The sequence below is a fragment of the Orcinus orca genome, chromosome 1 (genome assembly GCF_937001465.1).
Source record: "Orcinus orca chromosome 1, mOrcOrc1.1, whole genome shotgun sequence".
Classification (NCBI taxonomy): Eukaryota; Metazoa; Chordata; class Mammalia; order Artiodactyla; family Delphinidae; genus Orcinus; species Orcinus orca.
Window position 1 is genome coordinate 14,228,234 of NC_064559.1, and position 281,244 is coordinate 14,509,477.

Here is a 281,244-nt window from a genome sequence, read left to right on the forward strand (position 1 = left end):
GGCGGGTGAGTGTAGGGGCGGGTCCGGGGGTAGGGCTGGAGGCGTGGCTTCGGTCATCTGCCCACCCCCTCGGTGGTGCTATGTGCTGGGGGCATGTGCGGTCCCCTGTTTTTGCTGAGTTTTTGGTCGTTTTGTATCTTGTTCATAATTTGCCCCAATTGCGCAGGCACGCAGTTATTTTTAATCTCTTATTTCTTCGTATTTTGTCGCTGGAGGAGATGTTTGTCCAGGTGCAAGCACTGCAGCAAAGGGTCCCAGGTCCCAGCCTGTCTCACTTAGAGCACTTACTCCCTCTGTCCCTTCCAGATGTGTATGAACCTCCTACAACTCAGAAGTGTTTTTCTCAAGGACCTGAGAGCCATGCCTTTGAACTGTAATCAGTACCGGCTGGCCGACCCCGGGTCCACTGCCCCACCCTTGTCAGTTTTCACCTGAGCACCCCTGGACTCCTTCACCCTTTAAAACCCAGTCACCTCTGCATTCACGGGGCTGTCCTTTCCCCTGCTCATCAGTAGTTACTGCATAAAATCTGTTTTTTACTAAAGTTCAGCTTTGTTTCTCCTTACCAGCTCCATTCACATAAGCTCTTTGGTAAACAGTGGATTTTCTTAGAGAAGTTAAGCTTTGAGGTCATTCGTTTATTTTGTTTATTTTTCAAAGATTGTCCCTTAACCTGCGGCACGGTTCTAGAGTTTACGGAGGCAACCAGCGGGTAACCTCCCACAGTCCTGATTGGAGTCCTGGAGTCCTGATCCTCTGGAGAAGAGGACCGCCCTCCAGGCTGGGAGGAGAGCAGAGGAGGGCGGGAAGCCAGAGACAAGCTCCCTTCTGCAGCTCCTCGTGCAAAGTGAAAGTCAAAATCTCCCTGCAAAAGGGCCCTGTTTGAAATCCCAGGCCCGTGGACTTCTGTCTCTTCAATAAGCACACATTCTCATCATACTCAGAGGCCAAGACTTGGACTTCTTTTTCAAGTGTACTGTTGGGAATGAGGTGTGTATTTAAACTTGCACCTGGACCCCTTCGCCTCCCCAGACACTAGACCCCATGAGTTTACCATCAGCACGAGGTCCTTATAAGCCCATCTTCCTCACGGGCAGTGAGGAGGAACAGACAGGAGAAACAACTTGTTCATTAAGTATCTGTTCCTTTCCACACACATTTATTGATCATTCCCCCTAGATTGACCCTGGGAATTTAACGTTTAGAAGAAGCTTCCCTGTTGTTCAGGAGCTCACAGAGCCCCTGGAAGACGGACCGGGAGGACAATGTTGGAGGGCAGGCACGGTCAAGGTGCCGTGCAAGTGAGATGAAAAAGCAGGGAAATCGCAGGACAGTGGTGTCTTCAGAGGAAGGAGTTTTTGAGCTGAGACTTTAACAAAAAGGCTTTGAGAAGGGGCCCGAGGAGGGGATCCTGGGCCAAAGATGCACGTACAACGTGGACTGAAGGAACAAGAGGATGTGACATGTTTGGACAGCCACTAGCAATCCAGCTTTATTAGAACGTACCTGTGTACGCAAGTGGTAGGGGGAGTTGAGGCAAGACAGGTGGGCGGGGCCAGACCACAGACGCGCCTGTCTCATCTTAATGTGGAGACACCTCAGGATTCAGAACAGCAGTGAGGTGTGATCAGACTTGGGTGTTAGAAAGTCACTTTGGCTGCTATGGGAAGGAATAATGCCAAAGGTGGTTAAATGAGAGGCTAATGCCCTAGATCAGGCTGAAGTAATCCCGAAACAGGGAAAAACAATAATGGAGATGATGGAGATGGGGGGACTTCCCTGGCGGTCCAGCGGTTAGGACTCTGCGCTTCCCCTGCTGGGGTCCTGGGTTCGATCCCTGATTGGGAAACTAAGATCCTAGAAGCCTTGCGACACAGCCAAAAAAAAAAAGATGGAGTCGGGGCTGTGGATAGGAGAGATAGGAGACAATTAGCAAGAGGTGGTGACAGATGAACACTGTGATTGAGAGAGAGAAGGAGTCCACGGTGACTCCCAGCTCTCTGGCGTAGCTGTCTGGGTACCGGTGGGAGGCGCCATTCTCTGAGATAAAGAATTCAGGAGAAGAAGCTGATGGGGAGAAAGATGACGAGCTCTGTTGTGAACAGTTAGTGTGACTTATATGTGGGACGTGGAAGAAGAAATAGTTACCTGGACAGGTAACTTGAATCCTCTGGGCTTCCATGTCCTCAACTGTAAAATAATGGCTATAGCCCTCTAAGATATCAGCTCAAAATTCTGTATTTCCTAAATCCATGCTAGCTGGCATTGGCTCCAACAGACAATCAAGTGAGGAACCTTGCCATGGTGAGTGCCAGGTCTCTGCTACCCTCACCCAACATTACCTAGCACCTAGCCTGCCCTGATTGCCATTTCACCAGAGCTCAGGGTGGGGGTGATTTCAGGGGAGCAGGGAAATTCCTTAGCAGAAATGTGTACCGTAGCAGCCCTAGCATCTTCATTTCTAGAATCTGTGAGAGGTGATGGGAGGGGGAGGATCTATTAATCATCTTATTGGTTATTTGCTTTTCTTTTCCCTGTTGAGTTCAGAGATTGATGGGCTTGTCTGTATTTTTCTTGTTGATTGATAAGAGACTTTTGGAAATTTATAAAAATACACTTTTAGCATATGTGACTCAGGGTTTTGACTCTTCCCCCTAATTCGTCAGTTTGGGGACAACTTCTGCTTCATAAGACATCATTGTCTGGCTAGAGGCACTGATATATCTAAATAAAACTCAGTTGATTAGAGTACCAACACAGGAAGCAGAAGGAAAAAAAGAGTCTAAAATGCAAATATTGCTCTTGCTTAGCCAGGCCTTTATCAGGAGTGTGGGTCCCCAGCAACCAACAGAATTAGTAGGGCCACTCAGCAGTATATCTCTCCTGGGGAGATGTACAAATAAGATTATCAGAATGTGATGATAATCAACCTTCAACTCACATAAGAAAACGTATGAGTGTAAAATCTAAAATGTTGTAACCATCTCAAAATCTCAACAGTCTAACAAAGTAAAAGTTTATTTCTCACTTAATCCCAGTTCAGTGCAGACCAACAATGGAGCTAGTCCTTCAAGGACCCAGGCTCCTTCAAGGTTGTTGCTCTCCCCTCCATTCAGTCAGTGAGAGGAGAAAGTGAGCAAGGCTCTTGTGTGGGAGGTTTCATATTGGGCTGATCCTGGAAGTGGTGCACAGTCTTCTCCTCACATCCATGAGCCAAAAGCCAATCCCACAGCCACGTGTGGAGAGAGGTATAGAGAATTGAGAATGGGCAGTCTGTTCAGGACAGGAGGAAGTAGAGTCTATCTGTTCCCAGCAAGAAGAGGGAATTTAAAAATGATGATGCTAGTGATCTCTACCACTGCTGGTGCCACACTCACAGCCCCTTTCTGAGAAAAGGCCCCCTTGGGGTTATTTCTGTACAAACGTGCTATTACACTTGCCTTCTGGGATGAAGGAATCACCTTTCCTACCCTGGCTACAAAACCAGAAGTAACAATAAGGGAACCAACCATCTGTGAAGTGACTTGACTCAAAACCTTATTGAATAAGAAAAATCCATATTGGATAGCAACAAAGTGACCCAGTTAGATCTCCTGAGAAATTAGAAACGGGAGACGCACGCAGGAAAGGAGGATCACTGAACGGTTACTAGCCACACCATGTTTTCTCCTTGGCGATTTCTCAGGCTCGTCACTATCCACTCTGCTCAGATCCTCCTCCCTCTGCCTCCCGGCTCACTCTGAGTAGATGACCTGGCCTCCAAATTCACAGAGCAATAGAAGGCATCAGACATGACTCCCTCAATCCCCAGCCCCTAAATGTACACACCCTCACGCACCCCCATTTGTGCACCCTTCTTCCTCTCCTCCTGTTCATTGGGTCACACATCTCCCCTGCTGCCCGAGGCTCATTCAGCCTTTGGTGCATGGGATCCTGCTCCTGCCCTGGGTTCTACTGACTCACCAACCAGCACATGACCACCTTTCTCTCTGGAGGCTTCAACCTCCTCTCACTGACTTAGTTCCTTCCAGCATTTAAACACACTAAAGTAATTTTCATCTTTTAAAAACTCTCCCTGACCTACCCCTTCTCCTCCTCTTTACAATCACACTTTTAAATGGGTTGTCTGTGGACACCATCTATAAACACCTTCTCAACCCTCACTTATTACCCCTCACAACCTGGTTTCCATCCCCACACCCCAGACTGTTTCTTACCAAGGCACCATGCACCCTGAGAACACTTCTCTCTCTTCCCTTAGTTGCACTAACCCTGGTGATCACTCTGTCTTTTTTATTCCAATTTATAATGCATAAATATTTCAAACCTACAGAAAAGTTAGAAGTATAGTGCAACAAACATCTATACCTCCTTCATCTAAACTTGTAAATGGTTAACTTTTGCCACATTTGTTTCTCTTTATTTCTCTCCCCCTCCATCTATGTATGTATATTTCCTGAAACAGTTGAAAGTAGGTTGCAGACATCAAGACGCTCACTTTGAAGTATCTAAGTATCTCCTAAGAATAAGAACATGCTGCTACATAAACACAAAACCATCATCACACCCAAGAAATTTGACATTAATATAATATTATCTTAGATGCAGCCCATATTCAATTTTCTCCAATTATTACTGAACTCTTTTATAGCTTTTTTTAAAATTTAGGATCAATGATGGATTATACACTGCATTTGGTTGTCATGTGTCTTTAGTCTCCTTTAATCTAGAATAATTACCACCACCTTCTCCTCTCTCTCTCTCTCTCTCTCTCTCTGTCTGTCTCTCTGCATGTGTGTGTCTCCCTCTCTCTCTGTCCGTTTTAGTTTTTTGTGGGGGGGGGGGACAGGTGGAAGTCTATTATGACATTGATGTTTTTGAAGAGTCCAAATCATTCTCTTGTAAAAAGTTCCATAATCTACATTGGTGTGATTGTTCCTTCATGATTAGATTCAGGTAAAACATTTAGTAAGAATAATGTACAGGTGACATTTTGCGCTTTCCACTGCATCATATGAGGAGACATCTAATGTCAGTTAATCCAATTATGATGATGCTAAGTTTGGTCACGTTATTAAGGTGATGTCCATTGTAATTAAGAAGTAATCTGTGCCTTGACATTTTGAGATTACCTGAATTTTTTGTTTTACAACAAAACTTCACTAAATTGTTTTAGCATCCACTGATGATCTTTGCCTGTAACAATTACTGTGTTTATAGTTATAAAATGGTGGTTTTAAAAATACTATCACTTCTACACTTATTACCTGGCTTTTTTATTTTTCTGTGAATAAGAGCTCTCCTCCCCCACGTTTATTTCTGGTAGCATTATGGATTCATGGATTATTTTTGAAGCTCCATTAATATTTTTGATGCTCAAATTGACCAAGTTTGACCAATGAAAGACCTTTCAATATGGATCCTTGACCTCATTAATCTTTGAGCACTTTCTGTTTTCTAATATAAGATACTGTAGGCTCACTTTTAACATCCCTTGCCCCAAACCTTCAATTAACCTTTTCTTCAAGGAGATCTGGTTCCTTTTAGAGAGAATGGTATTTAGAGACCAAGATCTGGACTACAGGTGTTCTCACTGCTATTGGGTTGCTTCTAGACCCATCCAGTGGGCAGAAATAGGAATTATAAACTTTATACCACAGGGTAATTTCTTATCTTTCTCCACTCCATATTCTGTCCCATTTCTTCCACAATAGAACCTGGTCCCCAGCAACATCATTATATTCTACAAGGCACACAAAATAGAGTTCAGTTATGCAATACCACTGCCAGCAACAAATCTACTAAGTGAATTTCAAGATGTCCAGCTGACAGAACAAGGAAATACATGTGTGTGTACTAAACCCATGTATGCACATATCTATAAATATTTCTATAGATAGCTATCTGTATCTTTATTAAGCTAAACATGAGTTCATACTGATGTCTCCAACTCGAATCCACTACCTATAGATCATTTTAGACCCTTCCCCTTGCTTATCTGAAAACTTTTAAACAAATGGTCCAGATATGTTAGCTAGTGAACTTTGGAGGTCAGAAATTAATGAATCTGATTTTCCCCTTCAGGAAAACAGTCACAGTTTGTTCCAGTCATCTGAATTAAATCACAGACATTCAGGATCAAGCACACTAAATACTTAGTAGGGATATATTCTGGCTCCCCTGTTCCCACAGGTGGGAGGTGCTGGGATCCTGAGAAGACCATTAATGGCCCCAGCAAGTGCTGGAGCTGGGTACCTAGTGATGACCACTTCCTGTGTCCTCAGAGCACCGAACCTGTATTAACCCTCACTCTTAGAGTTTAATGCTGGGGAGTAAGAAGCTGAACATTCTCTGAGTGTCATTGTTTAATTTCTATTTATTTTATCCAATAATAGCAGAAATATAACTCTTGTTTTCCGAGTCTTAACTACTACTGAGAAATGAATGGTGGATTACAGGCTACAGGTATATTTGGCCTACACTGCAGAACAGATGACCTGTTCCACATGCATTTTGACCTCTCCCCTCTCCCACACTGTTCCCTTAGGAGACGGAACATTAGGAGGCTCCTCCCCACCCAGCTTCTAGGCATCATTGCATGATAATATGATGTTGACATTGTTACAACTTAACTTCTTGTTGCACACTGCCACCATCGCACCGCACCATCATGATACAATAAGGCTTCAATCCCCAACCTCCAAATCTTTTGTTTGCTTCTTTTTTGAGTGTTGAGACCTTTCCCGTTTTTCTGTTTCAGACTTACCCTTCCTCAGCTGAGACTATAGAATAAATCCTTCCAGGCTGAGCCTAGAAGCTCTTTAGAGAAGCGTGTGCTGTATTGCATTACTAACCACCATTCTAGCCAGTCCAGCGTCTGGAGCAATAACCTGAGCACTGACTACTCCTCAGACTCAAAATCTGATGAAAAATTAAACCAGGGATACAATGTACGGGGTCATAGTTGGTTCCAATCTTAATGGATAAGAAAGCATTATTATCACGGTTGCAGAAGAGAATTGCAACTTCTTTTAATGTATATCCAAACATAGATATATTAATAGAATTTATTTCATCTAATTCTGATAACATTTCATTTATCTGATGCTCATAATGGTTTCTTTCTAGACAACTGATTGCAGGCAGAGAAGTGTATGTTTGCCCCCTCACCAATGGCTCTGTTTTAATGTTTATCTCAAGTGAGTTTCCAGACTTCGGGTGACACCCTCTCCCAGAGACCAGTTTCATCTTCTCTTTAAGTTTGGAGCAGGGTGTTGGTGTTGAGTTTGGATCTTGCTGGTCATGGAATGACATTAAAACTGAGGCCGCAGAGTGAGCCACATACGTAAATTAAATAAAGAGGGATGCATTTAAATATCTGCAAGATGTGTGGCCCAGCTAATGAGGAAGAATTTGAAAAGAATGCAAAATGGAATCAAGCAGTACCTTGATTGTTTGAACTCAGTAAGTGCTGTATCAACCTGGCTGTGATTGCATATTCATCAGTAGAACACTGTGGAATTGGGGAAAGGCCACGCCATTAATAGGACATGAACTTGAAGTTCCTGCTTGGCATAGTAGCTGATAAAAGAGTAGTATCCAGGGATAAGAAAAATCTTTGGGGATATCTGTAGCTTCAGATTCCCCATCCCACCAGAGTCTTTTTTTAAAAAATATTTATTTATTTTTGGCTGCACTGGGTCTTAGTTGCAGTGCACGGGATCTTTAGTTGTGGCATGCGAACTATTAGTGCAGCATATGTGCGGGATCTAGTTCCCCAACCAAGGATTGAACCCAGGGCCCCTGAATTGGGAGCACAGAGCCTTAACCACTGGACCACCAGGGAAGTCCCCCACCAAAGTCTTTATTCAACTTAAAATCTCATTATCTCATTGATAATAACTCCAAAATCCAAAATTACTCAATGAAATAATGGTAAGATTTAGAATTAACTACAGAGATAATATAGAAGCAAAAGTTACTATATTAATGTTAAATACAAGAATGATCCTTGCATATTAGGTATTGTAAGTATTTGTAGTACTTAAGAGAGCTTAATATATTACAGAACAGTTGGGAATACTAGAGATTCCAACTTAAATTATGTAATTGCTTACTTGATTTAGATTTTTTTAATGACTAAATGTCATAACTTTAAAAATATCCTAGGATTGTAAACAGTATTAGGAAATTTAAGAGAACCTAAGCACTTCCATGATTATAAGTTTAATTTATTAGATTACAAGAGCTATTGAAATACTTGAGAAGGTCTGTTGGTACGTCAAACAGCTGAAGTACTTAAAAAGAAAAACAATACATTGAAGAATGCAATTCAAAAGTCTGTAAGGCCAACCTTTCATCAAAGGTCCCCTTAAAAAAAGTGATCGTGAAAAAAACAAAAGTAAAATAAAAGAAGAAGAAGAAGCAGCTACGTAAGATGAGCATAAAAATTAAGGAGATTTCTGAATTTGAAAATTAAGTAAATAAAATGCTAGTTAAAATAATGATAATGGTAATGATCATAACACCTTGCATTTTACAGGACTTCACCATTTACGGAGTAATTTGACATTCCTTGAGATAGGGGTTTAAGTTTGAGGGAAAGCTGTAAGTTGCACTGTGATGGCAGGAGGAGTGGGTGGATGACCTCGACACAGCTGTGTGTCCGTCTATAAAGTCCCCGCTGAGTGGAGGGGTCAAGGCAAACTCACCATGGCTCAGAATCTTCCTTTTAGCCTTTAAAGCAGAACATCTAACTGTTCTGTGTCCAAACGTTGATTGGACTCAGGGAAGAGAGTCCAATCTGCTCTTTTATCTATTGGCAATGAGAAATAGCTCTGCAGGCCCACAAGCTCGTGCATCAGTGTGACGAATACCTCCTCTTCCTCCCAATGGGGACTGAACAGGGAGAACAGCCAGCTCACAGGGTTACTTGTGTGTTAGCCGGGCACCTCCCCTTCAGGCTACAACGAGGAGACCCATCCAGATTACATTAGACTTAGGGGCGGTTGTGGTCGGGACACCCCAGGAAGTAATGCCTCACCTGCCAAACGTGAATCCCAGCACATCCAGAGGCTGAGGGCTCAGAAGTCCAGTGGGGGAGAGAGTGACTTTCACTCCAGCCCTGCTGTGTGCTAGACGTTAGTCCTTAGTCTTTAATAATAACGAGTCTCAGATCTCAAGGGGCCAGGAGCCTGCTGAGGACGTACATAAGTAAATAGGCATTAGGTTACAAGGGGAGAAGAATTAGAGGAGGGGAGGGGAGGGGGTTCTTGGAACCCACTGGACACTGGCACCCACTGCTAACAGAGACGCTGAGGTCTGACTGATCAGAAACATTTTGCTAGATGAAGACAGGGTGAGGGAAGAGGGTGACAGAGAACAGGGCATTCTGAGGAGTTCAATTCCGCATAGGCTGGAAAACAGGGGGCAAAGGCTGGGTGTAGGGAGAGGACTGGGTAGATAAACCAGCCCAGGTAGTAGAACGAATTACACTGTGTATGAAGGAATGTGGACTTTATCCAGATATACATACGGTGAGTAACATCATGTACTGATAAAAGAGAAACTGGTGGCTGGAAACCTGGAGGGATGGAAACTTTTCACTTGTACACAATTTAAACCTTTTGCATTTTGAACAGTGAAAATTATTACTTATTCAAACTATTCAAAAATAAAAGCATTTTAAAATATATTTTCAAACTATCCTACTTACAGCGAATCTAGCTGTATATTAGGCCCTGGGTGAGCAAAACCTACCCTATCAGTTTCTAACCTATGAGGTGTTTTCAACACTTTATATCCCCTCAGAGACACAGCCCACGGGTAGATTCCCAATGTCCAAGATGTATAAACAAATAATTATATCATAAGCGAAGTGATTGTTATCCTAGAGATATGGGCTTAGAACTTTGAAAGCACAGGTTGGGGGTAGGCAACATACTATGCCTGAAGGCTCGGGGAGGTATCCTGTAAATGGGGTTTTGGTGGGAAGTAACATGTAAACTGGGTTTTGAAGAATGCTTAGGAGCTTTAAAAAATAGAAAAGAGAGGAAGAGCACCTCAAAGAGAAATAGAATTTTCAGAAAAGGCCTGAAATATTCTTGGAGGAAGATAGCTTGGTATGATGATCAGGGCAGCACGGGAAATAGTAGGAGGTGAGGCCGTCAGTCAGGATGAGGCCAGATTGTGCAGGCTTTGCATGTTGCACTGGGGAGTATGGATTTCTTTCCCAAAATTTTCAAATACACCCTCATGGACATTGATATTCTGGAAGCTGGTGAATATGTACCTTTATGATAATTTATTTTTTTCCCAAATAGCCGAAAAAAATAACAATGAAAAGAAAATTTTCTATTTTGCGTTTTTCCTCCCCAAATTTTGACTGAAATCTCCTAGTTTCAGCGGGTTAATATAAGAAGTTTTAAAAAAACATCAGTATGACAAGAAAATATAAATGGGAAACCTGAGAAGCAAGTGAATTAGCTTGTTCTTTTTTTTTCTCCTTGTCAAATATGTTCATAGTTGCCATTTTTATATTTTATATAAAATGTTTCTATTACCAAGACCGTCCTTTGTTTATATGTTGGGATTAACTAATATAAATAATTTTCATCTTTTCCACGGAAATCAAGGCTTCCTGATGGTTTGCAGGCCCAAACTCTTGCCCACAGCTTGTTTTCTTTGGCTTATACAATTGGTTTTGGTTTTGGTTTTTTTCAAGAAGGAAGTTTCTAGCTTGTCTTGAAAAATCAAAATAGCTGGTACCACATGGTCTATATTCTGCATGACAATAGTCAGCTGGACGTGACTGGAGCCTCTTCCCTGTAGGCATCACCCCCCTGTGTAGGGCCCCAGTTCCAGCCCTCCCTGAGTTCAACCCCACTCACTCCACTGAGCCTTTGGGTTTGCCCTGGGTCTATGGCGCAATTGCTCGTGATTTCCACCAGAGGGCGCTGTGATCAACGTTTAGGAGTGAAGGCCAGGGAGGAAGTGCTGGGAGCTGATTCTACCCGGCAGCCAAAGGAAGCCCTCCTTTTCTTCCTGGAGAGTAAGTCTTAATGCACAATCTCCCTTGAGGCAACTCCACTGTGTCAGGACCAAGAGCTACTTGCGAGACAAGTATTTTGAAATAGTAGGTGGAGAAACAAAGCACACTTTATGTTACCCTTGACACTTGAATAATACTTTGCAATCAATACAGTTCTGTCAGAGACAGAATGTTATTTGGTCCTCACAGCAATCCTGTGTCATAAATAGGATACGGTGTCTATCTCTGTACCAGTGAGACAGAGAATCCCTTGTCTCGCCTAAGAGCACCCAGTCAGCTGGTGCCTCACCGCGGTGGCTTCCTCACACTTTCCCTTTGGTGGAGAGACAAAGGCCCTGGACAAAGCCAGGGTACCAAGAACATGTGGCTGGAGATACGGAGCCAGAGAAATTTGAGACGTGTCCGTCACAGCCGACTTCCTCGTTGTGAGGTGGCCTTCCGTCGGCGCTAGGACTGTGTGCCTACCTGTGAACCTTGGGCACGGTAGAATCTCAGTTTATATTTGGTGAATAAATAGAGGATCCAAGAAATTCACTGGGCCTCTTCCTATACGGGAAGGGCACTGATATTCCATTGATGTCAAAGGCAAAACTGTAGGGGCTTGGGCCAGTGATCCTGAGGGACAGGACCTTCTCTCCTCTGGCCAACCTCTTCCAATGGCCGTGGCTGCGTGTCTTTGCACCGTTGGTTGTGAGGATGTTATCAGCCAGGATGCAGAATCCTGCTTCCTCTCCCAGTTTTCAGTCGCTTTTCCTCTGTGTTTGTTTTCTTTGGCTGTTGCAGGGAGATTTGCTTTTCATCTGAGCAGCACGTGCTCTTCTTGGAGTGAAGGATGAGGCTGTAGCAGGATACCGTTGTCTGGGAAGGGAAGAGAATCTCCTTGATTGGGGCTGTCCTTTCCAAAACACGGCCCCTCTATCGTAAATACCTGTTGCCGTGTCTCTCCAATGTCCCTTTCTCCCCTTAGTCCCCCAAGAAGAAAATAAGCAAGGTGTCTCCTCACCCACAGTCACAAAATAACCTCTATTTCCCAGGCCCTCTTTCATTTTATGTATGTACTTATGCATTTATTTATTTAACCTGCCAAAGTCTTGAACATCATTAGTATGACCGGAAAATAACGGCTTAGGTATGATTTAAGGTACAACACTTGAGTAGCAAGCATTGTCATGTTCTTTTTGGAAATTGAGATGCAATTCACATACCATGAATTTCACTGTTTTAAAGTGTACAGTTCAGTAGGCTTTAGAAACTTCACTATATTGTGCAATCATCACCTCTATCTCATTCCAGAACATTTCCATCACCGCAGAAACTCCGTACCTGTCAGGAGTCAGTGCCAGCTCCTCCCCCACCCTCGCATCCCCTGAGAACGACTCATCTGCTTCCTGTCTTCATGGATTTGCCTATTCTGCACACTTTATGTAATAGGGATCATACATGTGGCTTTTTGTGTTTGGTGTCTTTCACTTAGTGTAATGTTCTCAGGGTTCATCCACGTTACAGCCTGTGTCAGCACCTCATTCCTTCTTGTATAAATGTATGTACTACATTTTGTTTATCCATGCACCAGTTTCCACTTTGAGCTATTATTCATAATGCTTCTATGAATATCCCTGTACAAGTTTTGTGAGACTGTTTTCAATTCACTTGAGGATATGCTAGGACGGAATTAGGCGGGTCATGTGGTAACTCTGTGTTTGACTTTTTGAGGGACTACTAAACCGTTTTCCACTGTGGTTATACCATTTTACATTTCCCACCAACAATATATGAATTTCCCTTCCACTTTTTCCCAGTTTCCTTGAGATATAATTGACTATAAAATTTTATTAGTTTAAGGTGTACAACATAATGATTTGATATTTGTGTATATTGTTAAATGATTCCTACAAAACATTTAGTCAAAATCCATCACCTGGCATAGTTACAATTTTTTTTTCTTTCTTGTGATGAGAACTTTTAAGATCTACTCTCTTAGCAGCTTTCAAAATACAATACAGTACTGTTAACTATAGTCAAATTCTCTTCCAGGGAAGTCCCTGGAAGTCTGTACTTTTTAACCACCTTTTATTCTTACCTCTTATCATCCGATATCCCTTTCATTCTCAAGCCAAGCAATTAAGGGATTGTCTAGGTGGTCTTAGGTGAACTTACATTGTCAAAGAAGTTAAACAGAGTCGAACGCTAGTTAAAATCGTAAAGACAGATTTTAATCAGTAATAGCTGTTGCAATAAGGAAAAGAGTCCAACGTGAACTGAATCCAGCTTCGATCTGTACAGAGGAGACTGGGCAGTTTAAGAAGAGAATGAAAGAGTAGGCAAGCAAGTGAGCAGGGGCTCCGAAGGGTCATAGAATTGAAAAACTACAAAAAGCGAGAAGGGAGCTTAGTCTTGTGAAAATCATCTGGGTTGCTAACCGGGGCTTATCTTCCCACAGAGGCTGAGAGACAGGGGCCCTATCTTTAGATGTTGGCTGGAACAAACAGTAAATTCTTTCTTCCAGCAGCCTTGAGTTTCTCAGGCAGACACGTGACTGGGGAGCCAGGATCATTCTAGGTGTTCAGTCCTGAGCTGTTAGAAACTATGTTTTAGTGTTTGCTTCAGCCTATGCAGGCCAAGGTTGAGGTCTCGCCAAGTCAGAGGAGCCTGGCTAGAGTTTGGTAAAAGAGAGAATGAAGAAATGAGAGGGGAATTTTTCTCTAGAACTGTCCTCTTTTCATGTTCCCCTAAAAGTATACAATGAAACTTAACACTGATATCATCAACTGATTTATTTTAAAATGGGTTCGATGCATCCTGCTATAGAAATTCCATCAACTTAATAGACAACTCATATATAGCATGGCTCAACCATTGAGAAGTAGCCAGAGTTGTATGTTTTCATGGGTGTGGAATGGGAACACAGAACTGAAATCTGTATAAGGCCCAAGCAGGAACACTGCGGGTGGGGTGTCAATCTGACACCATCCTAAATGTGCAAAACACGACAGGAAATAAATTTGCCTGAATGATGTGCTAAAACACTCGTTGACACTAACAGAAGGAATCTTGGCTGATTTTAGATGAAAACTTCTAACAAAGAAGCTTTGGAGAGTGAATGTTCTTGGGCGGAGAAGGCTGCCTTATACCTAACTCCACAATCACTACCACTGAAAGAGTCTTTCATGATAAATAGGAAGTCAGATAAACTCTTTCGCTTTGGACAAGAACCTCTGACAGCTTGAAAATGTGGAGCCCCTCACCACCCCCACCTCTCTCTCTCTTTCAGTAATGAAAATAGGGGACCAGTAGATTTAGTAACATCCCGCCCACCCTACCCCATCTCTGTCTTCCCTGCACAAATCACTTTTATTCTTTATTTGCTCACCATAAACTGTTATATTGATACACATGAATTATGACGGAGCATTTATTATATGCAAGATTCTACAGGGTTACAAAACAAATTTGGAGGCATTCTTCTCCCTAGAAACTTACAATCAATTGTGTAAAATAAATGTATAAATAAATATAATACAAGGTGAAGGCCGTAAACTTCGCGTGGGTGTTTGAAATCTTGTGATTCAAAAGAAGGAGAAATAACTTCTGGCTGCAGTCAAGAGAGAGAGTCCTGGGCTTCCCTGGTGGCGCAGTGGTTGGGAGTCTGCCTGCCGATGCAGGGGACGCGGGTTCGTGCCCGGGTCTGGGAAGATCCCACATGCCGCGGAGCGGCTGGGCCCGTGAGCCATGGCTGCTGGGCCTGCGCGTCCGGAGCCTGTGCTCCGCAACGGGAGGGGCCACAACGGTGAGAGGCCCGCATACCGCAAAAAAAAAAAAAAAAAAAAAAAAAAAAAAAAAAAAAGAGAGAGAGTCCTTCCTTGTTGTTGAAAAAAGCCAAAAAAAAAAAATCACCCTTTTGTGTTTTGGGGTTTTTTGGCCACAGCATGTGACTTATGGGATCTTAGCTCCCCGACCAGGGACTGAACCCAGGCCCTCAGCAGTGAGAGTGCGGAGTCCTAACCACTGGACCACCAGGGAATTCCCCCCAAAAGTACCATTTTGAATGGGGAGCTCACCATAGTGCCGGGACAGCTATTAAGAGAAGTTTAAAAGGAAATGCACAATCAGATGAATCAGATTTGGTGTGATTGTTGCTAGATACCCAGTTAGAGGAAGAGGGAAGTTTTATATGTGTCACATCTAGGGCTTATTTCCTTCCCTTTGCGGCTTGAGTAGTTCTTTTTTTAAGGCCTAAAAGCCCATCTTTTGTCCAATTAGTTCCCCTAATTAAAAGCATCATGATGATAAATGCTTGCTCTCATATCCTGCATTTTTCCTAATCTAATTACACTGCTTCTAGATATTTCCTTCCAGTTCAAAGTTTTTACAACTTGTTTTAACACTTAAGAACCATGAGGAAAGGACCAGCTTTCCCCAATCATATATATAAGAATATATGTGTCTTAGGATTTTTATATTCTTTGGGGAAGGCCTTATAGATTTCAAGGGTCATAGAGGAAGCCCACAAGTCTAGAGCCTAGAACTTTTCTAGCCAATTATTAGGATATTAATGGGAAAAAAATTCCAAAAACTCACAAGGACTCAGAAGAGAAGCATCAGAATCTCCCCACGCTGGCTCTCTTTATCATAGCCTGGTTGGGTGGTGAGTGGGGTGAACGGTGACAGAGTGGGTTAATTAGGAGAAGGTAAACTACAATAAAGAAACATAGGCCTCATCTTAAAAAACTTCAGGAAAGTTTCACTACTTTATCTTGACTTGACATGGTACAGAACCCACTTCCATAATCTATTCATGGAACCAGTTATATCTGGTTGGTGCTAAGGATCTAATGATAAACAGGTAGAAACAATCCTGCCTTCAAGGTGGCCATTATGAGATCCATAATGTTTCCCAAGTTCATTTAGACCAAACCGACCGCTTCCTTTTTTGCAATATCTTGAAGATCTGAGAAAGCAATGACTCAGAGTCTCTGGCAGTCATAACAACAGTCATTATAAAAACAGAGGTTTGGTTTATAGTAATAATAGACTAGAAAACTCAGACACATACAAGAATATTTTTGGCAACATTATTGGTGATAGCCAAAAACAACCCAAATGTCCATCAACAGTGGAATGGGTAAATAAATTGTGTGAGGGTAGATCAATATCCAGAGTTGCTACAATACATTATTTTTATTTATTTATTTATTATTATTTTTTAAATTATTTATTTTGGCTGTGTTGGGTCTTCATTGCTGCGTGCGGCCTTTCTCCAGCTGCGGTGATCGGGAGCTACTCTTTGTTGCGGTGCGAGGGCTTCTCACTGCCATGGCTTCTCTTGTTGCAGAGCATGAACCCTAGGCACACAGGCCTCAGTAGTTGTGGCATGCAGGCTCAGTTGTGGCTCATGGGCTGTAGAGCGCAGGTTCAGTAGTTGTGGTGCAGGGGCTTAGTTGCTCCGCGGCATGTGGGATCTTTCCAGACCAGGGATTGAACCCATGTCCCCTGCATTGGCAGGCAGATTCTCAACCACTGCACCACCAGGCAGATTCTCAACCACTGCACCACCAGGGAAGTCCCCAATAAATTATTTTAAATGTCTAGTTTTCAACACAAAAATTATGAGACTTGCCAAAAACTGGGAAGGTGTGACCTACACACAAGAAAAAAGGTGGGCAACAGAAATTACCTCTGATAACCTTCTGATGTCAGACTTACCAGACAAATACTTCATAGCAGATATTATAAATGTGTTCAAAGAACTAAAAGAAAAGATGCTTAAAAAAATAAAGGAAGATATGATGACATTGTCTCATTAAATATAAAGTATCAATAATAAGACAGACTTTTTTGTTTTCTTTAAGTATAACTGACCTACAGCATTATGTTAAATTCCTGTTACACAACATAGTGATTTGATATTTCAATAAGTCTAGTTACAATATGTCACCATACATAGATATTACATAGTTATTGACCATATTCCCCACACTGTGCATGTCATACCCATAACTCATTTATTTTATAACTGGAAGTTTACACCTCTTAATCTCCCTCACCTATTTCTTTCCTCCTCCCTCTCCCCTTCTTCTCTGGTAACCATCTGTTTGTTCTCTGTACCTTTAACTCTGTTTCTGTTTTGTTATATTTGTTTATTTGTTTTGTTTCATTAGATACCACATATAAGTGAAATAATACAGTATTTGTCATTCTCTGTCTGACTTATCTCACTTAGCATAATACTCTCTAGGTCTACCATGTTGTCACAAATGGCAAGTTTCATTCCTTTTTATGGATGAGTAATATTTTTGTGTGTGTGTGTATATATATGTATACCACACCTTTATCAATTCATCTACTTATGGGCACTTCAGTTGCTTCACTACTTTGGCTATTGTGAATAATGCTTCAATGAACATAGGGATGCATATATCTTTTCTAGTTAGTGTTTTTGTTTTCTTTGGATAAATACCCAAGAGTGGAATTGCTGGATCATAGATATTATTTTTTAAAAAAGGAAAAAATGGAAACTCCAGTGTTGAAAAATACAATAACAAAAAACAAAAAATTTACTAGAGTTCAGCAGTAGATTTGAGCTGAAGAAAGAATCAGTAAGTTTGAGAAGAGATCAATAGAGATCATGCAGTCTGAAAAACAGAATAAAAATGAATGAAGAAAAATGAACAGACCCTCAGAGGAATGTGGGATACCATTAAGTGTATCAGCATACAAGTAATGGAAATACCAGCGAGAGGAAAGAAAGGAGCAGAAAAAAATATTTGAGGAAATAATAGCTGAAAACTTTGTAAATTTGATGAAAAACATCAATATAAAAATATAAAAGCCCAACAAACTCCAATTATGATAAATACAAAAAGGTCCACAGCCAAACAAATTATACTCAAAAGGGTGAAAGACAAAACAAAGAGAAAATCTTGAAAGAACAAGAGAAAATGATGCACCGTATATAATGGAATCACAATATGATTAAGTTCTGACTTCTCATCAAAAACAATGAAGGCAAGAAGTCAATGGGATGGCATATTCAAAGTACTGAATGAAAAAATTAACACAGTCAACCAAGAATTATATATCCAGCAAAACTATCCTTCAAAAATAAAACTGAAATAAAGACATCCTAAGATAATTAGAAACAGAATATTCATTGCTAGCAGACTAACCTTAAAATAAATGCTAAAAGAAGTTCAGACTGAAAGCAGTGACTCCAGACAGTAATTTAAATCCACTCAGAAAAACAAAGAGTGCTGGTAGAGGTAATTATGTAAGTAATTATTAAAGACAGCATAATTGAATGTTTTTTCTCTGTTCTTCTCTTAACTGATTTAAAAAGCAATTATATAAAACAGTATGTACATAAATGTATTTCTGGTACTGTAACATATAAAACATAATATGTTTCACAATAACAGCACAAAGAAGTTTTGTGGGAACAAAACCACCTTGGAATAAGGAAATAACACCAGATGGTAACTCCAACCCAAAGGAACATATGAAGAGAACCAGAGATGGTAAATAAGAAACTGAATGTAACAAATCCTCTAAATATATATTGTTTTCCTTTCTTCTCTCAGCTTTTTAAAAAGGCATAAAATTATTTCAAGTAATAATTATAACAATGTATTTTTGGATTTGTAACATATGTAGACATAAGCACAGTAAGAAGAATAGCACAAAAAAGGGGAGCGTAGAGTAGAGGTATATAGAACTAGCATTTCTAAACACACTGGAGTTTAGTCAGAATGAATCTGATATAGATTCTGTTAAGTTAAACTACACATTGTAAGCCTTGGGCAAACACTAAGAAAATAACTAGAAATACACATATTTAAAGGAACTAAAATGTTACACTGGAAAATATTTGTGTAATACAAAACAATAAAACAGACACTTTAGATTCAAAGATCCAAAAGGTATTTTTAAATAAACCTGAAAAATACATCTTGCAAATAACAACCCATGAAAGCACTATAACAGCACAAAGGAGTTTGTTGGGAACAAAAGTGTATTGGAATAAGGGAACACTGCTGATGGTAACTCTACTCCTAAAGAACAAGGGAAGAGAACCTGAATTAGTATTAGTATAGCCCGTGTAGCTCTATTAGTAATCAGGCAATATAGACTTAAAAATAAGTTACTAGTGATAAAGAGGGGTATTTTATGATAAAAGAATCAAGCCTGAAGAAAACGTGAGTATTGAAATAATAGAAAATATGTTCTCCAACCACAGTGCAGTGAAATTAGAAAGTCAATACCAGAAAGAAATTTGGGAAATTCATGAATATGTGTAAACTAAACAAAATACTCCTAAATAACAAATGGTTCAAAGAAAAAATTACAAGGGAAATTAGAAAACACTTTGAGATAAGTGAAAATGAAATCACAACATACCAAAACTTATGGGATAAAACTATAGTAGTACTTAGAGGGAATTTATACATGTAAATGCCGATATTTTTAAAAACGAAAGATCTCAAACTGATAATCTAAACCTCTACCGTAAGATTTCGGAAAAAGAAGAAAAAGTAAACCTAAATTTAGCAAAAAGAAGGGAATAATAACTATTATAGCAGAAATAAATAAAATAGAGGATAGGAAAAATAAAGAAAAACAATGAAACCAAAAATTCAATTAAAAATAGGCAAAGGATTTGAATAGATACTACACCAAAGAAAATATACAAATGTCCAGTAAGCACAAGAGAAGATGTCATTAGTCACCACAGAAGTGCAAATCAGAACCACAGTGAGATATCATGTCACACCCACCAAGGTGGCTATAACCAAAAAGATAATAACAAGTGTTATTGAAAATGTGGAGAAATTGAAACACTCATACATTTTTGGTGGGAATGTAAAATGGTACAGTCACTATGGAAAACAGTTTGGCGACTCCTCAAAATGTTATACATGGAGTTGCCGTGTGACCCAGCAATTCCACCCACAGGTATATACCGAAGAAAATTGAAAACATATATCCACACAGCACATGTACACGAACATTCACAGCAGCATCATTTGTAACCAAAGCATAGATGTTATGACTTTGTTAAATTAGCATGTGTTAAGTGGAGCACAGAGTGCTAGACGGTGAGCTGCAGTTCAAATAGACCACAAAAGAAAGGGAAATAGAGAAGATTATCACTCACCAGTCCTAGAGGAAGTACATGCCATGCCCCAAGAGTCCATGTGGGGAGGTGAGGTCAGGGTACCGACAGAGAGAGAGACAAGACCAAGGGCACATGCCTCTCTTAGGGTCTGAGGGTAGAGTGCTTTGGGGTTCCCAGGCTAAGGTTAGATTGGTTAATTCAAATTTAAAAAGCTGGGTTTTGTTAAATCCCACAGTGGTCTTTTCTAAGGGGCACATAAGGCGTACAGTCTCTGGGAGACAGTGGAGGCTTTTGGTCACAAAGGCTGTTGGGTAGTCACATCAGAAATGGGCTGCTATCCAGGGCATGTGCTTGCATAGGAGAGGTGCGGGTGTCAGTTTAAGGTCCCTGGAGGCCACTTGGCCAAACACAATGGATGCCAGGGCAGCAATCCCATGGAGTAGCTTAGCTAAACTCGTGACAATGAAACAACCAAAATGCCCATCAACAGGTGAGTGGCTGAACAAAATGTGGTGCATTGATACAATGGACTATTATTTAGCCACTTAAAGGAATGGGGTACTGACACATGTGCGAATGTGGATGAACCTTGAAAAGATATTGTTAAGGGGAAGAAGTCCGTCACAAAAGGTCACATCTTCTCTGGTTTCATGTATATAGGGCATCGAGAATAGGAAAATCCACAGAAAGATAAAGTAGATTAGTGTTTGTCTAGAGCTGGGAGGAAATGGGGAGTGATCACTAATGGGCACGTGATTCCTTTGGAGGGTGATAAAAAGGTTCTAACTTGGATTCTGGGGATTTTGCACAACCCTAGGAACATAGTAAGGTGATTGAATTATGCACTTTGAATGGATAAACTGTATGGTATGTGAATGATAATCAACCTCATTTAAAAAAACACTGACTTTATGTACAGCAATAGCTTAGGAACAGGGCTCATGTTCTAGTTGGGAACGCAGATTCCTTTCATACAAAAATAAATAAAACTGCAGTTCAATACACTGATATAAAGAGTGACACTCTCAGAGCTATGGGATCTTCAGGTAGGAGAGGTCTCCCAGGTAGAGAGACTGTTTTAGAAAAAGCTAGAACTTCAGCTGAGCCTGGAAGGGTGAAGATTCATTCCTAGGAAAGTAGGGAGAAGCCAGGTGTGTGGCCTTGCAGGTGCATCATGTCATGGACCAGGCAAAAAGGATGCAAATATGAAGGACGTCTCAGAAAGTTTGGCCCCAGCTCAGGGTTTCTATAAGGAAGCAATGGAAATTTTTTAAAGTCCATTTGATAGGTTAAAATGGTATATTTTTGTGCTAATTTGCATTTCTTCTATTATAGTGAGGGTGATCCATATGTTTATTAGTCATTTTATTTGAGAGAAGTTTGTATATTTGTGAGGTTTCTTTCCATTGAAATGTTTTCCTTTTTCCTTATTAATTTTGTGGAGTTCTTTATAAATTAATTAGTATATATTATAATTTATAATACATACATATAGGGCTTTTAAAAAATATTTAAGTCACAATTCTATCTAAATTTTGGATGAACCTATGCCATGGTATAGGGATTTTTTTTTTAATATATAAATAGCAAATTGTCCCAGAATCATTTATCAAGCAATCCATCCTTTCTACATGGATTGAAAATGCCTCTTTCATTACATAAGCAGTAGATCCAGGTACATGGGTCCCATTTTCCCTCTGGTTTCTCATGCTCCCTGGCACACCACAGTGTCATGCAATTTGGAAAGCACCTTGCAAAGATTTCTCTCAAAGAGAAAGCTGGAAATCTCCTAAAGAAATGATAGATAATAGAAGGTCGTGGTGCATGCCACACAATCACTTCAGATGATGCTGTGGAAGATCTAGAATGATCTGGCAAATGCCCACCATAGTATCTTTGGCTGGTGGAATTACCAATGTTTTTCACTTTCCTCTTTTCTTCCATTCAAATCTTCTGCGACTAAAATATTCAGAAGACAATAAATGTTGATAAAACAAAAACGCTTTCAAGAATTTAAATCCTTGAAGGTTTAAAGGAACTCAGACACAGGCATGTCTGGGTCCTGCACACAGAGTTACACCAGGTTCAGCAGCTGCTGGAGTTGGTCGTAGCAAAGTCCACATGGCGGGATCCCCCAGGGAGATCTTTCCCCCAGGGAGCAGGGAGTCCACAGAGCCTCCTATCAGTGAGAGCCAATTGTTTTGGAAACCACACAAAGTAGCTTCTGCCCTGAGCTTGGGGAAAAACAACGTGGCGACCCACACACCCTCCAATGGGAAGACAGGTGCGGGGGTGGTGAGAGAGGGGTTTACTGTAAAGACCACTTGGATGTCCAGCATAAGGTATGTGGGAGGGTGGGGAACGAAGGGGACCAGGGCAGAAAGAATGGTTCAGTCTTCACCTGGAAGGAAAGCGTGACCAAGAAGGTAGTGTTTGGATTTATGGGAAATGAGCCGTCTCCTGCAGGGCTTTGCGCACCGGTGAGGCCTTTCTGTCAGTTTCCTTATTTAAATAATGGGGATAATGATACCTATGTCATTAAGTGACATGTGATATTAAGCGCCCAGCAGGGCCTGGACTCTACTGAGTGTTCCTTTCCTCCACACGTGCACAAGGCATCCTTCCCTGCCCCCCACCCAGGGCCTGGAATGTGCCTTTAGGCAGACCCCGTGCCAGCACAGACCAGCAGACCAGCAGGCAGAGCGTGTTCAGTAAGTCCCTGCCTCTCCTGCGGAGGCCAAGGTCAGGAACTGGGCCAGTCATATGACTGTCCAGGCTCCAAGGTAAAAACCAGCGCAGGAGATGCTGTGGCTGCAGCAGAAAACCCTAGGGCTTCCTTTTGTATGTTGTATTTCTGGCCCAGCAAAGAGGCATTGTACAAATTCAACACATAAACAGCAGTTTTGGCCTTAAGCTCAAAAGCCTTTTGGCATTCTTCTGTTTCTCCTCCTAGCCGGTGCCTCCCCGGTGGCTGGGGCAAGAAGCCAAGAGAATTCTTTGATTCCCCCGTCTCTCCCTCAGCCCGGCACCCACCCCAACAAGTCCTGCCACGTCCGTTTCCTAAACCAGGCTCTGGTGAGCACCCTCCTTCCCGCGGCCCCGACCCCAGGCTCTCTCTGCGGAATAACCCAGCAGCCCCCTCAGAGCTCCCTACAATGTCCCCCCGGGCCCAACCTGTCCCCACTTCTGCTCTGGGGGGTCTTTACACACCGTGGAGTGGATCCTACTGCCTTCTCCCCACCCCTGCTGAGGACCACCCCCTTCCCTTCCCTTCATGGCTGAGGCGCATGCGCTCTTTGGCTGCCTGCCTCTAACCCTCCCCTGAACCTCCCTCCCGCCCTGTCCCCTGCTAGGTGCTCCCATCACACTGGCTCTTCCTGCTTCTGACAGCTTGGTGAAGCTTCCTCCTTGCCAGGAGCCCCTGCCCCACGGCTGTCCTCTCCTCCAACAGCCCTCCCCGCTCACCCACTGGAGGCTCAAGGCCCCTTACTTCCTCCATAGCAGTTGTTTACTCGTCTGTCTTTCTTGCCCTTTGGTCTGTCCCCCCACGGATGCAAGGGGCAGGCACGCAGCCTTGGTTACTTGCGTGCCGTCCCAGCCCAGTGCTGGGCACAGAGGAGGTGTTCAGGTAACGCTTGTTGGACAGCTGAGGGACTGAATGTGTGGAAGAAGGAAGAAATTGATAAATGAATGACAGCGGACAGCCAAGCACCCTTGTCTGACCCTCCAAGATGCAGTGCCATGGCGGGGTGGGGAGAGGTCCCAGGCAGACACCCACACATCTGACCTCAGGCTGGCTTGGAGCCCCAGGACTTCCCATGGGAGATTTGAGCACGGAGACTTGGAGAGAACTCAACCTCTGGTGTGCCGGCGCCCCAGCTCCGGCTGCCGGCGTGTCCTCTGTCCTTGTACCCTGGTCAGCAAAGGCTCGTTGAACTCCTATTATGCGCCAGGCATTGTTCAAGGCACCGAGGATGCAGCAGGCAAGCAGACAGCCCCTGCTGTCACGGAGCTTGCATTCAAGAGGGGGGAGGGAGACCCCCGAAGAGCGAGCAACTGAGAGAGAAGCGAATGTAGAGCGGGACGGCAGGGAGCAGGGCACTGGGATGGAGAGCGACACCCGTGGATGGCGGCTGGGGAGGGGGAAGATCAGGCAAGTTCCTGACCTTCTCTGCTTCAGTCTCTTCATCCGTGAAATGGGCTCACGACAGTCCCTCCTCATAGGGCACTGTGAGCCGGTAAATCAAGTCCCCCCCTCGCCTGTTCAAAGCCAGCAGTAGTGCCTCCTGACACTAAGAGCCCTGCAGGATGTCCCCACCGCTAGCTCCACGCCCCCCCAGCCTTCACCTCCCTGAACTCATCCCCTCCTACTGCACCCCCAACTCCCTCTGGGCACCCTGCTACTCCTCAGTCAGGCCAGGCAGCACATGGAACAAACTCCACTCCCTTCCAGACCATACCTAGGGCAGCCCCAAGACCAGACCCCTGAACCGAAGCCCAGGGTCTCACCATCCCCACCGTTCACACTCCATACGCTCAGGGTGAGGGGCAGCCAAGGGCAGCAGCAGGTTTGTTTTGAGTAACTTTTCTAGCATTGTCAGCAGCTACACAGGGAGACCTTCATGATAGCCTACTTCCTTGTTCCCGAGCCAGGTTATCCAATGGAGGTGCCCATGGAACCCATGCATTCTCCACGGATTTTTGTTTTGTGTTTTACGCTGGCCGTAAAACAATAAACAGGGACCAATTTTTGCCCCAGATACACCACCAAGCTTCCTATAGAGATTTGTTCTGTATCTGTCCCTTCCTTTCCCCGCCACAACCACTCATCCAGCACCTACTATATGCAAACACGAGGCTGGAGGCAGTAGCGGGGTGGGGGGGGATCACAGGTGTTAACAACTCATTCTAACAGAGAGTAGAATAAAATGGGGCTAAGGCTCACTGCTGTGTCCAGAAGAACCGATTCTTTCCAGCCGCAGAGCTCAGGGAAGACTGCATGGAGGAGAAGCCCTTGAGCTGAGCCTTGAGAGAGAAGCAGAACTCCCAGTGCAGGGCTGGGAGGTGGCTGACGGAAGGGGGCAAAGGCCAGGGGTGGCCTCTCCTGGCCAATCCTGGCAGCCCTCCCCACAGGGAACCTTGGTCTGGAAGGAGAGCCGGGCAGAGGGTGTGGTGGAGCTGGGGGAAACAGCAGTGTTGCTAGAAAAACAACTTGGATACCTCTCGTTGGCAGGGGACCAAGGCTGCTGGGGAAGTGATTCCTATTGTTTCTGTTTCCTCCGTGGGGGCTGCTTGAGAGGACGCAGCAGGTCTCTGATTGTCAGTGGCCTTGAGAGCTTCTCAAGAGGAAGGCAGAATAGGAAGAGCCCCCTTGAAGAACTAAAAGCTAAGCGAGGATCAAACGACAGCACCCGTGATCTTGTAAGAAGCAGGCTACGAGAAAATTACTCAGATTCAAAATGCCGGAGCAAAGAGGCACTCGGGCGCCATCCACTCCAGCCTCATTATTTTACAGAAGAGGATGCCCAGGTCCAAGGAGGTGAAGTGACTGGTACAAGGCCACACAGCCGATTGCTTTCCTGACTCTGTACAGCACTCAGATTACTTCCTGGGGCCGAGAGCGGGTGGAAGGAAAGACAGAGTCCCTTCTCCCTCCCTCCTGTGTTAGGAGAGGATGGTCCCCAATTCCCAGCCACGCAGGCCAACGCCTGCCCAAGTGCCCATGAAGACCTCGTGTCACAGGGAGAGCCTCACACGGGTCCCGTGTGGCCCACCCCCTCCCTGCCCACCAGCCTCCTTGGCTCTGAGGCCTGGGAGGTCTGCCAGCTCTGGCTCCAGCCCTACCAATCAGGAGAGCAAAGCAGGACGGGCCGCGCTCACAGCAGAAGGAGATCCTCAGCAGAGGCCTTTGTTTGCCAAGGTCAAGGTCGGTGACTCAGGCTGGGGCCGCTGCACTTTACCCACCCTCCCCCAGTCCCACTCCAGCCACCCCTGCCTTTTGGGAAGCCTTCCCAAGACGGGGTGAGGGGCCCCTCCTATGGGCCCCTGGGTCCCCCGACGCACACACTCATCACACGGGGTTGTCTGAAGCCATATGATCGACTACAAGTTCCCCCAGGGCCAAACCCTACTTCGTTTATTCTAGAAATAACAACACCACAATGACACATTTTGAACTCTTTCTATGGGTTTCACTGTGGTGAGAATTAACTCACTCTCTCCTCCTGATAACTCTACAAAATGGGTAGAGTTATTACCCTCATTTGTCGGGTGGGCAAACTGATCCAGACCTCTTGCCCAAGGTCACAGAGGCAGTGAGTCGTGGAGTCAGATTTCAGAGCCAGCGTGGTGGACACAGCAATGTGCCACCCACATTTGTCTGCTGGGATCGCTGTGTGCAGAGAGCTTCCCAGGCTCTTGAAGAGTCCTTGCAAGACTGCCTCAGTCCCTGAGAGCAACCTCAACTAAAGTCACGCGCCTTCCCAGGGCAGCCCACGTCCACGGACTGATCAATGTGGGGTATTAGGCCTGGCCTTTCCCGGACAAGCCAGGTCAACCCTGAAGGGCCGTTCTAGCATCAGAGCTCCTGTGAGTGGGAGAGGGCTTTACTGGGCCTGCACTGCAACTCAGCTTCTCCCTCTGCTGAGTCCTGCCCCCTTCTCCTTGGGGGTTGATCCCAAGGCAACCCTATAATCACCCTGCACGTGAATCTCCAACCTGCAATGGTCTGTTTGACACCAGGATACAGAGCGGTAACCGTCCATCCAGTTGCCCTCCAGGGAAGCAGCTCCAGCGCCCAGCGTGGTGCCGGCTGCCAACTAGAAACTGGCGCTTGCCATCCACCTCCACCAGGATGAAATCACCAGCTACCGCAGTCACTGACCTTCAGCGCCCCCGGAAAGGAGTTCAGGGTGGAGATCAGGAAGGAGTTTTTCCCTGTGCTCTGGGAAAAGCTGGCAGAATAGGCCTTCAGATAGTTAGATATTTTCAGGAGAAGATTTCATGAGCCCAAATTCTTGCATCTTCTCATATCTAGAAAAGCACTAAAATCATTATTAGTGCTTTAGGAGACATCTGGTCCTTGTGACTAGCGGTAAACTGCAGGAGAGTAGCAGCCGGCCTCTGCCAAAATGTGTGCTTGACTACATGCATCTTCCTTCCCCCAGAGCACATATATGCTGACACACACCCCCACCCCAACTCTTCCAAGTAGTTCCTCAGAGCTATCTAAGAGGCTGCCTCCCAGGCCATATTTCTCATTTTGCCCCAAATAAAGCTTAACTCACAACTCTCATGTTGTGCATTTTTTTTTCAGTTGACACGGAACACAGCAAAAGTGCTCGAAATGTATTTGTAATAAAGAAGACGTGGTATACGCATACAATGGAATATTATTCAGCCCTGAGAAAGGAGGAAATCCTGCCTTTGTGACAACATGGATGGACCTGGAGGACGTTATGCTGAGTGAAATAAGTCAGACAGAGAAAGACACGTACTGTGTGAGCTCACTTATATGTGGGATCTGAAAAAGCCAACCTTGTAAAAACACAGAGCAAACTGGTGGTTTCCAGGGCCTGGTGGGCAAGAGAATGGGAGAGATGTTTAAGGGCACAGACTTGCAACTAGTAGATAAATAAGTCTTGGAGATCTAACGCACAGTCTAGTGAATATAGACAACAATATTGTACCGTAGTCATCAAACTTGCTAAAAGACTAGACCTTAAGTACTCCCACCACATGCGTGCACACACACACACACACACACACACACAGATAATTACGTGACATGATAGAGATGCTAACCATGGCTACAATGGCAATCATATTCCAATATATAAATGTAACACATCAACATGTACACAATAAATTTACACAGTGTTATATATCAAATATATTTCAATTAAAAATATTTTTTGAATAAATAAATGAACATAAATGAAGAGATTCCTTGGATGATTTAACAAAAGTGCGTATTTCCCTTCCCGGTCTTCACTGTTTGTAACACCTAGCCAGCAGGCCCCCTGCGTGTTTACGATGAGGGGGGCGGAGACCCCCGCCCACCACCCAGTCCTGAGCATTCGCGTGCTTTCCCACTGACGCTCAGGCTGCCTGTTTGTCCTCTGAACACCCTGTGCCCCGGGGACTGAAAGGACTTCTGCATCTCCATGTTACAGATGAGGCCAGTCTGGGTATCCGGAAACAAGGCCACTGGCAAACCAGACCAAGTTCAGGGTGAAAGTTCAGAGTCCTTCCAGTGGCTGGAAGAGACTAGAAGCTATAAACAAACTCTTTCCTGCTCTTGTCTGTCCTCTGCGGCCCTCTATCCTGTCCCTACTGCTGTTCTTGCACACCACCCAACTCTAGCCCAGCTCCCCTGCAGCTCCAACTGGGTTTGTTTTCCAGCAAAGGGAAAGGTGGGGCTCTTAGGTGATCAGGAGGACCCTGGAAGCCACTCACAGCAGATAAAGGATATGTTTAGGGGCAAGAGAGAAAAACACTAAGAGTGGATGGGGAAGCAGGCTGCCTCCCTGCCCCCAACCTCAGTTCTGCTAGGTTCCCTCCCTCGCACCCTACCCCCATCTCCCAGGCCTTCTTTTCCTTCCCTCCCACAGGTCAGGGCACATGCAGAGCTGAGCTGGGGCCACTGCAGAAGGCGAACCTTTAATATCCTACACGCTCGGTTCTGAACACACCCCATACGTCATCTTCCAAAGAAGCCTCTGAAGTAGATACTACTTACTGTACTCTTCAAAGGAAACTAAACCAAATCCTGAACTTCAAAGGAGTTGGGGACCTCGCCCGGGGTCACAGGGCTGGAGGATTTGAAGCCAGGTTGGGGATGACAGTGTTGTTCCTATCCTGCAGGGTGGCTTCCTGCTGGCCTTGGTGCCGTGGCACGTGGGCCCGGACCCCAGGATGAACAAGAGAGTGCTGGCTTCATGGAAACACAGTTACCAGTCAATGGGAATAGTAGCTGAGGCTGCAGAAATCACGCTAAGCAAGTTGGGCAAAATAAAGTAAATTCAACCAAACTGACTTGGGGTCACAGATCCCTTCCCCAGCCCAGCCCCACGTCCCCTTGCTCTGCGCCTTGACCGTGGCAAAGCGGCAGCTAAGCAATCTCGGCATGTCCAAACTCCAGGGTATGATGGGCAGGTGAGCACCTCGAGTCTTTTTTTGGAGGATTTCTAACTACTTGGATGATAATATGGGAACCAGGAACGCTCACTGGATGTAATTCCATTTAAAGCATAGCTCTTCCTCTTGGTCGCTGGTGGTAACAGGAGCCTGAGGGGAAAGGGAATGAGAGCTGAAACGGGCAGAAGAAGTGAAGCTGTGGGCCCTGGTTTCAGGCCTCCTGGCCATCGCATCGGAGCAGAATTCCCTACCTTCCCTCAGCTTCCGTTTCCTCATCTATAAAACCCAGATAATAATATCTATCTTGTTGACTTTGTTAATGAGAAGTAGATGAAATCGAGAATTAAATTGATGTCATCAAGCCACCCAGCATGATGCCTACAGAAAGCAAACGTTGTGAGTTATGATTTATTCGGGGATTTACTGAGGACTAGAGCCTGGGAAACAGCCTCTCAGCTAGCTCTGAGGAACTGCTCTGAAGAGGTGTACGGTCAGGCCACCCAAGATGGCTGTTCTCTTGCTCTCTGTCCATCCCCCCCAACCTCCCGCTGGACCAGTGCCTGCTTCCCCTACAGCCTACTCACAGGACTGACCTTCCTACAGACTTGCCCCAGGTCCCAGCTAATGATTGTTCCTAACAGCTTATCAAAGGGGAAGTAAAGGGCACGCGGCTCTGCTGGTTTCCCTGGTAACCACGGGGCCAATTCCCCGGGGAATAATTCCCCCTATAACTGGTAAACTCCCCCTGCCCCTGGGAGTGAAGGCTGCCGCCTTGTCCTGCCCACTCTCTGCTGCACACAGGGGGGTGTCACCCCAGGACCTTGCTTCAGACGTTCCCCCAGCCATTAAACCATTGATGTCTCTGTCACTGAATGGAGGCTCTGTCTTCGGTCTCAAGGCTCGGCAAGTACAAGGCTTGTCCGCCTGCAGCCGAACAAGAGGTAAGATAGGAGCCAGAAAAAACTATGTTAGGCCTCTGTTATCGTGAGTGACGCTACAAGTATCACTACTCCAAGTGGACTCATCTGAAATTCTTTCATCTAGAGATACCGAAGAAGCCTTAGAACGCCTCACTCTCATGTTGCTATTTATGTACATAATTAAAATTCCAAGTTAAAGAACAAACAAAAAATATAGGCACTTCTTTTTGGCTGGGGAAAACACGTAGTCAAGCATAAAAGGATGACTGCTAATCACAAAGAACAGACATCTCAAGTTAATGATTTTAGTGTTTTCCTGTCTCTGAGAAGATGCAAGAATCTTGGGTCACTGAAATTTTTCCTTAGGTGTGCGTCTGAACTAGTCGAGGGCCAGTATATCCAAAGCGCAGAATGCTTCTTGTCTCTCTGCATCCTGAATTCCCCTCAGGGGCACTGTGGTTGGGTGACTGTAGGGGCTGATGACTTGATCCTTGTAGAACTGGAACGACGGGCAACATTTTTTTCTTGACAGCCTTGAATCTAGTAGATGTTTGCTGCATCTTGGCTTCTCTCTGATCCTACGTGCAGCAGAGCCATGACCAGGGGGAGCAGGTAGAATGGGGGCCGATCCCAGGAGTGGCTCACTGATTTACTGAAGTGAAAACATTGAAAGACAAATTCAAGTCTGATTTTGTACGGAAAAATGAGGTGATGAAGAAAAGTGCATAAAGCACTTAGATGCCATTTTCTCCGCAACTCCAGAGATCTCCAGATACACAAATCATCGTCTACAACATAAAGTGTCTCTGCTTCCTAGCTCAGTGCCTGCAGGCGTTATAATACCTAACTCAGGATTCTTTCAATGATTAAAGAAGATAAACAAGGGTTTTTCCAGTGGGTAAGTCCCACCCCCGCAAAAAAAAAAAAAAAAAAACGGAAAAGAAAGGTTATATCACCACTTTCTACTTCTGCAGCAATTATAAACATCTTTCATAGGAAGCAAAACAAAAACAAGTAATCTCCCTTCATTTTCAATGAAGAAAGCTAGTCTGTGTGGAAGTGGTTTACTCTGGAATTACAGGGCAAGCAAGGGGAAGTGTGACCTCTCAGCTCTGTCTGTCATTACTTTTGCTCTGATTCTTTTGTCTGCTTTGAACCAGATACATTTGTTTAGAGCCTTGTCAACAGATTGTGCAAGAGGAATCACCTGAGAAACACCTTCAAAAAAAGCAAAGCCAGTGCTTGAAGGTGCTGAGTTCTGATCCTAATTTCTGTCTCTAGATGGAGCTGCAGAGTGCAAGGCACCAGGTACCCCTGGGGCGTCAGGCAAGCAAGCCTGTTTTTTTCCTCTGTTCCTCTCCCTTCTCTGCCTCCGCTCCTGTCTGGTTTGTGTACCCACCGGGATCTGGCAGTGAACCCTCTAAAAAATCTGAAGAGACCTTCTTTCCCTTTGGCTACGATAGAGTGGTTTGGCTCAAAAACAACTTTGCCTCTAAAATAACCACGATCCCATGTTATATTAACTTTTCCCCATTTCTCCATGAATGGTCAAGGGAATTTGAGATTATTTTTACTCAGGAACCAGCTGGGAATTTGGCAAAATCACAGAACTTCTCAAATGCAGCTGAGGGCATTCGCTTTTTTGGTTTTGTTTTTCTTTGAGTATACTTTGTATTATAAAGTAAGTTTACAGGAAAAGCTATAAAGTTTTCACAACACTTTGGGGATGATGGCATCACAAAGTTAAATTCAGTTCGTCTCTGCTCCTGCAGAGGGACGGGGGGACATCACAGGTGCAAAACCTGTCACAGCAGCTGTCTGAATCTAAAATTGCATTGATGGCTTCTCAGCCCCACAAGCACTTTCTGCTGAGGGCACTGCCATGCCCAGGAGGACTATTGGTGGATGCGAGGGGGAGGTCTGAGTTCAAGTCCTGCTTCGGGGTACTTCTCGGTGACAGACAGCAGTTGGAGCTTCTCTGACAAAGCACAGGTGCTGAGCAGGGGGACAGTAGGGATGATTCCAGGGCAGCTGAAGACATCAGGGACATAGCTTCTGCTTTGTCCTAAGCCTAAAGGTTGGTTGACACACGTGGCCCCGACCCTGCCTGGGTGGATAATCTGACAGCAATTCCAGAAGCTTCTGTAAGGCTCAGTGAGTGGGCATCCTGTGTGTGCCTGGCTGGGGCTGGCACCTGGCTGACCTGAGGTCCCACCTTGGAGTCCACTGGCCAATGCAACCTGCAGCAGCCCCTGGGTCCAGCATTTCCCAGCTCAGGCAGAGCAACAGCTGCTTCAGAATCTGCTAGGCTGCTTGTGGAAAATGCAGCTTCCTGGCCACACACTAGACTCTCTAGATCCAAATCAGAGGTTCTGGAAATCTTCGTTATTAACAAATGCATGAACTGAGGATCCTGCACACTGACACCCGTTCTCTAGAGAACAGTCCCCCTTTAACACCCAAGCAGAGTCCCCAGTGAGTCAGGGCCCCGTCACTCCCCTTGGTCCTGGGGAGCAGCATTGGGCTCGTGCTGCGGGCCCCAGGGAGGTGTCCCCCACTGCATGAAGGGGTGAAAAACTTCACGCACAGAAACATTAGACAAGTTGGGGCTTTTATTCACAGGATATGGAAGAAAAGCATACAAAAGAAGCCTCTTGGTCAATCGTGTGAAGGGAAGGTTCTAAAACTCAATTTTTAGTAGGGTGTGGATGCTGATATATTTTTTTAAAAACTAAAGAGAAAGAAAAGGCGAAAAGGTAATCTGCAGCATGGGCGCCTTGTCTCGGGGGAAATGACAACTCAGCTGAGTGACAGTTTACAGCAGTTCATCTTCTGTGCACACGAATCTGGCTCCCAGGACCATCCCTGCAAGGTTTTGACTTTTGAAATTTCTGGATTAATTCTTAACCAGTATTCTAAAACGTTGAGGGACAAATGTGCTTGGCCTTATAATGTCTCTAATTTGGGGGTAAGCGGGGGCGATTCTCCCTTGGACAGGCTTCAGCCGCTCTCGTCCCTCCCAGGTCACACTTCTACATCCCCTGGGAGACTCAACGGGCTTCTCTGGGGGCAGGTCAGCAGCACTGGGCCACCGGGCAGGCGTCCTCAAACCCACACAGGCTCCTTCTTCCCGTCTGCCTTTCCTGTGACCAGCAGGTCGCGCAGGCCTGACTCTCTTTCCCCCCGGACGATGCTTTGCTTTTTCTTCCACGGATGTCGCCTCTCTTCCCTGACTCCCAGCGTGGCCAGGCTCTAATTATCGTACATGTGTGAAAATGTTCCACCATCAACTCTCATCATTTGAGCTAAAACAAGACCATTTGTTTTCTCTTTTCCTCACCGATATTAATGATGCAGGAATTGGGTCCAAGTTCATCTTCAACATGAGCCTCCAGAACGTGAAGCACAATCTAGCTTCCCGGCTACAACGCTCTCCTCCACTCGTTCCTCTTTCTGTCCATCTGTCTGTCTTCCAACCTTCTCCACTTTCCGGTGCCACCTGGTTGGGTTTGACGGGTGAAGCATGAGCACTGAGCCCTCATTTCCCTGCCCCGGGAAACTTCACAGGGCAACAAGCAGGTGTTGCCACCAATCCTGCAGACTGGTCCGTAATAACTATTTTGGACTTCGGGACATTCTGGAAACCAGGTCAGAACAGGGGCCTATCGTGGAAGCTGGCAGCGGGCACCCCCCTGTCCGATGGTCCAGTGGCAGTCCACGGGTCACCCTCCAGGCCCGGGACCCTCGCCCGCCCTAACTTTGAATCCAGCTGAGATGACGTCAAACTGGGCAGCACGGAAGAGGAAAGGCTGCTCCAAAGGCAGCCAATGTGAGCTCACAGGCCTCAGAGGGTCTGGAAGCACCAGCACGGTGTCTCTGGTCACCCAGCCTCCCCCGGACCCCGCCCAGAGCTTAAGATTTTCCAGCGCTGATAACGCAGACCTGGCACCTGTGCTTCCGCTTCTCTCGTCCAGCATCCTTCTTCTGCTTCCTTCATACCTGTCTCCTACCTTCTGGTTCCTTCTCTAAATAATACACTTTCATTTCCAGGTATAGCACCTCCCTCTCTCCCCAGAGAGAGCACCCTTCGTCGGCTTGACGTCAAGGATGAGGGGGCTGATGGTACCCCAGGCAGCTGAGTCAGGAGGCCAGCCATCTGCCTGCCGGAGAGTCTGGCCAGCTCCATGTGGCTGGGCTGGACTGGGCTGGACTGGGCTGGACTGGGCCCGGCAGCCCTCAGGAGTGCTCTCTCCCTCAAACAACCTGCACCTGAACTTGCAGATCCTACCACCCTCATCACCACCTCCACATTCATGTCAGAGAAGGTGAAAGTGACAAGCCTTCATCTACTTGAAACAGTCATGACACATCGTCAACACAGTTTTCAAAGCATCGTAGCCTTCAAAGAGGTTTTTCTTCCTTCCTTCTTCTCAAGCCTGTAATTAAAACTCCTTGTGGCAAAGGGGTACAGGAAGGAGATGGGGGGATGACTTCAGGAACAAACAGTTCCTTGGGTGTCCTCAGAACCGAAGCAGCTAAGGGCTGGGAGTCCTGTCAGCCTGTGCGCTTTCTAGAATTGAGCAAATCAGCTCACTCCAGATGCAAATCCCCCATCCGTGTCCCTAATCACCACTCTGCTACCCACCCAGAGCGCGGACTTCTGTCAAGTGTTTGTCTCCACACCAGCCCCTGCCCCCTTCACGGGCAGCTCCGGTTTTAGCGAACTAACCCTAATCCCAAGCCTGATCTCAGCCTAATTCTCTGCGGGATTGTCCACCAGGGCCACCCGTGTCCCAGACGTGTGGAGAGCTCAGCAGTTGGAGGGGGATGACTCATCGGAAACACTCATCCAATTCAACCAAGACGTTTTCTTTCTTCCGAGTATTTTGTGAGTTCAAGTCTGAGATGCTCCCGGATTCGCACTGTTCCCGGAACAGAGGCTTCCAGTCTGCCCAGGCAGCTCCCACTAGCGGACAAACGACACCACACTGGTGGCCACTCCGAACGGGGCGGAGTAGGCAGCAGCGAATCCCTGCAGGCCGACCACGATGTAGCGGCATCCTTTGGTGATAACCTTCCCAACGTTCTATTTTTAGGAACAGAAGAGAAAAGCAAAGGGTTAGGCGAGGCAACTTTGTAATCTTCCATGCACAATGGTGCCACACATAAAGAATCATTTCGCCTCATTTTCCCAGGGCAAATGAGCCAGCTAGCATTTTCTCAGCTCTCTGGTGTCCCACACCCAACCCCATCATACGAACACTCGGGGGCTCAGCACAGACATCGGCACCTTGAAAAGGGCTTTCCAGCCCCGCATGTTTCCAGATCATTCAGAGATCTTCTTGGAAACAGCAGTGAAGCTGCTACTTTTTTTTTTTTTTTTTTTTTTTTTTGCGGTACGCGGGCCTCTCACTGTTGTGGCCTCTCCCGTTGCGGCTCCGGACGCGCAGGCCCAGCGGCCATGGCTCACGGGCCCAGCCGCTCTGTGGCATGTGGGATCTTCCCGGACCGGGGCACGAACCCGCGTCCCCTGCATCGGCAGGCGGACTCTCAACCACTGCGCCACCAGGGAAGCCCGAAGCTGCTACTTTTAAAACCAAACCAGTTTTGTTGTATTTTTTTAAACCAAAGCCCATTCTCTTCTGTTCCAGCTAAGTTACTGGCTCTGCTGAAGGCTGGGTCGAGAGTTTTCCATCATTCACCTGATCTGAAAGCCCACCCAGTCCTCCCTCTGCCTCCAGGGCACACCCCTTTCTGACCCACATTTGTGTCTTTAAAATCTACTGCTCTGTCGTTGCTGCATCCACGGAAGTCTTGGTTCCCAATACAATTCTACACTCCTTGAGGGTAACGACTGGGCCTTTCTTTCTTGGTATCCACTCTCCCTCCTCCTTCTCTTCAAGGCCTGGTGCTAGACTGAGGGCATCCAAGGGATTCAAGTGGAATCGCAACAGAAAAATGAAGACCACCACCACCGACTAACACTGTGCTGCTGCCCCTCCCCTTTTCTCTCTCCACCCCCAACTTCCGTCATCCTTCTCTGTGACGACAACAGCCATGTAGGTGACCTGAACGTCATCACACATCTTGTCTCTACACCCTCGATTTTTCCAACTCCAATAACCACTTAAAATCCCTGATCACGGGGCTTCCCTGGTGGCGCAGTGGTTGGGAGTCCGCCTGCCGATGCAGGGGACACGGGTTCGTGCCCCGGTCCGGGAAGATCCCACATGCCTAGGAGCGGCTGGGCCCGTGAGCCATGGCCGCTGGGCCTGAGCATCCGGAGCCTGTGCTCCGCAACGGGAGAGGCCACAACAGTGAGAGGCCCGCGTACCGCAAAAAAAAAAAAAAAAAAAAAATCCCTGATCACAATCACAAACCTGCCTTTGACTTCCAACACTGCATGGCCAGCCTAGTCTGTCAGTCCAGCAGGCTGACTGTCCCTCTCTCCCAGATATTATTTCTTACCTTTTCCTTTCTCCACAAGCCTCTCTGCCCCCAATGCACACAGAGAAACATACACAGTGTCCATACCCTCATTAGATGATCCCACTTCATCTCTCACTGACTCGGAAGTCATTAGGGAACCCATTCATCCTCTACCGCTGTCTACACCTGCCCCAGCTTCTCCTCCCACCTTGCCGGTGTCCCAGTAGAAAAAATGGCCTTCTTCCCCCAAGGCCACTCCCTTGACACTTGCTGTTGGTACCCTCTCTCACCTTGCCCCCAGCTTTCCCTTCTCCAATCTCACCATCCTCTTCCTCCCCATTGCATCATTCCTATCAGCTTACAGATATGCTCCGCTGTCCCCCTGACTCCATACCCCTCTCTAGGTCCTGCCTGGGTCTCTGCTCTCCTTCTCGGCAAGCCAGTGGAAAGCGCCATCTGCACACACAGCTTCCACTTCCTCCTTCTTATTCCCGCTTCCTCTCCCCTGACCATCCAGGACTGCTTGGTCCTGGCCATCTGCCGCCGCCATGCTGCCTGAGCCAGTGAGCATTTTTCTGTCTTCCCCCTGACTCTCAACAGCTTTGGACAAACTTCATGAAACACTCATTTGGCCTCTTTGACTCCATATTCTCTTGGTTTTCCCTTACCTCACATGAAGCCCCTCCTCAGCTTTCATTTTTTAAAATAATTTTTAATTGAAATATAGTTGATTTACAGTGGTTCAGGTGTCCAGCAAAACGATTCAGTTATTCATATACATATACATACATGTATATATTCTTTTTCAGATTCTTTTCCATTATAGGTTATTACAAGATATTGAATACAGTTCCCTGTGCTATACGGTAGGTCCTTGTTGTTTATTTATTTATTTTTTTTTTTTTAAAAGAAGATGTTGGGGGTAGGAGTTTATTAATTTATTAATTTATTTATTTTTGCTGTGTTGGGTCTTCGTTTCTGTGTGAGGGCTTTCTCTAGTTGTGGCGAGCGGGGGCCACTCTTCATCACGGTACGTGGGCGTCTCACTGTCGCGGCCTCTCTTGTTGCGGAGCACAGGCTCCAGACTCAGTAGTTGTGGCTCTCGGGCCTAGTTGCTCCGCGGCATGTGGGATCTTCCCAGACCAGGGCTCGAACCCATGTCCCCTGCATTAGCAGGCAGATTCTCAACCACTGCGCCACCAGGGAAGCCCCTTGTTGCTTATTTTATAAACAGTGGTGTATATCTGTTAATCTCAAATTCCTAATTTATCCCTCCCCCCTCCCTTTCCCCTTTGGTAAGTTTGTTTTCTATGCCTGTGAGTTTATTTCTGTTTTGTAATTAAGTTCATCTGTATCTTTTTTTAGATTCCACATTTAAGTGGCATTATGTGATATTTGTCTTTGTCTGACTTACTTCACTTAGTATGATAATCTCTAGGTCCATTCATGTTGCTGCAAATGGCATTATTTCACTCTTTTTTATGACCCTGCTCAGCTTTCTTTCCCTTCTACCAAACTTTAAAATGTTGGAGCTGTTCAGTACTGTTCTTTACTTTTTATTTAAAAAAATATTTGGGGCTAGAATCTCTCCACAGGTGGTCTCATCCATTTCCAATGACTTTAAGAATTCCCTGTATGCTGATAAATCCCATATTTATATCTTCGGCGCAGACTCAAATATTCAGTTCTCTACTTGAGGGCTCTACTTTCTGAGGCCTCAAGATCCCTCTGGCATACACTCTTCCTTGCTGCAACAAACAGACAGATCTAACTTGGACTGGCTACTAGTGCATTCCTAGAGGCCTTTGGCTATCAGGCTTCAACAAGAAGGATGCACGAAGGAGTTAAATTTATCCGTGATTATACAGCTGGTAAGAGGCAGGGCTGAAGTTCAATCCCAAAGAAATCTCACCTCAGGGCCCGTGTCCTTCCTCCCCACATACACTTCCCTTCTTTAAGGAAGGCAGTATGTAACCTTGCAATTGATTGCTTGCGGCCTGGGCTTAAATTCCAGCCCAATCGCTTATTTAATTCTCATTGGCCTCAGTTTCCTCACCTATAAAATGGGCATATTTAGTAACCACCTCATCGGGTGAAGAGGCTTAAAAAGGTTTACGCAAGGAAAGCCCTTAGAACGGTGCCTGGCACCAAATGCAGGCAGTAGGACTGGCCCCCCAAGGTCAGCTATCTTTATTGGAAAATAACCTTTGCCTCTTTTTATTCTACAGTAATTTACGTTTGTGGTGGTAATTTTGAAATCTAAGATATTTTGTTATCTGTTCAGGAAAGTTTCTTAAGACTGCACTTTCCTATGATGTCTGGCTTACGTCAGCTTTCAGAGACCTCAGAATAACAGAAGGAGGTCGTGCTCAGTACTGTATGCCCAGCATCCAGAAAGGGCCTGGTGTTTCCTTTGGTTGTTCTCAGGCCAAAGGAGGAGTTCCGGGAGAGGAAGGTCACTCTGATGGCCTCTTTAGACACTGATTCCCAGGACACTGCCTCGTCAACTTCCCAATGAGACACTAGGGTGTGTGTTGGGAGCAGGGAGGCAGTGATGCTGCTAAGAGAAACATCTCTATAAATGTGTAATAAGATTCCGTGGGAGAATTTTACGTACCTGTTAGAAATAACAACAACGACAAAAACTGTCCTCCTGGAGCAAGTATTAACAGTCCAGAGCATCCTTTATAAGCCAAGCCCCTAGAATCATGGATGGCCTGTGTTAAACTTGACATTTTGGGTATTTGTACATCCATTTCCCTCAGCCTGCTATTTTAAAAAACTGCTTGTCACTTCATCTTTGCAAATGAGAAAAAAACGTTACTGAAATAGCTCATTAGCTAGAACACAGTCAAAACACAGATTTGAGAAATGTGATGCAAAGAAATGTAAAATAGCATCGACCATTTCAGTGTCATTGGAGGGAGCAGATTCTGAAATCTTTTGATCTGAGTAGAGTTTCAACCCATATCATCTCTCAGAGGGGCGGAGGGGCCTGGGGGATCACGGGACAGTGTGGTAGGTTGAATAATGCCCTCCCCTCAAGATGCCCATGTCCTAATCCCCAGAATCTGTGAATATGTAACCTCATATGGCAAAAGGAACTTTGTGGATGTGAGTTAATGAAGGATCTTGAATTGGGGAGACTACCATGGATTATCCAGGGGGTCCCAATCATTATAAGGATTCTTTTTTTTTGCGGTACACGGGCCTCTTACTGTTGTGGCCTCTCCCGTTGCGGGGCACAGGCTCCGGACGTGCAGGCTCAGCGGCCATGGCTCACGGGCCCAGTTGCTCCGCGGCATGTGGGATCTTCCCGGACCGGGGCACGAACCCGTGTCCCCTGCATCGGCAGGCGGACTCTCAACCACTGCGCCACCAGGGAAGCCCATATAAGGATTCTTATATCTTTATAAAGGTCCAAATAAAGACGACCACCCTTACAGAAGGGAAGCAGGAAGAGTTGGCGAGAAGGCAATGTGGTGCCAGAAGCAGAGAGACAGAGAGAAAGAGACTTGCAGATGCTGTGCCACTGGCCCTGAACGTGGAGGTGGGGACCTCTGGAAGCTGAAAAGAGCAAAGAAAGGGTTTTCCTCTGGAGCCTCCAGAAGGAACCAGCCTGTTGACTGTAGCTCAGGGAAGACGACTTTTAGCCTCCAGAACTGTAGAATAAATTTGCGTTGCCTTAAATCACGATATTTGTGGTAATCTGTTACAGGCAAACTAATACAGGGAGTGAGGCTTTTCTGGGGGTTCCCGGGTAACCCCAAAGATGTCGGGGATTCCCTGTCCCCACCCCCAGTTTCCAAAAGGGAATCAGCTCTCAACAAAGATCCCTTTCCCCCAAGTATAAAAATCAAGTCTTCCCTTGTGAAATTTGGTCAGGACCCAGGCACAAAGCTGAGATGGGCTGTCAGCTACAGAAGTTGATTTTTTTCTGAGTTAGAGCTCATTAAAAACTGATCAGAGAACAAACAGTCATATGCGACCTCTCCTCCATCCCCTTAGATAACAGCCAACAACGACAGGACCCTCGCCATATGCCAGGTGCGTTCCAAGACCTGTACATGGACTACAGTCATTTACTCCTTACCACAGCCCTAGTATTAACCCATGTGACAGATGAGGAAACCGAGGCAGAGAGGAGAGCAGAGCTCAAGGTCACACAAACAGCAGGAGGCTGAGCACAGCTGGCGCCTGGCAGTCTGGCTCCAGGGCCCCTGTCCTAACCCCTTACTTAGACATGGACATTTTTCTTCCTCTTGAGGTCAAGGTTATTCCACACCCTGTGTTTCCCTTCTCCAACCCCCTCCTAGCTGCCCGATTAATAAAATTTAATAACTTTCCTTATCTGCGCTTCTCCTTGTGGCTCTCAGAGGTGCCTGGGAAAGGCGACCTCCTATTTGAAGCTAAGTTTGGGGTTTGGTTCCCTCACCCCCCTTCTCCCTCCACCCTAACTGCTTTTGAGCAGGCGGGGACCAGGGGCGACTCCTGACTCCCAGCTCTGCTCTCCAGCTGTGTGGCCTTCAACAAAGAGCTTAACTTCCTGAAACTCCAGCTTCCTTCACTGCATAATGGGAGTCCATGGCTTTCTAAGGTCGTTGAGAAGATTCAGGGTAATTGTGCATCGTATGTGCAACAGAGCACCCGGCAGCCTGTAAGAGCACAGCAAACCCACAGCCTTTCCCCTTCCCTGCACCCAGAAAACAGCACTCTCCCAGCAACTCCTGCCCATCTGAACACTCACATCATTACTTAAAAATCAACTGGGGGAAAAAAAAAAAGCTAGGGCTTCCCTGGTGGCGCAGTGGTTGAGAGCCCGCCTGCCGATGCAGGGGACATGGATTCGTGCCCCGGTCCGGGAAGGTCCCACATGCCGTGGAGCAGCTGGGCCCGTGAGCCATGGCCACTGAGCCTGCGCGTCCGGAGCCTGTGCTCCACAACGGGAGAGGCCACAACAGTGAGAGGCCCGCGTACCGCAAAAAAAAAAAAAAAATCAACTGGGGCCACTGACTGCCAAGAGTCCCAGGCACCCAGCCTTTCGAGCCCAGAGGTTCCTGCCAGAGACTGGACCCAGCACAGCATTGGGTCGACCCTGCTTGGGGCCAAGGGGCAGCAGGGGAAGGGGAACCTATCCTAGGACAGTTCACAAAAGCCGAACACCTTTCTTTAAATAGAAGCAGGAAGGGACTTGGGTGAAGGATTTGAGCGGTTAACAGATAAAAAGGACCTTTATTCACCCTTCTTTGAAGGATTGAGCTATTTGCAGGTCATTCCTTATTCCAATGGCCCAAGTGCAATAAAGTTTCACCTGGTGACCAAAGCAGGGAAAGTCATCTCCCCACATTTCTAGCGGAGACGTGGCTATTCTCATGGATTTTCAACAAAGAAGGATGGACCATCCGCTTCCTCCATATTGGAGCTTAGATGTCGACCTTCTTGGTCGCCATCAAGAAAATGGAAGTTGAAGGGCAGAAAGGGCACATCCAACTCCAACATGACAGCGTCCCCGCCTGGCCTCCTGGTCTATTGAACTAGCATGTAACACTCACTCCAGAGCTCTCACCTGCCTCATCTCTGCTAGCACTCTGCCCTCCGCCTTGGATGCCACCCCTTCTTTACCTGGTGAAATTCTTTTTTTTTTAGGTGACGTGAAATTCACATGATGTAAAAATTAACCATTGTCAAGTGAGTAACTCAACGGCATTGAAAACATTCACAATGTTATGCAAGCACCACTTCTACCTACTTCCAAAATATTTTCATCATCCCCAAAGGCAAACCCACACGCATTAAACAGTCGCCCTGCATTTCTCTTTCCCTTCAGTCCCTGGCAACCACCCATCTGCCTTCTGTATCTCTGGATTTATCTATTCTGGATATTTTACATAAATGGAATCATAGATGCGATATGTGACCTTGTGTGTCTGCCGTGTACTTCCTTCCTTTTCACGGCTGAATAGTATTCCATTGTGTGTATGAACCACATGTTTATCCATTTATCAACTGATGGACATTTGGGTGGTTGCCACTCTTTGGCTATTGTGAATAATGCTGCTGTGAACATGTACATATATATTTGTTTGAGTATCTATTTTCAATTCTTTTGGGTATGTACCTAGGAGTGGAATTGCCGGATCATATGGTAGTCCTGTGTTTAATTTTTTGAGGAACAGCCAAATTGTTTTCCACGGCAGCTACCCCATTTTACACTTCCACCAGCAATGCACAAGAATTCCGATTTTCCACATCCTCACCAACACTTGCTATTTTCTGTTTTCTTTTTCCCTAATAATAGCTATGCTAGTGGATGTGAACTAGTACCTCATCATTAACCTGTGAAACCTTGACTCATCCTTCTGTGCCCAGTTTCCATGTCACCATTGATTTGAAAACTTCTCTGACTTTACAACCTCATCCCTGAAGATTAACTGCTGAGGCTCTTCCCATGCAGCTCCATGGTGGTGCCCCATATGGCAGCGTCTCCCCGGGAGGCTGTGGCCTCCTCTAGGGCAGGACTGCATCCTATCCATTTTGGTATCTCTAGTGCTCACCACAATGCCTGGCACACAGTGAGAACCTTCAAAGCATCTTCAGCTCAGCCAGCCTCTGAGCTGAGATTTCCACATTATCAGTTCACCAACTGAGAGGCAAATGATGGCTTTTTTTTTTGCGGTACACGGGCCTCTCACTGCTGCGGCCTCTCCCCCTGCGGAGCACAGGCTCCGGACGCACAGACTCAGCAGCCATGGCTCACGGGCCCAGCTGCTCCGCGGCATGTGGGATCTTCCCGGACCGGGGCACGAACCCGTGTCCCCTGCATCGGCAGGTGGGAAGCCCGATGGCTTTTTTTTTGTGATCAGCTGGGACCAGGAAGAAGGATAATTCGTCCTAGCATGACTCTAAGCCTGAAAGTCCCAACTTTATAGTTTTTATTAATATACTACACCACTGCCTGCTTGTTTACTGTTCCCAAAGCTGCTGACATACCTTTAAAGAAGATGATAAAGCTAAGTTTCTAGGTGTGGCGACCTCGGTTTCAGGTATGATAAGAGGTCACCGGAGGACTGGATGATATATCAGATGGGGCCCCTGCCCTTTGGCCAGGATAGAATGAGTTTTGTGATTATCTTCTGGGTGGCCTTGTCCAATCCCAGGGACCAAAGGCAGCAGTAGCTTCAAGCGTTTCCAGGCCAAAGCACCTGGGAACTGCTTTGGGGCTTTGATCTCTAGGGAGGGAACTGCCATTTTGTCCCATATTCATATTACCTCTCTCTCTCCCACCCACCCCACAAGTGAATACTTATGGAGTGTTGAGCTCCCAGGCCCTGGAAATCACCTTGAGAATATTGGGAGACATAACCCAAACAATTCTCAGCTAGTAGGATATCCTACTAGTTTGTCTGCGGGAAAACAGACAAACTGGGCTGTACCTCCCTGCTTTCCAACTGGGTCACCTTCTACAAGTCACCTAACCACGCTAATCCCTCAGTATTCCCACTTTTAAAATAGGGGCACTGATTCCCGTCCTACCAACTACACAAGGGAGTGGGAAGACACACCTAGGACAAGAACCACCTGGGTAAGCGAACCCTTGGGAAAGTTACCCACCCGCCAGCATCGGGATAGCCGTGGAGCGGTGCGCAGGGAAACCTCTGATTTAATTTCTATCACTCCCCGCAGCTCACTTTCCCCTTACTGCCCAGTTCACAGAGTGAGCAGTCTCGGGGCTCCAGGAGTGAATGCCGGGAAGGGGGTACTCGTGGGAGGCCGAGGGGGTGCAGGGCAGCGCAGAGAGGCTGAGACCGTCAGACGGTGGGGAGCCGACTCCAGCTCTAGGGCGGGCGCCCCGCGCTCCCCGACCTCCAAGGGACAGTGGCGGCGGTGGGATGCCTACCTTGCCGTACTTCTTCAGCTTCTGCCGGTACCTCTTCTTGGGCTTCTCGCCCGGCGCCGTCTCCTCCAGCGGCTCGTAGCGCTCGGGGAGGACCGCGAGGTGCACCCTCCGCGCGCCCCGGGTCCCCGGGCGCTGCTCGCTCGCCCCGCTCTCCGCCGCCTCGGCCCCGCTCTCCAGATGCTCCAGGATAGCAGCCGCCTCCTCGTCCCCCTCCGTCCGCCCTCGCCCCCGGGCGAGGGGCCTGCAGCGCGGGAGACTGCTCGCCGCCTTGCTTCGGAGCCTGGCTCCCACCGTCATGGTGCCGCGGGCCCTCCGGCTGAGGTCGGTGCACGAAGACACCAACCTTTGCGCCCAGCCTGCGCCTCCACCCCCGCCGTCCGCCCTTGCCCAGCCCGGCCCAGCCCGGCCTAGTCCGGACGGGGCGGGGGGGCTGGGGGAGAGGTGGATGGGAAACTTGGGATCGCAGCGCCCTCTGGCTCTAGGATGGCGGCGGCTCCACCCAGGCCTGGCTTTCTGGTGGTCGGGCCCAGCCGCCAGCATCCCATCCTCTGGCCAAAGGGGTGAGGGATGCTCCAAAGCTCAATGCACAATGAACACGCAAAGCACGTTCAACCACACTTGCAACTAAATAAGTGAACCCCAAATAGTGAGACTTCCTTTGCACACGTGCAAGCTGGCAGAGATGATGAGAGATGATGATGATGGTGATGAAAAAGATGACAGTAATAAAGATTATACTCAGACTTCCCTGGTGGCGCAGTGGTTAAGAATCCGCCTGCCAGTGCAAGGGACACGGGTTTGAGCCCTGGTCCAGGAAGATCCCTACATGCTGCAGAACAACTAAGTCCCTGGGCCACAGCTTCTGAGCCTGCCCTCTAGAGCCCACGAGCCACAACTACTGAGCCCGGGAGCCACAACTACAAAGCCCACGTGCCTAGAGCCCGTGCTCCACAGCAAGTGAAGCCACTGCAATGAGAAGCCCGCGCACAGCAAGAAAGAGCAGCCCCGACTCCTCTCAACTAGAGAAAGCCCACGCCCAGCAACAAAGACCCAACGCAGCCAAAAATAAATACATAAATAAACTAATCTTTTGAAAAAGATTATACTCAATGCTGGTGAGGGTATGGTGAGAGGATGGTTATAATACAATATTCATGGGTCGCAAACTGGAGACAGGCTTTTGCAAAGGCAATCAGCAAATATTTATCAAGAGTTCTGAAAAACGGCCATACCTTTCTAGGTGCCTATGTTAAGAAAACATTCAGAAACCCAGAACAGTGTGTCCACGGTGTTAATCACAGTCTGACTTCAGCAAAAAGTTGAAGGAAACCAATGGGGATGGGCAGGTGAAATTCTGGTGCAAGCATATGATATACGAAGTAATCATTAAAATCACGATTTTCAAGAATATCACTCGGGGGGAAAAAAGAGAATATCAGTCTGGTATATATGCATTCTCAGGTCACTGTGAATCTCAGTCTGTTTGGGATGCCGTCCTTTCTTATGTGGGTAAGTATCTTTTAATTCTTGGAAACTTAGAGTTAAGTATAAAATAATGTGTTATTATTTCATTAATATTTTAATACTATTAAAATGTGTGATATGTTTAAGAATGATTTGGTTATACTGCTCTAAGTACATAAAATAGTCATAATTTAACATATTAGAATATCAAAAATTACTGGTGATTTCAACGTAAAATGTAAAATCAAGTAGTTTACTTAGACTTATAAGTTTAACTTGAAAGGAATAAGTTAATTTACTGTATTTATAAGAATAAGTTAATTTACTGTATTTATAAGAATAAGTTAATTTACTGTATTTATAAGAATTACATAGTCCTGTACATAGTTGAAGTACTTGAAAAGAAAATCACATATATTAAATTTATAAAAGTCACTTAAAATGTTTAAGATAATTAAATTAAGTGAATGATAAAACCCCTTACAGTGACTGTTAAATTCTATTCGGTTTGTAAATGAAATAAAACAATACTGAATTTAAAAGCTATGGGAAGCTTGACCTGTGGATTTGCAACTTTACTAAAATAACTATTAACTTATAAACAAAAACAGACCCTAACTGTCCTTTTTCTATGTGCAAAACTGACTTCTGAGAACCACCCAGACGACGTAATAAATGGAGACATAGGTGGATTGTCCATGGAATGGAAAGTGTGTTTTGTCCATACAAAATACATTTCAAATATCACAACAACATTTAGCTTGCCTGATAAAAAGCAAAACACTAGAGCACCTGAAAACTGATCCCTAGACTGTCTCTATAATCAGTGAGCAAGCAGGACTCAAGGAGATGTAATCAGAACCCACCTTTATGTTGCTCTCACCGTTGTCTCTTTAGAAGTTATTCAGTGTGAAGAGCGCTTCCCTTGCTCCTGCGTGACTACTTAAGCAGTCCTATAACTCTTCTGACCTCACTGTGGTAATCAAAAATCCCAAAGTTGCAAATATGTTCTCAGTTTATATAATTTTAAATCTTACAATGTCCAATTCCATGTAATACTCAGAGGCTTGAACTTGATTTTAAGTTAAGCCTCTCTCCTCCCTCAGAAAAATTCAGCACCTGCAGGGCTGTGATTACTTGCGGAAGGACGGAAAACAGCAGAAGCGTGGCTTTCACCCCGGTCTGCTTTTCAAAGCAGGGAGCGCACCTGATTATAAGCAGGCTTGTCACATTCCCTCCAGGACCCAAAGGACTCTGCAACATGCTCATCTCCTAGCCTCTGCTCACAGGAAAGAGAATGGAAAGGGCTGAGTGCCAATCCATAGGAATCTTTCCTTCCTGGTAAGAATTAGGAACCTGACCTTCAAAGGAGCAAAAACATTGGAGGGCTAAGATTCATGAAAATAGATCATCAGTTAGTGAGTAAAAAAAAATACTTAGACACCTCAGAGTCTTAAAAATAATTGCTTATTTGGAATAACTTGCATAAGACAGTTACAGATATTTAATTGAAAACAAAGTTTCCATCTGTAGACATAAAAGGTTTTATGTTTTCATCTTTTGTTTTGTAATAAATGTGTGAATTTGGAAAGAAAGAAAAAAAAAGGAAAGGGAGGGATCTTTATGGACCTGAAGTTTTATGAATTAAAATTGTTTAAAGCTATTAGTTTATTTGTGTAGGCTTAGACTCCAGAAGAAACATATCTCTGGAGCTGAAAAGAGCTGATTATAAACAATGGAACAGATATAACAGGTTTAATTTTCCAAAGACTGCAATGTAAAGTGAGAGGGGGAGCAGTTTTGAATCCTAGCTAAGTCTCAGTCTTGGGGCAGCCCCCAAAAGGGAGGATGGTCTACTCCTGCCTTTTCTCATGTTAAAAAAATTTCTTTTAAAGATTATTTTAAGTTTCGAGCCTTCTACATTAACTATCATTTAGTTCAAAAGGTGGTAAAAACAGATGGCATAATAGGAAGAGGAAATTTAACATTTGCATTTAAGTTTTTAAGTATTTTCTTTCTTTTTTTTTTTTTTTGTGGCTGCATTGGATCTTTGTTGCTGCACGCGGGCTTTCTCTAGTCGCGGCGAGCAGGGGCTACTCTTCGTTGCGCTGCAGAGGCTTCTCGTTGTGGTGGCTTCTTTTGTGGAACACGGGCTCTAGACGTGCGGGCTTCAGTAGTTGTGGCGCATGGGCTCAGTGGTAGCAGCGCACAGGCTTACTTGCTCCATGGCACATGGGATATTCCTGGACCAGGGATCAAACCCATGTCCCCTGCTTTGGCAGGTAGATTCTTAACCACTGCGCCACCAGGGAAGTCCAGTATTTTCTTTAAAAATATATCTGTAGTTGATCTGTGGTAATCCCATTCATGCAGATCCCAGTGAATGCAAAGTTGGGAATGTCAGGCACAGCACATTTTTATTTCACTTAAGGGGTTGGATTTCTGCACCAAAGATAAAGATCAGAGATTTGAGGTAAATACAATGTAAGCCTGGGACTGCAGTTAAAGGATGTTACAATTAAAATTTACTACAATTGTAAAAACTAGGGTCTTCCATAAATTGCTTCTCTTTGAAATCTGAAGAATTTTTTTTTAATTTTGTTTTCTCTTTCCCAGAGAGAGCAAGCTTTTTCCTGTCTTGTGATTACTGTGAGGGGCTGACCCTTTGCAGCTCATCCAGAGTCATCTGAGCCCAGGCTGGGCTGGGCCACAGCTCAAATTAGACCCAGCTCACCTCTGATAAACCCAAGCCTCAAACTTCTGGGCCACCACCGTCAAGAGGCCAAAGCGGTTGATCTTATCAGCACTGGGGCTGGAAGGGGATTGGAGCATAGTGTCCGCATTTGTTCACCCTGGCTTCAACTCCAGCAGGGCCCTGGCATCAACCACAGTGGGAAAGTTCGAGAAAGCCCACGTGCTTCCCAGAGCTGCCCCTCTGCGGCTTTCTCAGCACAATTCCAGGGATAAGAGGGCCATTGCGTGGCCAAGTGATTTGTTTACTATTTATCTGGGGCTCGTACAGATTCTAGTCTAGCTTGCCAGCCCGCATGTAACTAAAAGCTTGGCTCTTCCCCCCTCACCTGTAGGTGTCACCTCTCAGTACCAGGCAAGCCCCCTTCCTCGGGTCCCCGCACCCAGCTCAGCGACTTGCCCGGGAGTGAAGGCTGCACGCCCGCTGCCCATCCGTGAGAGGCTTGTCCCTCTCTGGAATTCCAGTCACCAAGGCATCCCTGCATCTCCTACTGGTGCATCATTCCCCATCAGAAGCAGAATCAGAAGTCTTCTGTGGATGAAGCTTTAAAGTGTAATGTATAACATTCAAAATCATCCTTCAACACTGTAATGGAATTGTATCTTATTTGGTTGGATTTATTCAAAAGCCACTGAAGATTTGGAAAACCACTGAGCTATTTGCACTGAATATTGATAATAGAAAAATGTATTTGTAGAGAAAAAAGGTCAGAATTATGACCTTATGAGTTAAAAGAAAACAAACATTTCTGACAAAACCTGAAAAACCTGCTTTGATATGTATTCTCCTTTGCCAACAGAGCATCACTAATTTTATATATATATATATATATATATATATATATTCGAATATAATAAATAATAAAAATATCATGTATTTCCTGGAGGTGGGTTAAGATATTTTAATAACTGGTTCTGTATTTAGAAAACAGCAACATGGAAACCTATCTTGGCTTATATATAGTAAAACCAAGTAAATATTTAGTTTGATACAACAATACTTAGCACAAATAATGTATTGATTAGAAGGGAATGCTATCATATACGGAAGAGAAAAGAAAAACTTGAAGCTGGCAGAGGGTGAGGTGGGGGAAGAAGGTCAATAAAAAGTTCTGATTTTAGGATAGAATTTAGTACAATGAAAATTTAACTGGAGACATGAAACTGTAGATTCCAAATGTATTAAGACAAATTGAATAGGATGAGTTTGTCAGAATGGGTTTGTCTGGGTTTCTCATGCACATATATAAATGTCACACATATAGCTCTGCACAGAGTCATTGTAAGTGAGGCAGACAGCGACTAAATGAAATTCCTGTTCAGTGCTCAGAAGATTGAACTGTTGAGGTATTTCTATTTATTTTCATGATGCGAAGTAATAAAACTGACTTACCCTTTTGCCTGTGGCTGAATACAGCCCAAAGTAAGAAGCAGAAACTAAAATATTAGGAACTCAGAACTGTCAAATGTTGACCCCTTCAACTGAAAATGAATGGAACCATTTGAACAGAACTTTGCTAACCCACAGAAGGAGGGATTATTTCAGAGTTCTCTAGACCAAAGTAATTTTATTCTATATCCTCTGGTGCACTCTAAGGACAAAAGTAAGTACAAAGACAAATTTGAATTTCAGTTAGCAGTTTAATAGTTACTGTTAATACTGGTATCACTATTTTGGATCATTTTTCTTTTATTGGCAAGTAAAATAAATCAGTAATTCTGTTTGCTTTGTTATAAATCAAGAGCTTCAGAGTGACAATTATATGTGTCATTTATGATAAAAGAAGGCATAATTATAGTTTGGATATAAAATTAAGAATTTAAATATTACAGCTGTGAAGTAATGTTAGGACTAAACTGAAAATGGCTATGAACTTATTACATATGAGTGTGTACCTATGGATAGATAGAGAGGTATTTTTTTTCCATCTCTGTCTACTGAAGTGGCCTACAGCTCACATCATCCTAATAGCACAAAGTCAGATAAGCAGCTCTAGTGCCCAGAGTTTGGTTTCTAATATCAATTTCCATGGAAAGGAAATGCGGCTTAGGAAAAATTGGCCAAATGCATGTCTGGGATACAGAAGGTGTAAGATGGGCTTGGGATATCTTGTTACTCGAAAGCAAAGACAAGTAAATATTGTGCATTTTAGGCTACCTGGGCCAGTTAAAGGACTGCTTTAGCTAACATAACATTTTGGTCAAAGACACACACACACACACACACACACACACATACACACATACAAGTAATGACCATAAATAATTGAAACAAATTGAGTCAATGAAAAGCCATTGGCTCATCACAGTATTCTAAGAGAAAAAATGTGTACAGTATGAAAAGAATGTGGTTATAAAAGACTATGGGGTTTTTTGATATGTTATTTTAATATCTCTAGGTTTTTGACCTATTAGACTCACACAATATGAAAAGAATGCAGAATTCCATCAAGTTCCAGAAAATTTATAAAACCATTACATTTTGATATGAGGGATCCAATGGAATGAAGTTGAGAGTGCCTTTGTAGCCCAATGGAAGGACATTTTAAATAACCTGAGTGAATCAAAAACGTGAAAAATTCAGCTGAAGCAGCAAAGAATGTTAGCCTCAAATCCATGTGTAGGCAGAAGAAATAAACGTTCTCTTAGTTAAATCTAAAGAATGTGGGCCACAAGACCAAGCACTTTTCTAGGGCAACGGGGTGTCTGTTGTATAGACAGGTCTGTAGTGTTCCAACCACTGTGGGTAGTAGGACACAAGCACTGCATCCCGGACAGTGGTTTTTTGTGACCTCTAGTGGTTTCCTCTGGTAATAACTGGAACTAACAACCATTTCAACGTGTCAAAGATTTTTTTAAAAATGGTATGGCATTTCTGTGCTTTGGGCTGGGATTATATCCATTCAATATGGTGGCAGGGGTTATCTCACCCTGACCCAAATCTTTGACTGACAAATGCATCATTACTCGAATGCAGCTCAAAAGACCAAACTTTTCTGAAGATGGTTCCACGAAGAGAAATATAAAAGGGGATGTTGGTGAGGATGCTGGAAAGCACTGGCAGCACAGAGACCAGAGTGTAAAACCTTCCTGGGCCAGACTTTGGACCAAATCATTATGACATCTTTGAATCCTGTTTCCTCATCAGAGAAATGAGGGTGCGAATGAAATGATTTCTCAGGTCACATCTGTCCATGATATTCTGGGAATACAACATGCACAAGAGTTTAAAAATCTGAACCAGTTTCTCAGTCTGGATTCATTTCTTTTTTTATAACTGTAAGAAAATAAACATTTGTTAAATGTCTGGATTGGAGAAGACTTTTTATGGTTAAGAGTGATGAAAGAAATTATAAAGGATAGACCAGTAATTCAGAAGACAGCATTAAGAGAAATAAAAGACAAACAAGCTGAGAAATACCGGCAACAAATAAGAAAAATAATAACAGCAAACTTCTATTGTGTCTAACATTTATTAGGGTCTTACAAAGTGCCAGGCATATTCTAAGAGCTCTACATGGTTTCATTTCATGAGTTCATTTCTTTCCATAGTTAATAAAATCCCTTTAACAAACAGGATCATAACTTTTAAAAGAAGCAGTTTAAAGAAAGCATTAATTTACTGCTCAAGTTTTAGATCCCATTTTGTACTTGACATCTGAAGCAAAAGTGCTTGGATTACTTCACCCTGTCCAGCCCCTTCACAAGTAGCTAAGAAAAAAAATATGTCTGTTGCATATCTATTTGGAGGTCATTTAATTTTCAAATAATAACAATAGTAAGAATCCATTTTTCATTTGCTGGAGAGAACAGCTGAAAAACAGCTGTAGGAAAAGTGAAAAGGGGGACTGTTGTTTTAGAGAGAGAACAGAGACCATTTTGATGCTAGTGAAATTGAAATGCCACTGGGGAAGAATCTCCAACATCATGTTTTCTAGTACTTGCCAGGTATTCTTTCCCCCAAATCAGTCCACTCTAAAGGGAGGACAAAAGGCAATTTTAAGACACAAAGTTACCTGAAAGTATACAAATTTGGAATCACCTATCTTGAAAGGAAAACATTGAAAGAGGCCTGCTAAATGAAGCCAAGCTGATTTTAGAAAACAATAATAATTAAGAATATGTGCATACCTACAGTGAGGGCATGACTCTTATGAGCTAGGGTTATTTCTGCCCTTTGTTGTTGTTGCTGTTCTTGTTTTTAATTGTGCTAAGGTATGCATATACAATTGACCATCTTAATCATTTATAAGTGTAGAGTTCAGTGTTGTTGAGTACATTCACATTGTTGTGCAACCATTCTCCAGAATTATTTCCATCTTACAAAACTGAAACTCTAAACCCATTAAACAACAACTCTCCATTTCCTCTTCCTCCAGCCCCTGAAAATAATTTTACTTTCTGTCCCTATGAAATTAACTATGAGCTACATCACATAAGTGGAATCATACAATATTTGTCATTTTGTGACTGGCTTATTTCACTTTAGAGCATACTGCTTATGTTTTCTTCTGGAAGTTTTATGGTTTCAGGTCTTACATTTAAGTCTTTAATCAATTTCGAGTTCATTTTTGTATATGGTGTAAGAAAAGTAGTCCAGTTTGATTATTTTGCATGTAGCTGTACAGTTCTCTCAACACCATTTATGGAAGAGGCTGTCTTTCCCCCATTTTATGCCTCCTTAGTCACAGATTGACCATATACATGTGGGTTTATTTCTGGGCTTTTTGTTCTGTTCCATTGATCTATGTGTTTGTTTTTGTGCCAATACCTTACTGTTTTGATTACTGTAGATTTGTAATTTGATTACTGTAGTTTGAAATCAGGGAGGATGTAAACTAAACAGCGTCTATAGTTTGATACAGCCAGTTTTGTTCTTTCTCAAGATTGTTTTGGCTATTTGGGGTCTTTTGTGTTCCCATGCAAATTTTGGAATTATTTGTTCTAGTTCTGTGAAAGATGCCATTGGTATTTTGATAAGGATTGCACTGACTCTGTAGATTGCCTTGAGAGTATGATCATTTTAGCAACATTAATTCTCCCTATCCATAAGCGTGGTACAGTTTTCCATGTGTTTGTGTTGTCTTCAGTTTCTTTCTACAGGGTCTTATAGTTTTTGGTGTGCAGATTTTACCTTCTTGCTTAGATTTATTCCTAGGTATTTTATTCTTTTATTGTGAATAGGAATGTTTTCTTAATTCCTCTGACAATTTGTTGTTAGTGTATAGAAATGCAACAGATTTCTGTATGTTAATTTTGTATCCTGCAACTTTATTGAATTCATTTAATAGTTACAATAGTATTTTTGCTGGCATCTTTAGGATATTCTCTATATAGTATAATGCCATCAGCAAACAGTGATACTTTTACCTATTTCTTTCTAATTTGGATTCCTCTTATTTATTTTTCTTGTTTGATTGCTGTTGCTAGGAATTCCATTTCTATGTTGAACAAAAGTGGTGAGAAGGGGCTTCCAGGGGCTTCCTTTTCTTGTTCCCGATCTTAGAGGAAAAAAATTCAGGTTTTCACTGTTGAGTATGATGCTAACTGTGGGCTTATTATATATGGCCTTTATTGTGTTGAGGTATGTTCCCTCTATGCACACTTTCTGGAGAGTTTTTACCATAAATGGATGTTTAGTTTTGTCAAAAGCTCTTTCTACATCTATTGAGATGATCATATGAGTTTTATTCTTCAATTTGTTAATATGGTGTATCACATTGATTGATTTGTGGATATCAAGCCATCCTTGTATCCTTGGGATACAACTCACTTGACCATGGTGTATGATCCCTTTAATGTATTCATGAATGATTTGCTAATATTTTATTGAGGATTTTTCCATCTATGTTCATCAGTGATATATACCTGTAATTTTCTTTTTCTGTGGTGTCTTTGTCTGATACCTTTTTTGGTATCAGGGTGATGCTGGTCTCATATAATGAGTTCTGAAAGCATTCCTTCTTCTTTGATATGTTGGAATAGTTTGAGAAGAAAAGGTGCAAACTCTTCTTGAAATGTTTGGTAGAATTCACCTGTGAAGCCCTCTGGTTCTGGGCTTTTCTTTGTTGGGAGTTTTTTGTTTGTTTTTTTTTTTTTTAATATTACTGATTCAATTTCAATACTGGTAATTGTTCTGTTCTTACTTTCTATTTCTTCCTGATTCAGTCTTGGGAGATGGTATGTTCCTAGGAATTTATCCATTTATTCTAGGTTGTCCATTTTACTGGTATTAATTTTCTGTAGTAATCTTAGGGTCTTTTGTATTTCTGTGGTGTTGGTTGTAACTTCTTTTTCATTTCTGATTTTATTTATTTGTGCCCTCACTATTTTTCTTGATGAGTCTGGCTAAAGGCTTATCACTTTTGTTTGTCTTTTCAGAGAACCAGCTCTTAGTTTCATTGATCTTTTCTGTTGTTTATTTAGTCTCTATTTATTTTTGGTTCTGATCTTTATGATTTCTTTCCTTCTACTATCTTTGGGATACTTTTGTTCATCTTTTTCTATTTCCTTTAAGTGTAATTTTAGGTTGTTTGAGATTTTTCTTGTTCCCTGAGGTAGGCTTGTATTGCCATTAACCTCCCACTTAGAACCGCTTTTCCTGTGCCCCATAGATTTGGGGTTGTTGTGTTTCCATTTTTATTTGTCCTAAGGTATTTTTTGATTTCCTCTTTGATTTCTTCAGTGACCCATTGATTGTTTAGTAGCATATTGTTTAGCTTCCACATATTTGTCTTTCTGCAGTTTTTTTCTTTTAGTTAATTTCTAGTCTGATAGTGTTGTGGTTGGAAAAGATGCTTGACATGATTTCAATTTTTAAAAATTTATTGAGACTAGTTTTGTGGCCTAACATGTGATGTATCCTAGAAAATGTTCCATGGGCTCTGAAAAGAATGCATATTCTGCTGCTTTTGGATGGAATGTTCTCTATGTATCTATTAAGGCCACGTGATCTAATGTGTCATTTAAGGCCAGTGTTTTCTTTATTGATTTTCTGTCTGAATAATTTGTTCATTGATGTAAGTGTGGTGTTAAAATTCCCTATTATTATTGTGCTACTGTCAATTTCTTCTTTTATGTTTGTTTATATTTCCTTTATATACTTAAGTGCTCCTTTGTTGGGTGCATATATATTTACAACTGTTTTATCTACTTGTTGGATTGATTCTGTTATCATTATGGAATGCCCTTCTTTGTTTCTTTTATAGCCTAGTTTTTTTTTGTTTTTTTTTTTAAGTCTTTATTGAATTTGTTACACTATTACTTCTGTTTTATGTTTTGGGCCATGAGGCATGTGGGGTCTTAGCTCCCTGACCGAGGATCAAACCTGCACCCACTGCATTGGAAGGTAAAGTCTTAACCACTGGACTGCCACAGAAGTCCTTATATCCTAGGTTTTAAAGTCTATTTTGTCTAAGTATTGCTACCCCAGCTTTCTTTTCATTTCCATTTTCATGAAATACCTTTTCCCATTCCCTCCTTTAGATAAATACCCAAAAGTGGAATTGCTGGATCATATGGTAGCCCTATTTTTAATTTTTTTGAGGCACTTCCATACTGTTTTCCATAGTGGCTGCATCAATTTACATTCCTACCAACAGTGCACGTTCCCTTTTCTCCACCTTTTCACCAACATTCGTTATCTTGTCTTTTCGAAAATAGCCACTCTAATTGGCGTTAGGTGATATCTGTGATTTGGATTTGCATTTCTCTGATTTTTAGTCATGTTGATCACTTTTTCATATACCTTTTGGCCACTTATATGTCTTCTTTGGAAAAATGTCTATTCAGAGAATGCTGATTTTTAAATTGTTTTTTATTAATTTTTAATTTTTTGCTATTGAGTAGTGTGAGTTCTTTATATATTTTGCATATTAGCCCCTTACCAGATATATGATTCGTAAATATTTCCTCCAGTTCTGTAGGTTGCCTTTTCATTTTGTTGATGGTTTTCTTTGCTGTGCAGAAGCTTTTTAGTTTAATATAGTAAACCCCATTCATTTATGTTTGCTTTTGTTGTCAAAACAAAAAAATCATTGCCAAGACAAAAGTCAAGGAGTTTACCACCTACGTCTTCTTCTAGTTTTATGGTTTCAGGTCTTAAAATTTGGGGTGCCAGATGTGAGATTCAATCTCTTTGCTACTCAGGAGTAGCTGGGAGTTGTGCTCCCTCTTGATTATGAGTTGCTGAGCAATGGTGTGGGGTTTATTGTGGGACTGTATCAGCCTCTCTTACCCATTTTCATGTGGGTTTTTTCCTCATTTGCCCAGTGTATACAAGTTGTTAGTTTTCAGATTTCTTTCAAAGGATATTGTTCCATATTTAGTTGTAGATTCAGTGTATCCATGGAAATAGGTGAGTTCATATTCCTCCCACATCACCATCTTGAACAAGAACCAGCTTATCAATATTTTCTAAAAATTTTGAACATACGTCACTTTTATGAAAAGGAATAAAAGGCTTTATTATTTCTTTAAACAGGATAGAGTATAAGATTTTTATTGCTATTATATTTTATGACTCTTGGATAGACAGGTAACATTCAAGGGACATCTCAACAGATGAAATTTCTGAATTGCTATAAATGTCCGTTGCAAAACTGAGCGAAGAAAAAACTGAGGCACTAAGACACTACTCTAACAGGTAAACACTGATCTCAGGAAAAATCTTTCAGCAACTTAGGAAGTAACTACTTGGGAATGAAAATGAAAGATAATTATTAGCAATTAGCATGAGTTCACTAATGAAACATTATATCAGGTAAACTTTCCCTTCTTCCTTTTGTTTTGTTGTTGCTATCATTATTAATGTGTACCATGGGAAGTGTATCTAGATTTAAGCTGAACATTTTGCAAAATCAAAACATGGAAGAGTGGGCTGAATAATAGATTTATTACTCATAATTGGTTAAACGAAATACATGCAGATTCATTTCTCCATGTGCTTGCACTTCCCAGTGCAGGATGAAGCTGGGAGCGATAAGGGAGGGGAAGAAGAGGGGTGTGCTTTGGGATGTGGTCTTCTACTCTGTGTCTGGACCTGCAAATATTTAGGGCAGGCTAGCCTTGTCTCTGCTGAAGCAGCATCAGCATGACCAGTTTTGGGGGATAGCTTAGATTTGGCATTATAAGAGCCTTTCAATCATGATATTTTGATTCTTGGACTAAGTTTATTATCAATTAATCTAGACATGGATAACAATAATCTATACAAATTTCTATGCGGGTTGAAAAATTTGTCTAAAGTGTTTATGGTGATATCAAACTTCAGAATGCCTCATGTAGAATAAATTAACTACTGATGGCATAAAGAAAAATAATCAACCCAATATAACTCAGGTTCCACCTTAATAAAATTAGCATTTTGAGAATCTACAGTAAACTTTAGTTGGCTTTGTTTATATATAAATAGACATGACTTGGACATATGTTTAAAAAATTTTGATTTCTCACAATAAACAGGTGGGGTTTTCTATTGTTTTACTTGCTTTATTATATCCATGACACCATCTAAGTTAAAATAACTTACCTAGAGATGATCTGAGACTAGTCTTCCTCAGCTTTTTTCAACTTCATATTTCAATTCAAAGTGAATATCACTAAAATTTCTTTTAACAGAAATTTTAGTGAGTGTACCATCAAATGTACCATTCAAACCACTGAGCGTAAGCTGAGTGAGAAGCAATTATTTAGGAAATTTTACAGAACATGTCTGTTTGCAATAATAATACAGTTGAGCATTAGTTATCTAAGTTTTTTTTTTTTTAAAGATGATGTCTTTTACATATGATATTCCATATCAACAAACAGTTTTTGGGGACTTATTTCCATAACATACAGTATGTGCTAAGCGTGTTGAAAAAAGTTGAAATATGTACTGGCTGCAATATTACTAATTTTCTTTTGTGGCCTCTCCCGTTGCGGAGCACAGGCTGTTCTGTTACATACAGAGAAAATGCAATGATGTTACAGACCAATGAGATGAATGAAAAAAATATTTAATTTTTAACCATGCTGGTTTTAAAAAAATTGTATTAAAAATGCTATGTAGACCAGTTTCTATATAAATATATGATCTAATTTTTTACAATAATTCAGTTAGAATATTAATATTTGCATGCTGGAAAACTTTTGAATGGAGGCTAGATATTGTGAATATTATTACCATGTCAGGTGATGCACACTTTGTATTCCTATTAATATTCTTGAGGTCTGTTCTGGAACATAAGTTACTTAGAAATAGTTCTCCTGGATATTGCTTGTTAAACTTTGTTAAGCAGGACCAATGCAGTATTTAATCCAGGGCTAACTGGTTCCAACTACTTAGGCAAAACTGAGTACCCACTGACCCATGAATTATGAGGTTTTTCACTGTGGCTGACTGGAGCAGGCACTACTTCTGTATGCAGTTTGATGACTGTTCCAATTTTTCAGGTGGTTCTTTCATTGGCTTCATGCAGTTTTCTCACATGCATGCACCAATCTCTGCATATCTCTGGGGTTTTGGTACAGCTCTCTCCCCTCCAGACTTTAGCTGTCTTGGTCTCCCTGGTCTCTCAGCTCTGACTCCTTAATGAGGAGCTTCCACTGCATTTCCCCTCCATATGCCACTGCCCAGAAATTCTCCTGAGGCAGACAGCTGGGTCAGTCCCCGAGTTCATGTGTTTCCTCTTAGGGATCACTGTCCTCCATTGACTGATACACAATGTCCTGAAAACATTTCATCAAAATGAAAACACTGTATGAATCTGTTGTTTCATGTATTTTTGTCTTTTTCTTGTTTTAGGTGGAAGGATAACTCTAGTACTTGTTATCCATGTTAGATGAAAGTGGAAGTCTTCATATGCAAGCTGCAAACCTGAATCATATGCCAGGAAGCTCTCTGTGCCACCCACTCCTCCCTTTTATAGTCCATATCCTACTCATGCTATCTTGTTGATGCACCTTTTGAAAGGTCTCTCAAATATACGTTCCTTTTGATCCTGTGTTAACCACCTCTATCTAGACTATTTCATACATGCTTTATTGCTAATAGTCTCTGAAAAGATCTTCCTGGCTCTATCTGGCCTTCAATCATCCCACAAATTTCTATAACAGATTTTTTTTTTTTACTGCTGTTTTCCCAGAACCTAGAATCTGATGTATGTTGGTACTTGACAAAATTGCTGAATTAATGAATTGCTCTTCTTTTACAACCAATTTATTAGGTATTTCCTGGGCTTCGAAAGCCCTAACTACTCCCCTCTGACCACAGGTCAAGTCCAAGCTGAGGCTGCCAATCAATGCTTTACATAATCGTCTATCCATCAACTTAGGTGAACCCTGTCAACTCCCTAGAACAAGTGGTTCATTTCTCACATGTGTCTTACAGCCATTATTAACTTCAAACCTTTTCTCACATGTTCCTTCCATTCTGCCCCTTGAATTTTATCCATCCTCGAATTCCTTCCTTTCTCATGTTCATACAGCACTCGCCCCCTCTGAATTCTTATAGCAGCTATTCTTTGTGATTGAGCACTTTCGCTGTCTCCTATTTGAGTGTGTGTTTTTTTGCCTTGTGCATGTTTAGATTTTGTCTTCCCAAATGGACCAAAATTTTGGAGAAGTAGGAACCCTCTTTTACAATTCCTTTATATACCTTAAGGCACAGTAGGTACCTCAATAGGTATTTTAAAAATGAAGGCAGAGATCTTGATTCATTGACACATGCTGTAAATCACTTATTTATAGTAAATTGATGTCTCACTCATCACATGCCATTTTGTTGTCCACATTGTGAAATGGTACCAATGGTGAAAATCACCTCACAATAAGGTCTTTTGGGTTTTAAATCAAGGTCTATCTTATTGGGTCAAGATTCTAGAGTGTATTTCAACTTATTATTTACCAAATTTTTATTTATCAAATTAAATACTGTGCCCAAGTCTCTACAAAATAATTTAATATTAGGGATGTTATAGCAAATCATACTTAAACAGAAATGAAGGAAATCCTGATATCACATAGCCAGTGAACATAAACTGGTATTTATTTATGCAAACATACTATAAAATTCCTCTAAATCTTCAAAAAAAAAGTTATGTCGCCATATAAAATGGGAAAATCTAAAGTGAATATTAAGATTTCATTTCTAGTTCATAAAAAATATTGAAGTAAAATTCCTTGCCCACAAACACAGAATCAGAGTGAGAAAATGCGAAACATCAGTTTTTTGCCTTGGAAAAGGCATGTCTATTTTTTAAAAAGTGTTTTAATTGATAGGAACTCCAATAAAAAAGACTAAATTTTTCTTGTCATAATGACATCTTGGAAACCTACACAGCTTTCCCCCCATCAACTAAATTTAGCACACACAAAATAAACTCCCCATACAGAATACTTTTGCCCTAGAAAACAGGTAATTCACATTCTGATAAAGAGCAAAAGACAAGTGCTTTATTATGAGAACTGTTCAAGTAAAATTTCAGTGTGCACCAGTGAAGGTGAATAAAGATTTGCATCAATTGTTTTGAATGAACACTAGGTTAAAAAGGGGCTACACAGTTGTTGGGTTTTTTTTTTTTTCCAAACACCATCCTTTGCTAAGGCAAAAATACACTTCATTTTAGAACAGAACTTTACAGAAGAAAGCTACGTCACAGTACAGTACAGATCACCCTAGTCTGGAAGCCATCATGGAATGGCACATCACCTACGCTTAGAGCTTTCTAATGTAGGCTAGAATTACAGTATTCAATCACAGCTTTATTTTCCTTTAAACTGATAAAATTGGAATACACTTTCTATTTCTCAGGAGTGTGAAGATGGGGCCCATATGCTGATATTACAGTAATTACAACATTAAATAACATTGCACAGTCAACCTCCAAGGCTAATTCAGTAGAAAATAACAAGTATTAAAATGTACCTTTACTAGTGGTTTTACATCGCATCTATCACTAATTATGAAAGAAAAGTAGGCAAATGTCAATTACAAAGCTGCACATTATAGGCACAATGATGTGGAATAAATACAAGAAATCTGGCAAAATATTAAAAACAAACAGGTCACATGGGAACCAACTGAACAACCACATAAGCGTAAATCCATAATATACTGCTATAAATAGCATGTTTTGCTCGGAAGTCTCTTAAGTAATGACAGATATGTGCCGGGGGTGGGTGAAGAGGCTGGGAGGCGCATGAGGCAAATGCTCCCAATGCCAGTTAATTCCTGAGGTGGCATTATTTCTTAACTGATGCATTGATCAACACTGTAAAGATGAGTTTGTGCTATGAAACAGTCCCAATATTATTGTACTTCCGCAATTAATGCTGTGGGATTTGGAAGGGAGCAAACCTAAGTGACATTTTACATTATAATAGCCAGATGAAGTACTGATTCTTTTAAATTTTGCTGCTACAATTAGCAGTGGGCCAGAAAATACTTTAAAGTTCAAAAGAAATTTGATGTAGGTTTAACTTCTTCCCCAGTACTTCTTAGTCAGCTCAAGGCAAAGCTATTATTATTTTCACGTACTTTATTTTAAAAACGCTAAGTGCCAACACTGTAAACATTTTGTATCTTCTCAACTAAACCTTGTCTGATAACAAGGATAAGAGCAAAGATAAGCAGGAGTAGTTCTGTGTATAATAAAGCTGATCTATTTATCAGCTTCTGGTTTAAATTTAAATATGATTTAAAAATAATTTTAAAAAGTCCATGCTATAATTGTAAAGACTATTTCTGTGCACTTTTAATTCTGGACACAACTCTCAATTTTTAAAATTGCATGATGGAGGTAAGAATTTAAAAAACCCACCAGAATGTAAATAACAGAAAGAACATTTTCAACTCAAAGCATCAAACGTACATTTACGTGCAGAAATCTAGACAACTATACAGGTTTTTCAGCAATCATCTGTTTTATTATACAACTCTATAAACAGAAAATGAACAGAAATACACAATATACTTACCTGTACATGTGAACCTACTTTTTTAGCTACAGATATTTATTATAGTTCATACTGACTTTAATTTTACAGTTCATAACTATGTATAACCTTATTGCAGTAAGGGCAAAATCTACATGGGGAGATTCACAGGCCGATCACATTAAGCATTGCCAGTACATTCAAAAACTGTACCTCATATATGGATGTATCTTCCCTGATCCTGTATAAATTTGAGTTTCTTTACAGCTTAAGCTCATTTGCTATTTTAGATGCAATGTTCTTAAAGGCAATAGAAGTCCCGGATATTCGCTTGAAGCGGACCCCATTGAGGGACAGCCGTGGCAACTTGCAGACCTCCATCTCCCACTGCACAAGGCTATCCTGCCTGGCATCTCCATGGACACAGAAAAGCAAAAACCTCTCTTTTTGTTCATAATCACAGTTATTTGCGTCTAACACTTTCCGGATTTCTCTCATCATGTCACTGGGGTCCATTGAACTAGTGGTCTTCATACTCCACGTGAACCGCAAAGAACGTGGCTTGGAATCTTTACCCTCCTCCTTGTCTCTTTCTTTTGGTTCCCCTGTTGTACTTCTGGAATAAGAGGACAGAGGGGGAAAAAAATGAAAACAAAAATTCCATTCAGCAAAGAAATCAAAACACACATAAAATCTAAGTGGTCATAACCCAGTGCTTAATAAAACTACCCAGTTTGCAGACTACCTTCAAGCAGATACAAAGATTTGTATCATCTTGCTGTTACAAAAACCAGACTCCAGGACGCCATCTGTTTTGACTTTTATTAATATCTTCCATTTAAAATAGCACATTTTCTTAAAAATATTTGTTTGTGGGAAATAAGTTTGCATCCCAAAGTAAAAAATTTAGTACTTTTCCTCCATATTTCTCCGTTTTAGTTGGAAAATGCAGATCCTCCATTTTCTGTACATTTATACAAAATGGATACCACTAGCATGCTGCTTATAAATACACATTTTTGAAATACAATGAAAAATTTCCTTTCTTTTTTACCTTTTTTGGGTAGGAGAAGGACTGGGGACAAGGAGAGCAGTAATGGCTACAGAGGGATTACTTGTACCTGATGATGCTGTGAAAGAACGTGGTACTGCAATGGGGTGAAGACGTCAGGCCACACCACACGCAGAAGCGTAGACATCAGTTCTAATGATTTCAACGTTTTGCTAAAGATATCCTTAAAACAATCTACAAGGCTCCACAGGACCTATACTCCAACTCCCAACCCCAACCCTTCATCTATTATTTTCTTCCTTGCTCATGCCCATCAAGACCCACTGGCCTCCATACTATTCTCCGAACATACGGGCTATGCTCTTGCCTTATGGCTCTAACACAGGCTGTTCCCTCTGCCACGAATGCTTTTCCCTCACATAGATGCATGACTCACTCCCTTACTTCTTTCAAGTTTCTGCTCACTTTCTCCATGTGGTCTACCCTCACTACCCTACTGCACCCCCAGCTCCTACACTGGCATGGCCAACCTCCTCACCCTGCTATTTTTTCCTCTACAGTACTTATCACATTCTTACATAGTATTTAATTCATTTATTATGTTTATTATTTATTGTCTGTCTCCACCGCTAGATTGCAAAGGCCAGGAGGGTAAGGAGTTTTGTCTGTTTTGTTCACTGATACATCTCGGACATTTAGAACTGTGCTAGGCAAACAGTAGATGATTAACACGTATTTGTTAAATGAATGAACCTTATTGGATTTTCCTTATTGTAGGTCTCCCATAAATAATACAGTATCAGAAAACCTACTTCAAATAATCCAAGAAAGGTAAAATTCATAGATTACTTATGATTCAGAAGATGCTGTAATTAAATTTGTTGAGCAATTATCCACAGATGTTACAATTTTAACTTGTTAATCTATCTCACTTACATGTGATTTAAAGAAAAATATGATGTACTTTGAAAGTTTATATTCTACTATATAAATATTTTGTATCTGTTTATAGATTTTATATCACTACCATATAAAGTATATTCACGTATACATTTATATGTATCGATTTTTATGTATACATTTACATATGCTTTCCTCCTCATTCCTAGATATCTGGGCTGACAGAGCTCTGCCAACTATGCAAGCTTGAGAAAAGCAGGAAAGGAGTAAGTACAGAAAATAAATTTCCAAAGTATGGAGAGCATTTATCTCCGTGGCTTCTCTATTATTCTCTTTTTTGCTCACTGAATCTAAGCCATGGCATCACAGGCCTCTGGGTGTGCAGATCCGACCAGTATCATTCACTGGGACCACGTGTACAATGCGGGCCATGGAATCAGCCTGCTAGGGTGGGGACGCACCCATGACATCACTTGATTGAACACTCATTTTCAAAACAGAACCGATGGCTAGGAAATGTAAATTACTTTCCTGAGGTCATAGAGCTAATGAGTTGGAAAGCAAAGACTAGAAATCAGATGTTTCATTCCAAGTATAGTTTTCCTTCCATTCCCTCAAGGAAACCTGGTGACCTTAAGACAACAGGCACATACAAGATATTTTTCTACCTGTATCTCAAAGGCATCAGCACTGGTAACATTAACTGTAGAAAGTGCCTGGAAATACTGACACCAATAGTAACCACTAACATTTACTGAGTACTTACTAGGTACCAGGAACTGTTCTAAGTGCCTAACATGTATTATTTACTCATTTACCCCTCACAACAACCCTAGGAGGCAGTCAGAATGAGGACGCATGGGCACAAAGAGTTAAAGTAACTTTCTTAAAAGTTATACAGCGAGGTAAGTGGTACCACACAGCCAACGCCCACGCGGTCTGCTATTCACCACCGTGCCCAACCATCCCTCTGAAAGGACAGAACCTCACTGTAACTGGTTTGGTCCCCGCGATGCTCCTTACTGCTTATTCATCTGTAAAATGGATACTTTTCACTTGGTTGTTATGAGGATTAAATGAGCAGCCAGTACCTTATAGATAGTAGGTATCAAATAAGTTTGCTCAAAAGCAAAACAGACAAACAGACAAAAAAACAAAAAGCAAAATTCAACCATGACCAAACAAAAGAGACACGTAGTCACATTAAAAAGATAAATGCATGCAGATTAACTGCAACATCAGGAGCGACTTGTGACCCTACACACGATTAAATGTCTCAGAGGAAAATCGAGTAGAAAGACAGGATGAGATGCAAGAAGGGGGCTCAAGACTAAGTGAGGGAGGAGTTGAAAACGAGAGTCCTGCATGTTTACTCAATAGGCAGAAGGACATTAAAAATATTTGTCCTGCCTCTCCTTGGCTCCCTACTATGGTGATTCAGGTACCTAACTCAAAAAAGAAATATTTCAACGACTATGACTAAACATATATACAGCACAGTTCGTAAAATAAAAAGACTACATAGGAATGCCCGTTAAAGTCTTTCCATAGCTCACTGTGTTTTACGTTTCAAATAATTGTAAAAAGGAGAAATTAAACTGAGGCTTGTGTTTAGCTGGTCAAATATAATCCCTGAGTGAAGCTGGGCCTCTGTCCTACTGAGGAACTGCTTGTTAAGGTTCTGAGACTTATACTGGACCCCTTAATGCTGGTGTACACTCGAAATAATTGAATGCCTTCGTTTCTTAAATTTCCCATTTATAAATATGAACACAAGTACTAACATGTCACTAACGTGGGCCCCAGAGCAGCGGCATCAGTGCCCCTCCCTGACAGTCACAAACCCCAGGGGTGGGGCTCAGCCACCTGCTTCCTCAAGCCCTCCGCCTGATTCTGAATGTGCTCAAGTTTGAGACCCGCTGCCAGAACGAATACACAACCAGTATTAAATGTCAAGTAACCCATAAAGTACGGCAGGGTGAGAGTTTTGAAATGTGGTCCACGAATGAAGAGTCCCCTAAAATATATTACTAATATCACATCTTCCTATGTATTTGGTAACCTCCATGTTCTGCATTATTTGACTGAGACTAATTTTTTTTTTTTTTTTTTGCTGCGCCACGAGGCATGCGGGGTCTTAGCTCCCCGACCAGGGATCGAACCCGTGTCCCCTACAGTGGAAGTGCAGAGTCTTAACCACTGGACTGCCAGGGAAGTCCCAAGACTGATTTTATTTACATCATTTTAGTGAGAAAAGGATCAGTACATTTTAATCTATTAATTCTTCTGCGAAGACATGTTTTTTAAAGGACAGAAAGGCTATAAAGCATACAATTCAAAATAATGTTTAGAAAACACAAACTTAAAGTTAATAAACTTAATAAATGCTAGGCAACATTAGGAAAACCCATACCAATATAAAATTTTAAATACACATACTATCTAGTTATTAGTTCTATCCATGTTTATTAAGCGCTGTAAGTATTTCAAAAGTACGTCTTCACACACAGGGACCTATAGCAGCGAAGTATTAATAGTGGCTCCTCACCTTGAAGTGTCGGCTCTGCCACTGGCTTCGCCTTCACTTGGATCCCTCAAAACAAAGTGAAGGTTGAGATTTAATGATAAAAGTGAAAAAAATACCAAGAAAACCTACATCTAAAATGATTTTAAAATAAACTTCTAGCATGACAGATTTCTATGACTAGTCAGTCTAATACCATTTCTTATGTTTTTCATCACAACCACACTTGACTACCATTTATTGAGCGTCTACTGGGTATATTGTCATAGAGGAGATGCTAGGTGATGGTTTAGGATTTTTACGTGATCTTCCAATTCCCAGCCACAATTTTAAAGTCATAATTTACCTCTTGGTTTAGCTTAGGTCAATCTAAAGTCAAAACTATTTAATAATTATCAACAGCAAGATTTAACTTCATAATGGTTATTAAACATAGTTTGAGTAGTCGCTCAATTTAGAAAAATATAAATTAATCTTGCAGTTAGAAATAAAGCTCAACACATAAGTATTTCTAAAAATAAATACTAGTTTTTAAATATGCAAGTAACTTATTTCAGAAGTTATGCTAATGATTCATGCACATGATAAAATATTATAGCAAACCAAACAGCCTATCCAAGCAGGTGAGTCTAAAGACATGAATTCAAACTTAAACAGAAACATTGATCTTACCTGGACATCCACCTGTGAAGTAAAACCAGGAAAACTCCACTAATTGTTCTTTTGTTGAATGTAATTAGTATTTTTGAAGTCTGCCAAAATTTTAACTGTCATTTTCAAAGGTAATTAAGTATCTAACATAGGAGTATCAAGTTATAAACCAGTTTAAATAGATTAAGAGAAGGCTGGTGATAGCAAAATACTATTAAATAGCTGGAAAAGTCACCAACTGAAACCCTTAAGTCCACACTTTCTTAATGTTTTAACCATTCCAGTAACATTTATATTATTTACGTAAAATAAATGCAACAGGAATAAAATCAGTGCCACCTTCCTCGTTCCCCAAATTAAGAAAATCCAGCAGTACAATAAGCTCTAAAACTTCAACTCATGGTCAAAAATATGAATGCCTTATATGCTTCTCAGGGTCTTTAACTCTAGGGCTTTCTTGACAAAAATATTATGTAAAAACCATTTTCCTATCTGAATTAAAAAGGATCATAAGATGCATTCTCACATTCAAATGGGGTTTCTTAAATTTCTATTTTTAATAACTAGCATTTTCATTGGGAGGTATAATAAAAGTTCAAAGCCATCTACACAAACCTATTTTTATTATAGCACACTGAAATAAACGAAACATTTTTTGAGCAGGCTCAAAGTGAAATGTATATTTTGAGTTACATGTAGATGTACTGAAGGGCAGTCCACCAGCTGGGCAAGAAAGATAATAATGCTGTGGATTCCTGCTGCTAAGATAAAATTCCTTTAGCAGGAAGGGACATACGTCTCACTGGACTCTTCTGTCCTATTTATACTTTGCCTTATGAATCACTGCTAGCAGACTCCTGCCCAAGTGTAAGCATTAGGAATGAAACACCCCTTAGACGCTACTTCCCTTGCTGTTAATTGTGGAAAGAGCAACTGACTCGTCACATCGTTTCCCATACTCTGTTCCTGCCTTCCTGGATGCCACTAGGAACACTGACTGGAAGAATTTCTGCTATTTGGCAATGGTTTCAAATAGTCCAGTTGAGTCAGCTCCCAGCAGCCATGGTGGGAAGCATCTAGGGATACAGAACGTGCCGCTGGCTGTAACAGCAAATGCAGTGAAGCATGGTTCTCCAATATTTAAAACTTAAAGGAAAGCCAAATATCTTATATATAATCAGCTGAACCAATCAGGTTACTCCCTATGTAAGAACTATGGTTAAAAAATCCTAAGGTTTGATCCAATCTCCTGTTTGTACAGTAGGTATATAGCACTGATCCAAAGCATATCATTCTAAATGCTATTTAAAAGACTTTGGAAAGAGTACGTCTACATCCTCCCTTGACAGATTAGTCTAGTGTAAATCGCTTTCCTAATTAGAAAGTTCTTTCTTAAAACCAGAAAACAACTCTCTCATGTGGCCATTCTGGTGTCCAGCTTCTTACTGGCCAAGGAGAACTACTAGCTGGTTTCTTCTTTGTGATAATGGGTTTCAAATACATGAACGATTAACTCTGGACTATTCTTTATCCTTCTTTTCTTAAAGCTTAATAACCCAAATTCCTTTACTTTTTTCCCCTATAAAATCCTATTTTCTTCATCTTTTAACGCCTTCAGTGGCACGTTGGGGACTTAGCTGGTCCCCGAGTCTGGAGGCGTCTTGGCCCCTGCACTGTGCTCAGAGCCAGCCCTGCCCCCCCAGCACCCCAGGTGCCGGTGAGAGTCCCACGGGGGCGTCAGCGTGCGGCCCCATTTCTTCAGGCTTTAGGCAGAGTGAAGTGAGGAAGGCAAAGGGAACAGAGAGAAAGGCCGGCCTTGAACCCAGGATGGAATTAAGAGGACGAGACCAGTGGGAAGGACGATAACCTGACGGCTGAGTTGAGTGTTAAATAATAAGGCACTGAGAGGTTCTCTAGCTTATCTTTAAGCCTCCAGCCCCCGAAAGCTCAACACGCCGCAAATGCAGAAAGATCAGCTGCCCGTCCCGTCTGCCGGCTGCTAAAGAGCTCAGCAGGTTCATCCCCGGGACGGAAACCCATGCTTGCTTGTCTTCCCGCATTAAGTCGTCGGAGGGTATTAGATGGTGCCATCCTGAGCCACAAAATGCTACCCTCATGCACTGCTGCGAACGCAGACATACTTGTAAAGCCAAACCTGTTCGCAGGGTGACAAGTGGCCTCGGAGAAGAACTGAGCATTTTTTCTCTTCTCTCACCAAATCCAGAATTAATTAAAATATGTTAAAAATCAAGACATTAAAAAACCCTCTCTAATTTCTGACAAAGAACAGCAAACAACCTCCGCCCTCCCTTCTTTCCCCACCAAGCCCCCCCCCGCCCCCCGGCCAAAACCGTCTACTAGATGACACTGTTCAAAGTGCGATAAGGGCATGGTGGAACCTTAGAAACTTCCACGCTAGCTCCCCTCACAGGCTGGGTCTGAACACTCCTATTCCCTCAACCTTGTTCTCTCTTTCAGGACCTGCCCCCTTCAGAGCGCTTATCAGAATGTATGACAAGCTTATTTGTTTACTTTTTAAACTGTCTTCCACACTACTCGTCCGCTCAGTAGATGAATGTTTACTGAGTGCCACAGTACGCGGCAGAAGAAGCACCCACTGCTCCGCAGGAGATTCAGCACAAAACAAAGCCAGCCAACGAGCCAACTGCAAACCCCTGTTCTCACGGAGCACGTCTCCTCGGCAGAGGTGGACGAGGAACAACTACGTAAAGCAAACATACTATCTCAGGTCGTGTTAAGTGCTACAGAGAAAAATAAAGCCGGAACAGGGAGTGTCGGGAGGGGGAGGGGATGATTTTCAACATGGGGTTCAGGAAGGCCTCGCTGAGGAAGTGACAGTCCCGCAAAGACCTGAAGGAGGTGTAGAAGCCAGCCACGCGGGTATCAGCTGAGTATGAAATCCTGAACAAGTGTGCCTGGTGTGCCCAAGGACAGTCAGGTGCCCTCTGGGGCTGGTGGGGAACCAGCAAGGGAAAGAGTGGAGAAGATGAGGTCAGAGCAGGAACGGGTGGCCAGACTATGGAGACCACTGGCAGGCTCTGAACTGCACTCTGAGTGAGATGAAAAGCAAGCTAAGGATTTTTTTATTTTTTGCGGTATGCGGGCCTCTCCCTGTTGTGGCCTCTCCCGTTGCGGAGCACAGGCTCCGGACGCGCAGGCTCAGCGGCCATGGCTCATGGGCCCAGCCGCTCCGCGGCATGTGGGATCCTCCCGGACCGGGGCACGAACCCGTGTCCCCTGCATCGGCAGGCGGACTCTCGACCACTGCGCCACCAGGGAAGCCCCAAGCTGAGGAGTTTAAATTGAGGACTTACACTGTTGTGAACAGGAGGACAAGGGCAGAAGCTAGGGGACCTGTGAGGACGTGGAATATCAACAGTGGTTTAGACCGTGAAGGCAGTGGTAGGAGTGCTGGAAGCAGCTAAATCCTGGAACTGTCGTGAAGGCAGAGCCAACACAACCGCTCGTGGAACTGACATGTGGTAGGAAGAAAGGAGGAGTGAAGGATAATCCAGGCTCAGGGTCTGAGCAACCAGAAGGATGGTGTCGTCGTTACCTAAAATGATAAAGGAGGAGAGGGGACAGTTTGAGGAAGAGAAGCGGGAGCTGAAATCTGGACAGGTTCTGTTTGAGAGTCTGTTACACAATGAGGTGGAGAGGCAGAGCAGAATACTGGATACGGGAGTCTGCCCTTCCGAGGAGCGGCCTGGGCTAAAGATCTAAATTGGGATTGTTAGCACATGATGGAGTTTCATGTCATGGGCCTGAGTGAGATCACCAAGAGAGTGAGGATAACCAGAGAAGAGAATGTGTCCAAAGACCATGCCCTGGGGTAGGCTGGCATTTAGAGGTCAGGGGGAAGGGCAAAGAGACCCGAAAGAACGAGCAAAGGAGCCTGAGAAGGGATAGGGAGGAGCCCGAGAGGGTGGAAGCCAAATAAGGAAAAGGTTTCAGCTTTGTGGAGTGTCGTGAGACCATCAGCGACTCGCAGGAATGGAGGGGCTGCTGGCTAGAGGGCCCGGCACGTAGTAGGTCTTCACATTTGTTGAATGCCTACATGGCAATCTTCTTGTCTGGTGTTCCTTACTACATTCCCTCTAGAATCTAAATTTTTATCGCAAAGTGAAGAGCAATATTTTGCACAATGCTCAATGTACAGTTAGTAATCAAGCATTAAACTCAAACCCTGTTTTTCTTCACCTTAAAATTAATCGTGGATTAACCAGGAGAAAGTACCGGATTTTAAAAATGGATTTAAATTGTCAGCTAAATTCCAACTACTGATAACCTAACTACTACCCTGCTGACGGCCGGCCAGCACTCCTGTCCCACCGTCATGCTGACTCTGCGGGGGCGCTTTCAGGTCTTTCTCTGTCGATGTGTCATGGTAACTGCCCAAGCGGTACAAAATCTCAGACTGATCCGGTTAGAAATGGGTGTTGCATGGGGCTATGTTTAAAGTAATACATTCAGCTGTGTGATCTTGGGCAAACTGATCCATGAACAGAGTCTATAAACAGCTCCAAGGAAAGGTGAGAGGCTAAGGACACTGCTGCTCTTTTCCACACGCGCTATCTGAAATCCTAGGAACACTAAAAACATGGAAAATTAAGTACTGAAGTACTGTTTTTGCTGCAAGTACAAAACTTTCTTACCCATAACTTCTTATTTCCTCAAACAACTGCCTGCTACGGAGCCTGAGCTTCCCTCCCGAGTCAGGAACCCCACAGTGCCTTGCCTGCTCTTTCCTTTCTGTTCACGTTCATTGTATATCATGGCTGGTGGTGTCCAGTCTGATCCTTTGGGGGCTGTCCGAACCTTCAGGGCACAGATGCTGTCTCTTTATCTTTGAATCCTGTTCAGCACCTGGCACAGGGCTTGGTTCATACGGGACTTTCATGGGCTTTTAGTAGGACCTGACAGCACACCAAACTTACGTCAACCTGCACTGTGTTCAGCAACTTGTATAATCAATGTGTATTACCCACTTACGCTTAATTTTTAGAAAAGGGTACAATTTCATTATTCTACTGGATTAGGTTACTACACTTGCATTCGTTTTGTGTTTACCGTGTTCTGATGTTAGGATTTTATGATGTTAAATTACATAAGTAATCTCTGTGATTCCAATACGTAGGCTTTTTATAAGGAAGAATAAAAGGTAAACGATATATATATATATATTATTAGTGAGCAATTGAAGAGTATTCTTAAGAAATACTATTTGAAGGATAAAGGTAAAGCCATATTTAATTCCTTTTTCTAAATCAAGGCTTTTAAGTAGGGGATACTCTTTGTTTGAACACACATTTTCGATGTCAAGTTTTGCTCTTTCTGCTCTATTCTATAGTATTCTTAAATTCTCATTTTGTTCTTTTGTTTTTCTGTCTTTTCCTTAAGGGAACAGACTTTATGTCTTCCTTGATCTTTTTCTTCCAACTTCTGTAAAAGAGCATGTCTAATGAAATGTCATAAAACCATTTTGGAAAATCACTGTAGAGACTGAAGAAAACAACGAATCTTCTTTGTTAATTCCTAGAGGACAGAAAACACCACAATATGTTGGTACTGACCTGCGGACGAATTTGGACGTTATTTTGCTTATTATACCAGTTGACGTGCCCCTCCTGGCGTGTGCAAATGCCCCCGTTTCATGCGAGGGGGAAGCGGGCGGCCCGTTGTAGGCAGCGCCACGGCGCTCGCGGAGCTGCTCCCCATGGAAGGTGCTGCGGCTGGAGCTGCCCCGGGGGAAGCGGGTTCGGTCAGGGGTGGTGGTGCTGATACTGTGAGCAGACGGGGAAGTAGCGGGCGCGCGCTGGGCGGTACTGCTGGGACACATTGAGACGTATCTCTCAGAATACTGGCAGAGAAAGGTTTCACTCACGCTAAAAACCAGAAGAAAATTGCCACGGCTACTTTTATTCGGCCCTATTCTATTCTTTCCCGTCACAGATGTGATGCATGGGTTGACTGCAATTACTGTTATCGCCAGCGACGGATGACATTTCAGATTCAAACTAAATGCCTTTTATAAAAATTTAGTTACTAACAATTAAGAAATTACTGAAACGGGGATACAAAGATAAACACTCTTCAGTAGCAGGAATGCCAGACAAGGGGCACTGCATGCAAATTTTTTTTTTTTTTTAACTATTCTCTAAAACCATCCGGCAATGTAGAACACAGATTTTACTGTTTATCAAAAAGCCTTTGAATTGAAGGCTCATTTCCTATTTATAATTTCGGCCTCAGTGATAGCAAATGCTACTACAGGACACCACCACTGTGATTAACAAATCTCACTATCAAACATTTTCCTGAATTTGAGAAATCTCAACATACAGAAATATCAGAAAAATAGTCATTTAACTTTATAAGTGAAAGGGCTCTTCATGATCATCTGTTTCATCACTGACAGGAAAACTAAAAGTTCTTCTTAAGAACTAGTGACTGGCCAGAGCCGAGAAGATTAACGAGGTCTCAACCCCTAGTCTCGTGGGGTTTTGCTTGTTTGTTTTTAAACCATAAAAACTCAATTTAACTGAATGATAAATTTGGCAACAACTCTTTACTTTATGGAGAGATTTAAAACAAAATCCTTGAAGAAAATTCCTCCAGAAAATGATTTAAATTGTAAGCAACATTTCTGATAACTGCTAGGGGATGTAGTAAGTTTATGGTACAATTCAACTTTACCTCTGCCACAAACAGTGAATCTTCGAAAAGCTCGTAATGGGATGGCTATCTTGTATTTTTGTATGGTGCAACATTTTTTAAAACTCTTTTTAACGACAAACAAAATGAGATGCAACCAGCATGTTACCCGGGTCTGTAAGCTTCAGAGCTGTCTTTAATGGTCGGCAGTGTAACTTTAATAGGATGACCAGAAGCGGACATGGACTTCTGGTGGCGGGGTCGTGCTGAGGGGACAGCGGAAGCCACGGCAGAGCCTGCAGAGGATATGCTGCTCGCGGACATCTCCGTGAGGCTTTCAACATAAGACAGTCGAGAAGACCGTGGAATGTAAAAAAGAAGAAAAACTACAGTTTACTAAAATTTAAGAACTAGATTTTTAAAAGTCTAAATTGACTAATACCTTTCATGACTGAAACACTCAGAAATCAACATTAGCGTTATTATTACTAACAACAATATTCTTGTCAAAAGTGTACAGGGGGAATTTACCACCACCTTCCACGGAAAAGATCTCACACACTCTTGTTCTATACATGTGAATCTGAAAAGCATGACATTATTTTTATGGATAAAATGATTATGATTACAGACAGTTTTCACTTTCCAGCAATCACAGTTGCATGTGACGTGTTGCTGTGGTTCACTGTCCGCTATTCAATAAGAATTCATAATTGTAGCAAAAATCCTATCTCTGGAAACATCATCAAAACACTTTTAGTTCATCTCTTTAATCAATAGGTTAAACTGTTATAGACTAAAGGAGCTGCAGATTAGGATTTAGTACAGGAAAAAGAGTAAGTTAGAAATCAATTCCCAACAACCTTTCTAGCCTGAAGGATCTTAGGTCCAAGGAGGATTCATTTACCTTTCTATGCCTTATAATAACATTTACTTTAAATGCCTCTTAACTGAGAGGAAACAAGTGTAAGAGTGGTCTGTCAAGTTTGCTGAAATGACTAGGGATGGAACTAGATGGAATTTTATTAGAAAAGACTCCCCCTGTCCTTTTGTCATATACTGATGAGCAGTCCTTAACTCACACGATGAAAAGAACTTAGATTTTTTAAATAATAAAATATGATTTATCACTATTTAAAATAAAACCCTTCGAGAACCGTATGCTTCTCAATGATCAGTTGAGATGGCCACATTTCTTTAGAGGAAGGAAAACAAAGCCTTCATTCTTTGGATATAATGATGACTTGATAGGGGGTGGGTGGGAAGGAAGAAGATAAGAAGGAAGCAGCAAGGGTATAAAAGAGTAAGGCTCAAATAATGAAGATCAGATTAGGATGCTATGACAGGTTTTGCTATAGGGAATTATTTACTAGCGTATTTTATTCAGAAAAGTCACAGGTTAAGACATTTATCTCCTGTTTTCCCTAAACATTTTTCCATTGCTCCATTCTGGTACACGTGAGGAGGTGCCTTAGTAAGAATGGTTGGTTGCAGTCTAACTAGCTGTTTCGTGTTTCCTTTCGTCTTGACCCATTCAGCGACAGGAGTTTTACCCAGAGCCCTAATGCAAAGCAATGACAAAGGTAGCCCTGCCTGTCACTGTGACAGTTACCTGCTGTCTTTTCCATTCTGCAGTGCTGTGTATCGATCTGTGGTTCTTTCACAGACGTATGTATTCCTTCTTGCCATGCTACCTCCAGGATACACATTGTTCTTTAAGAAGGAAAAAAAACACATTAAAATATTCTAACTGTATTTGTGGAAAATCAAGAGAAGTGAATTTAAGCTGCAAATAACTGAAAAACATCTGTGGTAGAATTTTAATTTATCAGAATCTTATATCAACAAATTCTATCTCCCACCCCTCTCCCTTGTAGGAATAAAAGGCAAAGCACAGCAAGCATCGCACAGTTTTCTTAGTTCACTGTCCTACAGCAGTGGTGAACAACTGTTTGGAAAAAGCTGGGTTTTATTCATGCCTTTGTAAGCTGGTGATAGGGAGAAGGCCAGGACAGTGGCACAGGCAGCTTGAGGGGACTATGCACGAGAGACACCCCACCCTATCATTACAAACAGGAAACCTGGGGCCCTGAAGATGGAAGGCCACCTGGAAGCCTGTGGGTGAACCTTCTGCACCTGCTGGGGAAAACCCCACAGCCACTGGTGATGTTAAGAGACCAAAGCTCCAGGGTCACAGGCAGGCCCAGCTGAGGACACCAACACTGTGTGCAGTGCCACCCTGGGAATACTTCCTCTTTTCAGCTACACAGATATACAGTGTGTTTTTTTAACTAATAAATCCCTAATTTTTGAACATTTAATTATTTCCTACTTTGCTCCTATAGACTACTGAGGAGGTTTAACTGGAGATTAAAAATTTAGAGGAGAGGACTTCCCTGGTGGTGCAGTGGTTAAGAATCCACCTTTCAATGCAGGGGACACGGGTTCGAGCCCTGGTTCGGGAAGATCCCACATGCCACAGAGCAACTAAGCCCATGCGCCACAACTACTGAGCCTGCGCTCTAGAGCCCACGAGCCACAACTACTGAGCCTGTGTGCCACAACTACTGAAGCCCATGCGCCTAGAGCCTGTGCTCCACAACTAGAGAAGCCACCACAATGAGGAGCCCACACACCACAACGAAGCGTAGCCCCCGCTCGCTGCAACTAGAGAAAGCCCGCGCGCAGCAACGAAGACCCAGTGCAGCCAAAAATGAATGCACGAATGCATTTATTTTAAAAAAATTTAGAGGAAAAATCCTGTAAATAAATAACAGAAAATAGGGAAAAATCCTGGAAAAGTATAAAACCACCAAGATATTACTAGAAGTCTGTAAAATTATCCCATGGGCACCAAATGTAGCAATATAAGAATATTCACTTCTGATAATTTCACTGTTTTGGGTGAACTGTCACATGAGTAACCTAATTTTGAACAAATTCCTTGTCAGGTCATGCTACCATACATCCTGTGGAGATCTCTAAAACGTTTCTGGCTGTCTTCAGTAACATTACTTTCCTTCTCAAAGTGTGACGGGTGAACAGTTTCTCCTTCAAAACTGTGCCTTCCAGGTTTCTGATCCTCACAAGCTGCCTCCCTGGCCTTGTCCCTTTGATGGCAGTGATGCTAATACTAAGTGGCTAAGAGAAGAATTTCTCTACCAGAATCTTTTAGCTTATGTTTAAAAAAAAAAAAAAGATAAGTAAGTGTGGCATAGTTTAAATTTAAACCAATGCCTTAGTTTTTATGCCTTTTTAAAATTTACATATGCTTTGAATACCCACTATGCGCGTGATCACTAATGATTCTGAGGAAGCTACCGTGTCAGCGTGTAACAGGAGAACATAAATATGGGGAAACAACAGTGAACAATGCAAGGCAGCACATAGCTACGAGCTAAATAACGTGGTCCAGCAATCAGAAAGGCCAACAAGATCACTTTGGAACATCAGTCCTAGGAGGCTCCATCCAGGAGGCAGGACTGGAAATGATCTATAGAAATGGGATTTTCATAATGTGCAGGGGGAACTTTAAGCAAGAGCACTGCATAAAGACAGGGGTGGAAACAGCTGAGAATATTCATGGGAAAATATGACCAAGTTGAGTTGAATGACAGGTAATCTAGCAGAGTAGCAGGAAATAGGGGATGGAATTCTTTCTTTCTGTTATATGGGGTGATGACACTCTGGAAACTGTCCTCTAGTTGATGTTTAGATAAGAGGAAATGATGACTTGTCTAAAAAACTACTTATAAAAAATGTATTAAATCTATTATAGTTAAATCATTTCCAAACAGACCAGCTGGAATGTAAGTGTCTGTATCCATTCATCCTTAAAGTGGTTATGTACATCTGTTTCATAGACCAGAAGGTGATGATCAAATCACATATTTTAAAAAAAAAATATGGTTTCCATTAACTGTGTAAGACAATGGGTATTGGGGAGTTTAACCCATTTACAATTAAGGTTATGCTGGGCTTCCTGGTACCTTATTTCATGTTTCTATTTAAAGTGTCTTTATGTTTTTTCTCTCCTTTCCTACTTTCCATAAGCTAACTCAATTCCTTTTCTTCTGTTGGTTTAAAAGTTATCCATTTTAGTTTTGTCCTTATATTTCTTGCCCTTAAGTTCCTGAATTTATTTTTGCTTATCACTACAGTTGTCCCTCAGTATCCGCTGGGGATTGGCTCCAGGACCCCCTGCGGATTCCAAGATCTATGGAGGCTCAAGTCCCTTATATAAAGTGGCTGAGTATAGTTGGCCCTCCGTATCCACAGGTCCCGTGTCTTCAGGTTCAACCAAACACGGATGGACAGTGAGAGCCAACTGTACCGATTTCTTACCCTTACCCCTACCTTCCCTTCCAAGGCATATGCTTTTTCCTTTAATTTCTATCCCTATCCTCACTTCCTGGATATTATTCAGAATTTTGGTTCTGAATTTTCATTATTTTTTTTCTTTTTTGTGTATGTTACCACATACATACTTTAATAAGTTAGTTGATTGCTTTCAATTCTCATATATTTTATGGCAAAACTTGACATACCTTTCTCTTACTGTAAGAGTACTTCCTCAAACAGTACAGTGTTTTCAAATGGGTCACTGTATCACAAGAGTTGAGGCACTTTACTCATAAGAATATGCTTATTGTACCTTTATGTTTAAATGACAGTTTGGTTGGGTATAAAATTCTGTGTTCAATGTGCTTTTCTTTTGATACTTTAAAAATATATATTTTTTTTATCCATTTATCTTCCTGCATCCATCTTACTGTTGAGAAATCAGATGTCAGTCTGCATCTTGCTCCTTTTAAGGTCACCTGCTGTCTCATTCTGGGACCTTTGAAGTTTTTCCTCTTTGCTTTTGGTATCCATATATCCCACTTTAATGAGCCCAGGAGTAGGTTTTCCTTCTTCCTTCTGTTTTCCCTTTTGAGACCTTTTAATATGAAGTTTTCCATCTTTTTAAATTATTATTTCTTCTTCAAATATTTTCTCCCTTTCATTTTGCCCCTTTTCCTTTCTATACTCCTATTTCCTAAATGTCACTAATTCTACTTCTATCCTTTGTATATCTTAGTTTTCTTTTATATTTTCTCTTTATTCTCTGCTGCTGTCTTATAGGGGGACGTCTCAATCTATCTCCCAGCTCCCATTATATAATTTCTATAGTTTGCTGTTTTAAGTGGATAATGGGAGCTAACTCTATAAAGTAATTATTGTTGTAGTCTGCCTTCATTCAACAGTTTATTTGTAAACATAAAATTAAATGCACCAATATACTATCAAGTAAATATTACAAACATGAAAACTGAGGCAGGAAAGTTTAATGTACTGTTTTGTGGTAAGGTTAAATGTTATTTTAAGCATTCACAGTTTTTGTTCTTAAATTGCATTTATTAGAAGCTTGGCCCCCTTTGCACGTTCTTTAAGTGTATAATTCACTTTAATATTTTTAAACTTGAAAAGAAAAGATAAAATTTTTTAAAATCTTTAAACAAAAAAATTCTGACAACAAATAACTACAGCATATTGCAATTTGCCAGACTATTTACTCACACTTGGAATAGTTGAAGACTTTTTCCTTTCTGGCCCTACAAGAGGGCTTGTAGTCATCTCACTTTTTGAACCAACTGTTGTGCTGCCAAGTTTACGAGCCACGTCTTTGTCCCACTCCTCTTTCTGTTCACTTTCCACGCTGTTAGCCTGAGGCCTTTTGGAATATGATACGGCAGGGGGAATGGATGGACCAGCTGTAATTTTTTAAAAAGCATAATTAGCTGAAGAGCAACTGACATATTTTCTTCTAACGAACAAAAACTCTATTAAAAATATCTTTATTTGCATACTTTACACTCTGAACGAAGATTAAACTGTTTGATTACAAAAATTAGGTCAGCCCCTGAAAACAGGATTATATTTATCATTCAATAATATAAAGCTGTGATAACTGGGAATGATACAAGAACATAAACATGTGAACTGTATAATGCTTAACAAAAAATGCAAGTCTGGGCAGACTCAGTCTGTCTTTCCACATATCTGACTTTCCCCCACCATGATCACTAAAGCGTCGTTGCTTCTGATTTGCTGAGATGCTCCGCTGGACCTTCAGGTGAGCAGGGGACTGCAGAGTGCTGTTGTTTAAGTCACTGTTGGGCCGTGACCTCTGACACAAGTTTCCACTGGATAATGATTCACCACCTTCAAACTATAAGAAGAAAGACCACCAGCATTTTAAAATTAAAAAAAGTTCATAGAAACAACATGCACGCTTGATTTTTCTAAGCTATTCCAAGTCGTACATGGAGTAATCAGAACTAAGAAAATTCGAAAGTTTGGATACAGAACTGAAAGTTGGCAAACAGGAAGGGAGAGAACTGGATACAACATCGTTTCACAAGTACATGTCATCTTCTGTTATCTTGCACAAATCGCTTTGGTCCTTCTGGGTCCAAATAATAGCTACCAATTATTGAATGGTTATTATATACTAGCCACCATGCTGAACTTTTTATATATGTTACTTTGTTTATTTATTACAACAAACCTATGATCTATTAACCTGTACTTTTTAGATGGAAAAACTGAGGTTAAGAGATTCAAGAGACATCTTTGGGATTTGAATTCAGGTATAGTTGAGATTCAAACTTAGGATGAAATCTAAAATTTCAACTTCATACACACACAAACACACACACATTTTTTCTTTTGTTTTGCTTTCTCCACCACATTTACAGAACAAAATTTGGTTTATTGACTCTGATCAAGAAATTGCATCTGCTTAGAGCTAAGCATGGTGTACTGGGGATTGATACACTTTCCCTCTCTCTGTAACAAAGAAGTATTTTGTTGCCAGCAAACTTCTGACTGAATCACTGGCATTCTAATGGGAAATCGAAATTCATATGTAAAGTTGCTAATGATAAAGAGCAGAGAAATACTGATGATGAAAATTTTAATAGATAACAGCTAACACAGAGCACATAGTAGTGTGCCAGGAGCTGTTCTGAGGACTTGAGAAGTATTAATTCCTTTAAACCCTCTCAGTGACCCTAAGAGATAGGTACTATTGTCATCCTCATTTTATAGATCAGGAAACTGAGGCACAGAGAAATTAATTGCCTAAGTCACACAGCTAGTTAGTGGCTGTGCTGGGGTGGGGGAGGGGTGGGAAATCAAACCCAGTGACCCTGGTTCCAAAGTTCAGGCTCTTACTACTTACAGTAGCTTCATTCATTTATATTCAATGCAATTCAAACTTCATTTTAATTCATGCACGGGCTGGGTTGTATGCTAATAAAATTAGTGTTTCCTTTATACTTAAATTAATAGGAAAATTACAGATCTCAGGAGTGAAATCTAAAACCTAGGTAGAGACAGTTCAGAGACTTTAGAGATTACCATTTGGACTATTTCCCACCTCTTAAAATTCTCTTGCCTTGGCTTCTTTGATGCCACTTCCTCAGCTATTAGCATCTCTACTGAAGATCCCTCTCCTCCGCTATAGTAGTACCTACCTGGTAGGGTCACTGAGAGGATTAGATGAATTAATACATGTAAAGTCCTTAAAACAGTTCCTGGCACATTACTGTGTGGCCCTCTGATGATGAATCCCAAATCTGTTCATGCTACTCAACTCATTCCCTTCAGATCCAGATCTTTATATCCAAATGTCTACTGAACAGCTCCAACCAACAGGAATCTCAAATTCAACCACCCGGAACTGAACAAACCTCCCATCTTCCCACTAAGGTTCACTCTTTTCCTATCTTGGCAAATACATCTTACAAAACCAGTCACCTATGCTAGAAATCTGAGAGTCTCTTATCCTTCATTTCCAACAGGTTATCAAATACTGTTAATTCAACCTCTTACATGTCTTGGCCTGTTGTGGGTGCCTGTCCCCTTATGTCCCTGAGTATCTTGTACATCCCCCTAATCAGAGCACGTTCCACACTGTACCACACTGTGGACCGATTCTCTCCCCTCTAGACTGACGGCTCTTTGAGAGCAGAGACCTTCCAACCTTTCTATTCCAGTACTTAGCATAGTTTCCGGTACAGAGTAGGTTCAATAAATGTCAGCTGAATGTACTGATTCACTAATAGTTACTATCTAATTATAAATAATTTCATCCTACTCTACAAAATGCCTCCCACAGATGTCTAATTTTCAACCAACTGTCAAAGCTCTGGGCTGTTTTTGACTCTCGATTTATACCTTTATATTTTGCTGTCCCAAAGGATCATCAAAGGTTCAATCACAATTGGCAGAGAGTGACTTCCTTGCTCTCTCTATTATAGACCTCAACTGGCCTTGAGAATTTCCAACTGAATGTATCAAAACACTTGACACTCTACAAGGCAAAATATATCACCAAAAAACCTTTTCCTGGGTTCCCACCTATACATTTTGTTTTCAATGCTGTCACCTCCTTTTGTTTCAGTTGCTGTCTTTTTCTGCCCACCCAAAATAACCGTGCTGCCTCTGGCAGGGCTGTTGCACTTGGGCTGCCAGAGCCATTCTCAAAGACGTGACTGTGAACAGGGCCTCTCAGAGCTAAGCAAGGCACTATGCCTGCTCTTTCAAAACAGAATCTCTCAGTACTCGGAAATAAGGTGAGTTCACAACTCAGCAACTTGGATTTTGACTTCTGATAAATAAGAATGTTAGGGTCTTTGTATTATTTTTGATACAACCTAAAATATATTTGCCAACATTATATCTATACTTAGCTGTGACTTAGCTCAAGAAATAATTCACATTAATCTGAAAAGGTGAAAAACTTACTTCAGGTGGTTTTCTACCTAGAAGAATATAAGTAGCCATGACTTCATCATATTTCTGATTTATTAAGGCATCATTTATCTCATCTCGGGCAAAACCCATGGTGACCATGATGTCTAGAAATAAAAAACAACAAAATTCAAATTTTCTGAAAATGGGTTTATTTTAGTAAAGAAACCAACAAAAATGGGCAAGTTTGCCCACATCGGATATGAAAACTGAATTCTGAACATTTAAAGTGTAACTTTAATTGTAAAACTTCTGGATTACTAATATACAGACACCGTGTAGTTACAGATACTGTACATCCCCAATTTTTCATGCAGAAATTATCTACACTGTGGGTTAATATATTCACAGGCTACTCCATTTCTCATTGCCCAGCACATCCTTGAGCTGAGCTCCTTTATCCAGCTCCACGTAGCATCTGTCTCTCTGTGACACACACAGAACACCTTTTCTCTCTCTCGACACACCCTCAGCCGCTCATGGAGTGGTTTCTCTCATCTCTTAACAATTTCTGCTTTACTCTTTGGAAGGCTTGAATCCCACAGTTCTTTCTGATCAGATTCCTAACACCCTACACAACGCCCCTCCTCAGCCATTCTGCCTTCAAGCCAGACAGGAGATGACTCAACTGTGAGTTGCTGATGGCTCTGGGAATGAAGAGAGGGAACCGGTTGGGAGTAGAGCACTGACTGGGTGTGGGAGGATGGACCCTGCTGAGACAGGGGGAGCCAAAGTGTTCCTCCCTCTAACTCAGGGCCTCTACGCTTTTGGTTAAAATACATGCTACGTTTTGCTGATATTTATCAGTCGGATCAGTGCTGATTCTTAAATCAGTCATTCCTCCCGTTAGGAATTGCTGAAAGAAAAGAATGAGGTTTACCTACATTATCTTAATTTTTATATCACTGTTGCCAACAACTGGTTTAGATTATAATATATGAGAACAAAATAAGGAACTTGAATTTTGCAATGTTTAGTGTATATCTGGAGAAAGAAAAGATGATAAAGCAAGTATTTTTCAAATAAAAATTGCTTCCCATTTACATTTTAAACACGATTTTAGTAGACCAAAGGACTCTCACTTTTAGCCTAGGGACCACCCCTCTCACAGTACTTAAATACTTACCTATTCTTTTTGCGTCATTGAAATCTGGTTCAGGCTCAGCATATGGCTTTAGTTCTTCTTCTTCATGACCAACATTCATCCATCGATCTTTCATTATTTGCTAGGAAATAAACTCTACATTATGTTTGGCCAATCAGAACATTCAACCACTTATATTAGCTCATTTTTAGTAAATGTGAAACTTACTGGTTCAGTCAACAAGAATCGTGATGTTTTCAAACTAAAGTTACTGTTTCTAGCTTGATTAGCAGGTCAACAAGAGGTGTAAGATTTGGGGACATACTTATATATCTTATGACAACTCTAACCATCACCCCACACACTCACCAAATGAACTGACTCAAAATATACTGCCTGCTGTCTATGCTCCTCTAAAAGGAATATTTTCACATTTGAAAATTTTAATATAAAAGCCCACTGATTTTAACCTCTGCTTCATTTTTACATTTGAGATTAATGAAGAGATTTTTTTTCCTGGTCTTCTACCAAATATATACCTGTAATTTAAAAATCATCACTTACTAAAACATTAGGAAAGAAGAGATCATGGGAAATGGAAATCAGAGTCAGTAATGACAATATAGTTCAGAGAATATGGGAAGAGAGAACAATCAAGATTTAAGCCTGGAATTAGGAATTAGTAAGAATCAGGGTGAAAACAGACGTTGCTGTGCATTACCAGAGTCCAATTTAAGCTGAGACTGTGAAACAACAGTCAGTCCGGGGCTGTTAAAAGGCAACCCAGAGGGCGTAGCCTATGGAATGAGGAAACTACTGGCAAACCATATATCAGATAAGGGGTTAATATCCAGAATCTATAAAGAACTCCTATAGCTCAGTAACAACAAAAAACTGCCCAATTAAAAAAATGGGCAAAGAACTTGAATAGATATTTCTCCAAAGAATATATACAAATAGCCAACAAGCATATAAGATGCTCAACATCACTAATCATCAGGAAAATCAAAACCACAATGAGATATCACTTTGTATCTGTCAGGATGGCCAGTGTTGAAAAAAACGAAAATAACAAGTGTTGGTGAGAATGCGAAGAAACTGGAACCCTTGTGCGCTGTTGATGTGACTGTAAAATGGCGTTGCTGCTGTGGTAAACAGTAAGGAGGTTCCTCAATAAGCTAAAAATGGAACTATTATATGATTCAGCAACCCCACTTCTGGGTACCTATCCAAAAGAAGGGGAAACAGGATCCTGAGGAGATATTTCATACCCATGTTCACTGCAGTGTTATTCAAAATAGCCAAGATGCAGGAACAATCTAAATGTCTGATGGATAGACCCATACTTACTTCTTATAACCACTTTGAGCAATGGTAATTTAGGTACATTATCCAACTAATTTAAATAAAAGTAGACTCACTACAAATTTAAAAAATAACAATGCTATCACCAAGTCTTTAGTGATCATTCATCAATAAAGTAAAAGTGAGGCTTCCCTGGTGGCGCAGTGGTTGAGAGTCCGCCTGCCGATGCAGGGGACGCGGGTTCGTGCCCCGGTACGGGAAGATCCCACATGCCGCGGAGTGGCTGGGCCCGTGAGCCATGATGCCGCCGAGCCTGCGCGTCCGGAGCCTGTGCTCCGCAACGGGAGAGGCCACAACAGTGAGAGGCCCGTGTACCACAAAAAAAAAAAAAATAATAAAAATAAATAAATAAAGTAAAAGTGTCAGGGAGGGTGCACATCAGGAGAAAATAAATTTTGCAAAGCAGAGCTGTAAATTCCTGCCACATGATTTTCCAAAATATCAAAGTCCTTCCTGTTCCTCATCTGCCTCCTCCCAAATAGTATGTCTGGCAGAAGCCTAGACAGTAATCAGGCAGCAGCATCTGCAGAAGGAAAATTCTGTTGCTGGCAGAATTTCCTAGGTTGCATGGTGAATGATAAAAATCCTCAAAGAATATGATGAACCACTTAGGACAGCTACACAGTACAGTCAGCCCTCCGTATCTGTGGGTTTAGCATCCTCAGATTCAACCAACGATAGACAGAAACTATTCAGAAAAAGAAAATTCCGGAAAGTCCCAAAAAGCAAAACTTGAATTTGTGACATACCAGCAACAATTTACATAGCACTTACACTGTATTAGGTGTCATAATAATCTATAGATGATTTAAAGTATGTGGGAGAATGTGCACAGGTTATATGCAAATACTACACACCATTTTATAGACGGGACTTGAACATCCACGGAGGTTCCTGGAACCAGTCCCTGTATTCCAGCCCATCTAGTCCTTGACAACTTTACTCACTTCTGCAGCTGGACTGCACAAATATATGGAGGTGGAAGCTCAGAGAGTGCTTAAAAATGGAAGTCTTGAAAAATGTTTAAAACAAATCTATAACATAACACATTATAACTTAACTATACTTCAATAAAATAAATTAAAAAAAAAAACCCAAATCTGTAACAAACCCCACCTCTCCACACAAACACATCAGTACAAACAACGGGATCTAACTGTCCTTTTATCAACACATTAACATTTTTGGGGCAGCTCTCTGAATGTTTGTTATTATTACGATGAATGAGAATGGGCAAACAAGAAAACTAACAAACATAAGCTAGACATAAATACTTCTGCTTTTTCAAATGAGCTGAAGTTAAGTCCTTAGTGATGTTCTCAAATTTAAGAGCACAATATATATTTTTTAACATCTTTATTGGAGTATAATTGCTTTACAATGGCGTGTTAGTTTCTGCTGTATAACAAAGTGAATCAGCTATACATAGTACACAAATATCCCCATATACCCTCCCTCTTGCATCTCCATCCCACCCTCCCTATCCCACCCCTCTAGGTGGTCACAAAGCACTCAACGGATCTCCCTGTAAGAGCACAATATTAAGAGTTTGAAAATAATAACCAATGGAATGAGATTTATAAATAGTAGAATCCCAAGTAAGTGGAGGTTAGATGCTGGAAGAGTTAAGTAAGAGGTTATCCTGCCAGGAGGAATTGGAAGAGACGCAAAAGCCTGTGAGTGATCTAGGCAAACGAGCAGGGCATGTGGGGGACGGCACGTCAGTATGACTACACGAGGCGGGTGTCGGAGCAAGAGCAGGGTGGAAAATTAATAGGGACCAAATCACGAAGCTTCCTTTCAATTGGATAAAGGATATCTTTGAAGAGTGTGATTTTGCAAAGTCTCTCCGGCCAGTGTGTGGAGAGTCATTCAACACTGGAGACTCAGAAATCCACTAAGAGGCTTTCGCTGGAATCTAGGAGGGAGAAGATACCAGCCCGCTCTAAGGGCAGGCAGTGGCAATGGGAAGAAAGACATTTTCAGTATCTGGCTGGTAAAAATCAACAAAACTCTGTGCTTGGAAGTGAGGGGAGAGACGAAAGAGCTCAGGGAAAATGAAGGCGATGATGAGGCTTCTGGTTTAGACAACTGAGTAGAGGCTGATACCATTCACTGAGACACCAAACTCGGGAAGAGAGGTCGAGTGGACCGGGAAAGATGGAGCTCAGGTTTAGACAAACTGAGTGTGAGGTGCTTCGGCATATCCAAACAGACATGTCCCGTCAACACTTAGTTTATTCTGAAGCCCAGGAGAAATCTGGGCTAGGGATGGAGATTTAGAAAGCAGCCAACAGATGAGGACAGAGTGGTGGGATTCTCCAGAAGAGTGAATCGAGGGAGAATGAATACTAGAGGCTTAAAGAATGCCAGCATTACCAGCATGTAACGGCTGCAAAGAAAAGTAATCCCAAAAGTAAATGGGGGGAGGAAGAATCTGCACAGAGTGACATGCAAGGCAAGGTGAGAGTTTTTCAAAGAGGAGGCAGCTGTGTCCTGTCAAATAAGGTGATAACTAAAAACGTAATCTGTTGTGTTTACGACAAAGACAGGTGAGTTTACTGAGGGTAGCTTCCGAGTGGTGGAGATGGGAATCAGAAGGTAACGCACAGAGGCAAATGGACAGATGAGAAACTGGTGACTGCCGGTGGAGATACTTTTTAAAAAGTCTGGCCAGAAAGGGAGGAGCAAGAAAGAATACTGGATGGGGACTGTGAGGTTGAAGGATGCCTTTTAAAAAAAACTAGAAGCTCTTTAGGTATGGATAAAGGCTGAGGGAAAGGAGTTAGCAGAGGAGGTTAGGATGGTACAGAAGAGAAAGGAGTAAGGTACTGAGAAGGCACATCACATGTGCTAAATCCAGCACCGGAATGAATGGGTAAGTCTTGCACAAGAGAAGACACCTCTCCACTGCAACAGGGAACTAAGGAGGTGGGTGGGGTTCAGACAGTACCGTTAAGAGTACGGTGGCAGGAAATGAAGAGTTCATGACTACTGGTTTCTGTTTTCTCAGTGGAGTAGAAGATAAGGACCTTTGCCTGGAATGTTTCCCCCTATTTTTTCCACCTAAGTTCCTTTTTATCTGCCTTATAATGTCCACACAAAATCTGGGCTCATTCTATCACTGTCTTTCATGGTACTCTGATCTTTGTGTACAATTATGCAACCTGTCATTATGTAAATATTTTGTGTTTACCTGTTAATTAGACCATAAACCCAAACAAAGAATGACCTGCATCTGATTTGCTCAGTATTGTATATCAAGCACCTAAACATACCCAGCACTTAAATGCCCAATACATATTTGTAGACTGAAGGAATAAAACCTTTTGTCTGTGTTACTCATCTGTCTTTCCTCTGTGTTCCCATGGAACTCTGTATATTTCCTATTGTGACTGTTATCACATTCTACCTTTTATCACAGCTCCTTCACTATATTTAAAGTCCTTGAGGATAAAGACTGTGCCTTGTACTATCTTTCTCAGCACAAATGCTTGTTTGTTGCTTTTGAACAGGGCAGTGTTTTAAAATAAGCCTGGACAGAAGCCTTGAGTAAAATTAAATGTAGAGAAGAGATTAACAACAAGAAGACAGCTTAGGAAGTCACTAAAATGCCCAGGAGATAGAGAACAGAGAACTGAACTGGACAGGATGAAACAGAAGAGAGAAAACCTGAAGAGGCACAATCTATAGCACCTGATGACAAAATTCGTTGTTTTTTTTTTTTTTTAACAGCTTTATTGGAGTATAATTGCTTTACAATGGTGTGTTAGTTTCTGCTTTACAACAAAATGAATCAGTTATATATACACATATGTTCCCATATCTCTTCCCTCTTGCATCTCCCTCCCTCCCACCCTTCCTAACAAAATTCGTTTTGAGAATGAGGGAAAGGATGAAATCCAAGAGGTGTCTGAGGATTTTAACTCAGGTGCCGGGAGGAACAGAGTATCCCTAAGTAAAAAATACAAGAGCAATAACAGATTTGATAGTGGAAGACAAATATTAAAAGCAAAATTAAGATAATCCAAATTTTCTGATGCTTCTCAATTAAATGGTGTGTATTTGGTGCTCATTTCACAACCATTATTATCTGTTCACATCAAGGAAAAATATATATATATATGTGGACTAAACCCTGAGGTAATTTGTCTTTTATCTGGGGAAATAAGATTTACTCACCAAACCTGAAAATATTTGAATACACAATGGAATTAACTGTTCAGGATTGTGCTATTAGCAGTGAGTATTAATAAAGACGAAAAAGAGTAACTTGCAGTGTGGGCTGGAGTTTTCAGGGAAGGAATCCCAAGAAGTTAGGAGGTGAACTCACTCTCCAAATATAGGTAATATCTGGACTGGTGAACAAGTGAAGGCAGATGTGAGGGGGGAACGGTGAGGCATCCTCTCCTTTGACTTGGAACAGAGGTAACATGCAATGAAAGAACAGGAGATAAAGTGGGTATCCTCAGATGATGAATTTAAACTTGATCTGATAGGCAATGGAGAAATGCTACTTTTTATTAATGAAGATAAGCAACATTTTAGAAACAGCACCGGGAAAGGAACGATCTGAGGAACACAGAAGGAGCACTGACTCTGCTAGTCTTCACACAAAATCAGATTTGAGGCCAGGCTGATCCCAGGGAAGGTGGAAAATCACAGTGAAAAGAAACGGCCGCTGGGCGGTGATGAGAGAAAGAACAGTTTCGCTTTCCTGTCTTAACTGTTCTGATCTCTGGGGGTTGCCGAGTCCACATAGCAAAGTTTGTCTCCTTAAAAACTGTTGTGTTTCAAAGCAAAATAAAAATAATCTGAGGAAAAATTTCCTTCAGTAAAAGGAATGGGAGGTAACAGTAGGAAGAAAGAAGATCTGCTTAGGGGAAAAAAGTAGCAGAATTAACTCCACTAGTTCTAAATCTGAAGCTCTTTTAGAGGAGTAAGGCAAAGAGAGCAACAAAATAGGGATAGAGGAAAGGAAAAAGCATGCGGAAGTCCCTGTCTTCAGTGTGTGAACCTCACGCCCACTCAAAATTCCTCCATGGAAATCGCAGGGTTAACATTCAAAGCCAAGGGAGAAGTAAGTGTCCCCAGAAAATGGTGGTGCTGGTGACCGCGGAGTTCACGCAACCCTATTCCTGATGGTTTCAGGCACAGTGTAAACCACTGGCCAACATACTGCACTAGACCAGTTGAACAAACTAGTCCATTTCAAGTTTCATTTGAGATATCTCAACATGAGGAACAAGAGGTCCAACAAGATTCCAAACTTGAAGCAAGTTTACCGTAGCCATCACTGTCACTGAACAGAAATGACTATTTGCTGAAAAGTTCTAACAAATAATTGATTCAGATGAATTATAAAGAGTTAAACAAATGACCAATGGAAATATACACCCTACACATAGGTCCAACACTAAAAAATTATGGACTTTAGGCTGGCCAGATGAAAATAATTTTTCTTAAATGGTTTCAACCTTTGTAAAGTATACCATATGCTTCTGAATTTGTACTTAGAAATTTTCATTAGAAAAATGATTATTATTATTATTAATTGTTTTTTGCTTTGCTGTTACTTGAACTGGGCAGACACAAGCAAGATTTTAAAGATTATCTTAGCAGGCTGAAAAAGGTGTTAAAAGTAAAAATAAATGCTTTTTGAGGAGGACCAAAGATGAGGGAGAAAGGGCAATAATGAGGAACTTTGCTTTAGGCTCAAATTTTGTATTATTTTGAAAGGTAACACAGTCCATCTTACTTAAGGACTGGAAAAATGAAAGAATATACAAAGAGGGGGTAGCAGGAAAAAATTTCAGTATCTTTCTAAAAAAAATCCAGACACACCAATATTCAAATAAATAGGAAAAAACCCAGCATACAACATAAAACACAAATCCTTTGAAAACCATGTGTGATACTGTCCCCCCCATTATGAGTACAATTAGGAAGAGGTGACTGCACTCAGATATACAACCTGAAAAAAATATATTAACTGTTTAGATCTAGAAGCAACTATGGGTCAAGCAAGTAGAATGTGAAATTATTTAAAATAAAGATTCTTTAAATCAAACTTCAATATTAGCAAATTACATAGTGAAGACTAGAGTTTCATCAATAACTCATGATACTCAAGTAACACCGAAAAAAAACATCAAGTTCCATTTCTTAAAATATGAGAATTAACAGGGAAATATTTCCTCTCAAAAGGTACAAAGCTGATACAAGTCTATGAAGCTGATTAACCAGACTCCTTTAGACAAGTAGTTTAGGGACACAGAAAGCTTACATATGAAGAAGGACACTTAACCTATTCATTAAAAATATTGAGCATTATCTCTAATGAAAGAAATACAAATTAAAGCGATTATGACAAACTGTATTACTACCATAAAGGCATCAAATACTAGAAACTATTTTTATCCAATACTGAAACAAGCTGTGCAGAATATGTACCTTCAAATGCCTTAGTTAACACACAATCTTTTGGCAATGATACACAGGACCTAGCAGACTGTTTATACCCTTTGACCGAGTAATTACTGTCTGGAGAATTTATCCAAGCATACATCCCAAAGGGAAAAAGTACATCACATTATTTTTAGCAAAAACGATGAGAACAACTCACATGTGGAACAAGCAGAGAATAGTTAAATAAACTTTGATACATAATCCAAGGAGAACAACATAGCTACTGACAGAGAAGGCGGTCACTCTCATGATAAAGCAAAGAGGACGTACTAAAAACATTTAAGTTTAAAAAAAAGAATGCAACATGACATGAAAACATTATTACTGAATAAAAATTTATGTTTACACACTGAAGTGTTTTGAAAATAGCTGCTTTTTATACTTTATGGATTTTTTGGTTGTAAAGTTGATAATAAAGTAGGTATGAAAATAAAAGTGAAGACTAATATAATTTTCGACATCATTGTTATTTCAAGGGGAGTTTCTTAAGATTTAGTATAAAGAAATCTTTATTTTTTTTTTCCAATGGTGTCAGGTTTCTCTGGAAAACCATTTCTGGGAATTGTGAAGCAGACCAGCCTTTGTATGGTGATATCTGCAATATTACGATAATACTTCCAACGTAGACTCATGGTTCCATGGCTGGAAGACTTAATTTTGACAAGGTGGAACAGGAAGTTCCAGACTATATTCAAATACATCAAGTTGAGCTTCTGATGAGCAAATGTTTTCGTAATAATAACTTGCTTTTACATTCAAGTCAGAGAATTCATACTTTAATCCTTCATATTTTAATGCAAAGGATGAAAGACTTAAATATTTGGCCACTGTAAATTAATCATAGTTAAGACTCGAAGCACATCTTATCAATCGTCCATAGAGATTTGTAAAATCTACTCCCCCCAAATAATTTTTGTTCTTTATGGTCTTTTTGTTCCTCTCATTAGCTGAGCTGATGCCTCAACTCTGGGCATTTTGTTAAGTGACATTCAAGTAAACTTGGCTCCAATGATAAAAATGGGTCATAAAGCAGGATCAAGGGAGGCTTATGTTCCTATAAAATTTTAGAACTTGTATGAGTGTCAACAATTATAACTATTTCACACAATTTTCCATTATAATGGTTGAAAGTAAGTTTAGAAGAGCGGTAATATGAAAGTGGGCTTTTTTACTGCACAGATTTCTCTTTTAAAACATTACAACATATCCTTTGACCCCCAAAGAAAAAAACCCACAAAAATCATAGGAAGTAACTAATCACATTTAAACAAACAATTCAGTAAAACATATCTGATAATTGATCTACTGATATAAAACATTTAAAATAATTTCCCAATGGAAGTCACCATCCCTTAACTTCCATCGAAACATCATATTGTATCTTTTAGTGAAAAGTACTGTGGTAATACAATTACAAAGCCCAAACTAACCTGAGAGCTCTGTACACAGGGATGGCTCACTATAAGGCTGCCTCCTAACCAGCATGGAGTCCGTGCCAGAAGGCCCCCATTGCTACACTAAAAAAGTACAGTTTAAATGAGGTTAATTCTCTGAATTTTCTACCTTATCTATTAAGGCAAATAAATGAAGACAAAGAATACTAGTGAACAATACATGCTGAATCTCTGAAATTATCTTAGTACAGGCTAAAATATTTCTAAAAACAGATGGGAAAAAGCTTAATAAGTTGTTCTGACTGTAGTGTCACAAGGAAAAAAGATTAGACATTTTGGTTATGTGAACCTCTGATGTTACTGGCTGTAACATACTTAGTACTTTTTTAACAGCGTCTGTTATTATAAATAACCTCACATATGTTGAATGTATGTAGGCAACACAACAGTGTGGTAAGAAATGAAATACCTGTTTCCAATATGTTCTACTTAAATATTTGCAAACTTTCTGTACTGATGTTGAGAGGTTCTATTAAATTTTTTACTATCAGATACAGCCATGAAGTATTCACTGGATTCAAATTTCACTATCTTCTTTTATCCTTGAAATATCTGTACTTACTAAATACAAGGTTTCTATACTGGACCAAGCAATTTGTGACAGAGACTAGGTTTTCCTTCTTCTTCAACTAAGTCAATTTTATCCCTGTTTTGATGTTGTTTTCATTTAAGACTTCACTGCAGGACAAAGAAGAAATAAGAGTCTTTAGCCAAACCTACTGCACAACCTTTGAGTAGTGAAAGCATCACGTGACTTTCTCCAGATCTAAATAAAAGGCAAATGAGATGGTTTGGCAATTTTCCTTAAAAAACGTGGGGAAAAATTATTGAAATAATGCTCTGTAGTTCCTTGAATATTTTAATTGTTAGACTTTAAATATGGAGTCGAAAAAATTACTTACTTCCAAGCTGCCTCTCTTGATTGGATTCAGCACTAATAATTTCTTCAGGAGGTTTTCACAGTCAGTGGACATATAGAAGGGAATACGGTACTTCCCTCGTAAGACTCGCTCCCGCAGTTCCTTACAAAGCAAAAGAAAGCACGTATCACTGGCTTATGAAATCACTGTGCTTGGGGATAGAACATTAATATCAAATTTAGCTGATACCTTTAAATTCTGGCCGTCAAAAGGCAAGGAGCCACTGACTAACGTGTAGAGAATGACGCCGAGACTCCACACGTCCACTTCAGGCCCGTCGTACTTCTTCCCTTGGAAAAGCTCAGGGGCAGCGTAAGGCGGGCTTCCACAAAATGTGTCCAACTTGCTCCCGACTGTAAATTCATTACTAAAACCAAAGTCAGCAATTTTAATATTCATATCAGCATCAAGGAGAAGGTTTTCAGCCTAAGAGGAAAATAATAAAAAGGACAATGTAAAGAGCCTACATAAAATAAAACGTTCATTATAATTGTTTCAGATCTCAAACATCTATTTCTTGTCTCTCATTTTTAAGTGTAACATCAGATTGAGAAGCCCAGTAGAGTACTTCAATGTGTAACTTCTCAGAATTACATTTATATAAAACTGAATTTTAACACTATATAGGAAGGCTCCATTTATATGCATATATGTAACTGTTTAAGAAAGGTTACTTAAAAACCATTTTCTTCCATGGGTCATTTTAAACCTAATTTTTTTCCTCATGGTAAGAAACATCCTGGAATTGCACCTTAATATGACCTATTCTAAAGAATGTAAGTCAACATAACACTAATCCATCTTGGGCTTCCCACAAATCTACCCAAATATGCTGTTTAATAGAGTATCACTGGTTAATGCAAGCCTCAAGCATATATTTAAACTAACTCCCAGTCAGGGGTTCTATGACTACTGAATTGATTCCTTGTCCTTTCTTGCAAAATGCATCCTCAACAAAGTTCTTTTCTCAGTAAAAGAAAACAACACAACACAGCCTCCGTTGGATCTTATCTGTTTTAAGCCTCCTTTTGCTTTTCTAAAACTAGATTCTCTTCTAGGGGTTTATTATGGTAGAAAGAAGTGATTTCTCCCATGTTTTAAAATGCCGGTTTTCTAAAAGCTTCCTAAATCAGAATCATTCAATGAAAAAATTTAAATGTACCTTTTATAAATGCAAGCAATTCGATAAAGGATTTGCTTTTGCACATGTTTTGTTTCAAACTCTGTTACAACTGACAGACTAATGAAGTTATAGCTTAGTTTGTAGATGTGTTTTATCAGGTTACAAAAAGGAGTAAAATTTGACTAAAATGAAAATCAGAGTTCTCTACAGTTTATACCACTGGAGGGTCCAACAGTCAGCAGACCCAAGCACTTTGCCCATCATATGGCTCTTCCCTCGCCTACTTCCTCCTTTTCCTTTTTTAAGGAATACTACCTTGGGATATTTGTTTTCATCTTGTTTCAGAAAATACACATCTAACACCCAAAAATATGCAAAAAATGTGGTATCACTTATTACATAAATATTATAACAGCACACAGATTTGGGAGATTTATATTAGATCTTAACATTATGGACTGTGCAGCAAAACCAGGTTACTCTGATGTTCTGATGTAAGGGCCTGGTCACTGTAAATTTCTGAGGCTGTCTTGGAGCAAGCTAGACTTTTCCCAGTCTCTCTAAAGATGTCTGGATGGACAGCAAAGTACCCAAGGCTGCCTCAGAAGAGGAGCGATGGAGAGGGTTTTGAGGTTTCCTCCCAAGAGCATACAGGAAACTCCTGGGTAATGAACATGATTTTTTGCAGATATTTTCCATATAAGAAATGAGATGACAAACTAGGAGTCAAACACACAGGCAGGGAAATAAATAGCCCTCTTCTTTCTCTTTCTTTGAAGCAGTGATTTCCCTTAAAATAGCTGAGGGAGGAAACAGAAATAGAAATATTTGGAGCAGGAGAGAATCTGTAAGCTCAGAACAATGGAGTCAAAATACAGGATGAGACTTTCAACAACTGTTTAGGACAATGTATTCAAATATAACACAAACTAGTGCTAGTAATTGACAGAGGCAATGGGAAAAGAAGTTGGAAAAAAAAGACCTCCTAGGTATGGAACATGCAAATTAACTTTGGAAAAATAGAGAAAAAGGAAAAAAAAAAGAAAACTTTCTTAGACAAGGAATCTTCTACCTTCGTTCAAAAAGAAAAAAATCCATTTGGCCCCAACCATTCTTTCTTTTTTTTAATTATTTTATTTTTTTAAATAAAAATTATGTATATTTAAGGTATAACACATGATAATTTGATATACATACAAACAGTGAAATGATTACTTACGTCAAGCTACATACTTCCTCACAGTTACCTTTTTTTTGATAAGTGTGATGGGAACACCTGAAATCCCTCTTAGCAAACTTCCAGTATTCAATACAGTATTCAATACAGTATTATTAACTTTTTGGATTAGACATCAAAAGCTCAGGCAACAAAGCAAAATTAAACAAGTAAGACTACATCAAACTAAAAAGCTTCTGTACAGCAAAGGAAACCATCAACAAAATGAAAAGACAACCTATAGAATGGGAGAAAATACTAGCAAACCACATATCTGATAAGGGGTTAATATTCAAAATATGTAAGGAACTCATGTAACTCAATAACAAAACAACGAACAACCAGATTAAAAAATAGGCAAAACACCTAAACAGACATCCGATTTCATTTCCCCATGAAATGAAACATGGCTCCCATGTTCACTGCCACAAACATTTCCTGACTATCACACATTTCTTATTCCAAAGTATGCTAGTTTATACTAATCATATGCATTCAAGATTCATAAAAACATTTAAAACTTTCCTGATTTCTTTGAACTTTAATGTGAGGATGAGCACTGGCTCTTACATCAGACAAATCCGGATTTGTGCCCTGACCCTGCTTCTGATGGAATGCGGCCTCAGGCATTTTTAATTAGGGACAAAGTTCCTCATTTATGTTATTAAAAGAAGCTAATTAATGCAATCAAATCCTCTAGTCTTTAATGCTAGATAACTTCTCATCCACATTTTCTTCATTTCCTCAGTAAAAATACTGCCTTTTAAGAAAACACTCCTGGGCTTCCCTGGCGGCGCAGTGGTTAAGAATCCACTTGCCAATGCACGGGACATGGGTTTGAGCCCTGGTCTGGGATGATCCCACGTGCCGTGGAGCAACTAAGCCCATGTGCCACAACTACTGAGCCCGCATGCCACAATTACTGGAGGCCACGCACCTAGAGCCTGCGCTCCACAACAAGAGAAGCCACCACAATGAGAAGCCCACGCACCAAAACGAAGAGTAGCCCCACTCGACGCAACTAAAGAAAGCCTGCGTGCAGCAAGGAAGACCCAATGTAGCCAAAAATAAATAAGTAAATAAATTTATTAAAAAAAAAAAAAAGAAGACATTCCTATGATTTATGTCAGAGCATGTTTTGCCTATGTTCTCTTCTAGGAGTTTTATGCCTTATATTTAGGTCTTTAAACCATTTTGAGTTTATTTTTGTGAGGGTGTGAGGGAGTGGTCTAATTTCATTGATTTACATGCAGCTGTCAAGCTTTCCCAACACCACTTGCTAAAGAGACTGTCTTTTCTCCACTGTATATTCTTGCCTCCTTTGTCTTTGTCATAGATTAACTGATCGAAGACATGTGGGTTTATTTCTGGGCTCTCTATTCTTTTTTTTTGGCCGCGCACACAGCTTGTGGGATCTTAGTTCCCCAGCCAGGGATCGAACCCGGGCCCTTGGCAGTGAAGGTGCCGAGTCCTAACCACTGGACCACCAGGGAATTCCCTGGGCTCTCTATTCTGTTCCACTGATCTGTTTTTACACCAATACTGTTTTGATTACTGTAGCTTTGTAGTACTGTCTGAAGTCTGGGAGGGTTATGCCTCCAGCTTTGTTCTTTATCCTCAGGATTGCTTTGGTAATTCTAGGACTTTTGTGGTTCCATATAAATTTTAGGATTATTTGTTCTAGTTCTGTGAAAAATGTCATGGGTATTTTGATAGGGATTACATGAAATTTGTAGATTGCTTTGGGTAGTGTGGCCATTTTAACAATATTAATTCTTCCAATCCAAAAGCATGGGATATCTTTCCATTTCTTTGAATCATCTTCAATTTCCTTTATCAATGTTTTATAGTTTTCAGCGTATAGGTCTTTCACCTCCTGATTAAGTTCATTCCTCAAGGCAAAAGAAATAAAAGAAAAAAATAAGCAAATGGCACCTAATCAAACTTTATAAAGTTTTTGCGCAGCAAAGGAAACCATCAACAAAATGAAAAGACAGCCAAAGGAATAGGAGAAAATACTTGCAAATGATATGACCAACAAGAGGTTAATATTCAAAATACACAAACAGCTCATACAATTCAATATCAAAAAAAATCAAACAAAAAAATGGGCAGAAGACCTAAATAGTCATCTCTCCAAAGAAGACATACAGATGGCCAACAGGCACATGAAAAGATGCTCAACATCACTAATCATTAGAGAAATGCAAGTCAAAACCACAATGAGGTATCACCTCACATGGGTCAGAATGGCTATCATCAAAAAGTATACAAATATTAAATGCTGGAAAGGGTGTGGAGAAAAGGGAACCCTCGCGCACTGTTGGTGGGAATGTTAAGTTGGTGCAGCCACTGTGGAGAAGAATATGGAGGTTCCTTAAAAAACTAAAAACAGAGCTACCATATGATCCAACAATCCCACTCCTGGGCATATATCTGGAAAAGACAAAAACTCAATTCAAAAAGATACATGCACCCCAATGTTCATAACAGCACTATTTACAATAGCTATGACATGGAAACAAACCATGTGCCTATCAACAGACGACTGGCTTAAGAAGATGTGGTGTGTGTGTATGTATATACACACAATGGAATATTACTCAGCCATAAAAAAGAATGAAATAATGCCATTTACAGCAACATGGATGGACTAGAGAATATCATACTAAGTGAAGTCAGAAAGAAAAAGACAAATATTACATAATATCATTTATACGTGGAATCTAAAAAATAATACAAATGAATCTATATACAAAACAGAAACAGACTCACAGACATAGAAACAAACTTATGGTTACCAAAGGGGAAAGGAAGCAGGGGAGGAATAAATTAGGAGTATGGGATTAATAGATACATACTACCTTACATAAAATAGATAAGCAATAAGGATTTACTGTATGGCACAGGGAACTATATTCAATACCTTGTAATAACCTATAATGGAAAATAATCTGAAAAATATATATATAATTGAATCACTTCACTGTATACCTGAAACTAACATAATACTGTAAACCAACTATACTTCAATTTAAAAAAAAAGAAAGAAAATACTACCTTTTATAAAAAGTTGCTGTGAGAATTAAATAAAAACTAATTTCCTTGTACAGTGCCTGGCACAATTAGGCAATCAAAAAGACATCTCTAGTAGTATCACATATCTGTTAATAATTAAGAAATTTTTGTAATAAAACCAATCACTTACCTTAAGATCACGGTGAACAATGCACTTTTGATGACAATACTGTACAGCAGATACAATCTGAAATAAATATTTGGATAAAAGATTCAAAATTATTATGGTAAAAACATCTCAATTTTTCCCCAATTATCATTCCAATTTAGAGAAATTACTAACTTGGATTTTAAAGTTACGTTTAGCAATTTCACTGTTCCTTTATTTCAGAAAACCATACGTATTAAAGTTATGAAATTTTCACTTTTAAATGTGGACAACGTGCAAAAGTAGTATTCTCTTGCTAAAATACACTAAAATATTTGTCAGAGTCCATGAAGATTTCTTTATGGGTTGTTTTATTTCTGTTCACATGATACAATGTATACACTTTGTAGTTTTGGTCAAATGGTTTATCTCACTGTTGAAATAAGAATTCTGGCACACATGAATCAGCATTCCAAGATAGCTGGCTCTAGTTCAAAATGCAAAACAGTATTTTAGGAATTATATTAAATGTGTTCAAGGCATGTTTCTTCAGGGAGGTCAACTGACTAAGAATTTATCAACAGGGTTTAGCAATACCTTATTTTTGTCTCTTCATATACTATAAAGCAAAGGAAAAATTTTTGAGCCTTTAAAGGAAACCTAATTATCAAAAGAAAAGAGGTAAAAATGAAATCTAATCTTAAACTTGCCACTAATTCAGCTGGGCAAAGCATTCTACCCTTGTAACTAGATTTTGTACACCATCTTAATTTTTAACCATTACATAGGGCTCTTTGGGGATAAGTGCTAAACAGGAAAGCACCCAATGGTTTAAGGGCCAAAGATACCAATGAGAAATAGGTTATAAGCAATTCTATGATAGTTATACGCTTTATTACATAAAATACAGAAAAGGAAACAATCTGATAGCAATCAACTAAGAGTTACTTTGTACATATAAGTATATCTGATGTATGGGAGGGCCATTTTAATGCACAGCAGAACATTCAATTCTGTGGATTCAGTTAAACGTAAACACAGTTTGAATGTTGAATATTGGTTAGGCATTAACCAATGGGGACAGAAATGAAATTTTTTTTTTTTTTTTTTTTTTTTTTTTTTGCGGTACACGGGCCTCTCACCGCTGTGGCCTCTCCCGCTGCGGAGCACAGGCTCCGGACGCGCAGGCTCAGCGGCCATGGCTCACGGGCCTAGCCGCTCCACGGCATGTGGGATCTTCCCGGACCGGGGCACGAACCTGTGTCCCCTGCATCGGCAGGTGGACTCTCAACTGCTGCGCCACCAGGGAAGCCCCAGAAATGAAATTTTTGAAAGGTAAAGGTGATGTGAAGTATGACCATGCTTATAGGATACTGGTTAGGAAAAAAAAAAACTTCAAAGTAGTACAAGTGAAACTGATATTTCAGTATTATAAAATTATTTTAATGTATATTATAATGGTTCAAAGACAGAGAAGACATGAATTCAAAACAAAATCAACACACAGTGAGTAAGATGTAATTCAATTAAATTCATTTTGATTCAACAGTTTATTGAGTGCCTGCTATGTGCAAGAAAATGTGCTGGTTGCTAGGGGAATACAAAAATGTGTTCATGCACCCTACATGCACGCTGCCTTTCAGGAGCTTACAGTCTGATTAGGAGGAAAAAACATGTTTATGAGTAACTATACATACTACAAAGTAGAATCATAGAAGCAGAGGTACAAAGAAGTGAGGGAATCATAAAAGATAAAGAATAATCTCAGTTACTAGGTGATAATTGATCTAAGCCCTCCATGAAGGATAGTAAAATTTTAAAATGTGGATGTTTGGGGATGGGGACGTAGGAGGTAAGGTGGTAAAATGCACTGATTGTTTTTTTTAATTTTTGGCTGCATTGGGTCTTCATTGCTGCGTGTGGGCTTTCTCTGGTTGTTGCGAGCATGGGGGCTACTCTTTGTTGCGGTGCGCAGGCTTCTCATTGCGGTGGCTTCTCTTGTTGCGGAGCACGGGCTCTAGGCGTGCAGGCTTCAGTAGTTGTGGCATATGGGCTCAGTAGTTGTGGAACACAGGTTTAATTGCTCCACGGCATGTGGGATCTTCCCGGACCAGGGCTCGAACCTGTGTCCCCTACATTGGCAGGCGGATTCTCAACCACTGAGCCACCAGGGAAGCCCTGCACTGATGTTGAGGCAACACAATGTATTTGAAAAGTAGGTGGGAAAATGGTAATACTGGGAGTTAAATCCTGATAGACAAGTTGGTAAAAGTCTCTGAATTCCAAACTAAGCAGGTACTACAGAACCATGACTGTGTTTGAGCGAAACAATTGTGAATGATTATAATCAATTTGAGGTGTGAGTCCTCCAAATACAGAATCCTACAATGAATACATGTAGTATTAGTTTTCTTAAGCAATATGCTTCAAAATTCTAATATCCAATTTTTACCATGTAATTAAGAGAGACATACAATGTAAATATTATGTAAATATTACATAAGATGTAATATTTACATAAGATGTAAACATTAATACATCTTATTGAACGTACTATATAGGCTACAGGATGTTCATACTATAATGCTATTTTTGCATCATAGATGACAGAACTTTGCTGATAATGATATTATCTTTTTCAAGTCCCCTTCTCTTGACACTGTGAAGAAGGCATGCTACAGATAATGATTTGGTTACCAAACATGCATTTCACATTAGACAAGATAGTTTCTGTGAAAGCAGTTCTATAGGCACTTCTGGAATAAAAATCTCCTGAGCCTTAAAGACTTAAGAAGGGAAAGATAATTTATAATATCATCACACTTATCTAGCAGGGTACAATTTCTGCCATAAAAGCAGCTCTGGCTTCTGACTCGCTCGCTGCAAGAACCCCCATGCACAAGCCCAAGTTTTACTGCATTATTCTATGGCCAGACCCTCCCATCTCAAAACATTCTGTACCTCCACAAATAGGATGCAGAAACTTCCCTACAATCCTTTTGTTATGGATCTTGAAAACATGATTGACCATCAGTCCTGCACTGACCCTAAGACCAGACATGTCAATGTTTCGCCATGAGGTGCAACTGTGGGGGGAGGATGCTTTGCAATTATTTATACGTGGGTCAGGAATTCCCAAGCTTTAAGTAGTAGCCTTGATACTGGAAGGGTTGAGTCAATATTATGATTTCTCTTGCAGGCCCTCAAATCTTAAGGAAGGCAGCGGCATTGTATGGGCAATGACTGCTAAATTGGTCTTGAACTGTCCTAGTGTCTCTGCTATATTTAATGGTAGGGTCAAGGACATATCCTTACTAATACAGTACATTCCCTTTCACTGTTAAAGTTTTTAAAGTAATTTTATGAAATACAGAGCAAATAAAAATAAAAGTAAACACACATTTATTCGAGTTTTAATTACACCTATAAAGAAAAATGAACTTAGCAAAAATAAATTGAAAAACAAATATAACTTTTTGCCAAATAACTATAAAATTGTGTGTGTGTCCCTGGTTTTTAAAACTGTGAGTTGGTTACCTATTTAATTTGGGGGGAACACATACAGATAGTTAATATGTTGAATATTTATAATAAATAGATAATTATTTTTTAAATTGCCACTGTTTTACATTTTAAATAGCATTCATTTAACACTCAATCTCTGATTTGATTTCAAAGTAATCCAGACTTTATTTTAAAAAAGAGCCAATTAGTAATTATTTGGATCTTTATGAAAAATATCTGTGTCCCAGCCTGCTATCCTGCTCCCACCCATCAGTAGAGATGAGTAAGCTCTTTAAAACAGCACCTTCTCTAATTCCATATAGTACCCAGTATAATTTCTGACCACAGTATGTTTTTAATAAATAAATAAAACCAACTGACTAAAAACAATAAGAGTGAGTAGTGACAGTCCTTGAAATATATATTAAAATCCCAATGGAAATATTTCATGTCAATTGGAATTTTCTTCCTAATAGGCTACTAAAACTAGCGTGACTGAGATGGAAAGAACGATGATATTTAAAGTGATGATTGTAGCTCTTCACTTAAGTAAGCATGGACTTCCATTCCACAGTAGAAAAGAATTTAACAATATGTAGCTGAATACCATTCAATTTCTAAATGCTGCTTCCTCATTACCAGTTGTCTTTAGATTCAGCTATTTTAAGTCAAATGCTCCTAGGAATCTATCCTAAATATAAGGGCTATGTTTATCTTTGGTCTAAAGTATTTCATGTATATTGTTCCAAATAGTGATTCTGTGAGATATTAATAATAGAGGTTTCACAAAATAAACTCACTCCACGATCGATACGCAGAATGCTACGTCAAAAAAAAAAAGTTGAACAGGTTTTTTTCCTCCCATCTTCTTCAGGACTTCTCCAATTGTTTATATGTTAACATATATGTCAAATCTCACAGAGGAAGATTTCACATCAGTAGTCCGTGTTTCCCAACCTTATTGATTACAGGATCCCTTTAACTGTAGAATAATGTTTACAGAAGAGATACTGAACTTTTTTTTTTTTTTTTTTTTTGCAGTACGCGGGCCTCTCACTGTTGTGGCCTCTCCCGTTGCGGAGCACAGGCTCCGGACGCTCACACTCAGTGGCCATGGCTCACTGGCCCAGCCGCTCTGCGGCATGTGGGATCTTCCCGGACCGGGGCACGAACCCACGTCCCCTGCATCGGCAGGCGGACTCTCAACCACTGCACCACCAGGGAAGCCCTGAACTATTTTTGAACGAATATTTTAAATTCACTTAGGTAAAGTTTGGGATATAGTAAGTTGTCTGTTGAAACTTTACTTCAGTAAATTTTGTGGACAATTTACAATTTATTAATTGTCATTTCTACAGTAATTTATAAAGTATGATAATCTTAAATACTTCATTCCTAAACATTAAAAACAAAATCTTAGATTAACTTAAATTGCTTTTTCTTATTTTATCATTTCTGTAACAAATCATATTCAAGTTGACCTGGAAATATCAATATCTTACCATATTCTTCATACTGGCAAGGTTCCTTCCCTACTTGACTAAATAAAATTGATCATAGTCTTTAAGTCTACAAAAATATGAGTTCCAAAACTAAGACATCTTTAATTATTTAAAAAATACAAAAACCTCTTTAAACAGTACACATTTATACTGTACACATAAAGCTAATAATACTTGATAACAATTACTGGATAAAGGTTTAAGTATTTACTTTCTATCTCACTCTAGTCTGTATTTCCAAGACTCTCAAAGAGTTATTAATAAGAATCTCACCTATAAACATTTTACTATTTATGATGAACTAGAAATAACCAATGGCAACTATTTTAAATTTAAATTCAGGAAGAACAAATTTCTTTTTCAGTTTTCCATTCTTAAAAAGTGTAAGAAAGCAGGAATTTTTCTTTTTAAAGTACCATGTACTCTGAATTCCAGTTTGTGATACTGTCCATTGTACATCACTAGAAATATCAGCAAAACAAAGTTGAAAACTACTTTCCATACCTGCCTAAATTTTGCACGGGCCTCTTTTTCTTTCATTCTTCCATGGGCAACTAAGTAATCAAATACTTCACCTGAATCAGAAAGGTAAAGCAGGCAGTAAAATATACATAGATTTTTCAGTTAACAATATATGCAATGTCAAGTTTTTGCCTTGTTGTTAAAGAAGCTTTTGGCCCACACTTTTCTGATAGTTCTACATAAATCACAACTATTACATGAATAGGAAAAAAGGAAAAAAATACATGTAAAATTGAATATGGGTAGCGGCTTATGATTCAACAAAACTCTTTTAATAAAAAGTCATAAAAAACATAAGAAAACTTACTTTCTGCTTTCAAGTATTATGTAAAAATACAGTCAACTCTTTATTATCCATTCTAATAAAGGGAAGCCACAGCATGGGCAATCAAAAATTACATTTGCCTTTGTATTTGGGGCCTACATTTCAAATAAAATAACAGAAGTCATGTTATGTTGGCTCACTCTCTTAAAGTCCACTAGTCATAGAGACTTGGTCAAATTCCATCTCTCTACCTCCATCCACACTGATTTCTTTCTTTTCCTTCCTACACTGATTACACTCATTCTCACAGTACTCATTTCATCTGCATTGGTATTTAACTACTTATTATACAGAATGAAATCATCCTTGTGTGCATCTCCTATTACCCCAGATGAGCTGCAAACTCCTTGAATGCTGTCATCATACCCATACTTTACCTGTATCCCCATCCGCATGACACAACACAAAGTGGATAGACAATACATATTTGTTGAAATAATTTAAAGATACTAGAAACCGTAAAAATGTTCTAATAGATCTTTTACTTTACACGTCTGTATGTTTTTTTCATTTTTCTCCAATCAATAATAATAATAAACCAACTAACGTTTAGTTACATTATCAAAAATAAAATATCTCAGTGTAAGGGATAAAATTTTTATATCCTTATAATTTGTACCACATAGATATATACATGTATATTAAAAACTCATAAAGTGGCTTAAAGAGCTCTTGTAAAGTACAACAAAGTGCTTAAAAACTCAGGTTTTAGAATCAGACCAATTTTAGCATGAATCCTTATTTAGCCCTAAGTAGCTATTGGGAGACATTAGGAAGATTTCTTAACTTCATTTAGACCCTGTTTCTCCCTATTACCTATTTCACATGGGTGTTGTGAGGATTAAATGAAATAATGCACGTGCTTATTAGCACAGTGAGACTGGCATATAGTAAGCACTCAATAAATTATATATTTGTATCTAGGTATACAGATATATTACATATACATATATGCAATATCAATCCTAGGACATAAGTAAAATGTTAAAAATCAAATATGTAATGATGTGTGTCAGATGAAACTAATAAATCTACAATGTTAGCATATTATATCAAGCATACTTAAATGATTAAATGGGATGATGAAAACAGAGAAATGAACAGATGCTCTAGTTGACCCATCATAGCAGTTAATTCTAGATATGTGAGTTTAGGCGGGGAAAGATATACGGCAGGAGTTCAAAAATTTGGACTACTCTTAAGTTCTGCCTGGAACACTCACACCCCCCGGATGTTTACGTGATTCAGTCCTTTACTGATTATATATTATTTGTTTATGATTTGCTTCCCCAACTAGAACGTAATCTTTTTGAGGGCAGAGACCTTGTCTTTGCTCACCCATGTGTTCCTAGCACCTAGAATACCACTTAGTACACAGTAAACATTTAATAAATGTCTGCATGAGCAAAAGAAGGTATAAACACACTATTCCAAAGTAGTCCTGACACCTACTTTTAATAGGCTCCTTTGAACGAAACATGGTTCAAAATCATAAAGGAGTTCCCTGCCCTTCTAATCACTGAAGATCTTTTGCCCCATTAGTGAACCAGAATCAATAGATGTACTTCTGGCAAAGAGGCAGTTGTCTGACTCAACCCTTGTTCATGCTAGGATTCTCGTGTGCATGTCAGATTCAATCCTAAAATATCTAGAAATTTCAGAGGAAAAATATTAAGTGTTTTATTCTCTAGAGTCACCTTGCCATTTATAGATTAAAAAGGCAAGAGGATGATTCTAGATTTACTGCTACAGAACCAAGATGGTTTGTTACAGGATCACTGACTGGCAAGACTCAAAGAACACCTATCCCTAGGAATCAGAACTGAATAAGGGGCCACTGGCTGAGCTCCAGTACACACCTCTCTACATTACACTACACCCTTCTGCCCCTCCCAATGCTACTGAAGGAGAGCAGTGAGGACCCTACGCGCTGTCCATTACTCCAGCCATTGCTCCCCTTCATCAGCACCAATAAAGAGTTGACTGCACTTACCATTAATCGTTAAAGCAGTATGCACATTAACACAGCCTTGTGGCAGACCTTCATAAAAATAGAACAATGCCCACAGATCTTTAGCTGTCTGTAATTTCTCATATCAAAACATGTTTAGCCCCACTCTCTAGACTTTAGATCGCTAAAAAAAAAAAAAGTCTAACTGGATAAACACTCAGGGTTTCAACAATGATGAAATGATACATAGATCTAACTACAGGATAGAAAAGTAGAGAAAGTTTCATTATGTGGTATTTGTAGGTTCATTAATTTTATTATAGATTAACATTTTATGCAAATTTGCATGGCTGTATTAATATTTCTTAAAATCCTATAATAATAAAAAACATGAATGATGTAGGTTTCCAGGTTAAGTAAAAAACCTACAATGAAATATCTTCATGAAGAAAAAAAGCTATGCAAAAACTAAACCTTTTAAAACTTTCAATCTACATAAAAAACTGAAAAAGCAATTAAAATCCATTTAATATTTGTAGTAAAATTTTTTAGAAATCTAAGAGAGGGTATAAAAATACATAGCCTAGATGCTATAGACTAAAATAAATCATCTTTATTCTACTTACAGAAAATCTGAATCATCACAAAAATCTATACACTTTATTAGCTAAAAGAAATCAAAACTAAATTCAACACTAAGTTTTTCAATTGATTAGTGAAAAAAGGTGATTAGCCAAAGTGGTTTAAATAATTTCTGCTGCCCTCTCTTCTTCAATTGCTTAAATTCTCTGAGCCCTTAAAACCTTCAAGTGTCCTCATTTTACTTATTAAATGATTTAACTCCATAAATTTTAAACCTGTTTCCGAGAAAGTTAAGTCTTATGCCTAAAAGAACAGTGAATCTGAGCCAATGTATCTCTCATTTGAGGGAAAGTATATGAAAATGATTTTCTATTATATATCAGTGTTTAAAAATCATTCCTATTTTGAACACTATATAGTCAGAATATATATTGGGTTGGCCAAAAAGTTCATTTGGGATTTTCATAACATCTTCCCGAAGAACCTGAACGAAATTTTGGCCAGCCCAATATTATATTCTACTAGAAATGTATCTTACTATTTCCCCGTCAACTCAGTCTCCTAACTTATAAAATATATAGATCAATACTTGTTTAAATTGAAACATTTTATGGATTTCTTGAAAATGTATGTATATGGAGAATCTGTCATATATGAACAATCCGTGAAATAAACATCTGACCTAGAACATGCTTTTACTCTAAACTTTATTAAATACATTCTGAATTTGAGATTTCCTGTTAACAGCCAAGAGCTTCTACTACTACTAATATTATTATATATTATATTATTTAGATAAGAATTGAAACATTCATAGATAACAATGCAAATTTAGAGTTTTGAAAAATGTCTCTAAGTAATTTTTAAATAAGCCAAAATCCTACTTTTAAATGTAAGATAAATAGGTCTTGAAACTAAACACTGAATTTTCCTTAAGATACCATTTAAAGGCATTTTATGAAACTATAGATTCATTAACAAAAAAGATATGAATGTTAATGACTGGTATTAATAATTCTATATGTCTCATCAAAGATAACTTTTCATTCCCTTCCATCCTTACCTCCACTCGCATATTCCATGACTAAATAGAGGGTCTTCTCTGTTTCAATAACTTCAAACAATTTTACTGAAAAAGAAATTAGAGATATAACTCTGTGGTTGTGAGCACATATTGAATATGCTTTAAGAAACTTTAAGGTAACACTAAACTAAAGGAAAATTTGAGTATTTCCTAAAGATTATTAATTACAATTTAAAGTTTAAAATTTTTCTCAAGGGTTATTGTGACCATGGAAGAAGACTATTTACTGTGAAGTGATTTGGAACCAACTGCTGGGTCAAAAGAGAGTTAAATTTCTGGGATTAAAAAAATCACTCCTTTTCTAATTAGAATAAGGTAATAAAAAAAATCTTAAAATCAAAATAATAAAATTTTAATTAAAGCTTAAAAAGACACTATTATTATTATGAGCCTATCAAAAATGTTAAATAATCTTTGGTACAGAAACAAAAAATTTTATAATTATGTGATATTTTAAAAGTTTCTGGTTAAAAAAATACTAAATTATGAGACTTATGTATTGACAAATAGTTGAAATTATACACCACAAGTAACTGCATGAGTGTCTCTAATAAACATAAGATTTTTTAATGTGCAAGAAACACATGATTCAAAAATAAACAGATTAAAAGAAGAACTGCTTTTTACTTCTTACAATCCAATGACTTTGTATAATATATGTAATCAATAAACTTATTTGTAAATATGGGGGAAAAACAGAACTTACGGAAGTAAATTCACTAAAACTGAAATCAACTCTATTTTCTTTAAAATTCAAACTAGTTATTTTGCTTATAAACTATCATCAAGCCCAAGTGCCTATTATCAAAATATCTGGAATTACTTTTTATAAATACCTAAATGGCATGCAATCTCTATTTAGAGAGATTTAGTAAGGAGATACAAAAATCATGTATATGCTTTAACTCCAAGTCATATATTGTATTTTAGTGACAAGCAGAAGACAGCAAGGTAGTAGAAAACTACAATTTGTAGCCTTCAGTTAACTTTATAATCTATTTTTACCCAAAGTATCACTTTCTGAGGTTATCACTTTTCCTCATTTTATATAAAACATCCTTAAAATTGTATCCTTTCAAATAGCCTCAAATTAAGGAAAATACTTTATCGTTAATTGTATACATAAATTTCATACCTATGTTAGGGTGATTCAATATCTTCATTATTCGTACTTCCCGAAACAACTGTTAAAGAAAACAACCGAACAACTTTGTTAAAAAAGAACACTCAAGCAGAGAACCAATCAAAACATCTATTTGAAGGCATTTATCTGCTTATAAGATGCTACAGGATTCTGGTCAAATAAGAGATTTACTTCACAGTCCCAACTCTAATTTTGCTGAGACTTGGTTCCCAGGACAATTTTAACTAATGAACTCAAATGGTTCTGTGTGTGTGTGTGTTTGTGTGTGTATGTGAATATACCATATACAGTAAAACAAACATTTATTTGAATACTCATTACTAGGAATAAAAGAAAAACACTGTGAGAGTGAAACTAAATGATCATTCACATGATTTTTATCCAAAGAAAACCTTCCTTGGGGTTTGGGGGGCCTGACTCTTTAATCACCTCTACTGGTTGATCAGACTATAAGCAATTATGAATAAAGCTGTACAAACCATGTGTAAGTTTCTGTGTGGACATAAGTTTTCAATTCACTTGGGTAAATACCAAGGAGCATGATTGCTGGATGGTATAGTACAGTATGTTTAGTTTTATAAGAAACCACCAAACTACCTTCCAAAGTGGCTGTACCATTTTGTATTCCCACCAGCAATGAGAGTTCCTGTTGTTCCACATCCTTGTCAGCACTTGGTGTTGTCAGTGTTTTGGATTTTCACCATTCTAACAGGTGTGTAGTGGTATCTGTTTTTTTTTTTTTTTTTTAATTTATTTATTTTTGGCTGTGTTGGGTCTTCGTTTCTGTGCGAGGGCTTTCTCCAGTTGTGGCAAGCGGGGGCCACTCTTCATCACAGTGTGCAGGCCTCTCACTATCGCGGCCTCTCTTGTTGCGGAGCACAGGCTCCAGGCGCGCAGGCTCAGTAGTTGTGGCTCACGGGCTCAGTTGCTCCGAGGCATGTGGGATATCTTCCCAGACCAGGGCTCAAACCCGTGTCCCCTGCATTGGCAGGCGGACTCTCAACCACTGCGCCACCAGGGAAGCCCCTATCTGTTGTTCTAATTTGCAACTCCTAATAATGTATGGTGTTGATCACCTTTTTACATGCTTATCTGCCGTCTATATACTTTCTCTGATGAGACCTCTGTTCAGATCATTTGACTATTTCTAAATCAGTTATTCGTTTTCCAAACTCTTTCCAAACCTCAACAATACCAGACGCCAGTGGACAGCAGTAAGCATGGAATACTCATCAAATACCATGTAGATTCTAGTTAGCGACGTCAGAGAATATGTCCTTCCCATGAGCAGCCCTGGAGGCCCTGGGCAGAGGGAGCTGGAAGTCACATACCCTCACTTCCTCCTCAGGGGTCTCAGAGGGGTAAGGGCCTTGGTGTGAGCTGGGTGGCCTCAGGTCAGCAGAGGGGAGTGTGGAATCTTACTCCTGTGAATATTCAGAGGGAGGATTGAGGGGACCTCCCATACCAAGACAGAGGGGATGCCACCAATACCCGACGTTTCTCACGATTGGCAGCAGGGGCAGAGCTCTGTGGGGTCTCCTGTATTCCTGGTGGGTAGTCCCCTCAGAATGCACTCAGGGTTTTTATCTTGGTTTCTGACACCACCTGGGTCTCCTCACTCTGCTTACCTGACATCCCCCCTAAAAATAAGGCCCTCACTTCCCTGAGAAAACCAAAGAGGAAGTAAGGGGGCACCTCATCAGCTGACCTCTGCCCACGGATTCCTTGGGCTGACAGCAGAGGTAGACTCTGTAGTTTAGACTTTCAGAGAATCTGTACTTCTGGTTTCAACTTTTTTTTTTCTTATTATGGCACATTAGCAGATAAAATTCACACATAATATGAGCACATAAAACTTATATATAACTATAAAATCATAACTCACAAATCTGATGATCCTAGGTTCTACTATAAGCAGAATTTTTTTCTCCAGAAAAACAAGTCAAATATTATGCCTGCCTCCTATTTTTCCATGGCTTTCATAAACCCATTTTATAAGCACTGAGTAATAAAAGTCCATTTAAACATTTAAAATATCATTTTATAAGAAATATACCTATTTGTAACTAAAGTAATTTTTTTAAATGTTAAACTTTATTGTTTAAAAATATTGACTTTTTTTCCTGAATCTCCACCCTGCACCCCAAGAATGTATTATAAAAAACAAATACAGATAGTCCCTATTTTGGTTTTGCTGTCCTATATAGATTTTAAAGTTATTGGACCTATTATTAATACGAGTAGCATTATTGTAAGTTTCGTTTGCATTCATTAGTATTATCACTATTATGTATTTCTTTTTAAAAAATTTATTAAAGTATAGCTGATTTACAATGCTGTGTTAATTTCTGCTGTACAGCAAAGTGATAGTTATACATATACACACATTATTTTTCATATTCTTTTCCATTATGGTCTATCACAGGATGTTGAATATAGTTCCCTGTGCTATACAGTAGGACCTTTTTGTTTATCCATTCTATAAATAATAATTTGCATCTGCTGATCCTAAACTCCCACTCCATCCCTCCCCACACCTGCCATCCCCCTTGGCATCCATATTCTGTTCTCTATGTCTGTGAGTCGGTTTCTGTTTCGTAGATAAGTTCCCTTGTGCCATATTTTTAGATTCCACGTATAGGTGATATCATATGGCATTTGTCTTTCTCTTTCTGACTTACTTCACTTAAGTATGATAATCTCTAGGTCCATCCACGTTGCTGCAAATGGCATTATTTCATTCCTTTTTATGGCTAAGTAGTAGTATTATGTATTTCTAATAGAAAAGTCCCCAATAACAATCTTGTTCTCCTATACTTACATGTAAATGAACTACCTCTGTTTTCTTCATTGAGTGTTACTTTCTTATTAAAATTTTATTTATCTATTAAGTTGTTAGATGTGACTACACAGTCACAATTCACAAGCACTACAGGACAGAAGCCTTTGTAACTGGCCTCCATGAAACCAACTGTCACTCGGCACTGCCTCTGCAAAACCTGCTGAGCACACTTGTGCACCCTCGATGCTCACTGTTCGAGGTGCTTCCTGTGCCCCTACACTTCCGCGGTTAAGCAGCATGCTTACCAAAGGTTATTTAGATTTCAGACATGTCTGTCAGTTGCAGTTGTTACTGCAAATAGATCATTCAACTAATGTATTAGTCTTCTATTGCTAAGTAACAAATTACCACACCCCAGCAACTTCTAACAACACACATTTATTATCTCACTGTTTCTGTGTGTCAGTGTGGTCACGACTTAACTGGGTCCTCTGCTGGGGGGTCTCACAAGGCTGCCATCAAGGTGCTGTCCAGGCTGCACTCTCACCTAGAGGCTCGACCGGGGAAGAACCTACTTCCAAGCTGACCCAGGCTGTGGGCAGAATTCATTTCCTTACAGCCCTAGGGCTGAGGACCCTGGTTTCTTGCTGGCTCTCCTGGAGGCTGCCCTGACCTCTTAGAGACTGCTCACAGGTCTTGCCAAGTAAGCTTCTCCAACACAGCAGTTTACTTTATCGAGCCAGCACGTGGGATCTTCCCAGACCAGGGCTCAAACCTGTGTCCCCTGCATTAGCAGGCAGATTCTCAACCACTGCGCCACCAGGGAAGCCCTCCTTTCTCATTTTTAAACTGTGACATCATGATGTTCCTAGCATATCCAAATTTAGCACATAATGCCTTTCAAACTACTGTTTCAATTTTGCTGTCAGCTGAAAATTAAGGCCAGAGTTTGTTAAGATTGTGTGTTGAATTGAAGACGTTAAGTGCGGAGAGAAGGCTTGAGATGAGTCTTCTATGACTAAATGGCAGGGACTTCACTGTTTGGACTTTGTGACAGCTGTTCTAGTTGTTCAGAGGCCTCTATTGTTTCCTCCTTGGTTCTTGGCTTTGTTCTAGATAACTGAAGTTAGTGAACAATCCTCAGTTCTGTGGACAGGTATTTACTTTCCAGTTCAGTCCTTCCTGGTTAGAGCTTAGGGTCAGGATTAGGCAAACTCCATTAGTGTTAATCAATACATATTTGCCTTAATTATTTCTTCTCTCAACTACTCTGTTCCTTCCTACCTCTTCCATTCCTTCTGCCTACTATTATTTTTTTTTTGATGGTGGAAAAATCTGTTCTATTTAGAAGCAGTCAAGTGGACATGGCTTAGACAATCCCCATTCTATTTACTCTCAAAGCAGCACAGCCAGGGGCCGAACACCTATCATCCTCTCTCTACCAGCCCTGCTCACCATGCTGCCCTTGGACTCATCAGTGTCACAGGACTTCTTCACTACTTCCTTGATCTTGAGGCAGATGGGGAACAACTCTGTGGCCACGGGGAGCTTGACAAAGGCTGTGGTCAAGCTTGTTATCCCCAGGAGAGCTCTTCCAGGCTGTCATCAAAGTGATAGTAGACTGAGCTCATAAAAAGAGGGTGACGTTTGTTTGTGCCTTTTAACACCACCTTTTTTGGCCTTTCAAGTACTTTGCTCTGATTTGGGTTTGAGGAGGGGCAGAAGGCCTTCTTTACCTTCACCGTAAACTCTGTAAAAATTTGACCTGTATCTCCAACAGCAGTTTACTGGCCTATTAATGTGGAGTGTGGGTGCTGTGCTGTACCCTGCAGGTGACGTTCAGCTCCAAGAGATAGTGAGGACCTTGTCTAGACTTTGTCTCAGAGACGTCAGTCATGGAGGTATACTAACAGAATCTTATAGATTAAACTCTCAGCTTTTTAATTTCTAGGATCACCATTTCACTCCTCCTTTACTTGAGACATCATATTGGGACACCAAAATATTTTATAAAGTTATTGCTAGTACCAGTATAACAGCTTAGGCTAATTTCTTAAGTTCTTCCCAAGAAACAGTAGTTCAGAAAAAGAAATCTGAACATAATTAAATTCATATATATTGATGATTTCTACCTAAAAAAATGACTGTTTAGTATTACTTCCAAACTTGACAACTTATAGTCAGTTATTCATTGCAAAATAATAGGCTGTGCCACTTTGCCAAAATTTGTCTTCGTACATGAATTATAAGATTCTTATTTCTTATGAACTGGTACCAAGTTTATAGTACTAGAGTCTTTCCCAAGGCCTTGTACAACTCTGGGCTCAAGTTGGTGCTAAGTAAATAAAATTGTTTGAGATACCAAATCAAATAATTTCAGAGAGAAGATACTAAACATAAAATAGATTAAATTTGAAAAGATGTCCAATCTCACTATAAAGAAATCATGGAAATTAAAACAAGATGTCATTTTGCTTCTATAAGGTTGGCAAAAATGAAGAAATCTGATAATATAAAGTGCTGACAAGAATGTGAAGCAAAAGTAAATCGCATACAGTGCTAGCAGAAGTAGAAATGGATGCAGCCACTTTGAAGAGCAATTTGACATTATTTAATACAGTTGGGGATATGCATGCCCTTCAACCTTATTCTACTTGGAGAGATATACTCTTCTATACATCTTCACAAAAAGATATACACAATAAGAATCATTGCAGCATTGTCTGTAACAGCAAAACCAAAAAGCTAACTGGAAAAAAAAAACACTAAAATAACAGGAACAATCTAAATATAAACTAACAGAAATGAACTAAGTGTAGTAGATGTCTATTAATAAGAAAATGGGTAAACTGTGGCTTATTTGTACAACGGCATATAATAATAGTGAAAATAAATGAACTAGACTATATAGACTAACATGACTAAAACTGTAAGACAATGCTAAATGAAAAAAGCAAGTTGCAGAAGAATAGAAAGTTTAAAAATAAATAATACATAGTATTTCATGTACAGATACACATGTGAAATTAAAAAAAAAAAATGGGAATAAGACCAAATTCAGAATAGTAGTTATTTCTAGGTAGAAAAATACAGGAATAGAACCAAGAAATGGCACACAGGACTTCAACTGCATCTCTTGTAAAAAAAATGATTAGAAATGAAACCTTTTAGTCCAATAAATAAATATCATGAAAAAGCAAGTTTTTAAAATGGGAAAGATGTTTTGAAGTCTCCATCCAAAAATTAAAAATAGACTAGTGTACTGTATCAACAAACTGAACTTAGAAAAAACAGGAGTATGACTCAACATAACTAAATGCAAATATGATTTTTAAAACAGCCAGATATTTAGTCTAAAATTCATAGGTGATTTAAAGATTTCTAGCTTCCTCCATTTCCAAGAGAAAATTCTTCCATATTTATTTCAGAAAATATTATATACTTTCTTGAGAATACAGAAATAGATGTACGCTTTACAGCCAAAAACGACCAAGCAATTAAAACAGGTCTTCAGAATCAGAGCCAGAATACAAGAATCCAAAGCAAAACGCAGGGACTTCCCTGGCAATCCGAGGTTAAGAATCTGTGCTTCCACTTCAGGGGACACAGGTTCGATCCCTGGTAGGGGATGCCACGTGATAGGGTCAAAAAAAAAAAAGCAACGTGATAGGGTCAAAAAAAAAAAAAAGCAAAATCCAAACAGTACTACTCAAACCAAAACAAATAAAAACTAAAGTGATTATTTATGAAGATTGTTTATAAATAATTCTTGGTTATGAGTACTTAATTTTATGAAGCGCACGGGGATTTAACACTGCTGTTGAGACAGGAAGCTTTCCCTGAAGGAATGACTCTAAGGCTGAAATGTGAGAAATGAGTAAGAATTAAGTGAAGAGGGAGTGATAAAAGATTATGCATAGGGTGTGGTGAAAAGCTGCAAAGGCCTGGTAGCTAGAATAAAGGGTAGAAATAGGAGCAGATAAAAGAAAGTCAGTGAAGTTGGAGGAGTAGGGGATGAGGAGAGCAAGGAGAAGCTGGGGAGAGCTGGTGGACCATGGGGTGGAGGAAGAAAGTAGGGCCTGTACACCATGTTAATGAATTTGATTTCTAGGCTACAAAAAACAGGGAAAGCCAACTAAAAGCTTAAATAGAAGGATGACATAATCAGACATATTTTGCATCCTTGATGACTTTTTAAACTCTGTGTGTGTGCATCCGTGTGTGTGTGTGTGCGCACACGCGCGCACGCACGCAGGGATGCAAAGTGCAGAAAGACGGGTTAGAAGGCTACTGGGGTAGTCCAAGGGAGAGATAATAGTAGTGCTGTCTAGAGGATCATGACTGAAAAAGACAAAAGCAAACATTCTCAAAAGATATGTAAGAAATAAAATCAGCACAACTCAAGGTCAGACTAGATGGTGAGAAGGAGAGGGAGGGGTCAAGGATAACTCTGAGGTTTCTGACTTGCACAACTTGGGGACAGTGTCATTCACTGAGAGAGGACACTGGAAGGGCACTAGGTGGGCAATGTACCAAGCGGGTGGGGTGGAGATCATGAGTTCAGTTTTGGACATAATAAGTTTGGGTTATCTTTGAGGGATTACAAGCAAACGTAGGGGAGGTCTGAGTTGAAGATATAAATTTGTGAGTTTGCCTACCGGTGGTAATTTAAACCAGAGTTACCTTTGAGACAGCCTCGGAAGAGAGAATACAGAAAGAGAAGTCCTAGGACCATGTCTTGTGAAACTCTAACACTGAGTGGCCCACAAAAAGGACAATGAGTCCACTTAAAGGAAACAGAAAAGGAGGGGCCAAAAATGCAGAGGAAAACATAAGGAGAAATAGAATCTTCTTTCAATAAATACTTGTTAGATTAAGAATTAATTAATGAACACATGTACTGGGCTCCACGACGTGTAGCTTGAACCACAAGACAGTTTCCATTTCTAGTTTTACTTTTTTTTTTTTTACTTTTTATTTCTATTAAATTTAAAAAAATCCTAAGTCACAATCATTGATTGGGGGAAGGAACAAAGCATTGGGTGATGTGTCAGAGACTTTCAGATTAATTACTGGATCCAACCTTACAAAATCATTTCTCCAAGAAGACTATGCCCGGCTCTCAGACAAATTCTAGGCTGCTGATCTAATCACACTAAAAGGTTAGAAGACTGGAAGTTTCAATTTGAGAGGATATAACAATGGGTTCTTAATATACTCTTTGGATATGCTTGCGTTGGAAGGTATTCTTCATATTTGGATGTAACATTTGTATGTTAAACTTGCCCAATAATATGTCATTGAACCCTTTGTCCAATAACTAATGAGGGCTAAAACAGGGTTTAGAAAAGTCAGATTTTTGGTCAGTGAACTGCTTGAAATACAGCTTGGTCTTTCCAGAAAATCTGGTTATCTTATCTTCAACATTTAAACTGTTGATATTTTAGCTAGACATTAACATTATTGATATCACCTTTTAAAAGAAACTTGTTTGAACAACTTCTCCCTCAAATCCATTGTATGTCAGTGTGAAAGATATACTTCCCACCAATTCTTCACACTGTATGCTAAAGAAACATCTTTCAATAACCAAGATTTTATGATAGTCCCTGTTTTCAGTATTCCTTTAAAACCAAATCAAGATCAGAGGTTATGTTACTGACCACAGATGTCATGGAGAATGAAGCAATGAGTGACTGGGCATTAGGTATGATCTTATTTATTCACATAGCAGAATCACTCCTTGCAGTATATATATTAAAATTTTCAGTAATGATTCAAAGACAACTTCTGCAGTCTACAACCCAGCTCACTAAATGCTAACCCCTTCTCTTTTCACTTAGGTTTTCACTGATCCACAAAAGAATTGGTCAAGACTTTCCTTCAAATGATCCACACACATAAAAAGAACTGTATGGAAGAAGTACTCAGCACGTAAGTGGTTTTGTGCAGCTACAAAGTGAAATATGCTATCAATATCAAGCACACATATGTGAGAGTAACTGGTATTTCAACCTATGTCCAACAGAGAGATCTGTTAAGGAATATTGCCGAGAAGCTTCTGCTTTCTCCTTGATCAAAAATATTTGTCAATAATTATACGATTTCTTTTACAAGTTTGGTTTCTTGATAATTCGCTAAAAGAAATGTAATTTTGAATTGCTTCAATGGTTGTCCTCTGCTCTACCTTTAGTGACCAAATTCATCAACATAATAAAGATTATTTTGCAGATGTTTTGGAAAACTTAACTAGCTTACCAGAGAGGTCTCTGGGCTTTATCTGAAAACTCACTAAAGTATAAATGGCTTAGGTCACCATTTGACAACGTTTTACACAACAGATAACACACTAGACACTAGCAGTAAATGGATCATTCACTTAAGCCTAATTTCCAGATGTCGGTTATTGAAAATTTTTTACACTTGCCCTGCTTGTGCAAAATCACTGTCACAAGGATTTTCATTCTTTTTAACTGGGATGCAGCACTCCTCTTTATTATTTAATGAGTTGTAGTAGTCTTGTTTCTGTTTTCATTACAGGTTTTACTATTCAGCAAATCACTTCAGAACCACCGCACTATTTTTGTGAATTTGAAATACAATGCAACACAGTAATACAACAGAAAATGCAAATTAACAAGCAATACACAGAAGACAGATAAACTGCACCCTGGTGACTGCGATCTGAGACAAGCTAACACAAACTCTGTCATCTGTGTATAAACTAATGTGTCCCAGTTTCAAACTTGGTGGAATTTCAGAGGAAACGATAACTATTCTTACATTTCAAGTATGTGAACTAGGAATAAAACTGCTTAATCATTCTGCTTTTCCTCCAACAGTAACAGGTTGCTTAAAAGATCCCCAGGAATCACGAGTATAGTTCATAGACCCTAGCCTAAAAAACCACTAATGTATGAGGTGGGAGTCATGCTCCAAAGAGGAAGAAGGAAATATAGCACGTATGTCAAATAGCTCTTAAACCATGAAAACGTATTAAACTGTATTCCATTAATTTAAAATATGTAATACAAATAATAGGAGCATATTATGTGAAGAATGTTGAAGCCAAAGATGCTTAACAATTCCAAAGACCGAACTGTCTTTAAGAACTTTATATTTTAGAAGTTTGGAACAGGTGGGGTATCAAATTTAGATTACTTTTATCTACCATTGATGTTGACAAAGGAAATTAATATTTCCTATAAATACGTTATATACAAAAGAGAGTAAAGGAGGGGAACCAGCTTAAATTCAGACCAAGTCCAGAACAAGATTTAACCAAACACTTTTGGGTTGAGATGAGATTAAAATGAATCCTTACTGTAAATGTATGTGCTGCCATTATCTGCCTTTTAACAAGCACACCTAAGACATGGAGAGCCATTTTGCTATTTTTTACCTATAGGACTTGACTGTCAATGCTAAGGAAAAAAAAATGATTACTTTTAATTCCGTTGTTTACATTTTCATTTTTTAGATATGACTGACTGGGAGATGCTCCCAGCATTCAATGCGTAAGGCCAAATGTTGAACGTTCTACAATGCACGAAAACTAAGCAAGCCTCGATCTGTTTTTTCCCAAACCTTTCAACAAAAAGCGAATCTATGAACACAAATAAAAATTATTTTGAAAACAACAAAATGCACACAGTGTATTGGCTACATTTAGCAAATTTCAATCTTTCCTTTGCTTTTATTTTTACAGATTAAAGAAAACAAAATTGCCACCATTTTTTATATGCCTGTTTGGAAAAGCAACAATTTATCAGCAAGATTAGCAGAATTTATAATAGAAATTACATCAACAAGTATATTTTTTATCTGAATAACAGTCCACCTTCATGTCTGCATGTCCACATGTTTCAATAAGCGTGACTTTGGTTCTACAACCTTCTCTGGTCCCCCCTGGGAAAGACAGAGCAGGGGTCACATTACTGTGCCTCCAATGAGCACAACAGGCCTGGACTAGTTCTAAATGTCACTTAAAATCACTTAATTTACCAGAGTAACCCACAGATTAACCTAGGAAAAGTGACAAGGCTAGGTGGGCCATGGACTGGGCCACTGGGCTGGTATGCAGTCTGCATTGTAAAAGGATTCCCAGGAGAAGGGCAGGCAAAAATCTGCCCCACTGTGGCTCTAGTCCAGGAAAACACAGCATCTTTGGATAACTCGTCTGCCCAGGGAGGATGCCTTTTTATAACGCATACCACTAAATCGTGATTAGCTGAAAGATGGGTGCTGGAAGTTTCTCCCAAAAATCACCCAATAAAGTATATTATCTCATACTCAGAGAGAAAAAAAATCCAGCAAACATTTCATGTTCTCACAGATGAGAAATACTAATGCTATGAAAAATTATATTGGTTGTCAAATTTAAAAGGAATCTCAGTAAGTACAAAGACAGATGTCTAAGTAGAAATATATAAAATAAACTGAGTTATCTGGCACTGAGACAAGTGGAAAGTCTTGATATCACAGACCCAAATTTTTAATTTAATGGCAGAATCACAGCAGATGTAGTTAAACATACTATACTAAAATTTTCTTATAAAATTCTGTTTTAGAAATCCAGAGTTATTTACATCACACTTACATATGTGACCACGATCCCATTATATTCTAATTAAAATCATAATGTACTTTATATATATATTATACATATTATATAGTGAGCTATATACAAACATATATGACATAAATGTTAAAATATCTGCTTCAGTTTTAAAGTACTAGTATGTGTATCTGAGAAAATTTTCCCACATAAATAACTAATGAAGCAACATGAAACAGCTTTACCAGGTCAATTCCCATCCTAACTGCTTTTTTTGGTCCCTCTCCTGCTTTATATTTTCACCCTTTGAAGAAATGGTCGTATCTTTTATTGTAAGTTAGTTGAAAGACTAGTTCTTGTGGAAGAAGGAAGAAAAGCAAGTGAAGCAATAAAAGGAAACCCACCTATGGTAGCAGATATTTTTCAAAAGCACTTGATAAACATTTTTTAAATATTATTAAATGTAAATATTATGTTTTATATCAAATCTTTTCTTCATATATGGATGAAATGTAGTATTGTACCTAACAGGAAGTTTAGAATAACTGACTTTACAGAGTATCATATATTAATTAATAAACTCATATTCTAATTACTTACTATTAAAATAATTAAATACCTTTTGTAGACTGGTAGGATTTAGCTGAGTTTTGTCTATTATTTTCACAGCAACCTAAAAAAAAAAAGAGAATCATTAAAATATATTTGAGAATACATAATGAATAAAATTTATAAGGAAAACATCTTTTGTTTCATCCCTAACTAGATATAATTTAGCTGTATTTGGTGTTCACATAACTGGATGGTAAAGTTTTGATAATTAGGCAGCCTTAGAATATATTCTATTGACCCAAGTCTTTAACCTATTTGATTCTGAGTTAGTGAAATTACACCTTTGTTAAAGTCATTCCAGGTTTCCCCTTTTAAAGTAAAAGTCATCTGTATCTTCATCCTTTACTCATGATCTTGATAAGTTACAATTATCAGAGGGGAGAGGCTTATAAACTTTTAGTGAGTATTATGTGGGTAGAGAGATTGGACACCCTAACTTCCTTACAGCAAACTAACAGAATGGATTTAAATGTCCTCTAAGTCTCTGTCTAATACAGCCTGTGTCCCAACAGCTCCTGGGGTCAAAATGGTCAGAGAGGACTAAATTTAACCGTATGTGACAATAATATTATGTATAGAACAAGATGGAAACTTAACAAAAACATTTTATGACAGATTTTTCATAATGTCCTAACTGGATCCAGTAAACATTATATAATATAGAGTGTTAAATGTTTAACTATTTTTAGTCTTTATTATATGTTATTAAATATATTATTTATTATTTTAAAAACAAATTTTGCTATATAAATACATCTGATTTGAAACACATGGGATTTTAGAAACCCGATTCTCTTATTATCTGAGAAAAACATCTGTATAACACTTGCTCAATGTGGTTTCTAAATAGATAAAAATTAGTGGGTGACTTTCTACACATTTATACCTAATTTACCTCAAGCAGTAATTTAAAAAAAAATTTTATTGAGGTAACAGTGGTTTATAACACTATATAAGTTTCACATGTACAACCTCATTTTCTGCTCCTGTATTCACTGCAGCTTAACCAGTAATTAAGAAGAAGTTATCCTAGCCCTGTTCATGGGGTCAGGTAAAAATCAGAAATTTTTACAGAAGCCATATAATGAAAGACAGAAGTCTGAGCAAACCTCATCTGCAGCACATCTGATTTATGAGATGCTAATACATAAGGACAATTCTTCTGTGCCATGTATAGATAACTCTATCTACATACATTCCATTCACACATATCCCAGTGTTTACCATACTGCAACTGGTACTTATTCCCAGAATCAGCTGTAGGAAAGCTTTTGTAACTAGATTCTGGAGAGGTCTAAGTAAATATTAAAAGGAATCATGAAAACTTACCTCTCTACTAGTTAGAACATGTCTTGCCAATTTCACTTTGGCAAAATTTCCCTTCCCTATTGTTTTTTGTAAACGGTAATTTCCAATGTGAGGCTGTTCGTCTGTTGCTGATGTAATGGAGTTTCTACACCGAGGGATGTTCTGTCTGCTACTTGATTTGGTCGGCTGGATATGGGGTTCAGTATATCCATCCACAGATGTATGCTGAGAAAAAGGTTACAAGGTTTCACCGTTAATTAAACTACATGATAAAACGATCGTTTAAAAAACTACAAACAATTTTCATCAGTAATTCATCTCCAATGAAAATAGATTGTACTACACGATTTTAAAACATTTTGAGCATTCTGTTCATAATTTCTACTTGACTTTAGCTCCCTTTGCCAGTGGGAATATAACCATTTAAAATGAAATGTTCTGCATAGCTTTAGGTATATGCTTTTGATTTAAAACAAATACAACTGGTTAGATAGCCAGGAGCCCCAAAGACCATTACTCCTGAAAGGGTGTTACCCCTGTGGGTTGAGAGGACAACACAATCCAAGATTGCTTCATTAAAATGGCAGAACGTCTTCAATGCCAAGGCAAACAACCTCCTGAGTATGGCTCTGTTTCTCTAAACCAGCCCAAGTACTTGTCAGGTTCACTCTTTCATTTGCTGGGCATATAACTTGGCCAGCTGACCTAGCAGCTTCCCACTGTAGGTACACCTCTAATCAATTCCTGCCCAGTCCCCTCACCACCTCACCATGCCCAAGCAGGAGCTATCTACAGCCCGGCCTGAATCCAGTACCTAACATCCACTGCATTCCTCTTCAGTGCCCTTCTCAAGGCAGAGTCTCACGCTAGCCCACAATCGCATTGAGTAGCTGACTCTGTTCCCCTGCAGGCTCAGCACCTCAAGTCCCAGGTAAAGCTGCCTAAGGAACCCTGTTTCCCCAGCTCTGATTGTTCCTGCTCTTGTCTAGTTTTGTCTGCATTCTGACATAAATAAAATTTCTCTCTCTTTTTGTGAAAACATAGAATGTAACATCTTTATCTAACTGGCATCTTAACAATAGCTGAAGATGAGTAGAACAAATTAGCAAAAGGGGATAATTTTTATTTGCAAAGTAACTAATTCAGACCTACATGGTCCCATCTACACCACCAAAAGCTTGTCTAAAAAATTCTGATCAGAAATTTCTTAAAGGCAACTTCGAAGACGACTCCATTTACGAACCTCACGCAAAGCATGACTCACGGTCGTTTCTCTACTTGTTATTACTTTCTGATTTTTTTAAAAACTCAGCTCAGGGTTAAAGGATTTTTTGTGTTTTACACACACTTGCAGCCTGCAGCCTCAGTCTGAGTGAGTGTCCTTCTGGTGTATTTCCACAGCAAACTGTACTTCCATGGATCTCAGCGTCCATTCCACTGCACTGTCATTACACATTCACTTCTTTGTCCCAGCCACCCTACCACGAGCAATCTGAGGGCAGGGACGTTTTCTTTTTACCTTTATATACTCACCACATTGCAGAGTGCCAGATACATAGGAAAGATTCGATAAATCAATAGTTCTCTAAGTGTTGTCCCTGGACCACTACCATCAGCATCATCTGGGAACATGTTAGAAATGCAAATTCCCTGACCCTATTCCACACCTACTGAATAAGAAACTCTGGCAGTGGAATCCAGCAATCAGTGTTTTAACAAGTCCTCCAGGTGATTCTGATGCAGGCCAAAGTTTGAAAACTACTGCAGTAAATAATGCAAGAAGGTGGTAAATACAAAGTTATTCATTGGCTCTCAGAGACTTTTCTATTATCCGAGCATAAACAAGAGATTTTAACTATAATCCATTTCTAACAGTTAACAGATTGCTATAATATTTCCTACAAAAAATACTTCTCTACCTGAACTTGTTCTGTAAGGACTGTGGATTTGTCTAACACTCAAAATCTAATCTCCTTCTCAACAAAGCTTTCTATGCCTTTTCATAAAGCAGAGTTGATTATCCCTCTCTTCTGTTGCTATCTTTATATCTAGTAAAAACTTCTGTTACTGAACTATCACACCACCTTTCAAGTCCTGTCCATGGTCTGTTTTCACTGTTAGACCTAAAGCTCCTTAAGCCCCAGAAGTTAATATGGTGTTAGGCACAAAAAAGACACTAAATACATACTAAGTTGAAGAAATTTAGGGTCCTTGTGCTCCTGACACCTATACTCAGAATGACTTCTGAGGAATGATGATTTCCTGCTGTCCAGGTCTTTGATGCGTGTAACAGCAGGATGAGTTAAAATATCTGAGTTGTAACCCAGCTCCCAATGCTGGATGCAGAGCATATCCTCAAATAAACCAAACTATGACAGACTGAATTATTAGCTCCAAATTTTCGCAACCTTTGCCAGGTAACTTTCCAATGTTCTCCCACTGAGGACAGGGTATGGTTCTCACTCTTTGGGCATCCAGTCATGTGATTTGCTTTGGCCAACAGAATGAGTTCAGAGTGGGGCTTCCCTGGTGGCGCAGTGGTTGAGGGTCTGCCTGCCGATGCAGGGGACACAGGTTCGTGCCCCGGTCTGGGAAGATCCCACGTGCCGCGGAGCGGCTGGGCCCGTGAGCCATGGCCGCTGAGCCTGCGTGTCCGGAGCCTGTGCTCCGCAACGGGAGACGCCACAACAGTGAGAGGCCCGCGTACCACAAAAAAAAAATATATATATATATATATATATATATATATGATTTCCTAACTTTCAACATTAAGCATGACCATTTTAAGAGCCAATCAACTTACACAGAATGCATTTATATGAGTCTTAAATTAGAAATTAAAGTAGAATATATAGCACATGTTTTATATTATATGATTCTAATTATAAAACACCCACCCAAACAAATATTCCTCCCCTCAAACCGTCATCTTTCCTTTGGACTGCCACAGTACCACTCAGGAGCAGAATCTTTCCTTGAAGAAACTTTGTGAAGGGTAATTTGGGATAACTGATCTCACCCCTTCCTGATCAATAGATTCTTTCTCAAATAGGAAACCTGGAAAAAATGTTTAATTTTTAAATGTTTAATGTTCATGGGCTGAATTTATAGTGTTAATAAGAACTATCTCAGCCCTAAGGCTGACAGATGTAAGAAATTATGTGAGCTCAATTATATAATATCTGTAAGTTTTAGTCTGCATCTTTAGCTGAAAATACAAATTCAGATCTTGTATTTTCTTTCTTCAAGTTGTCCACTCAATCCAGTAGACACTGAACTCCTTCATTTTTCTGCAGCAGTGGCAACATGACCCTAAAGCTGGCCCTGAGTACACAGCATATTCAAAGTAATTATAGGTAATGGTTCCATTAGTTCTTCAAAGCTTCATCCCATGGATTACCAGACTTCAGTTCCTGAATAATACTAGAATTTTCCCTGCCTTCAATACCAACTGAAATGAAATAGCTACTCACTAGCCATGCATCCTTGGGCAAGTTGTTTAACCTTTATGTGCCTGTTTCCTAATCTGTAAGAGGCAGCTAATAATAAAGCTTACCTCATAGTCATTCTGAGGATCAGATAAAATAATTTCTGTAAAGGTGTAAATAGTATGTAATAAGAACCATGTAAGTGTTTGTTAATTAAAACTACACTAAACAAATAAACAAAAATACTCCGTTTCCTAGACCAGAACACTAATCCCAAATTTCTGCTATTTCTCTGAGTGTTTGTTGCCTGCAACCACTCCTGGTACGAATATCAGTCAGGTTTCTTGTCTGCAAGCAACAGAAAACAACTCAGGCTAAGTCAAATAGAAAAGAAAGTTTTGGAAGTCTACTCGTAGATGGAAAAAATCCTGAAGCATGAAACTTATATTCTAGTGAAAGAAAACAAGACTATGCAAATAGCCAAAATAAAATAACTATACTTGGTAATAGGGGGCAAAAAGGAAATAAAATGAGATGATGTGACAGGAATGACTATGGAGGGAGTTGGGGTGAGTGATACCTAAGATAGAGTACATGGAATAAATGATGTTTGAGCTGGACCTGAAAGATGAAAGGAGCTAGATAAACAGGGGAAGAGCAATCCAGACAGTGAAATGAATAAATAGAAAAATCCCAAGGTGAGATCATACTTTGTAAATTCAAAGAAGAAACGTACCTAATAAAATGGTACATTATATGGGACATCTTTTCAAAGGGCTACATCTTGAAAATTCAGATGTCCAACTGAATACTATTGGAATTCAAACTGTTTAAGTTACAGATATAAAGCCCTGTACATTTGACCACACAGAGTCAGATTTAAAAGGCAAGAGCAGGTGCAGCCGGCTTACTAATAGGTAATGAATGAATAAGTGAATGCATGAATGAATCAAATAACAAATAAACGATAAAAAGAGAAACCATTAAAGATAAGCCACATCTCTATCTCACAACCCAATTTCTTTCTAGGTAGTTCTTCTCTTTTGCCTGAATCAAACAACTGTTTAGATCAAAAGAAAATCTAGCTGGGACTAGGATTTCCATTTGCATAATTTTTTGCTAAATGAGAATGGCAATACCCTAGTTATCCAGAGGGAAAATGGTAAAAAAAAAAAAAAAGCTATCAATTACTGAAGGGTTACTGTGTGCTAAGAGCTTACTGTGTGCTAAGAGCTGTATTAGATGTTTTACATGCATTACCTCTTCTAATCTTCACAACGGCTCTGTCAAGAAGCATACCATGATGACCTGTTTTATTTATTTAATTAATTAATTTATTTTTGGCTGCGTTGGGTCTTTGTTGCTGCACGCAGGCTTTTCTCTTGTTGTGGCGAGCGGGGGCTACTCTTTATTGTGGTGCGTGGGCTTCTCATTGCGGTGGCTTCTCTTGTTGCGGAGCACGGGCCCTAGGCGTGCGGGCTTCAGTAGTTGTGGCACGCGGGCTCAGTTGCTCCATGGCATGTGGGATCTTCCTGGACCAGGGATCGAACCCTTGTCCCCTGCACTGGCAGGCAGATTTCTAACCACTGTGCCACCAGGGAAGTCCCTGATGACCTGTTTTAGAGATAGGGAAAATAGTGGCTCAGAGAGGTTATGTACCATTAGACCCTGACCCTTCTAGTTAATGCCAGGTTCTACATAAGTATCAATTAAAGTGCATATATGTGTATGTTGGGGTGGGTTGTGATCCTTATGGAGCTTCTACCTCCATGTCCTTTTCTCTGGATAAAAAATCTCAAAAGCAAAAGCAAACAAAAAACTACTGGACATATTGTATGCTATTCCTAACATTGCTAGCGTAATGGTCATCTAGAAAGTTACCAACTCCCAGGAATAATATTGACCACACTAGTAACACATCAAAAAGAAAACTGGCATTCATTTCATTTAAACTACATAGTGAGTAGAGTTAGCCAAATAGCTGGAATTCTGAGGAAATAGAGAAGGTTGTCCTATTTTTGAAAAATGAGATGGTTATGCTCTAAGTGCAAGTAAAAGGAAAACTTTTTTTTTTTTTTTTTTGCAGTACGCGGGCCTCTTACTGTTGTGGTGTCTCCCGTTGCGGAGCACAGGCTCCGGATGTGCAGGCTCAGCGGCCACGGCTCATGGGCCCAGCTGCTCCGCGGCATGTGGGATCTTCCCGGACCGGGGCACGAACCCGTGTCCCCTGCATCGGCAGGCAGACTCTCAACCACTGCGCCACCAGGGAAGCCCAAAGGAAAACTTTTTATTTTGGGTGCAGCTTTTTAATTGACTAAACTTTTCTGACTTTGTTGTTAAAACCGGAAAGTAGCCTGGAGATTACAAAGTTCAGGGCAAACTGAATGTGGCTTACAAAATCAAAGCAAAACAGGCACCTTAGAAGTCAATCAGCATCTAAACTTCCACAATTTTGCTCACTGTATTCACGCCATAGGTAAATATACCTTGAAATTAGGTCCCAATTTTAATTGCTAAACTCAGATCCTCCCACAAGGATGTATTACACTTAGGTATTTTCCTAGGCAAGGAAGATATTTTTCCACATGTTGCCTCACCCGCTTGGATAAGGTTTATTTCTTTTTATTATTTTCACTATCCATCAATGATTGTCAAATCAGATATTAAAAAGGACAAGTACTACCTCTCCCCAGACACAGAATTAGTGACAAATGAGTAGGAAGCACTCTCCCACACGGCACTCACAATGGAGTTTGGGAATGCAGGGTCGACAGAAAGTCATCAAAGTAACTCCAAAGCCTCTGGCTTCCTCTTATTTTTTGAACTATATCTCCCATCTCACTACTCAGTGATTCGTTTACTCACTCATTCAATCAACAAAAATTTACTTTGACCTACTATACGCATATCCTACAGTGCCAGAGAATTGAGAGAAATCTAAATATAAAAAGTCCCGGTCCTCATAAAGTTTACATTTTAGCAGAGGGAAAGGTAAAAGGAAGAGAGAAGGGTAATACGTATGCAAACCAATAAAGAGATAAAATGCCAACCAGTGGTTCATGGTATAAAAAGAGAAACCAGGGAGGGTAAGGAACTGGAAAGTAAGGGTGGTCATGGGTGGTCTCTGATGAGATGACATTTAAGAAGAGGCCTGAATGAAATGAACGAGTCTAGAAATCAACAGAGGTCTGGGCTGGAGATATTAATTTGTAAGTAATTCCTTGCAAAAATAAGTACTTCACATTCATCTTTCTCTTTGAAACATCTAAGTTGAAAAATAAAATTACATTTATATGTTGTCTCTTCCCATGTGTGTGTGTACACATAAACACACTCCCCCAAAATCTACTCATCTTGATCCCTTGAACATTTTTTTCAAGTTGAGGATAGGTATTTTCCAACCATGAAGAAGGAGCAAACATGTACCAGAGGATAAGAAAACCTATTAATTTTCAAAATGGATTTAGATTTTCTCTTTTGTGAATGTCCTCTGGCCACACTTGAAAATGCGATACTGACTGAGGGGGATACTAAAAAGAGAAAGAAAACAAACTCTCTCCAAATTATTGAACAGTGAATAAATATGGTTCATTATTCTCAGCTATGGTTAGCATCATGGTTTTATTTTTATAAAACCATATCAATTTATTAAAGCTTACTCTAATATCAAAGTAAATCATGATCTTTTATAACAGCCACTGAATCTACTGGGTGACTGAATATTCAAATGTTCCTGAGAAGTCTTATCATGTATTAGACCTGAAGTTAGGGATGCCACAGCTCACTTCCCAGGACTCTAGAACATGCTGCTTTTGCACACCACAACTACTCTTTGGTCAGCTGATAGCACCATTACAGGCCATGACAATTTAGAACCAATAACCAAATTTCTATTTCTCAAAGTTATTTTTTAAAAAGTAGGGAAATTATGCTTCCAATAATGGATGAATAGTTTGTATCTGACTAACCGATCAGCAGAAAAAATACAATCTCTAGACAAAATATTAAAAACAATTGTTTCGTGGCCTGGAAGAGCCAGAAAAAGCAGGCAAAAACTGACGGGAGACTGATCTTTGTAAAAAGGGAACCAAATAGGGTGAAATTTTTAGTTTTACAGTTTCTACCTGGGGGCAAACTCTGGTCCACCTATTCCTAGTGACTGAAATTTAAGCACAAAGCAACAGTCTTACTGGCTAAAGGAGTCAGAGGATGGAGCTGGGGGCTAAAAAAAATTGACTGGAGAGTGATAAAGGAAACTGGCAAAAATAAAGTCACAAAGAATAAAACTCTGAAATCTTTATATAAACTACAGGTTCTTTATTGAGCCCTAAACCAAATGTGAGCAAGAGAAACTCCAAGGAACATGTCAGAAGGAGACAGCTAGAAAGTTAAGGAAATAACAAAGATTTGGCTGTTGCCCACCGTAGGGAAGGGAAGGCTAAATTTGAAGTCTGAGTTAAGCCAAATTAACTTCCTGCCAAATCAACACTTTTTAGAGGACGATAACTAAATCCGGAGTCTCTGTATAGTATTATCAACAATGTCCAGTGTATAACCAAAACTTACTAGATACGCGATGGAACAGAAGAATGAGACTGTCAAGAGAAACAGCAGTCAATAGAAATACACACCAAGATGTTCTAGAAGTTGGACAACAGGCAAGAACTTTAAAGCAGTTATGATACATACATTTCTAAAAGTAAAGGAAAATATGATTGGAAAATTCAAACAGATGGAAAATATCAGCAGAGAAATGGAAACTATAGTAAGGAAGCAAATAGAAATTCTAGAACTGAAGTACAATACCTAAAAAGAACAATTCACTGGAAAGGCTTACAGTAGACTGCAAAGGAGAAAGGGTCAGTGAACTTGAAGACAAATGAATAAAAATTAGCCAGTCTGAAGAACTGAGAAGAATAATTAGCCAATCTAAAGAACTGAGAAGATTAAACAAAAATGAAGCGAGTGCCCCTATGATCTCTGAGTCAATATCACACAGACTAACACATTTGTTAATGGGGTACTAGAGAAAGAATACGAAGGAAATGAGGGAGAAAAACTTACTTGATGTAATAATGGTCATATAATTCACCCAAACTGTGAACTCCAAGCCGGATAAATTCAAAGAAAACCAAAAGTAGGTACATTACAGTCAAACTGCTAAAAACCATGTATAGAAGGGGAAAAAATCCCTAAAAGGAGTCAGGGAAAAACAACACAATACCTACAAAGGAATGACAATACAAATGATAGTTCACTTCTTATTAGAAAAACTGGTGCTCAGGTGACAGTGGAAGTTTTTAGATGTGCTGCAGAAAAAACAAATGCAACTCCATATCCTTTACCCAGTGAAAATATTCTTTAAAAAAAAGAAGGCAACTATTGTAAATCAACTATACTTCAATAAAAAATGTAATAAAATAAAGACAAAATAAAGACATTTTCAGATGAACAAGAACTGAAAGAATTTGCTGCCAGAAGACATACGCTATACAAAATGCTAAGGATAATTTTTCCAGCCAAAGAGAAGTGACCATAGATGGTAAGCTGAATCTACAGAAAGGAAAAAAGAGCTCTGGAAATGATAAATATGTGGGTAAATATAAAACAGCATGTATTTTTTCATCTCTTAATTTCTTTAAAAGACATATGACTATTTAAAGCAAAAAAGTATAACACCATACTGTGAATTTTATAACATAAGCAGATATAATATATGTGAAAACAAAAGCACAAAGGTCGGGAATTAAAAGATTCTTATAAGATTCTAACATTTTATCTGAACTGGTACAATACTACCCTATGTAGACTGCAAAAATATATGGGTGTGTTCTGTAATCTCTAGAGCAACCACTGGGGGAAAATGCACTGGAAGAGATACAGAGGCATTGGTAAATCAACAGAGGAATTAAAATAGAATACTAGAAAATATCTGATTAACTCAAAAGTAGACAAGAAAGAAAAAAAGAGAGGAACACCACCAACGAAAACAAGAACAGATGTAACAAAAAAACAAAAGAGCAAAATTAAAGACAGCAAACATCAAAAATTATATTTAATGTAAATAAAAATTTCAATGCAAAGAAAGGATTAAATGAATTTTTAAATTAAAAGACATACTTTAAGTATGAATATACAGATAGATTGAAAGTAAAATTATGGAAAAAGACATACTAATGCAAACAGTAAGCAAAAGAGGGCTAGAAAAGCTATAATAATATCAGACAAAATAAACTTCAATACAAGGAGTACTAACAAAATAAAGACACATTTCATAACGATACAAGGGTCAATTCATTAGGAAGCTATAAAAATCCTAAATATGTATGTGCCTAATAACCGAGTTTCAGTAAACAAAAACAGAAAAGGGAAAAAATACACAAATTCACAACTACGATTGGAGATTTTAACAACACTCTCAATAGTTTAAAGAATTTCACTCAAAACACAGTAAGGGTAAGGAAGATCTGAACACACTATTAATTTAAGGTAGGTTACAGATTTCTTGAAGCACACAGTTCACAGACTCCATGTCAAGAACCCTTTTCCAGATCTTTAAAGCTCTACATATCGAATTTAATTACCTTACTGGAAAACTGCACACAGATATTGACAACTTTGGCTTGTCAAAGAACAACTTGAAGAATATCTACATGTTGTACAAATGCATGACTGAAATGAAAATATCATTAATAATGATTAATGCCTACTTCATAAGGAACCCAGCAATAAATGAGTTTAATTGTCAGAAAAATTCTCTCAAATGGTATGCTTCCTTTATTATGTTATCATACAATAATGCCTCCTTCATTCCCCAATTTCAGTGTTCAAGGTGAAATTTCTTTTTAAATAGTGCAGTGGTGAGTTGCATTTCAGTGAAAATAGTAGTTTTATGAGTGTCAAAAACTTACACAGCAGAAAAAAGAATACTTACTGAAAACGGAAGCCCTGTGGATTCTCTTCCCTGTGTGGCTACAGCACTTGATGGGCATACCTCATTAGCCAAACTCATCAGAAAAAAAGGCAGAAGACTCAAATCAACAGAATTAGAAAAGAAAAAGGAGAAGTAACAAATGACACTGCAGAAATACAAAGGATCATGAGAGATTACTACAAGCAACTATATGCCAATAAAATGGACAACCTGGAAGAAATGGAAAAATTCTTAGAAAAGTACAACCTTCCAAGAATGAACCAGGAAGAAATAGAAAATATAAACAGACCAATCACAAGCACTGAAATTGAGACTGTGATTAAAAATCTTCCAACAAACAAAAGCCCAGACCAGATGGCTTCACAGGTGAATACTATCAAACATTTAGAGAAGAGCTAACACCTATCCTTCTCAAACTCTTTCAAAATATAGCAGAGGGAAGAACACTCCCAAATTCATTCTACGAGGCCACCATCACCCTGATCCCAAACCAGACAAAGATGTCACAAAGAAAGAAAATTACAGGCCAATATCACTGTTGAACATAGATGCAAAAATCCTCAACAAAATACTAGCAAACAGAATCCAACAGCACATTAAAAGGATCATACACCATGATCAAGTGAGGTTTATCCCAGAAATGCATGGATTCTTCAATATACACAAATCAATCAATGTGATAAACCATATTAACAAATTGAAGGAGAAAAACCATATGATCCTCTCAATAGATGCAGAAAAAGCTTCTGACAAAATTCAACACCCATTTATGATAAAAACCCGGCAGAGAGTGGGCATAGAGGGAACTTACCTCAACATAATAAAGGCCATATATGACAAACCCACAGTCAACATTGTTCTCAATGGTGAAAAACTGAAACCATTTCCACTAAGATCAGGAACAAGACAAGGCTGTCCACTCTCAACACTATTATTCATAATAGTTTTGGAAGTTTTAGCCACAGCAGTCAGAGAAGAAAAACAAATAAAAGGAATCCAAATCAGAAAAGAAGAAGTAAAACTGTCACTGTCTGTAGATGACCTGATAGTATACATAGAGAATCCTAAAGATGCTACCAGAAAACTACTAGAGCTAATCAATGAATTTGTTTCAGTAGCAGGATACAAAATTAACACACAGAAATCTCTTGCATTCCTGTACACTAATGATGAAAAATCTGAAAGAGAAATTACGGAAACACTCTCATTTACCATTGCAACAAAAAGAATATAATACCTAGGAATAAACCTACTTAAGGGGACAAAAGACCTGTATGCAGAAAACTATAAGACACTGATGAAAGATATTAAAGAGGATACATACAGATGGAGAGATATACTATGTTCTTGGATTGGAAGAATCAACGTCATGTAAATGACTGTACTACTCAAAGCAATCTACAGATTCAATGCAATCCCTATCAAGCTACCAACAGCATTTTTCACAGAACTAGAACAAAAATTTGCACAATTTGTATGCAAATACAAAAGACCCCAAATAGCCTAAACAATCTTGAGAAAGAAAAATGGAGCTGGAGTCATCAGGCTCATGGATTTCAGACTATACTACAAAGCTACAGTAATCAAGACAGTTTGGTACTGGCACAAAAACAGAAATACAGCTCAATGGAACAGGACAGAAAGCCCAGAAATAAACCCACGCACATAAGGTCACCTTATCTTTGATAAAGCAGACAAGAGTATACAGTAAAGAAAAGACAGCCTCTTCAATAAGTGGTGCTGGGAAAACTGGACAGCTACGTGTAAAAGAATGAAATTAGAACACTCAGCAACACCATACACAAAAATAAACTCAAAATGGATTAAAGACCTAAATGTAAGGCCAGATACTATAAAACTCTTAGAGGAAAACATAGGCAGAACACTCTATGACATAAATCACAGCAAGATCCTTTTTGACCCATCTCCTAAAGAAATGGAAATAAAAACAAAAATAAACAAATGGGACCTAATGAAACTTAAAACGTTTTGCACAGCAAAGGAAACCATAAACAAGATGAAAAGACAACCCTCAGAATTCGAGAAAATATTTGCAAATGAAGCAATTGGCAAAGGATTAATCTCCAAAATATACAAGCAGTTCCTGCTGCTCAATATCAAAAAAACAAACAACTCAATCCAAAAATGGGCAGAAGACCTAAATAGACATTTCTCCAAAGAAGATATACAGATTGCCAACAAACACATGAAAGGATGCTGAACATCACTAATCATTAGAGAAATGCAAATCAAAACTACAATGAGGTAACACCTCACACCAGTCAGAATGGCAATCATCAGAAAGTCTACAAACAATAAATGCTGGAGAGGGTGTGGAGACAAGGGAACCCTCTTGCACTGTTGGTGAGAATGTAAATTGATACAGCCACTATGGAGAACAGTATGGATGTTCCTTACCATATGACCCAGCAATCCCACTACTGGGCATATACCCTGAGAAAACCATAATTCAAAAAGAGTCATGTACCACAGTGTTCATTGCAGCTCTATTTATAATAGCCAGGACATGGAAGCAACCTAAGTGTCCATCGACAGATGAACAGATAAAGAAGATGTGACACATATATACAATGGAATATTTCTCAGCCATAAAAAAAATGAGATTGAGTTATTTGTAGTGAGGTGGATGGACCTAGAGGCTGCCATACAGAGTGAAGTAAGTCAGAAAGAGAAAAACAAATACCATATGCTAACACATATACATTGAATCTAAAAAAAAAAAAAAAAAAAAAGAAGAGGTTCTGAAGAACCTAGGGGCAGGACAGGAATAAAGACACAGACGTAGAGAATGGACTTGAGGACACGGGGAGGGGGAAGGGTAAGCTGGGACGAAGTGAGAGAGTGGCATGGACATATATACACTACCAAATGGAAAACAGCTAGTGAGAAGCAGCCGCATAGTACAGGGAGATCAGCTGAGTGCTTTGTGTCTATCTAGAGGGGTGGGATAGGGAAGGTGGGAGGGAGATGCAAGAGTGAGGAGATATGGGGATATATATATATGTATAGCTGATTCACTTTGTTGTACAGCAGAAACTAACAGCCCATTGTAAAGCAATTATACTCCAACAACGATGTTAAAAAAAAAAAAATCAAAATAAATAAATAAATAAGCTATGTTCGTTGTTTTTTTTTTTTTTTTAAAGACATAATGCCATTGCACACTTAATAGACTACAGTGTAGTGTAAACATAACTTTATATATAGTGGGAAACCAAAATCTTCATGTGCTCATTTTACTGCAGTGGTCTGGAACCGAACATCTCTGAGGTCTGCCTCTACTATACAGAGATCCAAGAAACCTAAAGAAAATCTTCACCACTATCACTCAGTAACATTAAAGAATTATCATTACGGTCATTTAGGTATATGACCTAAGAAGGCAAAGTTAACTATACAAGAAAAATATTACAACTTAGCACTTCAATTTGAAAAACATAAGAGTAGCTGTGAGTGATAAGCCATATAAACACAAACAAGAACATCCCTTGAAACACTCAATATTATAGTAGTGCTAGATGGACCAGCAATGCTTTTTAAGAAGAAAAATGCAGTGGAAAGATTTATTTGTATCATCTTTCCACTGCTGACCGGAATATAAACCTAGAAAATGCATGTAAATAAATAAAGTATCTTTTGGAAGTACTACTTGCGCTCAACAAAGCTACAAGAGAGGAAACATCCTTAACAATCAATTACATTCTGAAAGAATCATTTGGTGAACTCTTAACTCATCCTTTCATATTCAGCTTAGACATTACCTCCCAGGAAAAACCATGCGTTGTATAGCTTCTATTCCACCCTCAACTAAGCTGGGTTCCATACCCATTTTTGGTCTTTTTATAGTTATTTCTAGCAATGTATTGTCCCAAATTTTAAAATTAATTTTTACTAAAATGATATATGCATATGGTAAAAAATGTCACCTCTAGTAGGTTACTAACCAAAAATATCAGTCCCCTGTACCAGCCTTTAAAACGTCAAGCCTGCTCCCCAGTGCCTTTTTCTTTGTTTTTTTTTCTTCTAAAATTGACTTAAATGTTTCTAAACAAAATGCTTTCATTGCTAATTCTTAGTTCATCCATCAGACATTCTCTCAATTTCCTACTACTGTCAATTAGGATTAAGATCTTTTAGCCTCTCATCTTCCTAATGTAATATGATTAAATTTTCAGTTAAAAAGTATTGTTTACATGATTATGATTTGTAAATACTTACTGGAAACCAAGTAGTATATTATGATGCTTCTATTAAACTTTCTTTTTTGGCAGCTTCCTTGTGGAGTAAATAACACATAATGAAATTCACCAAATTTAAGTATATGAGCTGTGACAGACATATAAAGTCATGAAACAGAACATCGATTAATATGTAAAACATGTCATCATGTCAAAAATTTCCCTGTGCCCCTTTGCTGTCAATGCCCTCCTCTCATTGATCTGCTTTCTGATACTATACTCTTGCATAGATAACATTATGCAGAGTTTAACCTGTTATGTTCATTGCAATTACTGACATATTTGGACTTATTTCTGTATTTTGTTCTGTTTTTACTTTAAGTGTCTTGTCTTTATTTTTCTCTGTATTCATTGGATTTTCTTTGTTTCTTTTTTTCTTCTCCAGTGATTTGGAAGCTCTACCTCCTGTGTCTATTCTACTGTTGATTATTTTTTAAAATTTAGGGGTAAAAGTCAAGGTGCAGTGGGCCGGGGAAAAGTGGAAAGTGAGGAAATGGAGGCTCCTAGGGCAGATTATGACCCTGAGAAGTCTCCCTGTGAATTAGAGGCGGAGTATGACAGCTGGGGAAGAAAGAGGGGTGTGGAATTGAAGAAGGTTACTGTTCATTTGCATGTTGTTTTAAGATGGAGGAGACCTGAGCATGTTTAAATCCCAAGGGAAGGATCCTGTGGAGAGGGAGCTGCTGACGAGACGAGAGAGGGAAAAGATAAGTGAAGTTCCTGGGAAGGTGGACAGTGAGAAGATTCAGAGCACGCAGATGGAGAGATTGCCCTTATGCAGGAAGAAAGACATCTCTTCTCCTGTAACAAGTAGAAAGGAAGAGAATTTAGATGTAGATGTAGAAAGGTGCATACATTTAATGGTAGAAAGCTGAGGGAGTTCCGATCTGATGGCTCTTACTTTCTCTGGGTGGTTGAAGGTAAGGTCACCTGTTAAGAGTGAAGAGAGGCCACAGAGGTTTGCAGAGAGTTAAAAAAAGATTTGAAATCTCTTTAGAAAAAGAAAAAACAAGTTAACCAAAGAAACCTGCTGTTGGGTAGGGCTGCTGGGCAGTACTGACAGCCTAGTTGAGATCAGTGACCATGAATTTATTATGGCTCTAATCTGTCCTGTTGTGTCATTTTTTTTCCCAGCAACACTCAAATGCACACAGATTACCAAGGAAGCAGATAAATGAGTTCATCCTGGCCTGGAGTTTGTCAAATAAGTACCACCAAAGAGAAAGCGGCAAGGCAAGACAAGTTAGGTTATTGGCAAGTTACTGAGATGACGGGCCATAAATCTAAGCTAGATAATGGAACACACAAAAAATTGATGGATGGGGAGTAGAGGCCAATATACTGGAAGGCTCAGTGAGATCAGAGAATAATTACAGCAAGACTAGCTAAGAAAGCCACCAGATGGCCAACTACCTGTAGTCACAAATCCAGGTGATTAGACTGGTGATAACTGGAAGGACAATTACCAGATGCTACTAGTATAGAATGTTTTGTAAAAATCACCAAGAATTATTCTGCATATTTTTCAGATTTTTTTACCATGTGCCTATTCTATTTTTAAATGTTTTAAAGAATTGCATTAAACTTCATAGCCATATTATTAGCAATTATTTTTAATTATCTATAATTTTCACTGATTACATTATTCATGGTAGTTTCTTACATCCCTCCATTTCTTTTCCTTAGGTTCGCTTTTTCTAGTTTGTGAATTTTTTTCAGATAGGTGATACACTTCCTAAATCGTTGCAGCTAATTTTTCTTTATTTTAACTTCTACAAACAATAATTCAATTGGAAACAGAATAGGGTACAAAGAAACTTTTTCCCACTTACTCCTGTATTTGTTCAGAAGGTTGAATTTTTTAGAATCATGACTTACTGATAAACAGAAAGTCATTACAATTAAATGGTGACCCATGAGTGACAAAATAAAAGTGAAAATATTTTGACAAAAGTTTGTCTAAGGAATAGATTCAAATACAAAGGAGAATTAGTGAGATGTCAATGTTAGCATTTTATATCAGAGGGAAAATAATAGACTATTCAACAAATGGTACCGTATCAACTAGGAAAAAAATAAGTTGGAAGTCTAGGAGTGATGCATTACTTCTTACACCAAAATAAACTCCCAATGTATTAAGGATATAAACGTAAAAAAAGAAAAAAAAAACAACCCAAAACAAAACAAACAAAAAGACAAAGAAGCTGTAAAAATGAGCACTAGAAAAAATAAATGACAAGCTAGCAACTGTTTTTATAGTCTCAGCATGGCAAATGCCTTCCTAACTATGACACACAATAGAAGCCGTTAAAAATTTGTTAAATTTGACATCATAAAACTTTTAAAAGCACAGGAAAGTTTTTAAAAAGTCTTCTTAGAAGATATTCTGTGCTCATGGATTGGGAAAATTAACACTGTTAACATGCCTGTACTACCTAAAGCAATCTACAGATTCAATGCAACCCCTATCAAAATCTCAAGAACATTTTTCACAGAACTAGTACAAAATATTCTAAAATGTATATGGAACCACAGAAGACCCCAAGTAGCCAAAGCAAACCTAAGAAAAAAGAACAAAGCTGGAGGTATCACACTCTCTGATTTCAAACTATATTACAAAGCCATAGTAATCAAAACAGCTTGGTACTGGCTGAAAAACAGATACATAGTTCAATGTAACAGAAGAAAGCCCAGAAATAAACTCACACATATATGAATAATTAATTTACGACAAAGGAGCAAAGAACATATAACAGGTAAAGGACAGTCTCTTCAATAAATGGTGCTGGGAAAACTGGAGAGCCACATGCAAAAAATCCCAAAAAAACCAAAACCAAACAAACCCCAAAACTAGGCCCCTATCGTACACCATACACAAAAATCAACTCAAAATGGATTAAAGACTTGAATGTAAGACCTGAAACCATAATACTCCCAGAAGAAAACATAGGCAGTATGTTCTTTGACACAGGTCTTAGCAATATCTTTCTAGATATGTCTCCTCAGGCAAGAAAAACAGAAGCAAAATAAATAAGAACTACATCAAAGTAAAACCTTCTGCACAGCAAAGGAAACCACCAACAAAACAAAAAGACAACCTATTCAACAGAAGAAATTTGCAAACAATATATCTGATAAGGGGTTAATATCCAAAATATACAAAGAACTCATATAACTCAACAACAATAACAAAAAACAAACAACCCAATTATAAAATGTGCAGAGGAGCTGAACAATTTTCCAGTGAAGACATACAGATTGCCAACAAGCACCTGCAAAGATGTTCAACATCACTAATTATTAGGAAAATGCAAATCAACACAATGGGCTATCACCTCTTGCCTGTTAGAATGGCTATTATCAAAAAGGCAAGAAATAACAAGTGTTGGTGAAGATGTGTAGGAAAGGGAATCCTGGTGCACTGTTGGTGGGAATGTAAATTGGTGCAGCCACTATGGAAAACATATGGAGGTTCCTCAAAAAATTAAAAACAGAACTACTATATGATCCAGCAATTCCACTTCTGGGAATATATCCAAAGGAAACAAAAACATTAACTCAAAAAGATATCTGCACTCCCATGTTTATAGCAGGATTATTTATAATAGCCAAGGCATGGAAACACCCTAAGTGTCCATCAGTAGATGAATGGATAAAGCAACTGTGGTATACATATATACACCCTGGGATAGTATGCAGCGATAAAAAAGAATGAAATCTTGCCATTTGCAACAACATAGATGGACCTTAAGAGTACCATGCTAAGTGAAATAAATCAGAGAGAAAGACAAATACAGTATGACTTCACTCATATGTGAAATATAAAAAATAAAATAAATGAACAAACAGAGCCAAACAAAAACAAACACATAGACACAGAGAACAGAGTAGTAGTTACCAGAAGGGAAGCATGAGGAGGAGGGGGGCAAAAGGGGTAAAGGGGATCAACTGTACGGTGACAGACAGACACTAAATTTTTGGTGGCGAACACATGTACAGTATACAGAAGTAGAAATTTAACACTCTACACATGAAACTTATATAATGTTATAAACCAAAACCACCTTCAATAAAAAATTAACAAAACCTCAATAAAAAATTAATGTAAAATTTTTTTTAAAAAACCCTCGGGCTTCCCTGGTGGCGCAGTGGTTGATGCCGATGCAGGGGACACGGGTTTGTGCCCCAGTCCAGGAAGATCCCACAGCCACTGAGCAGCTGGGCCCATAAGCCATGGCCACTGAGCCTGCGCGTCCAGAGCCTGTGCTCCACAACGGGAGAGGCCACAACAGTGAGGCCCGCGTACCACAAAAAAAAAAAAAAAAAAAAAAAAAAAAAAAAAAAAAACCCTCTCCTGAAATCAGACTAAAAGAGAAATAATAAACCGAGAAAAAATATTTATAACACGTGGCCAGCAAATCGCTCATTTTTTAAACACTAAAACCCTTGGCAAATCATTAAAAAAAAAACACTCAAAGAGAAAATGAGAATAAGCAAAGGATAGGTATAAATAGTTCACAGAAAAGGACAAATACATCACTTTCTAACATATTTTTCATATGACAGTCAATCATAACAAGTCAAATACAAATTTGTTAAGCTACAATGACACACTATTTTTCATTTATCAGATTAGCAAAGATTAGAGTCTGACAGCATTAGCTGCTAAAGCTATAGTAGAAATATGCACACTCAAATAGCACAGAGTGAAAACTAATACAAATTCTACATAAAGGAGTTTGGCAATATCTATCAAAGAAATTCCTATAATCATTAGACTAGAATTACTTCTAGTAATTTATGTTACAGATATAATCACAAATGATTCAAAACAATGAACTCATACAAAGAAATCTACTGCAGCACTTTCTGTAATAGCAAAACATAAAACAAGTGTCAATATTCAACAATAGGGAACTGACCATGTATGTGTGGTAGGTATGCTCTTTGTATGTGTGTGTGTGCCCATGTACAAGCATCCCCATGCTTCGATAAGAAGAGAATATCTTCAGGAGATTACACAAGAGACATAAGTGTAAGTAGTTCTCATTTGGGAGAGGAATTAGGGTACTGGGAATCAGGAATAGAGGGAACACTTTCTTTTTCTAATGTACCTTTTAAAATATTTGGAATGTTGTTCTATATGCACGTACATTAACTCTTCAATATAATGAAACAAATGATTTTTTTCAAGTTTATCTAAGAGAATGGGCAAGGGAAGAGGGAACCAGCACTTACTGAACGTTCACTCTGTACCATATGTTAACTGGTTGAATAACGTACTCAAATTCAATCCAATAAGTTGCATTATTGGGATTCAAACTCAGGTGCAATAAACTATAAATATAGTTGGAGACATGTTTTTAAAAATTAAAAATTGAAGTAGAACTTTTGGGGGCAAATGGTAGGTGACAGCACATTTGTATAATTCCTTCTTTATAACCAACCAAAATTAATGAAGTATGAAAGAAACAAGTAATAATCATAATAATGTAGCCACAACCCCATTTCTCAAACTTCAAATTAATAAAAAATGCTAACTGAACAGTTTCAGAGGGGCCTTACTAATAACCCCTAACTAGAAGGGCTGATGACCAGATGTATAGGCAGACCACCCGAAAAATGGCAGATAGGCTAGTTGCTACCTGAAAAGAACCATGTGGTGAGATCATCTTAACTTTCTCCAACTCAATTTCCTAACTAGTAAAAAGGATTGTAGATCTTCTCATTCTGGAAAGAAAGACCAAAATCCAAGAAGTATTCCCCAATGGGCTAGATGTGACTCTGAAACCCTTAAAATTCAGTGAAACTATTCTAAGAAATTACACCTTACATGAGGTTACCTGATCCCGTCTGCGCCAACCTCCACCATAATCTCCTTAATCTCCATAATCCCCTTACCACTCACCACTTCCTTCAAGCTACTAAGAACTGAAAAGAGGCTATGAACCCATATATAATGAAACCCAGCTGTCAGCTCAAGTTCTATTTCCACTAAATGGGGAAACAAGTCAAGGAGAATTCACACACATTATTCTTGAGCAAAAAGCACGTCTAGATAAAATTCCCCATCCAAAGGATGAACTATAAGTAAAAGATTCCCGCACTGTACCTATGCTTAGACGCTGGATGGCGGGGGAGGCAGGGGGACTATAAAGAAATCAGGAAGAATTACTCCAGGAAACGGGAAAGAAAAAAAAAAAAACCCAACACTTTAGCTAAACCTTCTCTACAACATATACACACAGTTGCTTGTATTTGCAAAAGAACACTAGGATAAACTGAAAACTGAGGAAAATGGTTACCTATGGGGGAGGGAGGGAACGAAAATGAGAGACAGGGAGGGAGTAAGACTTCACTGAATACACCTGTTACACAGCTTCAATTTAGAAACCATGTAAATGTTTTAAATGTTCAACCAACGAAATCAAAACTAAAAGTAAAAAGTAATCCTGAAATGTTTAAAACAAAATGAAACACATGAACTTAACTATATGTCAAATTGGTAAAACAACCAAAAAGAAAAAAATTCCTTTAAGTGACTTTAGAACTGTGTTTGGACTGCATATCCTTAGAGCAACAACACTTTTAGACAAAGAACTGATAAATATCATTCAGTAGTCTGATTAATAGTGATATTATTTGGAGACTCTATTTTATATATGTATATATACATATAATATGATAAAGCACATAATCACGATATGTATTCATGTTATTTTAAAACTTCAGTATAAAATCAAAGTAAAATCATGTAGTATTAAATTTGAAGTACTACTATCAGTATGAACTCATGCTTTTTTTACTTTAACAAAATGCCTACTTCCTGATCCTGGCCACAAAAAAGGCCTAGAGACGCAGACAACCGAGTTACAATGGCACCCTCGTGAGAAAAATGGCTGATTCCAGGTCTGGGGGGCAGGAGATTTACAAGATAAACCTGGGACACATCTTGTGCCAGAAGCAAGAAAGGTGGCAATTATTAATGAAGTTGTGTCAGAAGCCAGCCTGACAGGGCTCCCAGCATCGCTCAGCTGTCTACTAAATGGCAGAGCTGGGATTGAAACCCAGGGAGTGTGGCTTCAAGAGTCATGTTCTCAACCACTATTCTAGACCACCTCTCAAACAAGAAATATTAAGAGGGGAGGGGGCGGAAAGAGATGAAAACCAGAGACCAGAACAGAGGAAAAATATCGTACTTGACTCACAAGCATCTCTTAAACGAGTTGATCCTTCTTTCTTCCCTTAAATTCTTTCTTTACTTTGCTTTCACATATTCCTCCTGCCTAAGGGCACCTTTTCAGACCTTGTTGTTTCCTTCCCTTCTCCCCAACTTCCTAATATTGAAGGGCTCCAGGAATTCAGACCTTGGTACTCTTTGTCGTCTCTGTCCACACTATACTAACTCCCTTAGTGATTCCACCCAGCATCATAGCTTTGAGTAACATGTGTGTGCAGACAACTCCAAAATTTCTATCTCCATTCAACTCTCCCAAACTCCACATTGCCACCTTGACATGACCATTTAGATTTCTGTTGATATCCCAACCTCAGCTTGTCCCAAATTGGTCTCCATCCCCAATTCCTACACAACCTGCCCCAACACAGCCCCCTCCATCTCACTGCAGACAAATCCATCCTTCCAGGTGCTCAGACCCAAAACTCTAGGGTCATCCTTAACTCGGACCCTTCCAACCCTCCCTCCCGCCCTCTCTCTCTTTCTCTCACCCTAAATTCAATCTGTCAGGAAATCCTGCTGGTTCTACCTTAAAATATATCCAGAATCCAGCTACTCTCACCATCCCTATTGCTACCACTCAAATCTGAGCTACCTGGATTATTGCATTAACCTCCTAAGAGCCTCCTAACATGTCACTCTGTTTCTAACCTTCCCCATTCTACTCAGGGTAAAAATCCAAGTCCTTATAATGGCCCAACAAATTCTGACCCCCTATTACCTCTCTGACTTCATTTGCTATCACTCCCCTTTTTTCACTCACCTTGCTCCAGCCAATGTGGGCTCATAGATGTTCTTCAAGCACGGCTGGCACACTTGTACAAAAGGACCTTTGGTCTAGCTATTCCCTTTGCCTGGAACATTCTTCTCTCAGATACCCATTTGGCCAACTCCCTCAGCAAGCCAAATCTTTCCCCAAATTTCACCCTCTCAGTGAGGTTTACTCTGACCTATTTGATACCACATTACCCCCTTGCTCTACTTATTTATTAATATATTAGCTTTCTCTTCCCTCCCCCACTCTGATAAGAACAGAGGTATTTGTCTATTTTGTTTACTGTTGTACCTAAAACGCCTGAGAATGTACAAACATAAAGAAGCACTAAAAGGTTCAAATAAAATAATTTAACAAAACTAAATAAATGTATCATATTATTGGAGCATAAGTGCGTTATTAAAAAGTAACTATTTGAAAGAAAGACTTTTACACTGGGGGAGAAGTACACCTAAATTCACCTATATGCTGCCTATGAGACACTCTAAAACAAATGGAGTGGGAGAGACCTTCAAGATGGCGGAGGCGTAAGACAGGGAGGTCACCTTCCTTCCCACAAACACATCAAAAATATATCTACATGTGGAACAACTCCTACAGAAACTACTGAATGCTGGCAGAAGACCTCAGACTTCCCAAAAGGCAAGAAACTCCCCATGTACCTGGGTAGGGAAAAAGAAAAAAGAAAAAACAGAGACAAAAGAATAGGGAGGGGACCTGCACCTCTGTGAGGGAGCTGTGAAGGAGAAAAGGTTTCCACACGCTAGGAAGACGCTTCACTGGTGGAGATTGGGGGTGGCAGGGCAGAAGCTTCGGAGCCACGGAGGAGAGCACAGCAACAGGGGTGCGGAGGGCAAAGCGGAGAGATTCCCACACAGAAGTTCAGTGCCAGCCAGCACTCACCAGACTGAGAGGCTTGTCTGCTCACCCGCCGGGGCGGGCGGGGCTGGGAGCTGAGGATCGGGCTTTGGAGGTCGGATCCCAGGGAGAGGACTGTGGTTGGCTGCATGAACACAGCCTGAAGGGGGCTAGTGTGCCACAGCTAACCAGGAGGGACTCTGGGACAAAGTGTGGACCTGTCTAAGAGGCAAGAGACCATTGTTTCTGGGTGCGCGAGGAGAGGGGATTCAGAGCACCGCCTAAACGAGCTCTAGAGACAGAGACGGACGCAAGCCGTGGCTATCAGCATGGACACCAGAGACGGGCATGAAATGCTGAGGCTGCTGCTGCTGCCACCAAGAAGCCTGTGTGCAAGCACAGGTCACTATCCACACCTCCCTTCTTGGGAGGCTGTGCAGCCTGCCTCTGCCAGGGTCCCATGATCCAGGGACAACTTCCCCGGGAGAACACATGGCATGTCTCAGGCTGTTGCAACATTATGCTGGCCTCTGCCGCGGCAAGCTCACCAAGCATTCCGTACCCCTCCTTCCCCCCAGCCTGAGTGAGCCAGAGCCCCCTAATCAGCCGCTTCTTTAAAGCCCTTCTCTGTCTGGGTGAAGAACAGATGCCAGAGGGTGACCTACATGCAGAGGCGGGGTCAGATCAAAAGCTGAACCCCAGGAGCTGTGCAAACAAACAAGAGAAAAGGAAATTTCTCCGTGCAGTCCCAGGAGCAACAGATTAAATCTCCACAATCAACTGGATTCACCCTGCATCCCTGGAATACCTGAATAGACAATGAATCACCCCAAAATTGAGGCAGTGGACTTTGGGAACAACTATAGACGTGGGGTTTGCTTTCCGCATCTAATTTGTTTCTGGTTGTTATGTCTATCTTAGTTTAGTATTTAGAGTTTATTATCACTGGTAGATTTGTTTACTGATTCGGTTGTTCTCTTTTTATCTTGATATATAAGTATATACATAATTTTTCCTTCTCTTTTTGTGAGTGTGTATGTGTATGCTTCTTTGTGTGATTTTGATTGTACAGCTTTGCTTTTACCATTTATCTTAGGTTCTGTCTGTCCATTTTTTGGGGTTTTTTTTTAGTATAGTTTTTAGTGCTTGTTATCATTGCTGGATTTGTTTTTTGGTTTAGTTGCTCCCTTCTTTCTTTATTTTCTTTTTCTTAATTACTTTAAACTTTTTTTATTTAAAAAAATTTTTTAACTTATTTTAATAACTTCATTTTACTTTATTTTCTTCTTTCTTTTTTTCTCCCTTTTCTTCTGAGCCATGTGGCTGACAGGCTCTTGGTGCTCCGGCCAGGTGTCAAGCCTGTGCCTCTGAGGTGGGAGAGCCGAGTGCAGGACACTGGTCCACCAGAGACCCCCCAGCTCCACGTAATATCAAATGGCGAAAGCTCTCCCAGAGATCTCCACCTCAACGCTAAGACCCAGCTCCACTCAATGATCAGCAAGTTATAGTGCTAGACACCCTATGCCAAACAACTAACAAGACAGGAACACAACCCCACCCATAGAAGAAGGCTGCCTAAAAATCATAATAAGGTCAGAGACACCCCAAAACACACCACCGGACGCGTTCCTGCCCACCAGAAAGAAAAGACCCAGCCTCATCCACCAGAACATAGGCACCAGTCCCCTCCACCAGGAAGCCTACACAACCCACTGAACCAACCTTAGCCACTGAGGGCAGACACCAAAAACAACGGAAACTACAAACCTGCAGCCTGTGAAAAGTAAACCCCAAACACAGTAAGATAAGCAAAATGAGAAAACAGACAAACACAGCAGATGAAGCAGCAAAGTAAAACCCCACCAGACTAAACAAATGAAGAGGAAATGGGCAGTCTACCTGAAAAAGAATTCAGAGTAATAATAGTAAACATGATCCAAAATCTTGGAACTAGAATGGAGAAAATACAAGAAATGTTTAACAAGGACCGAGAAGAACTAAAGAGCAAGCAAAAAATGATGAACAACACAATAAATGAAATTAAAAATTCTCTAGAAGGAATCAATACCAGAATAACTGAGGCAGAAGAAGGGATAAGTGACCAGGAAGATAAAATAGTGCAAATAACTATCGCAAAGCAGAATAAAGAAAAAGAATGAAAAGCAATCAGGACGGTCTCAGAGACATCTGAGACAACATTAAACGCAAAAACATTTGAATTACAGGGGTCCCAGAAGAAGAAGAGAAAAAGAAATGGACTGAGAAAATATTTGAACAGATTATAAATGAAAACTTCCCTAATATGGGAAAGGAAATAGTCAATCAAGTCCGAGAAGCGCAGAGAGTCACTTACAGGATAAATCCAATGAGAAACACGCCATGACACATATCAATCAAACAATCAAAAATTAAATACAAAGAAAAAATATTAAAAGCAGCAAGGGAAAAACAAAAACTGACATACAACGGAATCCCCATAAGGTTAACAGCTGATCTTCCAGCAGAAACTTTGCAAACCAGAAAGAAGTGGCAGGACATATTTAAAGTGATGAAAGGGAAAAACCTACAACCAAGATTACTCCACCCAGCAAGGATCTCATTCAGATTCAACAAAGAAATTAAAACCTTTACAGACAAGCAAAAGCTAAGAGAATTCAGCACCACCAAACCAGCTTTACAATAAATGCTAAAGAAACTTCTCTAGGCAGGAAACACGAGAAGGAAAAGACCTACAATAACAAAACAATTAAGACAATGGGAAGAGGAACATACATATCGATAACTACCTTAAATGTAAGTGGATTAAATGCTCCAACCAAAAGACATGGACTAGCTGAATGGATACAGAAACAAGACCCGTATATATGCTGTCTACAAGAGACCCACTTCAGACCTAGGGACACATACAGACTGAAAGTGAGGGGATGGAAAAAGATATTCCATGCAAATGGAACTCAAAAGAAAGCTGGAGTAGCAATTCTCACATCAGACAAAATAAACTTTAAAATAAACACTATTATAAGAAACAAAGAAGGACACTACATAATGATCAAGGAATCAATCCAATAAGATATAACAATTGTAAATATTTATGCATGCAACATAGGAGCACTTCAATACATAAGGCAAATGCTAACAGCCATAAACAGGGAAGTCAACAGCAGCACAATAATAGCATGGGACCTTAACACCCCACTTTCACCAATGGAAAGATCATCCAAAATGAAAATAAATAAGGAAACACAAGCTTTAAATGAAACATTAAACAAGATGGGCTTAACTGATATTTATAGGACATTCCATCCAAAAACAACAGAATACACTTTCTTCTCAAGTGCTCATGGAACATTCTCCAGGATAGACCACATCTTGGGTCACAAATCAAGCCTTAGTAAATTTAAGAATATTGAAATCGTATCAAGTATCTTTTCCGACCACAATGCTTTGAGACTAGATATCAATTACAGGAAAAAATCTGTAAAAACACAAACACACGGAGGCTAAACAATACACTACTAAATACACACGAGATCACTGAAGAACTCGAAGAGGAAATCAAGAAATACCTAGAAACAAATGACCATGAAAACACGACGACCCAAACCTATGGGATGCAGCAAAATCAGTACTAAGAGGGAAGTTTATAGCAATACAATCCTACCTCAGAAAACAAGAAACAGGGCTTCCCTGGTGGCGCAGTGGTTAAGAATCCACCTGCCAATGCAGGGGACACGGGTTCGAGCCCTGGACTGGGAAGATCCCACATGCCACGGAACAATTAAGTCCGTGCGCCACAACTACTGAGCCTGCACTCTAGAGCCGGCTCTCCGCAACAAGGGAGGCCACCGCAATGAGAAGCCAGTGCACCACAGCAAAGAGTAGCCCTCGCTCACCTCAACTAGAGAAAAGCCCGGGTGCAGCAACAGAGACCCAGTGTAGCCAAAAATAAAAACTAAATAAATTTCAAAAAAATAATAACAAGAAAAAAGAAACAACAAACATCTCAAATAAACAACCTAACCATACACCTAAAGCAATTAGAGAAAAAAGAACAAAAAACCCCACAAAGTTAGCAGAAGGAAAGAAATCATAAAGATCAGATCAGAAATAAATGGAACAGAAATGAAGAAAATAGCAGAGATCAAAAAAATTAAAAGCTGGTTCTTTGAGAAGATAAACAAAATTGATAAACCATTAGCCAGACTCATCAGAAAAAAAGGCAGAAATTTCAAATCAACAGAACTAGAAAAGAAAAAGGAGAAGTAACAAATGACACTGCAGAAATACAAAGGATCATGAGAGATTACTACAAGCAACTATATGCCAATAAAATGGACAACCTGGAAGAAATGGAAAAATTCTTAGAAAAGTACAACCTTCCAAGAATGAACCAGGAAGAAATAGAAAATATAAACAGACCAATCACAAGCACTGAAATTGAGACTGTGATTAAAAATCTTCCAACAAACAAAAGCCCAGGACCAGATGGCTTCACAGGTGAATACTATCAAACATTTAGAGAAGAGCTAACACCTATCATTCTCAAACTCTTCCAAAATACAGCAGAGGGAGGAACACTCCCAAATTCATTCTACGAGGGCACCATCACCCTGATACCAAAACCAGACAAAGATGTCACCAAGTAAGAAAACTACAGGCCAATATCACTGATGAACATAGATGCAAAAATCCTCAACAAAATACTAGCAAACAGAATCCAACAGCACATTAAAAGGATCATACACCATGATCAAGTGGGGTTTATCCCAGGAATGCAAGGATTCTTCAATATATGCAAATCAATCAGTGTGATAAACCATATTAACAAATTGAACAAGGAAAAACCATATGATCATCTCAACAGGTGCAGAAAAAGCTTTCGACAAAATTCAACACCCATTTATGAAAAAAAACCCCAGAAAGTAGGCATAGAGGGAACTTACCTCAACATAATACAGGCCATATATGACAAACCCACAGCCAACATCGTTCTCAATGGTAAAAAACTGAAATCATTTCCTCTAAGATCAGGAACAAGACAACATTGTCCATTCTCACCACTCTTATTCAACATAGTTTTGGAAGTTTTAGCCACAGCAATCAGAGATGAAAAAGAAATAAAAGAATCCAAATCAGAAAAGAAGAAGTAAAACCGTTACTGTTTGCAGATGACATGTTATTATACATAGAGAATCCTAAAGATGCTACCAGAGAGCTACTAGAGCTAATCAATGAATTTGGTAAAGTAGCAGGATACAAAATTAATGCACAGAAATCTCTTGCATTCCTATACACAAATGATGAAAAATCTGAAAAAGAAATTAAGGAAACACTCCCATTTACCACTGCAACAAAAAAAATAAAATACCTAGGAATAAACCTACCTAAGGAGACAAAAGACATGTATGCTATGACACTCATGAAAGAAATTCAGGATGATACAAACAGATGAAGAGATATACCATGTCCTTGGATTGGAAGAATCAACATTGTGAAAATGATTATACTACCCAAAGCGATCTACAGATTCAATGCAATCCCTATCAAACTACCAACAGCATTTTTCACAGAAATAGAACAAAATTTTTCACAATTTGTATGGAAACACAAAAGACCCCAAATAGCCAAAGCAATCTTGAGAAAGAAAAACAGAGCTGGAGGAATCAGGCCCCCCACTTCAGACTATACTACAAAGCTACAGTAATCAAGACAGTGTGGTACTGGCACAAAAACAGAAATACAGATCAACAGGTTAGAAAGCCCAGAGATAAACCCACACACATATGGTCCCCTTATTTTTGATAAAGGAGACAAGAATACACAATGGAGAAAAGACAGCCTCTTCAGTAAGTGGTGCTGGGAAAACTGGACAGATACATGTAAAAGAATGAAACTAGAACACTCCCTAACACCATACACAAAAATAAACTCAAAATGGATTAAAAACCTAAATGTAAGGCCAGATACTATAAAAGTCTTAGAGGAAAACATAGGCAGAACACTCTATGACATAAATCACAGCAAGATCCTTTTTGACCCATCTCCTAAAGAAATGGAAATAAAAACAAAAATAAACAAATGGGACCTAATGAAACTTAAAAGCTTTTGCACAGCAAAGGAAACCATAAACAAGACCAAAAGAAAACTCTCAGAATGGGAGAAAATATTTGCAAATGAAGCAGCTGACAAAGGATTAATCTCCAAAATATACAAGCAGCTCATGCAGCTCAATATCAGAAAAACAAATAACTCATTCCAAAAATGGGCAGAAGACCTAAATAGACATTTCTCCAAAGAAGGTATACAGATTGCCAACAAACACATGAAAGGATGCTCAACATCACTAATGATTAGAGAAATGCAAATCAAAACTATAATGAGGTATCACCTCACACCAGTCAGAATGGCCATCATCAAAAAATCTACAAACAATAAATGCTGGAGAGTGTGGGTGGAGAAAAGGGAACCCTCTTGCACTGTTGGTGGGAATGTAAAGTGATACAGTCATTATGGAAAACAGTATGGAGGTTCCTTAAAAAACTAAAAATAGAACTACCATACAATCCAGCAATCCCACTACTGGGCACTTACCTTGAGAAAACCATAATTCAAAAAGAGTCATGTACCACAATGTTCACTGCAGCCCTATTTACAACAGTCAGGACATGGAAACAACCTAAGTGTCCAATGACAGATGAATGGATAAAGAAGATGTGGCATATATATACAATGGAATATTAGCCAGCCATAAAAAAAAACGAGATTGAGTTATTTGTAGTGAGGTGGATGGACTCATGGTCTGTCATACAGAGTGAAGTAAGTCAGAAAGAAAAACAAATACCATATGCTAACACATACACATTGAATCTAAAAAAAAAAAAAAAAAAAGAGCTTCTGAAGAACCTAGGGCCAGGACAGGAATAAAGAAGCAGACGTAGAGAATGGACTTGAGGACATGGGGAGGGGGAAGGGTAAGCTGGGACGAAGTGAGAGAGTGGCATGGACATATATACACTACCAAATGGAAAACAGATAGCTAGTGGGAAGCAGCCACATAGCACAGGGAGATCAGCTCGGTGCTTTGTGACCACCTAGAGGGGTGAGATAAGGAGAGTGGGAGGGAGACGCAAAAGGGAGGAGATATGGGGATATATGTGTATGTATCGCTGATTCACTTTGTTATAAAGCAGAAACTAACACACCATCATAAAGCAATTATACTCCAATAATGATGTTAAAAAAAAAAAAAACAAAGAATAAAACAAATGGAGTAAAAAAAAGTTAAAAGTAACAGAATGTACCCAAACACCAGGATGGACAGAAAGCAGGGGTCATGTGGTATATAAGAAGATAAGCTTTGAAACTAGAGATCTAGGATCAAACTGTCTACACTACTTTATAGCTCTGTGACTTTTACTTAGGAAGTTTCTCTGAGCCTCAGTTTACTCATCTATAAAATAGCGATATTACCTATACCTCGAAGGGTTTTTAATGAAAATTACATGAAACAAAGCATTTAACACAGTGTCTGGCATATAATCAATACTGGAACATACTGTAATCACTGTCCTTGTCATATACCAAAATGGAACAAATATCTTTCAATATTTCTGATATCAAAAATATAGTCCTTATAAGAGTTGTTTTACAGTAGGAGGAAACACCAGATTAGCAATTCTAGCTTTCAGATATCTATTCAGTTTCCTGAAGAGGCATAAAGAAGCCGTTAATGTTAAAAGGCCTGGCATACAACCAGAGCCTATCCTAACTATCCTCTCTTCCTTCTCAGGTAAAACACAAATATTTATTATGCCCTGTCAGAGGCTTCGTAAGTACTTACTCTCTGAGCCAGTATCCCTACTCTGCTCTAAGAACTTAGCCTACAAATAAACTCCCATAAGTGAGAAATGCGAAGTGACATTTATAAGACAGATGTACTCGCTGCAACATAACGTTTATAATAACAAAAGGTCAGAAACAACTTAAATAGCCATCAGTGGGAAACTTGGTTAAATATATCCATATAGTAGAGTACTAAGCAATTTTTTTAAAGAAGATCTTTATTTAGTGATATGGAATAATCTCCAAGATATACTCTTAAAAAAAATCAAGGGAAGAGTGAGTATCACAGGGCTGCCACTTGTGTAAACCTTGGTGGGAGATCTATATTTGCTTATAAATGCATAAAATATCTCTGGAAAAAACTTATGATAACTAGAGACTAGATTAGCAAAAGGTATACTCTTTCAAACTTTAAAAATTTTCACCTATTTGAATACATCACCTGTCATCAAAAATATTTAAATAAAGTAAAAAGACTATTGAGTAGTTAGTTTCTATCAGTGACAAGCAAGGTAAAGTCTGCCTGAATTTATTCACCAGATGTTAACTGCATACCTCCTACATGATGATGTTTTCATTTTTTTATCTTCAATTTTATGATCTGACATCAAAAGCAAAGGCAACAAAGGCAAGAATAAACAAGTGGGTCTACATCAAACTAAAAGCCACATTTACTGAGCATGGCAAGCACAGTGTATTTACACCACTCACATTACCTTAGTTTTCAAAATAAAATAAAATAAATCCCTAGCAGTGGTTTGCTCTCAGCAATGTGCCTTATCAATAATAGTTTCAAGTGCGACTAGTCTGGTCTACAGACGGAGATCCAAACTAGGAAATTCTAGTGATTAGAGCTATGGTGAAATGGTGTGCTCAGTATGACCCACTAACAGCTCAATCAAGAATAAACAGGTTATATTTACCTCTCAAATGGTGCTTCTCTCATCTGGCTGCTCCTCCCTCATTTCATCCTAACTCTACTAGGACCAGAATACACTGGCACCTACCTGTAATCCCTGAAAACAGGAATAACGTTACTACCAGTCTACCAACGATAACAGCAGCCATCATTTATTCAATACGTACTGACGATGTCCTCTGTGGTGACTGCTTTATTTAGACATGATTTTATTTAATCCTCAGGGTATACGTGAGAAGCTGAAAACACTAGCCGCTTTATAGATGAGAAACCAGAAACTTGGCAAGTAAAACAAATTGGCAGTGGCCACGTACCTAGGAAATGGCAATTCTAGGAGTCGAGGCCAGGTCTGGCTCACTCTGAAGCCTATGCTCTTCGCTAGAATGCTAATTCACCTCCCCAAACCCTCCTCCTATCCCCAAATTAACAGGGTCTGAAAATAGCAAAAGCAGTCCTTCTGGAACCCTTTTCCGAGGTGAGCGCTTACAGAGAACATGCGTCCTTATCAACTCTCATTCATTTGCAGGGCAGGCTCAGCTGCTGGCAGAGGCCTATGGTTGCCCAGACTTGCCAACAGCTAAAATCAAGATGGACAGAGGAAGAGATCAAAGATCTGATGAGAGTTCTGAAGGACATGGACAAGGAGAAATCCCATTTGTATCGCTCACTGGCCACCATGACTTGGGCAGTTTCCTCCAGCAGAGTCCAGGGCGAGAGCTTTCTGGTCTGGGGAGGTCTTTGCCTCCACCCACTCCCAGTAAACTTTGTTGCTCCAAATGCCCCACTCTGCAGTAGACCCAAGACCAAGGGCTCACCAAGTAGCCAACCCTCACAGAATAATGCAAGTAAAAGCACACTTTGATCTTTCAGCATTTCCTTCTATACCTCCGAAACCCTGAGGACAATGTCAACAAACTGAGAGTGTGGACCAGTTTACCAAAGCAAGTGTCAAAGCAGTGCTCTCCCGACAGTGCCATCAGAACAACCTCACTACTGTGGCACCATCTGAAACTGGCTGTTAGCTAACCACAGGCTCTCAGTGATGGTCACTGCTAAGAAAACCAATCATCTATTTCACAGCTTAAATGCTCAGTTAGAAAGGAATGGAAAAATCTCTCACGAATGTGATTAAAATATAGTAATCTAATTTCCCCCTTAAAATCTAGTCATTTTTCACATCTACTATTCCATTCTTAATGCAAAAACTGTTGCAAACAATGCCTTATCGAGATATAAAAGCAGAATGTTCCACACTTGGAATTTTATATCCTTTTGCATAAAATGGGTAGCTTTGTACTGGCCTAAACTATAATACAAGCAGAATGTCTCTCCCTCAAAAAAAAAACAAAGAGAAAAAAGGAGGAAAGGTAATCTAGTAAAAAACAGAATGAGAATAAAGAGGAAATTATTTTGGACGATTCCCCCTTTGGTATCTGAATAAACTGCCTTAAATATGAAAAAATAGTATTACTTCAATTACTTCAGGAATAAGATGAAACCCGTATACCTCAACATCACATTGTTTAGTTTAACAAACATTAATTGAGAACCTACAATTGCTGAATGAACATAACAAGAAATGGCCCTAAGTATTAAAAGTTAGTGGGAAAAACTAATATAGTTTTGATATGATATGGTAATTATTAATAGGTATACATAGCATGTTATTTTTCTGTCCGCTAGAGCTGTGTTCCAACAATAAACAGTTATTTTCCGGCCACCTGAGTTGTAACTCAGTAAATCTTTTGCCCATCTTGTAATACCTGGAACCTATCTGGATAATATATATAGGAAATAATTTGCATATACATCTGGTCTTTCACCTTTCTAGCAATTGTCACTATAATTAAACAACTGTACATCTCCAGGGGGCAGAAAAGGTGCTGATTTGTTTGTCTCTCACTGAGCAAAACACCTTGTACAAGATACCTGGCCTACAACAGGCTCTCGTGTGAAATGAATGAGCGAACATCCAAAAATATAAGACCCATACAATGATGGACTTCCTCGATGCAGTCTCTAATCCTCATTAGGTTATACACAGCCTTCAGTTAAATATAGTTTCAACTCTAAGCCACAAAAAGAAATTACAAACCAAAAAATCCTAAAAACAAAAAGCTCCCAAGTACCTGTATTAAGTGAAAATCACAGAGAACAGAGAGAAATTAAATCCACAGACTATTTAAAAGCCATTTAATGCAATAGTTTCTACTTTGTCCCTCAACAAACTAATGTTTTTAATGAATAAGCATGTAATCCATTTTAACTTGGCAACCCTTCTCTTTTCTACTGCTATCCTCAAACAGAAGTGCTGATTAAGAGTGAAATGACCAAAAGGAAAACAGCACGTGAAGGAGGAGAGCATTCAGTCTGGATAAACAGGATTATCAGTTTTTAAAGCAAAAAATGGCTGGGTTCAAATAAAAACACTTCCACTGAAAACATGATTTGATTATTCACTCCCACAGACCCTAGCACAGCAATTAAAAGAAATGGGTCTGGAGTCAGGCTGCCTGACTTGAATCCTGGCACTGAGACTTAACAGCTGTGTGACCTTGGGCAAGTTACCTAACCTGGGAAACACAGTGATAATAGGACCTACTTCAAAGAGCTATGTTCAACTGTCTCCCACCTACACTGCGGGCCTTCTCTAACCACCTCCCGCCAGTTTCTCTCCATTCTTTAACTCTTCTTTATTATCTTCATATCACTTACTACTAACTAAAACTGTTACTTTACAAGTTACTTGCTTTCATATGACCTCTCTCTTAAGAGTAAAAATCTTGTCTGTCTTATTTACTTCTATATCCCTGGTGCCTAGAAGCAGTGCTCATTACGCACAAGTAGGAACTTGATAAATATTTGTTGAGTAAATGGATGAAGAACACACAATACAGGGAGAGGTACTTCGTAAGCATTCAATAAATGTTAGCCGTTATTATCCAGGTAAATAATTCAGGTAAATAATTTAGGCTTTTGTGTTATATCTTTAAAAAATTTTTCTCATTGTCCTTACAGGTTTTATTTACTACTCACCAAAATCAAGAATTACATTAATTTACGGCTTGAAAAGATTTTTTCCTTCCACTATTAGGAGCTGCCATTGGGATAGACTACTTCGCTGAAGTTCACTGCAGACATTTATTGAGCAACATACTATGATCCACATTCTGCAGATACAGCAATGAAAGACAGTCCCAGTCAGCCAATACATTTGTGTCTTAGTTTTGTGCCTGGCTCTGGCCAAGTTACCTACTTAAATGCAGTATGAGCAGGAATAAGGATCTGTGCAGAATGTAATTGGATTGGGGGAGGTGGGAGTTTGTAAAGGTCCTGACCATTTCATGGAAATCCTCACAAGGTTCAATGTGGAACTTCAAATTCCTTAACTCATTATGGCTAAAATTCTACCTTAGCTACCGTTTTTTGGATAACAATAATGAGACAAACTAGGCTACTGCCTAGGTAGGTTCTCAAATGAGCAAGGTAGGTGTTTCTGAAATATTCCCCAGTAGATGGACGTTTACACAGGTCCTCGGCACACTAAGGACAATATATTGGTGTGTGTATGTTAATGTATATACATTGGTAGTATAAGATTGCCAAATGCTCTCTCTTAAAAGGACCATTCTTTATTCTGAGGCGATGTCCTTCTACTCATTTGATATTAAGCTATCCTTTTTTGTAAAGTAATTATGTTGATAACTCATGGTGAGTTTTTCCCCCCGCTTACTTGACAAACAAAAACGTTCTTATTTTTGTTTGTTTGTTTGAAAAAAATTTTTATCAGTGAAATTCTGAAATCTAGAACATCTAGAAGTAAACAGAACACAACAGCAGCCTGGCCAAACTCCAAATGCAGAATACTGGATCTTTTTTTTTTTTTTTTTTTCCGGTACACGGGCCTCTCACTGTTGTGGTCTCTCCCATTGTGGAGCACAGGCTCCGGACGCGCAGGCTCAGCGGCCATGGCTCACGGGCCCAGCCGCTCCACGGCACGTGGGATCTTCCCGGACCGGGGCACGAAACCGTGTCCCCTGCACCGGCAGGCGGACTCTCAACCACTGTGCCACCAGGGAAGCCCTGGATCTTTTATTCATTAACACACTGTCTCTTCATTCACCCAAGCCCAATTTTCTTTAACCATCTGTCTATAACCGTTGTCTATGCTATTTGAGCAGATCTAAATTATAACTCAGACAATATGTACACAATTTTCCTCATCGTGTATGTGTTTGAGAATGGAATGGTATGGACCTTCCCAGAAAATGCTTAAATCTTATCATGCACTGATATAAACACTATAATCAAACTATACTCTTGACTTTGTAACTTTTTTACTTTTCATGTATCCTAAGTAAGTCTTGTCATAGAGATGTTGAGAGCACTTGAAGCACTGATTTGATGTAATTAGCTCTTGTCCCCAGAATATTCAAATAATCTTGCACTGGAATATTCAAAGCTTTCTTCAACCTCAAAACCTCTAATCCACTGACCCTTCCCCATTCACACCATTCATCCCTGTCAGGTCTTCATGTATCTCCTTATCCAGGCGATATGCCATGACCCTTTTCTATAACTGCTCCTTTACAAAATTGCTTAACTCCTCTGCTTTCCAGTTCCTCTTTCACATTTGCTTGGCAAACCCTCATTACTGTGAAACTCAATTATGCTTCAACTCCGCAGCAACTCAACATCGTTAGAGACACATTTACAAGTGGGCTACCTGATTCACTTACATTTTTGGCTACAAATCCCAAATAGGGCTCAACACCATCCGACAATCCTTTATATTATACTTTGCAAACGCTCACTTTACCCTTTAAAACTTCCATTTCATGCTTTCTCCTCCCTCCTCTTATATCCCCACTTGCCAAATGATGTTTTGCTTTATAGTTCATTAATAATACGGAAACAATTACAGAGCCACTCTAATGTTTTACCCACGTCAAAACTTCAGCCTATCAACAACCTTTATGAAATGTCCTTGATGTTATCAAAAACCCAAATCACCTCCCGTGCTGTGGATCCCATTCAGTCTCACCTTTTCAAAGGTTTTGTTCCTGTACTTACTCTTCCTCACCTGAGTCATCAATTACTCCCTCTCAAATGAACTTCATCCGATACCATATAAACATACCCTTGTATCTAATTTTTTTTTTTTTTTTTTTTTTTTTGCCGTACGCGGGTCTCTCACTGCTGTGGCCTCTCCCATTGCGGAGCACAGACTCCGGACGCGCAGGCCCAGCAGCCATGGCCCACGGGCCCAGCCACCCCGCGGCATGTGGGATCCTCCCAGACCGGGGCACGAACCTGTGTCCCCTGCATCGGCAGGCGGACTCCCAACCACTGCACCACCAGGGAAGCCCCCTTGTATCTAATTTTAAAAGAGAAAATTGTCCCGTGACCATATTTCCCCTTCCAACTCTGCTCCCCTACACCTAAAAAGTATCAAAAGAAACTTTTGTGGTTGTAAATTACTGTTGTCACTTCTCAATCTTTGCTTCAACATACTCCAACCAGATTTGTCTCCACCATTCCACTGGGACTAGTCTTCTCAAGGTCACCAGTCGAAAAACCTCTATGTCGAAAAACCCAACTACATTTGACATGGTTGCCCACTCTTTCTTTATTCCCTTGGCTTCTGCAACACAACACTCTCCAGATTTTCCGCCTAACCTACTAACAGCTACTTCAGTGCCCTTTGCTCCTCTTCTCATGTACCACAGCCCTATCCTAAATATATTTTATTCATCTTTTCAAAGATTTTTTGGTGTTACTGATGTCTCTCGTTTTTGTTTTTCTATTTCCTTACTGTCTGCTCTAATTTTCATTATTTCCTTCCTTCTACTTTCCTTATGTTCAACCTGCTAAGTTTAAGTTGCAAAACTGACCTGAACTTACTTCGTTTTTTTCTAATTAACTCTTAGTCCCTTGTTTTCCAATATGTGTATTCAGAGTAACAAATTTTCATCTTAATTATACTTTAGCTGAACTATTCTATATCTGTTCAAAAAGAGTATATTCTGTTTTGAGTATACATTCTACACACATCCACTGAATAAAACATTTTGCTTGTTCAAATTTTGCTTATTCTTACTCATTTTATTTCTGTTTGTTTCATCTTTAGATTTAAAAACAAAAAACTATTTGTCAATTTCTTTAAAAATGACAGATTTTTGTTTTATGTATTTGGGGGCTATGTTGTGTATACTTAGACTCAGTAATACGGTAAAATTATAGGATATAATTATTAATATAATATTAATATATATAATATTAAGGTGTATTAGAGTAATGTTGTAATATATCCATGTGAATAGCACCTTTGATTACTTAGGGTAAAGATCTACTTTACCTCTAATAATGCCCTTTATCTTGTTCGTCTGATATTAATGTTAATATGCCAAGTTTTTAATTAGCTCTTGCAACATTTCATTCACATTAAGCTTTAGTCACTTTTAAATTGTTGGAGTTAGGGTTTTATACAAGCTAAGAAACCCTTTCTTTAAACTGGGGAGTTTAATCCCCTTATATTTATTCTGTGATTATTATACCAAATTTTTTTTTCCTTTTTTTCCTTCTACTGGATTTAGTTTAATTTTCCTTCTCACTACAAGCTGGTATACATTCTATTTCTTTTAGTTAAAATTTAAAATGTACAATATGCCTTAAACTTTCAAATAATCCATTTTACATCCTCTCCCCAGTAAACCAAGGCCTCAGAAGTTTTCACTGCAATTTTTCCCCTGCATTGTTCGTGTTATTCTTATCTAGCATTTTTGTTCATTTTTCCCCAACATCCTAAAAATAAGCAATTACTCTTTTTGTTAGTGTTACAATCCATGTTTATATTTATCAACCTGAAACTCTTTGCTTATTATAATTTCTTGCATCCAATTCCTTTTTTCTAGATTCTATTTTCTTCTTCCTGAACAACATTTTTGGTAGTTCAAGAAGTCAGGATGTGTAGGTGGAAAAATCTCAGTCTTTGTCTGAAGATACCTTTTTGTCCTTACTCTTAAAGGATTGTTTAATTAAGAAGAGAATTTGAGGTTTATAGTTATTCTCTTTCACATTATATAAAAGTATTATCCCAATTTTAGTATATTAATTATCGTTAATGAGACCTTTACTGTTCATCCAATTATTGTTACCTGGGAAATGTTTTCTCTTGGACTGCTATTCAGATTTTTTTTTTCTATTTTGACTTAGCAATTCCACTAGGTACAGATTTCTCTATTCTGCTAGGTATTCAGCAATTCCACTAGGTACGGATTTCTCTATTCTGCTACGTATTCAGTGTGTACCAATCTAAAGACATGTATCTCCTCAATTCTGGATAACTCTCAACCATCATCTTTTCAAATATAGCCTCTCAAAAATTTCTGTTATTATCTCCTTCTGGAATGTCTACTAAAGGTACAGTGTACTTTTTCATTCTATGCTCCATATTTCCTAATCACTCTTTAATATTCTCAATGTCTATTTCTTTATGATTCATTCTAAATCATTTCCTCAGATCTATATTCTAGTCCATCAAGTCTATCTTCAGCTTGGTATAATCTGCTGCTTTTTTAAATAGAGGTACAGCTGATTTACAATATTTTAATAGTTTCAGGTGTACAGCATACTGATTCAGTATTTTTTACAGATTATACTCCATTAAAAGCTATTACTAGCTAATAGCTATAAAATCCCTGCACTGTACAATATATCCTTGTTGCTTATCTATTTTATACATGGTAGTTTGTGTCTCATAATCCCATACCCCTAATTGGCCCCTTCTTCCTTCCCTCTCCCCTCCAGTAACCACTAGTTCGTTTTCTTTATCTGTGAGTCTGTTTCTGTTTTCCTATATACGTGTGTTTGTATCATTTTTTAGATTTCATATATGTGACAACACACAGTATTTGTCTTTCTCTGTCTGACTTACTTCACTAACCATAATATTCTCTAGTCCATCCATGTTGCTGCAGATAGCAGAATTTCCTTTTTTAAGACTGAGTAATATTCCATTATTATATATGCCACATCTTCTTTATCCATTTATCTCTTGATGAACACTCAGGTTACTTCCATATCTTGGCTACTGTAAATAGTGCTGCTATGAACACTGGGGTGCATGTATGTTTTTGAATTAGTGTTTTCACTTTTTCCAGATATATATACAGGAATGGAATTACTGGGTCATATTGTAGCTCTCCATACTAAAATACTGTTCTCCATAGTGGCTGCACCAATTTACATTCCCACCAACAGTGTACAAGTGTTCCCTTTCCTCCACATCCTCTCCAACATTTATTATTTGTTGGCTTTTTGATGATAGCCACTCTGACAGGTGTGAGGTGAGGTGATAACTCATTGTTTTTATTTGCGTTTGTCTAATAATTAGCAATGTTGAGCATCTTTTCATGTGCCTGTTAGCCATCTGTATTCTTCTTTGGAAAAATGTCTGTTCAGGTCTTCTGCCCATTTTTTAATTGCGTTGTTTGTTTTTTTGATATTCAGTTGTATGAACTGTTTATACATTTTGGATATTAAGCCCCTGTCAGTCATATCAAGTGCAAATATTTTCTCCCATTCAATAGGATGTCCTTTTTGTCTATGGTTTCCTTTGCTGTGCAAAAGCTTTTAAGTTTAATTAGGCCCCATTTATTTTTGTTTCCTTCTTTTGCCTTAGGAGACAGATCCAAAAAAAATATTGCTACAATTTATGTCAAAGAGTGTTGTGCCTATGTTGTCTTCTAGGAGTTTTATGGTTTCCGGTCTTACACTTAGGTCTTTAATCCATTTTGAGTTTATTTTTATACAGGGTGGGAGGCAACATTCTGATCTCATTCTTTCACATGTAGCTGTCTGGTTTTCCCAGCACCACTTATTGAACAGACTCCATTTTCTCCATTATATATTCTTGCCTCCTTTGTCACAGATTAACTGTCATAATTAATAAACCCATACATGTGTGGGTTTATTTCTGGGGGCTCTATTCTGTTCCATTGATCTCTGTGTCTGGTTTTGTGCAAGTACCATGCTGTTTTGATTACTGTAGCTTTATAGTGTAGTTTGAAGTCTAGGAGGGTGGTATCTCCAACTGTTCTTTTTTCTCCAGATTGCTTTAGCAATTCAAGGTCTTTTGTGGTTCCACATGAAATTTAGGATTATCTGTTATAGTTCTGTGAAAAATATCATGGTTATTTTGACAGGGACTGCATTAAATCTGTAGACTGCTTTGGGTAGTATGTCCATTTTAACAATATTAATTCTTCTAAACCAAAAGCATGGGATATCTTTTCATTTCTTTGTATCATCTTCAATTACCTTCATTAATGTTTTATACTTTCCAGAGTATAGGTCTTTCACCTCCTTGGTTAAGTTTATTGCTAGGTATTTTATTCTTTTTGATGTGATTTTAGACAGGTTTTTTACTTTCTCTTTCTGATAGTTCATTATTAGTGTATAGAAAAGCAGCTATTGTATCCTGCAACCTTACTGAATTCATTTATTAGTTCTAATAGTTTTGGGGTGGATACTTTAAGGTTTTCTATTTATAGTATCATGTCATCTGCAAATATTGAGTTTTACTTCTTCCCTTACAACTTGGATGGCTTTTATTTGTTTTTCTTGTCTGACTGCTATAGCTAGGACTTTCCAATACTATTTAAATAGAATGGCAAGAGTGAGCACCCTTGTCTTGTTCAAAATTTAGAGGAAAGGCTCTCAGCTTTTCACTGTTCAGTATGATGTTGGCTGTGGGTTTGTCCTAAATGGCCTCTATTATGTTGAGATATGTTCCCTCTAGACCCACTGTTTTTTTTTAATTTTTATTTAAGTTTTTTTGATGTGGACCATTTTTAAAGCCTTTATTGAATTTGTTACAATATTGCTTCTGTTTTATGTTTTGGTTTTTTGGCTGTGAGGCATGTGAGATCTTAGCTCCCTAACCAGGGATCGAACCCACACCCCCTGCATTGGAAGGCAGGGTCTTAACCACTGGACTGCCATGGAAGTCCCCCTCTAGACCCACTTTGATGAGAGTTTTTATCATGAATAGATGTTAAATTTTGTCAAATGCTTTTTCTGCATCTACTGAGAGGATCACATGGTTTTTATCTTTCCTTTTGTTAATGGTATATCACACTGATGATTTGCAAATGCTGAACCACCCTTACAACCCTGGAATAAATTGAGCTTGACCACGGTGTATGATCCTTTTTTATATATTGTTGAATTTGGTTTATTAATACTATGTTGAAGATTTTTATATCCATATTCATCAAAGATATTGGCCTGTTATTTTCTTTTTTTGTAGTGTCTTTGGTTTCGGTGACATGTAATGGTGGCCCCATAAAATGAATTTGTTACTCTTCCCTCCTCTTAATGTTTTTGGGAATAGTTTGAGAAGGATTGGTATTAATTCTTCCTTACATGTTTGGTAGAATTTCCCAGTGAAGCCAACCAGTCATGGACTTTCTTGTGTGCTGGGAGGTTTTGTTTTTGTTTTTTTGGGGGGGTTTTTTGGCTGCATTAGGTCTTCGTTGCTATGCACAGGCTTTCCCTAGTTGCAGCGAGCGGGGGCTACTCTTCGTTGCAGTGCATGGCTTCTCATTGTGGTGGCTTCTCTTGCTGTGGAGCACGGGCTCTAGGAGTGAGGGCTTCAGTAGTTGTGGCACACAACCTCAGTAGTTGTGGCTCGTGGGCTCTAGAGCACAGGCTCAGTAGTTGTGGGGCAGGGGCTTGTTGCTCAGAGGCATGTGGGATCTTCCCGGACCAGGGATCAAACCCATGTCCCCTGCATTGGCAGGTGGATTCTTAACCACTGCGCCACCAGGGAAATCCCTGTGCTGGGAATTTTTTAGATTACAAATTCAATTTCACTACTTGTGATCAGTCTCTTCAAATTGTCTGTTTCTTCTTGATTCAATCTTGGCAGGCTGTATGTTCCTAGAAATGTGTCCATTTCTTCTAGGTTGTCCAATCTGTTGGCATATAACTGCTCATAGTATTTTCTTTTTGTATCTCTGTGATATCAGTTGCTATTTCTCCTCTTTCATTTCTTATTATGTTTACCTGGGTCCTCTCTCTTTTATGCTTGATAAGCCCAGCTAAAGGTTTTATCAATTTTGTTTATCTTTTCAAAAAACCAACTCTTAGTTTCATTGATCTTTCCTACTGTTTTTTGATTTCCACCTTATTTATTTCCTCTCTGATCTTTATTATTGCCTCCCTTCTGCTGATTTTGGGCTTTGTTTATTCTTCTTTTTCTAATTCCTTTAGGTAGTAGGTTAGGTTCTTTGAGTTTCTTTCTTGTTTCTTGGGGAAGATCTGTATCACTATAAACTTCCCTCTTAGAACTGCTTTTGCTGCATTCCACAGATTTTGGAGGACTGTGTTGCCATTTTCATTTGTCTCAAGGTATTTTCTGATTTCCTCCTTGATTTCTTCACTGACCAACTGATTTTTTAGTAGCATGTTGTTCAGTCTCCACATGTTTGTGCTTTTCCCATTTTTCTTTCTGTAACTGATTCCTAGTTTCATACCATTGCAGTCAGAAAAAAATGCCTGATCTAATTTCTATCCTCTTACATTTATTGAGATTTGTTTTGTGGTCTAGCATGTGATCTACGCCAGAGAACATCCATGTGCATCTGAAAAGAATCTGTATTCTGCTGTTTTGGGATGTTATATGCTGTAGATATTTATTAAGTCCAACTGGCTCACTGTGTCATTTAAGATCACTGTTTCCTTACTGATTTTCTGCCTGGATGAGCTGTCCCTTGATCTAAGTGGAGTGTTAAAATCCCTATTATTGTATTATTGTCAGTTTCTCCCTTTATGTCTGTTAGTATTTGCTTTATATATTTAGGTGCTTCTGTACTGGATGCATATATGTTAGTAGGTGTAATATCCTCTTCCCGTATTGATTCCTTTATCATTGTATAATGTCCTTCTTTGTCTTTTGTTATAGCCTTTGTTTTAAAGTCTATTTTGTCTGATATGAGCACTGCTACCCCTGCTCTCTTGTCATTTCTGTTTTCATGAAGTAACTTTTTCCATCCCCTCACCGTCAGCCTGTGTGTGTCTTTGGCCTGAAGTGGGTCTCTTGTAGGCAGCATACTGAAGGTTATTGTTTTTTCATCCAATCAACCACCCTATGTCTTTTGTTTGTAGCACTTAGTCCAATAACATTTAAAGTAATTAATAATAAGTATGTGCTTACTGCAACTTTTTAACTTGTTTTCCAGTTGTTTTCTAGTCTTTTATCTATTCATTTATTATTTTTGTTTCTTCCCTTGTGGTTTGATGATTTTCTTTAGTGGTATGCTTCTGTTCCTTGCTCCTATCCATATGAGGGTGCTGGAATCACATTTTTTTTTTTTTAAGATTTTTTTGATGTGGACCATTTTTAACATCTTTATTGAATTTGTTAAAATACTGCTTCTGTTTTCTGTTTTGGTTTCTTTGGCCATGAGCCATGTGGGATCTTAGCTCCCCGACCAGGGATCGAACCTGCACCCCCTGCATTGGAAAGCAAAGTCTTAACCACTGGATCACCAGGGAAGTCCCAGGAATCACATTTCACAATGCTTACACTGTATCCAGAAGACCTGAGCACTGTCATGCTGTCAGCTTGTGCCTACCTTTCTGGCTTTGATTTCTCTTCATTCCTGCCTGCTTTAGAGCTCAGCTGTGTAGCAAATATACCTTAAAATTTATAGTTAAGCCAATCTATGTTTTTGTAGCAAGAAGGAGGGAACCATCTCAATTCCTTCCACCATGGTATTGGTACTCCCCTCTATTTTTCTAACTACACATTTTCCCTAGGTGAATTTACTATCATGTGACTTTCAATATTAGCTACACCACATGACTCCCAAGCCTTTTATCTCCAACAGTGACCCTTCCTTTAATTTTAGACATATTTTCTGACAAAGAATTTCTATCCAGAAAATGTATTTTTAAAAACTCCTTTAAATCAAGAAAAAGACAACTGACTCGATTTTTAAAATAGGCAAAAGACTTGTACATACATATCAGAAAAGAATATACACAAATGGCCAACAAGGATACTAAAAAAGCACATATCATCATTAGTCAGTAATGAAATATAAATTGAAAATTACAAGGAGATTCCACTAAATACCCACCAGAATGCCTAAAATAAAAAAGACTGACAACACCAAATGTTGGTGAAAAACAGTAAGAACTCTCACACATTGCTGGGAGGAGTGTAAAATGGTACAACCACTTTGGAAAATATCTTGTCAGTTTCCTAAAAAGTTAAAAATATGCCTTTGCTACAACCCAGCAATTCCACTCCTATGTATCTCCCCAAAAGAAATAAAAATATAAGTTAAAAAAAGACGTGTACAAGAATGATTGTAACAGCTTTGTTCTTAAGAGCCCTAAACTGGAAACAACCCAAATGTTCATCAACGGGTGAAAGGATGAACAAATTTTGGTATATTAATACACAAGAATACTATTCTGCAATAAAAATGAATTACTTGTTGATATATACACAACATGGATGAACCTCACAGACAAGTGAAAAGAAATAAGGAAAATGCACTGCTTCATCCACTATATGAAGTTCTGGAACAGGCAAACCTAATCTATACTAATAGAAATAAAGAGGGGAGTGTGCTCATTAGAAAAAGGCTGAAGTGAAATTTCTGGGATAATGGAAATGTTCTTTATCTTGATTGGGTTGGTATACACTTTTATCAAAACTCATTAAACTGTAGCCAAAATATCTGTGCATTTCTCTATATGTAAATGTTACCTTAATTTAAACAACTAACCATCATCCTTTTACTTAACTGTAACTTAATTGCTTGGTTTTCACATGATCATTAGATGCTTACTTACTAAGGAGAGCTAAAACACACCACAAAGTGGAATACTTTTGGAATATATATTGGGAATATATATACCCAATTGTTCTAAGTATACATGTACTAAAATATCTAGATTTTCAGCCATTTTTTAGGAGCGGGGGAAACTTTTTCAGAAGCATTTCATTTGCCAAAGCTATCATTCTCAATACTGTCCAAAATTTATAGAGAAAAACATCTCATGTGTCTGCTAAACAAATTGTACACTCTCACTTCCTTGCAAAGGTAGTTATCAAAAGCCAAAACCTATCAAAAGCCATCACCAGCTAACATTCTGATCAAAAAGAGCTTAAACCATCAGAAGCCAGGAATATCCTTATTATATGTTGGTCACACACAGAGTCACACAGCAGCCAGGCTGCTGTGTTGCACAACTCCAGGGCACAACTTTCACATTTTAGTCCATTTCAAAAGTACCCCTGGACTTACACACAGCCAATAGCTGGCCCTGATCTCAGCTATTCCAAATGGGCAATTAAACTGAGGCAGCAATTGATATGACTATATATAAGCAACACAGATCAGCCTGAAAAGTTAAATTACCCATGGTCAATACGAGTAATAACAACTTCCCTGTACCCAACATAACAGTGCCACCAACTGTACCATCAATTTAACTAAGCTGCCATGTCTCCCCCAAATTCCCTTCACTCTATAGTTCTGAGTTACTATGGGCCATAAGGAACATCTGCAAGATTTGGAAGGCAGAAATGTTATGTTCTGGGTCTAGGTCAGGTGCTTTTGCAGCTCACACTTTGACTTGAATCAAAATATAGTTACAGCTTTCAAACAATTCCCAGACTTGAGTACTTTCAAGACCCAGAGCCCCCTGAATGAAGGGAAGGATACGTCCAGAAGAAAAACAACACTACTTACCCCAAAATGTATACTGTAAATCTTCCTCCTAGCTTTCCCCCAAGTGGAGCTGTAATGTTAATTTACTAGGATGACTATGCACTGGTGATGTGAGGCAAAAAAATCCAAACTGTCTCCAAACTAACAATAACTCCTCAAAACCCCAAACTCCACTGTGTTCCACCAGTCACAGCAGGAGCTTAAGGAAATCAGATGATCAATGAACTTTAGAACTGGACTCATTTCACTGTGGAACCAGATAACCCCAAATCTGTCCTGTGGTTACCTCCCCAGTTCTGGGATGTACACTTGGAATATACAAACTCAGCACCTACCAGAACCTACACGCTGGCTCCCAGGCCTGTGAATTAATATAAGGGCATTAGACTGGGGAAGGGCAGGAAACCATTAGAATTATGTGGTCTTACCAAAATAGTAAACCAAAAGCAACACTGCCTCCTGGAGGGACTGCAGAGATTAATGACAGCACAGAGATACAGGGATGGTAACCCCCCCCCATACATCCATTCCCACTCCATCTCCATTTCAACTCAGTTATTTGGTCCATGCAAAAAACAGATAAATCTTGGAAAATGACAGTAAGTTATCAAAACTTAACCAGTTGGTAATTCCAATTACAACTGCTATTCTACATGTGGTTTCCATGCTGGATCAAATCAACATACCCTCTGGTACCAGGTGTGCAGCTACTCAGCTGGTGAATGCTTTTTTCTCTATACTTCTTAGAAAGAACATCTGAAGCAATTTACTGCTCCACTCACTATGCTACTTCGGGGATATTTCAAACCTCCAGCCTTATCTCATAATCTAGTCCACAGTTACACAATCTGGGCACTACAGACATTTGGGAGCAGATCATTCTTTGTTGTAGGGAACTGTTTAAAAGCATCCCTGGGCCTCTACTCACTAGATGACAATAGCACACACACACACACACACACACACACACTTGTGATAATCAAAAATGTCTCCAGACATTAGGGAACTGTTTAAAAGCATCCCTGGGCCTCTACTCACTAGATGACAATAGCGCACACACACACACACACACACACACACACACACACACACTTGTGATAATCAAAAATGTCTCCAGACATTGCCAAATGTCCTCTGCCAACTGCCCACAATTGAGAACCACTGATCTACTCCACAGGGACCTTATCATCTTTCTTTCCATAGGACATGTCACTAGTCTGTTATATTGATGATATTAGGCTGATTGGATCTGGTAAGCAGGAATTAACTACTCTGATACTTTGGTAAGGTATATGTGTGTCAGAGAAAATAAATCCCACAAAAATCCAGGGGCCTGGCTCCTTAGTGAAACTTCTAATAAGAGTTTAATGGTCTGGGACGTGTTGAGATATCTTTCTGGGTAAAGAACAAATTGCTGCATCTGGTCCCCCCAACGTTTAAGAAAGGGACACCATGGATACGGAATTTGAAGGCAACATATATACTTCATTTTCATTACAGGTAATCCAAAAGCTTGCCAGTTTTGTACTGGGACCAGAAAAACAGGACTCTGCAAGAGCTCTAAGGCTGTCATCAAGCTGATCTGCCACTGGAATTCAGAAGACTCACTGGCGCTTGAAGCATCTGTGGCAGAGAGAAATCGAGTACTGAGCTTTGGACAGGCCCCTATATGCGAATCGCAGTGCAGACTTTCAAGATTTTGAAGCAAAAACTATGCCACCCTCTGCAGGTAACTATTCTCTTTTGAGGAAACAGCTTTTGGCTTGACATTGGGCCCCGGGAGAGACTGAACCGTTAGTTGATCATTCAACATGAGCTTCCCATTATGACCTGGGTGTTGTCTGACTCATCAAGCCAAAAACTGGGGCATGCACAGCAACATTCCACTACCAGATGGAAGTGCTGTAATTAGAAAAGGCTTGAGCAGGTCTTGAAGGCACAAGTTGCACATTCAAGTGACTGAGGTGCCCCTGGCCCATAATACTCCAGGTACACTGCTTATTCTATATATTTATTCTAAATCCACACCTTTGGCCTCATGGGGCACTTAGAGGAAGAAAAAAATTCAAACCTAGTTTACATTCGTTTCTGCACAATATGCTGGTACCACCCATAAGTGGACAGTTGTAGCACTACAGCCCCACTCTGCGGTGGCACTGAAGGAAGAATAGCAAAAAGAAAATTTCCCATGGGTGGAACTTTAAGCAGTGCACCTGGCTGTTTATTTTGCCTAGAAAGAGAGAGTGTGAATTATGGATCAACAGAGATTCACAGACTTGTGCTACTGGCTTGGCTGAATGATCAAGGACTTGGAAGGAACATGATTTGAAAATTAATGACAAGGAAGAAGTATGCTAATAGATCTCCCTGAACGAGCACAGCATGTGGAGATAGTTGTCCCATGTGAAAGTTCACCAAGGATGACTCATGCAATAGATATCAGTCAGCCTCTTTCTCTAGCCACCCATCTTCCTAGCAACAGGGACTACCATTCACCAAGGCTAATCGGCCTATTGAATAGAATAATACTGAGGTCCCAAAGTGACACTGCAATTCCCAGGAGGGGGTGAGGTTAGCCTGGTAGCAGGTTGATTATATGAGACTGGTTTCATCATAGAAGAGGCAGTGCTTTGCTCTCACTGGAATAAATATTTGCTGTAGATAGGAATTTGCCTTCCCTGTCCATAATGCTTTTGCCAAAACCTCCATGGGTAGGCTTACAGAATATATTTTTCGCCATCATGTTATTCCATACAGCATTGCTTCCAAGCAAGGAACTGATTTTATAGCAAATGAAGCATGGCAATGGGCTCATGCTTGAAAAATTCACTGGTCTTATTATGTTCCCCAATACCCTGAAGGAGCTGGCTTGATAAACCAGTGGAATGACCTTTTTAAAGATTCTGTTACGATGCCAGATGGGTGACAACACTTTGCAGAGCTAGTGCATCTTCCAGGATGCAATATGTACTCTGGATCAGTGACTAATATATGGCGTTATTTCCTCCATAGCCGGGATTCAGAGGTCCAGGAATCAAGAGATAGAAATGGGAGGAGCTCCTTTCACTTTTATCCTTAGTGATCCACCTGTGAATTTTTTTCTTTCCAGTCTCTGCAACTTTGGGTTCTGCTACCATGGAAGTCCTCCTAAGGGAGGAATGCTTCCACCAGAAGTCGTAGCAATGATCCATTAAGTTGCAAGTTGACACTGCTTCATGGCAGTGAATGAATAGGCGGAGAAGGGGGTTATTATACTAGCTAGGGTGACTGACCCTGACTATCAAGGGGAAACTGCGTTGCTATTACCTAACGGCTTAAAGAGGAGTATATCTAAATGCAGAAGATCCTCTGGGGCACTTCTTATTACTCCCATGTCCTGAGATAAGTCCATGGAAAATTACAATAACCCAATACAGTCAAGACTTCTGATGATCCAGACTCTTCAGGAATGAAAGCCTGGGTTACCTCACCATGGAAGGAATTATAATCAACTGAAGTGTTTATTGAGGGCAAAGGGAATATGGAATGAGTAGTAGAAGAAGGTAATTATAAATACCGTCTATCACCACACGACTAGTTGCAGAAACAAGGACTGTAATACTTATATTTCTTCCTTATATTGCTATAAATATATCTGCATATGTATCCACCAATTATTTCTTCCTTTTTATTCCCCTTCCCCATTTCCCTATCTCCCAATATTAAAGTGTTAACATTAGCTAGTTTCTTATGTTAATACTGAAGTTACAGGGTATAAAAGGAGAGTGTGACTCAGAAGTGAACATCACCCAGAGAGGGATAAAGGGACTTCATATCTATCTTCTTTTAAGGAGGGGATTAGCATGTTTTTGGTCTGCCTAGGATAGGTGCATCATATTAGGCAAAAGCATAATTTGCTGTTATCTTTCATTGGAAGTATGGTTAAGATTAGTGTGGCCACATCCCATACTTAAAAGAGACAGCCAAGGTGACATGGGACAGGCTGTGGCGGCTTCTGGTATGTTAACTTAGCTAAGCTGGAACTGTATTTCCCAGAATTCCCTTCCCTCTATGGTCTGGGGTTAGTATTGGCACATTTATTTGCTTTGAAGGGCAGGGCAGGGCCAGACACAGCTGCAGCTCACGCCTGACACAGATGATCTGTTGGCATGTCTTGTGGGCACGGAGCAGCAGCCAGGCTTTCACAGCTCCTTCAGCTCCCACGGGATCACCTACTTCAGCTGCTCTGAATCCTGGTCCAGGTGACTGCGTACCTCTACGATGAAGGGCATCAGCTTACCCTGCACGTCACCCACCTTAGAGGCTGGAAAGCAGTGAGAGATAGACGTTGAGTTCCAGTTTGTCCTCAGAGATTCCAATGTGTCTTGCTCTCTCCCACTTCACATTCATTTCCTTCCTAACTGGATGGCCCTATAGATTTCAGCCTCTTAATACCAGACTCCAGCGCAGCAACCATATAGAGAATGCTTGACCAGTTCCCACAACTGTGTAACTTTAATCCCATAGCAAAAGCCTTAATCTATATCACTGATAGGATTCTGCTTCTCTGGCTGAACTCAGATGTAATAATATATGTAAACTTGCAATGTTCTTACTTTTAAAAGGCAGTTGAACATGGAACTGTATTTCTAATTTAAGTCACTATTACGTAAACTTCACTAAGGTGAAATTAATTCCTCTGAAGAGAAAAATACCTATCAAGCATTATTTTTAGAAAGATGAAGAGAAATGTATTTCCTTAAAAGTGAAGGAAGACAAATACAGAATTAGAAGAACTTTTCGTAACTCCACCAAAACCTTGCTCATCAAACCACTATCTATCATTTCTAAGGGGCAAAAATATAAGCCTCATGATTCCAAAAAGTCAAGAGAAGGACATTCTATTCCAGCGTACACGATGGCACTATCAAAATTACCCTCAACTTGTAAACGCCTGACTTAAAACCTGCCTTTGAATTTGGTTTCAGTAAAATCAATGCAGTCTCAAGAGAGAGATTCCATTAGCATGTTTAAAGCAGTAATCAATGCAAGTATATTTGTACTCAGTCTGAAGAATGAATGTATTGACGTGAAGAAAATGGTAAGCATAGGAAAAAAAGAAGCCCAAGGAACATGAGTTTAGTTGTGTATCTTCAACACTGTGGAGTAGAAGAAAAAATATATCCTGATGAGCAACTGTGAGTCTTCTTTTCACCTTGGTTTTGTTTCTTTGGTACCATTACTGAACAACTAACTATTGCCAAGCATATAATGTGTATCTAATAACTTAAAACTGACAATCCATCCAACCAGGTATGTATTTTACTCATTTTACAGATAAGGAATTATACACTTTATAAATGACTAAACTGGGAATAAATCAACCTCAGGGATGTCTTGTCTACAAAATTTATGCTCTTAAGCATTACACATACCATAGGTATGTCCACTGCCAATTGAGAACACTGATGTCACCACACACCTATCCTCCTCTGTGCCCTGCTCTGATTCCTTGTTTACCTAGCCACCTGCGGACAATTCGGATTCCCACTTGGCTTTCTTACACTTAAAAGAAGCATTTCAGTACGCCAGAAAGTTATACTTCACACTGTAAATTTAATATAACTTTTGTATTAAAATTTAACACAATCATTTTTGGGTATAAAAAGGAATAAATCCATGACTTAAAATACAGAAATTCTTAACAATTAAAATCATGTGTAATCCAGTAGCCCTAAGGTAAGCACTTAAAACTTTGGCATATTCACTTCCTTTATCTAAGTGTAATAATAATAATAATAATGATAATGGCAGCTAACAGTTACACAGCTTCTACTAGGTGCCAGGCACTGTTCTAAGGGCATTATATGTGTTCAGTCATTTAAACCTCACAACAACCCTATAAGATAGGCACTATTGTTATTCCATTTTATAGATAAAGAACCTGAAACATAAAGAAATTAAGTGGCTTCCCAAGGTCACAGAGCTAGTACATGGCAGAGTTTGGATTTGAACTCACACAGTTTGACTTTAGAGCATGTACCCTTAACCAAGGAGTGATGTCACTTCTATATCTGAACTGGGGTATACAAAGGGTGACTACCCCTCTTCAGGAGGTGAACAGGGAGTGGCTGAACCTGTGTTTTATTTCTAGATGCACTCCTCCCTAAGATACTCCCTTCTACCCCAAAACATTCCTCTGGGAGGTCTTTCACTACAGCTTGCCATAAGACATCACAGGCTAACACAACTGAGTCCCCAGGGGATACAAGAAAACATCTGCCTAAATTATATCTAAAAATACGGTATTATATTGTTTTAGAAACTTCCTAGTTCTTTCACTCCCACAAGTGCAAAAACCTTACAGCAAACTCATGCCAGAAATTACAATGGACATTTGTTCTTTAAATCATTAACTTAACACTCTAGTAGTCAAAGCTTTAGTCTTTTTTTTTTTTTTGGCTGTGTTGGGTCCTTGTCGCTGTGTGCGAGCTTTCTCTAGCTGAGGCGAGCGGGGGCTGCTCTTTGTTGCGGTGCGTGGGCTTCCCGTTGTGGTGGCTTCTCTTATTGCGGAGCCCGGGCTCTAGGTGCGCAGGTTTCAGTAGTTGTGGCACGTGGGCTCAGTAGTTGTGGCTCACAGTCTCTAGAGCGCAGGCTCAGTAGTTGTGGCACACGGGTTTAGTTGCTCTGCAGCATGTGGGATCTTCCCGGACCAGGGCTTGAACCCGTGACCCCTGCATTGACAGGCGGATTCTAAACCACTGCGCCACTAAAGAAGTCCCAAAGCTTTAATCTTTGACTAAAGACTACATCCAGTTTAGATATATTTAGTAAATCTAACAAAATCCAGTAATTATTCCTGAATATAAGCTAATAATCGTATCAACTTAAATGTTAACACACTTCCTGAATAAATTTTGTAAAGTAAAGTAAAATTTTAACTGATGACTCTAACTCATGAACATGAATATGAGGGGTAGGGGGAAACCTCTCTGCAAAACATCTCAGAAGTTCATTTTAAAAATGACCAGAATTTAAAAGGCAAATACCATATCTACATAGCACCACTTCAGATTCTTAAAGTACTTCAACATTTTCCAGAGAATGAGTGACTCAATTGCACATATTTACTGAACACCCATCAAGTAGCTACTGTGTGTACAGGACTGTACCAAAGGACTTTTAGAGAGGGATGTATTTTACTGACATATTCTTGCTGTTTAATAGGACACAGCAAGCCAACTATACCAGCACCACTACTTGACTGATATGGGAATCAGTAACAGGGTTCTCAGTCTCAAGGAGTTTGCAGCATTGTGTGTGAGACAGGCTTAAAAAAATGACAGTACAGTGTGAAAGGACTGTCACAAAGAGCACACAGAGTAGAATCAACTGCGTGATACATACTCAATTCTGGCCGAACAGAGAGCAGAGTCCCCTATTTGACATACTCTTCCCTCCCCTGGTTTTTCCCTCTCCTGGAGAGGAAGGGAAGGTAGAAGAAAAAGGTTGAATAGAAGTATTCAACCAAGCTGGTACCAACCTTTTCTATTCAAGGCGTTCCTCCTTAGCATGGTTTTTGGCCACTAGTAGTTAAGAACTTACTAGAAAATCAATCCTCAGGTTTAAACAAGCGGCCACTGATACCGAATTTATTCCCCTCTAGTTTTTAGTATCTAAGCAGTAAGCAGAAAGAATCTAGAGTGGCCAGAAGGACCAGTGGCATAATTTAGTAGCGCTCTTCAGTCAACAAATAATTTCTACAGTGAAAAGGAAAGTACCAAAATGAGGTGTACCAATAAGTGCCAGAAGAAGAGGTAAATGACTTACCCAAGATAACTAGCTAGTGACTCATTAGCAGCTAAATAATCTTCCCCCTTAGGTCAACTGTATTCACCACTGATAAAATTCACAAAGACAGGATGCAATGAAAGGATAGTGAGTTACCAGTCTCAGCATCTGCTAAATCCTTGTCCTAAGTCCCACGTATCACCCTATTCTTCTGCCCTAAGTCTGGAGAGGCTCTACTTTCTGGCCTCCTCATTTTTTTAAGGTTACTATGGGCTTCTCTAACCTTATTCTCAATACGTACTACCACAGTGAAATGTGTACGGGATCTCATCATGAAACGTGAATCTTTTCTTAACTGGTGTCAAAGAAATCATTATTCTAATACTTGTTAAAACAGTAGAAAGAGTTTATTCAAGATTCTTGCACAGGGATATTACAATACGGGACAGAGATCAACCCTGAATACAGCGAAGACATCTGGGGATTTTACAGCCAAGGAGCACAGGGAGGGAGTCAGTGGAAGGAAAATTACTGAGGAAACATCAAGGTAGGGGGATTCTCGCTAAACTGGCCAAACAGGATTCTTGCTGGAAGCAGGTCAAGAGCTTACACATCAAAGGTTGGGGCTGAGGAGCTTGATTAGATATGCACGGTGGTCAGACAGCAAGGATTCTCGCTAAACCGACCAGCAGAATTCTTTGCTGAGATGGGACTGCGCAGGCTGCAAGGACAGGACAGACAGGAAGGCCGAGGTCAAAGCCTAGTTGAAAAGAAGGCTCAGAGTAGCCCGAGTGAAGTGTGATCAAGGACAGAGCCTCTGTCACCAGCACTAGCATCTCCCCTTTACCAAACCCTTCTCCCAATATGCCAAATAAAGTTTTTATAAGCACCATATTAAAAGCTCTTTCGTGGGCCATGAGAAAGCAGGCCATGGGATTTAAAACCCGGAATGTCTCTAAAACATGCCAGCACACCCAGAACACAAGCTAATCATGCTGACCCTTTGCCTAAATCACCCAAGGGCCACCACTGCCCCCAGGGCCACTTCTTGCTGAGGCGCCCATGCAGGGCCCTGCCTCCTCTCCTGCCTGGTCCTCTCATGCAACGCTGCCCCTCCAGGCTGCCGTCTGCCTCTGAGCTGCCTTACACACAGGGCCTCTGCATAACGCTAGCATCTTCCTCCCACCAACTCCATTTTTCACAGAGCCGCTTGGCAAAGGACCACTTATCCTTCAAGCCTTAGTTCAAAGGCTATAAACTTTGCTTGAGCACTCCCTCCTGCTTCCCCCTTCCTTCTTTATTCCGTGTTCTGATCACTCAGATGACAAGGAGCTGTAACTTTCTACTGCACTTGTTTGTCTCTATGTCTATCTCCCTCTGCAGGCTCTGAGTCCTTCCAGAACAGGGAACAGGTTTCATTGGTCTTTGTATCCCTATCCTCTCCAGTTGAGATGAAACAAATAGAAAAGGAAATAAAAGCAAACCGTCTTTTGAAATTGTGAAAGCAGCACTGTTGATCCCCAAAGGAAAGGTAGTCATGCTTTAAAGATTCAAAGCAAACCTGTTACTATATCCCTTACAGGTAGCTCATTAAGACTCTGGACTGTTTCTCAGCTTCTGACTTGTTTACAACCTGAACTAAACTGATACATCGATAAACTGATACAGTGGTCAAAAAAATATTAAATAATACTTTCTCAGAGGAAAGATTCAGCCTACAATCAAAGGCACCCTTTATTTTGTTGGCATCTCCCCCTCAAATAGAGTTCACCACGTAAAGCTGGGAGGTGGAAGGAAGGAACACGAAATTCCTCATTATCCCCTTCTTCCATCTCACACAAATGCTACACACGTACCTTATAATCTCCAAGCAAGACAATTCCATTATTTTCTACTGCTGTCATCACCCACCGAAAGGACTGATTCACCATTTCTCCTATCCCACTTTCTTTAATAACCATCAAACATGGTTCTGTTTTCATTTTAATCAAAAGATGAGACTTATTACAATGTAATCATCATCATAGCAGTGTTTTACACAGCCTAGTCAATGGATAGCAGCATCAGAACTACCTGGGCCCTACCCTAGAGAAACTGAGTAAGTACATGGAGTGAGAGGGAGAAGGGCTTAGGGAATGTGAATTTGAAATGATCTCCCCAGCTGGTCTGCAGACTCACTATATATGAGAAAAAATAACCTTGATTTACTAAAATGCTGAGTGTCAAAAAATGTGCCAAATACTATGGTAGGTAACATAAGATATACATAAGTAATTTGGAAGTAATTGCTGACCTCAGAGCTCTTCCAATTGAGTTAGGAAGATAAAATTTACACACAGAGGAATTTTAGAACAATGTTAATCTCTATCATATAGAATCTTCAGACATTAGATCAAGTGCCCAATCTTTAAAACCTTTAAGTATGGACCACTTTAGAAATACTGATTTATAAATTATATATGTATTACTTTACAAACAGATTATGTACATTAAAAAACATAACATAAAAAAGGTGAAAGTTCTTGGACATATACTAAATCTATAGTAGAGCAAACTTTATAGTAATTAATAAAACATTACTAATATTATGCAATACAAATACGTTTCTTGACTTTTTTAATCCTGGGTTAACAACTGGTAATACAGAGATTTGAAGGACTGGTTACAAGTTAAATTTATGTCAGTACTTGATCTCAATGACTGTCATGGATAAAAAAAGTAGCTCATACAAATAAAAGCAGTGCATCTCTGGTTACATTTGTCCATATTTCAATCTACCCACCAATTATGAGAAAAATTTTTATAAAAGTCATGTTAGGAGACAGCTTCCTGAAGACAATTAGCTGTTCTTGAAAAGTAACTATTTTAATAATTGTAACAGGGCTTCCCTGGTGGCGCAGTGGTTGAGAGTCCACCTGCTGATGCAGGGGACACGGGTTCGTGCCCCGGTCCAGGAGGATCCCACATGCCGCGGAGCGGCTGGGCCCATGAGCCATGGCCGTTGAGCCTGTGCGTCCAGAGCCTGTGCTCCGCAACGGGAGAGGCCACAACAGTGAGAGGCCCACGTACCGCAAAAAAAATAAATAAATAAAAATAATTGTAACAAATGGCTTCCAAAATCTAAGATTTTGATCTGCAAGATTTATAAACAGGTTTGAAAACTGTCCATATTTTAGACATATACAGATATGAGAATACAGATATGAGAGTATACAGATATGAGAATTTTATTTTAGAGTATACAGATATGAGAATTTTAGAGTATACAGATATGAGAATTTCAGAAATGACACAATTTAGGGTAATAAAACTATATAAGTATGAAAATTTCTGAATACCCATTTTCAAAAAGCTTACTCCAGCCTTTCTGTAGTATAGCAGGCAAGATATTGTAAAGAGTCCTCCAAGATAAAACACACTTTTTTTAATGCACTGCTGAGCTTGAAAGGCATAAGAGAAACATCCAAAGAAAAAAAACAAAACAAATAAACAAATATAAAAGACAAACTCCAGCTGAAAGCTACCACAAAAGCCACCATTGCCCTAGGATCAAATACTAAGCCTTGGACCCACTACAAGGTGGGAGAGCTGAATCTACAACATCCTCATTGAGCCAGGATCCGTAGAGTAGACAAAAGTGTCCCAGGTCAGTAGGGGTTCCCATTAGGGGCAATCACAAACCCTCTGTACAGGAAATCATCCTCAGTTTGGTCTTCCAAGTTTCACACAGATAAAACCAGGCAAATATGAGTTCATCAGCAAAGATCAGCAAATAAAGGGAAAAAAAACAAGTCACAGTGAACAAGTAGACAAACAAGAGAGCTAAATCCCCAGGGACTTCAGGTAATGGAATTTCTAGGTATAGAATGTAAATAACTATATATTAAATGTTTAAAAAAGTGAAGATTAAATCACAACAGTAAACAAAGACCAACAGAATATTTAAAAAAAGCCAGTTTGGTCTAAGATAAAACCTTAGAACTTTTAGAGATGAAAAACAGTATTAACAAAACTAAAAATCCAACAGATGGGGACACAGAAGAATGGAGCATGCATCGCACACTCTGGCTTTTCAGGGAATTGCCCAAGGGACTGGTTTCTGCCCAGCTCTACTCAGGGTGCTGATGGGAACTGGCATATGCTAGATGCCTAGTGGCTTCTGAGAACAAAAAGAGCTGTTTAGTGTGCTGCAGCTTCAGAGCAACCACAGTACAGCAGACAGACACCAGAGGGAGCAAGAGATTACAAGCTGCCCTCCTACAGAAAGGAAACCTAAAATTCCTCTAATCAGGAATCTACCCAGATGAGTGAAAAAGACGTAACTACAGAAAAGGTTTGAGAGTCCTGAGCATCCCCAGCTGAACTGAACAGTGAAAATCTTTCCATGTATGAAGCCAGTACAGAAAGATTAGGAGAGGTAGCCATTTTTTTTTTTTTTACAGGTGTGGTTACCAACACAAAGCTACAAGGAACATAAAAACAAAAAACAAAAAAAATACATGACCATGATCCACTCAAGGAAAGAAAATAAGTCTCCAGAAATCAAGCCTAAAGAGACCAGAGTTATACATATTACCTGACAAGGAGTTCAAAATAACTGACCTAAAGATGCTCAATGAGCTTATGAAAATGATGCATAAACAAAATCAGAATATCAATAAAGAGATAAAGAAAAGACCCGAACAGAAATTTTGCAGCTGAAGAATGCAATAACTAAACTGAAAAATTCATTAAAGGGGTTCAACCAATTCTTGATCAAGCAGAATAAAGAATCAACAAACTTGAAGACAGGTTGTTTATAATTATCTAGTCAGAAAAACAAAAAGAAAAAATAATGAAAAAAGAGTGAAGAAAGCCTAAAGTGCTTATGGAATACCTATGGTATTTATAGGGACTAATACCCACATTTTGGGGTCTTAGAAGATGAGAGAGAAAGGACAGAACGTTTATTTAAGGAAAAAAATGGCTGAAAAATTCCCAAATATGGAGAAGGAAATGGATATCCAGATTTAAGAAACCCAAAAGAATTTAAATAGGATGAACCCCAAACAGGATAAACCCAAATATGTCCACACCAAGACACATTATAATCAAATTCTCAAAAGTCAAAGATGGAGAGTTTTGAATGCAGCAAGAAAAATAGTACTTGTCAACATACAAAGGAACTCCCACAAACCTAGCAGCAGATTTCTCAGCAGAAAATTTGCAGACCAGGAAAAATGCAATTAATACATTCAAACTGATGAAAGAAAAAAAAAAACCCTGCCAACCAAGAATGCTGTATCCAGGAAAACTGTCCTTCAAAATGAAGGAAAGAAAAATTTTCAAAGATAAACAAAAGCTGAGGGAATTTATCACCACTAGACCTGCCTTACAAGAAACAAAAAGACACTAAACAGCAACAGGAAAGCATATGAAAGTATAAAGTCTGCTGGTAAAAACAAATACACAGACAAATACAAAATACTATAATACTGTAATGATGGTACATAAATCATTTTAATTCTGGTACATTAGTTAAAAAACAAAAATATTTTTTAAATTATAGCTATAAATGTATGTTAAAGAACACAATATAAAAAGATATAATTTGTGCAATCAATACTATAAAGTATTGAGGAGGGAAAAATAAAAGTGCGAAATTTTTGTATGAAATTGAAGTTAAATTGTTATCAGCTTAAAATAGATTGCTGTAACTATAAAACATTTTAGATGAGCCCCATGGTAACCACAAAGAAAATATCTACAGAAAACACATACACATACACACACACACACACGAGAAATAAATCAAAGCATGTTACTACAAAACAAAAATCAAAACACATAAAAAGACAGCAAAAGATGAGACAAAAAAATTATAAGACAAAACAATTAACAAAATAACAAAAGTAAATCCTTCCCTATCAATAACTACTTTAGATATAAATAATTTAAACTCCATGCTCAAAAGACAGTGACTGAAAAGATTAAAAAAAAAAAAAGAAAATCCCAACTAGATGCCGTTTAAAAGAGACTTGCTTTAGATTTAAGGACACACATATGCTGAAAGTGAAAGCATGGAAGAAGATATCCATGCAAATGGTAACCTAAAGAGAGCAGGCATGGCCATATTTATATCAGACAAATTAGACTTTAAGTCAAAATATGTCACAAGAGACAAAGAAGGACATTATATAATGATAAAATGGTCAATTCACCAGGAAGATATAACAATTATAAATATTTCTAGACCCAACACCAAAGCACTTAAATACACAAAGCAAACACTGACTGAAATTAGGAGAGAAATAGACAGCAACACAGTAACATTAGATTTTACCACTCACTGTTAATAATGGCTAGAACCCCAACAGAAGATCAATGAGAAAACTGAGGACTTGAACAACACTACAGCCTAGATGAACCTAACAGAAATATTACGAACATTTCACTCAACAGCAGCAGAAAGCACGTGCAACAGTCTCCAGGTGACAAAACAAGTCTTAACAAATTTTAGAACACTAAAATCATACCAAATATCTTATCCAAACTGGTATAAAATTTGAAATCAATAACAGGAAGAAAAAATGGAAAATTCACATGTATGTGGAAATTAACACATTCTTGAACAACCGATGGATCAAAGAGGAAATTAGAAACATATCTTGAGACAAATGAAAGGACAATACACAAAAATGTATGGAGATGAAGCAAAAGCAGTACTGAGGGGCATTTAGAGCAATAAATGTCTACATCAAAAAAAAATACATATATATTATATATAATATATATATACATATATATATATATATATATATATATCTCTCTCTCTCTCTCTCAAATAGCCTAACTCTACACCTCAAGGAACTAGATAAAGAAGAAAAACCTAAGCCCAAAACTAGTAGAAGGAAAGATATTACAATTAAAAGTATAGCAGAAATAAATGAAATAGAGAATAGAAAAACAATAGAAAAAGTCAACAAAGAGTTGGTTTTATGCAAATTAACAAATGACATTTTTTTTAGCTAGACTAACTAAAAAAAAAAGAGAGAGAAGACTCAAATAAATAAAATCGTAAATGAAAAGGAGACCATTCAACTGATGCCACAGAAATATAAAGGACCCTAAGGGACTGCTATGAACAATTAATTACATGCCAAGAATAACCTAGAGGAAATGGAGAAATCCCTACAAACACAACCTACTGAGACTGAACCATAAAGAAACAGAAAATCTGGGGATATATATAACTAGTAAGGAGATAGAATTAGTAATCGAACATCTTCCAACAAAGAAAAACCCAGTACCAGACGGCTTTACTGGTGAATTCCATCAAACATTTAAAGAAGAATTAATACCAGTCCTTCTTAAACTTTTCCAAAAATTGAAGAGAGGGGAACACTTCCTAACTCATCATATGAGGCCACCATTACGCTAATACCAAGGCCAGAAAAAGACACTACAATAAAAGAAAACTAAAGGCCAATAACCCTGATGAATATAAATGCAAAAATCCTAAACACATTAGCAAACCAAATTTAAAACATATTAAAGGATCATACACTATGACCAAGTTGAATTTATTGCAAAGACACAAAGATGGTCAACATATGATAATCAATGTAACACACCACACTAACAGAACAAAGGATAAAAATCATATGATCATCTCTACTGATGCATAAAAGACATATGACAAAATTCAATGCCCTTTCATGATAAAAATTCTCAACTCTCTAGGAATAGAAAAATTACCTCAGCATAATAAAAGCTTCATGTGAAAAGCCCACAGCTAACATCATACTGAAAGTCTTTCCTCTAAGATCAGGAATAAGGAAAGTATACTCACTATTGCCTCTTGTATTCAACACAGTACATTCATCCCTCAGTATCCTCAGGGGATAGGTTCCAGGCCCCTCTCCCCCCATGGATACCAAAATCTACAGATGCTCAAGTCCCTTACATAAAATGAAAGAGTACTTGTATATAACCTACACACATCCTTCCACATACTAATCATCTCTAGATTACTATTAATTAATATAATAATATAATATGAATAAAAGCTATGTAAATAGTTCTTAGTCCACAACAAATTCAACTTTTGCTTCATGGAACTTTCTGTAATTTTACTTTTCGAACATGTTTTAGTTGCAATTGGTTGGACCCATAGATGCTGACTCTGCAGATATACAGGGGCCAACTGTACTGGAAGTCCTAGCAAAAGCAATTAGGCAAGAAAAATAAATAAAGGGCATCCAATTGGAAAGGAAAAAGTAAAAGTATCTTTGTTTGAGGACGAAACAAATTACACACACACAAACTGTTTGAACTATAAACAAATTCATAAAAGTTTCAGTACAAATATCAGATATACAGAACCAACAAACGACGCAATAAGAAAATTAAGAAAACAATTCCATTTATAATAGCATCAAAAACAATAAAATGCTCAGGAATAAACTTATTAACCAAGGAGGCAAAATACTTTTACACTGAAAACTACAAAACATTGCTACAAGAAATTAAAGACACAAGTAAATGGAAGGATCTCCTATGTCATGGATTGTAAGATTTAATGTTGATAAAATGTCCATACTACCCAAAAAAACTACAGATTCAACACACTCCCTATCAAAACCCCAATGGCATTTTTTACAGAAACAGAAAAAAGTCCTAAAATCCATTGGGAACCATAAGGACCCTAAATAGCCAAAACAAGCTTGAGAAAGAACAAAGCTGAAGGTCTCACACTTTCTGACCTCAAAACATATTACAAAGCTACAAGTAATAAAACAGTATGGTACTGGCATATAGACAAACATATAAACCAATGGAACAAAAGCTAGAGACCAAAAATAAATCTATCTATATATGGTCAAATGATCTTTGACAAGAGTGCCAAGAATACACAAGGGGAAAAACACAGTCTGTTTCAACAAATGGTGCTGGGAAAACTGGATATCCAGATGTAAAAGAAAGAAAATAGAACTTTCTCTTGTATAATACACAAAATTCAACTCAAAATGGATTAAAGACTTAAACTTAAGGCCTGAAACTATAAAACTCCTAAAAGAAAACATAGAGGGCAAGGTTCACCACGTTGGTCTTGGCAATGATTTCATGGATATGACACCAAAAACACAGGCAACCAAAGCAAAAATAAGTAGGTGGGATTACATCACACTAAAAAGCTTCTGCACAGCAAAAGAAACTATCAACAGAGTGAAAAATCAACCTATGGAATTAAAGGAAAGATTTGCAAACCATATATCTGAAAAGGGGTTAACATCCAAAATACGTAAGGAACTCCTACAATTCAACATCAAAGAAGCAATCAGACTTTTTTAAATGGGCAAAGGATTTGAATAGATATTTCTCCAAAGATGTATAAATGGCCAACAGGTATATGAAAAGATGCTCAATATCACTAATCATAAGGGAAATGCAAATCAAAACTACAATGAGTGATCACTTCACACCTGTTAGAATATATTATCAAAACACAAAACCAGGAAACAAATGTTGACAAGGATATGGAGAAATCAGAACCCTTGTGCAGTTAGTGGTAATGTAAAATGGTGCAGCCACTATGGAAAACGGTATAGAGGTTCCCCAAAAAGTTAAAAATAGAACTACCCTATGACCCAGCAATCCCACTTCTAGGTATTTATTCAAAAGAACTGGAATCAGAAATATCAAAGAGATATTTGCACTCCCACAGTCACTACACCATTATTCACAACAGCCAAGATATGAAAGCAATCCAAATGTCCATCAATAGCTAAGTGGATAAAGAAAATGTGTGATATACATTCAACGGAGTATTTTTCCACCATAAAAGGAAGGAAATTTGTCATATGATACAACATGGATGGAACTTGAGAATACTATTCTAAATTAAATTAGCCAGTCATAGAATGATTAATACTGCATGAGACTAGTAGGACCAAGATGGCAGAGTAGAAAGACCCTGAGCTCACCTCCTCTTAAGAACACATCAAGATCACAATGATCTGCAGAACAACCATCAATGAGAAGGACCAGAACCCACCAGAAAAGATCTTCTATAACTAAAGACATAAAGAAGGAAACACAGCAAAACAGGTAGGAGGGGCAGACTTGCCCCATTGTCAAGTCCCATACTCCCAGATGGGTAACCCACAAACTGGAGAATAATTACATTCCAGAGGTTCTCCCGTAGGAGTTAGAGCTCTGTGCCCACGTCAGGCTCCCCAGCCCCAGAGTCTTATACCAGGAAGACAAGCCCCCAGAGGATTTGGCTTTGAAGGCCAGCAGGGCATAAATTCGGGAGCTCCACAGGACTGGGGGAAATAGAGACTTCACCATTAAAGGGTGCACACAAAATCTCACATGTTCTAGGACCCAGGGTAAAAGCAGTAATCTGATAGAAGCCCCCACTCATCAGCACTGAGACTTGTGCCCCCGGAAACAGCCTGTAGGACCAGTGGTGGGACGTCTCTGGCCACACTGGCCAAGCAACTGGGTGGGGACACAGTCTCACCCATCAGCAAACAGACTCCCTAAAGACCTCCTGAGCCCACAGCACCTCTAGACACGGCTCAAGATATGGCCCTGACCACCAGAGGGCCCAGGACTCAAATCCACCCACCAGACAGGCACCAGCTCCAGAATCTACTGCCCCACCCAGCTGCCTTCCAGGAAGCTTGCTCTAGCCTCTGGAGCAGCCTCAACAATCAGGGGACAGGCTAGATGCAAGAAAACGACAATCCAACAGCCTGCAGGCCCGGCCTGCCCACAGCAGGCCAGACCCTGCCCTGAGACCAGCTGGACCCCACCCTGCCCACTATCGGGCCAACACAAGCTTCAGGACACCTCACACCCCATATCCAACTCTGTCAGGAACCAGCCCCCCCAACCAATGACCTGACACCAGCTCTGGGATCCCTAGGCAACCAAACTTCAGGACCTGGTGCTGTCTGCAAGCAGTCCAGCACTAACCCCAGGACCTGGCTTCAACCACCAGTGAGTGGGCAACAGCCCCAGAGTTTTCTGGATCCTGACTCTGCCCATCAGTGAGCCAGCATAAGCCCCAGGGAGCCTAGGGGTTCTGTAAACAGCCACTTCGTGACCCAGGACCACTAACCAGCGGCCAGCAGCCTCTGCACAAAGCAGGGCCTGGTAAACTAGCAGACTGGGAGCCAATCAAGCCTATCAGACTGCCCACAGAGCCCACAACAACAGAAGGACCCATGCAGCCCTCATAGGGGGAACTCCTAGAGCATATCGCTTGGGTGATGAGAGGAACTGCATTCTTGGGAAACGTAATCAACCTACCAGACACAAAAAAATAAAAGCAGTAACTTAGGTAAAATGTGGTGACAGAGAAATAAGATAAAACCTCAAAGAAACAAGATAAAATCCCAGAAACAGAACTAAGTGAATTGGAGAGAAATAATCTACACAAGAAGGTGTTCAGAGTAGTGATCATAAAGATGATCAAAGAATTCAGGAGAAGAATGAATGCACAGAGTGACAACTTAGAAGTTTTTAACAAAGAGTTAGAAAATATAAAGAACAACCAAACAGAGGTGAAGATTACACTAACTAAAATGAAAAATACACTAGAAAGAATCAACAGTAAACTAAATGATAAATAGGAACAGATCAGCAAACTATAAGACAAAGTAGGGGAAATCACTGATGCCAAAGAGAAAAGAAGAAAAAAAGAATGAAAAAGAATGAGGACAGTTTAAGAGACCTCTGGGACAACATCAAGCACACTAATATTCACATTATAGGGAGGGATCCCAGAAGGAGAAGAGAGAAAGGGGAAGAGAACATATCTGAAAACATCATAGCTGAAAACTTTTCTAACCTTGGGAAAGAAACAGATATCCAAGTCCAGTAGGCACAGAGTCCCATACAGGATTAATCTAAAGAGGAATACACAAAGACACACTGTAGTTAAAATGGCAAACAGTTAAGACAACATTAAAAGCAACAAGGGAAAAGCAACAAACAATATACAAGGGAACTCCCATAAGGCTATCAGCTGACTTTACAGCAGAAACCCTGCAGGCCAGAAGGGAGTGGCACGATATATTTAAAGTAATGAACGGGAAAGACCTACAACCAAAAATACTCTATCCAGCAACGCTCTTGTTCAAAGTTGATGGACAGATTAAAAGCTTTACAGATAAGCAAAACCTAAAAGAGTTCAGCACTACCGAACCACCTTTAAACAAATATTAAAGAAACTCCTCTAAGTGAAAAAAGAAAAGGCCACAACTAGAAACATGAAAATTACAAAATGAAAAAGCTCATCAGTAGAGGCAAATATAACAAAAAGGGAGGAAATCATCCAGGCACAAAGCTAATAGGAAGTTAAAAAGACAAAAGTAGTAAAGTCATCTATATCCACAATAAGCAGTTAAGGGATACACATAACAATTAAATATAAAATATGATATCAAAAACAGTAGTTGTGAGGGGAGGAGAGTACCAATGCAGGGTTTTCAAAATCCATTTGAAATTAAGAGACCAGCAAATTAAAACAATCACATATTACAGGTTGCTAGATAAAAACCTCATGGTAACCATAAACCAAAAATCTATAATAGATATCCACACAAAAAAAGAAAAAGGATACCAAACATAAAACTAAAGATAGTCATCAAATCACAAGAGAAGAAAACAAAAGAAGGAAAAAAGAAAGACCTATAAAAACAACGCAAAACAAGGAACAAAACGGCAGTAAGAACATACACAGAAATAATTATCTTAAATTTAAATGGACTAAATGTTCCAATCAAAAGACACAGCCCAGCTGAATGGAAACAAACAAAAAAAAGACCCATATATATGCTGTCTACAAAACACTCACCTCACATATAAAGACACAGACTGAAAATGAGGGGATGGAAAAAGGTATTCCATGCAAATGGAAATCTAAAGAAAGCCGGGGTAGCAACGCTTATATCAGACAAAATAGGCTTTAAAATAAAGACTGTTACAAAAGAAAAAGAAGGACACTACATAATGATTAAGGGATCAGTCTAAGAAGAAGACATAATAATTGTAAATATATATACATCCAACATAGAAAATCCTAAATACATAAAGCAAGTATTAACAGACATAAAGGGAAGAATCGACAGTAACACAGTAATAGTAGGGGACTTTAAAACCCCACTTATATCAATGGACAGATCATCCAGATAGAAAATCAGTAAGGAAACACTGGCCTTAAATAACACAATATAGCAGATGGACTTAATTGATATATAGAAAGCATTCCATCCAAAAGCATCAGAATACACGTTCTAGAAAGAGTGGATATACGCACGTACAAACCTGATTCACTTTGCTGTACAGAAGAAACTAACACAACATTTTAAATCAACTACAACAAAAAAAATTTTAATTAAAAAACGAAAACAAAGGGCTTCCCTTGTGGTGCAGTGGTTGAGAGTCCACCTGCTGATGCGGGGAACACGGGTTCATGCCCTGGTCTAGGAAGATCCCACATGCCGCGGAGTGGCTGGGCCCGTGAGCCATGGCCGCTGAGCCTGCACGTCCAGAGCCTGTGCTCAGCAACGGGAGAGGCCACAACAGTGAGAGGCCCGCGTACCGCAAAAAAAAAAAAAAAAAAAGAATTTAGCACCATGATGAATAGAATTGCATCATTACCCAAAAACTGAAATGCAGAACTTTTTTCAATACTTGTGATTATTTTTACCAAAAGTACACTTTAAGAATAAATAATATGTAGATTTTACACGTTCTTTCCAAGTGCACATGGAACACTCTCCAGGAGAGATCACATGCTAGGCTACAAAACAAGCCTTGGGAAATTTAAGAAAACTGAAATCCTATCTAGAGTCTTTTCCAACCACGACACTATAAGACTAGAAATCAACTATGAGAAAAAAACTGCAAAACACACAAACATGTGGAGGCTAAACAATATGCTACTAAACAACCAATGGATCACTGAAAAAATCAAGAGGAAATGAAAAAATACCTAGAGACAAAAGAAAATGAAAACACAACGGTCTAAATCCTATGAGACGCAGCAAAAGCAGTTCAAAGGGCAAAGTTAATAGCATTCCAAGCATCTGGGGAAACAATAAAAATCTCAAATAAGCAACCTAACCTTACACCCAAAGCAACTAGAGAAAGAACAAACAAGGTCCAAAGTTAGTAGAAAGAAAGAAATCATAAACATCAGAGCAGAATAAATGAAATAGAGGCAAAGAAAACAATAGAAAAGATCAATAAAACTAAAAGATGCTTCTCTGAAAAGATAAAATTGATAAACCACTAGCCAGACTCATCAAGAAAAAAAGGGAGAGGGCACAAATCAATAAAATTAGAAATGAGGAAGAAGTTACAACTGACACCACAGAAATACAAAGGATCATAAAAGACTGCTACAGGCAACTATATGCCAACAAAATGGACAACCTAGAAGAAATGGACAAATTCTTAGAAAGGTACAACCTTCCAAGACTGAGCCAGGAGAAAACAGAAAATGTGAACAGACCCATCACAAGTACTGACATTGAAACTGTGATGAAAAATTTCCAACAAACAAAAGTCCAGAACCAGATGGCTTCACGGGTGAATTTTATCAAACATTTAGAGAAGAATTAATGCCTATCCTTTCGAAACTCTTTCCAAAAATTGCAGAAGGAACACTCCCAAACTCATTCTATGAGGCCACCATCACCCTGATACCAAAACCAGACAAAGACACCCCCCCCCAAAAAATGTTACACCCAATATCAGTGATGAACATAGACACAAAAATCCTCAACAAAGTGCTAGCAAAGGAGGCAAGAATACACAATGGAGAAAAGATAGTCTCTTTAATAAGTGGTGCTGGGAAAACTGGACAGCTACATGTAAAAGAATGAAATTAGAACATTTTCTAACACCATACAGAAAAATAAACTCGAAATGGATTAAAGACCTAAATGTAATGCTGGATACTATAAAACGCTTAGAAGCAAACATAGCCCCACAAACTGTGAGGCTGGGAAGTAGATATAGTCATGTTCAAGAAGTCCAAGAAAGGCTTAACTTCCTTAGGTTTGTTTTAAACAATTAGCGTTGCTCTTTTTAAGACAAAGAATACCAAGTTGATATGCTGTATGACTAGGTCTTTGTTAGGTTCTCTGACATAAATCACAGCAGTATCTTTGTGGATCCACCTCCTAGAGTAATGAAAATAAAAACAAAAATAAATAAATAGGGTCTAATTAAACTGAAAAGCTTTTGCACAGCCAAGGAACCCATAAACAAAACGAAAAGACAGCCCACAGAATGGGAGAAAATATTTGCAAACGAAGCAACCAACAAGTGATGAATCTCCAAAATATACAAACAGCTCATGCAGCTCTATATCAAAAAAAACAACTTAATCAAAAAATGCACAGAAGATCTAAATAGACATTTCTCCAAAGGAAACATACAGGTGGCCAAAACACACGTGAAAAGATGCTCAACATCGCTAAATATTAGAGAAATGCAGATCAAAACTACAATGAGGTATCACTTCACACTGGACAGAATGGCCATCGTCAAAAATTCTACAAACAATAAATGCTGGAGAGGGGGTGGAGAAAAGGGAAACGTACTACACTGTTGGTGGGAATGTAAATTGGTACAACCAGTGTGGAGAACAGTATGGCGGTTCCTTAAAAACGCAAAACTAGAACTACCATACGAGCCAGAAATCCCACTCCTGGGCATATTATCTGGAGAAAACCATAATTTGAAAAGATACATGCACCCCAATGTTAACTGCAGCACTATTTACAATAGCCAAGACATGGAAGTAACCTAAAATGTCCATCAACAGATGAATAGATAAAGAAGATGTGGCATATATATACAATGGACTATTACTCAGCAATAAAAAAAGAATGAAATAATGCCATTTGCAGCAACATGGATGGACCCAGAGATTATCATACTAAGTGAAGTAAGTCAAACAGAGAAAGACAAATATGTGATATCACTTATACGTGGAATCTAAAAAAAATGATACAAGGGAACTTACTTCAGAAACAGAAACAGAGACACCCCAAAACACACCACCAGACGTGGACCTGCCCACCAGAAAGACAAGATCCAGCCTCATCCACCAGAACACAGGCACTAGTACCCTCCACCAGGAAGCCGACACAACCCACTGAACCAACCTTAGCCACTGGGGACAGACACAAAAAACAACAGGAACTACGAACCTTCAGCCTGCAAAAAAGGAGACCACAAACACAGTAAGATAAGCAAAATGAAAAGACAGAAAAACACACAGCAGATGAAGGAGCAAGATAAAAACCCACCAGACCTAACAAATGAAGAGGAAATAGGCAGTCTACCTGAAAAAGAATTCAGAATAATGATAGTAAGGTTGATCCGAAATCTTGGAGATAGAATGGACAATAGAATGGACAAAATGCAAGAATCAGTTAACAAGGACCTAGAAGAACTAAAGATGAAACAGGCAACGATGAACAACACAATAAATGAAATTAAAAGTACTCTAGATGGGATCAATAGCAGAATAACTGAGGCAGAAGAACGGATAAGTGACCTGGAAGATAAAATAGTGGAAATAACTACTGCAGAGCAGAATAAAGAAAAAAGAATGAAAAGAACTGAGGACAGTCTCAGAGACCTCTGGGACAACATTAAACGCACCAACATTCGAATTATAGGGGTTCCAGAAGAAGAAGAGAAAAAGAAAGGGACTGAGAAAATATTTGAAGAGATTATAGTTGAAAACTTCCCTAATATGGGAAAGGAAATAGTTAATCAAGTCCAGGAAGCACAGAGAGTCCCATACAGGATAAATCCAAGGAGAAATACGCCAAGACACATATTAATCAAACTGTCAAAAATTAAATACAAAGAAAACATATTAAAAGCAGCAAGGGAAAAACAACAAATAACACATAAGGGAATCCCCATAAGGTTAACAGCTGATCTTTCAGCAGAAACTCTGCAAGCCAGAAGGGAGTGGCAGGACATATTGAAAGTGTTGAAGGAGAAAAACCTGCAACCAAGATTACTCTACCCAGCAAGGATCTCATTCAGATTTGATGGAGAAATTAAAACCTTTACAGACAAGCAAAAGCTGAGAGACTTCAGCACCACCAAACCAGCTCTACAACAACTGCTAAAGGAACTTCTCTAGGCAAGAAACACAAAAGAAGGAAAAGACCTACAATAACAAACCCCAAACAATTAAGAAAATGGGAATGGGAACACACATATCGATAATTACCTTAAATGTAAATGGACTAAATGCTCCCACCAAAAGACACAGATTGGCTGAATGGATACAAAAACAAGACCCATATATTTGCTGTCTACAAGAGACCCACTTCAGACCTAGAGACACATACAGACTGAAAGTAAGGGGATGGAAAAAGGTATTTCATGCAAATGGAAACCAAAAGAAAGCTGGAGTAGCAATTCTCATATAAGTTATATATATATATATATATATATGTAGTTTGCTTGAGTGCAGTGTTTTTTGTTTTCTGTACTGAATTCATTAGCATGGGTCGGTATAAAATTTAGCATAGGTCAATATGTAATTTGTAAACTAATAAGGTCTTAAAAGTGAGGAATTAAGTCTTTTAAATTTAATTATTTATTGTAAAGAGCAGAATAGCATACATAAACAGGTGCCTAAGGAAAACTTGTATTCTAATATGGAACTCTCATGAACACCTTTTTTTTTTTTTTTTTCTTCTAACGGTATGATAGTAGGCCATTTGATTATTTTTATGGCTTTAACTTTACAACAATGAAATATTCGTAAATTTTAAAAAGTATTTTTCTTTATTTGATGCGGGTGGGATACTGGAGAAATGAAAGGTCAAACATCTATTGAGGAATCCATACTTGTCTATATATTGTGTACTTTTATTTCAAGAACTGATTTAAAATTCCTAAAAGGATGCTATAATAAGTTATTATGCCATTTTACAGACTGAATTAAGTGAATTTCAGGGAGGTATGAAACTTGCCTAAGGCTATCCAGCTACCAAGCGGTAGAAGTGAGAATTAAATCCAGGTATACCTATAAAAAAAATAAAATAAATAAAATAAAAAAAAAAAAAAAAGAAGGCGAGGGCAGCACCAGGGTATGGGGTTGTTAGTTTTATAGGGGTGAGTAATTTCATACGCTGATGAGTGGGAGGAGTATTCCAGCTATTTTGGGGAAGGGGTGGGGATTTCTAGGAATTGAGCCACCGCCCACTTTTTGACCTTTATGGTCATCCTTGGAACTGTCGTGGCACCTGTGGGTGTGTCGCTTAGCTTGCTGATGTGTTACAATGAGTGTATACTGAGGCTCAAGGTCTAGTGGAAGTAGACTCGTCCGCCATCTTGGACCTATTTTGTTCTAATCAGTTTATGTTGTGTCCTCGGGCTATGTAATTCTTTTAAAGGTTGTGCCCTGCCCCCTTTCCTCCTGTTTCATATTGAATATATAATATTTACCAGAGTATGTTTTAATAATTAATACATGATATATTGTATAATTAATTTATATATCATATATATAATGATATCTATAGGTATTTGTTCTAATAAGTCATTAAAAATAAATGAATATTCAAAAAAAACAAAAAATAAAAAAAAAATAAAAATAAAAAAAGAGGTAAAACCATGTGATGAGAGTAGTCGTGGTGGAGGAGGTGAGACTTGATAAGATATATCCCATATGAAAATTATATTTCGTAATAAAATTATAATAAAACTAGGGATAAAAAAAAAAAAAGAAACAGAAACAGATTCACGGACTTCAAAAACGAACTTACGGTTACCAAAGGGGAAACGTGGGGGTGGGGGGGGTAGGGATAAATTAGGAGTTTGGAATGAATATATACACACTACTATATATAAAATAGATAATCAACAAGGACCTACTGTATACCAGAGGGAACTCTACTCAATATTCTATAATAACCTATATGGAAAAAGAATCTGAAAAAGAATGGATATATGTATAACTGAATCACTTAGTTATACACTGGAAACTAACACAACATTGTAAACCAGCTATACTCCCAATGTAAAATAAAAAATTAAATTAAAAGATAAACAGCTCATACACCTAAATATCAAAAAAATAATCCGATTTAAAAATGAGCAGAAGAAATGAATAGACATTTCTCCAAAGAGGACATACAGATGGCCAAGAGGCACATGAAAAGATGCTAAACACTGCTAATCATCAGGGAAATGCAAATGAAAACCACAATGAGATATCACCTCACAACTTTTGGGATGGCTACCATCAAAAAGAGCACAGATAACAAATGTTGGTGAGGATGTGGATAAAAGGGAACCCTCCTACACTTTTGGTGGGAATGTAGAGTGTTTCAGCCACTGTGGAAAACAATATGGAAGTTTCTTAAAAAACTAAAAATACAACTACCATGTGATCCAGCAATTCCGCTCCTGGGTATATACCCGAAAAAAAAAAACAGAAACACTATTTGGAAAAGATATATACATGCCAATGTTCATAGCACCATTATTTATAATATGGAAGCAATCTAAGTGTCCATCAACAGACAAATGTACAAAGAAAATGTGGTGTGTATGTATGCAATGGAATACTACTTAGCCATAAAAAAGAATGAAATTTTGCCATTTGCAGCAGCATGGATGGACTTGGAGGGTATTATGCAAAGTGAAATAAGTCAGATAGAGAAAGGCGAATACTGTATGCTATCACTTACATATGGAATCTAAAATATACAACAAACTAGTGAATACAGCAAAAAAGAAGTAGACTCACAGATACAGAGAACAAGCTAGGGTTACCAGTGGAGAAAGGGAAGAGGGGAGAAGCAATATAGAGTAGGGGATTAAGAGATACAAACTATTACATATAAAATAAGCTTCAAGGATATATTTACAACACAAGGAATATAGCCAATATTTTATAATAACTATAAATAGAGTATAACCTTTAAAAATTGTAAATTGTACACCTGTAACTTACATGATATTGTACATCGACTATACTTCAAAAAAGAAAAAAAACTGCATGAGTCCACTTAAATGAGTTATCTAAAGCAATCAAACTTACAGAAGCAGAAAGTAGAATTGTGGTGGCCAGGGGCTAGAGAGAGAGAAAAATCGGAGCTGTTCAATGAATATAAAGTTTCAGGCATGCAAGATGAGAAAGTTCTGCCTCAGTTAACAATATTTTATTGTACATTTAGAAATTTGTTAAAAAGGCAGATCTCATGTTATGTGTTTTTTCCCACTATAAAAAATAATTTCAACAAAAAGGCTAACAGTGATTTAAATACAGCTAAAGAGTTTTAGTTAACTGAAAGATAGACCTTAAACATGCTACATGCAGAAATTGTACAGCAGATTGTACTATAGATTACAGTACAGGGAAACAATGAAATGGGGGAAAAAATGAATAAGCATCTAAGACATATGCAGGATAGAAAGAGAATTTTAGCATATCTAATCAGAGGACCAGAAACACTAGAGAGAACAGTAGTAAGGCTATATTCAGAGAGATATGGCTGCTCCATTTCCAAAATTTATGAAAGATATAATCCACAGAGTTTAGATCTAAACAAATTATACAGCTTGTAGTACAAAGACACAACTCACAGAAAAAATGAATCAAGAAGTTAAAGCATAACTATGGAGAACAGTATGGAGGGTCCTTAAAAAACTAAAAATAGAGTTACCATATGATCCAGCAATCCCACTCCTGAGCATACAGCCAGAGAAAAATACATGCACCCCAATGTTCATAGCAGCACTATTTACAATAGCCAAGACGTGGAAGCAACCTAAATGTCCATCAACAAATGAATACATAAAGAAGATGTGGCACATATACACAATGGAATATTAAAAATAAAGAATGAAATAATTCCATTTGCAGCAACATGGATGGACCCAGAGATTATCATACCAAGTAAAGTAAGTCAGAGAGAGAAAAACAAATATCATATGAGATCACTTACATGTGGAATCTAAAAAAATGATACAAGTGAACTTATTTACAAAACAGAAATAGATTCACAGAAATAGAAAACAAACTTACGGTTATCAAAGGGGAAAAAGGCAGCGGGAGGGAGGATAAATTGGGAATTGGGGATTAACAGATACATACTACTATACATAAAATAGATAAACAACAAGGACCTACTGTACAGCACAGGAAACTATATTCAATATCTTGCAATAACCTATAATGTAAAAGAATCTGAAAAATGAAAAAAAGAATCTGTATAACTGAATCACTCTGGTGTACACCTGAAACTAACACAACATTGTAAATCAACTATACTTCAATTTAAAAAAAAGAAAAGAAAAGAAGTTAAGGCATATGGAAGAGTTAAGGTACAACATAATCTAATCAGAGTACCAAAATAAAATTCTAAGGAGACCAGAAGCAAGGCAATGTTCAAAAAGATAATATATGGTAAGTATCCAGAACTAATAAAAAGAATATGAATTCAAAAACATGAGAAGCAAACAAGAAGAAAAGAAATCCATACTTAAATACACTGTAGTGAAAGTATAACACCTAAGAAAAAGAATCTTAAAAAGAGACAGACAGAAAAGACACCTATACCTACTGGCAGATGACTTCTGAACAGGAACAATGGAAATAAGCAGACAATGGAAGATCAACTTAGAATTGGAGACTGAGCAAGGTTCTCTTTCAAGAAAATGGACAAAAAATATTTTCATATTTAAAAAAGAAAGTTTATGACTAACAATCCTTTACCAAAAGAACTGTGAAGATGCTATCAGGAAAAGGGAAAATGACCTCCAAAGGAAAGTCTGAGATGGAAAAGGGAATGGTAAAAAAATAATAATTTAAAATATGTGGCTGATTCTAAACAACCTGAGCTTTAAAAGAATAAGAAGGAGAAGGAGAAGAAGGAGAGTTAGTAATAGCACTGAGTTCAGAAGGAAAATGATAGAAGGCAAAGACATTTTTTTCTCACGATGGACCGTCCTGCATACCCACTTTGGAGACCAGTGGTATGGACTATACACACACAGATGTTCAGCTACATCAGACAGCAATGCTGGCTGCAATCATTTCAGAGGTCTTCTTAAAAACATAAGCCATGCCATAAGGGACTTGTAAGTTTGGGATAAGGGGAAAAGAACAGGGTACTCGAGACAGAGAAAATAGCAAAGGTTCAGGAATGAGATGAGCATGGCACACCCTGTTCTTCAACCAATAAAGTATCTCATATCATCGCACATGCTCTTTTGAAATCTCTAAGACAAAAGCAAAACAAACCAAAAACCTCAAGAAGCAATAACGTGAGTAGAGCAACAGTGAAAGACATCAGATATTCGTTATGACCTTGGGCAGGTCACTTCACTCTCTGAAGGCTTTGTAGTATGTAATATCTACCGTTCCTGGTGTCACTAGTATATTTTGATGACAAATGAAAAAATTCAAAAGGGGAATATTATAGGACTGATCTCATATATTACTACTAGTCATTGTACTGGCACTGGCGATACAGAACAAAGGAGACAAAGTAAATCAGCAATTAGAAGGCAATGTGATAGATCCTGTGACATGAGGTATGCACAGGGTACTGAGAAAGCCCAGCAGTAGTGGCAAAAGCATGCTTCACTCTTGCCTTTTCAAACTACTAATGTCCACCTTGGTAGTTGTTCCAGTCATCACAGTGAAATTCAGATCTATGAAAAGAATCATCATCAAGAGTTTTGTTATTAAAAGTTTCAAAACAAATTTAACCAAAGTCAATTTTAAAACATCCCGAGAAGGAATCAAATCAATTTCCTTCATACTGATCAAAATTTCACCACAGAAAGCTAGTAGGGACACTTTGGATCCATAAAAATTAGCAAAATTAGAGTTTTTCTAAAACATGAAAACAATTCTTGCTCCATTTAAAAGTACATAAGAGTAATGGTAATATATTCTCTCTATCCACGCTGGAATTATCCAAGTATAATCTAACAGAAGCAAAAAAAAAAAACCGGAATATTTCAAACACCCATTCTCTTTCTGGACTTACTCTTTACAACCTAACATCAAACACATTTTGCATAAATTAATTCTATGATCTACAACATATGTTTTCTACTTCACTGCGAAGTATTCATTGCCTTTAATCATCGGTTGTTCTGTTGTATTTAGCCATTTGAGGCCTATTAATAATGCACACACAAATCCTTCATCTAAGAAAATACTCTTGAAAAAATACACACAGAATGTTCTCAGAGAAAAGCAATTCTTTCTCGCTCTACTAGATACAGTGGTAGTAAAGAGGAGAATATTTACTACTAATGTTACAGTGCTGCAACATTCTTCCTCTGAACTGTTTAATATGTATATAATATTAACATTTACTTACATATCCTCAATATATATTAGTGACATGGGGAAGGGTAGATATCACATATTCCCAAGGATACCAAATCCATTCACATATGACTAAGATGCTTATAATAACTGCAAATGACAATACAATTCAAAGATTCTTTAATTACCTTATTTGTTTAAATTAAAATATTTTGGGCAGTAATAAAATGTTTTTAGTTATGTCCTTAATATTCCAAAAGGCTTACAAGCATTTAATAGTCACACGAATGTAGATTTTCACAACCATTTTTTAAAATATGTCAATTTAACTGAAAACAACTTCAAACAAATGTTCATTTTGATTACCACACTGGCCTTAATATATTAGCTAACAAGCAGATATGTTCCTTTATTTCACTGATGAGAGGTAAGCAAGAATGGGTAATGACATTTACTACCAACCAGGGAACAGAGAGAGACACGAATGGTGATTTAATAGCCATCACTGGTAATTCCTTTGATAAACACCTATAGCACCTATAAACCAATTTAGCCCTATTTGCACACAGCTTTCTACTGTACACTATTTCTTTGGGACTATATTTACCTTTCTTCTTAAGTTCTTTGAGGGGAGAGGCCTTGTCTTAAATACTGCTTCTCTATCCCTTCCAGCTCAAAAACCAAAACTGAGTGCATATGTATTGATAAATTAACAGCCACAGTATAAACAGGTACTTCGCATGGCAATTAGGAGAAAATCAGGATGTGGGTAAAGGAAGCTAAACGGAGCTATAGCTATGCACAATGCAACCAACACCAAGGGACAAGATCATAAAAGTGACTTTGAAATAACATGCTCAGAAACAGAGCAAATCAGTTTACTTAGCATAATCATTTTCAGAAGGTACAGAAAAATTTAGCACACTGTTATTGCTTAACTGAGCCCCCGCACCTTTTTTTTTTTTGGTCTTACAAGTGATGCTGCATTTTGTACTATTCCCTGATTCAGATTTCTATAATGCTATCTCATGTCTGTATAAAGCACCTTATTCATACAACTGTGGAAAGAGCTATACTATTCAAAATCCGAAAGAAAATAAAAACAATGTATTTTTCCACCTTTCCTAGGTTAAAAACACACAGAGTGTTTTGCTAATAAAAACAAAGATCATCATCTGTCTTACTTTTCATTCATACTGAATGACACGTTTTTTTAAAGATTTTCTGTTAGAAAAATTCTGTACTACCTTGGCTTTAAAATCAACTTTAACCCAATTTTGCACCTTGTTCCGTCACCTTCTTCAATCTCTTAATCAAAATTATGTATCAATTATATTTTTAAAAACAATTAGGAGGCTTTTAAGAAGTTACAATGTAAACTAAGTTATAAGTTACGGTAACAGCAACCTTACTCTCTATCTTTACCATTTGAAATGCAAGACACTAGACGAGACGAAAGCATACTCTGAAATCTCTTCCTGGGTCTTCTACAATAGTCTCTTACCAAAATTTCTTCTCCCTTTGTATATCAAGTTTCTGTGCTCCCCTACTCTCCAAGATTAAAAAAATCTGTTTATACCTCCCCCCAACACTTCAGGGGTGAGTCTGTATGTCTTCTGTCTCATATCTTTTGTTTAAGAACGCCAAAACCCTTCATTATTTTATTTTACCAACCCTATGAAGGCAGTGATACACCAAGGGGTGGAGGGTCAAGGAGTTAACTAGGCAATCAGAAACTGGAGAGCCGACCAAAACTTAACACCCCTCTAAGGGGTACGCAAACCCAGTCAGAAAAATCAGCAAAGGCCCTCTTTACAGGTCATGAGGGCTTAAAAAAAAAAATTATTTTTAAACCCTTTCCCACAAAGGAACTCGTGCACACACACACACAACTGCACTTTTCAGAATGTGGAAATACAACTGATCTGGTTCTTTCGGTTTTCAAGAGTTTAAACACCAGGGACATCTGCATCTAGATAAAAACTCCTGAGGGCAATTTGATCAAAGACACAGAAAATCCTTCCTTCAAAGAAATGCACCTTGTGACACTCCAAGGAGGAGGAGAGGTATTTAAAGTAAAACCTGCCCTGAATTATTACCACCGACTTGAGAAAGAGAAGCAAAAGCCGTTGGCTTCATACAGCTTTTAAACATTTTGCTGTAACCCTGGGGCCACAGAAGCTGATGGTGAAATTCTTCTGCTCATTTCTATAGAAGAGTATCACACAGCAGTAGAAACTCGGGACACACCAACACACACATCCATCTCTACTCCCATTCTCGTCCCTTCCATTCCCGACCTTCCCCCTTTGGTGCCCAAGACCCAAATGTGGACACAGTTACAAAAAGCAAAGTCATGGGGCAATGCAGGCGGGTGGGAGGGCAAAGGACCGAAAGAGCCAGAAAAGCAAGGGAAAAGAGGCAGTCGGCTGGCTTGTCTGTGATCATAAAGCAAACATTCGGGTGGGGATACAGAATGCCGCGTGGAAATAAAGCTATCCGGGATGCCCACTCTGCCATCTCCTTGTGCCTGTCGCCCTCCATCACCCCACCGTCTCCCGGAGGACCACCTCCGCGGGGAGGGCGCCACTTACGGTGCCCCCACCCTCACCCTTCAGGGGAAAGCAGTGAAATGCGCCTGGAAGGGAGGATGGGGGCTCAGCCGGGGGCGAGGGTCACGCCGGGCGCCAGGTGAACACCCTGCAGCGGGTGGCCGCTCTGGGGCCCCGGGGCGGCCCATGCGGAAGGTGAAGCCGGGGTCCGGGGAGCGTCTGGCCCCGCCGCTCCCGGGGAGGCTCCGGCTACTCACGTTCTCCGTGTCCCGCTCATTCACCGTCGGCAATGGCGTCCGCGCCGACATTTTGTGCGGGCGGCGGGGTCGGGCCGGGGTCTCGCGGGCCGGGCTGCGGGCCCCGGGAGCGAGCGGCAGGGACTGCGGCCGCGGGCGCGAGGCCGGGGCCGGGCGAGCGGCTCCCACAGGCCGCGAGCGGTGCAACAAGCGGCCCCGGCGGCGGAGCGGGGGGAGAGGACGCGGAGGAAGAGGAGGGGGAGCCGCTTCCCGCGGCGGCGCCGCCGGGGGACGCGAGCCGGGGCGAGGGAGGGCTGCGGGCGAGGGCGGTTGCCCGGCGCGGGCCGGGCGGCGAGGCCGGCGGGATGCAGCGCCGAGGCTGGGAGGCGGGGCGGGAGCCGGGGGGCGGCGTCCGGGCCCCGCTAGGCTCTCCCGGCCATGGCCGAAGGTGAAGCGGCGCTGCAAATCACTGCTTGGCTCGTACCGCCGAGCGCGGCCAGGAGCCGGGAGCCGCGGCCCTGACAGCGCCGCCCGCGCCGCGCCCAGCGCCCCGCCTCAGGTGAGCGGCTCCGCCCGGCCGAGCCGCAGCCACGCGCCCGGGGCCCAGCGCGGCGGCGCCCCCGCTCCCGGCGCCCCGCGCCTCCGGCGCGCCCGTCCCGGCTCGGTCCGCGCGGTCCCCGCCGCCGCCGCCGCAGCCGCCGCGCCTGAGCCGGGAGGAGCGGCCCGAGCCGGCTGCGCGAGGAGCGGCGGGCGCGGCACGCTGCGCCCAGAGGCACTTGGCGGCTGCCGCCGGGTGGGCGGGCGCCAGCCGAGGGGGCCTCTCCATTCATTCCCTCATTAGGGATGCGGGGCCGCCTCCTGCTCCTCCCGCGCTCCCTCGCCCGCCTGTCCCCATGTTTATTTTTGTTTCTCGCCCCACCCGCGGAGTACGGTCGTCTCAGAGCTTCTGGTGGTTTTTAGTTTGATTCATGTTTGGGTTTTGCCGGGGGGAGGTGACATGGCGCTGATGCAATTGAGTGGTCCTCTTTTTGTCCGTTTCATGCGGGAAGAATGGGTACGATCCTACCCGGGATCCGACACCGCCTATCTCCTGTCTCAGGACTTTTCCCATTCTTAAATTCATCCCCTCCTCCCGCGTTTCCCAGCTTTCTCAATTTCTGTCCTCCCCTGAGCCCTCTCCTGGGAGCTGTTGGGTTCAGGGTCACTCTGATAGTTGGGCAGAGGGCACAAAAGCCCCTAAAAGCGCCAGCAGCCTCGGAGGCGCTGCTCCAGAACCCTGTGCGAGGCACTCCGGCCAGGCGGCTCGCCTAGGTGCCCGGCACCGGGCGGCCTCCTTGGGAACCGGGTCGGCGGAAGAGGTCGCCAGGCGCCCGCCGCAGCACCCCCAGAGTGGCTGAGCCCCGGGAGTCACGACGTCTCCCCTGGCTGGTCGTCACTTCCTGGGACGCAAGGAAGTGTCACTTAGGCGAGCTTGTTTAGGGAGGGAGGGGAGCTGTCTCTGATTTTGGCCCTGGCCTACCTCCTCCAGGTGGCTTCCTCACCCTTCCACCCACCTGCCACTTCTTACATCATGCAGACATCCCTCTGTAATGCGTTCCGCAGGGCCCATTGGCCCCCTAAAAAGCAATGCTGCTTCTTCCTATCTGAGAGCTTACATTTTGCACACTCAGCCTCCAGAACAAAAACCTTACCATCTCCCTATTCCTCGTCTTTCCAATGTCTTTTTCATTTTCTTTCATGAGTAGTCAGGACGATAAAAGGAGCAATAGATAGAAGGGGATAAATTCAATTTTTGAGCTATTTCCTTAAGCCTCCAATGGGGATCTTAAGATGATAGGAAATTCCTCCTCTCTCCTGAAGTTCATCCATTTGAAGGAGGAATCCCTGCACCAGATGGGTTTTTTTATCCTAACTCATAAAAATGTTGTTTCTGAAAACTTAACACTTGACCCTTAAAACATGTTCCAAAAGACCTAAAAATAGCAGATACAAAGATTCTCAGAAAAAATTCTCACCCAGCATATATATTCACTTCTACAACATCATCTATGTATTTATTTCTTTAGCATTTTATTTGTAGACACTCTCCAATTTCACAAAGCAAGTAAAAATATCATAAGATCCCTTAGGTGTTCATCACCATTCCTCAAACAGAATTCAGGCTTTGGAACTGCAATACTGCACACTAAAATGTGGTGTGCAACCCAGGATGCCAAGGTTTTATAGTCCCTCTGCAGAGATCCTGAATCACCAAGCTGTACTGAAGTTGCCAGGGTAGAAGCTTGTACTTTTCTGGTCAACTACAGCCATTGTTGCCAATCAACACTGCAGCCACTCAAAAGTACCTTGTGTTACAATACTACCCCTGTTAACATGAGAGGAAGCAAGCATCGGTGAAAGGGTGTTCAATCCCTTTGGAATATGAATCATTCCTTCAACTGGTCGCTTGGGTGTTGCTTTTCAATGCCCACTCACCTATTATCCTATGTCTTTATCCTTGTGGTGACCCAGACAAGTATATTTCTTCCCATTTTACAAAATTCCACTCAACTGACTTATTCAAGATCAGGTTAATAGTGTACAGAAAAAAGATAACTGGAATATATGGTACTGTTCAATCTTGCAGTGGTCACAAGATCAACAGGTTCCCCTGCCCCTTCCCCCGCTCCACTGTGTAAGGTCATTAAACCTCAAAGATATGATGGCTAGTTAGAGACAGAGCTCAAAGGAGTGCCCAGGATTCTGGCAGAGTGGCTTCCGAGATTTTGAAGTATACATTAAAAGTCTTGGGTAAATCCCTTAGCTATATTTGCTACACTGTGCTCACATACTGAAACTTATTGAATATTACATAATAATAGTGAGGGATACTTATTTTTTAAATCAGCCCATAAAGATAGTTTTATAACAGTGGAGCTACATTCAAAGAGAGTTTTTATTGGATGGGTAACTCAAATCCATAATTTTGGTTAATGAAATAGACCAGAAACAACTCTGTCCAAACAATGGCATTCAAACAACCCTATTCATACCCACAGTTTTAGGCTTGGTATATAAATTTCACTTTGCTTGGGTTAGAAAAGAGTCATTATGTCTTTTAAAAGGAATTATTGAGTGTGTACCCCTGTGTGAGCTCTCCTCCCCTTAAAATGGCACGAGGCAGTACTGTGATTGAATGAAAACTGTTTAGCCATAGTCCTTAATAGTGAGAATGCACGTAAGCAAAACTTTTTGTGTCACTATTATGTAGCTTCTTGTGCCAGTAACTATGAAGAAATGACAAGGAATATTTTGTCTTTGAGTAATGATTTTTAGGATTATTAACTAAATGGGGCATGTTTAATTTAGAGGTTTCTAACCTCCAAGGTTAGGGTAATAAAGGTTTCAGAAAAAAATTGAAGTAATGCGAAAACAAAAGAAAAATAAAGATCTGCAAGGTGTTAAGCCCACACTGAAATGTGCTAAATGAGCATGCCTCCCAGCAGCTCTATGGAGCAGAATTCTCTAGAACTACACTGTCATATATAGTAGGTATTAGCTACAGGTGGCTATTGAGCTCTTGACAGCTCTCCAGTGTGACTGAGGAACTGAATTTTTCATTTGATTTCATTCTAAATAATTTTCAAACTGACATTTGATTCAGTTATTGGAAAATTTTAAATTATGTTGGGAAAAACTTGAATACATGAATCTATCTTTTCAACTATAAAGATGCTGAAATCTAAATACAGATTTAGATAAATTTAGAAAATTTATTATCTGAATTGAGATGTGTTGTAAATATAAAATGCACACTGACTTTTAAAGACAGTAGAGAAAAAAAGGGTGTAACATATCACTTTAATAAATTTTATATTGATTACATTTTGAAATGCTAATATTTTGACATGAGTTACATAAAATATATTATTAAAATTAATTTCAACTGTTTCTTTTTATTTTTTCAAATGTGAATACTGAAAAACATAAAATTACATATGTGACTTAAATCATATTGGACAGCACTTCTCCATAAAGTAAAAATTGAGAATAAAGAGATTTAATTGCTAAAGAATCAAAGGCCTTGACTAGAAGCTATTAATAATTTGCTCTTTGACTCAACAAACATTTATTAAGTACCACTCCACTCACTCTGCTCAAAGAAAACATTCTTCACCTAATAGTTAACAAGCAGTTAGCATTATAATATTCTTTTTACAGAGCTAAATGAAAAACATGGTGAATTCATACAAATGTTAAGAGATAGCAGTCATGTATAAACAAATAATTTATCAAATGTGACAGATTTAGCAGAATTCATGATAAACTCAGAAAACTGTACATTTCTTATCATGTGCTTTAAATGTATCCAATGTCTGATAGACTTGGCCAGTCAGTCAGTAACTGTTTGTTGAGGGCATACTTTGTTTCAGTACTGTACAAAGCTATCTCCAATCTCTCATTTAACCCACACAAGGAAACTACAAGATGGGCAGTTCTGTAAGGTAACAAAGAGTTGTCCCAGCTAAAGAGAAACATGGTTAATGGCCATCAGGAAAGGAACAATCAGTTCTTTTCATAAAATAAACTGGATCCTGATTGCTCTCTCAGCATTAACAAGGTAAATTTTTATTGCATGTCAACAATCACCACTTAAAATGGAAAAGGGCCTAAAGAGAAAAGACATATTTTATCCTAAAAACTGTATAAGCCTCGTTACTTAGGTTAGGCCACCCTGCACGTTGCAAATACAATCTATGTCCAAGTGCCATTTAATCTCCTTCGGTTCCCCATAAAGACTCTCGGCTCAGCAATATCTCACTGTTTGGAGTTCCCCACATGCACCATATTGCTTTACTCCTCTGAGCCTTTGTGTCATCTGTTCTCTCTTTCTGGAATGTCCTCCGCTCTTTTCTGCCCGATGGACTCCAAGTTGATCTTTAAAAACCTTCTCTTGGAAGGCTTCCCTGACATCCCTACTCCTTCCCACACCCACAGAGTTAATTAATCACTCTGTGAGCTGGGTCAAGGGAGGGAATATGTCCTATTTAACTCTTTTTGCCCAAGGCCTAGCAGCAGTGCCTAGCAATTAGTAGATACTCAATTTCCTAAATGAGTTTCATTGACTTGTCCCATGTTGTAAATTTTCCTGCACTTCCACATTCTTTTGAATTTCTAAGAAGCATTACATGGGAATTGAAAAGATGTTATAGGAGAATCATTAAAGTTTACAACCAGGGACTACAGGAGTAGGTAAGAGTTCACACAGTATACAAAATATCTTTCTAAATCAGTGTTGTTGACTGTGTAGCAGAGACTGTTCCGTCTCCTACAGAGTAGAAGCTTAACGCAGTGCTGCTAATTCTACTAATTTGTGATTTGACTGTAATCATTCATTTTTATCCATGCAGAGGAGTTGCTGATCACTGATATTTCAATACAACCGTCTTTTAAATAAGCATCTGCATAAACCAAGGTGTACCGACAGTAAGTTCTTAGGAGGAAGCACTAAAAGGTAGATTGAAAAAATTAAAAGTGGAATAACATGATGACGGAGCGTTGAAGGCAATAAAGCGGGCAGATCAACTCCAGGGAGGAGTCATCAGCAACCAGGTGGCTCTTCCTAAGCAAAACCAGCAGACTGAGCATCACAGCATCTCTTGGCAGTGCAAATAGAGCAGCAAAATGAAGGAACAGACACAGCAAAACGACTATTTGAGGTGAGTGACGCACTGGTCTTTAGCAACATCGAAAAATACAGATGAAAACCAGCATTAATAGCATCATCTTCAAATAAAGGGACATTGGTTATGCATAGACTCATACAGGTGTGGATACACCCACATTATCGTACCTTTCAAACTGTAGGTTTGTAATGTCGCATAGGAAGCAAAACAATCCTTTGAAAGTCTTATGGTAGCCATCCAAAAGTAAGAGTTTGGTCATCTTTCACTCGGCATTTGCAATAACAAATTGAACATAATGTAATTCAACATCTATTTAAACAACCTTGTAATTTGATTATCTGACTTCATGGACAATATACTGGATGAATGGCTCCTTTAAATTTTTATGCTTATTTTCTTAGTATAAAAGTATCAGTTTTGTAGATTCTTTCCATAAGCTCAACTTAATTTATTCAATCTGTTCATATTGTTTGTGCTATGTTAAACGTTACGTTACTTACATTATGATGATTTTCTTTCCTTCCTACATAAATATGGACACTATTTGCTACTTTGCTTTTCATTCATTCATTTAAAAATATCGAGCCCTGCTAATGCTAATATATAGTGCTAAGCACTGTATTAAGTGCTTCAGAAAGAGCAGTAGATAAAATAGACAAAAATCCCCACCCACATTAAGTTAACATTCGGATAGGCACTTTCAGTGTCTAGACAGTTCAAAAGCAGAGGCTCCCATAAAACAAATAACATTTTATAAAACTATGCATTGGTTATTTTGCTCTTTTAACAAACATAAGCACCCAGGTCTAATTTATGTTTTTAAGTAATGAATTGCAGTAGTTAGATCTTTTCTTCAATCCAAAGGTAATGGCTTTCTCTCTTGATATTTTGGCCTTTCTCCAGTAAGCTTTTGTATTAATGGCTTCAACTTGTTCCACAAGTAGCTTGGGTACTTTAAAATCATAATAAAGATGCCTTCCTGACCAGGTGGCTTGCATTTGATCTACATTTTGTAATATTATCTAAGCTTTATTACCTTGACACCAGTATACTTAAAACCACATTTCATCATTATGAACTGCTTTATCTTTAATCATGATGGTTTTTTCTTATTTCTATTAGTCCCAGATAATATGTCAATATTTTAATAGTTCAGCGAGAATCGTATAATAAGTAGGAATCTGCATTTATAACCATTTTGGCAGTACTTTTTTTTCAGGTAAAGAAACAGTTTTGGAAAGTTCCTGTCAGTCCTATAAAAATTAAGCCCCCATTACTCACTTTAATGTGTACTCCATTTTTCCTATGTAGCTCTTACAATAATGACAAGTAGGGAGGCACTGTGAGTGTTCCTTCCAGTACTGTATCTCCAGTGCCTAGAACAGTGCCTAGAATATGGGGGTTCCTCAATTAACATTGACTGAAGGAATGAATCATAGGTTTGAAAATCTCTCTGAATTTGAACATATGTTTTCAGATCCTAGACTTCGTTCAGACAGCCTTAGTATACTGCCATCCATAACTGAAAGACCCAGTTTAGGTCTCCCTTAATCTTTCCAGTCTCTTCGTAGTCACCCCTTGGGGCCTTGCCATCCATTGCTTAATAGCGCAATTGCCAAGGCTCCCAGAGTAACTTTTCTACTATTTGCCAGTATCTTCTTTTTCTAGTTCTAAGACAAGTATCCAAGTTCCTAAAGTTAGAAATGCCTCTTTTTAAAAGCACTAGAATCATGGAGTATGCATCTTAGAAGACTACCATGGCTAGAATCCAAATTTACTTATACGTGGAAAAAATGTATTTCCTTTGTAATATTTTTAGCCATTCTTTTTGCTGCCCACTTATCTCATATTAAACCTTAATTCCACCTTACCACTAAGCCACAAGTCAATTCCATACTATTGAGCAACTACTATGCACTATATGCATATGTATGCTACGCTGTGCTATGTATGTTAAGAAGAGCTATGCCCAAGGTCTGACGCTGACATGCTGCAATTAATTTTTGCATAAGTACAGCAAGGCTTACATAGCACAAGTTGAGCTGAACCTTCCAAATGGTCACTCTGAGGAAGTATGTAATGATGTGATGTCACACCTTAGGGACTCCTCTTTTGTAATTGCCTCTGGAGCCTGTGACATGGACTATTGTGTATTCTCAGTGGTGGTAAGTCATCGTCTTTTGAGGATTTATTTTAATGAAGCGTCATTCGGAACAAACTCTGCTGCGCAGTATGGATGATTAAATTGGATAATCTCACATTTGATCAAACATTAGAAATGTAGTAGTTGCAAAATATTTTCTTGTATTCTTCAAGCTGAATCATGTTTTAAAGAAGCATTTAAAACATTGAAAGATGACAGCCTCTTTGGAAGAAGCATAGAACCTTAAAAAGTGACTATTTTAAAGATGTTCTCACTGTTTTATAATTGTTTTAGAATCACTTCTACGTGTGGTTACATGGCTCATGAAACATGAAATCTTGATAGAATGATGTGAGAAGTTAAATAACAAAATACAGTGTTAATTGCTAAGTGTCCAAAGGGTAGAAGAGGCAATGTATACAGATGGCCAACAGGTATACGAAAAGGTACCCAACACCACTAATCATCAGGGAACTGCAAATCAAAACCATAATGAGATATCACCTCAAACCTGTTAGGATGACTATTGTCAAAAGATAAGAAATAACAAGTGTTGGTAAGGATATGGAGAAAAGGAAACGCTTGTGCACTGTTGGTGAGAATGTAAATTCGTACAGCCGCTATGGAGAACAGTATGGAGAGTCCCCCCAAAATTAAAAATAGAACTACCACACGATACAGCAATTCCACTTCTGGATATATATCAGAAGAAAATGAAAACACGAATTCAAAAAGATATATGCACTCCCATGTTCACTGCAGGGGTATTTACAATAGCCAAGACATGAAAACAACCTTTATATACAAAGTGGAATATTATACAGCCACTCAAAAGAATGGAAACTTGCCATTTGCAATAACATGGATGGACCTTGAGGGCATTATGCTAAGTGAAATAAGTCAGACAGAGAAAGACAAATACCGTATGATCTTACTTATATGTGGAATCTTAAAAAAATAAAAAGCGTTCATAGATATGGAGAACAGATTGATTGTTGCCAGAGGCGGGAGGTGACAGAGGGCAAAGTAGATAAAGGGGGTCAAAAGTTACAAACTTCCAGTTAAAAAATGAGTCATGGGGAAGTAATGTACAGCATGGTGACTTTAGTTAATAATACTATATTAATAATATGATATTCACATATTTAAAAGTTGCTGAAATGGTATATCTTAAAAAACATTTGTAACTCTGTATGGTGACAGATGTTAACTAGATTTATTGTGATGATCATTTCTCAATGTATACAAATATCATATCATTATGGTATATACCTGAAACTAATATTATATGTCAATTGTACCTCAATAAAAATAAAATAAAATAAGCCAATGTCTTTGTGTATTTTCTAAACTCATTTGTTTGCATTATATCTTGTAATCCACACTAAAAGTCTGATAAGCAGACAAAAACTCTTAGTTCATTCCCCAAAGAAGAAACCAAGTCTACAAAGGTGAAATGACTGCCCAGAAGTATACGTTTCACAACAAACTGATCTGGAAATGTGGGTCCTCCAGCCCCAAACCCAGGCTCCCTTTCATTCATTTCTAGGTCTCTTGCATGTACACCTGAGCATCTATCTGAGGATCGCTGATTTCCACATCTATCTCCCTCATTTCTCTTCCATTCTACTCACCCTAAAAACCATTGTCAGCTTTCTGAATAGGAGAACATCAGTGCAACTGAGACTTGGAGGTGAGTGTTAGGGACAGAAATATATATGAATAGCTGAACTTACCTTCTTAAGTGTAAAGAAAAATCAAGACTAGCCCTAGAGGCAGGATCCAGGCCAAACTGTACTTTGTAGCTTGTTCTTATATGGATGGAATCAGATTAGAATGAAAACCAAGAGCATACTAGAATTAGGAGAGAAATAATGAAAAGATGTAACTTACAGCCTGGAGAGTATGTGTTTGTGTGTGAGGGGGTGGGAAATGTGCAGAGGACACCTATGTGTAGAAATAGAGAGAGGAGTTGCCTGGGTGGTGGTTGGGAGAGAGCTTGTGGATGAATTATATTGTTAAAGGGTATTAAATCTGTTTTCTTTAAATTTGTGTTTTGTATTGGAGTATAGCTGATTTACAAGGTTGTGTGAGTTTCACGTATACAGCGAAGTGACTCAGTTATACATATACCTATATCCATTCTTTTTCAGACTCTTTTCCCATATAGGTTACTACAGGATATTAAGTAGAGTTCCCTGTGCTATGCAATAGGTCCTTGTTGATTATCTTGTTGATTTATCTATTTTATATACAGTAGTGTGTAGCTGTTAATCCCAAACTTGTAATTTATCCCTCCCCCACCTTTCCCCTGTGGTAACCATAAGTTTGTTGTTTGTTTGTTTGTTTGTTTGTTTCATAAGTTTGTTTCTGAAGTCTGTGAGATCTTTACTTTTAGTGGAAGGAGGTCAAATTGCTTAAGCAACTATCATACTAGAAATGACTCTAAGTGTATTCAGTTGGTGCACGCTTAAGAATAGACGGGCTCCCACACAGTAAAGGTATTGGATATGAAATCCCACCGAGATGCGCTCAGCAGTTAAAGGGGGTGGATGTTTGAGAAAATGCCTGAAGCTGGTGCCCTGAGGAAAAGATGGGCAGGATGAGCCAACCCTCAGAAGATTTAGGAACCATCCAGTCCTGTCTGTCAATCGGACAAAAAGAAATAAACTGCCCGAAATGGGAATAACAATAGCTTTCCTACAGGCAGGGCTGGCTTCGTGGGCATACAACCCGTGCAATCACACGGGACCCTACTCATAAGGACCTGGGCTTGAGTTAATGCTTTGCTTCCACTGTCTTGAAATTCTGAATAAATTGTAAATGAGGGGACCTGCCCTGGGGCCGCGATTTATGCAGCCAGTCCTTCTTGCAAAGTTGTTCTGAGGATTAAGTGAATTAATGTACATAAGGTGCATAAAATAGTTGTAAACTCCATAATTACCTCTCAGTAATGTTATTTACTGTTTCTTCTTCTTCTATTTTAATTGAATGAAAGATTCTTTAAATTTTACAGTGCTTTACATTACTATTATTACTATTATTGGCTATGGTCCCGGAATACTGGGAAAGGAGAAAATGACCTCAGTCCAGCAAGCTTCACTAAACTTATAACCACCTGCCCAAGAGGCTAAGCAGTTAGTGAAAGACTAGGTGTGTCCTAAATGTCAGTGTCTGACTTAATGACCATCTAGCTCAGGAGAGTAAATGTGGACCACTTCTATTAAGCAACTACAACAGCTGCAAAAATAACCAGCCACCGGGAAGTGAGAGCTCCCATAGTGTGCCTTGCACTAGAATCGCAAAAAAATAGATGGCTTCTATTATTTAACAGGCTACTGAGCATCCTGCAGTTCCCATTTATCATTTTGTTTAATCTCCACAGCAGCCCTATGGGACCTGCCCAGAGTCGCACACACAGTTATGGAATATGTCAGATCCACTGTATCTTGATGCCACCAGGGGGAATTGTCCCTACTCTCAAGGAACTCACAGTCGAGTCAGTTAGACCAGGGCCCCTACTCACCACATCTCCACCCACCCTGATCTGCCACCAGGATCTAAGCACACAACACACACACACACACACGCACACACACACACACACCACAAAATCAAAAGCATCTATAAAGGAAAATAACTGCCTAGAAAGATAGTATAAAAGGCATCTATTAGGACCATGAGGGAAAAACTAAGTGGGTCAGAGTTACATGGGGTTAATTAGAAAAGTCTTTCTGGGGAGCAGAGCTTTAAGCTGCATTTAAAGAACAAAAAGTTCCAATATACGTGAAGAGGAGTGAATCAGGCATTCTCTGAAGAACAAGTAATGGGCAAAAGCATGGAGGCAAGAATGAGCACGCTGTGGACAGGAGATGACACACAGATTTGTTTGACTGCCACAGACTTTCCAGCAGTCCAGAAAAATCATTCATGTGTGAAAACATTTAAGGACTCTACTCTGGGTACTTATATGTGAAAGTCGATCTTTCCCTGAATAGAGCCGTGAGCTTCTACCAAGATGGCTTTAAAATAATGCTGGGAAACATCACTTGCTCTTTTTAATTCCTTAACAGTTTTCTCCCAGTGGGACCGTTCAATTCTCTTTGTCTTTGGGCTGCTCTGAATTCTAACAGCACTCACTCCCTTAGGTCTATTAGACCCAAAAAAAGAAAAATCACAAAACTCTTTCCTTCCCTGAGTGTGGAATACAATTTCCATTTAAAGTTGAAATGTATTGTTGTGGGTTTTCTGACATTCTTTCCCCAAATAAGACCACAACTATTTGTACTAAAAGAATATTTTGCAGTTCGACATGTGGAAACTCATTTTGGTAAGATGCTTTAATGCATTACTTTGCTCTGCTGCCTGTTATTTTTATAGACCATTTCTTTGCGATAGCAAGAGCTTTAAACAATAAACAATACATGAACACAATCCTGACCCCCCAGAATCTCCTCTGGGGAGAAAATGGGGTCTGGATGTTAAACTGTACCAGATGGATGGAACAATTGGAACTTCAGGTCCGATTCCTGATTTCAGCATGCCTCACTTATGTTTTATCTCTGGGCCTCAGTTTCTCTACCTATTAAATGGAGATAGCCATTTTCACTTCACAACACAACACATGCTTATAAAATATGTTCAAAGCCCTAGTGAGGTACAAATATAAATAATTACATATATATATATATATATATATATATATATAAACATAGGCTTGAAAGTACTCACTCCCTCCTATTTATGGTAAAAATACAAAATCTCCATGACGTCATGTTCCCAGAATAGAGCACTGATTATCCACTTCAGCCCTCTCAGATGGCGACCAAAGTGCCACTGAAAATCATATTCACGTAGATGTGGCCCAGTTCTGAGGGAGGCATTCATAGCTCTGGTCTTTGCGTCACTCGCCTAGGTTTCTGAACACGTGTCTATTGCTCTAGAACAGTGCTTATCAAACTAATTATGCTGAAGGGCCAGGTTCCCCCATCCCCAATTTCAAATCTGTCCCCAAATGACACTTCTGTAAAACTACAACATTTCATTCACAGAAATACTAAAATTTTAAAATTAGACACACAAAATCAAAGCTTAAATTTATTATTAGATTCCACAGACATAAAGTGACTCTGTCAAATTCGACATGTTTCTAAACGCACTCAACGTGTATTTAACCTGTTGCTGAGAGTCGATGAACAATTCTGGGTGTGGCATTGGTGTGGGAAACAGCCCCGCTTTGAGTAGTATTGCTCTAAAGCACCCATCTGAGAACTAAAATACTGCCTGCCATGTCAGGAAACAAAGGATGTTGCAGCCATCAAGCCATCACATTACAGCTGCCCAGATGGTGAGCCCTGAGGGAACTCAGGATGAGAAAACACAGGATCCTGGCCCCAGATAGCTGAGGTGCATATCAAAGGAATGAATTTAGTGAGCCCAGACTCTTGCATCTTCCCATGCATAGAAAAGCACTAAATTCCTTCATCTGAAACATCTGATTTTCTTTTATTAACAGTAATCCTTTGATGCTCCCACTACCTGTCTTTTGCTGCCAAAACTTCTGTATATCCTGGCATTCCCCCCCCCCCCCCTTGCCTCTTCAGAACAGTTTTCTCAGCGTTATCTGAGATGCTGTGTCCTGGGTTTGAAGGCCTCAGAGAGTCTACCAAATGAAACATAACTCTCAACTTTTAGGCTGTTCATTTTTTTCAAATGACACTCCCCAAAGTCTCCTTCCATCAATCCTTCCTGTGCCGTCCCAGAAACTTCTTAACACTGAAGCATGACTATGCATGGAGGAGTTTGCGGTTAGTGCTGGAGGTATAGCATCTTCTCAGCTTTTTTCTCCATTTCAAGTCCAGAGATGCATCTGAGTCGTTTCTTAACCACTGGGAAAAGGCATCACCTTCTTGGAAAGAAAGCGAAGTAGTCCAAGCTTGCCCAAACAACTCCAAAGTTGTACACCACTCCTGAGCTCTCTCGGGGATTCCTGAGACGTGCTGTGACGGAACTGCATCCTCCATATCCCCGTTCCTGACCCAGAGCCAGTTGGGCCCAAGTGAGTCAGGCACTATAGAAGTCCTTCTCCTTCCCACCCTTTGTTTTAGCGACTTCTGCCACCTTTGTTAATAACCTCTGTCTCCTTAGGAAAAAAAAAAAAAATGTTTCCAGTCAGCCATCCTTATTCTTTGGCAACATTTTTCTCTAATGACTGCATTCCTGTGATATCAGATAACTAGAAAAGAAAGAACAGCCAATGGGTATCAGTCGTTATGACTGTAAGACAAAAAGGAAGTAAATTCCTGGACTTTCAAGTCCTCCCTGCCATGACATCATGGTGGGAGGTTGCCCACTCTTTACTCTTGCTTCTGAGAGAGCTGCAATTAAATTAAGGATTGTTTATCTGGAGTCTTAGAAAGAGGGAGATCCAAAAACTCCCTGAAAAGATATGAGAAAGTATGTACGTGAATTTTTCTGTAAAATGGGGTCTTGGTGGTAATCCGATTTTCAAGAGTTGCATTTAAAACGTTAAAAGCTGTAACTTAAGCAATCCTAAATGGTTTTCTACAGTATTAGACCCAAGCCTTATGTACTATTTCTTCTTCATCTAGGCACTGTATTTTTCGAATTACAAGCTGTGATCTGTACCATGAATCACTGTGGGCATTAAAAAAAAGAATTAGAATAGAATGAAATAATCACCCACAGTAATCATCACTAGCCTCACACATAGTCCGGGTCTGTACTATTTCATGACACTTTTATCATGTGCGTGTACAGGGTCTTGTAAAATATATTTCTTACACGCTGGGGCCAAAAAGGGTTGAAAGCCACTGATGTAGAGATTTAGTTCTCAGACTTGAGTGTATACAAGGATCACCTGGGCAGTGTATTAAAATGCGTATTCCCAGGGCCTTTCCACACAGAACCTTCTTATTAAAAATCTGTCGGTGGGCAAGCACCTCAGGTGACTTTGACGGAGGTAGGTTATGAGCTTAAGGTAACTATTACAATGCTGATATGAGTTGATTGGGACTTCTTAATTAGGATGCTTCCTTAATTAGGATGCTTTGTTCTTCTGTTTGAAAGAAGAACCATTCTGCATATAGAACCGCTGGATCATTTCAGGCCTATCCTAGACGTCCACCTCCATCAGTGCCCTCCAGCAGGGGTCACAGTTAGACAAGCCTCCACCTCCTTTCTGTTGCTGCACCTGGGGGTGTGAGAGGAAAGCAACCCCTTCCCGCCTCCCCTGTATCAAAGCTTCCCAGGAACTTCTCAGCAGCAAGATGAAAGCCCACTCCCTTGATCCGTCAGTACAAGTGAAGTAAAGCACTTTCAAGATCTAAGCATAATCCTCAGAACTTCACATGAAGTGGAAATCAAGTATGGTTAACACGAGTTTAGAGATGAAAAAGTAACATGTAGGAAAACTCACTCACAACCTCAGGGTGACTTATCTATCAATACATACTTCAGTCATTACCTCTATGCTCCCGACTCCCCAAATGACATTCCCACCAAGACCACTCATTTCTGATCTACCTCCAAGGAAAGTTAAGTACATTTCTACTTAAATGTCTTAATTTCAAATGGGCTCAAAACCAAATTTTTCATCTTTGTTCCTCAGAATGGCTTCTCTTTCTGACTTTCCATTTTGTTTCGGTATCCCACACCAAGACCTCAGATTGTAGCTTATCCCTACATACACGTCACACATAATACACACCGTTTGTATTATAATTATGCGTGTGCGCCTCTACTGCCCCTACTGAATTCAGAGGGCAGGAACTGTGCTTCATTTTTTTACAAATGCCCCATCAGCATAAAATAAGTCCATTTCCTTAGAGATAGAGGGTGGAGGGCACTTGCAGTAAACCCCGACTCCACTTGAGCATTCCCACCTCCTTGCGCACGCCGCTTGTCGGGGTTGCCAGGTAAAGCCCCGGTTCCCTGGTGACTGCCATGTTAAATGCTCCGTAGTACGTGAGACTTATTTCAAATGTCACAATTTGCAATTCTTTTGTTCATGTTAAGAAATATTTGCCTGGGGGGGATAAATTAGGAGTTTGGGATTAACATATACACACTACTATGCATCAAATAGATAAACAATAAGGACCTACCGTATAGCACGGGGGAACGATATTCAATATCTTGTGATAACCTATACTGGAAAAGAATCTGAAAAAGAATAGATATATATGTATAACTGAATCACTTTGCTGTACACTTGAAACTAGCACAACGTCATAAATTAACTATACTTCAATTTAAAAAAAAAAAAAGAATGGGCTGAACGACATAGAAAAAGAAAAAAGAAATATTTGCCTGGGATGGAGTTGAGGTATGTAGGACTTCTACATATGTCATTGGGTAACAAGGTAACACAATTTGAAAGTACTTAAGTTTAAGTACCTTAAATCTTTCTGACATGACTTTTTTGGATGTCTTAATACGTGAGATTACTTCTCTGGTATATCAATCGGTCAACAGGCTGGAGAATAGTATGTCCATCAATCACATGCTAGGTCGGTTCTAGTACACTATTTCAAGGCATAATTTTTTTTTTTCGGTGCGCGGGCCTCTCACTGTTGTGGCCTCTCCCGTTGTGGAGCACAGGCTCCGGACGCGCAGGCTCAGCGGCCATGGCTCACGGGCCCAGCCGCTCCGCGGTATGTGGGATCTTCCCGGACCGGGGCACGAACCCGCGTCCCCTGCATCGGCAGGCAGACTCTCAACCACTGCTCCACCAGGGAAGCCCTCAAGGCATAATTCTTGACTTCAAGTATCTTAAAATCAAGTTGAAAGAATTGTCTATGAAATTAGAAACAAATTAGAGGGTACTAATATTGTATAACTGGCTATAAATTTGTAAGATTAATATGTACATCAATGGCTGAAAGACAGTTGCATGAAGGTGGGCCTGGGCTTGAGCTTTGAAGAATGAAAAGGGTTTAGAAAGATAGAAAGGAGACAAGAGGGGACAGTTGCGGGAAACCACAAGGAGTAAACAAGGTAAGCCTGATTTCAGCATGTATGGAAGATGAATAAGAAAATCAGACTGTCTGGAGATAGGAGTTTATATCTGGGAACAGAAGGTACCCTAGTTTGTATATATTATGTCAGCCTGGAATATTGAAGTCTTGGAATGAGGAAAGGACTTTGAACTTAACCGAATAGGCAATAGAGAACACACTCTTTTCAAGGAAGTGATCAGAAGAATATGGGCATAAGTATCTGTCATTGTGCATATGATGATTGGGAAGGATGAGAATTATGGGATGGTGAGGGGATGGAAGATTTGCCATAATCTATAGGTGAGATGGTGAGAGGCTGGACCACAGCAGAGGCAGATGAGTGGAGGAAAAAATAAGGCAGGAATCTGAGTTGTTGAAAAGACTTAATTCAATCCACAGGTATCCACTGAATGCCTGCCGAATGCAAGAGCTTCTGCTAGCCCTGAGAAATTAACGGCAAACGAGACACGCACGGCCCTGCCCTCCCAAATTTTGCCTCTTACGGAGGGCGGCAAACAATTCAAGAGGCAGGCGATCACAGTACAGCATCGTAGGGATTCTCGTGGGAAAAGCGGGGAATAATCTCCACGGGCACAAACAGAATGACTCCCAGCTCTAATGGGCCAAGGGCAGGGGCAGAAAGTCAGGGAAGACATGTAAATAAAATACCATCTGATATAGGAGAACAGAGTTAAAGAAACAAAAGTACTCCAGGCGAAGGAAATCATATGTAATAAAGTGGAAAATGATGTCACACACAATACACACAGGAAACAAACACAGATTAGAGGCCCCTCTCAATCTTCAAATCATTTCTCCTTGATAAATGACAGAATCCTGGATTTAAGTCTTCTTTTTGGACTTGAAGATAACGGAGACCGACAAGGTTTGTACCCCTATCTTTTTCTCCAGAAATATATCTTCTCGAAATATAGCAGAAAAGAGTCAAGATCCTTGTTCTAGGCAGGTGTTGACTGAAACAAGAGTAGGATATGCTTCAAAATATGTTTAGAGGCAAACAAGGCTTTGGAGAGCAATCATGCCTGGTTTTTATACCTACAGCGATATCCCATTATATGCTAAAGGCTAGATACCAAAATCATTTGTTACAAAGACCCACTTGCAAAAGCAAAGAGGAACATGGAGACACCAGCCTATGCATCCATGATGTAAATGGTGGGGCAGGTAAAGCATATGAAATAAGCTTAGGGACCACTCGAATTGATGATTGCCTCATTCTTTAATAAAGGGAATATACAGGAAGAGAAGCAGATTGTAGAGGGAAGGTAACAAGTTCGGCTGTTAACACAATAAGTCGGAGGTGTTATGGGACCAGTTGGAGATAGCCAATTTTCAGGTGAACCCAGAGCTCAGAGGATAGGTCAAGACACCCTGTATAATGAATACTTTCTTTAAAAAGAAAAAGCTGAAGTGAATATTGGAAAATGTTGACCTCTGTTAAGTTTTATTAGCAGAGATATAGGAATTTGAATCACCCACAGATCTATTTTCTTGTGCTAATATTTTTACAGAATTATCTTTTTATTAAGTAAAATATTCCAAATATAAAGAAACGTTAGGGAATCATTTAGCAAACACACCTGGCAATACTCTGCCGCCCTGAGCCTTTAAATCTATTTACCCAGAAACCACAAAGGCCAGCAGACAAAAAAGCCACTCATCCTCTTCTCTCCCACCTCTTGTCCCATCTTCTCTTCCTCATGCCCTTTCTTCATCTTCCCATTCCTGTTTTGTCATGCCCTTCTCTCTATCTTACCTTTCCTTTTCTCTTGGTCACTATTCATCATCTCTGTCTGACAGACCTTGCAAGATGCTCCCTTCCCCTTCAACAGGATTAAGTTCACCACAGCTTCCTCTGTATCCCCCTGCTTTCTACAGCCCAGGATGAGACCTGGGAAAAAAAAGGATGGTGACTGATCTCTGCAGAACTCCAGATGCATCCTCCTTTCCACCCTAAAGAGGCTCCAGCCTCTAAAAACAACTTGTGAATACCAGCCATCCTCCTAAAAGAAAACATTGCACTCAGACCAACCAAGTATCATCCTGTAGCTCTCCTGCGTGTTCTTCACACTGAGCTTGCTCTTACACCTCTGCTCACCTCCTAATTTCCTTAGCTTCAAACCCATGTCAAAGTCATTCACTGTGGTCATAAGAGATCAAACATTATTGTCAATGTCAAATCCCTCAACATGCAAAACTCTGGGATATATGTTTTAGCCCCCTTTGGCCAGGAACAGTGTGACCTAGCAACTCAATTTAGATGTCTACATTTTTTAAAAAATCATTTTTTTTAGCTGAAGTATAGTTAATTTACAGTGTTGTGCTAGTTTTAGGTGTATAGCAAGGTGATTCAGTTATGCATATAAATGTATATATATTCTTTTTCAAATTCTTTTTTCCATTATAAGTTATTACCTATCTATATTATAGGTAATAAACTATATCTTATATATAGGTTATTACCTATATATAAGATATTGCATATAGTTCCCTGTGCTATACAGTAGGTCCTTGTTGATTATCTTGTTGATTATCTATTTTATATATAGCAGTGTGTATATGTTAATCCCAAGCTTCTAATTTATCTCCCCCCGCCCACCCCACTGCATCCCATTTGGTAACCGTAAGTTTGTTTTCTATGTCTGTGAGTCTTTTTCTGTTTTGTAAATAAGTTCATTTATTTCATTTTTGTAGATTCCACATATAAGTGATATCATATGATATTTGTCTTTCTCTGACTTACTTCACTTAATATGATAATCTCTAGGTCCATCCATGTGGCTGCAAATGGCATTATTGTATTCTTTTTTTACAGCTGAGTAATATTCCATTGTGTGTGTGTGTGTGTGTGTGCGTGCATATATGTATATCACAGGCCCTCATCCACGTCCATTTGATGCATGCTTTTGTCATAGGATTGATTACACTGTCCTGTAATTGTGGATTTTCTTGTTAGTCTCTCCTTCTGAACTGCATGTGTCTTAGGGGTTGTGACTGTGTCATCTTTGTATAGAAGTTTCTAGCCTAGTGCCTGGCACAAAAAAGACACTTAGTGCATATGAATAATAAGTTAATAAATAAGCCGTAACAAGATAGAGCCCAGAAGTCTGAGAAAACGACCCTGATTTTGCTGTAGAGAGGTACTGGCTGAAGCAAGCTCACATGTGTCCAGAGTGTGAACAGCAGTGGCCCATGCAAGAGCCCAGTGCAATCAGAGAAATCCCCAGTTTGCAAACCCTTATGGTTTTCCGGGTGGAAGACCTCAGAGAGCAATTGTTCTCACTTGTCACTTCAAACACACACACAAAGCGTCACCAGATTCCCAGGGCCCACTGCTGTTGACAGGCACCATAAGGAACACTTGTGCTCTGAGTCATCTCACCTACCTAAGAGGTCCAAAGACAGAAAGGTTCAAGAAAGGAACCCGGCCTTGCTTTTCTCTGTGCTCTTACATAAGGTTTTCTAGCCACTTGTATTTTCTATCACGAGATTTCATTCAAAGGTCATAGGAGGGACATTGCTGGAGGCAGAGCTCAGGTTTCCTACCCCCGGACAGCTCTCTTCCCATCAGCTGATTCTAACATCCTTCAAAACGAGCTCCAGCTTTACTTCCTGCAAGAAGCAGCTGTTGACCTGCTACACAATCACATGAAAATGCCCTCTTCTGTGCTCTCAGTGCAAAGTGCAGTCTTCTATAGTAGCACTTATTACCCTGATCAGAAGAGGGACTGATTGACTGGTCTGTTTTCCTCTCCCAGGCTGGGAGCTGTGAAAGGTCAGAACCCTGTCTCATATCTGATGCTAAGCACATGGCAGCACAAACAGATCTTGCGTCACTTCTCTCCCTTTTCCTCCCCGGGGGGGCATGGAGGGAGTAAATATCCTTTGAGGTTCCTCCTTTTTCCAATGGTGTGTGCTTTTGGTGAGGTCCATGTTTGCCTGTTCCACTGCTGCAGGCAGGAGGAAGACTTTCGTGTTATGTTCCCATGTTAAGATAAAGACTAATGAGGAGGGGCTTCCCTGGTGGTGCAGTGGTTGAGAATTTGCCTGCCAATGCAGGGGACACGGGTTCGAGCCCTGGTCTGGGAAGATCCCACATGCCGCGGAGCAACTAGGCCCATGAGCTACAACTACTGAGCCTGTGCTTCTGGAGCCTGTGCTCCGCAACAAGAGAGGCCACGATAGTGAGTGGCCCGCGCACCGCGATGAAGAGTGGCCTCTGCTCGCCGCAACTAGAGAAAGACCTTGCACAGAAACAAAGACCCAACACAGCCAAAAATAAATAAATAAATTTTTTTAAAAAAGAATTCTTCCTTTAAAAAAAAAAAAAGACTAATGAGGAAGATAGCCTAAATAAACTCCAACAGCCCTTCCAGTTCCAAAAATCTAAAGTCATTTGATGCCACCTTCCTTTCTCTCTCCTGCGCCAAGACCTTGCTCCTCGCCCAGCCCACACGGGAGGACGCAGTACTGCCCTCAGCTGCGTGTACATTGGAAGGCTGATGTTATAAACGCTCTCTGGGACTTCCTAACAGCTGGGAGGGCTGCACTGCTGTCGATTCAAAGACGGGGCCAGATGCTAACCTGGGATGAAGGATCACAGGCCGAAGATGCTGAAACAACTGTTATAGATTTTACCGGCAGTGGCTTTCGACAGACTGGAATCGAGATGATAATTGGTGAAGGCGTCTTAGAGGTCGCCAGTGAATAGGAGAAAGCTCTCTGGCTTTCTATAATAGCAGTCTCTGCCCGAGCCGGATAATAACCTTGAGGACGGTGGCTTGAAAGATGAATTCATGTGGGGAGAAAGTCTGGGAACACCTCTAAATAGCAGCTCATAGCTTTTCAGAAACAGTGCTGTAATGAGAGTGAAGTATTTCTCTTTAAAAGGCTCTTCGCTACCCATTAAGGTAGCCAAGTAACAGCACCCCTGTTTTATCAAAAATAAACCTCCTAAATTAATAAATAAGCCCAAGTCATTAGCGGGTATTTTCAGCAACGAACATATGTTTCTTAGCGGAGTAGAGAGGCTAGAGAAGGTAGTTTCTCCTTCCTGGCTGCAAGTGACCTTAAAGGCACTGTTAAATAATAAAGGTCCATTAACTAGTCTTAAAATAATTGCATTTAAACCAATTTTATGATCCTCTACAACCACATTTTACATCACAGTGCAGCAAGATCAAAGTGCTCTATGTTGCAGATATTAGGCAATAACAGAGGCAGTATAGTGAGAAGGATTAACTTTCAGGGCATCGCAAGACCCCCAAGTGTCCCCCAGATATGGTGTCACCAGCCTGTGGCATCAATCTCCTCTTTTCCCATCAAGAGGACTAGAAACCAGATCATAAACATGAGAAAGTTGTTCAAAATGTCACACTTAAAAGGCAGTTATGTGACTCGACAGAGACTTTATCTAGCCTCCACCACAAATGTTTTTTCCAATTAGCTATTTATCCCCTTAGAAGGTAGAGGAAATCTGCTAATATTTATTGACACCCTAGAGTATTGAGGAAGTGAGCTGTAGAAATACAGGATATCATTTTATCATTGGTAGGTCTGTTAGCAACTTCTCTTTACACATTACTTACGTTTATCATCATTACGACCTGAGTTTTTATGTACATACCCAAGTGTTCTAATGCAGTTGATGGTGCTTGGGAGAAAAAACTAGATGGAGAAGCAGCCCACTTTTCTCCTTCATGTCTAGACTCCAAGTCAAGACTGACAGAGAAAGAGAGAGCGGGAGAGAGAGAGAGAGCTTTTTCTCAAAATAAAAATTTCTAATTTACATCCTTGGTATTCACTAAGAGAGTTTTTATGCTCCTTAGGAAAAACAGGGAAAAAAATCTTTAGGGAGAAGCCTAGTATGCCATGACACTACAGATAGTCCTGCAAAGAGTTCAAAGTGAAGAACCTATTGCAAGTATAACCAAACAAGAACACAACTGTAATTACATCAGTTGCCTTGGTGATAGCCTAGATGTGATGCTAGGTGATGTTCTACCTTAATGGATTAGCAGTAGGGCAAATGTGTCCTGTGTGTTCCTGTTATGCCATGTGAGATAAAGGTACACTATATGCAAAGAGTACCCGTGCTTTGAAAGAAACTCTGCTCCTTGCTTTCATGAAGACGGCTTTCCCACTTTGGTCAGTAACTCTGAATATTCTGATACAATTAGGGAAGGTGGGATGACCAGCCAGGGGTCAAACCAAGAAAAGCTGTCAGTAGCTTTTCCTTTCATATTTTCAACCTTCCTCCACCCCAGCCCTACACACTTACAGGAGTCCAGAACACATTGTGGACTTGTATTTCTTAATATTGACTCTACTTTCAAGACAGGGGCTCCCAAGAATGACAGTGAAACACTGATAAATGAATAGTTTGCCCGGTGTTACTTGAAGGCAGCATGAATGAGTGGGATTTAGACTGTGTCAGAGCCTGAGTTGATGAAGGAAAAGAACGTGAATGTCCCCCTCATCCAATCCCCAGGGATGTGCCTCTACCACCTCCCCACTGTGTTGAATGTAAAGGGAAAGGAGGGAGCAGGGTGCACCTGTCCAGAAGCACTGCTCCTCCCCAAATGGGTGGAAGTTCCCCGTGATGGTGTTAGTCTATGTTGGAAGTAGCTTAAACGACTGTGGCCACTCAACAGATCAGCAGGCTCTTTTTATACAGTACCATTATTTGAGAAGTCTGCGAGGTACCCTCACTTTTCTTCCTATGAATTACAGCTGATGGTTTGGTTGAAATCCACATGGTCGTGGTCGCCAGGCATGGAGACAGGCTCAGACTACTAACTCCTAGTCTATTTCCCACATCTATGGGACAGCAAGCTCTAAGGATGATTATTGAATTTAACTGGGGAGATTTTTCACAATACCTTTTTCACTGCATAGTTTCTGATTCAGTGTAGTTTGAAAATCTAGGAGACTGTGATTTCCACCCCAAGTTAGATATCCTCTATCACCCAGGAAAACATCCTCAGTCTCGAGTAAGAAGTGACCCAGGACAGAGCCAACCAGGACAGGAATGAAGACTAGCAGTTACTTAACTTCATATATCCAGTCTTCATATCTGTAGAATAGAGATGGTTATGGTATCTGTCTCAGGGTGTGGCTATGAATATTAAATGAATAAATCAAGGTAAGGCATATAATACAGTGCCTGGCACCAGTATATTCTTGATAAATATTAGTTAGTGTTGCCTTTGTTTGGCTTTGAAGCTGCCTAATTAGAAATTGGAGAATGCAGCAAGGCTGTTTGAATGGGACCTGCCTGAAAAGGGGCTGGGGAAAGTACCAAAAAAAAAATTCCAGCCCCTTTAAAAGTCCAGAGAAGAGCTGAATATTCTCCTATGGTCAATCTTTGAGGATTAGTATTTTATTAATTCACTTAAAAGAGTCAAGTTAAAGCAGGATCATTTAATATCCATAATTTATGGATATTATGTCATCCAAAAAATTCAGCATTTGCTCAAAGAGTAAAAGCAAAAAGGAAAGTATCTTCCCTGTTAATTCAGATTTTACTTGGAAGCCCCTGGCTTCACCAACATTCTTAATAAAAAGTGAAAAATTCTCAGCCCTGATATTTAAATTCTAACTTAGATCTCAGGTCAGGGCAGTGTATTTGTTATATATTACTGTATAACAAGTAATCACAACCCTAGAGGCTTAAAACAACACACATCTTTTATCTCATGGTTGAATCCTCATGGGCTGTCAATTCAGGCACAGCTTGTCTGGGTCCTCTGCTTCTGAATCTCTCACTCTGAGATTGATTGATATGCCTGCCAGAGTGGAGGCTTATTTGAAGGCTCTACTGGGAAAAGATCTGCTTCCAAGATCATGGGGTTGTTGATAGGATTCCGTTTCTTGTGAGCTCAGGCCAAGGCCACTCTCCCCATAACTTGCTTATTTGGGTCTCTTTAATATGGCAGCTTTCTTCATTAAAGCCAGGAAGGGAGAGATTCTGCCAGAAAGACAGAAGTCATTGTTATAGGTAACCTAGTCACAGAAGTATTATCCTTTCACCTTTGCTGTTCTCTGCTGGTTAAAAGTAAGTCACAAGTCTCACCCACACTCAAGGGGAGGGGATTACACAAGAATATGAATACCAGGAAGCAGGGGTCCTTGAGGTCTCTCTTATAGATTTGACCTGCCATGGAAGCATTCCCCAAACTAAATTCCCCAAAACATTATTGTGTCTGAAGACATTAACTAATGTTCTAGAAAACAAAGTAAATTGAACCAATGCTAATGATTGTTTTTCATCTAGATGTTCTTAGGAAGAGAAATGCAAAATATACTTTTATATAATGACCCCACATATTATCTGCCATACTCAAGAAGACTTTCCTTGAAATACTAATACGTGATGTAAGAATGTAAATTGTTCACCCTCTATGTTGATGCAGAGCTGAAACCCCACTGACTTCAGGTTGATCCATGTAATTTATTCAATGCTCTTATATGTTATGTATCTTGTTTTACACTTTCAACATTAATTAATATTTAATGTTTCTTATATATTAAATATTTATATTACACAAACTCATTCTCCACAGATCCATGCTGAATGGGAGGATGCTTTCAAACAAAAAGCAGAGTCTTGAGATTCTCAAACTGTGCCACAAATAATCAGAAGTTAGAACACATCAAAATGAGGGTTACGCCTTTGCTTTCTAAAAATACCTGGAAGCAAGCTGTCTAAAGTAAAACAATGAATTATTCTGGAATAATCTAAGTCAAGAATACCAAGATTTTGTAAAACATGCAAATACTTTCTTTCTCTGTAACACATGTGAACAATATGGAACTTTTGCAATAAAAGGAAAATATCGATGTAATGCTGCACTTCATAGTTGGATTTTGATTCAACAATATCATTCTTACAATTAAGGCGGTCTATGAAAAAAACATTAACGACACAAAAACACTATTTTCATTGGAAAAGTTTGTAGTTTTAATGTCACATTTTATATTGGCATGTAAAATAAGATTTTATGTTTCCTCTTAATGTATTCCATTTTTCTAATTTTGTTGTGACAATGTTATGAAAGTGACAAAAATATTTGAACCTTAAATATTCTCTCCCTTGCCATATCTTCTAAAGAGTATTCTATGTTTTATGTTTAGTTCCTTGTACCTTTGTTGTACTGATGGGATAAAAAGGTGGGAGAAACTATGAGAAGGTCAATGAATTCACAGAGAAAGATCACCAAAAAAAATATGACACAGAAATTTAGAGACAGAGAGAGGTCATCAGAACTTTTGAAAGACCGGGAAGAGAGCTGGAGGCAGCATCTGTAAATAATGTAGCTTTTGTATCGAAAAGGATGAGCAGAAACTTCTTAGTTTTTCTCTGTGCTCTGCAGTATAATGCCCTATTTTGCTATCCCCTCAAGAAAACCTTCAATAGTAATAATTATTAGTCTTTAAGACTTTTGAAGCCAGGTGTGTGTTCCTTTTAGCTGTGTCACTGTGCTGCGGTGGCCTTCCAGTGGGCACACAGAAAGTGGCCCGTTTTCACAGCATCCTCTGTGTTTGTCCTGTGCCATTATGGACAATTCTTCTCCCAATTTCCATGATTGAAAATCCACTCAACTGTGCATTACTGTGCAAGGTAGACTTTACCGAAGATTTCGTGGTGGAGACCAAGGAGATGCTTCCTTCCCATCACAGATGACTTCATTACAAGTTGTCCCCTGGGACATCTCTCCCTAAGACTGTCATCTTGTCTCTGTTTCTCCATCTGCTTTTTCCTCCTTCCCCAGCTGATATACCCCTTCAGTTCTTTAGCTCCTACAGACCTGCCTAACTATACCCTACGTGGCAAATAAAATACCCTCCTTAGAAGTCCATGTAGGATGTTTTTCATAGCCACATAAAGTTAAAAAAATAAACACTGATCAAATTTTAATCATTTATTATAGCAATTGTTTTAACAGTCATTTTTATGATATGAATATAAACCAAGTCCCCATTACATCTCTTGACCTATCGATACATTCTAATTTGAAAGAGGTTTTGATGTCTCAATGGCATCCTGAAATCCAAGTTAGACAGGTGAGTCTGAGCAAAACCTGGGCAAGATTGTGTGTTCAAAAGGATAAGTCACCTGTAAAGGGAGAGGCTGAAAGTTCATTCATTCACCAAGCATTAGGTGTGCACTGACCATGAGTCAAATATGGAGCTGGGGCTACCATAGGAACCAAGGTGGACGTGGTCCCTGCCTTCGAGAAGTCTGTGGTCTAGTGAGAGAGATGAGTAATTAAACAAGTGACTCGAATATAATGTGCTAAGTGGCAGGGAAAGTACAGCATGAAATGGGACAGTCTGTCAAAATCCCCTAGCCATTTATCCACGACAAATAGGAAAGGGGTGGGACAGAGCGAGGGGAGGTCTGTTGAGCAGAGGCAACAGCAAGTGCAGAGGTGAGGAAGTAGAGGAAGCTTGGGCAGCTTGAGGAGTGTCAAGGTAAGGCCTCATTTTGGCTGTGACATGGGCTATGAATGTGGCAGGATAGGTAGAGTCCAAAAGAGGCCTGAGATGAAAGTTCCCTGTTTGGCTCCTGTATCCTGAGGTTTCTAACCCTCTGCAGTGAATTCCATTTCCTTCCTTTTCCCTGTGCTCAGCTGAAACCTAAGCTGTGAGCTATGCTTGTACTTTGACTGCATCCCTTTCTCCCTGGAGGAACCCAGTGTTTCAGCGTCAGAGGTATGCATCTTAAAGGCACCCCTCACATCTGACACCAATTCTCTAAAGCCGGGTCAGGCAATCAAGCTATGGTTTAACCTTATGTTCCTCACCTTAATCACCTGCCTGTCAGAAAAAAAAGGAGAGTTTAACAAAATACATGTATTTTCTTGATACAAAAGAAATTAAATTAACTTTAAGAATTTTTTCTGAGAATGTCTTGACCGAACTTCAGAATGATAACAAAATTTTGGTATATTACAAATTGGGGTTGAAATTCTTTTCCTCAATCTGAATAGTATGCATTTTGGAGATGAAAACGATTAAACACAGAATTGGTTGAATAACCAGTAATAGCCATATCCTGGGTTACATAGGAAAATCTCTCTCCAGAGTGCCCACTATCTAGGAAATGTACAAAGAAACCCACTATAGATTCCTGTGATAAGGGAAGATGTAAAAGGCATTATTATAACCTAGACCCGAGGCATAGGGTTAAATGGTAAGCGGCTGGGCAAGGCTCACTGAGGAGGTTATGGTTCACATCAGGGAGTTGCTTCTCTTTGTCCTTGCTCCCTTTTCCCCTATTGCCTGATTATTACCATTCGCCCAGGATGTCTGGGACCATGTGCTCAATTACCACACCAATGTAGTAATTAGGTAAAAAGACTCTGAAATAAAAACATTCTGGACATAAGAGCCTGAAGTTCAAAGGAAAGGAGCTTGTTCTTTTTGTCTTTTTAAGTTTTTAAAAAAATTATTTTATTGAAATTTAGTTGATTTACAACATTGTATTAGTTTCAGAGGTACAGTAAAGTGATTCAATTATATATATATATATATATATATATATTTTAATATTCTTTTCCATTATGGTTTATCACAGGATATTGAATAGAGTTCCCTGTGCTATACAGTAGGACCTTGTTGGTTATCCATTCTATACATAATAGTTTGTATCTGCTAATCCCAAACTTCCAATTCATCCCTCCTCACCCCCACCTCCCCCTTGGCAAGCATAAGTCTGTTCTCTATGTCTGTGAGTCTGTTTCTGTTTTGTAGATAAGTTCATTTGTGTCATATTTTAGATTGCACATATAAGTGATATCATATGGTATTTGTCTTTCTCTTTCTGACTTACCTCACTTAGTGTGATCATCTCTAGTTGCATCCATGTTGCTGCAAATGGCATTATTTCATTCCTTTTTTATGGCCGAGTAATATTCCATTGTGTGTGTGTGTGTGTGTGTGTGTGTGTGTGTATGACATCTTTTTATATATATATATATATATATATATATATATATATATATATATATGAGACATCTTTATCCATTCATCTGTCAATGGACTTGTAGGTTGCTTCCATGTCTTAGCTATTGAAACAGTGCTGCTGTGAACACAGGGGTGCATGTATCTTTTCAAATCATAGTTTTAAAGGAGCTTGTTCTTGGTCCCTCTAGTCTTCTCTGTCTCAAGCCCCTTCTCATTATCATGTCTTCCCCCCTCACTTATTGGTCCATTTGGCCAGGGAGGTCTCCCCCAATGAACAAGCAGCTAGATGGTAACCTAGATGGTTCCTAAATACTCCAGCATTCCCCACCCCAACCCAGGAATTAATGTCCAGAGCAGGCAAAGAGAAGCTAATCAGAAAGACAGGGAGGGGCTTTCCTGGTGGCAGAGTGGTTGAGAGTCCGCCTGCCGATGCAGGGGACACGGGTTCGTGCCCCGGTGTGGGAAGATCCCACATGCTGTGGAGCGGCTGGGCCCGTGAGCCATGGCCGCTGAGCCTGCGCGTCCAGAGCCTGTGCTCCGCAATGGGAGAGGCCACAACAGTGAGAGACCCACGTAATGCAAAAAAAAAAAAAAAAGAAAAAAAGAAAGACAGGGAGGCAGAGACCAAAAGATACAAACTTAGCGGACATGAACAGGATGCCCACATGAATATATGAGGGTAAATGTACTGTCTTGGATAGAATTTGTCCTAAATTTCTCTACAGATTTTTTAACACTTAGTTTCTAAGTGGAGAATGACAATAAACATTTGGGGTAGTGAAGTCAAATCAAATGATACTTTTTTTCTTCTCATGCATCTTGCTGTCACACTGAGAATAGATGACCCTTTGAGTATTGAATAGGAAAATTTGGATATTGTAGGTAGGCTTAGTTATCTGCAGTAGTTATCTTTTTCATCCATTTGTTCATTTGTACAACAAAAATATATAGAACCCCTACTACATGCTCTACACTTTGGAACCAAAATATCAATAAGATGAGGTCAGCCTAATGAGAGAGTCAACAAGTACAGTACAATGATTTGAGGACAATATAAGCCTCACAAAGGGTGGGACCATATTTGTCATTCAGAATTCCATCCCTAATACTTAGTGCAACATCTGACATATAATAGGTGTGTGCCGAATGATGTATATATGTGTCAAATGAACAGCATAGCATGGAAGCAGGACACATAATCAGACAGGGTTGGGGGGTGAGGAATGTCTAGCTGAGCTTGGAGACCATATCTAGAGTGGCACTATTCTGCTTGATGGTGGGAGTTTCTGCAGCAGTGCTCAGCTGCTTGATTACGAATGGAATCCTTCGATAATTTAGATGATAAAAAATAAGTTCCAGCAGGCAAAATATACCGGAGCAGAAAGACAAAGGGCCCTCCTGGAGGGCAGTTGAAGCAACGAAGCATAAAGTCTAGAACGGATAGGGAAGGAATGAAGGTCAAAGAGAATGAAGATAGAGTGGTCAAAGACCTAGAAGCCTCATGAGGTTTAAAGATTGGAGAATGGGGTTTAAAGTGAGGAAAAGGACAAAGAGGGGGATATGTATGTATTGTATAAAGGTGGGAAATGGAGCTGTGAAGGATAATGTCAGTTTCCAGTGGGGATGCTGAAGTAGACTGGTGGCCATTTAAGTAGAGAAGATCAAAGCAATATGTAACCCTTGGGCGGTAGTTGGGTCCTCTTTGTTGTGAAGGACAAAGGCAGTGGTGACAGTGGAGGGGAAGAGCCTGAGGCCAAAGACGTCATGGGAGCACTGACAGGGAAGTCAGTAAGTGACGGGCATCAGAGAGGAAGAGCCCGGATGGAATGAGCCTTGGGGTGAATCTTAGTCAGGGTTTTCCCAGAAAGCAGAGCCTGAGTTGAGCTTGCAGGTAGTTAGTTGATTTTGGAAGCAAGCCTAGGAAACAAGAGTGGAAGAATGAGGAGGGTGAAAAACAGAGGAAGGGAACCCAACGCCAGGGTACAGATTTGAGTGAGCACCTCTGTGGGTGAAGGGGGCTCAATCCTGCCTTCTGAGAAGCCATATAGCATGAACCTCAGAATTTATCCATTGGTGTCTTCTCCCCTTTGTCAAGGGTTACCATGTGGGGCTTAAATTTCCCATGGGTGAGGCGGCACTAGTGTGTCAAGCAGGTTTTTGCAGGTGTCGCACACGCTAAAGCCTCTGAGAAACCCCAGGTAGAAATCAAAAGATAACGAAGTGCAGCTGAGACAATATGTGGACAGGTTTACACCTGCCTGAAGCCAACTGGCACCGCTGTGCTGGAGTAAAAGGTGGGCAGAGAGAATGTGAGGTGGAGAACAAGAGGTGCCTATTACAATGGGTAAAAGAGGCACTGTCTGTGAGCAGTAGGTGGGAACAAGTAGAAAGCCAGTGCAGACCTAGGCACCAGGGGTGCCACAGATGGATGGCATTAGTGGCCATAGTTTGGTAGCTCTGGCCCTGGATGCCAAAGGAATGGGAATGAAAAGTCATCTTTTGTCTGAGCAACACTCAGCCCTGAGGAAGGGACCCAGATGGGAAGAACCATGCTCATCTGGGCTTCCAGATGTACCCTAGGACCAAGTTGGTTTAACCAGGTCTAGAAATCTAACCAAGGCATGGCTGACTGTGAAAGCAAGCTGTAACCTAATCAGTGGTATCATGATTGGTATCAGAAGTCTGCTCTGAAGGTAGAAATGTGTGAGATTGTCTATCTATCTAATTCTATCTATCTAGCTAGCTAGCTAGCTATGCATACATATGTATATATGTGTGTGTGTTTGCAGTTTTTCTGGGGAGAGACTAGAATGGGAAAAGAAGGAGGCATTAAACTGAACCTTGAAAAGTTCCAATTTATAATGATACAATTTATCTGATCCACTTGGCAGTTTTCTTCCTCCAAGGTAAATTAACAAATTAGCATTCTGATTTAGATAGAACTCTCTTGGGAGTTTGTTTGGCCAGTTAAGCTCTCCTGAGCCTGAACATCTCTGGACTTACTAATAAAGCAAGTCTATGGACATCCAAAGCAGAGGGTCACACCTGAGAACTTAGTAACCTGAGCTGATGCCCTGTGAGTGTCTAGCTCACCTCCTTCTCTGGTATTTTATTTATTTATTTATTTATTATTATTATTATTTTTTTTTTTTTGCGGTACGCGGACCTCTCACTGTTGTGGCCTCTCCCGTTGCGGAGCACAGGCTCCAGACGCGCAGGCTCAGCAGCCATGGCTCACGGGTCCAGCCGCTCCGCGGCATGTGGGGTCCTCCCAGACCGGGCCACGAACCCGTGTCCCCTGCATCGGCAGGCGGACTCTCAACCACTGCACCACCAGGGAAGCCCCTTCTCTGGTATTTTAAAATTAATATTCTGGTGTCAACACATGATCTCTGTGACATATTGTGCAGAAGTAAAATTATGTCTGTGTGGCATTAGTTTACTATTACTGCGTAACAAATTGACACAAAACTTAATACACACTATCTCAGAGTCCCTGTGGGCATGGCTCACCTAGTTCCGATACTGCAGACTCTTTCACAGACTATAATCAAGGTGTCATCTGGGAGCTAGTTGTCTTAGGCTGTTAAGGATCTGTTTTCCAGCTCCCAGGGTTGTTGGCAGAATCAAGGCCATTGTGGGCTGTTGGACTGAGGGTCTCAGTTTCTCGCTGGCTGTTCTTTCAGTTCCATGCCACACAGGCCTCTTCAACATGGCAGCTTGCGTCATCGTAACCAGCAAAGAATCTGCTAGGGAAGTTACCCTCTTTTGAAACTTAATCATGGAAGTGACATCCTTCATCTTTGCCATATTCTGTTGGTTAGAAGAGAGTCACAAGGCAAGCCCACATTCAGCGAAGGGGACTTGCACAAACGTGTATACCAGGAGGCAGGGATCATTGGGGACCATCTTAGCAGCTACCTAGCATGCCATGTATTATCATAATGGGGACTGTGGCTCATTAGGGTACAAGGTAGGCTGCGTGTAACAAAGAGGTTCATATACAATGGCTTAAAGGATAGAAATTTAGCTCTTTCTCTCTCATAAAAGACCAGAGGTCAGCAACCAGTCCAAAGTTGAGAGGTGGCTGTGCCTCTCCAGGGACCAAGGACCCAGGTTCCTTTTATCCTGTTGCTCAGCCCTCCCTCAGGATGCTGTTATAGGCCAACGGTCAAAACTGGGTTACACTTCATCTTCATTCTAATTCCTGGGAATGAAAAAGAGGGGATAAGGACTGAATCAAATTTATTTTAAGGATGGGATGCAGCAGAGAAGTTGCATAGATCACTCCCACTCACGCCTCATTGGCGGGAACTGGGGTACTTGGTCCTATATAGCTACGAGGAGGCTGAGAGATGTAGTTTTCCATTGGTCAGCCATGCGTCTGTCAAAACTGGAGAAGGAAGCTCTTTGGTTAAAGAAAGAGAAGGGAAGGAATAAGCAGTCTCCACCAAAGTGGCCAAGAATGAACAGAGGGCTGAACCTTTATTTTGTTACTTTCAGGTCATGCACCAGATGTTCATTTGTCCCAACTCTGACATTCTCTTTCAAGCTGTGATGGTTACCTAGAAAATTCTGTTTGTGGGCAGGCATAGCTACCAAGCTCAGATGAGCAATTTCCTGCTTCACTAAAATACTAATTCCAGTCCAAATGAGGGTCAGTTCAAACGTGGTGTTTTGCCAAAGTAGAAAGAAAAATTAAGTGCATTACAGATTACCTCAATGTTCTACGGCTGTATTTTGTTATTAAAATATCTAAATGCTAAAATACAAACATATAACATATTCAAATTATTGTGCAATTATTGACAAAGACAAGGATCCTTAACTGTTTTTTATACATTTCATCATCATAGTTCTTTAGATCAAGACGGCTCCTAGTACATTTCATTTATTGTAAAAGATTAATTGATTTGAAAAGAAAAACTCTGTAGTCCCCTGTTGACATAAACAAACTGGTGCCTGATAAGTTCTGTTAGAAATACAAGCACTGATTAGTTTTGATTGCCATGTTGTCTGTGTCATTTCCAGACACTGGTAGTGGAAGATTTCCAGCTGACAGGAGGAGACCCGGAATAATGCCTAGTGTTTCTGAATTTTAATTAATTTTAAAACTTACATAAAACTTTACATAAAATATATCATTTCATCCTCACAACAACCCTATGAAGGATGGCATAATATCCCCATTTAATAGAAAGAGAGAGAAAGCCTGGGAAGTTTTGGTAGCATCACATGAATAAGGAGTTGGACTGCACAGTTGGATGGGAGAGGAATAAGATTATAATGCTGTGCTTAAGTTAGTAGAAAACAGAAGCTCATGTAGCTTGACCATCACATGGCTCATAAATGGGAGAAGCCAGATTTGAACTCAAGGTGGTCTCACTCCAAAGCCTGTGCCTCCCATTTCCATGTCTTATCCTCCTGTTGTGATAACAGGTCCCGGCAGAATCTGCCTTATGCTGAGGTACAATATCTACACCAAGAGGACAGTTTAAAGACAGGGCAAGGGTTTGGCTTTATTTGTTTAGGTTTAGGGTTGGGGGTCTATTTGTCATTTGTTTATCCATCCATTGACTCATCTATATCTTGAATATTTACTGAGAACCTCATGGGTGCTAATCACAGTACTAAATGCTAGGACCTCGAGATCAAAAGTCATGTCCCTCTTCTCAAGGGGGCTTACAAGTTAGTGGGGCTATGGGCTTGCTAACCTTCCATAACAGTAGAATGTGAAGGAACTCATTTGAGTTCACGAACAAGCTACAATAAGAACATAGGAGAAGAGATACTTAAATCTCCCTGGAGAAGCCAGAGATGATTTAAAAGGTGAGAAACCCTTGAAATGAAAATTGAAAAGAGAGTAGTTTTTAGGAAGATAAGCAGAGGAAAGTGCAAATGAGAGAGAAGGAGGGGGAAAAAGAGAAAATATGACATGTTTGGGGAGCTTTGCATGGTTTGACATTACAAAAGCATGACGGGTAAGGAGGAGGCAGAGGTGGGTTGAGGCACAATTATAAGGCTGACAATAAGATCTGACTACGAAGACCCTTGGATGCCAGGCTACATAGAGGATGAGGTACCACGGACATCATTTGGGCAGCAGAGTGACATGGCTCCATCTTTGCGTTAGAAGGTTCACTCCAACAGCACAGGGGAGGAAGGCGGCAGGGTTGAGACCAGAGCCTGTATACCTTCCAGGAAGCTATGGAACCATACAGGTAACCAGATGATGTCATCCGGAACCAGAACAGCGGCAGTGGGGATGGACTCAAGAGACAACTGGAGTGTCGATTCAGTAGGTCTTGGTGGTTGATGGGATATGGAGGGCGAGGGTGAGGGAAAAGACTAAGATGACTCCCAGGGGTGTGACTTATACAACTGGTAGGTGATGGTGGTGACAGTCACAGATTGGGAACACAGCAAGAGGAATGGATTTGGTAAGAGTTCACTTTGGGACTTATCGAGTGTGAGGGACGTCCAAAAGGCAGTTCCCTCCTGTGCCACAGAAAGCCTGAACCTCAGGCTGCCTCAGCTTCACAGTGGCGTGTGGTGGACTCAGGGTGAAAGGGTGCCCGCTGTATTCTGTGTCCTTCTTTGCCAGCTAGGCCACCAGAGCAAGGCTGTTTTTGCTCTGAGTCCCAGGCTCTCCTGAGAATTACCTCCTTCAGGATCTGATTACATCTAACCCTCTTTGTTCACAGTGGCTCAAAACCACTCTTTAGAACCCAGGAGAACCTCATCTCTTGCCCCTAATTGACATGTATAATCCCTTCCCTCTTCCTTCACCCAGAATGCTAAGATCCCTATGCATATGGGCAAGAAACACACACACATGTATATCAGGTTTAAGGTGAGGAGATGTCCACATCCCCAGTCTCCATTCAGGGACTCCCATCCCTGCTACCCACACGCATGGAATAAAGTCTAGGATGAGAGTGAAAATGTTGACAATGATTAGCTCTGTGTGGTGGGATGATAGATGGTTTTTATGTCTTTTTATTCACCTTGATTTTAAAAGTTTGCTATTGATGCCATAACAAAACTTTTAAAAGATGTAGAATTTGTAATCTTCCATCCGCTCATTTTACTGCCCGTGCCCAAGCCTGTCCCAGCTTTCATTTCTGCTCAGCCCCTGCCCTGCGATCAGCTGGAAATCACACGTCCCGTGAAAGGCAGAACCCATGTAAAAGAGAACTGATTGCTGTGAGCATTAACCGTATTGTAGGGAGTGTGAAAAGGGAACTGTAGCAGGCTGTAATCAGAGGAGAAAGGGAGCTCTATTCCTCATCTGCTGTGACATCATCGCCCATCAAATGGAAACCATGGCAATGAGTTAATAATGGGAAACAATCGCCTGAATTCTGAAACTAAGAGGAAGGTAGAACAATGGAAAGGTAGCTGGAAGGAACATGTTATCCAGGACAAGCGTGAAACACTGGATCCCGGTGTAATTTAAACTGGGCCCTGTGGGGATGTGACGGAGGGTACAGTGGAGCCACTCCCTAGGGCATTACTCACCTTGTGCCTGTTAGGTGACACCCTGGCCTGAATAGGAATATTGCCTGACACTACAGAAACGCGGTCCTCTGATTCAGTACTCATCCACGGGGAAGGTAAAAATTAACAGTGACATTTACGCCGCTCCCACGCACACCTTCAGACTCCAGAAACGTCTCCTTGCAGAGGCCTCTTTGGCCTGCTGGCGTCACCCCCTTCACGTAATTCTTTTTTGTTTTACAGCAAATAGCAACACTATTTCTGAACTGTGAGTGCTTCTGCAGAAAGGCCTCCTAGGAGGGCCAGGGCTCTCTTTAGCCCAGTGTCACAGGACTCTGGAGGGTTGTGACCGCCCTGGGAAGTAAGCAGCTCTTTAGTGACCTGACTCCTGGAATTCACCTGGGCCATCTCCAGCTTCCCAGAGCCTCTCTGACTGGGGTTTGCGTCCTCAGGGCCATTATTTAAAATTGTTATTGAAGTATCGATTTACAATGTTGTGTTAATTTCTGCTGTACAGCAAATTGATTCAGTTATACATATGTATACATTCTTTCTCATATTCTTTCCATTATGGTTTACCACAGGATATTGAATATAGTTCCCTGTGCCGTACAGTAGGACCTTGTTGTTTATCCATCCTGTATATACTAGTTTGCATCTGCTAATCCCAAACTCACAATCCACCCCTCCCCCGACTTGGCAACCACAAGTCTGTTCTCTATGCCTGTGGGTCTGTTTCGTAGATAAGTTCATTTCTGTCATATTTTAGATTCCACATATAAGTGATATCGTATGGTATTTGTCTTTGTCTGACTTACTTCACTTAATATGATAGTCTCTAGGTCCATCCATGTTGCTGCCAATGGAACTATTCCATTCTTTTTTATGGCTGAGTAGTATTCCTCAGGGACATTTTGACTTCCAGGTGAGTGCCTGGATTTGGGAAGCACCAGGAAAGTCTCTCCAGTTCTTCCAACACCTTGGCCATGTATTAACTCAGGCCTAAAATTTCATAATTAGAGTCATTCTTGTCCTTTGATCATAGTTAAAATTCAAATCATTCTACAAATGGAGGACAGATGGGTGCGTGAAGTCATTAATGCCCTTCTACTCTTAATCCAGGTCCTGCAGGTTCTGCCTCTTTATATGAAGTTCTCCAGATTCCTTAGTCATCATCGTCTTCCCACTTCTCAGTTCCTACAGGGTCTACCTTTGTGCACAAAGCATCCTAGTGCCTACCACTATACCATTTGGGGCTGTTTCCTGGTCCAGTGATTCTTAAGTCAGGGCAAGTTTGCCCTCCAGGGGATATTTGGCAATGTCAGGAGACATTTCTGATTGTTATAACCCAGGAGAGTGATAATAACATCTAGTGGGTAAATGATGCTAGGGACACTGCTAAACATCGTACAATACCCAGGATGGCCCCTACAGCTGTGAGTAACCCAGCCCAGTATGTCAACAGTACCGAGATCCAGAGGCCCTGCTGCAGTCAACGGATGTAAGTATTAAGCCTTATCAGGTATCTACAGTGCGGTGTGAACGACTTTAAGAGATTCTCCTCAACGGCAGTTTGAGTGGGTGGAACCTGAACTATCTGCATGCCGTGGAGGTAGAGGGTGGTGAGAGTGGGTGGAGAGAATTCAAAATTGAAAGTCCAGAGGAAATTTCACCTTCTCTGGGGCTGTTGCTGAAGAAGTTGATAATTTAGTTTTTTCTTCTAGTGTAGTTAGTTAGCTAATCAGAGTATATATCAAAATCCCCTGGGGAGCTTTTTCAAAATAAAGATGCTTAGGCCTCATCCTTGAATTATGTTTAGAGTTGGATCTGGATAGGTGTTTTTAAGGACTCCTAGGGCTATGCACTCCTTGTTTCAAGCCAGTGTGCTAAAGACCATTAGCCAGTATGGCCACTGTTCTAGACTTTCTTTCCCAAACATGGAGGTTCCACTTTGAAAGAACTAACAATTTTAAAGAAGAATTTGAGGGTTTTTTTTGTTTTTTGTTTTTCCGCCCATAAACACTGGAATTGACTCCTTCTTTTAAATTGACGTATAATTGACATAAAATTGCTTTAGTTTCTGGTGTACAACAGAATGATTTGATATTTGTACACATTGTGAAATGATTACCACAATAAGTCTAGTTACCATCCATCACCATAAATAGTTACAAAAATTTTTTTTCTTGTGATGAGGACTTTTATTATTTATTCTCTTAGCAACTTTCAAATGTAATACTGTATTATTAACTGTAATCACCATGTTGTACATTATATCCCTGTGACTTATTCATTTTATAAATGGAGGTTTGTAGCTTTTGTCCCCTTTAGCCCTTCTCACCCACCCCCAAGCCCCCTCTCCTGTGGCAACCGCCAATCTATTCTCTGCATCTATGAGCTTGGTGTTTGTTTTGTTTTTTAGATGCCAAATGACCTAATAACTCCTAATGTATTTTAATGTACTATTAATGAAATGTAAAAGGCTAACTTATAAAATAAGTTTGTTATCATAAAATAACAAAATTTGATAGGGATGAAGTTGTCATTTACAAAATATCAATTTTCATTTATGCATAATGAATGTATGGCTAGAAAGAATATTGAGGGCACGCACAAATTTTTTGAGTTGTACATGTAATTTTCAAAGTTGAATTACTAAAATCACAAAATTTTACATCAACAAAAAAATAACTGTGACTTTTTCTGGTTTATGGCTCCTGAAAATTCAGATAGAAAAGGCCTTTTATGCCTGGGTTTAATCTACTGTCTTGAGAGGTAATAAACCCCCAGGACCACCTCCACTGTTTCTATTACCAGACCCTGGAGCAGAGGTGGTGTTACCTTCTGAATCCTGAAGACTGCACATGTATGGGAGGAAAAGCAGCTACACTGAACTCTTAGTAGATTTTTCATTATGCAGAGAATCAGAATTTCAAACAACTCACTTACCTTTTAAAAAGTGTATTTTTTAAAAAATTTCCTCACTCATTCTGTCAGTCAACAGCTGTATTTGAGACTACTTGTCCATAATTTTTTACACCATGTGTACTTGAGATGGTGATATTATAAAAACAGCTTCCTTGGGGAGCTTACAATCTATTAGGGGCACAGAACAAAACACAGACCGTATAAGTATGAAAAACAGAATAAAAGAGAAAATACTTTGGACTCTGTTCAACAAGTCATTAATTTCCTTTTAGTCCCAATTTCCTTGTCTGTATAATAAGGAGGTTGGATTAAACAGCCTCTAAAACCCCTACCAGCCTTCCAATTGTCTAAATCTGTCCTGCTGTAAGTGTGTAATCTGAGTGCCTATGTCCTCAATGATGGAGCCATAGTCACAAAAGGATGTCATATAAGGGAATATAACCTGCTTCAGGAAGATCACCTCCAAGGTTCACCTGTAGACGTCAACCTCTGTCAGCCCTCTAACCAAATGCCTTGCCCCTGGTGGTTCCTGAGTCAGTCACATCGTGGACAGGATATAGTCTTACAACCCTAGCCCGCCCACTAGTGGGGTTTGGACTTAATTGGTTCTGCTGCTTTGGACCTATGGGCTATTGTTTAGCCTAAGTACCTGCATACCCACCTAATCCTGGCCTGCCTGCCCAGCCCAGTATTAGCTCAGTCTGCATGTCTTGGCTTGGTTTTTGCTCTGTTTTCTTCCATTTGTTCACTCAGCAAGTATTTATTAGGTATGTGTTCGTATCAGGCACTGTCCTTGGCAACTGGATGCAGATGAAAAACAAAAGAAACACAGACCCAGCCTCCAAGAGCCCACAGTCCAGCTCTACCTGGCCCTGGGCTTTGAGTCCTGTCCAAAGCCATCGTGCTGACTGGGGTCCTGATACCATTTTAGTCTCTGTCACTCCCTGCTGCTCAGACCCCCAGCTGTCAGTCGGAGTCCTACAATGAAAATGAAAGTCTAGAAGTCTAGAAACTGATGGCCTGGGCGCTGGCTACCTCGCCTCGCCTGTGAGTTGGCCCTCTGCTGATATGAATACCTGTCCACATCTCATACTTGTCTGCCCTTCTCTTTCCTAGATCCTCTGCACAGCCTCTCCATCTCCACCTGGCTGTCTGACCTGTCTCCTGTCTGGGCTCCGTCTGGTCTTGACTTCCCCCACCAGCTCCCCATGCTGTTCTTGAGGTACCAGCTTTGGTCAGTTCCACCTGAGGAATGACGGGATGGAAGAATCAAGTCACCCTCATTGTCCTGGTCATAATCGGGAACATTTCTATTCTACATGTTCTTAAAGCATCTTGCTTGAGATGTGTCACACACACACAAAAAAAACAGGAGCCTCTTAAACACATGGCTGTACGTTTAATATAGCAGTGGAGCGTTCATGGCATTGAAGTGATTAGCTAAAAGAGTTTCCCACCAAACCCTCGCATCTAGAGGCATATTTTGCAAAAACTGAGTCATGGAAAGTGTTCTGCCAAGACTCTTCAGTTTTCTCCTTCTCTGCAGTCGTGCCACCAGTGCAAAGGGGGAGGCTGGTGACGGCCAAAGCCAGCTTTCCTTGGAAACGTCACTCCCAAGCTTCCTGTTCTGTCTCTCTGCATTCCTCTCCCCCGCGCTACCCCATGCCGGTAAGAGTTTCACATGCAGCACATCGGTGCTTCTCTTTGGCTGGGGATGGGACTTCGCTCTGGAACCTGTAAGACTATCTTGCAAGCATATGAGCCAATCCTCCCTCTCCAGCCTCCTCTGTGTCCATCATGCCCTACAGCAAGGAGCAGGAAGGCAATGTAAGCCGGGCCACGAGGTGGACATGTTTACTCGGAGTCAGCTGCCCAGCCACCACCCTAACCCACCAAACACACTGTCAGCAAAAGGTCAGGCTCAGTTTTCTCTGCGAAAGGAGACTTCGAAACTGCTACTTCCCCAGCCCGAGGAATTCCCAAGGAAAGTTGCAATGGAAGTTGTTGAGATCGATGCAGTGGGCTATCAGTAACATTTTAAAGACATTGAGCGTGTTGTCACCTACTCTCCTCTCGTGTCTGGCAATCCCCAATGGTCCTACCCTCTCTCAGATGGGTAGAAGCCCAAGTCATGGGCTCATAACCCATGTTTCCTTCTTCACGGCTGAACGTTACTCCAAAGACACAAGGAGCTTTTAGAGTCTTTACATAACCACCTCCCTCAAACTCCCAAGGTACATTCTAAATTCCACGTCACCCCTAGGCATCCCAGAGAGTGAGGAAAGCAAGCTGTAACTGTGTAGCCAAATAGCCCTTAGCTAATCATGCCTCTTTCTCCCTCATAGACAAATGAGATAAACTCCACTTGCCTAGTACACATCAATAAGAAGTGCTTTGAGATCACAGATCGGTGGGAACTAACACTTTCTGAGCCCTCCCAGGGGCTGGGGCTTCAGCTGGCACTCGACACAGGCCAGGCACTTTGCCTACATGACCCGCTAATCCTCACACCTGCCTTGTGAATTAGATATCACCCCCAATTTTCAAATGACGAAACTGCATTTCAAAAAGCCAGAGAATTTACTCTGGCTTCCTCAACTGGTAAACTGAGCTGCAATTCTAACCCAGAATCTTGTGACTTCAAAGGCTAATAGCTAAAATAGTTTAATTCCCTCTAAAATCTGGGTATGTACACGTGTAGATTCATTTATTCAAGACGTAATTCTTGAGCACCTACTATGTGTCAGATGTTTGTGATAAATTAATGACCAAATTAAACAAAATTTCTGAGCCTCATAGAGTTTACACTCCAGTGAGGGGGCTACAGAGAGACGATATTTCATAGTTCTTTTTGCCTGAAATTCCCAAATGGGTATTGCTATAGAAAACACAAATAGACACTATGAAAAATGCTGCATGAAGAATTCCATATCCCTAAATGGAGCTGAATCGATTACAATGATCAAAGCCAGGAAATAGTACTGTTAAGAAACCGTATAAGTAATGAATTTTCATTTCTGAAGGCATTTGTTGAAATTCACATCACTCAGCTTTGGAAAGCTGTGCATACCTAAAAACTGATTAAAAGGATTAGGTGTCTGTCTGTTGATTTTTTTTTTTTTTTGCAATAACATTCAAAGTTGTACATTTCTATACCCGTTTCACAGATACGGAAACTAACTCTCCAGGGGATGAATTGCTCAGAGCCATTCGAAGGTAATTCCTATAACAGCAAAATGCTGTCCTGAGTGGAAAATAAAACAACCAATTTAATAGCAAAAGTGTGAGAAATGTAATAAATGGGACAGGACATACTTTTAACCTTCTAGGCTTCAAGCAATAGGGGTCGGCATCAGTGGTGTCTATGTGAAGGTCCTGTAAAAGTCAGACTTGCCCTCTGAAAGCTGTGACTCCCCCAGTAGAAAGGACACTTCTTTTTTTTGTTAAATTGAAATACAGTTGATTCACAATATCATATTAACGTCGGGTGTACAGCATAGTGATTCAATGTTTTTATAGATTATACTCTATTTAGGACACTTCTGATGATAGGATTCCTAGAAGATGGGTCACCTAGTGTTTCTCCACCGCTCAGCATAGAAAAGACAGATGACTCAGCACGCTGATTACGAAGTTGTGGTTACACGTGTGGGTGAGAGGAAGAACTGATCCCGTTACCTGGACCACGTAGCTTTACTTTAGCAGGGTTCCAAAAGTGTTAGGTGAATGTTTTGATGATCACTTTACTTTGAGATGTTGAGATGAGTGTTTATAGACAAGTGGTACCAAGAGAGATTCAAATCCTGACTCTGCCACTTACCAGCTGTGTGATTTTGGATAAATGACCTAATATCTGTGTGTCTCAGCTTCCCCATCTGTAAAGGAGGAATAACAATGGTACCTATTTCATAGGGTCATTTCAGGGTTGACTGAGTTAATATATGAAAAGCATTGAGTTGACTCATGTCTGGCTCTTGGGTCAACACTCCATCATGAGACATGTTATTATTATTTAGGATGGTGTGTCTACAGAGACTGATGGCCTAACATTCTGAAACAGCCCATTTGCTTTAACAGCATTTGAGATTTCTTTTCTTCAACGATGGTTAAAGCCAGGTTGAAACAACTTCCTGCCATGTGTGAAAGATCATGACATGGCTGACAAAGCTTCTTGGTGTCTCAACAAGAAAATCTGAAGCAAACGACCACACAGTCCATCAGGCTGCCAAGCACACCGTCATCCACTTAAATGATTGAATATTGAATTTACCTTGGCCAGTTTGGTTGCCCTGTCTAGACTTGATCTAAGAGTGGCTGGAGACCAACATGGTGCAGACCCACAAGTGACGATGCTTCAAATGGAGCAAAAGAACTAAATATTAATGAGAGGAACTCAATACCAACATGAAAACAACTGGTAAAAAACCCTTTTCTATTAATATGTGCGGCTAAGCTTAACGTCAGAATTTGAGTTAAGAAAGAACATTACACCAGATGGTAATGATCCAGAGTTTCCGTTTGGGAGGAAAGCAATGATACAAAATATTTAATTCCTCAAGGGAGATGGTTATCTCTGGCAGCCTTCTGAGTGACTTGTCAAAATGGAACACAAACCAAAAGATGAATCCAGTGAGACTTCATAGTTGTTACAAATTGTGAGGCTGGCTGGTGCTTCTTACATATACTTGGGCAGGAGTGTGGGTTTCTCCAGGGTAAAGAAGGAAATTGATTGCTGTTGTTGAAGGAGTATCTATTTCTTTCATGTCATGGTCTGGGTTCCAATTACTGACCTTGATGTTCCCCTGCCACGAAGAGGAAAAAAAAATCTCTTGAGCACCTTCACCCTGGGCATTTAGCTGTTGAACAAAATCTTTACTTGGCCCTGAGAAAGAGCTGCTCTTTCCAGCTAGAAATCCATGTGGGCAGTCAGTTGACCAAGATGTTTTCTTGTGGCCTTAAAATAAAATATGTACATGTGGCTGTCCCGCTGCCTCCACGGGGGAAAGGAAAGCAAATTTTCCCTCCTCAGACCACCAATGAAGGAGTCTCTCCAAGAGGTTTTGCTACTCAGTATCTTATTGGAAGACTGCTGAAGTGGACTAAATGTCCAGGGGTAGAATGGAATAGACAATAAAAGGTTATGTACCTTCTACTGTGTAAATTAAAAAATTCAAAAATTAACCTCAATTTCAGCAGAACAAATACTTTTCTTATGCATCAGAATATTTCAAATCAAAATATTTTGGGGCCTGCATTGTCTGTAAAATATCCTCAGCTAGCATCTCTAATTTACTAAGAGAAAGCCTAGTTTTAAAATGTGTGTAGGGCTTCCCTGGTGGCGCAGTGGTTGAGAGTCCGCCTGCCGATGCAGGGGACACGGGTTCGTGCCCTGGTCCGGGAAGATCTCACATGCTGCGGCGCGGCTGGGCCCGTGAGCCATGGCCGCTGAGACTGAATAAGAAAAATGTGTGTAAAACTTCCTAGATTTCTTTCTTTTCCCTTTTTTTTTTTGCTCTATGTTTACCCACAGTTTACTTGAAGTCTAAAGAAATTTAAATATTCCTTGTGGGCTTTGGATCCATTTAATCAACAGACATCTACAGATTTTATTACTTTCCTGATGATACTATTTGACTATAGTTTTTTTTTTTTAAATAATGGGAGCTTGGGTATAAAAATTACTATGTTTACTACTATTACTAATACTACTAGTAGGAAAAGCTTCTTTTTTTCAGCCAAATATATTTTCCAGGAGTAAAATTTTCACCCTAAACATCAACTGCATATTGTCTTGAGTGGTATGATCCTATCATAAGACATGAATGGAGTTTATTGCTATCAGCAGTAAATGGAACTGGGAGAAGAATGGCAGAACTAGGGCTGGGAAAACCACCTAAGATAGCAGGAGTATAAAAACGGATCGTGGAGCAAAAGGACACAAAGAGTAGGAGTAAAGGAAGTTGCAAGATGCACAGGTGTTGGAGAGCTCCGAATACAAGGTCTGCCCCTGCTCCAAGTACTTCCTACAATGCAGAGATGGGGATATGTACCAGCATAGATACATATTCTGAACCTGACTCTGAAGACCCAGGGGCTGAGCATGGCTGAAGTAAGGCATAGAGTGATCAGCACGATCTCAAGCTGATTCACTGTTATAAAGCAGAAACGAACACACCATTGTAAACCAATTATACTCCAATAAAGATGTTAAAAAAAAGAGATATCGAAAAAAATTAATTAAAGAAAAATCCAATTAGTCGTTATTTTTGGCATTGAGTTTAAAAAGCATAACTACATGTTTCTCTTTTTAAACTTTTGTTCTTTTAAATAAATTATTTTAAAGTATGCTAAAAAAAAAAAAGTATCTGCTTGTCACCAGGACAGCGGGTCAAGTCCGTTGGTTTGGCCAAATAACCAGTTCATTTGGTATAAAAATGTCAAATTTGTTGTTTGAAATTCATAAATCAATCCATTCATAACACACCATTGTAAAGCAATTATACTCCAATAAAGATGTTAAAAATAAATTATTTTAAAAAATCAATCCATTCAAAGTGAAGGAAATGATAGTCTGTATAAACTGTTATAAACAGGTTTTAAGTCCAGTAATCTCGGTAAAAGAACTGTAAAATTTATTTGAAAAGCAATAAAGCATATACAAATGTCAGATATTATTACGATGCCATAATTTTCCTGTACTTCCATTATTGGACTAATTTATGTTAGTATCACATTCCCAGTTTGGGCATGAAAGCCTAAATTACTATATTCTAGAAAATGCACATTTTGGTACCCACACTGATATATTTTTTTGGCGTACAAATAAAAGTGTATTAATTGCCCTTGTTGATAGTCATGGATTTCTTAGGACCTTTTATCTGTAACTAAATTCATTGGCCTTGAATTCATTCTGACATTTTAATTATTCACTAGTTAATTTCTTAAAAGCAACTTCAACTTTAAAATGTCACTAAGAGCATGCACTGAGTTATTCAATCCCACATAATAATTTCATACAATATTCATATCAACCTAAATTTTCTCTGAGATCTTATCAATGTGTCTAACATATTTTTATATTCAGAAGATAACGTTAAAATTCTGACAACTGTGAGTAACATCCTTTGCTTGATAAATATGCACATTTTCCAAACACCTTATTTTTTCATATAGTCTAAGACTACCTGAAACCAGTTTTTAAGAATCAACTGAGAAATCAGTAAAAAAGTCTAGTTCCTATTGTGCATAGTACTATACCGTGGGATGTATAAAGACGTGGTAAAACTACACTCTGGGGCTTCCCTGGTGGCGCAGTGGTTGAGAGTCCGCCTGCCGATGCAGCGGACACGGGTTTGTGCCCCGGTCCCGGAAGATCCCACATGCCGCGGAGCGGCTGTACCCGTGAGCCATGGCCGCTGAGCCTGAGCGTCCGGAGCCTGTGCTCCGCAACGGGAGAGGCCACAGCAGTGAAAGGCCCGCATACCGCAAAAAAAAAGAAAAAAAAAAACTACACTCTGTTGGTGCTCTGTTCATATCCCCATGGAACACTTTACTGCAACCACTGAACATAGGGAAACAATTGAAAACAAACAAACAAGCAAAAAATACTAACTGGCACTAGACCATCTAATAGAATACATATCTGTCTTGGTTTGGGCTTCCCAGATGAGGATACGTATGAAAGTGAAAGTGATTTGGGGAGTGGGGAGGTAGGACCTGAAGGGAAGTCCCATAGAGGGTAACGTTGGCTCAGTCTTACAGGGAGCTTTGAAGAGAGTGTACAGGTCAGGGGCAGGGGAGCTGGGGTGTTTATACCTCCCACTCATCAGTCTTAGATTATGGGGCACCCATGCTGGGAGGTGATAGGAAGAGGGGACTTATAAGTTCCCAGTCCTTTCCTGCTATCTTTCTGGCAGGCAAAGCACATTATAGCTTCTTGGGAGCAGCCTTCCAACAGAGCAGGTGTTGGCTTTTGGAAGTGGAAGCATATCAGTGTGCCATCACTGTGAAGAGTATGCCTGGCAATGGCCAAGTGTGCTAATGGGCTATGAGTGGAGCACTGACAGCATCTTACCCCCTCTACTGTGGTAACACTGAGCTGCATGGGATTAATTACCAAATTAATTGTGTGGGCAATGATTGCTGTAATAGATCAGAGAAAAAAGAGATCCTCTGGTCACAGAAGCATTGGTTTGGTTCCCTTTATATAAATTTTATAGGGACAGGCCTGCCCCAGTTCATTGTCACCTGTGACTGGGTAAGCTCTTCTACTGGGATTCTGTATTAGGAAGTCACTTGCCCAGAGATAGAAAGCATGCTCTACAATAATACATTATCAGTAAAAAGATGATATTTTGATCTCCATCTATGTTACTCCTTGTATATATCTTAATTAGTTCAGGACTCAGGTGGGGAAATGAGGTGTTATTTATTGGCCCTCCTCAAACCTCAAAAAATAATAATAATTAACCTTTACCAGATACTAACTACGTGCCAGGAACAATTCTAAGCACTTTGCAGAAATGGTCTTATTGCATCTGTTCAACAGCCTAATGACATAGGCCCTGTTCACACTTTTCAGTTATGAAAGCTGAGGTACAGAGAGGTTCATTAGCTTGCTCAAGGACCCACAGCTGTAAGGAATGAGTCCAGGATTTGAACACAAAGACAATCTAGTTACATAGACTTTGTAAGTCTATGCCCTTAACCACTAGGTTAAAAACAACTGAACTGAGAGCTAGAGGAATTGCCAAGGGATATTTGTAGCAAGAGGATGGTAACCCTATCAAAGAAGCCACAGGATAGACTTAGCGAGCGGTGTTATGGAGAATCAGAAGGTACAGGCTCAGTGAGAGTTGAGGTGGGCTGAGACAGAAATTGAGAGCCACTGGGTCTTAACCCAACCAAGAGAGCAAACCAGAAGTTTGCCAGCCACAGCTCAGTAGACACTAGTATAAAGAGACCCACAGACCTTACCAGATCAGAAACTCTTCACTTGGGAAATCTGAGAGGTGAGTTACAAAGACAATCAAAAGAGGCCAGCTTCCCCTCTTCCAATGCCACAAGATCACATAAGGACTCACAATAAACTCAAATTTCACTTTGGTCATTTTACCATACATTTTAGGTGTAATCATTTAGCTTACGTTGGATTTGCAGGGCTTTTTAAATCTGTGGATTAACGTCTTCCATCAGTTTTGCAAAATTCTCAGCCATTGTCTCTTCAAATAATGATTTATTTATTATTATTTTTTTTTAACTCCCATCCTCTCTCTCTTCCTTTGGGACTCCAGTTAAGTGTTCTAAGCTTTCCTTCACATAAATATTACTGTTTCTTGGTAAGTTCATTACTAATTATTTTTGTTATTATAATAGTGGAAGGGTTTTTCTTCCATGATAACTTCTAGAGGGTTTTGCTGGTGTATCTGAAAGTTGTTGGTCATTATGTTAATTTTGTACCCTGCCAGCTTACTGAATTCTCTCATTGTTTGCCATAGTTTTTCATCTGATTCTCCTAGGTCTACATATAATCTGGAAATGGTAATAATTATACCTCTTCCTTTCCAATTTCATACTTCTGATTTCCCCCCCTTTTTCTAATTGACTTGACCAGTACCTATGTACAGTATTAAATAATAATAATGATAATGGACATCCTTGTCTTGTTTCTGATTTTAATGGAAATAATCTCAGCTTTTGGACTGAGATATCTTTTTAAATTATTTTAAGGAAGTATCTGTCTTGTCCTAGTGAGTTTTTTTTTTAATCAAGAATGGTTGTTGAATTTGTCAGAAGCTTTTTTTAGCACCTATGGAGAGCATCAATAATTTCTCTTCCTAACAACTATTAATTTGGTGAATTATATTAATAGATTTCCTAATCCTGAACCATTCTTGCCTTCCTGAACTAAACCTTACTTGGCCATGATATTAGTAATTTTTTTTTTTTTTTTTTTGCGGTACATGGGCCTCTCACTGTTGTGGCCTCTCTGGTTGAGGAGCACAGGCTCCAGATGTGCAGGCTCAGCGGCCATGGCTCACAGGCCTAGCCGCTCCGCGGCATATGGGATCTTCCCAGACCGGGGCACGAACCCGTGTCCCCTGCATCGGCAGGTGGACTCTCAACCACTGTGCCATCAGGGAAGCCCTATATTAGTAATTTAATATCCTTCCAGATTCTATTCTCAAACATTTTATTTAAGATTACTGCGTTGAAATTTATAGATGGGATTTATCTTTAGTTATACTTGTTTCGTAGAGAGAATGTGGAGGTTTCATTTTTTTCCAAGGCTATAGATCTGTTAAAAGCCATTGGAATTATCTGCTCTTTAATGGTTTTTTCAAATTCACCTGTAACACTATCTGGTCCTGTTGCTTTTGTGAGGGTGTAGCTCTTTGACAATTTTCTCCATTTCTTCTACAAAAATCAGATTGTTTAGATTTTCTAACTCTTCTGGAATCATTTATGGTAAATTTGGAAAATTTCTAGAAAGTTATTCATTTTTATCTAGGTTTCCAAGTTCATTTGCATATATCTCAGACATCTTTAATGGTTCTTTTAATGTGGTTATTTCTCCTTTATCATTTTAAATTTTGTGTAACTGTGCTATCTCCACATGTTTCTTAAAAGTTCCTTGGAAGTTTTTTTTAGTGGGGGCAGAATTAACTTTTCAATGTTGAATGTTATGTGCTAAATTTTCTTGGAACATGGAATTCTTAACCAATGCCCAAGTACAAAGTCAGGTATAAATAACAACTTAGCTTATAATAAAACTGACATTTAAATCACTGGGAAAATTTTGTCAAATTATGTTGGGTAAAATAACCACTGATATATTTGAAAAAAGTCTTCATGTCTAACACCACGCACTGGAATAAACTCCAGATGAATTTAAAGTTATTCTTAAAATGTATGTCAGAAGAAAACATTGTAGAATATTTCTCCAACTTTGGGATGAGGAAATAATTTCTAAACAAGGCCAAAAAAGCCACAAAGGAAAACAGTGGTAGATTGGTCCAATTAAAAATTTTAATACAGCAAAAGATACCACATGTAAAATTGTTACATGACAGGGAGAAAACGTTGTTACACGTTTAAAGAACTAATAATATCTAGTGTATATTGAATCCTACAAATTAATAAGGAAGTGCCAAATAGTCTATTTAAAAAGAGGCAAAAGATATTTTTAAAAGTTACAGAAGAGAAATTATAAATAATAAAATATATTGAAGTTTGCTGTCATCTGAAACATACAAATTAAAATAATAGTGTGCCAATTTTTGCCTATCAGATTATTAAAAATTATTGTAAAATAATTGAAAGTATCAAATGTTTGACCAGGAACTGATGCATAAGCAGTTAAAATAAACTATAAAATAGTTATAGGTTATAATAAATAAACTATAAACTATAGTTTATAATAATAAACTATAAAATAAAGGGTGGAGTGAATCTGAAAGAACAATTTTAAAAAATGCATATACCCTTTGATTCAGCAATTTCCCCATCCTAAAAATATACTTAGATATATTCACAAAGATGTTCACTGTTGGTTAGGGATGTTGTGATACAATATATATTGTATCCATAATGTGAAATACCAGCAGTCATTAGAAGGAGGTAGAGAGAACTACGTGTAGTGAAGTACAAAGCTCTACAAGACCTATTGTTAGGTGAAAAAGCAAGTTGAAGAATGGTCTGTCTATATATTATGATCACATGTGTGTAAAACAAACAACAAGCAAGACCATGTTTCTGTAGTGTGTAATGTGTGTGTGTGTATGTGTGTGTGTGTGTGTATGTATATATATATATATGTATATATATATATATATATATATGCATTTTTTAAAAGACCAGAAGGATGTTCACCAAAATGTTGACATTTTCCCCTCTAGGTAAATGAATCAGATTGGGAAGAATGAAGATATTCACATTTCCATCCATTTATTTTTTATATTTTATATTATTTGAATCATTTACCATAAGAATGTATTTAAATATTAGTAGTATCATTTTTAAAGGCAGTAAATATTGTTTTCAAAATAGGTGGTATGGACCTGCCTATTTGTATATAGGGGGCAAATATAGAGGGCGGGTGTGATGAAGAACAATTACCTATGACCCATTTTCAGTCAGTCAGGAGACACTTCCACATTTCGGTGAAATACTTTGTAGTACAGAACAGATCATTCAGTAAGAAACAAATATTTAAATCCTTTCTCTCTGTCTCTTTTTCACACACATATACATGCAAATTCACATATTAATTTATTCCCTAGGTGTTTGTTGAGTACGGACCTACTTCTAATTCTGTTTTAAGTGTGATGACACTTTCTCATCACCCTGTACAGGTAAAAATATGCATTTTTCTCAAACTTTCTGGGTCACTATGCCAGCTTGTAGGACAGCATTGGTCTGCTGCTGTCAGTAAAGATGGATGACTTCAGGCAATTTCAGGCAAGCAGTTATTCCCCACCCCACACCCACCTCAGGCTCCAACTGCTTAGATGGAGCTGAAGGAAGCAGGGTTAGGGCAAGGGAAAGGTTAGGGGGTATCTATTCAGAGGTGCGTGTAATTGTAATATTGTGATTTATAATAAGAAATGTATCTTTGGTCTTTGTCTCCAATTTTGGCACAGAGCTCCTAAAACCCTTGGAATATCCTAAGTGATGGGAGTGCAAAGATGTCTTTTATTATTTTAATGAGGTGACTCTGGGACTGTACCTAAGGATGGGAGCTGATTGCCAGTAGAACCAACCACATGATTAGAGGGTTGGAACTTTCAGTCCCACCCCCTAACCTCCAGGGAGGTGGTGGGGCTGGAAGTTAAATCAATCACCAATTACCAATGATTTAATCTATCATGCCTATGTAATGAAGGTTCCATAAAACCCCAAAAGGACAGGTTTGGAGAGCTTCTGGGTTAGTGAACATGTGGAAATTTGGGGACAGTGGCAAAGGGAGGGCATGGAAGCTCCACATCCTTTCCCCATGCCTTGCCCTATGCATCTCTTCCATCTAGCTGTACCTGAGTTATATCCTTTTATAATAAACTGGTGATCCAGTGAGTAAAATGTTTCTCTGAGTTCTGTGCCACTGTAGCAAATTAATGGAACCCAAGGAGGGGGGTCATAGAACCTCCAATCTATAGCCCATGGATCTGAACACAGGTGATACCCAGGACTTAACGACTAGCGCCTGAACTGGGGGTTGGGGGGAAGTCTTGTAGTACTGAACCCTTAAACTGTGAGATCTGACACTATCTCCAGAATTGAGTTGAACTGTAGGACAACCAGCTGGTGTCTGAGCATTGCTTGGTGGAAACCCCTTCACACACTGGAATAGGGGGTGCAGTATTATAGTAGTATAGCCATACCATTTTAGCTGTAGAAAAGAACTAGACAGATAAATGTTTATGCATTTCTTTTTTTGTGGATGGTAGGTAGTAGATTATCACAAGAAGGAAATGGGACATGGGACCAACAGAATCATCCCAAAGTGTTGTCCACAGGTGTGTTTGTAGCTTCTATAGAGAGGGCAGTGGAGCTGACACTAAAAAATGAGGCAAAGATAGAGTGATTCAAGAAAAGCAGGATCTGGGAAAACACCAGAGAAGGTGGGTCAGTTGCCCCTACTCAAAGGAAAGAGACTCGTTTAAGGAAAATCTGGGCATGGGATCCAGAGAAAAGAATAAAGTAACTTAAGGTTCAGGGGTCAGAGTGAGGCAAAGTTTTCTCAAGTCTTACACACTGAAAAAGATGATAATGTGCTCTAGTACCTTTCTTACTTGTAACTGCAAATAAAAGCAGTAATAATGCATAAACTCTGTAAAATATAGGAATTATCCAAGTTTTAAAAAAAAATTTTGTCTCATTTTTGCTGGTCCACCAAGCATGTTGGTAGGTAGCCTACTGGGTCATCTGTACGAATGAGCTTCAACTCTGAGGCTTGAACCGGGTACCAGCCTGAGAAAACTCCTGTCCTCAGGAACAAGAGGACTGAGAGTCGACCTAAGTGGCCTGAGCTCAAAACAAGAGAACTTATTCTCATAGGGCAACAAAACAACATGGGGCACCTAAAGTGGGGCTGGGATGGGTATGGGGGTGAGATGGAAGAATGGTCATGACAAGGTGAGAGGAATGGTTAGTGAGTATTATCTCACAAGTGGAAATACGAGGTGGCAACGGTGCAAGGGAAACTGTCTGGTGTTGTGTGAAAGGTGCATTCGATTGCCTCCTTCTAATTGTGAAAGAGGTTGAATGTCATCTCTAGGGGTGTCACAGGTGTCTTCTGGTTCTAAAATCTGTGCTTCATATCTCCATCACTCCCATTTAATTGCTTTTTCTGCAGGTCTTCAGGCTTGGAGAGCAATAGTCATATAAGCAAAAGGAAACATAAGCTCAAGAAGCAACTTCCCTGTGTTAAGAAGCCCAAGGTCATCCTTTTACCATGCAACTTTCCAACAATTGCTGCCTTACCCTCAGGGCCTCTGCCCAGCATGAATTGGGGTCACTGGACTGGCTGACCCTCACATAATGTAACACATGCTGTGGCATTGACTGCCACTTTCTCATGCCTATACATCCCACTGATCAGATGTGGACTCTCAAAATTGTTTCCAATGTACTGGACTCTCAGTTTTCTGACCCCCGACTTGTCCCTCTTTTTCTTTTTTTCAGAATTTCTTCTTTTTCTCTGTCCCTCTTTTTTGATTAACAGTCCATCTTTTCAGATGACAGCATCCTGGGGAGTAGTAGCCTTTTAGTGCTTATAGCTTGATTCTAGGCTTGAAAGCCATTGAAATCAAATTAAAACACACCTTTATGATGGTGAATTCATTAATGTCAGTAATCAAACTCACTCTTCTTTTGTATTTGTAACGTCAAAAAATTATTCTCAGGGCTTTTCAATTCATTACTGGCACACAATGTTGTGTGTTTTGATTGGCTCAATCTGAGGGCTTTCAGCTCTGAAGCAAATTCTCTGCATTGAGACAGTCTCATTTGCTAACCACAAAAATATTATTCCATTCATAAGTCGGTTGTATTTCTGCACATGTGCCTTACTTTTGTACAATGGCCATATGTTGCTTGAACTACAGGGAGGGAAACCATTCTACTCTTCATTCAGCTACATTGCATAAGAAAAAGAAGATTCTATTAATACTGTATCTCGAAGGTCAAAATTTCAAGGTAGTCCTTATCAGAGATGTATTTGCAAAATAACCTGCCACTGGCACTCTGACTAGAGACAGAATAAATTAACCCAATTGTAAGGTAGGGTGGCAAAAACTGTAGTTGGATTAACAGAAGTATTTCCATTCACTGATTGTGTATTCTTTAGAAGAGGTTTGGTATTTTCCTGTGGTATTGCATGTGCAAATGTAACAAGCTGCTCTCTGCCTCCACCTTGATTTGATTTGTTTTTCCATATATGTGCCCGAGAGTCTCAAAGAAGTTATAATACATCCATGTGAAATGAACCATATCATAATGGGCCCAAGTGATGGATGGTAAAGTGAGCCTGACCAGGGAAATCTGGATTAGAAACATAATAAGACAAACTATATAGGATAACCTTGAAGTTCAAAAGCTATAGATGGGCCCTTCTGTGGACATACAAATAGTGAACATCCTAATTTATATTTTAGTTTATTTAGGGAATGCAGATTGATTGAGTTATTTATACCCTTCAGTTCATAGCACATAATCATCAGTGATCCGTGCAAAGCCTTTTCCCTTTATGTTTTATTTCATTCATTCAATAAATATTTATGAAGTACACGCTGTGTGCCAGGTACTCTTCTAGGCAGTAGAGCTACAACAATGAACAAATCAGAGATCCTTGCTCTTGTGGTATTTACCCTCTAGCAGGGTTAGACAGACAATACATAATAAAATAAATAAGTAAATTATACAGTATGATAGAAAGTGATGCATGCTATGGAAAGCTTGATAAAGTACTTCCCAAATAAGATGCAAACAAACGCAAATTCTGAGATCAGAGTGCTGGAGAGCCAGGAAACCTACCTTTCAGCCAGAACCACAGAATTGGCTACATAAAAAAGTGCTTCATTCCTCAAACTTAGGGCAGATGTACATAACAGAGAACAAGTGAAGACAAAGGTAGAAACTTGGAAAAACATGTTCTATTTCAGCAATTCTTAGAGTTCCAAAATATTTTAACAGTGTACCCAACCCAACTCTTGGACAATCTTAGAAGTGTATTGCTTAATCACTGACTACAGTTACTCTTGGATAATCTTAGAAGGGCATTGCTTAATCATTATAATTATTGTCTTTTATACCATAATGCAATTTTTTTCTGCTCAAATGAAAGCCAGACAGCTTTAACCAGATCTTAAGCTTAAATTCTAGACCACTCTTCCAAACATGAAAAAGGCCCATTTCAACTATTGTTAAATGCAAAGTTGACAGAAATGCAGAATGGAAAGCCTTTTTTTCATGGCCTCTACTCCATAATAAGGTGTGCCCCATGTTCCCAGTGTGCCTAGTAACCAACATTCATTCAATGGTCCTGTCTTATCTCTCTCCCCCACTAGCTGTGAAACCCTGGAAAGCAGGAACTGTGTTTTATTTATTTTAGATGAACTGGAATCTAGCTCAGTGCTGGCATATAATAATCAATTTTAAAATATTTAAAGAATGAATAAATGAATGTTCTGTAATGGTGTGGACTCATATTCATAGTGACGAGTTATGTAAGCGAAGGGGTTGCTTAAGAGTTGGACTTTCTTGTTAAAAATAGAAATATACAAATAATTTATCTGACCTCTGCATATCAGATCTTTAAATCTTTGGTTTTTAAAGGTGATTTTTTTCATAGTATGCTCTCTGGAGTCCATGCCTGTCTTGTCTTTCCCACTCAACTATAAACAGGAAAGAGCTTCATCCTCAATGTCTAACCCTACCTAGTTACTGACTCAATGCTGGCTAATACTGGCATCTCATTTTCATCAGTGTGTGGTTGTGTGTTGAGGTGGGATGAAATGGAAGTGAGGTGAGGGCGTAAAGGGAAGATGTGAAATTAGTCTGGCTGTATCGGATGTGACTGGGGTGAACTAAGGCTATCTGTCCACCAAGATATCGTCTGCCCGGTTCATATGGCTGAAATTCTGCTCAGAGACTATAGGAGATGCCACGGTATGCCATCCACACCCTCCCTTCAGGAACTGCCCTCAACCAAAAGGAACTGCCATGCCCAATATTACAACCCTTCTTCTGGGCTGTCCATATCCAAGGGCTGATTAATGTGGGAGCAAAAGACTTAGCCCCTTGCCTCATTTGGGACATCTTTGAATGGCCATTCAAGATTCAGAGCTCCCTGTGAGATTGGATGAGACCTTTATTACAATGGTATTACAACTTCATTTCTCCTTCTGATGAATCCTGCTTCCCTCACATCCTTACAGGTGTTGTTCCCAAGATCACTCCCCAGAACACTTCCTGCATGCAAATATCCACCTCCATTTGTTTTCTTGAAAAGTTGTTCCATGAAAGAGCACTACCTACACTCCAGAATCCTATCGGTGATGGGATTTGAGCTTGCCTCAAAATTTGGCTAGCTCAGCTGATGATCAGAATTCTTGTGAAGACCTTACCTCTCCCCTCCCACAAATACTTACTCACCATACTTTTAGCAGATGGACCAATAGACCGTTTGAAAATATAAGATCACCACCTGTAAGGTTTTGAAGATATCATTTGCCTATTAATTCCATCACTGAGCCCCATTTAGGAACAAAACTGGCCAATCAAGCCCTTTGGACACTGTGATTTGATCTGTTGTATACCAGTTAGGGTTTGATTAGCATTCTGGATTAACACAATGTTTTATTCCATCTGACTGCCAGTACTGTCTATTGCTGTTTCTATCAGTTTTTTTATTTTTATTTTTTTCAGATACAATTTCCCATCAGCCTGACAAGAGCAGTTTGTCCAATTTTATTTATCGATTTTTTTAAAGATTTTTTTTGATGTGGACAATTTTTAAAGCCTTTATTGAATTTGTTACAATAATGCTTCTGTTTTATGTTTTGGTTTTTTGGCCGTGAGCCATGTGGGATCTTAGCTCCCTGACCAGGGATTGAACCTGCACCCCCTGCACTGGAAGGCAAAGTCTTAACCACTGGACCATCAGGGAAGTCCCAGTCCCATTTTAAATAGATTCACATAACCCTTCAGAAAAAGGCCTGCTAAAGCCAGGCACTATTGGAAAGGTCAAAGGTGAAGTTTCTTGTCCTTGCTTGAGGCATATCCCCAGACAAGCAAACAGCAACAACCGTGCCATGCAGGGGACGATAAAGGTCAAAGGCACAGTGGAGAAAGAGATCACAGCCACTGCAGGGACTCCAAAAAGGCTTAAAGCAGGAAGTGACATTGGAACTAAGTCCCCAAGGATGGATAGGATTTCAATGAACAGAGATGGAAAGAAGGACATTCCAGACTGCAGGGAAGTATAAGCAAAAGAGAGAAGCCTGAGTGTGTACAGGAACAGCTAATGGTTCAGTCCGGTTGGAAGGCAGAAAATGTGTTGGAAATCAGTAAGAGAAATGGCAGGAAAGACAAATTAAGGTTGCAGATTACCTATCAACAGGTTATGAAGAGGACTCTCAACTGAAGTGATCTCAGGAAGGGAATACTGAAATAAAATCAGTTGACTGCTTCACACCATGTATACAAAAAATTGGGATAAGAGAAAGATGATTGGCAACCTAGAGTCAGAAATGAGCTCCCATCCAAGCACTGAGCAGAGGAAAGTGGTTCTTTACACAAGTGCAAGGATATCTTGACCTGAGATGTGTGCCTCTATCGTGGGGCAGAGCCCCAGCTACCAATCCCCTATGATCATAAAACTGTTGGTTTTATCTACATGCTCACTGAACAATCTTATCATGTCATTTTTACAATGTTTATTTATTTATTTACTTTTTAAACATCTTTATTGGAGTAAAATGGCTTTACAATGGTGTGTTAGTTTCTGCTTTATAACAAAGTGAATCAGCTATACATATACATATGTTCCCATATCTCTCCCCTCTTGCGTCTCTCTCCCTCCCACCCTCCCTATCCCACCCCTCAGGTGGTCACAAAGCACCAAGCTGATCTCCCTGTGCTATGCAGCTGCTTCCCACTAGCTATCTGTTTTACATTTGGTAGTGTATATATGTCCATGCCACTCTCTTACTTCATCCCAGTTTACCCTTCCCCCTCCCCGTGTCCTCAAGTCCATTCTCTAGTGGGTCTGTGTCTTTATTCCCGTTCTGCCCCTGGTTCTTCAGAACCAATTTTTTTTTTTTAAGATTCCATATATATGTGTTAGCATATGGTATTTGTTTTTCTCGTTCTGACTTACTTCACTCTGTATGACAGACTCTAGGTCCATCCAGCTCACTACAAATAACTCAATTTCATTATTTTTATGGCTGAGTAATATTCCATTGTATATATGTGTCATACCTTCTTTACCCATTCATCTGTCAACGGACACTTAGGCTGCTTCCATGCCCTGGCTATTGTAAATAGTGTTGCAATGAACATTGTGGCATGGCTCTTTCTGAATTATGGTTTTCTCAGGGTATATGCCCAGTAGTGGGATTGCTGGGTCGTATGGTGGTTCTATTTTTAGTTTTCTAAGGATCCTCCATACTGTTCTCCATAGTGGCTGTATCAATTCACATTCCCACCAACAGTGCAAGAGGGTTCCCTTTTCTCCACACCCTCTCCAGCATTTATTGTTTCTAGATTTTTTGATGATGGCCATTCTGACTGGTGTGAGATGATATCTCATTGTAGTTTTGATTTGCATTTCTCTAATGATTAGTGATGTTGAGCATTCTTTCATGTGTTTGTTGTCAATCTGTATAACTTCTTTGGAGAAATGTCGATTTAGGTCTTCTGCCCATTTTTGGATGGGGTTGTTTTTTTTTTTGATATTGAGCTGCATGAGCTGCTTGTAAATTTTGGAGATTAATCCTTTGTCAGTTGCTTCATTTGCAAATATTTTCTCCCTTTCTGAGGGTTGTCTTTTCATCTTGTTTATGGTTTCCTTTGCTGTGCAAAAGCTTTTAAATTTCATTAGGTCTCATTTGTTTATTTTTGTTTTTATCTCCATTTCTCTAGGAGGTGGGTCAAAAAGGATCTTGCTGTGATTTATGTCATAGAGTGTTCTGCCTATGTTTTCCTCTATGAGTTTTATAGTGTCTGGCCTTACATTTAGGTCTTTAATCCATTTTTAGTTTATTTTGGTGTATGGTGTTAGGGAGTGTTCTAATTTCATTCTTTTACATGTAACTGTCCAGTTTTCCCAGCACCACTTATTGAAGAGGCTGTCTTTTCTCCATTGTGTATTCTTGCCTCCTTTATCAAAAATAAGGTGACCGGGCTTCCCTGGTGGCGCAGTTGTTGAGAGTCCGCCTGCTGATGCAGGGGACATGGGTTCATGCCCCGGTCCGGGAAGATCCCACATGCCGCGGAGCGGCTGGGCCCGTGAGCCATGGCCACTGAGTCTGCACGTCCGGAACCTGTGCTCCGCAACGGGAAAGGCCACAACATTGAGAGGCCCGCGTATCGCATAAAATAATAAATAAATAAGGTGACCATCTGTGCATGGGATTATCTCTGGGCTTTCTATCCCATTCCATTGATCTATATTTCTGTTTTCGTGCCAGTACCAGACTGTCTTGATTACTGTAGCTTTGTAGTATAGTCTGAAGTCCAGGTGCCTGATTCCTCCAGCTCCGTTTTTTGGTCTCAAGATTGCTTTGTGTTTCCATACAAATTGTGAAATTTTTTGTTCTAGTTCTGTGAAAAATGCCAGTGGTAGTTTGATAGGGATTGCACTGAATCTGTAGATTGCTTTGGGTAGTATAGTCATTTTCACAATGTTGATTCTTCCAATCCAAGAACATGGTATATCTCTCCATTTCTTTGTATCATCTTTAATTTCTTTTATCAGTGTCTTATAGTTTTCTGAATACAGGTCTTTTGTCTCCTTAGGTAGGTTTATTCCTAGGTATTTTATTCTTTTTGTTGCAATGGTAAATGGGAGTGTTTCCTTAATTTCACTTTCAGATTTTTCATCATTAGTGTATAGGAATGCCAGAGATTTCTGTGCATGAATTTTGTATCCTGCCACTTTACCAAATTCATTGATTAGCTCTAGTAGTTTTCTGGTAGCATCTTTAGGGTTCTCTATGTATAGGATCATGTCATCTGCAAACAGTGACAGCTTTACTTCTTCTTTTCCAATTTGTATTCCTTTTATTTCTTTTTCTTCTCTGATTGCTGTTGCTAAAACTTCCATAACAATGTTGAATAATAGTGTTGAGAGTGGGCAACTTTGTTTTGTTCCTGATCTTAGTGGAAATGGTTTCAGTTTTTCACCATTGAGAATGATGTTGGCTGTGGGTTTGTCATATATGGCCTTTATTACGTTGAGATAAGTTCCCTCTATGCCTACTTTCTGAAGGGTATTTATCATAAACGGGTGTTGAATTTTGTTGAAAACTTTCTCTGCATCTATTGAGATGATCATATGGTTTTTATTCTTCAGTTTGTTAATATGGTGTATCACATTGATTGGTTTGCATATATTGAAGAATCCTTGCATTCCTGGGTTAAACCCCACTTGATCATGGTGTATGGTCCTTTAAACGTGCTGTTGGATTCCGTTTGCTAATATTTTGTTGAGGATTTTTGCATCTATGTTCATCAATGATATTGGTGGCTTTCTCATTTTAAATGTTTTACACATACTGGACTTTTCATTATGTACTTTGATTCAAATAGTGAAATTGTTTGCTCCTAGGCTTTATGTCCCTGAGCATGAAGAAGGGCTCAGGCGCAGTCATGATTCTATGCCCCAGGGTGGAGGCAGCTCACGGGGGAAGGCAGAGCAGGGCAGGTGAGAGGCTAACTTTTCCTCGGAGAGGCCTATGGACTAAAGGGTACACAATTCTTAGAAGGCCAGACTCTCTGGAAAGTAATAACTCTCTGAAAACCTCTTGTGGCTCCTGTCAAAACTAAAGTCATTTTCCTCTTATAATGCTCTCCTAGCATCTGTATCTGTTTTGTCATAGCACTTGTCACCTTGTGTTATTGTTGTGAATGTGTCTGTCTCCCTTATCAGAATATAATCTCCTCAGTGTCAGGAACCATACCTATCTCATTCATTGTTGTGAACTCAATGCTTACCACCATGCCTAACATATAGGAAATGCCCAGTAATTGTTTGTTGAATAAATTAATGCTAATTAAAACTCTAAGAATTCCTCAGGATAGTCTATCCACCAAGAAACACAATTCCTCTATTAAGAGGAACCTAAATCTTTGAAATCATCATTTTGCTTTCCAGTTCATGATGGCAGACTAGCCATGCATATTTATTTCCTAAGAACTCGCTGAAATAAAATCCTGGAAGTACAGAAAGGAATAAACTCATAACAGGGAAATGAAAGATGTGAAAAGATGGACAGATGACAAATTCATCTAGTTTCTAGAAGATGTAAAAGAGATGAGAGAGGTGAAGGAGGAGGAAAACAGTACTGAGAATATAATGTGTAAGGGTTTCAGAGAGGTTGGAGCCAATCTTGGTGGTAGACAGACCCCTGGGGAGCATCTGGACACAGGGCCAGCCTGTCTGTAAAAATCAGAGAGAGAGAAGTAAAATTGTATACAGAGGAATAAATGGACAGCCAATATTTATAACTAGACAAAACACCACACCACAAAGGAAAGTTCTGGAGTGGGAATTGGCATTTGGGACAGCGGTGGGGTCTATGGCTTAAAAGCTAATTTTTTTCCTGTTTATCCTAAAGTAAAGCCTTCCAGTATTTACACCCTGCTCCACTCTACCCAGAGCTCCAAATCAGAATCCCCACAATAACATAGAAACCATATACCCACTAATCGGCTCTGGCCTTTCTTTCTTAAATTGAAAGGAACAATGGAGATTTTATCTAGTCTTATCTCAGGTTATAGGCTATGAAGAAGCAGTATGGATGCAGCAAACCAAAATAAGCACATATAAAAACAGACCCTGGAGAAAGTTCTTTCCTGTCCATGAATTATCTGTGCTAACAATAAAAATAACAGCAGCAACAATCTATATAATATATTCAGAAAGATTTGGAAAGATATTATACAAAATCTATAAAATAGTAAAATGATATGAAAAAGGAAAGAATATGAAAATTTTGTCAATATAAGGACTGCAGGGCTTCCCTGGTGGCGCGCCTGCCGATGCAGGGGACACGGGTTCGTGCCCCGGTCCGGGAAGATCCCACATACCGCGGAGCGGCTGGGCCCGTGAGCCATGGCCGCTGACCTGCGCGTCCGGAGCCTGTGCTCCGCAACGGGAGAGGCCACAGCAGTGAGAGGCCCGCGTACCGCAAAAAAAAAAAAAAAGAACTGCAAATAAGATCAAGAAAATCTCTCAGAACAAATAGCAGGACAGTCTAAAAGATCTGATTCAATGTCAGACTAATATGAATCTTAGGAAAAAGTGGACAGAGAAAATGAAATCCTTAGAGAAGCAATAAATTTAAATTTTCTAAAGTTAAAGGAAAAATGGTTTTTTAGAGGGAAAAGGGTTTTAGAAGAAAGAAGGGTTTTTTAGAGGAGGATTTTAGAGGGAAAAGGCCCACTGTCTACCAGGTCAGCTGATGGGAACAATAAAAATACTCATACCTCAACCCATGGATATGAAATTTCAGGACAGCAAAGATGAAAGAGAGATATTAAAGCTTTCAGAGAAAATAAAACAAGTCACCTAGAAAAGAATGAGAATTAGTCAACCATCAAATTTCTCCAGCAACATTGGACGTTCAAATATGTGCCTTTAAAATAGTTTTTTTAACCTAAAGTCTACACACATCACATTATTAGGCAAGTGTGAGGGCAGAATAAAGTATTTTTGAAGATACAGAACTTCATCCTTTTGTAGGAAATTACTTGACAGTAGTCACAGCAAATAGGACGTAAACAAAGAAAGACATGGTGTGGACTCCAGAGGATCCAGCTCAGGAAGGCAGATTGGAGACTTCTGAGATGCCAGCTGAGAGTTAGCCTAAATTAGACAAAAAACTCCAGGAGGAGGCAGGTGTCTGGAAACAGAGCAGATAAAATGAGTTAAAGACTGGAAAACTTGAAGATATGATAAATTACAAGAAAAAGGAACAGAGATTAGGAACTCCAGGAAAAACAGAAAGCTCTCCAATTAAGACACAGATCAAATATTAAGCAAACAAAACCATCTAGGAGATTTTAAGCAACTGATGAAATGTAAAAAAGAATAACCACTTAACCATGAAGCTAAGAACATTTTATTTTAACTAGTCCATGGATCTTTCCTGGACTCCCAGAAAGGAATGTAATGCTAGCCCTCAACATAGTGCAAAACAGTCAAAATAATGTATCGATTTTTAACTTTTAGAGTCAACTCAGCAGAGAAGACTTGGTGCTTGTTGCAAGAGTGAAAGTAAAGGTTAACAATTTTGACACAATGTAAAAGTAGAAAGATTTGGCTAGAATGTGGGAGGAAATGGGGAGAGAGAAAAAAAATAACAGAAAAGATAGAGAAGAAAATATCTTCATGTTATGAATTGGAAAATCCAGCAATCCTGTGCAAAGTGGACATAACAAGGAATAGCAATCTTAGTATGTTAAAGAACCAAGTTCGAAGGTAAGCAGTAGAAGAACTAAAAATAATAAAGCAAACAAACATTGGTATGAAGGCAAGGGAGGAAAATAGAGTAACGGTATTAAGGGTTTTGTTTGTTTGTTTGTTTGTTTTTTATTTTTTTTACTTACTTATATTATGGCTGCACCAGGTCTTAGTGGCAGCATGCGGGATCTTTTATTTGCGGCATGCAGACTTCTTAGTTGTGGCGTGCCCACTTCTTAGTTACAGCATGAGGACTTCTTAGTTGTGGCATGTGGACTCTTAGTTGCAGCATGCATGTAGGATCTAGTTCCCTGACCAGGGATTGAACCTGGGTCGCCTGCATTGGGAGTGCAGAGTCTTACCCACTGGACCAACAGGAAGTCCCAATGCTACCAATGTAAATATTCAACTTTCATACTTAGGAGTCAACAGATGTAATATGTAGATAAATCAAGAAAAAGGAGTATAAACACATTATTTAGATGTTTCTATGTATCCAAAGAACCAAAAACAGAAACAATTAAAAGAGCTCGCTTCTGGAAAGTAGGATTGTGGGTAGAGAGGAGTAGAGGAGGAAACTATAGCTTTTCACCAGAATCTCCTTCATGTTGTTTTGCAGATGTAAAAGAGTAGTCCTGGTCCAAACATGATGGCTCCTCTGAGGGCCTTGCCCCCATTATCTAGGACATCTCTGGCTGCTGGTGCTTCCCAAGAATTCCCTGAGCCCTTTAGCACTCCAAATGAACTCACCTGTCAGATGCAGTTGAGAAACGCTGCCCTTTGCAAATGGCCCACAAAAGGGAGGGAGGGGTACAGCAATCCAAAACAAAACACAGACCACCCAATCTCAAGAACCCAATTCTTTTTCTTTCAAACCAGCCCACAACCTGGTTCTTCTTTCCATTCAGGCTCTATCTAGCTCCGCTCCTCCTGGTTTGGTGTCTTTAAAAATGATTATTTTCCCAAGCATTTGGCCTTGATCCTGGAACTCGCCCACCCAAATTGCTTGGGTCTGTGACCTTGGCCTCCTTAGTAGTAAACAACCCTCTTCATCTTCAACAAACAGCATATTAGCACCTTCCTTGATACACAGTTTCTTTACTTCTGCAGAGGATAAAAGAAAATGCCCAATAATATTTGGGTTCCTTTTTTAGGGTAATCACATCCTCCGTGAATCCCTTCTCCCCCTTATCTTACTTGGCAGCCGGGTCACTTATCTATGAGGCTACCCTATAGCTTTTCTGGTGCCTGCCTTTCCCACACTGTACCATCTGGATGCCATGTGAATTCTCCTTCTCTTCGCTTTATCCCTCCTGCATCTTAAGATGTAGCCTGAGTCCAGCTCTGACTCCACTTTCCTACAGGCGGATCCTCTCTTTAATTATCCTTTTCCGGCTTCCCTCCTCTTTCTCCCACTGGTTGTTCCATTGCTGGCCTCTCTTCCCGCCTGGTTCTTAAGCATAAAATCAACAGAAATATGTAAATAGCATTCAGGCAAAGAAAAGAATTGTCAAAATGCAAGACATGATTAATTACCAGATGTATTGTGCAGATGATAATTGCCGTAGGAATTCAGAGGAGACAGGATGTGAGCGTGCTAATGAACCATTTCTTTTCCTCTCCAGCAATTCTCCCACTTGACTGTTGTTTCTTTAATCATTGTCCGTGGTTCTCAAAATGTGGTCCCTGGACCAAAAGCGTCAGGCGCCTCCTCGTTAGAATTTGTTAGAAATGCAAATGCTTTGGTCCCTCCCCAGAACTGCTGAGTTAGAAGCTCTGGGAATACAGTCCAACAGCCTGTGTTTTATTGAACACACTCTCCAGGTGATTCCGATAAACACTCAAGTTTGAAAACCACAGGCCAAGCTCTTACGGCAAATAGTAGTTTGAGTTAAAAGAAGTGACAATGATTTTTGTGAGCTAAAATCAGCAATAAATTATACAATACCTCACAGCTTAGAGATCTGTATTTCTTTCTTTTTTTTTTTTTTTTTGCGGTATGCAGGCCTCTCACTGTTGTTACCTCTCCCGTAGCGGAGCACAGGCTCCGGATGCGCAGGCTTAGCGGCCATGGCTCACGGGCCCAGCCGCTCCGCGGCATGTGGGATCTTCCCAGACCGGGGCACGAACCCGGGTCCCCTGCATGGGCAGGCGGACTCTCAACCACTGCGCCACCAGGGAAGCCCGAGATCTGTATTTCTTATCTACCACAAGCGAATCTTGCCACACAAATCCTCCCACTTCCCAGAGGCCTAAAGAGACCCATCCCTTGCTGCTTTCTACATGGAATTCCTTTCCCCTAACTCTAAATGTTTGAAGAGAGAAATCAAACCACATGTCAGATCTTTAAAGACAGCAAACATCAAAGGTAGAGCTGGGATTCCACCTCCTCTCAGAAACTTTCCATTATTTTATTGCTCACGCAGAAGAACAACATGACAAGCAATTAGAGGTAGTTTGGCCCCTGTAAGCACTGTGCCGAGGGCTTTACATAGATGCTCACTGACTCCTTGTAACAACCGTGGATGGAAGGTGCTATCACCCTTCACCTTTCAGAAACAAGCTCACTCTTTCTTCCCTATGCTTAACTCTTTGATGCTCTCTGTGTGCTCATATTAAGGGTTCCCAAGGGAAAATGGAAACTTTTTTGGGGGAGGGGGGCATCTATCCTTCCAGTTAAGCATGTAACTTCTATGGGGAATGTAGAGGAAAACCTCTGGATACATAGTGGATTCAGTGACTGGGTTAGGAAACTGTAATAGTCAGGGTTTGCAGGAAAAAAAACCCCACAAGTTATTTATTTATCTATCTATATACCTATCTATCTATTTATTTTAAGGAATTGGCTCATGTGATTATGGAAGCTAGTGAGCACAAAACCTGCAGTGTTTGCTGGCAGGTTGGAGACCCACGAGAGCCAATGTTCTAGTTTGAGTCTGAAGCTAGTCTGCTTTTGAACCTGGAAGAACTGATATTGCAGATGAAGTCTGAAGGCAGTCTTCAGGAGAATTATTTCTTGCTTGGGGGAGGGTTGTTTTTTTTTTTTCTCTTTGTATTATTCAGGCCTTCAACTGATTGGATGAGTCCCACCAACATTATGGAGGTCGATCTGATTTAAGTGTTAATGTCATCCAAAACACCATCACAGAAACACCCCAAAGAATGTTTTTTTAATACATAAATTTATTTATTTATTTTTGGCTGCCTTGGGTCTTCATTGCTGCACAGGCTTTCTCTAGTTGTAGCAAGCAGGGGCTACTCCTCATTGCGGTGTGTGGGCTTCTCATTGTGGTGGCTTCTCTTGTTACGGAGCATGGGCTCTAGGTGCACAGGCTTCGGTAGTTGTGGCTCATGGGCTCTAGAGCGCAGGCTCAGTAGTTGTGGTGCATGGGCTGAGTTGTTCCGCGGCATGTGGGATCTTCCTGGACCAGGGCTCGAACCCGTGTCCCCTACATTGGTGGCAGATTCTTAACCACTGTGCCACCAGGGAAGCCCCCCAAAAGAATGTTTGACCAAGTAACTCAGTAGCCCGTGGCCCAGATACACTGACACAGAAAATTAACCATCACAAGAACATCCAAGGTTAGGCTGGAATAAGAAAGTAAGTCTAAAGAGTAGGAACCATAGCTGCCTTATCCTGAAGGGCTGTGTGTGTCTTGTTCACTAATTTTTCCTCATTGACTAGTAGGGTCCACAGCACATAACAATTGAGAATAAATATTAGTTGAATGAATGAAATAAATATTTATTCAAAATGAATGAAAGCTTCCTGACATCCAACAAAGAGAGAGGTGGGAAACATTTTTAATACTTCTCCTCTCCTTTAATTAGACCTTGCCTAAGGAACAATCATCCTCTGGACCTGAAATTTACTCACATCACCATAAGCTCTAGTGAGACACCGAGAAATGGATGGAAAAGTCCAACTGGTTAGTTTCAGATTGCTCTTTGAAGCATGAAGGCGAGAAACATTCCTACCCTCCTTTTACTTTGTGTGCAACAGGTCAGGTGCCATGATCCACAACTGGTAATTCAGAGAAGATACTTAGTCATGTGATTACCACACACAGCAATGCAATGACCTAGTTCTCCTATTGGAGAGCTCTTTCAGCTTCAGAGAGGTATTGAGAGGTTGATAGGTTAACTAATTCCGCCTCCTGGGTCAAATTTCAATAATATTTGATAACCAACTATCCTCCAAACAAAGAGAAGCTGATTCCTAGAGTCCCAGTGTTTAAAGCATTTCATCTCAAAAATGGTGCATAAAAATCATCTGGAAAGCCTTTTAAAACCATAGACCTTGGGGCCCTACAACCAGAAATTCAGTAAACCTAGGATGAATCTGCTTTTTTACCAAGCAGTCCCAGGAAATACTGGTATACGAGGTATATGGGACACTCACATACACACACAGACACACACATGCACCTGACATATATAAAGGAGAAAGTTCACTTAATTCTTTCATTTAATGATCAACTTAATTCACAAAGAAAATGTTCATATATCCTGGGAAACTTGTTATTACTTATACTGTATTTTATATTTTTTTGTTAACATTATTAACGCTAATATTATCTTTAATTTCAGTAAGTTTTACTGTTTATGAAGCACTGCTATTTATATATTATGTTTGTTGTTTGTTTTTTTTTTGCGGTACGCAGGCCTCTCACTGTTGTGGCCTCTCCCGTTGCGGAGCACAGGCTCCTGACGCTCAGGCTCAGCGGCCATGGCTCACAGGCCCAACAGCTCCGTGGAATATGGGATCTTCCCGGACCTGGGCACGAACCCGTATCCTCTGCATTGGAAGGCGGACTCTCAACCACTGTGCCACCAGGGAAGCCCTATATTATGTTGTTTGATCCACCCAATCTCCCTTTATAAAGTAGGCAGAGAGAGGTATAATTATCCCCATTAGACTGATGAAAAACTGAGATTTAGAGAGATTAAGGAACTACCAGATCGCTCAGGTAGTAAGTAGGGGAAAGATGACAAATTTTTAAGAACATCAAAATTATTTTTGGTCTCAAGAGTGAATGTGAGTCAAGCTCTGGTTCTTCCTTTTCACACTTCTGTGCATTGTAAGTGCTACCAGCTACTAGAGGCTTCAAAAGGAGAACACAACATTCTTCCCGGGAAAATTAGTCAAGATTGCTCCTTTCCCACCCCAGTCTGAATCCTGCCTCTGCACTTTGTTTCTTCGCTAGAGGTTTCAATCACGATTGTTCTTGCCATTTTCTACTGCTTGTATTCACTCTTTAAGCCTTTGGTGGCTCTTGGGTCTGTGTGAGCAGTTGTGGATACTGTGGTCTCGTTTCTCCAACTCCATAAGACGCTTTCGTTTTCTTCCTGTAAATATCTGGGGCTACCCTTCAGGACTTCCCTCCAGAATTCAGCTTTGCCCCAAGTTTGAAGTCCACCTTTGTCCTACCCAGATAGCAGATAGCCCTCTCTAGAAAATTCACCTACTAGGAAATAGCATTTTTATTAGCAGAGAACACAGCTGTCTCATCTTTTGCTTTCATATGTAAAGGCTCTTACACGCCAATTTCCCTGTAAAAATCAGGTTTTATGCCTGGTTTCCCACTGTAATTATTAGCTCCCCCTTTCACTCTAGAAGTGTCTCAGATTGCACAATAAATTAGATGGCCATCCTACCCAGTTGACATCTCTCCACAGGAATTCAACTTATATGTTTTAGAATAACTGTTAGCATTTGGTGCTTCTCAACGTTGGTTAGGCAACGTTTCCCAGGGAGTTTATTAAAAATAGACTAAAAGCTCCTCTACTCCCCCTGCACCCAAAAACTTCAGAAAGAGCGCTTTAGAGTAGAGATAAAGCATCTGTCATTTGAGAAAGTTCCCAAGTGATTCTGATCATGTTCTGCTACAAACCCAAGTTTGGGGCTTTCTCTTCAATTGTATTTCTGCTCGACCCCTTGGTAGCTGCATGACCTTGGGCAGATTCTTTAACTGCTCTACACCTAATTTCATCTGTAAGGGTGCTATCAAAAGTACCCTGAGAATCTCAGTGGATGAACACAGCATAGGTTTATTTCTCATTCGTGTCATGATCCAGCGCAGGTTGGAAGGGGGTTCCACCTCACACACATAGTCAGGTCCAGACTCCTTCCATCAGGCTCCACTGTCCCCTCAGAGTTCCCTGATGGATCCTCTAAGCCAAGCTGACAAATGAGAAAAAAGAGAGTATGTGGAGGATTGTGCAGAAGGTTTTTAAGGGCCAGGCCTGGAATTGCATAGAGGACATCCATGTACGCATTTACTGGACAAAACACAAGGACATGGTTGCCCCTAACCATAAAAGAGGATAGAAATATTACATAATTGTACATCCAGGAGAAAAGTGAGTGACTGGATGAACAATTATTCAATCTCTGCCATAGACCCCCATTCTGGTCATCAAATATTTGTTGACACTTATTCCTTCACATAGGCAATCCACAGGAGACAACCCAAATCCTAAAACCCCTCCAGTCTCTGAGCCCAGCTTAAGTCTAGGATATGCAAGGGATGCACGGTCCTCTCCATCAGTTCCAGATGTAGCCCCTTCTAATCTAGACATCTTTTTTAGATGAAAAAAGACAACTTATACTCCCTTTCCCCAATACACACCCAATATACAATGATGGGTTAAGGAAGGGGATTCCCAATAGGAAATCCCATTTTCAAAGGAGTAGAAGGGAGACAGTCAGCAAAATTTGCCCATGGCTAGACGGGCGGTAAGAGGCTCCCTTCCTTGAGGTTGGAGATGTATTTTCATTAGACCCTAATTTTGCTCTCTGGGAAGAACTCCTTTGTCCCTCCTTCTCTGTGGTCCCTGACCCTGCCCTTTATGGTGTTTTTTTCCCAGTTGATAATCTCTCTGTCCGTGTCTGAAGAGAGCACTGGGGTATATGTCTTGGAGGTTTTATAGGAGTCCACTTCCTACTGAAGCAAGTTTGGAAGCCCAGTGGCTGTTTTACAACTTGGAAAATACTTCCCACCAGTCAGTTCCATGTGCCAGTAGCCATGCCCAAAGTTCTTTCCTAGATATAATCCTTCAGCCTGATTTATTTCTTTCCTTCTTTGCCTCCATTATTCCCCTGCCCCTCTCATTCATGGAGACCACCCTGAAGTCATCTGAAACAATATGAAGGAAGGACTCACACCTAACCTGATTTTGGTCAAATGCCTAAGTCACTTTGTTCAGTTGAGGAATGTTACTAGGTCTTTGTCACTCACAACTTCTTAAGAATCTTCACTTTGGGGATCTAGAAGCAGTTAGTTTTCCCAAATCCAATGCCCCAAATTCCTGGACTCGCTCTATCTTCTTCCACTGTAACTTGTAAATGGGCCAGTTGATTTGATTCCTATGTTGTTTTGTGTTGTTGTTGTTCATTTGTTCGTTTGTTTGTTTGTTTTGTCATACCTTGTCGAAGAGCCAATAATAGTCACACTTTCATTAACACTTTGATATTGTCCAACTATTTTTCCTGGAGCTACAGTTCAAGTACACATGTTAATTGCCTTCCAAATTAAAGGAGGTGACAGTTTTACCAAATATTTCATCACCACGTAATATGGTCACTAGCTTTGCAGCCTTTGATGTTAGCTTCCTTGCTACCTATTATGCAACAGCTAAGCCAGTGTCATCTATTTTGGGGTTGTGCTTAGGCAGAACTCCCACTTCAAGGCACCAGTATAAGTATGTATACTGTCTAATATAACAAAACAACGAGAGTAAATGTTTATTTCTTGCTTATGTCACCAGGGTAAGCTCTGCTCCACAGACCCATTCAGGAACCCACGCTCCTTTTATCTAGTGGTTCCAATGTTTCCTTGGTGTCTTGATGTTCTCTGCAGGATCCTTTGCATCCACTCAGCAGATAAGGGATGAGAGACAGGTTGGAGGATTAGGTCAGAGATTTTAATGGGTCAGTGGTTTATATCACTTATGCCCACATTCTCCTAGCTATACCTGACTGCAAGCGTGCCTAGGATATACAGTCAGGGAGAAAAGAGAAGTGACTTGATAACTAATAACTGGTCAGTCTTTGCATACCTTATCTGTGAAATGGAGTTAGTAACAGTATCTACCTCATGAGATTGTTGTGGGATTACATAAAATAATTCATGGAAAAAACTGTCCAGCATCAGACTCACAGTAAATGATCAACATATATTATTTTTTCCATTATTATTATGATGCATATTTTCAGTGTTGGCCAAAGTTAAACATTCTCTGTGAGATGTTTCTAGCTAACTTGAAATGATTAAGCTCTCAACTGGCCAACCTCTCCATTATGAGAGAAAATCCACCCAAGGTGAATTCCTGCCTCAGAAATCAGGCTTTTCTAAGGAATTCACAGATAACAGACATTAAACTCTTTCAATAAAGAGGGTCGGGCTTCCCTGGGATCCACAAAATTCATCTGTGATAGTTTGGAATACATTTTTCCAAAATGTTATCAATAATGTCTCGTTTCCCTAGGTTCACTCACAAAAGCCTATTTTGCCATCAGAGTTAATTTAGGAAGTTCTAATAAACGTAGAGAGTCTACAGTCCTGGTTTTCACTTATAGCTCTTTGGCCTGACAGCTGTGTGGCATTTTGAAAAATCACTCAACCTTCAAATTCTAAGTTTACACCTACTAAATGGAATAAAGCTATGGTGGATTTGTATTGTGTCAGCTTAGCTAACCTGGAGCTGTGTTTCCCAAAATTGCCTTCTCTACACAGTTTTGGATTGGCATGGGCCCCAAGAAACATTCTACACATGATTTGGAAGGTAGAAGTGAAGCAGACACCATATTCTTAGGCTCAGAATTAGGGGCAAGACACCAGGTGCCGCTGCAGCTCATGTACTTTGTCGCGGATCTGATGGCTCACCTGATGATCCAGAATCACAGACAGGCTGCAGCTGCTGCAGCCCTGAGTACTCCTTTAGTTTCTCCAACTACTGAGTGAGGTGCAGGTTTAGCTTTGTGTTGAAAGGTTCCAGCTTTCCCTGCAGGTCATTTGCATCACCAAAGATGAAGGCTTAGAAAGGATATAAGACCAAGGCAGATCCTAATCTGTCCTTGGAGTTCCAGTTTGCCTTTGGTCTTCTCTACTTTTATTCCTGTATCAATTATCTATTGCTGTGTAACAAATAACCCCAAATCAGCATATTAAGACAACAGAATTTATCATCTCACGTAGTTTCTGAGGGTCATGAATCTAGGAGTGGTTGACCTGGGTGATTTTGGCTCAAGTTCTCCCATGAGTTATCAGTCAAATTGTTGGGCAGGGCTGCAGACTCACCTGGGCCTGAAGAATCCAGTTCCACGCCCACCCATGTGTTGGTTGGCTGACCTCTCTTCCTCACTGGCTGTTGGCCAAAGGCTCCATTTCTTTGCCTTGTGGGCCTCCCATGGGGCTATTACAATGAGGCTGGTGGCTTCTCCCAGAATGAGCAATCCAAGACAGAGAGAAACAGTGAGTGATCAAAATAGAAGCCAAGATCTCTTTTATAAACTAACCTCAGAATTGACATTGCTTCTGCTATATTTTACTGGTCATACAGACTACTACCTGTACAATGTAAGGGGGGGACTATACAAAGGAGGGAATGCTAGGAGCCAGGAATCATTGCAGCCTTCTTAGAGGTGGGCTACCACATTTCCCTATGGGTTCCTGAAGTCATCACCAGACACAAAGACAACAGTCACACATTAGTTGTTTAACCAGCTCCTACAACTGAATGAGGTCAAGTCATATAATAAATCTCTTATTGTAACAGAGAAGAACTTGATTCCATATTGGATCTATTCCTTTAGCTCTAACCCTTGTGCTGTTGCCTGTGCTAGGTCAGGCTGGCTCTGCAGCTTTTGTAAAAGAATGTTGCCTATAGCCTGAAATATACAGGATAGCCTATTTTCAGGGCTCTGACCTCTAAAGGTATAACATTTTTCCATTCATATAGAGATAAAAATTGCAGAACAGAAAATAACAATTGTCCTGTTGGAGTTTTATAGGACCACTGTGACCAGATCTACATGGACAGCTGTAAGAACAAAGGATTCCTGCACCAAGAGGTTTGCAACAGCCAGCCACATCCCCTCTCCTTTGAGTATAAAAGAACCCTGATTTCTAACTTGCGTAAGGTGGTTCTTTGGGACACTAGTCTGCATCTTCTTGGTCTGCTGTCTTTCCAAGTAAAGTCGCTACCCCTTGCCCCAAAAGCTCATCTCTTGATTTACTGGCCTGTTGTGCAGTGAACAGTACGAGATTGGACGCAGTAATATTATTATATGTGGCTCCAAGTAGTTCTGTCTCTCTGAGTTAACCTTGACTGACCCAAGTATCTACCTCACAAGGTTCTTATGAAAATGAGTTGATAATACTTACACTCTTACATTCTACAAATATAAGTTGTTACTGTTATTAAGCCCTAATCACCACGTATAACTATATCTGTGGAAAAAACGCACTAAAAGTTCCAACTTAGGATGCCAGGAACACATGTCCTCCCCTTTCTATTCTAAAGGATCTCAGTTCCTGAAATGCTTGGCTGTGACCGTGGGGGAGATTTAGGGCCAGAACTTCATGTGTTATGAGTTATGGGGTCTGTGGCTTCTTCCAACAGAATCCATAGAAATACTTCCTTGCCCAGGCTGATTCCCAGGCACTTGCTTTATTTTCTTTTTACTATTTCCACGGATTGAAAAACAGAACATGAGAAGCTCAGAGCTGGGAGAGACCAGTGATAATCTAGTTCCACCCTGGTTTTGCCCATGAGCCTCCAACAGGCCAGATTGGGTACCACCTCTGATGATGGTACTCAAGAGAGAGGGATCCTGGAACTGGGTCAAACTGGGGATGCTGGTTAACTCAACAAATATTTCCTGGGTGATTATCCTAGCCTACCAGCCAAGAGGGAGAGAGACAAGAGCTACTATGAAGGCTGGGAAGATGGCTGGCAGTTTAATCATGGAGAGAGTCTGGAAGAAGTCGATGCGGAGAGAAAGAGAGCACTGGGTGACAATGAAGAAAAGCAAGAAGTTGGGTCCTGGTGGCACCAGACAGAGTACTTGAGGCTCTAAGCCCAGAATGCTAGGACTGGGGCAGACAGTTCAGTGACACAGAGAAAATGCAGCCACCAAAATGCCATGTAGTGTCAGCATCACATGGTTCATATCCTCTTCTCCACTCTGATCACCTGAAGCCTCCAATCTGATGTTTCATTCTCCCAATTTGAACAAAAATCACACTCACAACTTTTCGCATCTCTGGGCTGTGAAGCCATGCATATTAGCCTTTTCAGGGGCTTGTATGTCTAGTAGCTTTAGAAAATAGTCATAAAAGCTCATCTTCTATGCTGGTCTCCCTTATTCAATCTTTTATTTTCCTCACTGAGATGTTGTCTCTTTGGTTTTACAAAGGACAGAAATGAGATTTATTTACAGTTCATAGAAAAACTAGACTGAGACTGAGCTTTTTATCACAGGAGTTAGGATTGGTGGGAGCTCTTTAGTGGAGAAAGAATGCTGTCTGTAGAAGGAAGATGCTGGTGAGACCAGGGACTTGCAGAAGCTAAAGCAGGAGGAAAGCAGGAAGGAGAAAGTGGGAGTGCCTTTGGGAAAATTTTCTTTCTACTTTCCTCTTCCCACACCAGACTCACCACCAAACATTCTGTCCTAAAATGGGTGAGTTGTGGCTGCCATACAAATCACTACAAACTAGTTGATTTAAAGCAAAAGGTGGTTTAAAGCAAAAGAAATGTGTTCTCTTACAGTTCTGGGGGCCAGAAGTCTGAAATCAAGGGGTGGCAGCGTGGACATGCTCTCTCTGACGGCTGGAGGGGAGAATCTCTTCTTTGCCTCTTCCAGGTTCTAGTGACTGTCAGCATTCCTCAGCTAGTGGTGGCATCATTCCAATCTCTCTAGGGTCACATTGCTTTCTCCTCCTCTGTCTGTCAAATCTTTCTCTGCCTCATTCTTTTTTTTTTTTTTTTTTTGTGCGGTACGCGGGCCTCTCACCATTGTGGCCTCTCCAGTTGCAGAGCACAGGCTCCAGACACACAGGCTCAGCGGCCATGGCTCACGGGCCCAGCCACTCCGCGGCATGTGGGATCTTCCCGGACCGGGGCATGAACCCCTGTCCCCTGCATCGGCAGGTGGACTCTCAAACACTGCGCCATCAGGGAAGCCCCATTCTTTTTTTTTTTTTTTAATTGAAGTAGAGTTAATTTACAATGTTGTGTTAGTTTCAAGTATACAGCAAAGTGATTCAGTTATAAAAAGTTAATATATATAAAAAAAGTTATATATATCTATTCTTTTTCAGAGTCTTTCCCATTATAGGTTATTACAAGATATTGAATATAGTTCCTTGTGCTATACAGTATGTTTTTGTCATTTCCTATTTTATATATAGTAGTGTGTTTATGTTAATCCCAAACTCTTAATTTATCTCTCCCCCTCCCCCCACCATCGCCTTTGGTAATTATAAGTTTGTTTTCT

At 39.9% G+C, this 281,244-nt stretch overlaps 2 protein-coding genes across 8 annotated transcripts; both read right to left on the reverse strand.

The window, feature by feature from the left end:
• Nucleotides 1-32,793: 32,793 nt before the first annotated feature.
• On the reverse strand, nt 32,794-47,215 carry C1H1orf115 (chromosome 1 C1orf115 homolog). The gene is made up of 3 exons (XM_004271016.3): nt 46,877-47,215; nt 44,547-45,900; nt 32,794-35,306 (listed from the first exon to the last, which is right to left on the reverse strand). The coding sequence occupies exons 2-3, from the start codon at nt 45,084-45,086 to the stop codon at nt 35,187-35,189; spliced, it is 660 nt and encodes a 219-aa protein (XP_004271064.2). The 5' UTR covers nt 45,087-45,900; nt 46,877-47,215; the 3' UTR covers nt 32,794-35,186.
• Nucleotides 47,216-61,304: 14,089 nt separating this feature from the next.
• Nucleotides 61,305-205,601, reverse strand: MARK1 (microtubule affinity regulating kinase 1). Of its 7 annotated transcripts, none has more exons than XM_004271017.4 (18): nt 204,828-205,601; nt 123,930-124,133; nt 122,608-122,661; nt 110,641-110,689; nt 109,485-109,550; nt 105,546-105,616; nt 100,078-100,134; nt 94,720-94,956; nt 94,513-94,632; nt 84,366-84,465; nt 83,234-83,346; nt 80,498-80,651; nt 80,000-80,193; nt 76,053-76,153; nt 74,610-74,774; nt 73,360-73,611; nt 67,139-67,183; nt 61,305-63,294 (listed from the first exon to the last, which is right to left on the reverse strand). In XM_004271017.4, the coding sequence occupies exons 1-18, from the start codon at nt 204,876-204,878 to the stop codon at nt 62,940-62,942; spliced, it is 2,388 nt and encodes a 795-aa protein (XP_004271065.2). In that variant the 5' UTR covers nt 204,879-205,601; the 3' UTR covers nt 61,305-62,939. The 7 variants fall into 7 exon arrangements, with proteins under 7 accessions (XP_004271065.2, XP_012388913.2, XP_049557235.1 ...); XM_012533459.3 differs by having other exon boundaries at nt 73,360-73,614; XM_049701278.1 differs by lacking the exon at nt 67,139-67,183.
• Between the last annotated feature and the right edge of the window lie 75,643 nt (nt 205,602-281,244).

What these genes read in the sequence shown, in the direction of transcription:
- C1H1orf115 (XM_004271016.3), bottom strand. Translation starts at nt 45,086, where the DNA reads ATGCTGGCGGCTGGGCCCGACCACCAGAAAGCCAGGCCTGGGTGGAGC. An exon ending in AGCTGAAGAAGTACGGCAAG is followed by an intron (nt 35,307 to 44,546) that starts GTAGGCATCCCA and finishes TCCTAAAAATAG; the next exon opens with AACGTTGGGAAGGTTATCAC.
- MARK1 (XM_012533459.3), bottom strand. Translation starts at nt 204,878, where the DNA reads ATGTCGGCGCGGACGCCATTGCCGACGGTGAATGAGCGGGACACGGAG. An exon ending in TTGTTCACCGTGATCTTAAG is followed by an intron (nt 94,957 to 100,077) that starts GTAAGTGATTGG and finishes TTTTCCTCTTAG; the next exon opens with GCTGAAAACCTTCTCCTTGA. An exon ending in TCAAGAGAGGCAGCTTGGAA is followed by an intron (nt 84,466 to 94,512) that starts GTAAGTAATTTT and finishes TTTATTTCCTAG; the next exon opens with CAAATAATGAAAGATCGATG.